Source organism: Puntigrus tetrazona, chromosome 8 (genome assembly GCF_018831695.1).
Source record: "Puntigrus tetrazona isolate hp1 chromosome 8, ASM1883169v1, whole genome shotgun sequence".
In the NCBI taxonomy this organism is placed as follows: domain Eukaryota; kingdom Metazoa; phylum Chordata; class Actinopteri; order Cypriniformes; family Cyprinidae; genus Puntigrus; species Puntigrus tetrazona.
The window spans coordinates 22,298,947-22,519,779 of record NC_056706.1 but is presented as its reverse complement, the minus strand read 5'-3'; the positions used below and the strand labels follow the sequence as shown (position 1 = coordinate 22,519,779).

General features: G+C 38.0%; 10 protein-coding genes across 21 annotated transcripts in view; 4 read left to right on the top strand and 6 right to left on the bottom strand.

The window, feature by feature from the left end:
- The first annotated feature begins 4,744 nt into the window (after positions 1–4,744).
- LOC122349924 (NFU1 iron-sulfur cluster scaffold homolog, mitochondrial-like) lies at positions 4,745–7,828 on the top strand. Its single transcript, XM_043246063.1, has 8 exons — positions 4,745–4,847; positions 5,328–5,425; positions 5,503–5,638; positions 6,053–6,119; positions 6,203–6,322; positions 6,403–6,466; positions 6,633–6,805; positions 7,135–7,828. Exons 1-6 carry the CDS (start codon positions 4,774–4,776, stop codon positions 6,436–6,438), a joined length of 531 nt encoding a protein of 176 aa, XP_043101998.1. The 5' UTR covers positions 4,745–4,773; the 3' UTR covers positions 6,439–6,466; positions 6,633–6,805; positions 7,135–7,828.
- Positions 7,829–25,815: 17,987 nt separating this feature from the next.
- opn7d (opsin 7, group member d) lies at positions 25,816–59,843 on the bottom strand. The gene is made up of 7 exons (XM_043246168.1): positions 59,466–59,843; positions 36,827–36,914; positions 35,743–35,905; positions 34,811–34,938; positions 31,132–31,270; positions 28,336–28,531; positions 25,816–28,040 (listed from the first exon to the last, which is right to left on the bottom strand). The coding sequence occupies exons 2-7, from the start codon at positions 36,912–36,914 to the stop codon at positions 27,564–27,566; spliced, it is 1,191 nt and encodes a 396-aa protein (XP_043102103.1). The 5' UTR covers positions 59,466–59,843; the 3' UTR covers positions 25,816–27,563.
- Positions 59,844–62,510: 2,667 nt separating this feature from the next.
- Positions 62,511–81,310, top strand: rasef (RAS and EF-hand domain containing). Its single transcript, XM_043247396.1, has 17 exons — positions 62,511–62,903; positions 64,329–64,475; positions 65,660–65,750; positions 66,758–66,853; positions 67,657–67,734; positions 67,809–67,924; positions 68,523–68,591; positions 69,713–69,794; positions 69,984–70,054; positions 70,792–71,071; positions 72,145–72,279; positions 72,400–72,547; positions 72,631–72,712; positions 75,260–75,374; positions 79,636–79,755; positions 80,063–80,139; positions 80,558–81,310. The coding sequence occupies exons 1-17, from the start codon at positions 62,578–62,580 to the stop codon at positions 80,661–80,663; spliced, it is 2,139 nt and encodes a 712-aa protein (XP_043103331.1). The 5' UTR covers positions 62,511–62,577; the 3' UTR covers positions 80,664–81,310.
- Positions 81,311–81,408: 98 nt separating this feature from the next.
- frmd3 (FERM domain containing 3) lies at positions 81,409–124,633 on the bottom strand. Of its 2 annotated transcripts, none has more exons than XM_043247398.1 (14): positions 124,126–124,633; positions 113,597–113,701; positions 112,191–112,233; positions 111,278–111,356; positions 107,659–107,756; positions 107,212–107,335; positions 106,591–106,678; positions 106,307–106,395; positions 104,996–105,059; positions 97,249–97,334; positions 95,689–95,763; positions 95,540–95,608; positions 94,189–94,313; positions 81,409–86,888 (listed from the first exon to the last, which is right to left on the bottom strand). In XM_043247398.1, exons 1-14 carry the CDS (start codon positions 124,228–124,230, stop codon positions 86,236–86,238), a joined length of 1,803 nt encoding a protein of 600 aa, XP_043103333.1. In that variant the 5' UTR covers positions 124,231–124,633; the 3' UTR covers positions 81,409–86,235. The 2 variants fall into 2 exon arrangements, with proteins under 2 accessions (XP_043103333.1, XP_043103332.1); XM_043247397.1 differs by having other exon boundaries at positions 97,249–97,337; positions 124,126–124,632.
- A 1,144-nt stretch (positions 124,634–125,777) lies between these two features.
- On the bottom strand, positions 125,778–134,577 carry gkap1 (G kinase anchoring protein 1). 3 transcript variants are annotated; one of them, XM_043246361.1, is made up of 12 exons: positions 134,436–134,577; positions 133,461–133,698; positions 132,202–132,363; positions 132,048–132,125; positions 130,380–130,512; positions 130,277–130,305; positions 129,457–129,600; positions 129,280–129,366; positions 128,915–128,978; positions 128,762–128,832; positions 127,635–127,712; positions 125,778–126,090 (listed from the first exon to the last, which is right to left on the bottom strand). In XM_043246361.1, exons 2-12 carry the CDS (start codon positions 133,689–133,691, stop codon positions 126,049–126,051), a joined length of 1,119 nt encoding a protein of 372 aa, XP_043102296.1. In that variant the 5' UTR covers positions 133,692–133,698; positions 134,436–134,577; the 3' UTR covers positions 125,778–126,048. The 3 variants fall into 3 exon arrangements, with proteins under 3 accessions (XP_043102296.1, XP_043102298.1, XP_043102297.1); XM_043246363.1 differs by lacking the exon at positions 134,436–134,577 and adding an exon at positions 134,211–134,420; XM_043246362.1 differs by lacking the exon at positions 134,436–134,577 and adding an exon at positions 134,240–134,420.
- Positions 134,578–137,035: 2,458 nt separating this feature from the next.
- On the bottom strand, positions 137,036–140,377 carry c8h9orf64 (chromosome 8 C9orf64 homolog). Its single transcript, XM_043246365.1, has 5 exons — positions 140,163–140,377; positions 139,162–139,506; positions 138,371–138,627; positions 137,426–137,621; positions 137,036–137,305 (listed from the first exon to the last, which is right to left on the bottom strand). The coding sequence occupies exons 2-5, from the start codon at positions 139,496–139,498 to the stop codon at positions 137,076–137,078; spliced, it is 1,020 nt and encodes a 339-aa protein (XP_043102300.1). The 5' UTR covers positions 139,499–139,506; positions 140,163–140,377; the 3' UTR covers positions 137,036–137,075.
- A 956-nt stretch (positions 140,378–141,333) lies between these two features.
- Positions 141,334–149,058, bottom strand: hnrnpk (heterogeneous nuclear ribonucleoprotein K). Its single transcript, XM_043246360.1, has 16 exons — positions 148,975–149,058; positions 147,928–148,034; positions 146,939–147,036; positions 146,809–146,865; positions 146,163–146,206; positions 145,282–145,354; positions 144,513–144,626; positions 144,310–144,438; positions 143,888–144,231; positions 143,740–143,790; positions 143,564–143,606; positions 143,408–143,420; positions 142,997–143,032; positions 142,827–142,888; positions 142,582–142,751; positions 141,334–142,109 (listed from the first exon to the last, which is right to left on the bottom strand). The coding sequence occupies exons 2-16, from the start codon at positions 147,983–147,985 to the stop codon at positions 142,079–142,081; spliced, it is 1,323 nt and encodes a 440-aa protein (XP_043102295.1). The 5' UTR covers positions 147,986–148,034; positions 148,975–149,058; the 3' UTR covers positions 141,334–142,078.
- A 104-nt stretch (positions 149,059–149,162) lies between these two features.
- rmi1 (RMI1, RecQ mediated genome instability 1, homolog (S. cerevisiae)) lies at positions 149,163–153,380 on the top strand. 3 transcript variants are annotated; one of them, XM_043247981.1, is made up of 2 exons: positions 149,163–149,399; positions 151,431–153,380. In XM_043247981.1, the coding sequence occupies exon 2, from the start codon at positions 151,462–151,464 to the stop codon at positions 153,133–153,135; it is 1,674 nt and encodes a 557-aa protein (XP_043103916.1). In that variant the 5' UTR covers positions 149,163–149,399; positions 151,431–151,461; the 3' UTR covers positions 153,136–153,380. The 3 variants fall into 3 exon arrangements, with proteins under 3 accessions (XP_043103916.1, XP_043103918.1, XP_043103917.1); XM_043247983.1 differs by having other exon boundaries at positions 149,166–149,281; XM_043247982.1 differs by having other exon boundaries at positions 149,166–149,404.
- Positions 153,381–154,956: 1,576 nt separating this feature from the next.
- ntrk2a (neurotrophic tyrosine kinase, receptor, type 2a) lies at positions 154,957–194,994 on the top strand. 3 transcript variants are annotated; one of them, XM_043247066.1, is made up of 18 exons: positions 154,958–155,807; positions 156,633–156,707; positions 156,794–156,865; positions 156,944–157,012; positions 157,240–157,382; positions 160,712–160,848; positions 161,825–161,957; positions 162,596–162,895; positions 162,998–163,024; positions 163,277–163,288; positions 163,376–163,413; positions 164,312–164,411; positions 182,805–182,993; positions 186,399–186,529; positions 186,619–186,791; positions 187,093–187,333; positions 190,485–190,643; positions 192,061–194,994. In XM_043247066.1, the coding sequence occupies exons 1-18, from the start codon at positions 155,281–155,283 to the stop codon at positions 192,244–192,246; spliced, it is 2,712 nt and encodes a 903-aa protein (XP_043103001.1). In that variant the 5' UTR covers positions 154,958–155,280; the 3' UTR covers positions 192,247–194,994. The 3 variants fall into 3 exon arrangements, with proteins under 3 accessions (XP_043103002.1, XP_043103003.1, XP_043103001.1); XM_043247067.1 differs by lacking the exon at positions 163,277–163,288 and having other exon boundaries at positions 154,957–155,807; XM_043247068.1 differs by lacking the exons at positions 162,998–163,024; positions 163,277–163,288 and having other exon boundaries at positions 154,957–155,807.
- A 5,971-nt stretch (positions 194,995–200,965) lies between these two features.
- agtpbp1 (ATP/GTP binding carboxypeptidase 1) overlaps positions 200,966–220,833 on the bottom strand; it is a 28,064-nt gene continuing 8,196 nt past the window's right edge. For all 5 annotated transcript variants that reach the window (XM_043246622.1, XM_043246623.1, XM_043246621.1 and 2 more), the window contains 23 exons: positions 220,437–220,504; positions 220,285–220,348; positions 219,382–219,528; positions 219,110–219,241; positions 218,893–218,986; positions 218,624–218,661; positions 217,787–217,995; positions 217,509–217,686; positions 217,060–217,160; positions 214,967–215,083; positions 214,388–214,866; positions 213,276–213,359; positions 212,785–212,871; positions 212,506–212,654; positions 211,923–212,010; positions 211,670–211,814; positions 211,277–211,427; positions 210,063–210,243; positions 209,811–209,940; positions 209,586–209,717; positions 208,997–209,173; positions 205,054–205,223; positions 200,966–202,928 (listed from right to left, as the gene is read on the bottom strand). In XM_043246622.1, coding sequence (XP_043102557.1) covers positions 202,754–202,928; positions 205,054–205,223; positions 208,997–209,173; positions 209,586–209,717; positions 209,811–209,940; positions 210,063–210,243; positions 211,277–211,427; positions 211,670–211,814; positions 211,923–212,010; positions 212,506–212,654; positions 212,785–212,871; positions 213,276–213,359; positions 214,388–214,866; positions 214,967–215,083; positions 217,060–217,160; positions 217,509–217,686; positions 217,787–217,995; positions 218,624–218,661; positions 218,893–218,986; positions 219,110–219,241; positions 219,382–219,528; positions 220,285–220,348; positions 220,437–220,504 — 3,296 coding nt within the window. In that variant the 3' untranslated portion in view covers positions 200,966–202,753. The remainder of the gene's footprint in view (positions 202,929–205,053; positions 205,224–208,996; positions 209,174–209,585; positions 209,718–209,810; positions 209,941–210,062; positions 210,244–211,276; positions 211,428–211,669; positions 211,815–211,922; positions 212,011–212,505; positions 212,655–212,784; positions 212,872–213,275; positions 213,360–214,387; positions 214,867–214,966; positions 215,084–217,059; positions 217,161–217,508; positions 217,687–217,786; positions 217,996–218,623; positions 218,662–218,892; positions 218,987–219,109; positions 219,242–219,381; positions 219,529–220,284; positions 220,349–220,436; positions 220,505–220,833) is intronic.

Below are 220,833 nucleotides of genomic sequence, written 5' to 3'. Positions count from 1 at the left end.
TTACAGCAGTGGATCTTGCTCCATTTGGCACATTTATTTCAGTTTCTCTCCTCTTCTTGATACATAAAAATATCTACTCTTCACCTCAATCTTGGTCAAAAACAGAAATAAATCGAAGCTTTGTTAGAGACTTGTCCTTCCTTGAAAATAAACTGGAGGATGAAGTTCAAGCACCATCTGCACGGCCAGCAGCAGAGTCAAAGAGACACCGTCAAAAACAGTCAAAATTATGAAAGCACAGATGGTAAAGAGCTCCAGTTGCTTTAGTAAAGCTGGGATTTAGAGCTGATGACCAGAAGATGTGTCTTTGAGGACGAGGGCCTATGATGAGAGCACTTTCACTCACAATATCTTCACCAATATATTTATATATATATATATATATATATATATATATATATATATATTAGGGTGACCATTTTCCCCAGACGAGTCCTGGCCAGGATTTCTAAATTGCCTAAAATATCTAGAGCTTTGTTCCTTATGTTTTCAAAATGCTCTTGAGGTACTTTGAATCAAGGATGCGTTCTGAAAAAATGGCTCTTATGGTCACTCTAATATTTATGTGTTTGACTTTTATAAAAAAAAAAAAAAAAAAAAGTCCTCAGGTGGACTAATGCAATGACATTTAGATATTTCAGTGTGAATGTAACTTCTTTTGTAAATGATGTTTAAATCAAGTCTTACCTTGAATCAGATCTCGCTCATAGACCGGATCACTGGTCTCAGTACTAACGCCGTTATCTAGTGTGCATGTGTAAAAGTTACCAGGATTTCCGGTGAATTTAACTGTGATGAATTCTCCTTTTGGATGGTGCTTTGAGCCGATCAGTGTTTCTCCAGAAGAATTCCTCCAGATGATGCTTTCACTGCTGTACTCACATATTAAATACACAACATCTGGGTCACCTTTGATCTTCCTTATTTTTATCACAGGTTTAGGGACCCGCTCTGTGAAAGATGAAGGATGAAGATCTTCAATGATGGTAATACCTGTATCTTATTAGAAATTACACTCCGGTACTGCCTCATGAAAATGGGTATAAATAGTCAAATAAAAATGAAAACTCCTGGTGCACAAAAACTGACTTTAGTGGACTTTCTATCTATCTATCTATCTATCTATCTATCTATCTATCTATCTATATATATATATATATATATATATATATATATATATATATATATATATGTGTCATCTGGAGCAATGTATATTTGTTGCAGTGATTTTTGCAAGATTTTAAGCTTTTGTTGGGTGTACCATCCACATTCTTGAGATTGTGTAGTAGTGTGCATATATATATATATATATATATATATATATATATATATATATATATATATATATACACACACACAGTCATCACCAAAAATACTGGCAGCATTGGTATATATGATCAAAAAAGTCTATTGGAAATTAATCAGCATTGTAATATTATTGGAGAACATTTTTCATAATGATATATTAATTTTAAATTCTTACTATTTAATCAAGGGTTCAATTTTATGTGATTTTTTTTAAAAAAAAAAATACAACGTCAAAAGGATTAACAATGCAGATTAATTTTCACAGCATTCTCTGTTTATATTTACCAAGGGTGCCAATATTTTTGACCATGACTGTTTATATGTATGTATGTATGTATGTATACACACCAAGGTTACAGAATGATTATCACATCTCATGGTATTAAGCTACAGTATATAATCAACATCTACTCACCCATAACTTCCAAGCTGAATCTCTGCTTCATCTCTTTACTGTTGATGTCAACGGTATAAAGGCCGCTATGTTTGATGGTTAAATAAGTTATAGTGATTTGTCCAGTTTTCACATCAAGAGTTGTGACGCCGTTGAATCTCTGACTCGGGGTGGAAAAATATTCATCAACATCCCATTCAGTCGCCTTGACAACAATTCCACTGCTGTTTCTGCGTTTCCGTGTAATGCTGCTGACGGGATGATCCATGTTGGTTGGACGAAAAGAAACTTTCTTCACATTTTCACCTAATATATAATATAAGAGAGTTAAATAACGTTCAACAAACAAGTCTCATTCGTTCACTACAGCCATTTTGCAATTTCTATAATTGGGTTATACTGCAATATGATTTAAATCACAACAGCTTTAGAGTTGTTGGAAACAGATTATGCTCCATCTTCAATAAAACGCTAAAAGGCGTACCCGAAAGAGCTTTTGTCGTGACGAACGCAATGCAGATGGTGATCAGCGTCAAGCATCGTAAAGCCATTTTCCTTATTATTGCCTTAATGCTCTTTTCTTTTGCTGAGAATGTCTTTTACACGTCTAAGGTGGGGTGTAAAAACAGAGAATAGAGAGGACGTTGGAAAACACCTATACCGCAAGCATGCAGCACTGTTCCTATTGGTTGGCTGCCGCTGTCTTGTGTGTGTTTAAAGAAATCGCTCGATGTCTGACATCATCTGTGTTTAGGAGGGATCGCAACCACGGCCTACATTATGCACTAGATCGGGGCTGTTCAAACTCGGCCCTGCATAGTAAGAGCTTGATCAGCTGCTTAAGGTGCGTTTAATCAGCGTCGGAGCTAAACCCTCCAGGACCGGGTTTGGACAGCCCTGCACTAGATAGTGCATGAAATATGACCTTAAAAGGTCACAGCAGGTCAGACCTCGCTCCCAAGGGGGCGCTCTGTTGATATAGCGATGAAAAAGCTCAGTTAAACGATTAAATGTGCCAAGATGAATTGCTTTTAAACTGAAGGTGTAAAGCAAACCAACTATATAATACATATACAATGCATTGAATACTATTTTGTAGTTTGTAATAACCATGTTTGGTCTTCATACTTCCCTAAAGTCTCCCTAAAGTCATTCTGAACGTACATTTTTTGCTTTAAATAAAAGCTACTGCGTTTACAGCGACTACCCTTGATTGTCTTCAGTCACGGATTTAAGCATCCAACAGCCCTGTAGTATGAATATATATGCACATAACTAACTACTTTTATCACTTCATACAATACAGATTATGTCTAAGCAGCTTTACATTGATAAACGACCACCAGGCTTCTGTCAGACTGACATTAAGTCTTCTTTATTAAATGGTTTCAATGTTTTTTTTTTATTGTAAACGTGTCTGGGATCCAAGACAAAGCCTATTTTACTACAGAACAAGAACTAATGCGAAAATATTAAATACGTTATTGTAAAGTTAAGTGTTTTTTAGTGAGCAATTGAAACAATTAAACGAGATAAACACGCATTTACCACCTCGACAGGAATAAAGTAAAATAACTAATATGGCGATCTGAAAACGTATTAACACCGAACGATATACTTTAAATGCGAAATGTAACAATTCTTGACAAAACGAGAAATAAAAGTACACGCTGACCTTTGGCTTATAATTCATTCGTCCGTTGATGACCGTTGATTTCAAACTGAAGAAATGTCAAATCTCTGTAATAGACATATTTAACTTAATTTTATCAATAATATCATTGTTATTATTTATTTAACGATAGATAAATCAAGAAATGCTGTTTATAATACTGATTAGGCGTCCATGTTTGCTGGGTGATTGCGGACGAAGGGGAACGTTAGAATAACGTTCTACAAACCACAGACTAACGTTCTATTTCAGTAAAGAAATATTTCCTGGCTAACCAAAAACTAACCTTAAAAGATAACGTTCGGGCACCCAAAAACTAACTTTCCAAAACCTTCTGGGAACCAAAGACTGGATAGACAGGATCATTTTGGGGTTAGCACTTTGTAGCGTCTGTAAGGTGTGTTTTGCTTCAGGAGAGCAACCGTTAATTTAATTTGTGTTGTGTTTTACCTCATTTCTTTAATATTCTTTCATTCATAAGCATAGGATTTAATCGTTAGCTCTTTTCATTAAATTAAATAGTCATTTATAATAAATTAAATAGTCATTTATAATAGAAAGTCATTTTTTTAAAAAAAATTATCATTTCACCCTCTTGGTTTTTGGTACCAGACAAGAATACTACACAAAATTGGTATTTTCTTACTGGGACTGGCGCTGCATTAAAAAGATTTTAGCGTGGAGGCACGATCTAACAATGTGTTTATAGTTTTATACTTTTAGTTTATTTGATTCCCCATTAGCAGGTCATTATCTTCACTGCAGGTTTACAGGTTTCCAGACAGTTAAGACGGTGTCTATCTAAGGTGAACCACACACACTGTATTTTTGGATAGTGCAAAGAGAACATATTTTGTTTATTATAGTTAATACTGATTTTAATATACTTGTGCACTGTATTTCTCAGTCCCTAGAGGGCGCCACTGTATAATTTATTTATCAATAACTCCCCATTAAAGACATTGGCGCGTCTTTAAACCATTTTTGGAAAAGTAGTAGTTTCTCTGTGATTATTCAAATACACATAAAGACAGGCACCATCTATTGGTGTAATGATAAGTTAGAAAAATCGTTAAAAAGATCCCCAGACAACCTGGCAGCCTACCTGGACAGTTTACATTTCACATATTAGCATATCAACAATAGCACAATAGCGCTCTAATAAAGTCCTGCAAGACAAAAAAAATCTAATAAGATTTTACTGTCACCCAGAGGTTTGTCTTAAGTCAGCTGGGCGAAGACTTTTCTTATCAGTCAGTACTGTAAAATTGTAAAAGGCAGTGCAATTTCGCCGTTTTAGGTTAAAAACTTTCAGCAATGAATCGAGGTGGGCTTTTTATCGCAAACTGTCCGATTTCCGCCCCGCATAAGACCCAGGATGTGACGTCACAACGTCTTAATGCCCCTCACAAGCATGGCCGCGTACAGGAGCGTCGGCGTTGGAAGGAATTTTTCTGCACTTCTAGCAAGATCGTGAGTCGTACCGTGCTTTGCGGTCCTGTGTCAGTGAAGGGTTATATGTGATATCCGTCGGGTGTTTATAGTCGCGTGAAGCTTTTGCGTTTTAAAGAGTTTCGTGATATTTAACACAACAGTGTCACTGACAAGGTCCGATGACGCAGATGCAGACAAACAACATCATGAATATTCATAAGTTAATACGCCGTTACTAACGCTGTTTTATAGACTTTTGAGTATGCTTTGTTCATTTATAGACTAGACTCTGGCGAAAACCGGTTACTGCAAACCTCTCGTTACAATATGGACCACGGTGCACATAATCTCCTCCAAAATATTGCTAAAACTTTAAAAGCCACAATAATAGCTGGATGTTTGTCAAACGTAGGACCTTGCTGTCATGCCAATTTACAGTTTTATTTAACCAAAGCACCACGTAGTAGTAATTTACCAGAAACTATGATTTGAATACATTATGATTCTCTGTGCTTTAAGGTATCCTGTGTGCAGTTATCATGGAGCAGGGCTCACCAGACCGCCTCTTCACAAAGTGGCCAGAAGTCCCGTTCCACAACAAACAAGCACTATGTTTAGTAAGCGTAAGCATGATTCAGGTTGCATGTACGGTGTTTGATTGGAATGGATCTCAATATTCATTTCCTCCCATCAGTCAGAAACATGTTTATTCAGACCCAAGACACTCCGAACCCAAACAGCCTGAAGTTTCTTCCCGGTCGCGTTGTGCTGGAAGCAGGGACCATGGACTTCGCTGGGCCTAGAGAGGCTTATTGTTCACCCTTGGCAAGGTAGAGTTAGGATAGGACAATATTTTTCAAATAAAATTTGACCCATGCAACGGTTAGTTTGCTATTGCTACAAATATACCTGTGCTACTTAGGACTGCTTTTGTGCTCCAGGGTATGTATTCACATCTATAAAATTAAATGGATTAAATGACTGTCCCTTAATACACCAACATGAGATTTCTGAAGAAAATATATAGAAATATCCTAAATGGCTCGGAAACAAAAGTAATATTGATGTTATATGTGATATAGGTGTTTCCTCAGAATTCAGTGATATCTGTCAGGCGCTTGGGTTTGTTTTATGTGTTGTATTCTAAAAAAAAATGCTTACAACGGCTATAAATGTTCCCGTGCGTTCTGCTGAATCGTTAATAGCGGGCCCTGCAGGGCTCTAATGCTGTTTTCCTTCTTCAGGCAGTTGTTCAGAATAGATGGAGTCAAGAGCGTCTTCTTCGGTCCCGACTTTATAACCATTACTAAGGTAAAAGAACTGGCATTTTTTCAAACAATATTTTAATGTATTAAATACTTACTTTATCAAGCATTATATCTCTTTATCTTCAGTCTGATGGCCAAACGGAGTGGAGAGTGATCAAACCGGACGTCTTCGCCGCTATTATGGACTTCTTCACCTCCGGACTTCCTGTTGTCAATGAGGCAGACGCTCCAAGCGCAGAGACACAGGTTAAACATTACCATCTCATCTCGACTTCATCAGTGAATCCAAGAGCTTTTAAAATGTTGTGCGTGCCCTGTATCTGCAGCTCCTTCTGAGGATGACGATGAGGTGGTGGCTATGATTAAAGAACTGCTCGACACACGCATTAGGTACTGCTGAAAATGACTCTAGTTTTGATATTATATTTTAATGAAGTCTTCAAATGAACTTTTACGTGTCATACAAATTTATTCGCCTCATGAAGGCGATCTCTCTGCCTTTGTCGGGTCTTGAGTTCGTTCAGCCGCTCGCTTTCTGTTTGCACGCGTCCCTCAGGCCCACGGTGCAGGAGGATGGAGGTGACGTGTTGTATCGGGGGTTCGAGGACGGTATCGTGAAGCTGAAGCTGCAGGGCTCCTGCACCAGCTGTCCCAGCTCCATCATCACGCTGAAGAGCGGCATCCAGAACATGCTGCAGTTCTCGTCCCGAGGTGGAAGGAGTCGAGCAGGTGAGGACGTGAGAAAGCCTGCGAGCAATCATGATGACACGGTGCTCTAGTTGTCCTCAATGACGGCCTTTCTTCTGTGGAACATTTGAAAGAACGTGGGTAAGTTTTGGTTCCGTTCTATTTGTACCATCAAAGGAACCCGAAGCTGGCGGTAACCTACATTCTTTAAAATAATGTAATTACGCGTTTCACAGGAGTAAAGCCGTGCACGTGAGAAAGCGTTGATCCAGTTTAATACTCATTTTATCGCTACGCTGGTTTCGTGTGAAGATCCACTCAGCAGTGCGATACGTTCCTGTGCTAATATTCTGTGCCTTTTAATCTCGCAGGTGAAGGAAGAGGATGTGAACGTTGAAAAGGAAGTCCAGTGATGTGAGGCTCGGCTGACTGATGCCATTGCTTTCTACATAATCAAATACCCAGCACTCCTCTTTGTCATCAACGTACAGTAACGTAGAAGGATGCTTGAGTTTTCTAGAGACTACTCACTCACACGGCTGTTAGAAAAAGGGGCAAAAGCGTGTGTCCTCGCACTCCTTTAAACACATATTAGCTACAGACCTTCTTGAGACGGCAAGTGTGGAGGAAATGTTTTTAGCCTGCGCTTGTGCGAAGGCGGTGTTTGTTGGTGGGTCGGTCATCCGTAATATTTTATAGATTATCACTCGTCGCACTGGTTAAGACATAAAGCTGAATTTCATGCATTTGTGAATAAGTTGCAATATGCATTAGACGTATGTAAATATCTTTAATTGCTCTGCAGGAATCCTTATTGTATCATGAGTCAGATCTACATTTTTAAAAGATTACAGTTATTTAATAGAATAAATTTGTAAGCTTGATCAATAACGAGTCTTGTTTTTCATTCGACGGGATACACTAAATAAATAAACAAACACAAAACTTGAAATAATTTTCATTCACAATTGCAAGTACTGTTCTGTTGGAGTTAGTACTTTGTAAGATGAATCACTGAATGTGAAGTACATCTAAATAAACAATATTAAAAATTACTTAAAAATATGTTTGAAGGCGTTTTGATTGACATTTAAGTATTTAAAAAAAGATGTATATAATTATTTATGTTACATGTAGACATTTTTTGGTCTGAAGCCAGAAACGGATGCATAAATATTAATGATAAAAAAATAAAAAAATAAAGCAGGACGTGTGATGCATATATATATATATATATTTTAAAGGCTCGTTTCAGTGATTCAGGGTTTACTGTTTCTTTGGCGATACAGCAACTTTAAACACGGCGCACTTTTACATTTAAAATTTAGCTGAACGTTTTCATTCAGGTATTTTCAAAAATCAATTTAACAATCCAAAATGCTCCATAGAGAAAGTTCTTCGGACTCACAAACCTGAGTTTCCCCTCAATTGTGCACAATATTCAAAGCATCACTGTCAATCAGTGAGAAAGCTGCAATAATAATAAAATAAAATGACACGACCGTCAGGTCATATTTTTGGAGGTGTTTGTTTTATAGGCCAGCAGAGGGCGCTGCAGAGCGACGCAAACAAGTGCTGCTCGTCCAGAGACTTCACAGAAGGAAATTTTTATTTATATAGCGCTTTTAACAACACAGGTTGCATCAAAGCACTGAACAGTATAAGGTAGAAGAGTACAATGACAAATATATGAATATGAATATTTATTAAACATATTCATAACCGTTACTGATGTGTGTTAAAACGTCTGTAAAAGGCATTGCCCGCTACAGCCCAGTATGCGTTGAATGAACTTTATTGGTGTGAAATGCTTAGTTTGTGCAGTCAAGGCTTTAATGTATGTGCCTAGAACTTGACTTTCAAAAAAATATATGAATTGAAACTGGCAGATTTAAAACGAGTCTTTTAAATTAAAAATATCAGTCTTTAACGGTCTTCATCATATTCATATATATGCGCGTTTTAACCGAAATTAGCAGGAAAAAAGTTATCATTATGTGCTGAACATCTTTGCAAAGCGTCTTTTTTAAATGACTGGTCGAAAATAGCCGGGATAAAACAGTGGCCACTTGGCAAGCAGCAGCATGTTTAGTGAAGGCACAGTGAATCATTTCTTTTTATAATGAAAGACTGAGCCCCGTTTTTCATTGTTGCTGTATTTCCGGATTGCTGAACATGGCCACTGTCTAATCCAACACACGCCGAGCGAGGAAATACGCACGCTCAGCACCAAATAACAGCATTTACAGGACATGCACGAGCTCTGAATATGATCTGGTGTAGTGTGATGCGCTCTTCATATTTTAACGCGTGCTTCATCTATTACATTATTATAAATATCGTATAAAGACGTATGTACTAGGTTTAAATCTACAGTTATTTTGGCTCCAGGACAATATTCAGTCATATACTGCTTCGCTGAAAACATCTGCTCTCAATGTGTGAGATCAAACACCATTACATTACGCATATAGGCTACATAAAAACAACATGGAAATGCGCACAGTGTGAATAAACTCATTATTCTTCGCTCTTCATTGCATGTGGTGTCCTTCTGTTGAATTTAGTATAATAATAGTCATTTTTGATTTAAAAAACTAGTTTGAGAGATTCACTTGTAATATAATATGCATATTGATGCAGTCGACTATTCTGTTTAGTAGACTATTCTGTTAGTACTAATGTTAGTAACTTTACTACATGTCAACTAGCAGTCATTAGAGCATTAGTAGACTGTCTACTATATCTTCTGATACTTTATTTTGATGGGTCCACAACATACTGACTATGAGAAACTTTGCAAGTAGGCGTCAGCTTATTCGACTAACCCCAAAGCTCCCTAACAGTCTACTCTGAGATAGACCCTTTAAGACACCGATTCTTCAATTCCTGGAGGGCCACCGCTTCACCCCCCCATCAAACACAGCTGATCCAGCTAGTCAAGCTCTTCGGTTTTATTAAAGACCTCCAAGCAGGTGCGATTTGGAGGTGGTCGGAGCCAAACTCTGCAGAGCCGTGGCTTTAAGTATTATGACTTCTTTTCTTTTTGAAAGCATAAAGCATATTTTTGTTCCTTACAATTAAATTCAGTGGGGCCCAAATCAGCGTGGCGTTGCACCAATTGACTTCAATTCACTGTATCCTCTTAAGACCACAGAAAAAAGGAAAAAAACTTGCTTTGTTGTTTAGAGCATAAAAAAATTATAGTTTATCCCTCGATTGAGGACATCAGGAATCAATCACTTAAAAAAAATGAAAAGACATGAATGAACATGCATAGGCAAAAACACTTGATTTTAAAATCACCAATACATTTTTACATTGTATAAAGATACATTGTATAAAGATAATTCTCAACTATGTTATAACATAATTATTCGATATACCATTTTTCTGTCTGCAAATGTCAATCATCTCATTATATACTAAATCCAATTAGCATATTACTGAGTTTTTGGGGTAACATATCATGAAAAACGAAGTGCAATAATGGGAGTAATAATTGACAAGATTTTCATAGTAATATATAATATTTCATAGAACGCTGAAATATAATTTCTTTCCCAATTCATTTGCTATGTCTCCCAAAAGGCACAATAAACATACTTTTAGTCTCATTGGAGGATGTGTATGAAATCAACATCCTGTCTTGTAACAGAAAGTCACGTTTTGATTTTCGAATCATTTTCCTAAAAAGGGTCGATTTATGACACACAATTTAAAAGGTACAGACTTTTTTCCTTTAATTTCTTTTTTTCTTGCCATGCAGCTGTCAACATTAGTGATTTATTGACATTATTGTCTTGGAGTTTTGTCAACAGGGCAGCTTTTTTTTTTTTATTCGTTTGCTGAACACGCAATGAACGCCAAACCCACGCTGAACCCCCAAAAAGACCAGCGGTCGACCATGAGGTTGCATTTATGGTCTATTTTAATCGTGGTTACTTGGTCCTCTTGTGTTCAAGGCTGTTCGAAGTTAAACTCCCTTGTTCTAGCTTCTCGCTGTGCTCTGTTCATCTCAAAAAGTACTGCATAAGTTTATACAGTCCAGTTGAAATCCACATGCTTTGTAAGGATGCGGATGCAGCATCCAAAAGGCATCACTGTAGAATAAAAAATAATACCTTGTGCTGGTTTTTAGACCTACACTGCAGTACTAATGCAATAACAACACACGATTAATAGCTCGAATGTATTATTTATTTATTCGTAAATAGGCATTCACTGCATTGTCTGTTTAAGTGTTGATGATAAATGTCTGTAGAAACGCAATTGCAAAACCCAGTATTCTGTGTAATTCTGAATCACCTTATAATTAACAGATTAAAGATGTTTCAAAAAGTCCCAGCGTAATAAACTAAGGGCTTTCAACTGAATGAAAACAGTTGTCCTTTCCTGATCCTGTTCCCTTCTGTCCTCTCATATCACTTCCTGTCTCTGCTTCTACTGTTCTATCGTAATAAAGGAATAAATGGCAAAAAAAAAGAAAAATATTTAAATATATACACTTTTGAGTTGTACGTATAAGATTATTATCTTACATTTATCTTTTAAAAAACATAAAAAATTCTGCACTCTAAATAAAAGTCCTTTTTAAAATGCTTATCCAGTTCACATATAAGGGGAACTAAAATATCACAGACATTTCGGCTGAAAGCCTTCTTTAGAGTGCAAGTCTCTCTCTTTTTGTTCAAGAGTACTACATTAGCTAGTGTAATTGCATTGATTTAAAAATATAACTTAAAAAATCTAATTAATTGCATGACTTGCTGATTAATCATGAACCATACTTAATCATGTATATAAATTGTGGAGGACAGAACCAAATGAAGATAAATTATGACATTACTTTAAAGATTTATAATAGATTTATATATATATATATATATATATATATATATATGTATATATATATATATATATATATATATACAGAGCATATAACTAGAAAGCATGCATTATGCCAAATAATAAATGTTATGGCCATATGTATATATATATATATATATATATATATATATATATATATATATATATATATATATATATATATATATGTTTTGGTATGTTTCAGCATTTTACTTCTGAGGAAACTTGTTTCTGAAGTGCTGTAACAAGTAAACAGCATGTGGCCATCCAGAAAGGGATTAGGGATAATTATTCATTTCTAAATATAATTTGAGCATTTTTAATATTACCATCAACATTATTAACATTTATAATATTTATTTCTTAGTTTTTGTTTGTGTGTGTGTGTAAGTGTGTGTGGGCAGACAGCTACTGACACATCTAAGGTCGCATACAGCATGTTAAAATGTACACTTCAGTTAATCTTGCAGCTTTATTTTAAACACACCTATATATAACAGCAGCAAGAAAACATGTTTTTTAACATCTTTGCAAATGTATTAAAAATTAAAAACTTAAACGATTTGATTACATAAGTCTTCATACCCTTATCTTGGATAGCTGAAATTGAGCTCAGGAGCATTCATACTGCTCGTAGATGTCATTACTCTTAGGGTGAAGTGAACCTGTGGCAAGTTCAGTTGAATGGGTATGATTTGGAAAGGCACACACATCTTCATAAAAGGTTACAGCTTATAATGCATATCAGAGCAAAACCATGCACTGAGATCAAAAGAAACTGCCTGAAGAACTGAGAAACAGGTTTAAGCCAAGCCAAACATCTGTGGAAGAGTTCAGAAACAAATTCCGCTTCACTAAAGGGTTAAAAAAAGCATGTAGTATCCGTTAATCTTAATGAAGGAAGTTTGAAACAACCAGGACTCTAGCCTCCTGCCAAACCGAGGAACTGATGGAGAAGGGCTTTGGTTACTGTAGTGATTAACCTGATGGTCACTCTAGTTGAGTTTCATGATCATACATGGAGATAGAAGAAATCTACAGAAGGACAAACAACACTGCAACACTTCATCAATTTGGGCTTTATTGCGGTGTGGTTAGACTCAATCTTCTCCTCAGTTAAGACACATGAAAACACACTTGGAATTAGCAAAAAAAAAACACCTAAGCTCTGCTCAGAGCATAGTACCGTCCCAAAAGTAATTACCATAAGTGTGCCGATAGCAGCCTCATGCTGTGGGGCTGTTTTTCAGAGGCAGAAACTGGGGGAATAATCAGAGTAGATGGAACACTCAGTGCCACAAAATATAGAGATAAAGAAAACCCAGAGAATTCAGAAACTCAGACTGGGCAGAAGGCTCACCTTCCTACAGGACAATGGCAGCAAGAGTGCCATATAGATAACTCTGTGAATGTCCTTGAGTGGTCCAGACTGGGATTGAACCCAATCAAATATTTCAAAACAACAAATGTGCATCTGCCTCCATCCAACCTTGAAAGAGCTTGAGAGGTGAAGCTGTTAAAAATCAGTTTTGCTGTACAGCTTTTGTGTATGGGGTGTAGTTTGATAAAAAAAAAAAAAAAAAAAAAAAAACATTAAGTCAGCAACATAAAAAAATTAATACTTTTGCAAGGCACTGTATAGGCCCAAGACTAGAAATATGCTAGAAGTTACTTAAATGCATTTTTACTCTATTTAACAACATTGCAGTGGTGAAGGACGACTACCCTTATTGATCACGTCTCGGGTATAATGCATGTTATCTAGCGCCTCTGGATATTGGACTCATGACTCATAATCACTTTGTTTGTATTCACTAAAACTGATTTGCTGAATTGAAACATGGACTGTAAAGGGGATTTCGTGCATGGGTACCACGAGTGGCCAGTCGGCGGAGTATTCAGCAGCCTTCCTCGAACTTAAGTTAAGTTCATGATTTCTGATTTACTGAAAGTATACTGGGTGGTGGCTATGATTAGATGGTGACAGGTGTCAATAAGTGAGAAGATTTAAAAAATGTCAAAAAGTTAGTTTGAGCATGTTATATTGATTTAATATAGTTCAATAAACACTAAGTTAATAGTCTATTAAGTAACTTACGTCATCTGACTGTAACACTACTGCCAGATTTTTGATCAATTTCATCAATGAAAATGGTAAAAAAAAAAAAAAAAACAGCTCTGCCACTGCGCATCTGTAACACAGCAGTGTTTCATTCATAAAAAAGTGTTTAAATGAATCAAATAGTTAGTTGCAATTGCAATTACTTAATTACAATTAAGGATTAATGTCATTGTATTATCCAAAACCCCTCTTTTCTAGGGCATAGTTTTTTGACTTAATGACATAATGCCATTACAACGGTAAATAGTATATTGGTTTTGTTTTGTGCTATTGGTTGTCATTCATTTATTTGTTTTTATTTTATTCAATTCTGAGTGCACATGATTGGCATGGTCATAGTCCTGCCACCACAGCTGAAAAAAAATTGTAGGTGTAGAGCAGGGGTGATAAGTCCTGTTCCTGATGATTTACGTGCCTGCAGAGTTCAGTTTAAATCCTGCTCCAGCATACCTGTCTGTATTTGTCAAGTACTCATAAAGATCTTAATTAGTTGTTTCAGGTGTGTTTGATTAGGTTGGATCTCAAGGATTAGGCACCCCTGTTATAGACCAAAGCAGAGAAACAGCAGACAAGGGCAGTGACACAGGATCATGGAACCAAGATGAAGCCAAGGGATCAGAGTATTGAAAAGTAGCTAGTAGGACCAATAAGATTGGTGCAGCCAAGGGATGAGAGGTGAAGCCGGTGGGACTGAGGGCACTGGTGGAACCAAGGTATCTGAGGACTGACATGAACCAGTGGGACCAAGGACACTATTGTAGCCACAGGACTGGAGGACCAATGTGGAGCTGGTGGGACCAAGGACACTGTTGGAGTGAAGAGATTAGAGGACTGAGGAGGAGCTGGTGGAAATTAAGGCACTGGTGGAAGTAAAGGATCAGGGGAATGAGGTGTAGCTTGGTGGATCTTAATTAGTTGGTTCTGGTTTATTTGATCATGTTGGATCTGAAGATTTTAGAAATTAGGCACTACTGTAATAGACCAAAGCAGAGCCAGAAGAAAAGCAGACCACAGGATCGTAGAACCAAGAGCACTGAAAAGTAGCTAGTGTAACTGAGAACACTGGTGGGGCCAAGGTATTGGAGAACTGAGGTAAACCAGTGGCACCAAGGATACTATTGGAGCCACAGGATTGGAGGACTAAGATGGAGCTGGTCACTGGTAGAACTAAGTGATCAGAAGTGTGAGGTGGAACTCGTGGGAAAGAGTACAGTGGTGGAGCCGAGGTATCAGAGGACTAATGTGGAGCCGGTGAAGGGTCGGAGGATTAATTGAAGACAGCGAGACTGAGGACGCTCAGCCATAACAGTGAGGGATGAAGTCCAGCCAAAGATTCAGCAGGTCCACAGGGAAGCAGAGGGATAGTAGGGCAGAGCTGGAGGTTCTTAATTTTAAGTTAAGTTTTTGTTTTTGCCCACATCTCAGAAGGAGTAGGCCAGGAGACCATGAAAGAATCAGTAAATCTGGAGGATTGAGGAGAGCCAGTGGATGAAGAAGAATTAACAGCTAATGAGGATCCTGGTATAAATTGTGGAGAAGAAAGGGTCCATCAATACTGTACCAAAACAGTGGTGAAGGAAGGGCCAGGGGACAGGACATAAATAGTGAGTCAATTATGATGGCCTGAGCCAGGAAATTTACTGAACCAGATGGAACCAGCGAAAGGATGATGAAGAACAGTTTACAGGAGGATGAGTACTGCGTCTGCCTCAAGCAGGGTCTATAAGGTATGGACTATCAACTGGTGGGTCACATGTCTATTCTGACTGCATCAACTAGGCAAATAGAAATCAATGACTTTAATGTCAAGTTTGTAGCATCAGACCATAACGGCCTCATTTATTTATTTATTTATTCTATATTTCTTTGCATAATAACCAGGCATCAACCCAAACACTCCAACTTTTAAAATATGCATGTGTGTATAAGTCAGTGATGTAGTAGTAGCTTGTATCTGCCCATAAAGCATACAAAATTTAAGTTCTTAACTACTCACTCCAACAGGAAAAAGAATAATAATTAATATACTATCTCTGTAAAGATATCTTCTGTAGTCGTCTAGGAAACTAAAGCTTCAGGTGATTACAGGAATAGAACAAATTCAAAGCTAAACTATATATCTTTTAGCATAGACTGTATATTTCACAGCAAGAACAAATGCATACAAATTTGTTCTTTAAGAATTGTTGAATCCAAAACATAAACTTTCACTGCAGTTCTATTCTAAACCTTTTTTTTTGTGTATGCATTGATTTAATTATTAGTGTAATTACTTTATCTCTGCCAAAGAAGTGCTGGAGGACTTCTAGGTGCATATGAGAATGAATATTGCCTTCAGAGTGAAGAATACTATTTCACAATATGTCCATTACAACACTGGATGATTAAATCAGAATGTAATCTTCAATCTAATATAATCTTGGCATAGTGGTCTCAGCAGAGGAACGGAGCCATGTTGAAACACAAGTCTGCCATTTGCTTACCTATATATAGGTTCAAGATGACAGAGAGAAGGCCATAAAGAAATTAGAAATGAACGTCCAGCTAATCATATCCTTCTGAAGCTCAGAAACTCATTTTGTTCTCTATAGAATATTTATTTATTTATTGTGAAACTCTGCTTTCCATCTTCATGAGTCTGCAGGAGGAAAAGCAAGGAACATTAAAACAATTCCTACAAGGTAGTAAAGAAAAGCGTAACATTATGTGTTTTAAAGTACCCTGTCCCCCCAGCAGAGTATCCAATATGGTTTACAGTGACACTGTTTGTGTCCATCCAATCAAATGAGGAGAAAATGTCTGCGAGATGGCCCCGGGGCTGCCAACTTGAAATCTGATTGGTTAAACCAGCGTTTTCACTGCCATTGACTTTAAGCTACTGAAGCCTTAGCTGTTGATTCTGAAGACCTTGGGCAGATTTCCATGACACTGGCAACACGATTGCTGAAATATGATTGGATAAAAGTTCAGATATAAACATACACTACTTGAAGCAATGCAACCAACAGAAAAGCTATGAAATGAAGAGAATATATTACTGGAGTAAAACTAAGTCAGGGATTCTGATAGTGTCTAGGCCAGCATTGAAGGCCTTTCATGATACATGTTTCAAAGCAGCTTCATGTTTAATAACAGCCAGTTGAAAGTTGAATTTTTTTATGCCAAAATGCTGAAACACTCCTTATGATGCATTGTATAAATGCATTGTATGCAACATACATCTACATAATTCAACATATAAACATATTTTATGAACATCAAAGAACGCTTTTACAAAATTAATCTGACAGTGGACATTGCAAAAAAACAAACAAAACATAAAATGATTTATGACTGAAAATTGGTATTGATATTTAATAATATACAATAACAACAACAATACTAATAATTATTATAGTTTATAAATTAGTTTAAACATTGCCGTTCAAAAGTTCAGTAAGATTTTAAATGTGTTTTTAAAGAAGTGTCTTATGCTTATAAAAGCTGAATTTATTTGGAATTTATTTGATCTAAAATACAGAACAAATGTTTTTGATATATTATTGTAGTAGACTTTTGTAACAATATACACTGCCATTAAAATATTTGGGATGAAAATAATTAAAATTGATAACTTTAAAAACTTTATTCAGCAAGGATGTGTAAAATTCAAACCTGTCATACTTTTTTTTCAGGATTAAAAACAGAAGAATATATACTATATATACTAACTGATTTAAATTTACAGTATAATTTTATTCAGCAAGGATCTGTTAAACTGCTAAATAGTTATAACAAATATTTTCTAACAACATAAGTCTCTTGATTTTGTTATTTTTTGTCGTCATAGGTATTAAACGTAAATTTTATGTAATTGTCAACATTACGATGTTTCATTTCTGGTTCTCAGGCGATGTAAAGAGAAAAAAAAAATCTACGTGAGAGTAAAACAGAGAAAGTGAATAGAAGTGTGACATTGCAAGAGAGGATTGTGGAGGTGGAGAAAGAGAACGAGTGAATGAGAGGCAGAGAAGGAGCGATAAGCAGACCTGTGGGTGATGTCTTCAGATGTGGTTTCGGGGTGCTGATGGTCACAGCTGACTGACTTCACTACAGACTGAAAATCTCCCGAGTCCGATATCTCTCTACAGGCCGCTAATAGAGACTGTCACTCAAAGCTCAGACAAGCAGCGCGAGCGCACACACACACGCGCGCACATAATCATACTCTCTCTCTCACACACACACGCGCGCGCGCACATCGAGAGATCCTGGCCATAAATCAATGCCTCGCGAGCGAACGTGAGAGGAATGTAAAGCCAGACTGACTCATTCACCTCACTTTTAGACACCTCAGATGAAAAGATGACAGCGGTCTGACCTATAGCCGATGAAACGCTCACGGCTCTGTGTCAACCTAATTCAACAAATTCAATCCAAAATCCCTGTTTCGTGCTGTGGCATCACTCTATAATCCACCAGACGTTAAACGGGGGAATATTTTTAGCGCGGAGATGTCATACATCATCTAATGCAACACATATTGTCTTCGCGCGATTCTTAATGCGCTTTGAGTGGATGGAGAGCGGAGCGTAGATCAGAGTAAGCAGCTACTTAATCACCTTAACCGCTGCTTTAAGAAGTGCGGAGGCATTCTGTTAGCCGACGGTTATCGCAGGAAACCGATAATTGGATGTCAGAAGTGACTTTCAGGATGGAGGACGAATTAAAGCTTGAAACCTGAAATAATGTGCGCTGTGGCTGATTAGTGATGCTTGCTAACACAACCATCTGTTTTACTGTTGCTCGGGGGCTTTCCATAAACCCCTAACCCTAAGTATTCAACTTTGTTGCATAACCCGCCTCGCACGCTCAGACTCGCGATGATAAAATGGCTGACATATGACAAAGACGGAAATAATCTGAGCCGTATGTACAGAGAATAATATTATGGATTGATTGGGGTCACTTTCCCAGAAATATGAGTCGTTCAGGCCTATTTTTAAATGAACATGGAGAGCGAAATGGCAATACGGCTTAAAAAATCTTTCATAATAATTTCAGGTGTTTATTGGGATAACGATACCATATATACCATACACATATATACACAGTGGTATGCAAAAGTTTTAGCACCCCTTTCTGAATCGGTGAAAAGTACTGTCCTGAGTAAGAGTTTTTTTACACAAAAGATGCTTAGTTTTCCAGCATCTTTTGCATATTTTAACCCTTTCCAACAGTGACTGTATGATTTTGAGATCCACGTTCTCACACTGAGGACAGTTTAGGGACTCAGGCACAACTATTAAAAAAAGGTTCAAACGTTCACTGATGCATCAAGAGTTGGGGGGTGAAGACTTTTTAAACAGTTCTCTTATTTTACGCTGCATCATAGAGGGCTACATGCAATGATGCAACTCGTGCCTGCAGTTTATTTACTAAAAGTTTAAGGCCATTTCGCGAATTCCGTCGTCAAATAGCAACAGCCATCGTTCCTTTTCTCAGATATGAGACGTAGCTCTAATTGGTTTACTCTGCCGAATTTTTGGCTGCATTAGCGAGCGTAATTGTTTGGGTCTCCTCACATAACAACAAGCTCCTCCTCGGCCTCACGCCACGTCCTTCCGCAATGTATCACCCTGAACATGAAGAGGATCGGTTTTTAAAGTGAAAACATTTTTCAACGGTATATCGCGAACAATGAGATATTACGATATTGCATTACTCCCTCAAAAAGTAATTAATTACGTTACTTTTGATTACTTTTAAAATTTGAGCAGGGCTTGATTGTTTGTTTTTAAAATAAGTTCTATTTATAGCAAACGCAAAAGGCCTTTCACGCCAAAAAGTGTAAATCTTAGGCTGAAGAAAAAGTAAATTCATGTCTGTACGGTAGAATACAGAAGAAGAAGATTCAATACTCCTCAGTTGTTGATTAATGTAAAATGATTTTTGCTTATTAGCATGGTTAAACTAGATGATCAAAGGTGAGCAGCAAAGACATTGGTACATAAAATGGGATTCGATACATTTGCATGAATATATTTAATTATTGCAGGTTTGCGTCGTTTTAATTCGTTGGATAAATGTTAAATCTGTTTTTTTGCAAGTGAGATGAATTAATTTTTTTATTAAATATGTAATTCATTTCTACAGTAAATACTTTAGTTTAGGCAAAAATGAAATAAATGTAATATTAGTACTTAATTTAATCAAAAATATCAAAGCCACGATCCCATTGTTCCCATCATGCACTTGAGCATAAGTAATTAATTAGGCAGCATTTTTTTCATCAGTTTCATCAGTGCTTACACTGTTTTACGGTTGCTTTAAGTTAAGTAGCTTCTGACATTTGGATGTCGTTTTTTTGTACGACCCATTCACACTCAAACATTGCATTAACATCACGCACCATGTTAGTTAATAACAATATTGAGCAAATATATTACCCTACAAAGAGTAATGAGCTGTCTATTTGCATACAAATGTGATTTTAAGTGAACCAAAAAGTACATTTTCTCAGTATAGTACATTTAGCTATTTCGACCTACAATAAAAATAAGGACGAAACGACATACAAAAGTCGACAAACTGAATTTAAAACTCACGCGAGACATGTAAGCGCGTAAAACGCTTCAATCCAAAAAAAAAGTAGCGAGTGTTTGTGAAGGTCATTACACTTGACACGCATTTTTGTGATTACACAGAAAACGTGTTTCACAGCACGACGGAAAAGGCGATTTTGCAGCGAATGACCCGAGGTTAAACCAAGGTTGCAGCTCGTCAGTAGTTTGTTAGCATTTGGCGAAATGAGCCCACGCATCCTCATGAGGCTGGCTCCATCGTGCAAAACAACTGTCCTTTTACATTCATGATGTAACGAGACGACGATCCGCTCTCCTTCTCTTTCTCTCGCCGCCCCTCGCGCGGAGATGAAATCTTGCATTCTCACACAAATTAAGGGCAAACATTCCCACAAAGCTCACAAACACACACACACACTGGAGCCTGTGTGTGTACTGAAGCGATGACAGCCGAGCTGAGAGATGCACACGCCAACATAGATTTGTAATTCGTGCAGACGCGTCGCTGGGAGTCACTGGAAAGCTCCACAACAGCTGGTGTGACAAATCTCAGCAGACGCCCCAAACTCAAGCGCTACAGCCGCCCTCAGGGCCACCGCAAGAGCCACAACAGCAACCAGTCCTGCTATCCTTTCAGATCTTAATGTGACAAAACCCGTCTTAAAGGGTCAGTTCATACCAAAACGAGAGTTGCTGGGGTATTTGAAACAATAGATATAAATACATTGTATGGGTCAAAATGATTATTTTCTTATGGCAAAAAAATGAAGATATTTTGCACATTTAGTATCGTAAATATGTCACAAATAAAAAATTAAAGGCGATTTTCTCAATATTCCGATTTTTTTTTTTGCAACCTTAGATTTCAGATTTTCAAACAGCTGTGTCTGCATCAATATTTATTTAGTTTTCATATGATCTCAGAAATTGACCTTTATGATTGGTTTTGTGGTAAAGGGTCACGTGTCGAATAAAGTGTTATTTCAATAAATTCAGATGTACCTATTCGTGTAGTACCTAATATAACAGAGATTTTGTGCCGGACTCCAATGGTGGAAAAGTAAGCATATTTTTCAAAACAGTGTTTTTACAAAAATAATGTACTTTAGACCACATGCATTCAGTGTTGTTCTGAGAATTCTGCGCTATGATTGGTCAGATTGCATGTTAATCAGGCTTTTTGTGAACGGTCAAGCAAGCAACAACTCTATTTTTTTACAAGAGTGTTATTTTACTAGCATAGCTTTTGTTACTTTTCGACGATTTCACAAGTCTAGTCCTAGATAGACTAAATGTAAATCTGAGCTGTTCCAACTAAAAGAAACTTTCACTGAATGATCTTTGTTTTGTCACAAGATGCTTTTTTAAGGCACGTTCATAAAAAAGGCCTGTCTGTTATTAATGCCTTTATACATTTTTTTATATTAAATTAATTTAATCGTTCATTGAAGAAACTTCTTTACGAATAGGTTTGTTTGGTTTTAGTTAACTAAAATATCCCGGATTTGTGCCGCTGAGAAACCTTAGCGACCGCAATGCCATTAAAAAACACACACTAAAAAGACTTCGGCAACCACAAATCGATAAATTTCGCAACACTTCATGCAACGGAGGCCATTTTCTTTCCGTCTTGCCTGCGGTACTGAAAAAACAAAGCGCCCAGTGTAATGGAGTAGAGCTCGTTGGTAGGTGATGATCAGAAGTAAGGCGTTGTTAAGGATGGCGGGGGTCAGCTGATGCCAGAAGAGCGCAGCAGGCAAAATCGCTACATCTGTTTGGTTATGTAACCTAATTTAGATGACTGTGCACAAAGCGCCGGCCACTTATTTAGCTGGCCTGTCAAGCCACATAAAGTCATTGTGCGTTCGCGCGGCACTTAAGACATCTGCATCACTGAAAGCTGCAAAAGGCACTGACTCCGACTCCGAGGATTTTCCTCTCTATTGTTCCGTGTCCGTTTCCTGAGAGCAATTAAATGAGCGTACAGATGAAAAACATTAAAAAGAAAAGATCGATCTATCTATATATGTGTTGTCAAACAATTAATCCCAGTTGATTGCATCCAAAATTAAATTTGTTTACTTGCATGTACTGCGTATATTTATTACGTATATAAACCCACGTACGTATATAAGTTATGTTTATGTTTGATATATAGTTAGATATAAATTATACAAAAATGTACATATTTTAAAATTCACAGTATTGTAAATAGTGTATGTGTATTTATGTATACATACATAATAAATAATACATATGATATACTAAGGTAAAGCTCTTCTGTGACAATTAAAAATATAAATTACATTTTAAAGATGGAATATCAGAGTATAATAATCAGTTTTAAATAACAATATAATATTAAATGCACAAAAAAGTCGTTTTTCTCAGCATTGCTTTTATGATTTAGGTCTTTCGTTTGTCTTTACACTCGAAACAGTACTTCGTTGTTATAAACTTAGATTAGATGTGTTTCTCACGGCCATGCAAGAATCGCGACCATACGCTTTTAAAAACAATCATCTCATTGAGAAGCAAGAAAGACCTCTTTATGAGAGCTTCACTGAAAATCCATTCGTTCTCAGATGTTTGCTAACAGCTGTCTAGCATCGGTTCGTCAACGCTTAATTCACGTTTGCAGCTAATTCACAGACAGAGGACATGAAAACAGATCTTTTTTTGTATAATAAACCAGCTTTTATTTACAAAAAGACTATTGCATGATATGTAAACGTTTCTCTTGCACGGTGCATTCCGAAGCTCAAACAAGATAATAGCCGGTATACGGACTCTTATTTACAGCAATGTACACAGTATGTGGTCAGTGTGACCAGAAATGAAAGGAATAGTTTACCCCAAAATGAACATTCTGCCAACATTCCCTCCCCCTCACGCCATTACAAAGTATAACTCTCTTTCAGTTTGTCCTGTGTGTTTAATCAGCAGCACTGCAGTGCAACGGAACATTTTCATTGCGTAATATCGCGCATGTGTGTGTTTTAACAGGTTTGGAATGACATGAGGTTTAGTTAATGATGCCGAAAACCCATATTTTTGTGTGACCGTCCCTTTAACAGAAAGCCCCATCAGGACACGGTTAAGCTGGAGCCTGACACGCTTTAGTTTGAATCTGATATTAGCTCACGTACGGGTGAGAAGTACGCTACGCTTGTCCCGCCGATCAACCACCGTCCTTCTGGGGTGATTTTTAGGAGCAGATTAGCAATCCGGATGAAGTGAGCGATGGGTTTAGGCTGGGTTCAGGGACGAGCTTAGTCTTTTGCAAATCTGCCCTCTGAGTAAAGATGACTCCTCACAGTGACATTAGTCAGAAGTGAAAGCTCACAGCCTAAAAAAAATACAGGTTTTAAATCAAGGGGGCGAAATTCTGCTGCTAAAGGAGGATTTTCGCAGCTCCCGCAGGCCGTAGCTGTTTTAAACTGGAGCTCCGGCTAAGGATTAGTCTATACTCAAATAAACAAGCAGCCATTTTGGATCCTTGGCAAGGTCACTCTCATTTTCCCAGATACCCTCCAAGCTCGAGGGAATCACACGGGGGGAAACATTTTGACCAAATCGGTTAAACGACATTTTCCATGTCGTTTTCGATCGATAATCAAATGATGAAAGAAATAAAGCATTATATATAGGTTAAGATTAAGGGGAAAAATGCGATTGTCACCATATTGTTTGCCAAGTACTGGACTTTGCTTATCTTATCTTTTAGTGCAAAACCTTTTCTCAATAAATGTTTTTTCACTCAACACTGTCAGATATACAGTATAAAAAATATCGTGGTAAATATTTATTACAAAGTTCTAATATCAATATCAAATTAAGCATTCAACTTTGATCATGAATAAACCGAAAATCCACATTTGAACATAAACCCTCTCAGTTTGACGGAAGATGTAGACATTTGTTGCGAATTCACATTTTATCTTAACCATAATGTTTAATTATATGCTGTAAGGACACTCTATGGGTTTTATGGAAAGTGAGTAATAATCACTTATTATTATTATTATTATTATTATAATCATGTTTTCTGATCAAATAAAAATGAAATTGTTAATTGAATTAGGAATGGCGGATCTAAATCAGTCTTCGTCTACCTTGTCTCACTTATGAAAATAGCAATAAATGATGCACTGTTATAGAATATCATATATCATATCATATTCCCACCTCCGGAAATAGTTCTTTTTAATTGCAGCCGCTTATGAAACTAACATTGCATGCAAGTTTTAAACGATTTCTTTGCATAATTGTTAGTGGTGTTTAACAACAATATACATAGAGCGTATATAAAACACAGTGCATTGTGGAGCTCGTAGTAACCGCACAAAGACCATTTCATGAGGATGTTAATGTCAGCACAGCATACAGACAGCCTGCTGACTTAGATGTCGGATGTTGTGCTCTCGAGCAAGACACGAGACTCACGTCCTCCCCAAGGCTGACCCTTGTCTTTCTTTTATTCTTTCTCTCTTTCTCCATAGAGAAGCTGACTCCTCTCTTTTGTCACTACTTCTTTGAAAGACGAATTACCTTCCTCTAAAATCACAAGATCTAATCAGCCAAAAGCTGTGCTATTAGTTAAACAAAGTCAGCCACTGTTTCTTGTTATGTTGGTGATGCTGGCAATGTCATGGTTCACAACTATGAGAGATTTTTTTTTACGAACTATGTGGGTTGTCGGTGGATAATATAATGGAGTAGTTGGGCAGATTTTCCAGTTCCTGTACACCTCTCTTGTGGACCTTAGGAACTCGGCGACCTGAATTGACCCTTTGCTAAGCTCCGCCCCTTGGTTACTGTTGCCTTCTCAGACCAAGGAGGTAAAAACCATCCATTAAGCTTTTCCATTTAACTGATTTGCTGGCACAAGTATGATTTATAACCAGCCAATATTGCTTATAGGCACTCATTTGTTGATATAGGTTTTTAATCGCTTTAGCCATAGAAGCCCTGTTACAAACAGGAAGATGACACCACGTTCACACTGATTGACTGATCACAAGAACCAGCACAGTCCTAAATGTTTAAAGCCGACATTGTCTTTCGTCTTTTAACACCAAAAGCAGCTGATCAGGCAGAAAAAAAGAGAGAAAAGTCACTGGTAAAACATCTGAAGTTTTCATGATATTACTTAAAATAAGCTTTGCCAGTGATGCATGCTTGTTGTAGTGATGTAGGGGTCTTAAAGGGGTCATATGATGCTGCTGAAAAGAACATTATTTTGTGTATTTGGTGTAATGCGATGTGTTTATGTGGATTAATGTTAAAATACACATTATTTTCCACACACTGTACATCATTATTTCTCCTCTAAGCCCCGCCTTCCTGAACGGGTGGATTTGTACAAAGCTCATCGTTGTAAAAAAGCGAGGTGTGTTCTGATTGGCCAGCTAACCAGTGCACTGTGATTGGCCGAATACCTCAAGCATGTGATGGGAATGTTGCAGCCCTTAACCATAAAGTGATGCTGTGTCCCGGTGCTATCACACAAAAACAATAAAATACATTACAAACAAGGCGTTTGTTGCACCCAGTGGGGATATAATTACTAATTACAATGACTTAGTACTGTCTTTTTATGCATCGCGCTTTGTAAACATAACACCATATCTGCATTCGTGATCAGAGAAATTAAAAACAATAAGCATTACTCTACAATGCTCAAAATTTAAGTTTGTGTAGTAAGTAACAGATTCTTTAAAAAAAGAAAACTTCACTTAAAGTTTGCTCTACTGTATAGTCTTTGTGTACAGCCAGCATTCAGAAATCAGTTCTTTATAAATTTAATCTATGTGTTGAACTGTTCTAGAGAAGTGTTGTAAACACAACTTAACCAACGATTTCTAGTTTTCTCTCCTCTTTTGGCAGCACAAACAAAGTAGCTTCACTTTCACAATGACACACGGCGTCTCCAGAACATGGCGCCCGCAGCAACACCACAGCGAGAATAATAGCTCCGCCTTCTTTCTTTGTGTAAACATTTAGACGGTTTTTGAAAATAAACCCACTCTGTTACGTACAAAAGTGGGGGCATGTTTAAACAAGCCAATTTAGTAGGTTGTGGACAAGTCATAACTTGTGTAAGTCATAACTTATAAAGAATATCTCTTTGGTTTTGAGACTTTAGTCTGTGCAACTTTAGGTTGTCATTCTCCAAAGAGAAAGGAACATTTTATATCACATCATATGACCCCTTTAAAAGAATAATTCACGTAAAAGTTTCTTTTATTATTTTGAACAGAAAATTTTAAGAAACCAAACAGTTGCTGGTCCATATTAACTTCCTTAGTAGAGAAAGTAGTACTGTTTAATACCAGCTTTTTTTGTTTTATTTTGGGGCACCAGATAAGGAATTTCACCTTGACAGCTAAAACAATCAAAGAATCAAATATTCTGTCAGCTGACCAGTCTAGGGGATTTGTGGTATATCAGATAACCACCACAATATCAATCTACCAGCAGGAGCAATAGGACTGTGTTAAGCGACAAGCCGACACCAACTCCTTGGCTCAGACAAGCCTTAAAAAAAACCATCCCATAGGAACAATTTAAAACAAATCCAAATGTTTTCAAAATGTCCAATTTGATACAATGTAAACTATCTAACTTAACAAATGATTTGCTTTTAGGTCAGTTTAAATAGTGATAAATGTCACTCATTCTACCCTGCATATAATTGCCAGTAATGACTTAATCACAGCTTGACTTGATTTGCGTGGTTTAAGTGAACAAAATGATTGAAGTCCAGCATAGTCGATACTGGGGCCATTTAACTAAATGATAAAAAAAAATAAAATAAACATATGCATGGATAAATTGTTCACAGTTATTATAATTTAAAGTTGGACAGAAAAAACCACTTGGTACAACTGACTACTGATGTAATGAAACCCACAAAATGTTTTGCAGCTGCTTACCTCATATATGTAACTTGTCTTATGCCTTACTCGAATTACACATTTCTGTGAATAGACTTTCACTAAAATAGCACAAGCTAGTCTGAAACAACTGCAGACAGCTGCTACTGGTCAGTAACCTTTTTTAAGGCGGGACTTAGTGCAGGGTCAATTGTTCTGCAGCTCCTAACACGTGACATCAGTATCAGAAGTGACCACAGCTTGTCTCAAGCTTATCTCTAGTGGCCAGAAGTTTCATTTTGAGGTCACTCATCCATCTATTCCTAACGTTTGTCCTCGGGATGGCATGAGGAGAGCCTACAGGTCCTTCACAGAAGGTCAGCGTGCATCTTTTCCGGCAGCTGACTCACAGTCACCTCGCTGCAGGATGTACCGATCAGCACACGGGCAGTCCTTTGAGGGTCTGCCTCTGTGCAATGAAGACAAGCCCCATGGCTGTCCGCTAGGCCATTGGAGAGTCGTGTGGAGTTGCTAGCATCCTTGTTGCAGCGTAGAGATGTTTGCCGTTGAAGATCCTTCTCACCAGGCACAGGGCTTCCTTTGCACGGGCTGGAACATATTCGTTTGCGAATCTGAGCGGTGTCTTTGCTCAGAGATTTGCGAAAGTTGGGCTTAAATACCAGGTACACCACAGGGTTGTAGGTGGTGGAGGATTTGGCAAAGATAGCTGCAAATGCAAAGGCTATAGGGGGAACCTTACTGGGTTCCACAAATGCGGCCCACATTGCTACAACAGCATAAGGGCTCCAGGCAGTCAGGAAACCGATGCACACAGCCACTGAAAGCTATAAGAGAAAGAGAAATAAAGAAGAAAATGAGTTGTTCTTTATTTGCAGTTGCAAAGCACTATTGTACTTTGAAAGGCTAGAAATACCCCTGCATTCATTCATTCTCTCCCTTACGACAGTGAACCCGGATCACGTTCCTGGAGGCCCCATCAAACACACCTGATTCAACTCATCAGCTCATTAGTAGAGACTCTGAAAGCTGAAATGGGTGTCAGACAAAGGAGAGTGTTGGGGGGCCTCCAGGAATGTTGGTGGGTACCACTGCCTTAAGCAATAATGCTTTGCACCTTACCTTCACAATAAGAATATGGGCATTTGTTGTCTTGGTCTGGGGTGAAACATGTTGCTGTACTGCCTGTCGTGACCCCCATACAGTGATGAGGATCAGTATGTAGGAGAGGAGGATGATGGCAAGAGGGAGGGCATAGCAAAAGAGGAAGAGGCAGATAATGTAGGACATGGACAGAGCGTCCTGGCCTGGTGCATACCTGAAAGAAAGGACGGTTAGGGCTATGTTATGATAATTATAATAGGGTTATGATAATCAGGGGCACTGCTGATTTGCCACTGGAGTTTCTAGGGACTCTGCTTATGTCCTCAATGATTATCTGACAATTGTTTTGTTTTTGTCTTTTTTCACTCTGACCCTGATATTCCCTTGTTCATATGCCCAGATTGTTGGTGTCACTGGGCCACTTGTGAGTCTGTGTGAGAATTACTGGGGGCACATGAGTGGCCTAATGGATAAGATACCGGACTCATAAACCAGGCACTGTGGGTTCAACACCCATCTGGTGAGTTTATACAGAGTGGTTAAAGAGCATAGCCCAGAAACCATCTTCATCCTCAAACCCATCTTCTGCTAAGACCTATGTAGATACTCAAGTCTTTCTGAAAGCAAAGCTGCTACTGTGCTATGCCAAACTGGTCTAGACGAAACTATAAAAAGTAGCATTTAAAGAAATATTTCAACCATAAAAACCTGTAAGTAATTGCTCACCCTCATGTTGTTCCAAACCATAAGACCTGCTTGTCTTTAGAATGCAAAGTAAGATATTTTTGATGAAATGTAAGAGCTTTCTTAACCTACAGGACATTGTTAAAATAGTCAAAGTGACATCAATGGTCCAACCTTAATTTTACAAAGCTACAAGAATACTATTTGTGCACAAAGAAAGCAAAAATAATGACTCTATTAAACAATTCTTCTCTTCCGTGTCATTGTCCGCAGTGCATTTACAAGAGTAGCACGACACATCGTTTTTTTACAAACAGAAGAATTAACACACATTCATCATCGTACTGTCATGAATGTGTGTCAAAGACACCAAAGAGAAGAAACTGTTAAATAAAGTTATTATTTTTGTTTTCTTTGAACGCAAAACATGTTCTCGTAGCTTCATGAAGGTTGAAGTTCAAAATTAAGGTTGAACCCTGTTGTTTAACAATGTGTTTACTGTGTTTCTATAGCCTTAAATGTGTCAGTTCCTTTGCTGTCTATGCAGGAATTTCATAAAAAATGCCTTAATTTGTTTTCCAAAGTTGAACAAAGGTCTTACGAGATTGAAACTACATGAGGGTGAGTAATTTTGGCTAAATTATCCCTTTAATTAAGGCCTAAAGTCAAGTTGTTTTCAAAATACCTAAGGTGAGCAGAATATCACAGGGGAAGAGTGCTACATAACCCAGAGGTTGATTGATAGAAATCGTTGTCTGTTACAGTACAGCTCCATCATCCAGATTTAAAGCACAAAGCCTCTTAGTCCTGGAACTATTGGAACACTATACCAGTGTTTTGAAGCGCCTGAAGTAGACATTAATCTAGTTTAGTGTTTCTAAAGTCTTTGGGATCCATTTCTCAGAATGTTGTAGATTTCTTCTTATCTAACCAAGAAACCATTTGAACCACTTCCAGATTTCAGGCCTCATTCCTGTGGCTATTCCACTGTCTAGTTGTAAAATACCTCTTAGTCCTGAAACTATATTAAATGCTGCATGAATGTTCTTAGCTATTGAAGCAGACACTGACCTAGATAACTATGTTTGCATTATAAATACCATTTAAATGTTACTGAACCACCTGAACAAGATTGAGAAGTATTTGGGGGCACATGAGCCCCAGCCAATGTGGCCTAATGGAAAAGGCTCTGAGACAAAACATTGGATTGTGGGTTCAAGTCCAATCAGAGTGGGTCTAACATCTGAGACGGTGCAGTTAATGCGGATTCGATCCTGTTCTGGGAATGTTGAAAGGGAAAGAATTCTTGGCCTATAACCCAGGGTTGGCGGATCCTTTCTTTATAAAAAGGCTCAAACTCTAAATCAAGAGCATATTTCATGGACCAGGTGTGAAACCCAACACCTCTGGCACTATACAACACAGCATTAATAGTTTGCAAATTTGTAAAAAGTAGAAAAAAAAAAGTAGATGGCTATCTGGGTGTCACTGGTCAATAACAGAAAATCCTGAGGACAAAAGAGCCACAGCCTGGTTTTCATGTCTGCACGCTACCGTCCTATAAACAAAGGCAACCATTTCTAAAAATAAAACTATAAAAAGAATGAAGTAATTTTGTTAGAGCCTGCTCCGTGTGATCTCAATAGAACATTCAGTGCATTAGATTACCTTAAGAAGTGTGTCATTTTTTGATGATAAAATACTCTTTTCCTATGCTAGTTCATTTTGCAACTATAAATAAGCCATTTGTAGGTTGACTTTCCAAAAAGTTAAAAGTACGATGTAGCTCTGTGGCACTATAAAACTATCAAAGTGATCGCATTTACAATTTTTCCTTGGCAGATGATAAAACAAAATCCAATATACTCGAGACCAGAATACCAGTCTCTAAACAGGAATAGGGCTCTTTTGACTTGGGTCACATAAGGGCCACATAAGAAATTAGAAAACCCGAGCAACTACAATGCCCAGACAATCACACAGAAAGCCCTAGTATTGTGGCAGCGAGCTGCGGTTCCACTAATAGCATATAAATTACACACATCACCTTTAGGCTGACTTTTTGGCTTGCTTTGTCTGTTTTTCTGAGACTCTTTCAGTGCTCCCATTAACATCCTGCCAGACACTTACCAGTCTATGCAGCATGCTGTCCCGTAAGGTTCAGGGCCATAGTGACCCCAATTTGCCAAGGGACCTACAGCAAACACCATGGCATAGCACCACACCCCCACTATCATCAGACAGGCGTGAGAGTAGGAGAACTTGTTACCTGTTAAAGGAAAGCAAAATTATAGATCATTATATTACGGGGGGGCCACCGAATGCTTGAATCTGATTGGCTGACGAACATTTTAAAGTTTGCAATTATTGACCGTATTATATGTCCATATCACTTTTCCAACTGATTTGAGTTATCCGAAAGGTCCTTACAGGCTAAAACAACAAAAGAACCACAATGACACTGGCAAAACAAATAAATACAGTAAACAATAGGATAAAAATGGCAGATCATTTCTATGTTTTTGTACGGAAAGCACATTCTCTCCAAATCCCTCTCTCTCTTTCTCTCACACACAGATAACATACAGTTTGCACACGCGTTAATACGCTCGCTAACCTTGTTAGCGCTACTCTGACAACTTCATCATAGTTAAAAACAACTAGACCACATGACTTCTCACAAGTGAGGTAACAAAGTGAGGCACTGTTCGTAAAGAATGCTAACTCTAAGTGTCTAAGTAACTATTTGTTTCCCTTACTTACTTTTTTCTTTTAAAAGCACACCCTGTTGCCCCAATCCATTTATTTCCCACATGTGCTTATGAGGGAAAGATTCTGTTCCTAAGCTTTACTGTGGTAAGATGAGTTATCATCAGGTAACATTAGTCCTATACTCTATAGGTGGTTTCCCAGACAGAGATTAAGCCTAGTCCTAGACTAAAATGGCAGTTTAAACCAGATTAAAAGAAATCTGCTTTCTCCGTCATGGTTTTAAATAGTCTCAGACTGTAGTCCATCAATCAATCAATCAATCAATCAATCAATCATTTTTATTTATATAGTGCTTTTAACAACACAGGTTGCATCAAAGCACTGTACAGTATAAGGTAGAAGAGTACAATGACAGGGATGTATAATGACGAAAGTGACCGATTTGTTATTAAATGCAGAGACGGTTTCTGTAATCAATTCGACGATAATCACTAGAAGTTAAGTGTCCCCAACAAAGCAAGCCAGAAGCGACAGCGGCAAGGAAACAAAACCCCATCCATACAGAATAGAGAAAAAAAAACCTTGGGAGAAACCAGGCTCAGTTGGGGTCAGTTCTCCTCAATTGAGTCTGGTTTCTCCCAAGGTTTTTTTTTCTCCATTTTGTATGGATGGGGTTTTGTTTCCTTGCCGCAGTAGTCTAGATTTGAATAATCTGGAGGAAGACTAGAGCTACTTCAGGACTAAATTGGGGTTTAAATTAAACCCAGCAGGAGGCGGGTTTAACTTTAGATTAAGGTTGTATTTTCAGTATTTTTTGCATTAAAATTATTGGTACCCTTTGTAGATATGAACAAAAAAGCCTGTGAAAATAATTAATGTTAATCCTTTTAAACTCTTATTTAAACAAAACAAACTTAAACTTTCAAAGAAGTAAAATAGAAAGAAAGAGAAATCTCATCATAAAAGAAATGTTTTTTCTTTAAAACACATTGGCGACAATTAATGGCACCCTTTTATTCAATACTTTTTTCAACCTTTCCTTGGCAATTTGACAATTTTCTCCTATATAGTACCTAAGGAGAGCATATGACAAGAGATAAAGTATCTCTGCAGACCTGTCAGATTCCCAGCTCCATGTTGATATCTATATTTCTAGGCTTCAGGTCAGGGAACTAATGACAGAACTTTTCGTTTTGTGCTCAGTGACCCATTTTTTTTCTTTTGGATCTTTGTTCATTGTCCAGCCACGGCCCATTACAGGGCTTCCTGACCCGCAACTATTTTCTGCAATTATGCAGCTGTGAAGCTTAGAGAGTCTTTGGCCACTCAAACTATCCTCCTTATGTTGCATTAAAACAATAGATTTACATTTTACAGAAGTAGCATTTCCTTTTTGATTGGAATTCATTATTTATTGTCTTAATGGTGGAAATTGAAATGTTAAACGATTTAACTTTAATGCTTTTCATGTGCTATTTTCTCGACTTCATTTTTTGCACAGTTCAACCACCTGTTGCTGCACAGCAGAAATATTTTGATTATGATAGATGACAAAAGATGGAAGAGATTTTGCCTCCTTGTATTTATAGATTCCTGTGAAACAGGAAGTCATAGCTGGAAAATGTTATGTTTCTAGCCACCCCGGTGTTCTAAAAATGTAAACATGAACGGGATATAGATATTCAGAGATTTTTCTCTAATTTCTATGACAATTTCAATGTGTGTTAGAGAAACAAATATTTTCATAATGTGATTTTGTTAAAAGGTTAGATTTTTGTGATTTTTAACATTTTTATTTCCTTTTTTTTTTTAAATGATCATAAGAATAGACAATAGATTTATTTTCATAATCCTCTTTGATCATATTTTTTAATTTTGCCCATGACTCTCTCTAAAAACGTATGCATAATAAAATAAGTATTAATAACAATAATAATATTTTCAAGGATTCATTACAATTCATTCATTACAATTACAATTACATTACAGTTCATTACAAATTAATTACTAGGCATTCCCTTTTTTATCATTCAACACCTGATGTGTGCAGTTTACTTTGATTGCTTTAAAAAATTATTTTATTCAGTTTTTTGTTTGTTTTTGTTGTTGTTGATCGCTTGTTGCTATTGTTTTCCGGATTTGCTTCTCTGTTCCATACACTAAAAATTCCTAGAATTCCTAAAACGTGAACATTTATTAATAAGCGAAAACACCCCTGGGCAAAAATATTAGACAAATTTACACAGAATTCCTAGAAATTACAGTAATAGCAAAAATGTACCCTATATGGAACTGTTTGAATGGATGGACCCAACTGTTTATGACGCCATGGCCAGAATGTAAAATGTAAAGAATGTTAAAATACTGTTTTATTTATGAGATCCTCCAGCATAGATGGCAATACACAGGCTGCATGCATATTTGTGTGTCAGCTAAGCAACCACCATTGAGATGAATGGGAATGCTTATGCACTTTTTGGTTACGTTCAAAGGCATTTTTGCGAGATGTGAGTAAAACAGCGAAACGTGTCTCTCTAGCGCAAGCATTGTGATATGCATTATGACATCTATCAGGTGCAGACCCAAAGGCTCACAACCTATCTGGCAACATGCCTTCCAAAATAAGGCTTTAACCGCATGCCAAATATGCCGGCTTCTCTTCTTCCTACAGAATCCATCTGTTCACCTGCTATCCTCTTTGCCATCTTAATCTCAGTTCTCAGACTCACCCACATGCTGTTAAACCGCTCCATCTAAATTGTCTCTTCTCTCCCACACACACCTTCATCTTGGTCAACAGTGAGTCAAATGCTAAAACTGACAAAACTAATGAACTCTAATGAGGCCAACCTCTCCTGTCCAGACGTGGGAGTATTGACCAAAAGCCAAGCCCACACTGGGCATCTAGAGCCTGATAAAAGGTAGAATATCCGATAATCACACTGTAAGCCATAAGGTAATGAATTTCCCTCTGGGGTGCATCGTGGCAGGACAGAAGGGATTCATGCAGCTGCATCCAGTTCTTAATTAAAATATGGAGGAGGGCCAGGGACAAAGATGAATGTATTGTGGCGTGAAAGGTGTCGAGGAACAATACCGTAGTTTGGGAAGCAGACTTTGAGGCAGCAGACGGACGACAGAGCTGTGAGATTTGTCAGGCTGGATAAGCCGAAGAGGACGCCACATACAGCATAGTATAAACATGTCAGCTCTCCAAACAGCCACCTGAGACAATCAGAGAGAGGCAAAGAGAAGAAAAGAAAGAAAGCAAAGGACAGTATATTTGGGGGACTTCAATATAACCATCTGTACATGGCAAATATGGCAGAGAAGCCAGTCTGAGATGGCTGGAAAACATTGCAGCAGAATTCAGATGTGTAGCACTTAAACATAGATAACATGGAAAACAATCAATCAATCACATGTACATTGTTATGGAAGCCAGTTAAATAAGGCAATGATTGAATAATTGTATAATCTATGCTAAACTTGTGGTAAAAGTGCTCGAATAGACCCGGAGATCGGCTGAATGGATTCAAAAACAGTAAAACTCAACTCTATTTCTAAAAAAATAGAGTCTTACTTTGACTGTATTGCCATTTTAATTTTACCATTATTTCACATTATGCCATTTCGTGTCTTACAACTGTTACTTTTTCTTGTAATTACAATTTTGTATGTTATAATTGTGACAAGTTTATTTTAAACTTTATCGGTTTTATTTTAACCCTTTAAACTGAAAATGGGCTCCGTACTTTGTTCTTTCTAGTACTAGCGCATAAAACGAGAAAACGGCAAAGTCCAACACTGTGTCTCGAGCAACCGCAGCATGGAAAAATGCCATTAAAAGCTGTACTGTTGGTTGCTAGTAACATCCAGCTGTTTAAAAGTTGTCAGCACAGTGTTAGGCCGTTCTGCCGCAGCTTTGGTCCCGTGTCAATAAAACGATGCATCAGAGCTGCTTTAGACTTTGTCTCTGATACGGGGGTGTGCATATTTTAGCACAGACTTCTTCTGGCGTCTGCCTACTTGTGAGCAAAGGCGGATGGGATCGCCAAAGGAAAGAGAGTAACTGTCATCCCAAGGTCACTAATAGATAAGTTTATGATGAAGAATTCTGCCGGCTTGAGAGATGATCTCTTACGATACGCAACAAGGAGCAGGATGCCGTTTCCCAAGAGTGACAGAATGCCTAAAAAAGAGAAAGAAATACATTTGGTGAATAGTCACTACCGCAAGCACTTTGTTTTCCTTCTGCAAGCCCAGTTTTACTGCTCGGCAAGACCTGAAACTGCTATGATTTATCCTGCCACTTTTACGATTTGAAGTCACCCTTTAAACTGTCACATGTCCCCGTCTGCCAATGACCTCGAAAGCTTTCGTCTAACATCCCTTGAGATTTTAGTTCACAGTATAGCTGCGTGCCGAGCATCCGATTTTGTGTAAACGCTTGTATAAATTTCACAAATATAAGTGTTGCATGAATTTAAAACGTAAATTTAACGAAGCGAAGCGAAACACAAGCCACCAATGCTACTTTGTCACGGGTTCCATCAAAAAACTCTTTGGATTTGAGCGCATAAAGTGCATTTCTTCACATCCTTGTGGTAAGTTTTATTTAGCGATATTTTCAAGGCAGCTATGTTAAGAGATCAAACCTTCGGAAAAACCATGAGGTGTTTAATGCAATAAATTGCTTCAGATAATATGCGTGCATGTCTGAGCTTTGAATATTTGAATTTGGCGCCAAAAATGAATAATTATGTACTATACTTTCAAAGCTGGGTGCTCCGGTTTAACACAAGTACTTTTTGGTATCTGTGTCAAAATTTATTTGCGCACTCAGTTTACTGACCCTTTGGACTAGTTTTACGATTCATATAAAAAAAATAAAATAACACCAAATAATGAATGTGTGGCTCAACCAACAAGCAGATAGGACCCCTGTAGACCCTCGTGTTTTTGTAAACATTAGGTAACGTGAGACTTTTTTCTTTGACAAGAAAAGGTTTGTTCATAATAGCAATAATGTATGATATTTGTATGATGATACAAATCTTTTGAAATAAAGGCTAAAAAGCAAAAACGATCAGTTGTAAGTGAAGGGACTCACAGAAGGTCGTGTATAAAGCACCCATGAAGACATCGTGCTCCTTTGGGATTTTGGAAACGAAATGGGAAGTTTCCGTGGTATTTCCCATCTGCAGAAAAAAAAAAGAAAGACAAGAAGTTTAGATTGAACAGTGGGGAAAGGATGAGGCTAAAGCTGTGGTAAAACAAGAACAAGTATTAAGCATTCGTGAGCGAGCTGAGGGTTTTCAGGGCTGAAACGGGGGACTTTGTGCTTCATTGAGCTTTTTGGTGAGTCCATTACAATTGAGATTAGCAGATCATCTCTCGGTGAATAGAGCCAGATTCCCACTAATGCCAACACAAAAACGCCCGGTCCAATTGTGTAAAGAAGGGAACGGAAATGGATTTCTTTGAGGATATGGGCAAAAAATAAGATCTCCTAGTACAATCGTTTTTTGTGATGTTTCTGAAATGTCATTCCGTTTTATGTAATCTCACATTACACAGAATAATGTCGCTTTTATGCTGTATACCGTAACCAGTTCTGGGCAGATTACTCGAAAATTGTAATCTAGTCAGACTACTTTTAGATTACTTTTGATAGAACACATTCATCACTGTGATTTAAACTAGTTTCATATTGATATAAAAATACAAAGAGAATTTGTTTTTTATCATATTATATTATATTAAAATGTAATATAATTGTATCAATTTTATACATTCATAAATCCACAGATTTTACAACTATAATGATTTGACAAGCCTCATTTGAGAAGAACTGCCTGCCAAAAAACGAGTACATTTTAACATATAAAAAGTAAACGACGTCTGCGTGGCTTTCATGTAACAAAAAGAAAACTTTAATTTTTATTTCATTTGTTGGCTATTCTAAAAATCAACCCTAGAGACACTAGATCCTATATAAACAGTCGAATATGGAAAAAGCATGAAACTGAAAACAAGCTATGTAAGAAAAAACAGTTTGCCTGGGGAAATGGCTAATACGGTTTTAATGGTTATTAAAGCAAACATTTGACCGCAGAATGCCGCAATTGTCCGGTCAGAATCAAATCGCGTTTTCTCTCTCTCAAATGATAACGCTTTTTTTTCCCCCTCCGCTAGAAGCTCACAAACGCTTTCTTTGTTTCCTGTACTTAAACCCTCCTGGAAACACACGCACACATATACAGGCCGTGCATATATGTGTGTGAAAAGCTTAGAATGGACGCTTCGTGCATTGATATCCATTCAAAGGCAAAGCCTCTTACTGTCTATACAGAGCTGGGGGAGTCGATGACCAAACTGTGCGAGCGGCCTACTTTCTGGAGGCTGATAAATGTCAACTCAGCTGTTATGAAATGAAGGAGTGAAGCTTCAGCCTGTGCCTGAGGTGCAGGGACACAGCTTGCGTCTCTGTCGGGATAATGAGTCACCTTTGTACAGATGCAAGCAGATACAAAAAACAAGCACACGCAGCCTAAGCAGCACGGAAGAATAATCCGATGCAAATCGTTTTGTAACACTGGATTCTTGATTTGATTAGTGACCTAGAAATAGTATAGGATGCCAACGTCCTTTCTGCTTTACGTTGTTTTAACGTTCTGTTAATTGCCTCTTTTTTAAGCGAATAAAAGCACACAGCACAAGCGCATATCGGTGGTTTATGTTCACGGTGCTGGACCAATATGGATGTCACTTACGCACATAACAAATAGTATTTTTTCTTTTTATTTCATTTAATGGTCGGCCGCAGAAGGGCACGTGGAACCTGATTTAAAAGTACATTTTTTATGTGAAATGAGGACAAACGCTCTTTTTAGAACATTGTAATATTTCACGGAATTATTAAAGGATATTCAATGCCAGGTATGAACACTATACGGAAAAAACCCCCAGAATATTACATAAAATAAGTAAGTTAAAAAAAATGTTTTTAAAGAGGAAATTAAGACAAGTAATAGGACTGCCATTGAATTGTCATAAATCATTATTCTATGTAACACTACTTTTTTGGCAACGGGTACAAAATATCTTGTTCAGCTAGACTGTATGTGGTTAGTTGATTTTACTGAATAAATAACTAAATATCTAACTACAGTTAATTCACTTGAAATGGCAATTATTTTATGCACGCGTAAAATGTCTTAATAAAAGTTAATCGGATTTCAGTTTGAAGTTTACTGAATAAAGTGTATAATGTTTACTATCACAAAACGTTTTCACATTTCCCCCCAAGTCAATCATTTACATTTAAAGTGGCTGAACAAGTCATTTTGTATTTGACGGAGGATCAAATGAAACTAAAATGATCAAATGTATTGCATTTAATTAATAACAGTCAATAGTGTATGTTGTATCTCTCTGTCTTTCTCTCTGCTTACAGTAAATTCATTCTTGATTAAATGCTTTATTTATTGTCACTTTTAGTACCAGTTTTTTTATACACAGGTTTTTTCTATTTAAAACTGTGGCTCACCTAAACTGCGGTAGTCCATCTCCTCACTATTGTCCTTCTAAACCAGGGACACATCTGGTTCAGGAGATCCACTTTCCTGTAGAGTTTAGCTCCAACCAGAACAAATTCAACTGTGATTTTCTAATGCTCTTGAAGACATTGTGCAGCACGCTCAGGTGTGTTTGATTAGGGTTAAAGCTAAAGCTAAATGTGAGCCAGTTTTTGAGGATCCCTGCTCTGAACACATAATAAAAATACTTTCTGCTGCATTATAATATGTCCTCATCAACAGAATTCATAATAAATATTACACTTAGGATGAGTTATACGTTAATCAGCGTGTTAAATTATAATCAATGTTTTGGCGCACACTGGCATGTCGAATCGGCCTTCTTCTTGACTCAAATAACACGTTCAGTAAGCATATTGGAAATGCTATAATGCGTAATATAATGAATGGCTATGGGTAATGTCAACAGTGCAGAACAAATTAAATGAGACGAGTGTATTTATAGGTCATCTTTTACACTGCAATCAGTTCACCAGAGAAACTGAAGATTTCCTCTTAAAGGAGACATATACACTATAAGATACCCTACAGATAATGTAGTATATCATTTTGGAAATTCCTATTTGGAGTGGTAGCAGAAACACTTGGTGTCTGTTTGGTGCCTGTTTCTTTAAATGCAAATGAGCTATTGCTCCACGCCCCCTTTCTAGAATAGAGCTAAAAACATCTGTTCATCACATTGAAGTCATGTATTTTAAAACATATTAGTTTAAATTATCACAATATGTCACATTTTAATTTTCTCACAGTATTATTTGAACGTTTGGGCAACATGAAGTTAACTCTGCAATCTTTGCCTCCGGTAAAGCAAAGTTATTGGACCATTTGTGTGATAGTTTACATAAAAGCACTTTAGTAAGAAAGATGAGCTTTTAATATTACATAAGTGACAACAAAAAAGGGCATACGATATTCCCAAAATGGTAAATGGATCATTTGTTCATGTTGGGGGCTAGCGAACCCTTAACAAATCCACACATTGTTCATTATGAAGCTAATGTTCACAAACCTTTTTGTCAGCCTAAGACAAGTTTTCATAGGAATTAGCATTTTGGTGATGATACTAAAAAGATACAACATGTGCACTGCACTTAAGAAGCGAATTATTGAGTGAGAACCTTTAAAAAAGCATTCCGTTTTCTTCAAAACTTTTAAATCTAAGTTTTATTGCATTGGTGGCTGTTCTTATAATGGCAGTTCAGAAATGAAGTTTTCAGTGAGTGCCACTGTAAGGTTAATGCTCCGTCGCATTTGCCAGTAGAGTTAATAAACCTGACCGATAGTGGTTACAAAAGCAAATGTGAGCTAAAAATACATTTTCTGAAGGAGCTATGTATTTTTAGCTTGCTTGTGTGAGGCCTTGAGCTCTTTTGTGGATTGCTGTGACTCGAGTTCACGCGAATCATGTATGTCAAATGCTGTACCAGGTGAGCCACCAAGCAAGTTTACCATGTCAAAAAAAACACAGATTTAAAACTGTGGCTCACCTAAACTACGGTAGTCCATCTCCTCACTATTGTCCTTCTAAACCAGGGACACATCTGGTTCAGGAGATTCACTTTCCTGTAGAGTTTAGCTCCAACCAGAACAAATTCAACTGTGATTTTCTAATGCTCTTGAAGACATTGTGTAGCACGCTCAGGTGTGTTTGATTAGGGTTAAAGCTAAAGCTAAATGTGAGCCAGTTTTTGAGGATCCCTGCTCTAAATAACAGTAACTGATTATATGCAGTCTAGATTATGTAATCAAATTCCAAATATGAAGTACTTGCAATTTAAGATCTCATAATCAGATTAGAGCTGCTTTTTGCGCACTGCGCGATTACATATTGATCGCAACATTGCAGAAACATATCGACTATCCCTAATTCACATCAAAAGCCATGGATGCTAAATGAATGCACGTTTTTTTTTGTACAGTGAGGCTTCATGTATGGTCTTTCAAGGAGCATGGATGTTTGCTTTATGCAATGTAATGACAAAATAAGCAGGGCTCCTGCACGCACATCTCAAATGATTCCCGCTCCGCGGCAGAGAGAAGAATCATTACCAGCTCACGCCGAGCACGTCCCTCCACCTGTATTCAAATCCTGAATGAGTAATTCCATCAAAAAGCTGTCATAGCGCCAAAAACAGTTTTGTGCTCAAGACCTGAATAGAATGTAATGAGCGCTACTCTAATAAGCCGAAGAAACAGATGAGCCCCGGCTTGAGACTGAACAGATGGGTTAGGAACAACTAGACGTTCGCACTATATAGAAATTAAAGTTGAAGCTTGATGAGTTCGATTTCGAAATGAGAGAACTTTTCTGCTTTCCTCCTTTGTTTTGCTCCTGATTCGACGTGGACTCAATCGAGAAAAATGCAAACATTTTAAATAAACACCTGTTTACGTAATTAGCTCGGCTACGTCACACCGCTGAACATTTCGACATCTGTCGTTCAATCATATCCACGCATCAGTATGAAACAACGGACGCGCGTTTACAGAAAGTCAGCTAACTTTGCACGATGGACTGGGAACTTGATTAGCTACGGATCAGTCTCGTTTAACAGCGTCTTGAATGTCGCTTTGGTTGTTCTGAAATGCCTGAGCAAAGTCTGTCATCAAAGCATTTCTGTAGACTCGTCTTATACGACTGCGTTACCAGACAGCAGACATACAAGTAATCAAGTAAGGCGCCAGTCATTTATATGTTATTTTTTATGTCGTGTTTATGTTTAGCGCTTTATCGGAATAGCATAGCATAGCCTAGAAAGCACGCACAGAGACCGAATCACCGAAAAGCTTCGCTCACCTCAATTCATTAAAGCTCTACACTGTAAAAAGCGACTTGAATTTAATGGTAAAAGAGTGTAACTGGTTTTAACCTGTTAAATGGTTAATGGTAAACTCCCCTACCGTACATGGTGTAAAACTGTGCTTATCTAATTTTACGGTAGTTTACAGTTTTTAGTGGCAAAATTTTACGGTGAATAACCGTAAATTCCCATAATTATAATTTATCGCATTATTTCAGTTTCATGTGTGTCACCATGATGGCGTTTAGTGTTTATATGTTCATATTTAACACCATAACACTAAAATGTCGCTAGCATATTTTTTCTACATCTACAGTTTGTTATAACTGGAGTATTGGAGATGTGTTGTCATCTTTCAGCATAGCAATATAGACAATTACAGATATATCTCTTGATTATAGTTTATGTTAACAGTGCATTGACAGGAGAAAAAGATTTTTAGGTGAGCTATACCTTTAAGATAATGATTCACACCCACTAACGGGTTTCAACATTTGCCATGCGTTTAGTCCTTTTAGTTCGTTTCTATGTTGCAGTGATTAATGTAGTCTTTTAGGCCGTTTACATGAGCTGTCAGGAAAGTTATTAGCTCTAATGAAATGCTAGAGCTGGAGAGAGATGTTAAGGGCATATTTCCTTCTGCTGCGTCTAACTGCATTATCAAGGGCGGAGACATAAAAACAGATGCTAAGGCACGCATCGCTATTATTATTTTTCATAGGACTGGGGATTTAAGCAAGGCCCTAACCCCTGAGTATTAATCTTCAGCACATGAATGATGCCTCAAATCATGCAGGTTGTTGAACAGAAGTGTGCTATATTTCTAAGTGGTCTGATTTATGACGGGTGATAAAATGGACGTAAGGGGTCCCGCAGATTTACAAGGAGAGACCAAAATATCACCCGAGCAACTCCATCATCAATCAGCACTCAAATCCTCTTAAGAAAATGTATATATAAAAAAGTTGGTTATATATACCAAGAAACCTAAAGTTCGATCAGACTAATTGATTTTTTTATGACATTTTGTGCAAATAGGTTCATTAATCGTGTGCATCCTTACTCTCATTTCCTTTACAGTACAATTACGTGCAAAGGAAAAGGTTTTGAAATTTTTCTTGCAATATGTTTCTCTTGTGCACGAGAAAATCTGTGCTTTTTGTTTTTTTAGAAAAGGTCCCTTACCCTCCCTACACTGTCACTGTCACACATCTTTGCAAATGGTATATGTTCGTACCTAAAGGGTTGAAGTACCGCTAAAATTTCAATACTTTACCACTATCCTGTCTGTTAAAAATAACAGCTGTCAAAATTGGGTAATATTTTGTAATATTCTAGTGCTTTCTAGAACATTCAAGAACATCATTGATCATTCGCTTCTGAAGAGTCACATTTGGTAAGTTTATGATAACGTGTTGTTAGCTTAGTATTATTATTCATGTACCGTGTAATGTTAATGATCTATAACAGATTAGTTTATGTAAACAGCAACATGATCTTTTAGTTTTCATGAGCCCTGTTAATGACACACACACAAAACTATTTTCATTTTCAGCATGTGAAACTTCTATAATAATTTGTTTTATGGTTTTAATATTGCTAAATCAGCCTTCATTTAATTTATAACAAAAATCCTTTTTTTCAAGGTAAATATGGTAGATATAGCTCTGTAAGTGAACACAAAACTTAATGAAATGACAAAAAATAAATATATAAAAGAATAAAATAAATAAAATAAAATAATAATAATAAATAAATAAATAAATGCTTTTATTTTGTCCAGACAAAATATTATAAACCTAATAAAAATTCTTAAATCAAGAATGTTTGTATAAAATTTTTTTTTTTTTTTTTTCAGAAAAAACTTGAAAAGCGAAACAAGCAAAATAATAAAGAATATATACTGGTATATATACTGAATATATATTTTCTTTCTCCATGCAAATGCTTTAATAGACCAATGTCCCTCTACAAAAAAATAAAATAAAAATAGGTACAAATGCAGACTATAGCCTGGCAGCCTCTTGAACCTCATCAGATCGATGGTGGTCGTGAAAATGTGGGACATGAACAGACTCTCCAAAAGCTGAACTTGACATTCAGTTCTCATCCGATTAGTGCTCTTTTCTGCGTGTCCGGAGTGTGTCAAAGCTATGGCATCGCACAGTCTGGGGGTGACCCCCGGCCCGTCCTTCACTAACCCGCTGGACATCGGGAAGGCTGCACTCGATCGGTAAAGTGTTTGCTCTGATCTGAGCTCGGCGTATTATTGTGGATGTTTGGCGTCTGCTCCCTTTGGGAAGAGCTGCTGATGCGTGACATGGAAATCATTGCGTTAGAGTCCAGAACATTTCAGAGGCCCCACTGCTGTTGTTGAAAAATACAGTTTAGTGTCACACTAGTACTTATCGGTTGCTTTACCTTAAAACAGATATATTTTCAACTATGATAAATAAGTCAAGACAGCTGGCCAATCAGGGATGGATGTCTATGGCCACTTCTCTGTGCAATTCTTCATGTTCTTTCCATGCTACGTTTTATATTATGTGTAATATGTTTTAACGTTGTCTTCTATCAACTGATTCACGATTTATCATTGTTTTGAAGAACTTTTACTACAACCCAAAACCCCATCCGTTACAGAATGGAGAAAAAAAAAAACTAGGCTCAGCTCGGGGCCAGTTCTCCTCTGGAAATGTTGGGATATTTTTTTAATTTAAATTTAGACTTTCAAATCACGTGAGCCAAAATTTTATTCACATTTTTACGAGGTGTAGCAGTTTGAAGAGGTCTGGGCATCAGGTTGATGAGTTATCTGGAGTTTTTAATGTTGGTATGTTTCATTTAATGGTCCAACAAAGGTTTCCAGCCTAGTCCCTTATTCAGAGATTTCTCCATTTTCTCTGCATCTTTTGATGATGATTTGCAGATGATGAGATTTGCAAAGCCTTTGCAATTGGACGTTGAGGAACGTTGTTTTCCACAATCTTTTCCCACTCTTTCACAGACTGGAGAGCCTCTGCCTCTCTGAGACATGCCTTTTATAGCTCGTCAGGTTACAGACCTGATGTCAGTTAACTTAATTAGCTGCTCAATGTTCTCTCCGCTCAATCTTTTAAAAATTTGCTTTTTCATGCCCCGTTTTGTTGCCCCCGTGTCAGCTTTTCTGAGACCTGTAGCAGGCATCAAATTTGAAATGAGCTCATTTAGTTGATAAAAGCGTAACATTTCTCAGTTTAAACATCCGTTGTTCTATTGTGAATAAAAGTCTTTTAGTTTTAGTTTTAATTTTAAAAACAACCTCCAGGTTGTATGATTGTAAAAACAATCAAAGAAAAAAAATTGTTAATCATGAGTGCCAAATATGATCATCGGGTTTTGAGGGATATTTATTTATTCATTTATGTGCAACCCTGGCACATTTTTTAAAGTTGATATAGGCACGTATTGCTGTATTTTTAGTACGTTAAATATCCATGGACTGTCGCTAAATGTTAATGCCCTCGCATATTAGTATTGTGCAAAAGTTATGCTTTATTAATCAATTTTTTTATGAAAAGGAATAAAATGTGCTTCTTTTGGAAACTGCAGTGATATGTACTTCTTGGTACATATTTCACGTCTCACTAAAAAGTGCACCCAGATGCATTTATGTCATGAGACTCTGCATTTTATTGTATTGCAGTTTTCCCCCTGCAATAAAAACTACAGAGCTTTGCTTATTAAATTACAAAGACGTAGTATTAAGAGATACAGACTGAAAACTGATATTTACATTACTTCATGAGGGTAGTCTGCCATACTATATAAAACATAATCTATATAAAAAAAAAGAGATGTCTAACGGCCCGCTCCCAAGTCTCTAAGCTTCCTTTGTGAAGTTCCTGGTATGTTTCACCACCTTCCACGCAAAAATCATGAACGACGGCATACCCCAAAACCCTAAACACGAGCGATAAATATAAGCCACGCGTAAGCGCACCCTATTAATTAAACCCTGGGGAGGTGTCAGAAAACCACCAGTTTGGTAAACAGTCACAGGGCAAATCAATATTCCTCGGCGCTTTATTAAAAGTTGTATAAAAACAGTCGGTGAGGCTGGTGTTTGGGTGCAGATGTCTAGACAGGTGCTGCTGGCTGTAAACTTGTAATTAGGGAATTGTGTCCGTCTGTAAACACACCGGGCAGGTGTTTCAGACCCTCACCACCGAACGGATTTGTCTTCCATTTCTACCACAGTATAGGGTTTTTTTGGGTCCGATATTATTGCTGATTTGAATTATGATATTCAAATGTGAGACTGACAAGCCTTTTTTGGGACCACCTTTCGCTATTCAATACTGTAGCTGCATGACTGCAGGATCTGCTACTTTTCGGTGGCAGCCAATGGAGACTGAAATAAGGATCTGGTCTAAATACACAAACGCTTCCCTTGCACTGGCTTGACTTTATTACGCGTAACGTAGAACTGTAGTACAGAAAGTCAAACGCTCTTTACAAAAGAAATGCGATTATTTCCGACGGTGCCTAAACACAGGTATGCACGTTGCAAAGCATTTGTGGTTAAAAAGTATATCAATTTATATTGTTTTTAGAAAATGGCAGATCGTTTCAGTAGATGAGTCCTTTATCCCTCGTGTGGAGCACTTTAAAGCTGCACTGAAAATCCCATTGAAGTCCACTATGTGGAGAACAATCCTGGAAGGATTTCCTCAAAATCCTTCATTCGTTTTCGACTAAAGAAAGAAAGAGAAACGTCTTGGATGACAATATGCAAACAAAAAATTTAACAGGAGACGCCATAATCTCTGGAAAAAACTGAAATCGATTTCGATGGGGCGTTGTAGCAAATTCTGCGCAAAATTAGAGTTTAATGATAATGTTACTTTTCACAATTACATGCTCTTTTAAAAAGTGTACTTTGCAATAGCGATAAAATAATGCTTTTACTTTAAAATGCATTATAAATTGTTTCAAATTTGATTTAAATCCATTTTTAAAACTTTATTATAGCATAACGAATGTTTTTTAAACATAATTACATTAAACGTAATTACACTTATTTTGATTTGATGGTTAAAATGTATCATACTACATAGACAAGTCAAGTAATTATATAAGCAACCAGTACTTAAGATGTTTTAAAAAGTACTTAAATGTTCAACTTATTGCATTTAAAAAAAAAAAATAAATAAAAAAAAATAATAAAAAAAAAAAAAAAAAAAAAAAAAAAAATAAAAATATATATATATATATATATATATATATATATATATATATATATATATATATATATATATATATAATCTTAAATAAACTACTAGTTCATTTTTTATTCAGTAACATACAAGTTAAGTGTCTAATAACATTACATTCAGTTCATACTTAAGTATATTCCTTCAGAGTACAGTATTTCCATAATAAATGCTCTTTTTAAAAACATGGTACAAAAAGCTATGTCTTTTTCACTTTCAAGTTGCTATCCACACTCAGCGTTTTCTTATACAGCATAACAATACTATACAGGCCCTTGATGGTATTTGAATTGTGATTTATTTATCTCCAAAGTTCATTATTCTGTATCGTTCTACTTATGATGAATCTTATCACAGATTCCTTTTTTAGTCAACAGCATTCATTTTTATCGACGAAAGGCTAGAGCTCATATTTATTAATCAGTCACGGACCTCTGCTTTATGGATCAGAGTGAACGCATTTCTGAGGACAAATGAACCTTAAAAGAGCAAGCCAGGTTATATTTCAAAATAAAGTTTAGTTTAGGCATGGAAACGAACTTGTAGGATTTGGTTTAAATCATTTATACAGTTCATTATTAAATTAAACGATACAACTGATTGTTTGTGTATGACTTGCACCACTTTAAATGTATTACATGCGATTACAATACATAAATCATACATTTAGGCCGTATTCTCTATTTATTATGCTCGTTACGTGATTCCAACACTAAATCGAATGCTAAAAGAAACCACAATGGCACATAGTAAACCGTCGTCATACATCCCATGCTTAAACATTAAAGACCTATTTTTTTTTTTCTCCACTTCCCTTTGCGCTTCAATCTAAATTTTCCACCATAATCGGCTTTTGAGCCATTAGCATTTGAACTTAGCGGTCAACGGCCTCGCCGTTGCAAAACGCACATGCGGTGAATGGGATGCTTTTGATGTGCTCTTATCCGCAGAGGGAAGTTAAGGCAAATTATACTTCAATAAGAAAAGTGTCTGGGGTACTCTAGAGCTGCTTTGCAAGCGTGGCGAATATGTACTGTAATGAACGCCGCTACGTAAACCTCTCAAATGGGCCGATATCATCCACTGACTCCAATGCACACGTCACCATTTAATTGGTCTCTTAATACACCTCTAAAAATTAACCGAGGGGGTTTAAAACTTATTTTATTTTATTTATTTTTATTAAATTTTTTATAAGAGTTTTATACTGTTTTACATTTATTTAGTGCATGCACAAACTCAAATAAATTGCAATAAAATTTAATCATTCCTTTTGGTTTCTGTAGCCCTTTTCGGATGGTAATTGTTTCTCGTGGGGAAATTTTGAACATTTACAGGATGTGATTTTTCTCGCCGTCTAAATCCAGAACGCACGCGTTTTTACCCGCTGTTTTTTTTAACTAACACCTAGTTTGCGTATTTAATCGCCATCTGAAACCGTGCATCTTATTTTACAAAAAGCACAAGATGTTTCAATCCTTTTTGACTACTGCCAAACACCGTATGGCAACAGGTCGCAAATCACTTTATTCGCATGCATATTTATTACTGACCAAAAAAAAAACATAAATTAAAAAAGAAAATGAAATGCTGGAAAATATTTTCAACAAGCAAGCAGGAGCTGTTAAGGACAAAAGAGGAAAGAGAAGAAACGCAGGTAAACATCGGCTCATTTTAATGGCAGCAATTATTATGCATGCAATGCAAATTTAATATATTACTACATTTATACAAACCAAAGAGCTTTATGTTTACTTCATTAACCTATTTCTGCTAATCTTTACATTTTTAAGGACGTTAATTACTTTGATGAAACGCAACACGGAAATGCAAAGCATTTCAAATATGAGTTGTCTATTTCCCTATTTTTAAACAGTGGTTTAAATAATCAAATAATAAATATTATTATTACATATTTTGTATTAATTATTATTATTATATCCAAGCATATGAGCGTATTTTATTTTCAGCAGACAATCAAGGAGAAAAGAAAAATATTAAATAAAATATTAAAACTTTAAGGATTTAAGTTTCCATCAGTGGCATTGCAAACATATTTGAAATCAATTTTTCATGAGAGGGGTCACTGTAAACAATAATAAATATAATATAAACGTAATCTGGTTAATTCAGCCGGATTCAGTCGGAATTACTGAATAGAAAGGATTGAGTGTTGACAGATTATTAATATTTTTAATTATTAAAAAAAAAAATTCCCCCCAAACACTGGGTGAATGGTTCCCAACCGGAAGAGTCTGAGTAAGAAATGTATTTTCTTTTTTTTTTTATTAATTGGATTGAATACACAAACACATTTCAAACACTGGTGTAAACATTTTAATACGCTCTACGTTGTCAGTGACTTTTCCAACTCCACAGAGCACTTTCTGTATTTATTTTTTTGTGCATTTGCTATACTTAACAACTGCTCACCATGCGTGCTTTGCCAGAAATCTTGGCTAATGAAGGCAGCCGATCCACACGGATGCGACGGAGTCCACTCCAGAAAAACAGAAGCGCTTCAAGCATCGGCATGCGTCTTCCAATTATTACCAGCACGGCTGAGTTTGGATGAGCCAAGACTCTCTCTCTCTCTCTCTCTCTCTCTCTCTGTGCGCTGCTGGAGGTGGAAAGCAGCGTGTTTATGATCAGTATGTAGATTTTTTTATTCTTCGAGGGGGCAGTTGGTTGAACGTCAGTAGATTTCATCTTTAACCGACTCCCTGCAACATCAGAGTCACATCCGCGGCCAATAGCCTGTAGATACGCGTCATAAAACCGCGGATGAAAGCTTGATTCAATTTCCCCGGATCATTTCGGCATACTGGTCCCAGAAGCATTCGGACGCTTAAGATATTTATTATTATTCAGACAAAAAAGCACAAGCACGCTACGAAATTTCACAAAGAGGAAGAGTTTGTACACAACAGAAAACGTTTTTTAACGGTTTATAACATCGGAGGTCCGTGCGATGGCGAAAAAACACCTAATGACGGCATAAATATAATTCATATGAGATTTTGAGAAATCTATGTGCAGTGCGCAACCTTCCCTTTTACTATGAAGCAAAAGCATATTTTGTCATTCACAGAATATCGAAAACGCTGATGAATAATTCAGAACGCTTCTTTGCATTTTGACAAACAAACATATCATTGTTTTATCATAATTAATGTTTTGCCTTAATCCTCGGCATTACCTGGCTTCTGCTACTTAGTTTATAATTGTTAATTATATTTATTTTATGGCAATTATGTATTATATCCTTAACGCACTACACAAGAGATTGCATTTCGATACTTATTATGTATATTTATATTCAGTTACTATAAATATACATAGAAATAAAAGCTTTAGAATGCACAACTTTTTTTTTTTTTTTTTAAATAAATGTTTAAACATGTTTGCTTCACAGATCTTTGCGAACCTATATGTATTATTAAATAATTGGGAGAGTCATGTGACATATATTACGATATGCATATCTATGTCTGAAAGCGCACTTCAAGGGTAAATAAGGTACAAAAGCGCAAGAGTTAATAAATAAAGCATAATATTGTAAATACTGAAAATCATCGACTCTTTTCGTAAAGAACCTCGAGACGTTTCGCGTTGACGTGGAAATGAAACGTTAGCGCATTGCCCCGCCCACTTGTTGCCACTTTTGGAGTATCCACGGTAACGGCTGTACACAAAGCGGCACGCGTTACTAGCTCACCGGCCGTGTCCAGAATTGGGCGCTCGTGAAACAAAGATGGCGGAGCTCAGATCACGTACTTCCGGTGGGACGTCAGGAGTTCAGCGGAAAGCCTACGGGTAACTGTAAAAACTGGAAGAGGAGGTAAGGTTTTAAAACGGAAAAGAAAATTGATTATTGCTAGTGACTAAGTGCTAAGTTTCCCTCCGAGGACTGACTGGGTAATTAGCGTTCGCATTCGGATTAGAAAAATCATCGGTACGTTCTCAGCATGAGAGCTAATCCATAAATGTTTAGAAGGGTAATTATGATAACTATCTCTGCATCTTTGCCTTTGTTCCAGCAGCTCCCAAGGCTGTTTGGGAGGCAATCGCAATCGCTGTCTCTCAGGTGATGATCATTTGCTTTCGGAGCTGTTACAGTAATTTCCAGTAATTGCCTTCGGTGCTTCCTGCTAAGGGCAAATGCTATTGTGAGAAGTGTTTCAGAGCGCATTCACATCAGCTCTAACGCGCACCCGGGCGGACTTACAGAGGAAGATTTTTTGCACGGAAATTGCTCCTGTAAGGATCTCTGCTTTGTTAAATGAATATTAACTCCGTCTCAGAGGTGAGATAAAAACAAATGAGCCGTTTGTTGTCACATAAATGTGTAAAGCTGCAGTGAATGTGGAAAGCAGGTCAGTTCGTTAAGATCTCTGACATTTGACTGCAGACTTTTATCTCGGCAAATCTGAACACAATTTAAGACATTGTCGACATCTTTCTGAAAGCACAGTGGAGACTCATGTGAGCGGAAAGCAGGAGACCCTTTCCACAAATAGGGGACAAATTGATGTTCCAGTCTAATAAAGCAAAAAAGGTGCAAATCTAATGTCCTTTAGAGAGGTTAAAATAGGTAAAACTAGGATGAACCCATCTTCCTAACCCAACCCAAAGCTCCTTCAAATGGTATATATATATATATATATATATATATATATATATATATATATATAATAATGAGGCGATTAATATGAGGAGATATAATATGTGTGTCTACCTAGCCCTAATATAAGCTAAAAATGCAACACTTACAAAAAATGACAAATGCATAAATTATGAATGAGTAAATTGCTTAAATGATACATAATAAGTTACGAGACCCCTGAAAACAACCTGCTCTCATAAAAAAACATACCTCTGTGCACTTTTTTGCGACGCTAACGTTCAAAAGCATCAGTTTTCAAACCTCCCAGCTTATTAATATTGTTTTGATGTCATAAGAAGACATTCCTCGTGTAATTGTGCGAAAAGTACGCTTTATTAATTACTGCCTCGTGTTTTTATTTCGTTAGGAAGCCGCACCGATTTACGTTTTGGTACGTATTTGGCTAAAAAGTATATGTTTGAGACCGGGTAGTCATGAGACTTTTTGAAAGAGTTTTGTAGAAGAGGGCTACGATGGCATGGTAGGTTTAACGAATGCTTTTTTTTTTAACCTCATGTTTTCTTTTGTTTAGGGCAGGGTTCGAAAAATGCACGCAGATCTGAACACACGGGAAACCCTCGGTCTATCCACCTTTCTCCGTTCCTCTCATTTTTCCACCGCCCCTTTTTAAATCTGCGTTTGATAATCTTCCGCGTTACTGTCTGTCTGCACGTCATTTAATCTTTTAAAGGTCATCATTGTCTTTATACGAAGGTCGTTTGTATTAAATTATGAGCTACTTTCAAATGGACACATGATTTGTTTCCTCAAGAGTTCCAGAGATAATATCCTCCGACCTTTCTCTCTAATCCTGCCTAACTCCGTTAATCTCTCTAGAATCTCCTCATTATTTCCGCATAAACTTTCGGGGTATGTGTTATAGCGCTTATAAACAGCAACATCGCGCTCCGATTTCCTGAAGTTTTCAGTGTCGTGTGGTCGGGGGGGAGACGATGTGGGAATATGATGAAGAAAGCAAGCCGTTAATTATGAAATTGTGAAATTTTATCAAGGTTGGCCTGTAATTGCCTTGGACGGCCATATCAGCATTGCTAATTGCTGTAAGAATTTGATTGTTGTTACGCAAAGCGCGATAACGTTCAGTCCCGGCGCTCCATGCAATCTAAACCGATCACAATTCATTCAAAATGAAGGAAACGTATGGGTGGCCCAATAAGGAATTTCTGTGCATAATTAAGATTTAATTTCAGGCAGACCTTTTTAAACAACACGTTTATCTTTTTTTTTAAGAATTAGAAACAATGCATTTAATTGATAATTAAACTAATTAAAGATGGCCTGCTATATTCAGGCATAAGCGTTAAGAATAATATAAAAAATAAATACAAATGTTAAAAAAAAGAAATATTTAACCTAAATGTTGAAAATTAAAATTGAACTTCATGCATCTAACAGCGAAAAATGTCAGGACTTTAACCCTGAGCCGTGAAACCACGTGAAATGATTACATAAATGAACAGATATTGAAAGGTTTATCGAAGCTTTAGACGAAACCGAAGGAAAAACAAAACGCGCATGTTTTGATAAGTTGCACATTTGATCCATCAGGCTTTTATAGGTCAAATGATATGGTGCTCGGACTAAAGGGGGCAAAAAAAATTAATAAAAAAAGAAAAACAGAGACCCAAGCATGAAACGTGTCATTTGGTGCAGATTGTGATATTTATATAGCCAGAAAAGTATGAAAAGTACTACTTACAAGATTTTTATCTTTTTTCATTTCGGACCAAAACTAAAACCTGCCTTTTTTTAATATCAATCAGATAAAGACAAAGTACATTGTGTTTAACGGGTTTTTCGACAAAGTTTTGTTCATCGTGTTGCTCACATAAGAGGCCTCAGAACTAGACGTCACAGGGTTAAACATGCTTTATATTCATACTCGCACGGCATTTTGTTTCCCATTAACTTCTTTGTCTAACACGCATGAAGCTCTTGAAAACGCACTTGACATTTAACTAAAACGACGCTGTCAACTAACACTAACACATCTGTCCAAACGCCAAAGCGCAGCGTGCTCATTCGAAACAACAGAATAAGCAAATTAGCGCCGCAGACGCTCTGCTCCGTCACATGCACTACGAAACACTCCAGTTCTGACAAATGAGCCATCGAGTTTATTTCTCAAATCGGTTCATTATCCTCGCCGCGCATCGGGGATCAAACGCTTACGAGATGACTGCTGATTAAAGAAGATAAAAGCCACATTTATGTTATTGTGGCAGGTGCGCCACTAAGGCGTTAGCGAAAGTAAAGGAAGCATTTGCAAATATCACCAAAAAGATTGAAGCTCGCATCCCAACATCCCCAGACACCCTCTCCAGATAAAAGTCTCTACGTTTGATTTCTGAGCCTTTGAATCTTTGCTGTGGACTTTCTCATTTGCTCTCAAAGCACCGTGCTTTAGGCTCCTCGACGAGATGCTTGGAGTTACGTAACCGCGCAGTTATTAGCACCAGCGCTGCATGAAGCATCAGAACCATGTCAGACGCCTCTACACTTCTGAAAATGAAGTTTACTAAAGCCGATCAAGCACGGAAACTTGATGACTCACGAAAAAATTCTGAATCCTGACACTCAGAGAGTGTCATGGTCAAGATTAAGGAGGACTAACAGATTTAATTTGTTTCTAAAATGGGCTCTGTTTAATCCCAAACAAACCCTGAGTGAAACTATGGGAAGTTATTGACATTTTTTTTTTCCTCTTTTTGCTTCTTTCTTGGTGTCGTCTTTATGTCTGACAGTGTAAATGCTCAAAAGAATGTACTTTAATTACTGGGATTTGGAATGAAAGTTTGAGGTTAGCATTCAAGCAAATTCACTGTATGTATGTGTGTGTGTGTGTGTGTGTGTGTGTGTACTCAAATCCCTTTTAATCATCTGAAAAGGGCATTGCTGTGTGAACAGACAGAATTAAAAAAGTGTGGAAAGGAAAAAATACATAAGAAAATGATCAGGGTGAGAAATGAACAGGGCACAATGTGTCAATTTTTGCATTATGTTGCATTAAATGCTTCACTTTGTTTTATTTTACAGTTTCTAAAATGCATTAAAACGTTGCAGTAATAAATGATTGTACTAAATTAAAACATGTTTAAAATGAGTTACAATACTGACGGTGTAATAAAATTTTATGATATATGTTACAATAAAATAGCTATTTTATTATTTTTTTGTATTTCAGTATTTCTATCAGTGTTGTACCGGGGTGTTTTTATGCAAATAGTAATCTTAGAGTGTGATCAAATAGTATATATATATATATATATATATATGTAGAATAGAATTTTGATTGCAAATATATATTCATTCAGCGTAAACATTTGGGTTAGTAATAAAAGGGTTACATAATGACACATAATCTGGATATTTTCAAGTTCGTTTCTGACAAAGTGCGTAAAAATGTCCTAAAAAATCCTGATCATTTCCCCTCTGTTGCTTCATTGGTTCTTGCGCTGCCGTAAACCACTGAGCTGTGCTGAGCAGCTTGAACAATCTGCTAAACGTTTCATTTTGTTTTCCATTTAAGTAAACAGCGCATGGACAAGCGTGATGGTAATGCCTGTTAGGTTTGTTTCTTAAGTGACCTGTGCCCTGTTTAGATATCTACGGGTCTCTGAACGCTGATATCTCTCGATCTTACCAAATCAAGCCTGGAGGTGCAGAAAATACGAACACACTCAAGCAGAACTGTTTAGCCTTTGGCCCTCTCTGGTGAATCCTGACTTTGTTTATGGACCTTTTATCTTTATTGGAATTTCTGAAGGGAACATGCGGTCGCAGTTGCAATGAATCACAATCATATGACATTAACAGTAGTCAAGTCACGATACTGTACGATTGAAAGTGTTCGCAGGCCTCGTGGAGATGCGTTTCTAGATGCACCAAATTGTTCAGCAGTACTGTATTTATCAAATAAATTCCTAGCTGTATCTGGGAAAGTCATTCGACCTTGCATCCCCAAGCAATTTGTGAGAATATTATCCCAAAACGCCTCACAGGTACGTCTAGTCACTATGACATTGCCTGACCTGTCTGACAAGCTTTCACTCCAGACATAAAGCAGCCAGTAACTAGCATTTTGCGATCTTAAAATGACATTTGTTATCATACAGTAGCGTATTAGGTTTTAATCGTGCAGGAGGCGGTGATCATTATGATAGACAGCAGACAAAATCAAACAGACAAACTCTTAGTGAGGTGTTTCCAAAATCCTCAAGTTGCTTTAAATCAGAAACATCTAGCAATCTTCAGCCTTTTGCACCACTGTATCTCCTTTTTAAATACAACCTCGAACTCTATCACTTTTTATTACGATTTCAAATCCTGACAAGATAACGTGGTTTCGGTACAGTTTAAAAATGAATCGTTGAAGATATACCTTTATATGTACGAATTATTCAATTTCGGCCGGTGATTTTCAGTGAATAATTTAGTCCACAGAAAGTGGTCTACAACGAAGTGGAAGGCAGATACATCACATCGCCTTGACGCCGCCTAAAGAGCCTGTCCTTCAAAATGGCTCGGCGCAAACAAGGTGAAGTCTTCTGAGAGAAACCACACAGAGAAACCTCTTAAAAATAAAGGTATTTTGTTGAAATCAATAGTTCTATGCAGAGCCTTTAACATCCATGGAATCCGTCCATTCCACAAAAGTTTCTTGATAGTAGAAAAAGTTTCGTTAGACTTTTAAAATGTTCTTAAACACTCACTGGAAGATTCTTTGAGGAACCCAAAAGGTTCTTCTATGGCGTCATGGAGAAATCCCTTCTGATTTTAAGAGCGCGGACCCTTTTCATTGCACAAAAGGGTCTTTATATTAGAAAAAGGTTATTACATTTTTTTTAAACTGATCTTTTAAAAACTCACAACTGATTCTTTGGGGAACCAAAAATAGTTCTTCTGTGGCATCATTGTGGAAAAACCCTTTATTTTTAGAAGTTCAGTAGCAGAGAACAGAATAAAGAGGCGCCAGTTTGTGCGAATGCAGTCAGAGCGGGACTTTACACAAAAATAATCATGTGAAAATACATCTAGAGTTAGCTAAAAAGCATAACAGCGACCCATTTAGGAAATATTTTGTGGTTAGATAAGACAAAGTGGTTTTCGACCAAGATTTAATGCAATATGTGTGGTGAAAATCGAAAAGTGCCCACTACATCCAGTTTTTATGAACCGTGGACAGTGGTTAAGGCTAAATGTACCCATCTGAGAACGACTGAGAATCTTTTGCAGTCTGAACATTTTGATCACCCGGCAGCGTCTGAAGGGGCGGTGTGTTGCAGTGGTTAACCCTCAAGGCTGAAGATCGATGCCCCCGAGAAGGGAGCTATAAGTCAACAGTGCTGTGCCCTTGAGCAGGGCGCTCAGCCCCGGGTTACTCTAAGGGCTCGTCCTTGTAATAAAGCTCAGGGTGTCATACTGTGATGTCACTTGACACTGCGGAAACAACAGAAAGCACTAGTCGAGTGCCGAAGACTTCTGTTAAGATGTATTTATATTTACATAAAGACAGTAAAGTGTGCATGTGGGCATAAAGCACAAACAAATACTGACTTAGCATTGACTTAAATTGCGCTATTAGAGTGATTTCTGAAAGATCATGTGACACTAAAGACTGGAGTAGTGATAAATTTTGCTTCGTATAAGAGCAATAAATTACATTTTAAAAGACATAACAAACAGTCATGTTCAATTTTACAATATTGCACAACATGTCTACTTTTTAAATCTGTTATATTGTGTTTTTATGCATTTTTAATAAATGCAGCACTGGTGAAGATAGAGTTACAATGGGTTTCTATTAGTTAACGTCACCTAACATGAATAAACGATGAACATTTATTACAGCATTTATGTTGAAACTGATGTACTAACGCTGGAAAACTGTTGAAATTAACATTAAGATTAATAAATGTGCAAGAAGTATCGCTTCTTATCGATTGGTTAACGTCAACTACTAGTTATTAATAATCAACCTTATTGTAAAGTCTAGCTAAGCATAATTTTTCGAACAAATATATAATTTTTTTTGTTTTTGTGAATATATAATCTAAAATATACATTCACATGTACATTCACATACATGTTATGTAATCTTGAAGGTTATTAAAGATAATGATATAATAATGCCCATTAATGTTACTTGTAAAATACCCACAAATGTATCCCAAAAACAATTAACAATGTATTTGAACGCTGTAGTAGTGGGACCAATTCTCATTAATAACTTGCTCATTAGCATGCCTAATATTAACGTACTGACAGTTTATTCAATTAGCGTTTATAAAGAACACGACCATATTCTGCATCTTTAATCCTACCAACGCCTAAATGTAACAACTACTTAACTAAGTATTAATAAGCAGCAAAATGAACATTTGAATGAACGAGGCAAAGTCATAGTTAATGGTTCGTTAACAGCGAGAGCTAGGCCTTAAAATAACTGTTAAGTACAGTTCGCGATAAAATATCGCCTGACAGTAATTCATTTCGGGTTTCGAAATTAAATGATACACCGACATTTACATTTAAAACGATTAGTAATTCAGTAAAACTCGACTGCTTGAAATGCTATATTGCTCATACGAGCGCTCAAATGTTGCTCGCATTTCAAAGCAAGACTCTGTTGCGACGTTTCAAACTAGATTTAGTCCCGAATGAAGCGCAGTACATTCCAGCAGAGCCAATCCGGCCAATTCAATTCAAATGAGTCTTCTGAGGTTAGACAAGGGGAGATTCGCTTTTCCTATAAGAGTCATCGTCGCACTTAACAGCATTTAAATCTACCGTAAGAAAGCTTTTTCGCGCTCTGACCAGCTCTTGTCTATATATAAAGCGTTCAGCGTGTAATGGTGTAGGAGACGGTGACGCGCGTCAGCAGTAAGGAAGCAGTTTGCTATCATTGTTTGTGTCACAACGTCCAGGCTAGATGCCAAAATGTCCATTCGACTGAAAGAACATGTCATGTGCAAGTCATTGCAGCAAAAAAAAAAAAAATAAATGAACGAGACAAGCTGCAACATTTATCTAGGGAATTAAGCGCAACCTAAATGCTTTGCAATGCCTTGTAATGTTAATAATCAAGTTGTGAATCAAGCATTATTTCACTGGAGAAAATGATGCAATTTTAGCTCTGCATCACAGAAAAAAATCACATCTTCGAATATATTCAAATAGCTATTTTAGATATTCACAATATTAGTTTTTTTAATCCAACGTAACACAAATGAAGCATCGTTGTAGCAATATTGCATCTTACTGCATTTTTATCAAACATATGCAACAGTACATCCTGAACTGTTTTAACTTAAAACAAACTGAGCGGATAAACTCTGCATCCCGGAGGAACTCTCGAGCGGAGAGACGAGCACACATGCCCTGCCGCCGTGACACAGGTCGCTCTTACCTTCCGGGGAGAGGCTGGATTTCCTCAGCTGCACTCATGGAGGCCAAAGGTGTTCCAGGGCACAGGCGGCGGCGGCGGCGGGCAAACTCCGGCAGGAGAGGCGAGAAGGATGCGTCCGTCCTCACACACGCGTCCGCGAGGGAGTGAGGAGAGTTCGGACGGACAGTTGCAGAGGTGTGGCGCGCATCGGGCTGGACTCACTCATTCAGCACGCACACACACACACACACAATTGTTTTTCTCGTGCGGCGTGGAGCGGCTCAGTCCAAACGCTGCCAGTTCAAGCATGGCAAGAGACACACTGAGGCTCGTTGTCTACCTAACAGCACACTCTCACTCTCTATTCTCCCTCCCCCTCTGTATCTTTCACTCCTAGCTGTATCATCGTCTCTCCACCTCCTATTTTGTGTCGTTCTGATTTTATACGCCTCTCCCTTTCCTCTTGTTTCTCCGATTCACTCTCTTTTAGTCGGATTGACAGATGCTTTCCTTTTTCTCCCTTTACCTTTGATTTCAAGATTTATATGTCTAAAACATAAACGTTAAGTACGAGATATCACATATCCCGCATGCACAATGGTAATACTTAATAAGGGGTCATTCGTTCACATTAAAACGAATAGTTTGTCCAAAAACGAACATTCACTCATCCGGGAGTATTTCAGAATCTGTAGGAATTTCTTCGCTCTCCTGAACACGAAGGATGATGTCTTGAAGAAAGTTTGCAGCCGGGCTGTTTTAGTCACCACTGACTTCCAGAGTAGGGAAAAAAATACTATGTCAGCAGAACAAAAAGATACTCATGCAGATTTTGAACTGCTTGAGGGTAAGTAAATGATTAGAGAGTTTAGATTTTTAATGTATTAACTGACATGAACAACCAGCGAAGAATACATTTATTACAGTATTCATTTACCTTTGTTAGTTAGTTCGTGTTCACAGTGCATTAACTAACGTTAACAATCACAATTATGAATTTAATAATGCATTAGTAACATTAACATTAGCTAATATCAATAAATGCTATAGACGCACTGTTCATGTTAACTGATGTTGTTAACTTAGTGAAAAGTGGTCACTATGCAATTTAGTAAATTATTGTGAAATATGACAAATCAAAGTCCATTAGATTCCTTTGTTTTGTTCTTTAAAAGTCTCACCAAGGCTCCAATTATTTTAAAAACAATAATATTGTACTTTTTCATAAATACAGCATCGCTTTATTTACGTTAATTCCAAAAAGATCCTTTGGATTACCGCATGCTGTCTTTTATACACATTTACTTTTACTTGTTGTTGGCGCTTTCTTGGCGGTTTTTGTGAGAAGTTCAGCGATGCTTTCCAGAGATGCGGATCAGATTGTTGGGATACCGTACGATGCTGCGAATCTTTTCTGTGAATTGCAATGCATTGAAACTCGCAAAGCCGAGCAGAAGCAGACATGTTTCGCAGTGACATGCTCTATATTTAACCCTCACCGATGCTGTGTTCAAGCACGAATGATGCACGAAATAGGACAGCTGACTCTTCTTTTTTTTTTAACTATCAATCCGATGCACGCCACAGCAGAGGGATGTGAAAGCATTCAAAACAAGCGCAAGGTGCTTTATGACTTTATGTTGACTCGATGAGTTCCTTTAGCTGATAAATTGAGCACAGCAGCTTCGTTATTAACGTTTGCAGAGGTCGGTCACAGCGTGAAAGGCCTCGAAAGCGACGAGGGCCGTTTGTGTTAAATGTTTTGTCTCCATCTAGTGTTTCAGATGGAGTTTCAGGCACTGGCGATGTTCTGTGAACGCTGTGAAGGTTATGGATGCTGCAGAGATGAAATTACAGATATTTCTGAGCAGCTGCACGTGACGTTTGTGATTCGATCTTCTTGGAATCCTTGTTTTGGGGCAAAAACGTCAATACAACGATGATAAGAGCAAAGACAGTGAAGACTAATATCCCGGATCTCATCACGATCTACACACCATTATGACTGCATTATGAGAGAGATATTAAACGAACCATTGTAGAACAAAGGAGCGTTTAAATGCATGATTTGTCTCACAACTTTGTAATAAATGCATTTTTTTTAAAATGTACATATATTATCACTAATATTATAAGTAAATATAAATATATATAATTTTTTTTTTTTTACATTTTGCAAACTTAAACATTCACCATTATGCCCAGACAGCTTTAAAAAAATAAAATAAAAATCAAACAGATGTCCTTCTGTCATTTTTGTGTACAATAACCAATACGTGGTCCCTACACAAAACCAAGATGCTAAAATTAAGTGATTTAAGTGATTAACTTGCGTACTAAAACATCATAAATGAATAATAGCCAGAAGTAGTTTTTATTTTCCATAGCTCATGATGTGGAGCACAGCTGAGAAACCCATTCCTAATGCCCTAAAGCTGGCTAACCGTTTAAAGCGAAAGTAATAAATTACAAAATTACAGTTTTAAGCAACTACTATTAAAATAATTCAATTGCTTTAAGTCGGATTCAGTTAAACAGTTAACAATTATAAAAGCAAACAGTGCAAATGTAAATATTAATTTAGCCTGCATGATTAAGACAATGGGCAAAGTTCATTTATTGTATCTTTTAAATGGCACTTTCTAAAAATGATACAGCGTTATAGCATATAGATATAGTTATAGTGTTTGTAATACCATTTGATTCATAGTTTTGACTATATACAACGATCATGCACATAAAATAAATGTAAAATAAAATTAATTACTTCGTTGTACTATTGCTTCCTTCAAAAACTAAAAAAAAACGTATTTGTACCTCCAATTTTTGTGGAAAGTGTCAAAATAAGGCAGTTAGTCCTACTATAGGCGTTTCTCCAACAATGAAATCAATGCTGAGTTTTCTCGTACTGTTAACGCAGTATCATACGCTTTTTATCATATGCTTTTTTGTAAACACCTCGTGACGCGCGGCGGCAAACTTAGCGCCTGAAACAAAAAAAAAAACGAGCTTGTTTACTTTGCGCAGTTTGTGTAAGGGGCGTTTATTTCGCCGGTTTCTCGGAGCCAGTGAGCGCACAGGTCAACAAGTCTCTCTCATCATGTTTGCTAAGTGACAGGCGCGCGGAGCAGACATGGGTTCCCGCGCGCAGGACGACAGGCTGCGCGAGCTCTTCCGCGCCTGCGACGTGGACCGCTCCGGGCGCATCGAGAAATGGGAGTTCGTCCGAATATGCTCCGAGCTGCGCGTGCGCTCCGACGAGGTCCACGCGCTCTTCGCCAGGCTCGACACCGACGGGGACGGCGCGATCAACCTGGAGGAGTTCGTGGACGGCTTTCGGGAGACGCGCTTGCTGAAGGGCGAGGAGGAGATGAGCGGCGAACACGGCGGGGAAAGTTTCTCCGCCGCCTGGGAGGATTTTAAATCCCGCCTGGGAGATCAGCTCAAATTCATCCCCAGGTAAAACACCTGGCTGTCAGATTAAATCCTGAACAAGTTTGTACGCTTTTTCCATTAAAATTAATTTTAACGTTGCTTATGGGAATTCTTTAATATAATTCTAACATCACACATTACATTTTTAATTTCTATTATTTAATTACTTTATTATTTTAATCATTACAGAGTTTATAACTTGAATTACATTTTTGGGGGTTTATTTTTATTGTCTATGTATTTATTATCTATTTTAAAAAGAAATGAATGAAAAATAACTGGAACTGAAATCTAAAAAAATTAATTTTATATCCTATATATATATATATATATATATATATATATATATATATATATATATATATATATATATATATATACATACATATATATATATATATATATATATATATATATATATATATATATATATATATATATATATATATATATATATATATATATATATATATACATACATACATACATATATATATATATATATATATATATATATATATATATATATATATATATATATATATATATAATTCCCTAATGGTAATCACTGATAAAATTCCAAAATCTTATTTTTTATATGTTCTTTTCATAGCACTTTTTAATACACAAAAGTCTTAATTATTCATCATTATTATCCCTATCATTATTATTAAGAACATTTTGTGCATTCTGTGATTTTCTTTAACAGCTTATTTTCAAAGTGTATGATCGGGGAAGCATCTGTTCTCTGTTTGACAAATATTCTTTGGGTAGACTGAACTAAACATATCGTTGGTTCAAAGGTCGGTGTAGCTGAAAAGTCACATTTCATAATGAAAGTTTGCAGTATACAGTTATGGTATACCATATTGCAAAACTAAAGATATCTGACCTAGTTTTGTTTATCGGCCTGTGTAAATATCCCATCAGAGACACCAGCACCCATTGACCAGAATCTACAGGTATCCAGAAACACACAGCTTCAGAGATACCTCAGACTGCTTCCATAAATGCTAATCGTCTTTACTTGATCCTGATTTCGTTGTTTGTTTCATACGTATGATGGGTGCTGATCTTCTTGATGGAATCTCCCCAACCTTTAATAGTTGGGGTCATGAGATGTTTAGAGATGAGATGTGTTTTAGTGTAACGTATCTCATGACAGATCGCTGGAGTTGATTCTAGCTAGAGGCCTGACATGAGACACATCACCGTCGACCGAACATCGATTAGTCTTGGCCTATCAATACCTCTCTTATTTCACTCGTCTGCCACAAGCTCTGCTTCATTAAAAAGAGACCAGCAAAAGTCATGAGATCTTTTTCGGGTCATGTTAGTGAACCCTTTTGGATTGAATAATGTCCGAAAAACACATGATCGTCCTCATCGTCCCCGAAGCTTGTTTCCGTAATCAGCATTAACGGCCCGGCGGCGTTTTTATGTGTGTAGGATTGACCAGATATCAACTCTGTACCAGAACATCAGCTTGACGGAGCCCAGAATCATCCCTCAGTACGAAAGAGTGCTTCTCGGTTTCATCAAAGAGATCCGAATACTGAACACAGAGATGGAGCATCTGGCCCTTGCTGTAAAGAGGTAAACAAACCTGTTTCACACACAAACGCCGAGTCGTCTTCACCGTACTTTCCAAAAAGGAGTTTAGAAACCGGGTGGAGTTCAAATCTTCAGCTTCTTCGCTGCAGCCAATAACATTCATCAATCAACTTTTTTTTTCGCTTCTTGAGTTGCTATATGATGTATATGGATCATACAAGCAGATTAATGCATTTTTTTACAATGCAAAAATTAATAAAACATTTAATTAATTAATTTTTTAATATTCAGCTGTTCACAATTAATTGATTAATTCTTATTTCATTTTATACATTTCTTTGTAAGGCTTTATTTCGGGGACTCTTAATTAGTCGCTAGAAACTTATAACTATAACTTATATTTAGTAAGCAGATATTAATGCTTTATTCCTCGTGACGTTATTCTGCATCAATAGGGAAAAAGCGCTACCAAATTTTCTTTTCTAAAAACAGACCGGCCGCTTGTCAGATGGCTGTAATTAAGCAATTATAAAGCAGCATTAACAAATTAAATATTTATTTTTAGCACTTTATTGTGATAGTTATATTTTAAACATAGTTTATTCTAATTTTTTTATTTATTAATTAGCGTTTCATTATGTGTGGAAAACCCTGACGCAATAATGCTCTTGTTGATAACGAAGAATAAATTCTCTGGAAATTCTCTTTTCCATATTTTGTATAAAAATGGCGCACGAATGTCCAATTCACATCAATCTAATAATAGATAAAAAGTAATATGAAGTAGTCAAAAACTGATTTTATTACCAAAAAATGTGTAATGAATAGTAAATTATGTTACTGACTACATCAGTCATAATTTAACAATGGAAAACAATTCAACCATGATGTGTGAAGATCAAATGTGATGCTTGGTGTGTTCATTTCTGGGTCTTTAAGGAACGTTGGCCTTCTACACACACACACACACACACACACACACACACTCACACACATACACACACACACACACACACACACACACACATACACACACACACACACACACACACACACAAACTGCCGAGTTTTGGAAGCGACTAAAAATCTTTTTTTGTCCAGACAACGGAAGCCGGTAGTAATTAAAACTGTTTTATTTAATTATTTTTGTGGATCGAGCGAAGAAAGTCGGTTCGGTTGGAATGGTGTATTACTGCGTATGTGAAGGCCAGTGTGTGTTTGTTCAGAGCTCAGGATCAGACGGCTATACAGCTGAGTGAGATGGAGGAAGAGATGGATCACCGCATCCACACCGCAGAGAGAAACACGCGTCTACAGGTCAACACAACACACGCTTTGTCTCTTTTAAACGGTCATTTACTACTAAGCGCCATTTATTTGCGAATTAGCTGATAAGCTAAGGACAAAAAAGCATAATTCAAAACACGACCATTTCTGTGTCCCAGCATCTCTGCCCACATTCAGTGAAATCTCGTTTCAGTTTCAGTTGAGGCAGAAAATGTACCCAGAATTCCCTCCCATGACTATTTGTGCTGTAAACATTTTACCTCATAAACGTCTGGAGCACCAGATGATATTCTGTCATGTACTGAGCATCTGGACTATCTCGTAAGATGCGATGACATATTGAGTGATAATATGCAGTATCTTTAAATGAACTAATAAGTAAATGGCACCTTCCTGAGTACTTGTATTACTTATAGTACACTTGTACAGTTTTATTTTCAATTGTCACAATGATGCTGTCATTTATGCTGTTTCTATGGACACAGCGCTCTGTTTATATAAAGGCAGCTCTAAATGAACTAGCGCAGGTGTTTTGCTGTGATCATGTGAGTGTCTTGGATCGCATTCAAGGCTTAATTTATCCATGACATCACGTTTTAGCGCGGACAATCTTCGACGGCCCTGCATTTGTTCTCGTTTCTTATCTGAGACCCGTGTTCCACGACTTATCGTGTTATGTAATGTGAAATGAACTGACTGTTTGTTTGTTCAGCAGCACCTGTTCAAGTTCCTGTCAAATGTAAAAAGCGTTTGGTATTCATTAGTGCACTGGCATTCCTCGACCGTTTTGCCCCCTTAATTGCCTTGATCTAATGTTTTAGAAAAACATTAGAACTTTTCAGATCTCACTTTAATGTTTTATACAACAAAAACCTACCTTGATTTGATTTTTTGTCGTCATCTCAGCCTATCACAGCACATTCGGAATTTGTACATCAGGCTTTTTTTCAGTTCTCGCTCATTATGTTTTATAAATGCTATAAAGTGCGGATATATATCATTTTCGACACTAATGTATGGATTCTGTTTTTTCATAGGAGTCTAAAAAAGCGGAGGCGACTCTAAGCAGCATGAAACACCAGTACGAGTCTCAGATATGTGAACTGCAGCAGAAGATACAGACTCTGCAGATGGTGACTGACTCCTGCTGATTCTTGATAACGGCAGATTAATAGATAATAGATTTATTCAGTATTATTCAAAAGCTTTTTTGCTTGCTCTGGAGCAAATGATCCTCCTCCATCCCCAGCTCCTCCTTGCGTCGCAGTCAGGAATTGTCTTTCTGATACTCTTTGTTGAATCAGACTCTGTTTATCTTGAATAATGCATTGCACTTAAATACCATCAAGTACATCACTGATATCTGTTTTGTTCTGTTCTGATGACTCTAATGGCTCAGAACAGAACCATGCCACTAAACCAAACTGTAGGCTAAAAAACAATTAATATTGAGTAATGCGTAATATTTGAATCAACTGAATCAAGGCTAAGCTGACTTAATGTAGTTAAGCTACTATGAAGCTGCATTCAAAGCTGTTTCATGACTGTTCAACGGAATTGAATCAACACTGATCTAAATCAAGCTGAATAATGATGCTGTTTTCATCTGGAGAGCTGCTTAAAACTGAATTGAATTAGTTTCAAAATGGATAAGCTTTACTGAATCGACATTAAACAGACTTAAACTAAATAACAATGCTGTTGACTTCTATAGAGCTGTCTGCAGCTGAACCGAACTTGTTCAGTGACTGATGCACTGTTATCGAACTGAATTACGCTGAATTTAAGCAGAATTATGTACAGCTAAAATCAAATATCGATCAAATCAAACACTTACAACGCTGCTGTTTTCCTGCTTTGAAAAACTATTTGTTTTAAATGACATTTTATCTTTTATAAGAATATTTTCCTCCTTTTTTTTGTTTCGTTTTTTTAGATCGAAAACCAGAACAGGAGCGTCAGCCTCAAAGAGGAAGCCTCGGCACTGAAGCGGCAGAACAACGAGTCACTGCTGGTATGGCTCCTATTTGAATCCGAACGGATCGCAAAATTGCGTGCGACGTTATATAATGTGTTTTTTGCTTTCAGCAAAACCAGAAGTTGAAACAGGAGCTTTTGGAGTCCCACACTAATATTGCGTTCCTGCAGAGTGAGTTGGACTCTCTCAAGAGCGATCTCACAGACCAGAGCATCAACTTTGAACGGTGTGTGTGTGTGTGTGTGTGTGTGTGAGTGTCACAGTTGACTTAGCTATTGATGAATATGTGATAAACCCTTTGAATTGGGATCTTCAGACCAGGAATTTTTGCGAAGCCCGTTAAGCATGCACTCTGAAGTAACTCAGACAGTTTCTTCTGACACTCCCGGGCTGAATGTGTAATGTCAATACCGTGTCAGACTCTCTCTCCCCCGCGTGATGGCTTTGAGCAGCTGTAAACCGGTTTCGTGTGTGTGTTTGCGGTGCTGACATCACCAGAGCAGGATATCCTGGTGTCAAGCGTCACACTGCACGGGAATGTCTGGACCTTGTCACCTAGCAACTACAAAACACGGCCCAGTTTACTTGTAGTGTAATGAGTGTTACAGTGTCAGGAAACCCAAATATTTAATGACTGACTGCATTGGGTGAAACCAATGAAGCTATGTTTAACAGGCAGATTCGAGCAGTAGAACATATCAGCTGAAATATCCTAACTTTTTGCATATTAGCATGCACATTAGCGGCATATTGGCTGTGCATTGGCACTTTTTGCGCACGATCATATTTTAGATCCCTTAATGTTGATCTGTGTGTTTTTACAGAGACGAGGCTCTTATGAAGTGTTTTTCTGAGGAGAGAGGTAACCTGGAGAGACAGATCGAGGTGCTTCAGTGAGTTAAACACACAAGACACCGTAGAAGATATCATTTATTTCCATTTTGAGATCGATTCACTTGCAGGTTCTTTGAGAAATCACACACACACACACAAATATATTCATACTTTAGATGGGAGTCCAGCAAGAAGTCTTTAAACGAAAGTTGAAAATGTATTTAATATATACACATCTTACAATTTGGTTGCCAAACATCTCTAAATCAATTGCAAATATTATGCAATATTATTATTTTTTTTAATCATTCGAATTTATTTACACATTCATAAATTAAAGGCATAGTTCATCCAAAAATTCTAATGACCTCATGGTTTACTCACCCTCAAGTCATCCTAGTTGTATATGGCTTTTTTTCTTACAATAAAATGAGTTACACTAAATAATGTCCTGGCTCTTTATAGTGGCAGTGAATGGCTGTTGAGATTTCGAAGCCCAAAAAGTGCTCCACGCTTCTCAGGGGGGTTAATAAAGGCCTTCTGAAGTGAAGTGTAAGAAATAATAGCCTATTTAAAACTTTATAACTATATAATCTTTCATTAAAGGTGTGTAGGTTAGTTATATACGACAGATATATATATACGATTTATGGAGCTTCAAAATAACGGCCACCGTTCATGAGCATTATCTAGCTTTGAGGAGCCAGAATACATTTTTAAAAAAACTCACCGTACTCGTCTGAAAGAAGAAAGTCGTGTACACCTAGGATGGTTTTGGGTGAATAAACCGTGTTGGGTGAAATATTCCTTTAAATGGACTGTAGAAACTTTTGAAAGCATTGCTCTCTACAATATAAGGTAATTTACCCATAAAGCCCAGAGGTTGTCTGATCTTAGTATCTCCACTAATTAAATGAATATTTCTGTATCTGTAAGATCTTCCAAATAGTAATATGTAGCCAAAGCCGAACTGTGAAAAAACCTGCTAACACCGTCCATTTTAAAAGTCACATAGAGCATCCATCCATCTGCTCAGTCTGTAGGAGCCTTGACTTTCTGGAGACGCTGACTGTACCAGAGTAAAATGAATTCTTTATAGGACTCCAGCATGTTTCTTTTTTTGCTCTATAGTTGTCAGATTTGGTTGCAGAGATGTATTTCCGCTGTTCTTCTTGTCCAGGGCCGCAAACAGAAAGCTCCATGACAGTAATGACAGTCTGCGTACGGCGCTGGAGAACAGTCAGAGCAAGACTAAGACTCAGGTAAGAGCCTTTCTTTACTCTAGATGCTGTTGTAAAACGGATTAAGTTGTTTAAAAGCAATGTTTGCCGATCAGGCTTATACTTTGATGGCTGCGTGTGCTTTTTAAGAGGTGTGGATTAGGGTTCTAGTTTACTGTATTTACATTTCTGCGTACGCATTGGCACAGACGTGATCTTTTTGTCTCACAGCGTGTAAGTGGGATCTCGCCTGGAGTTTATATAAGCACCAGGAAGAACGTCTGTCCATCGTATTTCGATCGGTAAGATATAGACTTGAGCTCTACATGTACTGACGCTGACACTCTTAACATTAGTAATTAAACCACTGCATTAATTCAGCCCAAAATCTTTACTCTCGCTTTATTGCTGTCTGTTTGTTTGTTTGTTTGCTTGTTTTTTAATTCATTCGCAAATGTAAAAATGCTGTCTAATAAAACGAGCTAAAATAGTTTTCATGTTATGTCTGATAACTGGCAAATATTAAAATTCTGTATTATTTTGAGTAAAAAATAAAATGAAATTTACATATAGAAGTATTTATAAATTATTAGCGTCTATAAAATGTATATACAGAAGATTTTTTTAATTTATTTCATTTGCTTTCGGTTCATTTTAGTCATTATTACTGTTTTAAATATGTTTACAGTGTTTTTTAGTTGCTGTTATTTTAGTACTAAATGAAAAGAAGAAAATCAGGGTCAACACTGACTATAAACAAATAAATAAATCATGTGAAAATCAATATGGTATAACCGATATGAAGAAATATAGAAAATCAATTCATTCTAAATTGACATTGTAATATGTGCTTACTGAATTATGATTGGTATCTTCTTTCTTACATGCATATATATATATATAGAGAGAGAGAGAGAGAGATTCTGACAGAAAACCAACTCTGATGCAGCTTTTCAATTACATAGAACTAAACTCTAAAATGAAGGCACAAATCTGGTTTCTATTAGCTGTGATGTTGACACACTGAATACTTGGGCAGGTGCTGCAACACGTGTGTGGACGAGGACTTCGATCAGTTCGGGCTGATGGAGGGTCTGCGCAGACCGAGCTGTGATTCTCTGGCTCTGGCCCTGTGTGACCCCATGCGCAGACGAAGCTGTGAGGAAGACAGTCTCCCCGACAGCTGCGTGGACAGCGGCATGTCCACCCTGCGCTCAAACAACGGCTACGATTACGAGCACGAGAGAACGTCCTGTCCGAGTCCCGCGCAAGCAGAGGACAGCAACACTACCGTGTCTGGAGACACTTCGGATACAGAGGTATCAGACCGATTCCTCACTACAGACAATCTCACTTTCCTTCAGAACGGTTATTTTGTGCACTCATGCACACCCTTGTTGGACATTTTAGCTTCCCAAAGTTGTTTTTTTTCTCTATTCTGTCAGCTTCTGTTCCTTGCCGCTGTTGCCTCTGGCTTGCTTAATTACCAGTGATATCGTCGACTTGATTTTAACAGATACTATTTAAAACGGACATGAGCTGGACCCTGAGATCACTGAATTCAATAATGAATTACCTCTAACTGAAAACGGAGTGTTTAATAATGGAGTGTTTTCCTGTTTGATACTGTTAAGCGCTTTCACACAGTCTGTATTGTTAAAGGCGCAAGACACTAATTTATTAATTTATGTCAGACACTAATAAATACAATATAGCTTTACATTTAGGTTAAATGCATATTTTAGAAGGTGGCTAATTCCTCACTCATTCTTTCCAAATTGTTCAAATTGCCCGGTTCATATGAATGACTCCTAATCCCGCCCCTAAATCTACCTGTCACTGGGGTTTAGACAAATCGTACAAAGTCATGAGGTCATACGAATTTGTACGAATATAAAATACGTACAAATTGGTTGTGAGATAGCTTTGGAAACATAGTCATAAAAGTATGGTCTCTAGGTACATTTATTTCTTTTATTATATTAATATTATCCGCAAATAGTATCAGTTATTTTTTTATATTTTAAAAATATCGATATTTTAAATGTACTATAAGTTTACATTAAGTACAATTAAGTATTTTTTGTACACATTCCAAATTTGTCCCTAATAAGAAATTAAAATTGCACTCTAACTGATTAAATAATTGTTTATTCATGGAACGAAGAGATCTTTATTACCATCACTCAGACTTTCTTTAGGTAATTATTCAGCACGACCGATCATTTGCTAACCTTGCTAACGTGATTAACTTTTTTTAACGCTGACAAAAATACGAACAGATAATGAATAATTCAAAGGCGTCATCACTTCATGCTTAACTTGCTGTCATTTCAGTGTCAGCGAGCGTGCCTCAGACTCCCGGTTTAAGATAAGCTGTGTGTGCTCACAGGTTCTGGACGTGCCAGAAGAGGCTGCGATTGGTTCAGACAGCGAGTCAGTTCTGAGCCGGACTCCTTCCCAAACTGCTCAGAAAAGTGATGTTACTGCATCGGGGAAGAAATGCCTCTCCGCCATCTTCACAGAGGTACTGGATTTACCTGCCGGAAGTATCATAAAAGCTTAAATTCGACCCACGGCATCCTAAAACCCGAACTCATTCAAATCTCGGTTTTGAAGCCCAAATGTGTGGTGTGTGTGTGTGCAGAGAGAGCAGGATGTGCTGTCAGTGACTCAGCCTCCATCCGAGAAAGCTTACAGGATTGTGTTAGCGGGAGACGCCGCTGTGGGAAAGTCTAGCTTCCTCCTTCGCCTCTGTAAGAACGAGTTCAAAGGCAACACAAGCGCCACACTGGGTAAGGCTTTTCTGAATCTTTACCCCACTCGAATATAATCTCCAACAAAGTTTGTGAAATCGCTTGTGTCCGTTTCCTCGCAGGGGTTGATTTCCAGATGAAAACCTTGGTGGTGGATGGCGTTCCAACAGTGCTGCAGTTATGGGACACAGCTGGACAGGAGAGGTGAGACCGGCGGCCAAATTCAAAGTGAAACGCGCAGCCAAAACGTATTTACACTCCATGGTATGAACTTTAAAGGCTGTGATGCGCCAAACGGGTATCAAAGAACAAGCATAAGTGAAAACCGGTTGTGTTGTTGCCTTGCGCTTCAACGGGGCAAAAATTACAGCAACTAGCATCTACTTTTTGTGCCTGCATAAAAAGGAAATACTCCTTTTTAAACACTGAAATACAAGTCTCAGGTGTCCTCAGTTCCTATTTTGAGTTGTAGCAGAATCTTGCCGTTTTCGTGCATGTCTTTTTAAATGCAAATTAGCTGTTCCTCTCCAACCCCTTTTCCAGAATAGGGCTGTGCCTTTATAGCTCAGGTACTGAGGTGTTTGATTATCATTTATATCGTGCATTTTAAATCCATAACAGTTTAAACTTCTAATATAGGGTTTTCTGAGCAAAATGTACCATCACATTGTGCGAACAGCTCTTTTTGAGACCTCTGGATTAAAAGAAAGGAACGGGTGGATTTTTTTCATCATCATTATTAACATTATTTTATCATAGGGTGGTTGTGTACACACACTGTCAACACACATTTATGTTTGAACAACATGTAAAAGTGAACAGTTGCTATAATCATCACAACAATCATTCTGATGCTCTATTTCAGTGGTTCTCAAATGGGGGTGCAGCATGCCCCAGGGTACTGCAGGTAGTAGTGAGAACGTGAAATAAATAATAAAAATTAATAAAAATCAACAGATAATGTTAATAGTATTTTTACATGAAATTAGGACTAAACAAGGATTTATTAAAAACAAATTCATACATTTAAAATGCATTTCAATTTTTTGGACTTATTTGGGCGTGAAATAATGAACGTTCTGGAACGTTCTGAGATAGGAGAGGTTGCGATAAAATGGACAGGTGGCTTCTTAAAAGAGGACAAGCTCCTCCAACAGAAGAAGAAAATGCTAAAAAGAAAAAAACAAACAAACCAGAGAATCAAAAACACCGGCAGTTTCATGATAAATACATAGGAATGGGATTTACATCTACATCACATAACCCTCCCTCAGCACTGTGCTTTTTAGCTAACAGTGCAATGAAGCCAGCTCATCTTCAACGGCATCTCCGGACTAAACACCCAAATCAGGTCAGGAATTCACTGGAGTTTTTCAAAAGAAAATTTCTTGAATTTACATCATGCCAAGAGAACATGAAAAAAGCCACAAGTGCATCAGCAAAAGCACACCGAACTCCTTTTACACACCGAAGTCCGCTGGCTTTCGAGAGGTTTTCTCAAGAAAGCAGAGCTGTGGAAGAGACTGTGCAGAGGGCAATTTTAGCTGTTTTCCGCAGTTCGAATGCTTCGTCGAAAATAAGAATGTGGAGAGAGAGACAGTCAAAACTTTTTTGGATGGACGCTTAGCTAACATGATTTCTAGTTTTAAATCATACTTCCCTGATGTAAGAGAGAAGTCTGAGCAACTGGATTGGGTTAGAAACCCATTTACACTTCCCCAAAGCAACCGTGTCACACTACCTGTTCACCCGAGGGAGGAGCTATTGGATTGCAGACTTCTTTTGGAAACTGCTCCCTGACAGAGTTTTGGGTGTGTGTGAGGGGAAATGGCTCTGGAACACCTACTCCCATTTGGTTCTGCCTACCTCTGTGAAACATCACTTTCAGCAATGACTCAAATAAAAGCAAAACAAAAAACAGACTTTGCCTTGAAAATAGTCTGACAACAGCTGTAGCTTCCCTGCCACCAAGAATGTCAAAAATCTTGAGAGAAGGACAGGCCCATGTATCCCATTGAAAAGATTATCGACAAACTGACACAAATGGACATACTATACTTGTAAAAGTATGAAAACTGAACTGGTAAAACACACTGTAACAAAGCTGCAACATGTTTTGAAAAAAAAAAAAAAAAACAGTTGAAACTGATAACTGGTATGCCTAATACTTAAGTGATTTTCATAGTTAAAAGTAAAGCATACAGAAATGTTTTATAAGCAGTAAATCTGCTGTGAGGCATCAGATAAATTAACTGTGTCAGTCTCATTTCACTGTACTTTAAAGCAAAGTATTATTGTCTGGTCAGGGGGTACTTGGCTTGAAAAAAATCATAAAAGGGGTACTTACACTAAAAAAGTTTGCTCTATTTGACCGATTGTCTTGAACCATGGCTGCATGCCTCAATCCATTGAGTTTCTGCTATGATTGGCTGATTAGATGTTTGCCTTTACAAGCAGTTGAACAGGTGTATCTAATATGAGGAGTGTGTGTAATGAACACACACCTGAAGTTCCATCGTGACAAAATGTTTCCGAAATAGTGGCAAAATGTTTTTGTGCTTTTAAACAGTGTCTTAAAATAATGTTTTGAACCGGCACTGCAACCTTGTAAAGTGCAAAAAAACCTCAAAAAGTGCATGTGCAAGCTAATCGTATGACTTATTGAATTCACTTCACACGCACTTTATGAATACGTTAGAACAATAGTGTACTTTGGTCCAAAAGTTGATTGCTAGGGTGTCTTTTTTATAGGTTTCGGAGCATTGCTAAGTCTTACTTCAGGAGGGCCGATGGAGTTCTCCTACTCTATGACGTCACGTGTGAGAAGAGCTTTCTGAATGTGCGCGAATGGGTCGATATCATTGAGGTAATAGCTACACAAAAACAGTCATAATTTAGATATGTAGACTTGACCATTATCTAATTTCTCTAGAATTTAAATGAGCCATTTGTACCTGATGCTACTATACACTTAAAGGAACACTCCACTATTTTTGAAAAAATAAGGCATAATAATCAAGGTACTTTGCTGCAGCAGGCACAATGATATTACAGTGGCTGAAAATAGTGCCCAGCATTTTCAAGTGCTGCATAATATCACTGCTGTGGCAGAATAAGAGTATAGTTGCTAGCCATATAGGCCTAGAAAATTGCAACCTTTCTATTTACGTCAGTCTTAGTACACAATATAACTACAGAAGTGTCAGTAAATAGGAGAATTCAGATTCAATGATCTTTGCTAAGCTGCAGCTAAAAGTGCCACTACCAGACGCAGAAAATGGGCTGAATGGATTTGAAAACAGTAAAACTGTTTAACTCTAAGGGAATTGAAAAATAAGCCTATTCTCAAAAATAGTGGAGTGTTCCTAGTTGCTGAACAGTGTTAAGATATGTCTTCAAGTGATTTCTGATTAGTCTTCTTTTTAGCTTTGTTTCTGTTAATAGTCTAGGTGAAAAAGAAAGGAATCTTGTAAGCATGTCTACATTAATTATTTTGATGTGAGAAGCGGTCTCCCACATTGCGTGGACTCACATGTGGGGGGTATTTCTTCTGAATACTGATTTGTTAACATTTGTGCCTGGTCTAAACACCAAGCTGTACAGTATTTGACCTCATCAGTGACAATGAGGACCGCTGTAAACAGTGGTCAGCTCTGAATAAGCCCACCCACGGCTGATTTGACAAAGAGTTACTGTAGCCAGATTGCCACCATCTACCCCCGTCAGAGACCTACCCCATTCTTTCCTCAAAGTTCACAATGAAGTTTATTTTCCATCTCTACTTTCCTCACTTAATGTCTCTGAACAGAAGGGGGTTGAGATACCTCTCTCCTCATAAGAGACAACTTTGCATTCCACAGCCGTGGGATGGATGCTGACAAGACAGCCTTCCTCGACTCCCCATTATTCCTCAGGTCGCAAGCCATGCGCCACTTCCTGTCAAATCTGTCTAGATCAGCTGCCGCTTCAAATCGCCAGAGGGCCTCATTAGCTCAGCAGCCTGCCAAGCCAACATCAATGACTGCTCAGGTTTGACCTAAAGCAGAGGTTAAGTTCATACAGTGCTTCTGTAGCGCTACCACTTTCCATGAGCACCGGGGTTCCCGTCGAAGGCCGCTTCACACTGTGCATTGAGTCAAAAAGTAAGGCAAAACGAAGACGAACAGTGCTTTCACAAGGAGCGTGAGCCGATTGATTGGCGTCTACCAACAATGCATTTTTTCTCACATATCTCATATATGGTTTTAACATTGTCCACTGCTCAGTATACAGCATTAATCTACCCCATCCACAATTTTTAGATAAAAACCATTGGGCTCAGATGGTCCCATTGACTGTCTAGTAGACTGTCAAGGCTCCAGAAACGCATGTTATAAAGACATCATCATAATTGACTAATCTGCACATTCAGAAGTTTAAGGTTTAGATCTAAACTCCTATGAAGCATTGATGACAATAAGAGACGGATAATCCGCAAAGAAAGAGCCTAGAAAGACTTCTAAAATGAACTTATGCTCAAGGAACATTAGCAGAACATCCGTCGTTGTTTGAGCCAAAGTGGACTACATGGGAGTACCAAGGAGGACACCATTTTTGAAAACGAATCATAAAAAGCAAGACTGAATATGCCCTACATGTTGACAAGCCACAAAGCTTCTGGGAGAATGTCCTGGGACAGATGAGCCAAAATCGAAGTTTTTGCTTCACATCAGCTGTATCACAGCAGATCAAGAAAAGAACACGCCTACTACATGGAGGAGGCTCTGTTATGTTCTGGGGCTGCTTTGTTCTGGCACAGGGTGTCTGAATCTGTGCAGGGTACAATGAAATCTCAAGACTATCAAGGAATTCTAGAGAGAAATGTACTAGCCAGTGTCAGAAAGCTTGGTCTCAGTCGCAGGTCATGGGTCTTGACCCAATGACCCAAAACACACCGCTAAAAACACCCAAGAATGGCTAAGAGGAAAAAATTGGACTATTGTAAAGTGGCCTCTATGAGCCTGACCTCAATCCTATTGAGCATCTTTGGAAGGAGCTGAAACATGCAGTCTGGAAAAGGCACCCTTCAAACCGGACACAACTGGAGCAGTTTGCTCATGAGGAGGGGGCCAAAATACCTGCTGAGAGGTGAAGTCTCATTGACAGTTACAGGAAGCGTTTGATTGCAGTGATTGCCTCAAAGGTTGCGCAACTAGTTTATTTTTTTAATAATTCTGTTGAAGCATGGTTGAAAAACAATGTCTGACTTTCATTGGTTAACATTTATAGAATTTTATTTATTATTACTTTTGTCAGATTAAAGTTATTTCTGTGACCATTGTGAGTTTTTCTTTCATTGACCAAAGGGTACCAACAATTTTGTCCACGTCTGTATATGGTTTTAACATTGTCCACTGCTCAGTATACAGCATTAATCCACCCCATCCACAATTTTTAGATAAAAACCGAGAGGCTTGTGACTGTCCCATTGACTGTCTAGTAGACTGTCAAGGCCCAGAAACGTATAAAAGACATCATCATAATTGGTAATCTGCCATCAGTGGTTTAATCTAAACTTTATGAAGCAATGAGAATACTTTTTGTACGCAAAGAAAATAAAAATAATGACTATATTTAGCAACTTGTCTTATTTGCACCACTGTCGCTGCATTTTTGGAAAATAGCCACTAAATGCAAATAGAATTTGCTGTTCTGTGTCAACTGCGCCACACGAATGCGTCTTCTACATTCATTTATGCAGATTTTTGAAAAAGCGCCACTACTCTTGAATTTTGTTCAACAGCAGCTGCTCCAGGCACTTGATCTAAGCTCGTATCTAATTGGACAGTCTGTTTCATCGCATATGCCTCCCAACCCCCTGTACGGATCTGGTGATGGAGCGTTGTGTTATTACTAATGCATACTTTCAAAGTATGGGCTTTCTTGCCCTTCAAAGCTTTTCAGAGGATGCTAAGCCTCATGGCAGCTGCAAACCTCTGTGATTCCATTGGCCGTGTCCCATATCTGTCCCCTGCAGTACTGGCTAAAAACTCCCATCCAACTCCTGGCATATTTACCTCAAGGTGGACCATAGCTGTGCACTCCATCAGGACTTAATGTGGAGTGTTTTAGCCAATTGTGGCAGTCAGAACTGAGCAATGTGGGCTTTAGAGGACACCCTAAAGGGATGCTAGTTACGAGGCAAAGATTATGGCACTGGATAGATGATGTGATACCCCTGGCTTACACCTGAGTGGGATCTGAGGTGCCCTGTTGGAGCAAAGGCCCACTTCACTAGAGGATGGCCTCCTCCTGGGCTTGTTCCAGGAGAGTTTCCACTGGGGATATTTAAAAAGCAGATGGCTGGCCATCACCACTGTCTTCTTTTGGTGGTTATATAACCTGAACATCCCTGCCCTTCATCATCAAGGAAGTTTGCTGCCGTCACTGCGCCTGCTGCGGCCATGTTACAGCAGCAAACGTCCTTAATTTATTTCACCCGAATGAGAGTATAGTTCCTAATCAAATCTCAAACTTTTAATTTTCCGCCAGTCTTAGTACAGTGTTCCCCAAGAGTGAGTCCATGCAATTCCCGTTATCTAAGAGAATGATAGTAACTGGAGAGTTTTCCACGATATGCCAAATTAAAAGTGCTGTATGTATTTTTTGATTGTACAAAAGCAGAACTTTTTGAGTTTACATGTATTCTAACTTGAAATGTGTGTTTTGGAATGTCTGTTTTCGACCTCGCCCACTGCTAATTTACCCAATAGTACAACACCCGGGATGCCAGTTGCTGGAAAATCAAATCAAGCAAATGATCTGGATCAGAGATCACTGATTCAAGCTGACCCAAATGCCTTGGCATCCATCTAAAACATCTCTATGACCAGTGGCGTATTAAAACACAGATAAATCAACTCACAATGTGATTGTATCCTCAATCTGGCAACCCGTGCAAGTGGGGAGGAAAAACAACTCTCTCCAGTGTTTTGAATTTGGACTGCAATACTCATTTTACCCACTAGCTGTCAATATTTCATATTGCAGTTGCATAGAAACTCTGCAGTGGGAAATTATTGTGATATTTAGGATGTTGCTGATTCAGTTTTTCAATAGATATTGATTGAGATACTTATCTGGTGCAGGATGTGTCCCAAGACGACATTCCCATCATGCTTGTGGGGAACAAGACAGATCTGAGAAAGGAAGCACTTCTGGATGGAGTAACTTGTATTCCAACAAGCTACGGAGAAAAACTGGCCATGGTTAGTGCCCATTAAAATGGTCATAATTCACTCATGCAAACTTCAGTTTACCTTGAACAAAGATGGACGTATTCAATCTCACAAAAAAGCCATAGAACAATCACGATTGCACCATATCATATACAGTCTGACTATATTTCATGCTATCACACAAAACAATCATAGGCTGGGGTTTTTGGATTTTTTTAGTGGCCTGGATCCAAAATTCCTTTTCTGTGCACATCAAAGAACATGACCTTATGGTCTCTGTTTGTTAGAAAGTGAGTTTTTGTCAGCGTAAGGGCTAAACTGTGCTGTCTCTGTGCAGACATACAGTGCCTTATTCTGTGAGACGAGTGCAAAGGACGGATCCAACATCATTGAGGCTGTTCTTCATTTAGCCCGGTAAGCTCTGCTCCCGGTTAAAAATATCTAATATACAACATCTGATTTGCAAAATTAATACCAAAAATAGAAATTTAGATGTCACACTATGATCAAAACACCAAGTATAATATCAAAATGTTACTTTGCACACATATTCTTAATAGCAAGTTTCCTGAGATGAACTGACTGCAGTGCACACAGTATTGTTTGTAATATTAGGTTGAAGCACAAGAGGGCAGCAGTTTTATTAAGTTCCATAATGCCTTGCTGAAGCCTCGTGAAGTGAATAAAAACATGCCCCTCTGACTTTCAAGCTTTATGTATGTTTATATGTAATGCAGCCGGTTCCAGTTTTCAGTTCAAGTGAGAAAACACAGTTGCCTAATATTACATTTGAAAGCCAACACTTGAGTGTTTTGTCTGTCCTGTGCTACAGAGAGGTGACGAAGCACGCCGATGAACACAAGGAGCCCGTATCGGTGGCCAAACTGTCTGGAAATCCCAACAAAAAGATGCCCAACTCTAACTGCTGCATGGGCTGATGCGCCAGGCTCCTGCACGCAGCCAATCAAATATTTAACATTCATTGATTTAGATGGGAAACACCACCTAGCGACCGATTGTCCTCGGGACTGTGTTTTTAGTTTGGAACGACGGGTCGCTCGATCCCACAGCTTCTGTATTACAGCTGATTGTTAGTAGCATACGGAGTGAACAGACACTCGGCCTCGCAGAGCATTTTTCGTGCATGCTGCATTTCGCCTTTATTTATTACACGAAAACCTCCTTTATCTTAGTGAATGGTTCTCTAACGTGTGAACGCTCATTGAAAAGTGTGTGTGTGTGTGTGTGAAAGTTGATTGAAATAATGTGAAACATTTGGAATAGAATGGAATGCTGTAAGAAGTGGAACTTTAGCAATCTTCAGAAGAAACAAACGAGAACTGGAAGTTAGTACTTAAGATTTCTTTAACATTTCTTGTAGCTTTATATATATATATATATATATATATATATATATTTTTTTTATATATATTTTTTTTTTTTTTTTTTTTTTCTCTTACCTAAGTGCTGAAAACATCACCTCGCCTTTGTCTTTTAATGCTCACTACATATATAATGTTATATTCTGTAATGCACACTTTTCACATTTGTTATAAATGACATGTCAGTAAAATTTCAGTCCTGATGTCTTGTTTGTATTTTTTTCCCCATGCTTTTATGTCATCTATAGGAAATGCGTTTCATTTAAAGATGATTTAAATTTCAAACCAAATAAAGATCGCAGTGTTTTCACTTCAGTTTTATTGTGGCAGTACTAACATATAAAACAATTCTTTTTTTTTAACATATAAACAATCAAAAATCACTTTACAAATTTAATAAGGCGATTCCCAGCGGATCTGGAAACTGATTTTTTTTTTTTTTTTTTTTTTTTTGATACTCCCAGAGTTGTATTTTGAAATCAAATGACGGACCGTTTTTAAACTGAAACATTTATAATGCTGCTTAACATGCAAACAAAACACAAGTCACATATGCAGTGGAAATCACCAAATACTTAAAAATATCTCAAACCTCGAAAAAGAAACAAAAACAAAAACAAAAAAAAAACATGTACAAGCATTTTCCGGATGTTCAGTTACTTTGCATATTTTCTTTTTTATTGTAAAATTATCAGTTTTTAAAGGGCGATAGGTGGTTTCCATGTTTGACCGTATTATAGGTTTTTTTATTCCCCTCGATCGACGATTTTAATCACAGCATGTACAATTAAGTCACCTCTAACGTGTTATCCTTTTCCAGGTCACCCTGAAAACATGAAAAAAATTATAAAAAATACGATATATTTTACATTATTTATAAGCCCATTTTTTGCATTGTAACATTATATTCTTAATATAATTAAGCACATTTCCCTCCTAATTGTTTTCCTTGTTTGAAATTCTCATCGTTCTCAATGATTCTCAATATATACCATTGTTTTTAATTTTTTTAATTATTTAGAAATACGACACATTTAATTAGTTTACTTTCACAGTATGTTAAATGATACTAATTCCCTTAATACTAATAATACATGTTAATAATTTGCCAATTATTTATTTATTATTATTATTATTATTATTATTATTATTTTGGACTATAGTCTATTGAATTTTCGGTTTCTATCAGAGCTTTGCGTGTTCATAGGCAGGTGATATCACAGTTCTACCAAACATATAACAAAGGAATCGGTTAAATTAGTCTCGGTGTCCCATCATGCAACAGAATAGCAAGGCTACAAAAACAATAAACACAAATTCCAGTGCATGACATTGCTGATTGCTATATGAAACACGTTCACCCTCCGGCCAATTAAAATGAGTTTGGACATCTATATTTTGCCACACTACAATACATGATAAGAGATGCTCAGGTTAACGGACGAATTGAATCAAGCTGCGGAGAAACGATTGAAGCTCTGCTCTATGGCCACCGCTTCTCTGCTTTCATCGGTCGTGATGACACACATTAAAGCACAAAGCATGACTACCTATTATATACATTGTCCACATACGTGATGATTTTATTACAGTGAGAACCACGACATTGACAGCAGCGTCAGAACAAAGCATCAATGTTGTATTCTGCTTCACGGATCTATCAATGAATGCGACTCAACCCTGAGCTGAAAGTCCAGAGAAACCTGAACGCGACGCGAGAGAATAAAGCCTTCGTGTCGTTTTTCGCAGTCCCACGATCACATACGAATAAGACTCAGTTAGCCCGAATACACGCGTATTTACAGATGGTATACGTGCTGAAGTTTTCACCACCGGAGAAAAGTTTGGACACACTTTTCTGTTAATAAAACGATAGTCATTATTAATAAGTCATTAAAGCCACAGGAGAACGCAAATTGAGGTGCAGGGGCTATTTAGTGACCAAATCACACGACATCGAATAAAAACAAGCTGATTTGTTCAAATTTAAAATTCACTGGTTTTTTTCATAAGATTAAAATTCAATTGTTTAAAATTAATACGATATTACGGCCCACTTTAAGTGTTTTAGCGACTATGTGCTTCGAATAAGTAATAGATAAAGAAATGTAAAATTAATTTTTTTCAAGTTGTTTAGCTAAGAATTGAAAAGTGGAAGGGATTGCATACAGGTTTTTTTTTTTTAAATAAAAGTGCAATGTAAAAACATGTAAGTATAAAATAAGTGCATGTTATTAAATGTCTATATAATTGTTTAAGACATGCACTGAAAAAAGTGCAAATAATTTAAATAAAAAACTTAAAAATGTATAAAACGTATTTTAAAAAAAAAAAAAATTAAAATAAAACAATTTTTTTAAATTAAAAATTCCATAATTAATTAATAAGGATTGTTTGTAGGGGCACGTTAAATATCAGTATTAATTAAATATGTATGCGTTAATATAGTATGAATTAATGCACAATTTATGACAAATCATGACAGTTAACTGTGTCCAAGTTTTTGACCGGAAGCGTATACAGTGTGATCTTTAAAAAAAGGAAAAAAGTATTCATGACATATCAGAAAAAGATCTATTCGTCTACATTGAAGAACACTGATTGAATCACGCGCGCATGCCGTATGATTTGATGATGCGCACGCGGTGATGGTAATAAATATGAGTCTGTATGAATATCAACCACACGAGCCACAAATAACATACAACGGCGATCGAATATCTACTTCGCGGTAACGTATCCATATAAATGCCTTTATGCTAAGATGCATATTTGTTTTGTTTTATATTTTTATCAGAAAATAAAGATCCTCCGGTATTTGACATTCGTTCCTGAGAGCGCCACCTGCTGTTAGACGTTAAATATCAGCGATCTGGGTTCATGCTGAACTACTACGACTCTGTTGAGCGTGATGCATTGACAGAAACGTGTCGTTAGCCCTTTAGCTGTCACCTCAGCAACAGACGTGACGTCACATCAGAGTTGCGTCACTAGTAGCCGTGTTGATTTTGATTGGTTAAACGTGCCGTGCTGTGAGCCGGCCTTGACCTCTGACGGAAACGCAAACGCAATCAGGAGACGTAGCTTCCGTTTAATTAAATGCATAAAAAAGTGTAAATAGAGCAAGTCTTCACAGGTTCTTCAGTGTTGCAAAAGCTAATGGGCCTAACAACAACAACAACAACAAAAAAACGGTATGCAAACGCATTTTAGGATTCAATCGATTCGCTCAAGCTTTACACGAACGACTGAACCCCTTCACTGATTACCGAATCGAAAACCATGGAAGCTTTTTTTCTTCCACGGAATCAAAATAAGAAATAAATAAAGGTATTTATAACTTTTTCTTAGAATTTTCAATGTTTTAATCAATGAAGTTTATACATTTATTTTATTGTATTTTTTCCACCAGCAAATACAAATAAAAATGAATCTAACAATCTAACAATAGCTAGTTTATTTCTCACAATTTAGCCTCAAATTAGTTTATATCTCAAAATTCAACCTTTTTGTTTTTTTTAAATTTGCGAGTTTATATCCCACCATTCATTTTTTTGGTCTAATTCGTGAATTTACGTCTTTTTCTCAAATTTGTTCAAATCTCACTTTTTTTTTTCTTTCCGGTGTTCTAAGAAAAAAACTCGTAAAAAGTAAAAAGTTGCAATTACCCTTTTATTTATTTCATCCTGCGGCGGAAACGAGCTTCCGCGCGAAAACAGCGTTGCGATACTGATAAATTAAAAATAAAAAAATCTACAAAGAAAAGGGGACTTTTTCCAATGGCAGCTTTTTCTTGGGGCCAAATGGACCCAGTTTGTAAATGAGATGTTATCGTCGTCTGAATACGTTCGGTCGTCTGACTTCCACAAAATGATGTCGACGCGACACTTGTGTTTTTTACGAACATGTGAAATATTTGGATTCGCGGTGGTTTCCGTGCATCGTTTTGGTGTATTTTGCATGTTTATGCATGTTGTGTGATCAGTTAAGAGCCTCTCGAATGTACTAGCGGCCTGCTATCACATCTGCTCGTGACATCTGAAAATCTGAAAAAGAGAAAAAATAAAAAAAAAAGTCTTATACTTTGTGCTATTCTATATAAAAACACAGCGCGGCGTCTTAAGGTAAATTGTTGGCGATAATAAAAATATTTCACTCGTATACCGCCTACTTTTACTGTAAATCGGTTTAAATAACACAACTTAAGCTTATTTTTTTTTTGCTGAAAAATATAAGCAACTGTACGCGTCACATAAAAATGTATAAAATTTTAAAAACAGATATTACGTTTTAGCATGTATAGCTTGCCCTCTCTCGTATCTGTGTGTGTTGCTCTGCGAGAGGCAGAGATTTGTTCCAATGCAGTGTTATGAGGTCAGAATCTGCTCGTCTTAATAGCTATAATTCGATTTTTAAGAAAATAAGTCTTGGTTTAGGGACGCGGGTCTGAGCTCGTTACCTGTCCGTGCCTCTTCTACGTCTGACGTGCATTATTTGTGTTGCGATGGAGGTTGACCGAGTGTGTTTATACAGGATTTCACACGCTGACCGGCATCAGGGTCCACAGTTAACTTCGGGCGAGCAAATGTCAAAGAAGACCGGCTTTGGTGGATAAGGAAATTTTTTTTTTACTATGACACTTTTTTACTATGTTACTTTTGATCAATTTAACGCACCCTTGCTAAATAAAAGCGCTGATTTCTTTCCAAAAAGGACTGTATATAGAGAGAAAGTGGGCTTATAGTAGTCATATTAACACCAAAACCTGTAAAACAGAGTCATTTACATGCAGAGAATTCGCTCACTATTTAAATGGAGGAAAAAAGTTAATTTTGGACCCTGACTGATGCTCTTTTCTCTGGTTTATGGGCAGATGGAATGAATGAAGATATCAAAAACGATGCTCCAACGCGTTTCTACCAAAGCTGTGCAAGTCATACAGCTATAAAGGCTGTCCGCTGTCTAACGCTGTGACTGAAGCACTAGCGCAAGTAACTGCCTCCGTTACTGCTACGAGAAGGTATCGGCGATGCGATGCGAACGAATAAACCGAGTGATGTAGGAGAGCAAACCTGTCCCGTCCCGTCCATTGCATTCCCGTCCCAAGTCCCCCCACCCCGGTATTTCCTCAGTCGCCCCAGAGCTGCTCCGTCATGACTTCCAGTTTGCAGAGGAACCAGCGGCGCAGGGGGCAGTAGTACTCGTAGTGGAACTGCTCGAACTCGGGCGTCTGTCGGATGTCGTGCAAGAAGGAGATGTCCAGGTCCGACTCCAGCAGCACGAGCAGCAGGGGCAGCAGGACGACGAGGAGGCCCGCGGCCATCAGCACCAGCCGGGCGGCGCTGCGCAGACACGCCTGCATCTGCTGCCGTCCGCTCGACGGGCCGCACAGGGCCTGACCCAGAGCCTCTCTGGCCGCTTCCCTCGCCCTCTCGGCCTGGAGCTCCAGCTGCATCTCGGGGTCGGCGTGCAGCTCCTTGAGCAGGCGCGCGGGGCTCTGGAAGAGCAGGTCCAGGCCGCCCTGGCTCTCCTCCACCGGCGTGGGCACCATGCTGGCGCACGGGCTGTAGGCTGTGTCGGAGATGGTGAGGGCCGCGCACGCTTCGTCTTCGCGGTCCACGCGCACCTCCCTCCTTTCCTCGTCCGCTCTCGTCCTGCTGGCTGACTCGTCTTCGCGTCTGTCCTGAACGTGGCTTTCCCTCTCCTCCATCTCCGCCTCCTCGGGAGCGACCGACGGTTTGAGCGGGGACAGATGAACCGAGTCCTTCAGAGCTGAGAGTCCTGCGGAGCGAACAACTGGTTGTGTTAATCGCCCGAAAGTTCACCCTTAAAGGGACAGTTCACTCAAAGGGGAACATTCTGTCATTGATTACTCAGGCTCGTGTCGTTCCAAACAAGTAAGACCTTCGTTGATCTTCAGAACACAAATTAAGATATTTTTGATGAAATCTGAGAGCTATCTGATCCTCCATAGAGAGCAACACAACTGAAATAATCCCAGATTCAGAAATATAGCGGTAACACATCAGCGGCTCGGTTTTGCAAGGCTACAAGAATCTTTTTTTTTTTTTTTTTTTTGCACAATGGTCATCACGTCAAATACATTATTACGTATTCTCCAAAATGGCAGAAGATGTAACTCAGGGGAGAAGAACGATTAAATCGTGTTGTTTTTATTTTCTTTGCGCAAAAAGATATTCGATGCAAAACTAAAGCTGAGCTACTGATTTTACACATTTTCTGGATCTGGATCATTTCAGGTGTGCTGCTGTCTATGGAGGGTCAGGTAGCTCTCAGATTTCATTAAACATATCTTAACTTGTTTTATGAAGATGAATGAAGTAAGGTCTTATGGGTTTTGAAACAACAAGACGGTGAGTAATTAATGACAGAATGTACATTTTTTGGGGAAACTGTCCTTTTAAGATTTTTTTCATGGATATATTAACATTTTCCATCTATCTATCTATCTATCTATCTATCTATCTATCTATCTATCTATCTATCTATCTATCTATCTATCTATCTATCTGTTATAATTAGAATGATTTGATTGGATAGAGTAGAAGCCAGTTGTACTCTGTTACTGATACCAAACTGTTGTTAGTAACATAATCCATTACATTACATATAATAATAATAATAATAATAATCTGATTACTTTTAGATTACTTTTGACTTATCACATTGATTTAAATGGTATAATCTTGTACCATATTGATACAAAAATATATTGCATTTGTAATAATCAACAATATGAATTTCATGAAACATTACAAAACTGAGGTTTGCGAAGGAACTGTTTACTGAAAAAAGAAGAATTAGGGAGAATCTTTAAATAACTGATACCACTACTACTACTAATACCAAGAAAACTGATGCTTAGTAACATTAATATCAATACCAATACCAAGAATGATAATGCCAGAATAATACTGATATTAATACTAATACCACTACTAATAATTTAGCAATATTGATACTATGAATAGTAATGATTAGTATGAAAATTCATAATAATATTAATAAGACATTTAAAAACCTGCCAAATTAAATCCCCAAACATTTTGAATATAACAGTTTCGGCACAAAACATTTCAATAGTTTTAGTGGTTAATATTTAGATTTTTTTATTCAACTGCGTTTTGTCATTTATATTCATTTTTGTTTATTAAAAATATGTCTATATAGTTTTGTTTCAGTTAATTTTTGGTTAACTGAAACTGAAATAGTTCAATTACTAAACATTTTAGTAATAACTGAAATAAAAGAAAAACTTTTAACTTTCATTATGCTTAAGTTATGAAATGTTTATATATATATATATATATATATATATATATATATATATATATATATAGATAGAGAGAGAGAGAGAGAGAGAGAGAGAGAGAGAGAGAGAAAGAGAATGAGAATTAAAACCAAAAACGTTTCCCATCTATTGCTCTTCTGGAGTATATGTTGTATGTGTGTTTATCCAGCAGTTGAGAGGCACGGCTGCAGCCTGTTCTTTGGGCAAGTCCAGTCTAAATATAAACCCAGCTGCCTGCCTAGTGTGGATTAAGACGAGTCTCCCGGCTAAGTTGTCAGTGACGTCGACGCTTCTCCATGCAACTGTTCTCTAACACACACAGAGCTCTGCGATGTCCTCTGACCTAACCGTCCTATCATTTCGCTGTGACATTTCACGCACTCGACGAAAAATAATGCACATATCTTCAGATCAAAACTGGATTGTCGGGTGAAAAGCATTAATTACTAATTGATCCCTCATTGAAAGGGCGTACCGGATTTCAAGGCATCAGCATTGACAGCCGCTTAACGCTTCCTGAAACGTAATATTACTCAAACCGATTGGATAATCATGAGTTATCTATCGGATAGCTTGGACAGGAACACGCTTAAGTCAGTAGACGCAGGCACACGGGCAAAGAGAAGATGTCACCATAGCGACACATAAAGAGCCGTTTAACCCAGGAGGAGGAAAGAGTCGTCACTAGCAACGGATCATCGTGGCTACCATGGCAACAGTTGCACGCAACAATAACTACAACCGAGGGAGATTCTCCTAAAAAATGTGAAAGACATAAAAGAAAAAGGTGTCGTTTTACACAAAAGTTGACTATTATGTGTCATCAAAGCAAATATTAATATTAATATTTTTATTTTAAACAAAAGTTAATGCCTCATGTCACATACACTCAGCTTTACTAATTTTACTCATCTTGTTTGCTGAAAATAGCATTTTAGTTGATAAGAATGTGCAAAAAGGAAAGCAAATATTAAGACATTTATCAAATAATATATCATCATCTACATAAATTAAAGAGACAATTCACCCAAATTGAAAATTGCCATCATTCACTCGCTGACGGTAGCCACTGACTTCCATAGCACAGAAAAAAATACTACAGTTTTTGATGAAAGATTTAATAAACACACCTGCTGCAGGTATATACCGACATCTACCTGAGTAAAATATGACTTTCACGACACCTTGACATGTTACCCACTAATGTAATCTAAAATGGGTCAATTGATTTCTAAAGCATGCAAGCAAATACTATAGAAGTAAATGTCTGCCGTCATCTGTTACATTCTTCAGAATATCTTATTTTTTCCTGAACAAAAGAAAGAAATGAATACAGGTTTGGAATGACAATTATCATTAAATTCTCTTAATATGTATTTGTCAGTATTTTCATTAAGCAACACCCAGCGGAGTCAAGAGTTTTCTGCTGCATTATAAGAATAGTTCAACCAAAAGTGATATACCCGGTCGTCATTTCTCCATCCTCGTGTCATTCCAAACCTGAATCATGTGCTTATTTCTGCGGTGCATAAAAAAAATGATATTTCGAAGAATGTTGGTGTAAAAATATAACATATTTTAAATAAAATGTAGAAAAATTTTCCCTTTTCAAAAGATCTATTTTTGGAATGAAGACTGACGGAATATTCGCTTTGGGATGCGTTTTCCAATTGACGTAAAAATCGGTATTCGTTGACGAGACGAGGTAGTCCATCTGTGCTACATTCAGCTTCCGTACCGGTTCCTGAGATGCGGTCTCCGTGGCCGAGCAGCCGTACGTAGACGTCTCGCTCCGTGTAGTTGGCCATGCGGATCTGCAGGTTGTGACGCGTGGTGATCTTCACCTGACAGCGCGTGGCGTCTCCTCGCTCCTCCAGAAGCTCGTCTGCATCCTCAGAAACCTTTTCGCCCATCTCTCCGAGGACCTCCATATCGACAGCGGCCACCTCCAACTCACACACCGACTCTTCTGGATGGGTTAAGGCTCACAGGACGGGGTCCCGCCAGCCCGGATAGCGGACACGTGAACAAAGTCGGGGGCATTAGGGGCCGGATCAGGCCAAATGCAGGATGAGCTATTTATACAGCATCAGTCATAGCACAAGGCTTTGCTAATCACAGCGGCTGATTGCGGTGAAAAGATCCAGTCCGGAGTACAGTACAGCCAGCAGACGTCACGCGTATCTGGAACAAGCTCTGGCTCCTAACCCTTTATTATTGCATTAATACTTCATGAGCGGATATTAAAGGGGTAAGAGAGCCGAAAATGCTCCCCGATTCCACTGGAGCTTTCATTTAGCCTTTGCGTTCAGTTAAAGAAACACTCTGGGTTTAGGACAAGTTAAGATCGGTCAATAGTATTTTCGGGCATAATGCAAACATTGACATGCAAACTGAATGAACCGCTGCGGAGCAAAATAACAGCAACTCGGCGTGAGACTCAAAGTCAGGTGAAATATTTCTCACGCAAAGCTTTCTCGTGACTCGAACGAATCATCCCCCTGCAGCAGATCTAACAGACTGTTATTGGGAACGCCACGAGGTGAGAAAACAAATGGCTCGTTTTAATAAAAAAAACCATGTTGATGTTACAAGCTAGAGTTGCATATTTGTGCATTTCCTTAGCATTACGCTGAAAGGTTCCTCGGTGAGTCACTGTTCTCAGAAACACAGTTGGACCCTACAGTACAGCTCTATCCCTGCGCCCAGCAATTACACCAAAACAATGAAATAGAGAAATAAATCAAACTTACATGACAGGTAATCAAAGTTTTGGCAAGTTGAGAAATTGTGTAAATACACTAGTTGATCGATGATCAACAGTGCACTGTAAAATTAGCATATTAATAATCATTTAAATACTAAAAATGCTGTTGTAATTTTTTTTCCTTGTTTTAAGGACGTAATATCACTATTAACTGGTTGCAAATTAGCATGCGCATTGATAGCATAATAACTGTTTATTAGTATTTATAAAGCGCATTAACCCTATTAGCCTCACTGTGCATTACCACATTTTAATTACTTAATCTCTACCTCATACAACTAACTTTGTATGTGTAATATTTTGTAATAAATATGCGCTCCCTCTTCTAAAAAACTGTTACAGCAAGTTTCTTTTACTAAATAAAAACCTATGTCAATCGAAATCGTAAAATACACAAATCGCTAAAGTTTGGAAATGGACTATAACAAGACAGAAGTAAACATTAATTGACATTCCCAGAATTCCTTGTGACGCCTAAAATGCAATGATTTTTCAATTTCTTCTTAATGTTTATTGCATTACTTTTAATGGTTTTGCTCGAATGACACCGTGCACGTTCTATACGCTAAAAGATACTTGTTTTAAACTCTTAAATAGTTGCTTATTAGCTTGCATTAGCCATTTATTAGTGCTAATCAAGCGCATGTTAATATCCTTATTCTACATCCCTAATCCTGCCCAATATCTAAACTTAACAACTACCGCACTAACCATTAAAAAGCAGAAATTTAGGAAGTTATTGAAGGACAAGTTGTAGTTAATAGTGAATAGACCTTTATTCATCTCGTGGGCTTGTCTTCACCAACTGTTTTCAGGTGGTTGTCAGTAAAACGTTAACCAAATAGTACTTTACCAGGTTGGTAGATTACGATAAGTAAAATACGTATTTTTACAGTACATTTAGCCCTGTCTGCCAAACTTAAAATGTCGTTAGCTTAACGTCCTAACTTCCACAGCTGCCGAATTTTCACAGTATTTGACGACTTTTTTTATAGCGTAGTAGCGAGGTCTCTTTTAGCAAGCACATCAGAGAAGGGTCAGTGTGACATTCAGTCTCGTCCTGTCCTCTGGTAACTGGATCTGCGAAGGGCTTAGCGTTGATGAACCGGCCTCAGATCTCACACGAAACGCTCCTCTGGTTCACTCAGCCGGAATGAATCCGGTTTAACAGCTAATTGATTCGGTTCGCAGACTTCTATCTTCTATCTTCTCAATCACGTGTGTTGTGTGTCTCCTCCGAACAGCTCAAGCCCGGGCAGGCCTCGTATTAATCACTGCTAACATCTGCAGGGAGATCCACGAGCTCTGATTGGAGTCTCCACAGATACCGGCGTCTCAATCCTAACAGATCCCTCCGGAGAACACAGACACTGTCTGTTTTAACCCTTTTAACCTGCCATAGAATAGTTTCGCCAGTATATCTTAATGTTTTTATACGCTGTGCTGTCATTTTTTGAATGCCTCCAGTCTGAAGGTTATGTAAAAAATCCATAGTAACAAGCTAAATAGCTCTAAAGTGCAATAAACCAACAAAAAAAATGAAAATGTATTTTATTCAACATATTTTTACTAAATACAGAAATATCACAAACGTCAGCCTCAAACTCGTCAATGTAAAAAATGCACAAAACTACATACAATTGATTTGGATTGATTAAAAAAATATTTTTATTTTGTGAAGCCACAAAACGTTATTATGTCATAGTGGTCGTAGGAAAAGGTAAGCAGCAACCTCAGATCTATAGAACATTTGTGCAAACGCGTGCAGTTTTTATTTTATTGTTTTTTTCTGCAAACGCATGCAATTTGTGCAGACTCCTTACAAGACAAAACAACGCAACATGAGCGTGTTGTAGGCTTGATCTTAACGTGTAACGTCTCAAATACTTTTTTTTGTGCATTTTTACATACCTTATTGCACGGCTTGCCACAGTTTCAACAGGTTCAATACGTGAACCCTGGCGCATTTTATTACTTTGATAAAGGTATGAATTGCAGCGGTTCAGAGCTGAAATATCCATGGACTGTTGCTAAAAGTGAATGCACTATCATTTCGGAAATATGCCTTACACCAAATCCAAAACTGATAGAAAAATGCATTTGTGCAACCGGGCCATTTCAACTTCCTTTTATTGCAGTTTCGTTGAACTGTAGTTACACAGTTTTTGGAAACCGCAGAGATACGTACTCGCTGGTATTTTGTGTCTAGCTAAGTGCACCCATGTACGTTCACGCAGTGGGACCAGGTAGGATTTAAAGGTGCAGCAGGTCATTTTTTCATGCAAAATATACAAGCAATGTTCATGTTCAGATGTTGCTTGTCCACCTCTGATATAGCAATAATATAAACATTAAACAAGTAAATAAATAGTAAATAGTAAACTTTCTATAATACAATAATTTATATAATATTGACTGTGGCATATGCTCGTTATGTATGTTTCGAGGCTGGCATGCTGGTTTAAGCTGGACCTTAGCTGGTCATGTGCTTGCCTTACATTTTACTTACTTCGCAATTTTGGTGAGCCTCTACAAATTGTAGCCTGACTTCTGGCTTCAACAGGGCACTTTTGCCAACAAACTGCCTTTGTTGAATATTTATATTTTTTAGACAATTCTTCGTAAACTCTAGAAATGGATGTGCATTTCTGAAATACCCATTTGGCGCCAACAATCATTCCACATTCCAAGTCGCAAAAATCTCCATTCGTTCCCATTCTGATGCTCGGTTTGAGCTTCAGCAGATCATCCTGACCATGTGTGAATATCTGAATGCACTGAGTTGCTGTTTTGATTGGCTGATTATCTGCCTTAACGAGCAGCTAAACGCGTGTAACTAATAAAGTGGCCAGGGAGTGCATAAATAAAATATACGACAAAAAACCTAAATTGATCTGTTGAAAATGTTGCTAGGATAACAGTGTGACTGGAGATCGTGATCATATTTGTTAGTCCTTTTGATTTGTTTCGGGGTATCTTTACAGTGGAGGAAGGTGTGTTACCGTTGTCTGCGGAGGAGTCTCTGTTTTCCCTGCTGGAGCTCAGTGCTGGTAGAAGAGGCTCCATGTTCATTATCAGCTGTTTATGACTGAGCGAAGTAAAGCTTCTGCTTTGACCGAACTGAGACCTGAAACAGCCACAGACACAAGGAGACAAAAATGTTTTTTACAAAAAGAGTTGTAGACATAATATCATGATCACAATACAAGATATTAAGGTCCAACTCTCACTGTTAACTAGCCTATGACTTTTGCCACAACAAACTCATAATTTTATGGTACTTGGTATGTGGTCAGAATAAGGGATCTAAAATACAGAGTTGAGGAATAATACGCTCATATTTGCTACTAATAAAAAGCCAATATGCTAGTAATATGCATGCAAGGCAATAGTGAGAACTGGTCCTTTAAAGGCACCTATTATGCCCCTTTTTACAATATGATAGAAGACCAGAACGCATCTGTGAAGTTTCTGCTCAAAATAATTCACATATCATATATCATATCATATGAAAAAGCCTATTTTGAGAGGAAGCCGAAACATGTCTATTTGAATGTAAATGAGCCCCATTTTTCAGAATAGAACGGTCGGCTTTTGTTTGGTGTGGTGAGTCCCAATCATTGGCCAGATTCAGCATGTCGAACTCTGTTGAACGCCTTAAACATCCAACTCTGATTGGACGCCTAGTGAATCAATCAGTGCCAGAGGGAAACGAATACGTTAAGTAAGCGAAGTCGGCACAGACAGGGGTCTCTTTTAATGTTACGTAATCTTACCCACGCATTCCAATATATAAATATTATCATAACAAGGTGAGCCACCTGAAATGAACCGTTATCAGCGTTACTTATATTTAAAACGCTTCATACTGTATATCTGCGTTTGTGCGGTGTGTTTTGTCGAACGCGAGCCATCAACACTACTGGCTTCCATCGCCGCCAGTGGGTTTGCTTGGCATGTAAATCAGGCTAAAAATCCTGTACTGTGAGCAAGGCTTTAAACAAACTAAATACTTTTATGTTCAAACAACAGAATCTTGCATAGTAGGTGCCCTTTGTTTATAATGAAAGGTCTTTTAGGCCTGATGCACATAAAAACTATTATTACGCTTATCAGTTCCACTTTCTAATCATTTTGACTTCTCCATAGTGTTGCTAGTATCACTTGAAAAAACACTTGAAATAGTATTTATGAATGTCGTATATGCACATATGCATCAAAAACACAATATAAAATAGTTTGTTTAACTGCAAGGGTGATATACAGCCACCAATATTTTTACAAGAAACATTAAAAAGGATAATAAGCGGACAAACAGCCGGATTCCATTGCCGTGAAGCGAGTGAGGCTGACCTGTGAACAACAGGAGGTTCTCTCTGAATCTTCGAACTGGCTTCAATCACTTCTTTAGCCACCCGACCACTGAAATCAAACCAGAAGCATTAATATCAAATATCGCCGTTTCTGATTACGGTTTACTGGTTAAAAAGCGCCCATCTCACCTGTAGCGAAATCTGCTTCCCTTGAAAAATATACTGCTGCTGGACACGGTCTTGATCTGACTGGACTTTGCGCATCTAAATCAGAAGAAAAAGCGGTAACCTACAGCTTGATTGCGTTACACGTGTTCGAACTTGTCGAGATAGCATTTTTTATTTTACCGTTTAATCGGTTTCGATCAGTTCTGCAGCTTTTCCCCTACAGTGTGGCCTGAGCAATAATAAAAGCATCTAGTGATTAGGCTGATGTGCGTGTGTTGATATGAAGAGAGTGTTGTTGTTTGACAGAGGCAGGCCTGCTGTCTGGCTGGCATTTAGGCTCTTAATTAAAGGGCTTTCAACGGTAACGTGACACCACTCACGCAGAGTAACTAGAGACGGAGAAAGACATGGAGGCACTTATATCAGGATCGTTCTCAGCAAACTGAGCCATCTGTGTGCTGCGTTTGTCCCCATGACCTCATGCTGATATAATTACCAGGATGCACAACTTAGTCACATTATTAGAAAGATGTAAAGATGTAACTTAGTGTGCGAAGCCAAATCTGTTTCAAAAAAATATCTGTGCTGTCAAGCAATTGATCGTACATTTTTTGTTATTTATTTATTTATTATGTATATATAAATACAAACACATGCATGCATGTATTTAATTAAACTGAGTTGTTTATATTTTAAATATATTTATATATAATATAAATGATATGAATAATAATATATGCACGTAAATACATGTAAATATTTTTTATATATATATATATATATATATATATATATATATATATATATATATATATATATGTATATATAAAAATAATAAATATATATCATTGATATAATCAGAAATTTAACAGAAAATCTACTTTATTGATACTATGTTGATATCTCCACTGTTCTTATGAGTGATAAAACTCATACTAAGAGAAATATTAATTGCATTCTATATTTTTTATTATGTTTTAGACTTATATTGGCCCATATCGCTGCAGTAGTCCATCAAGTTATAGTTTTAATGGAAAATATGACTACAAAAACTTTTGTATTTAATAAGCTTTTTAAAAAAGTCATGGGTTATTGTTTTTTGTTTCAGAAAAATGTATTGATCTCATCAGAAATCTCACACATTTCAACAAACAAACAAATCAATAAATCGATAAGCAAACATAGCATTGGTATTATTTTCTGATAACGACCCGGATACACTACCATTTAAAAGATTGAGATTTTTTTTGATATTTCAGAACAAAGTCTCTTCTGCTCTCCAAGTCTATACTCATTTAACGACAGCATCTGTAACATTTTAATACCGTTACATTTTAAAATGATTTTGCATGACATTTTCAGCACCACCACTAATATCTATGCCAACATTTGTGACATTTTTGTCGAAACCATCATTATTCAGGATACTTTATTGAATGGAAAGCTCAAAGGCACAGCATTCAACTTCCAAAAAAAAATGTTTCACCGACCCCAAACGTTTTAAAGGTGAATAAAAAGACCAATGCTACTCGGAGAGATGGAGCGAAGAGAGCGAGAGAGGGATGAAAGGACGGCTCTCACTTGTAAAAAGCCTGGTTTTCCACGGCACACTTCCACAGGTGTTTGCAGGCCGCTGGTGTGGAGGTGTGGAACGTCAGAACCAGTTTCTTCTGCAGAGAGACGGAAAGAGGGAATGAATAATTGAAGCGCGGAACAGCAAAGGTAGATACAATCAGCTTAAGTGAACGGGGAGGTCAGAGCGAGTGAGGACATAAAAAATCTATAAATTACACGGAGATGGAATCTGAGCACAATGTCATAAATAATGAGAGCTGAACAAAACGCTGACCCAAATCTGTGTGCATGTAAGTGAGAGAGATGCGCGCGGGCGGGCAGCAGACGGCTTTACCGGGAATCTGAGAGAACGGATCGATACGACACGTCACGACGGCACAGTCGGTCGGGCGCTCGCAGACCGGAAGCCAGGCGCTTATTAACCTTCATTTACGCTGCGCGCGCGGCGCAGTGAGAAAGCGGCCTGCGACGGAAACCGCGATCGCATTTAATACGATGAACACTCGCAGTAAACAAAAAATAAGCCATTTAATTGAACGTTTAAAAACGCCAGTGTATGCATTTGTATAATGGATTTTTGGATAAAGGTGGTTTATCTGAATCTGCTTTCAGTTTTATATTTTAGCACTACTGTAACAGACGCTGAGAGGACAACTAGAGGATGTTGTTAAGGCCTTCGGATGTGACTCACGCTCTCTCTCTCTCTCTATTTAAAAAAGAGGTACAAAAAGTCAATGTGGAAGTACATTTTTAAAAGATACTACAAGTTAGGTACTAATACGTACATTTAAATTAATATGACACTTTAAGGTAATAATAAGCAACCTTTAGGGGTAAATAAAGTTCAGAGGGGCATAGTTGCTGCATAATATGTTTTTTTGCTATTTTGTTTTCTCCATTTCCAGGCTATTGTACGTTCCAGGGATGAAACATTTGTAATTTGAACCTTAAAGGGTTTTTCAATTTTAAAATCCATCACAAATGAATATATGTTTACATTTTCCATAATCTAATCGAGTGAAATAACTGATTTAAGGGATTTTATGCTGTTATTGATCAAATGCATTCAATTATTATTTTTTTTCGGGATAAAGTCCTTACGTTTGCTGACATAATATAAATTATTAATATAAATATAAATTACTGTAATGTCTGGGTTGCAAAGATATTTTGTATTTGTATTTTAATATTTATACCATTATACCATTTTATATATTATTATATTGCAAAATGTCATTTATGTGATGCAAAGCTGAATAACTCCAACATTAGCTTCAGATATTATAATAATATGTAGATTTTCTGCCGAAAAAATATTTACTATTATTGCTTAATATTTTTTATTGGAAACCATGATACAAAAAACACATATTATATATAGTAAATAGTATATATAGTAAAAATCTAAAAATGAATAATCACAATCAATCACATTTAATGTTTGTTTATATGTAATGTACATACAATATATGTACATGTACTGTGTGTTTATTATGCACATATAAATACAAACACACACACACACACAGTATATATTGTGAAAATATTTACATGTATATATATTTTTTTATGATATATAAATATATTTATTATATATTTTTCTAAAATATATACATGCATGTGTTTGCATTTATATATAATAAATATTTGAATATTTATATTTATACATAATAAATAAATATATAACGTAAACTCTTTTATTCTGAATGTGATAAATCATGATTAATCATTTGAAAGCATTAAGATTATATATATATATATATATATATATATATATATATATATATATATATATATATATATATATATATATATAAATAACAAGATTTTTACTAGATACTTGCATCCTTTCAAAATAAAAGTCTGAATTTCTTTCTGCAAAATCAAATGAAGAATTGTTTCACAACATAAATGTTTGTATATCATATATTTTATCACCACAAACCGGTTTATAATGAGTCACATGTCGGATTAATAACCACGCATGAAAGGACAAAAGCTACGTCAGCGCTGTAATGAAAATGTATAGTGGGTATTGGTTTTCTGCCGGGTCGATATGTGCCGGAGCCCCGCTGACGAGTCTGAGATTACACTGGGGTGAATGTGCTAAACTGCCAGCCCAGCTATGTGACAGCCTGAGCCCGTGAATATACGCGCTGGATCAAACGTGAATATGTAGTGTTAGGCCGATGTGACAGAGATATATATGAGGCCTGATAAAGCGCTGTGAAAAACAGAAGTGTCAGGAGAATAAGTTCCATTAACCCCACGCGTCGTGTAATCTGAGACCGGGGTCGATAGATGGAGTACTAAACAGAACAGTGAATCCAGAAAGAATCAATACAAACCACTTTCAAGCCGTTTAGCATCAAACTGCTGCCCCTGCAATACACTGCCGACCGCTCACGCTGAGATTACCGTCACATCATTAAACTACGCTAAATGTCAGAGCGCTCACCCAACCGCTCCGCTAATCATCTCGGTTTAGGACGGGTGTCCCACGCTAAACTAGCCGGGATTACAAACTGAGGTAAACAGAGCCACGTCAGTAGCATGTAGCATAACCCTGTTAACCAGCGCAGGCTACATAATCTGTATCATACAATCAGATTCCCATTTTATTCCATTCCATTATATTCCATTTTAAATTTGTCACATATTATTCACACAATGGCTCTATAATATCTAGAAGTAATCGGTTTTGATGAAAAATAAATAACTACTGTAGATTCTAGAAGAACAAAAATAGAGAAGCCGTTGTTTATTTCATTTCAATATGTTGATCAAATGATCTGTGCTTTCTTTCACTCTGTAACCTAAAGTAATCTAAAAAGCAGTCCGAATACATTCATTACGTGTTTTCATAGCCTTCCATAGCCTTCTTTAGCAAGCTCCTTTAACCTATGGTGGGACTAGGTAAAGAAAACTTATCGTGTAATCTGTAATCAGTAACTTAGTAACTAAGTTAGATATCGTAGTCTGAGATAGCCAGCAATAAGGTTTCTTCACAAAGGTAAAAAATTAATTATATTTACTTAATTATTCAATAAATCGATAAATATTATTATTACGTGTTCATCATGTTTGTCCTTTAAGGGCTGCTGTACACACATGATGGCGACCTCTATATAACGGGACCCGCGGTCAAGCGATAAATGGAGATTTATCACATCCAAAATAAATTTTTGTTTACATAATATATGGATAAGCACTGTGTAAATATTTATTATGTACATATAAAAGCACACACACACAGCTTATATATATATATATATATATATATATATTTATATTGGTATAAATTATACTATATATAAATATAACATATTTTTCGTAAATATATGCAAGTGTTTGTAGGCTATTTATATATACCTAATAAATATACACAGTAAACTCATATATGTTATGTGAGCAAACACTTATTTTGGAACGCAGTAAGTGAGAGAGATGTGAATTGGCTGACATTATGACATTATATAGTATATATTTATATATATATATATATATATATATATATATATATATATATATATATATATATATATGTATATTTATATTATTGCATTTCAATCACTGCACCTTTAAAAAAAGTTCTGTCATGAAACTCTAGATGGCTGTCATTAACGCAAATCGATAATATTCACAATGTTAAGCTACTTGGCACAAGCCGATTGGTTCACGTTGCTTACGCAGCACATGAGCTTACTACTTTACATTTAAATGGCCAGTTAAAATATTCACTGAGCATTCTGCAACGCACTTTCCACCCTCCACCCTCCCCAGCTCCACCTGTATAGATCTGCTGCGGGTCACTTTATATGCGATTTGTGCGGCAGCAGTACGTCTTAAATACTTACAGCACCGTATCAACATACGCAGCAGCAGCAGTTTGTAGCAGAGCTATTCTGCAAAGATTAAATACGTTAACATTTATCGCAGCAGTGTTGTAGCAGAGCCAGATAAAATACGTTATCACTGTCACATCCGTCACCATGCTAAAAGAGTTCTCATTAAAAGTGAAAATCTCATACAGATCTGATCTGATCAGGTCAAATACACGCGAGATTGCTAGTTGCTGTCGATCTACTGACAACGTGCAACTTAAAGAACACAGACACAGCTCAACTGTTTCCATAGTAACCGACACAATCTACCAGGAGCAGCGCAAATTAGCGGCGAGATGGATTAAGACGTGCTTTTTTGGGGGGCGCTGTATAACCGACTACTAAATTGCTTAAATTGACTGCAAAGCTCAGCAAATCGCTTCGAATGATTAACTGAAATACTCTCCTCCCAGAAACCGCTGCAAAACATGACTAATGTTAATGTTTGGCTGTACGTCTTTAGTAAATCCCGACCGTAGGTTGTTCACAGCAATTTTACTGTATAATACTGTAAAAATGTGTGTTCCCTATGCAAAATTGATCTATTTCCCTGCTGGTGTTCCAACGGTGTTTCATGATCCGCGTTGGTGATACATCAGAAATGGTATCTAAATGATTTAGTTAGTTAGATTTTATAAGTAAAGCTATTTAGATCTGTTTATCGCACTATTTTATTCTCATGTGAGTTAATGGATCTTTGTGTGTGTGTGTGTGTGCCATTGGCTATTAGCTACAGCTAAACATTCTGTCTCTTCATTAAATGTAAAAGTTTTCTAAGAAACGCGGTATTCAGTTGTGAGCATCGTAGCAATAATGAAGACAGCAGCAGACAGATAAATCATTTTTTTCATGCAATTTTGTTGATTTGTTGAAATGAGGTTGGAGAAATTCTTTACAAAATGAACAATAATGACGTAACAATATTTCGCCGTTATTAAATAAAATACAATTTAATGAATAAAAGCAATGCCTCACTATTTACACACTGGCATTTTTATGTTATTGAATTTTGTTCAATATATTTTATTGCTGTATGAAGCATACAAATTACGGTAAAAAAAAAAAAAAAAAAAAGGACGGCCTATAAGGTATAATTCATGTTAGGAGCTCAAAAAGCGTGTTATGTAAGACGTCTGTTCTCTAAGTATGTGAATAATAATTCAGAAATCATTTTGTGAGATTTGAGTAGGAGAACAGGTCAGCCGTTGCTCAACCTCCGGGGATAGTGAACAGTCTGCACTCCGACACTTCTGGGCAGAATAGTGTTTATCGCAGGCAGACGTGTGCACGTGTGTGAAACACAGTCACATGTCCGCGCTAAATAAACACACACAAGTGTGTGTGTGTGTGTGTGTGTGAACATGCAAAGAAATACAGACTTCAGTGAGAACGGCACACAATGATTCTCCCTGTTCACACACATACGGTATCAACCCAGAGACTCTCAGGCTTGCATGGGTGGAGACCCAGACAGGCGATGGTACGGTGTACAGAAATAACCAATCACACACAACGCTTTAGTTTCATACCCATCATATTATATGCATAATCACAAGCAACCTAAGAAATACATCTCAGCACTTTCGACTCATTTGTGATTTACTGGATAAGGATTAGGTGTACATATATTTTATTTTAGTTAATGTACAGACTGGCGTATATTATATATATATATATATATATATATATATATATATATATATATATATATACATTATAAAAATACAGGTTTGTTAATATCCCTGGTTAAGAACCACTGTTTTAGCAACTATTACAATAATTTTTCTACGTAGTTAATTATATCTATAAATTTTGGCTGCACAAAGTCAAGTTGTATAGAAATCGAGTTTTCTATTATAACAATGTCAGTAACAGCAGTGCGTTTAGATTCATTCCCAAAACGCAGGCTTTAGGATTTAATTATTTTAAAATATTTAACGCATATACACGATTTACTAAAACACTCAAGAGTAGAGTAATTAAAAGATAATAATTTAATTATAAATATTACAATTATAAATAGTAATGAATTTATTCATGTTTAAATGTATAATATGTCAAAAAAAGTTATTCATTTTGATTTAGAGTTAAATAATTTTTAATTAGATTATCCAGTAAAATACTGTATTTTTATTTTATTTTTTTTAGATAGTGTTGCCTGTGAAATTGTCATGAATACACTATGTTGGGCACTACAACTAAAGACTGATTAAAATCAGGGCAGATATGTGGGTGAGGAAATGCGCTAAGGCTATATAGTCATAATTCATGAGTTCACCAATGGCCGTGATGTATATGTTTACTCACCAGCAATGGAAAAGTGCACACAGAGAAAAGAAGACAGAAGCACATGAAAAACTAGATTTAAAGCGTGACACACAAACAGAATGACAGGCACAGGACGCTGAATAAAAGACCTGTTCACACCAAGAACGTAACTATAACAATAACTATATTAGTGCCCACATCAGTGATCGTTCTGTGCGGTTGTGCCATCTGCATCCTTAACACACAGGCTTTTAAAAGTCAGTATTATAGTCTTCCTTGTTGGCGTTGTAGTTGTCTCGTGATCACTGTTGTCATACAAATATTAAAACTTTACACTGGTTATCTTTACAATTATTGTGCTTAGTGTGAACAGGACTTAAATCTGTACTGGCAAAACAAAGCTACTTTGACATCTGCATTGAAACGGTGAGGTTTAAGAGGCAGTTGATGCAGTCAATTGCCTAAAATATCCAGGTTTTGGCTTTGTTTTTTCTGTTGTTTTCATACATACTGGAAAGTAGTGACCAAAAATAAGTTATGCATTACAATATAGTGTTACTTACCTGCCTAACTGTGTTACTTACTTTTTACGGCTAGTAATACGTTACATTACTTTTGAGTTGCTTAAATCTGGCTCGTTTGTTTGTTTTTAATAGACACATTCTTCTTTTACAAATCTAAAAGCTCTTTCAAAACAACAAAAGTGAAATTAAATGCGCCGAAGGAAAAGTAAATTCATGTCTGTACAGTAAAAGGCGCAGCTCAAACAAATCACGCGAAGAATATGTCGCCGGAGAAAGAAAGTAAAATTTTTGCTTATTAGTATGGATGAATTGAATCATAAGGTTCGTAGAAAAGAGATCGACTAATAAAATGCAATTATATACATACATACATACTGCAACTGTTTCTATGAGCAGTTGTGAGAAACAAATGTGATACATATTTGAAAAGATAACTCAGAATGTTTAATCCGATATATAATGTGCTACTTTACTGGTTACTTTTAAAAAGTAATCCGATTAGGTAACTCAAGTTACTTGTAATGCTACTGTTTGCTTAAGTCTATTTTAATTACTGCAAAAAAATGTTTTCCAATAATCTGATTACTCGATTAATCGCGAAAATAATCGACCGATTACTCGTTTACTCGATTATTCGTTTAGTCAGGATCTCCAGAGAACTATTAAAGCAATATTTTTATAATATATCTGTAAATATATTGTATGACGACTGTAAAGAAAGCGTCAGTATGAAAACAAAGCCAAAACCAGAACATACATTTTTTTTTTAATCTTGACTAAAATACACATGAGGGGAAAAAGATGTACGGTCACCCTGTTTAAGGTTTTATTCTTTATAAATTATTTAAAATAATTTTCAGCTATTTATTACAGTAGAATGAAAAATAGGGGCGTAATAAATATATAGGACAATGCCAGTAAGTTTACCAAAGCTCTCAAACGAATGTAAGAAGACTTTCTAATGTCCTCATGATGTAATGTACAGCATAATGATAATGGTTTTAGGTCAGGTTTCATGGTGGGTAAATGCATTATGAACCATATGAATGAAATTTGTAAAAAGTCAACGCGTCTTACCTCTCTTTGCACTCCAATCACATAAAAGGTTTTCCCTTCAAACTTAAATTTGCTGACATCTGCCCTGCAAGAGTGAGGGATACAAATGAAACGTTACAAGTGAGGTATTCGGTTTAAAAGGTTCGTGTCAACAGGCACTCTAAAGCTATGAGAGGAAAATGCTTCAAAAGCATTCATCGGCTGGTGTTAACAACCGTACAAAACCTCATATGTCGTATAGATCAGGAGCACCCACAGACCGCTCGCCCATCCTCCGATCGACTGTCCTTACATAATGTCTGTGAGTCACAGAGCACAGGCTTTCAGCTGTCTGCCGGGAAACCGCTTTATTTGCAAGCTCTCAAGCTGATTTGGAGGAAGAACAGATCTTAGATGATCTTCGGTTTGCAAGGTTTTTTCATCAGAGTTTCATTGGCGATTTAGCTAACTCACTCACCCTCGTGTCGTCCCAAACCTATAAGACCCTCGTTCATCTTCAGAACCCAAATTAAGACATTTTTATCTTAACTGTCTGACCCTCCATGAACAGCAACACAACTGAAATGATCCAGCTCCAGAAACGTAGTAAATACATCAGTAAAACAGTCACATCAGTGGCTCAACTTCAGTTTTACGACGCTACGAGAATACAAAGCGCGTGAGGTAGAGTGAACGGCAACAGCATGTGCAGCGGCAGACTCCCCCGGGTCCTAATGCCCGCTCGGTAAGGTTATATCGGTTATTTATATCGGTTTATTTATAGCTATTTTTAAAGCTTCTGTCATTTGTAAAGTACCTAAGACTTAAGTTCTAAGTCCAAATAAAAAAAATGCTTACATTTTCTGCACAGGAGAGACTTAAAGGAAATATATCGATATCGGTCAAAATGAGTTGAAAAATATCGGCATATCGGCAAAATATCACCAGACCTGCAGAGTCCTGCAGAGTTTAACTTAAACAAATAAAATTGTATTTTGCGTTCCGCAGATGAATGACATCATGGTGAGTAATGACAGAATTTAACCCTTTGGATGTTGTCGTTGCTGTTGTTTTTTTCAAAATAAGCTACAAAGTGACACTAGAATCATGGCGAGGTCACAACAAAATCCAGTTATTTTAATAGGAATCCACAAAAGCAACAAAATATTCACAACACGTTCAATGATTTTATGGATTTGTTGCATCGATCAACATAAAGCTGACCGATTTAAAAGTGACTTTATTGACAACATACAGCGTTGTTTGTCTGTGAAAACTACACCGCAAGTTAAAGTAGTGATGGCAAGTGAATCTGAAAAAAGTGAAGACATTAAAAAGCGATAAGGTGGTTACCATTTTAAAAGGTGGATCCGCTTATTTCCCTGGAAAACCACAAACCCTCTTGCAGTGAATCCCAGGAAGGCAGTAGATCCCGTGAAATCCTGAAATGAATTAGATTAAGCTTCAGATTCATGATGTTTCAGCTACAACCAAAAGTAGTTTTTTTTGCATTCCATTGAACTGCTTTTTAATTTTCTCTCCATGTAAATTTGCTTTGATCGCTGCACAGCTTCTTACTTTTTTCAGCAAATGATGTTCAACTACTTTGACAGATATTTTGTTGGTCGAGTCGGTACCTTGCAGGGATGTGGGTCCACTCCATATGTGTCCAGTGTGTGAGCCCTCTGAAGGAGATTTAACTCGGCGAGGGCAGGACACTGTCCCCTACAGAAACAAACGACACAATAAGATCTACAAATAGGCCGCACCAAGTCTTTCATATTGTATATTCTAAATTATGAAGGTCTATATTCTACAGTACAGTTCAAAAGTAAAAACATCAACAGTATTCAAAGATCAAAACTGATCAAATGTGACAGTCAAGATTTAAATTGTTAATAAACGTTGATAATCAGAAATGTTTCTTGAGCAGCAAATCTATATATTTGAATGTTTTCCGAAGGATCATGTGACACGGACTAGGAGTAATTACTTTTTTACTGTATCCAATAAATGCCGCCTTGGTGAGCATAAGAAACATTGTACGAATCCCAAATAAATAGAACTGAACGTTGGTGTACAATTATTGGAATATTCCTCAAGTAACGCTGACAAATTTTAATGTGGACCTGCATATGAGACCGTACTTTGCGTGAAAAAGGACAGATTCGTTTTTCTGAGTTTTACTGCTTCTAGTCTAAACTGCAGCGATTGGTATGCATGTCCTCCAGTGGGCTTTCCGATGTTTTTCCCCTCACCTCAGCTCATTCTGGTGGATCTCCATGATCTTGCGCTCTAGTTTGAGGGACTGTTTGGGGAAGAGCTTGAAGTCACTGATGTAGTCCGCAGGATGTTCCTCAGGATCGTAGTCCCCAAGCTCAGCTAAAACAAGGCAGACAAAAACTCATCAGTGACCAGATGAAAAGCTGAAGACCCCCAAGAGACTTTCGCCTGTTCCTGATCTAAATAAGGTTCATTTCCATCGGAAACTCTCTTTGCTGGTCTCTTTATGGGCAGGGAAACGTGTAAAGAGGATTGAAATATGACTGTTCATTAGTTAAAAAGCTTCCAGAAGAAAACGTCTCAGGAACACCATGTCACCGCCTCTGATGTCAAACAGTACTCTAGCGTTGGTTACATCAGAAAATGTAATAAAAAGTGTGATTGATTGTAAAAGCGGTCTGAAGATGAGATTGTATTCTCACCCTGAACTATACAGGCTCCGAGGTACGCAGCATCAGCGAAGGGACACAGCAGCCGACCGTGGTACACGTCTCTCTTCAGCTGCAGGTACAGAAGATACCTGACAATAGAAACACTCTGACATGAAACGTTCACCGTGGATGCTCTTTATTTTGCTACATTCACAGTACAATTCAAGAAGACGTCATTCAGGCTGTTATATGGCCCCCATCAGAAACTGATGTAATATTTTAGACTTAACTCAAGCTATTACATTATTTTGTTTACTTTTTTCAGTTAGCCTTAATCACGCACAATCATGATGAATGTATAATTACATTTATAATGACACTATTGACCCATCCGTTACACTTTAACCCACCCTTAAACCAACCTACACCACCAAACCTATCCCTAACCTGACCCGTATCCACCTCAATAGCAGCAAAAGTGCTTTGCAATGCAATATGAACACAATAAATACAATGTACTTATTTTTTGAAGTAACTACATAGTATTTAAGGCCGCTTAATACAAAGTGTGACCCAAAAACATGAAAATGTATCTTGTTAAGTGCATGCACAGTAAGTGGTTATATTGAGCGTATATTATCTAAAAACTCAATTATTGTTTTACATTTTGAAGTATACTAGTGCACAATACTCCAGTGCACCCCAAAATATTCAATTTTACTGCTTTGTCTCAGAGTTTGAGAGCTTTAGAGTTATCGCAAGTACTTAGTAAAAAAAGTAGATAGTCTTCTGGTACACTAACATTAAAGCGCTCCTGTGGCCTTTCAGAAATGTCACTTTCGCAAAAGCTTAAATAAACGTAGACGCAACATGAAACGCATCACAGGTAAGTCTGAACTGACAATAACATGTGCTTCAAAAACGAACATACTCTTTATTTAATTTTTTACGAAGTGCATTCGGTTGTGTTCTAGGCGTATCGAGGAGCTCGCTATTATTTTTTTAAATTGCTGCTATGTTCGAAATTGCACAGTGACCCTACATTATTAATCATTTTTCATCCAAGCTCATGCATACGATCATGACTAGTTTAAATTCACAACCGATTAAGCTTCCACTGCTCTGTAAGAAGGGTAAAAGAGAACTGTTTTCAGAAACTCAATTATATATAACTGCAATTCAATTAAAAGTGATTATATTTTACATCTGGTCCAGCTTTATATTAGGTGGCATTAACTACTATGTACTTACATTTAAATTAATCGTTAGTACGATGCACTTATTGCATGTTTTTACATTGTACTTACATTTTTAAAAATACCTATATGTGGTTACGTCTGTAATTAATTTCTATGTATAATGTATAATTACACTGTTGGCCCATCCATTGCGCCTTTACCCATTCTGTTAAACAGTCATGAAAGTACATTTACAGTAAGTGACATGTATTTAATTGATTTTGTTATTATCTACAAAGCACATCTGCGCTGCGCATTTAAAACTATTAAGTACACTTCTTTTTCAAAAAAGTTATGTGGCATACTTCCAAGTGAAACCACGTTTTTCGAAAAATGATTAAAAACCAGTAGACTCACAAATCGTTCACAATAAGATGAACTGTATTATTTGACTCGTGTTGAGTTACGGAGTTTGCACAATAGGATCGCAGACGCACTTTTAGTGCACTTGCGCATTACTGTTTTTTCCACTCTTTCTAACCCGCTGCACTCAACGCTACTCTTCATATGAAATATTAAACAGAGAAAGAGCGGTACTATAGTTGTTTTCTATGTCACGCTGAGCTTTAACAGAAAAAAGGAGAAAATAGCTTGAACGTTCACATTAATGCATCTCTTGTCCATCTCAATCCCTTCCTTCCTGTTTCACATGATGTTCCCGTTTAACTCAAATAACCTGGGCTCCCGGATACGCTCTCTCGCACACATACGCCTTTGCACTCTTTCAAGCTTCTGCCTGGCCACAGGAACATCCTGCTTTTCCAGCGAGCACAGAAAGTGTGGAAGATCCAGAAAGACAAATACATTTATCTTCACAGTTCAGATGGCGCGCATGCACTGAGCATCATGTTGTGAGAGCAGCACTAATGAGTTAGTCACACTAGCAATCTGTGTGTGTGTGTGTGTGTGTGTGTGTGTGTATCTATGCAGATGTCTGCGCTTGTGTGTGTGTTTGAGATGGAATCAAAGCTCGTTTTTGGACCGTTGCTCTCTGATAATGTTAGAGGAATGTGACACACATTGACACCGACAGCCTATTCAGAATATTTTTGCTTCCGTTCGAGAGAAGAAGAAAAAAATATCCTATTAACATAAAATTGAGGAGTAAACATGTTTCATATTCATTTTTGGAAAAATAAGGACGTCTAAAATGACGAAAAGAAAAATCTTTTAAAAATCTAGGTAAGCACAAAAAGTTTGTGATCATGTCGGAATGATAGCATCTTTAAGTATTATTAGTTATTAGTATTCATAATTAACCTTGTCATTGTCAAATTTGCCTCTGTGTGGTATATTTATATTTCTATGATTTAAAAACCTAAATTATACATATTTTAAAATCGTTTTAACATATTTTTGCTTTTATTAAAGAAAGTGAGAAAATCATCCAGGAGGACCACAAGGCTATCACCTCTAATATTATATTCTTAAAGACTTAAAAATAATGATGCCAAATATGTGAAACCACATTATTATATGGTTATCTTCGTTACGAAATGGTCATCTATTTCATACGCTGTCCTGAATATTTATACTCATCCTAATGAATCATTTCATCCTAAAACGCAGCACTCTCTCTGGAAAGATTGATTCACTGGAATGAATCGTCTGATTTGTTCTGATAAATAATTTCCTCCTAAATGCTGCAGTTTCTTGTATGTCACTTTGAAAAGATCAAAATCCATTCAACCTAAAGAAACCTTTTCATATGAAGCTTTGGAAAGCCTGATTTATTGTGGCGAATTGATTCGTTGTAAATAAATAGATTCCAAAAGATTCAGTAGTTCACATGTCTTTTTGTGTTATCTCACTTACATAAATCAGGGTGTTTTTTGGGGTTTTTTTGTATAAATGTATGCTCTCAAATTGATTGGTGTATCCCTAACTGGGATTGTTCATTTAAAATCCCACAATGATATATATATATATACATATATACAGATATAAATACAGAATAATGATCCACCCACCTAGAGATTTCACTGAATAGAATAAAGGCGAATACAATGAAATCTTGGAAAACGTGCTTAATTATTCAGAAAAATAACAGCTTAATGTAAAAAAAAGGTACAAAAATATGTTTATCTCTTACTTTGCACAAAATATATTTCTTCCTTCTGTTTTTTGGAGTGAAGCATGACCCGGCCATGTTTCATGAGATTCACTATAATGAGATCACACTGCTTACTTTGACATGAAAGCATCCGCAGATCAGCCGTTCTGGCTTCAGCTGCAAAGTAAACATGCTCTTTCCAAACGAAACTGGAACAATCTGCCCAGGAGGCGTTTTTTAAAATGCAAATCTCTTCCAGAGGATCCTCCGTCTCGCACACTTGACTTGGGAGATTCAAAGCTGTTTAATGCTATGACCGGCCCGGGTTGTTTTGATATTATTCGAACGCCATTTGAACATTAGATCACAGTCCCGTTACCTCGTCAGCTCTTCCTTGATCTTGATTGGCTCCTGAGGGTAGAACTTCACCCTGAAGCACATAGTGTACGGCTGCTGACCTGAAAACAATCAGACGAGGGCAGAGAGAGACTCACTTGAGGGCGAGCCAGTAAATGCGAGAGAGATTATGCAGAGAACTGTAACCGAGGGCATGAGGGGAGCTAAAATGATTATATTAATCCATGAGATGAGGGAAACCCCTCTGGTGAAGAATGAAATGAAGTCTTCAAAGATAAACGTAATGAGTCTGAGGAGTTTAGAGCTCGGAGGGAAAGATTGATTTCATTGACGTCAGCGCGTCACTTCAGAGAACGTCTGCTTGGAAGTCATTTCACACTTTGTCTGCGGTCTTTCTCCGTGTATCTTGTGTGACGTTAGCAATATTTCTGTGACGTTTCATAGGCGAGCCATACATTGACAATTGTAAACAGCATTGAATGAAGGCTGATACTCATAACACCCTGTTTTGGATGAAAAATAGGAGTTATAATAAGTGATTTGATGCATTTAGGACATTTCAAGCGCAATAAGAAGTCAAAGAGAAATGTTGCCTGCAAAAATTTCCCCGTAATAGATCTACAAGTGGAGCCGGGGGGCGCTAAAGTGAGTTTTATGAAAGAAGATAGTATTTTTGTTACTAGATATAACTCTCTCCTTTACTGTAAGATGTTATAAGCTGTTATAAGATCATGATCTCCTGAAATGTTGAGCTGTGGTGCAACATTTCCGGTTCCCATTGCGCATTCCCTACCACGTCTTTGAGCTTCATTGGAGGAAAAGCCAAAAACCTCAGTTATGAAATGTCTGAATTTGTGCGAATGAAAATGAAACTGCGTTCACAGTGTCTACCGATGCAGCTGAATCTGAGGGCAAAAACCAAATAAAGAACTTACATTTCATCTGCTTCACGACCGGTTTGCTCGGATCCAACCAATGCTGTAAAACAACAAGAGACAGAAATCATCGACTGCTGTGAGCCGACAGCTCAAGATGGTGACAAATCAACATTTTTACGAGAAGCACTTTGAACAATCATCATGCTCAGGAAATGATCGCAAACAGCATTCCCGCTCACTTTTTTCTACAACGGACATTAATACAACATCAATGACTGTAAATAATTCACTGCAGTGCTGCTGGGAGGTTTTTCTGCTCGACTGAAGAAACATTGTCGTAAATACAGCAGGGTAAAACCCCTTGGTCGGTTGTCATGGTAACTTTCTGAATTTAAAGCCAGTATGTTACTTAAGGATGAAATATCTACCCTGGTGACGGTGTAGAAACAAGTATGTTGAAGATTTGTGAGATTTTGTGCTGTACATTAAGGTTTCTACTTCAAATAAATTTGGTACGTTAAACTACTATTCAACAACAAATCCCGAAATCTCAGTTTCTACAAGCAAAAACGATGTCTTGTATGGAAGATCCTTTCCGCCACTGAATAAAAAATTAAAAGGTTACTGCGACTAACGTGATCTCATGATAATTCGTATGCATTTTACGCAAAATGCTGTTCAATAAAACATATACGTCAACATACGTCAAAACCGACGTATTTTAAGCATCTAAACATACAAAACTATAACTATAAACTAAATCTAAACTATAAAATACACCAAAAATGCAACATAAATACAAAATAAAACAATTTTATTTGTACACTGTAATCCAAAACTTCGAACGCTCATTGGTTCTCGTCCGCATTCGTCACAGATCGCAACTCAGGCTGTTTTATCTCACTATTCTGACTTTTCATTTTAAAATTAACCCTTTTTTTATTTAGTGGCAGAAACATAGTCTTCCATAGTCAACACTGATAATAAGCAGCAAATCAGAAAGATTTTTGAAGGATCAGTGAAATCGAAGACCGGAGCAATGATGCTAAAAAAACATTCAGCTTCGAATAAATCTAAATGACATTTTTCGAATATATTTGTCACGGTCGCGGTTAGGCGGGAAGGAGCAGACGACAAGTCAAATAAACTTAAACAGGACAAACGTGAACTCAAAACACAGGACTTAAATACACAACGTAATTGACTAAATTAACGAGACACGGCTGAAGACAGTTAACTAGAACTGAAAGTAGGGCACACTGAGCACGTGACAACAACAAAAGAGTCCAAAGACGTGACAATATTCAACAGCATTGCAATATTTAGTTAGATTACTGTTTTTATTGCGTAGCCCATACTTTTGCACAGTAGTGAAGTAGCTACTAAAGACACAGCATTGCAAATTATTCGCAAATGGTGTTTGTTTCAGATGTCGATGGGAAGAAATGTGAAAGCGCATTTACCCTTTGTTTCTCTGGGTCCACATATCTGATGCCGAAGTAATCCTTCTCCAACAGGCTGTAGTGATTACACACATGATCCAAGAGAAACTGTCCTTTAGTGTCCCTCTGGAGAAGAAAGAGAAGTCAAGTCAACAGAAATCAAAGCCATAATCAAATCCGGAATCTTTGACAGATCCTTACATCAGAGCTTTGAGATCAAATTAAATAGTGAGTCAGTTCTTATGAACGTAACATCATGTTCACTGTTGCCTGTGTCGCTTAATCGATGAAAAGATATAATAACATGAGGGACGATATATGACAAAAGTCAATAACTTTTAATACCGGCCAATTTATTTACTTTTTATTGTGCAACCAGTGCAACGGATAGGTAATTGTATTGAACAATACAAAAAGACTCACAAGTTATACATCTGAATCAGTCTAAACAATCATTCGAATGAACTCAGTTAATGCATATGTCTCAAAAGGAAGTAAGAATGTTTTGTGTTCTTACTGGTTTGTGTTCCTAACTCAGTATCATCACATAAAATAAAATACATGTATAGTTTTTTTTAAATAAAAAGTAATTGAATTGTAATTTAAAAAGCTGCTGCTGCACACTGGCGTTCAGTGAGTGATGGCCCACTGAGCACTCCACTGAGCAGCTCTGATGACCATCGGCGGTTTGACCTTGCTGTTATTACATGTGACGCAGGGTGCTATAGCATGCTCCTGATGTGTGAAACACAAGGTTTCAGTGCCACTACAGAAACGCTGGGCTGGATGTTCTGCTCCTACAGTATATGAAGAAAAATATCAGCATCATCTTTCTTAAAGCTGCAATTTCTGAATTAAGAAGTCATGTCTCTTCTCTTACAACAATATATATATATATATATATATATATATATATATATATATATATATATAACCTTGATTTCTGAATAGAAAGAACTACATTATACAGTTGCATAAATTATTAGTTTGTTGCCACAGTTTCTAGGGTGTTGCTATGCGGTTGTTAAGGTGCTCTGGGTTATTTTGGTGTGTTGCCAGTTGTCACTACTGAGAATGTTGTTTGTAGTTTCTAGGGTGTTGCTATGCGGTTGCTAAGGTATCCTGAGTGATTGTTGGTGTGTTGCCAGTTGCCACTATTGAGGACGTTACTTGTAGTTTCTAGGGTGTAGCTATGTGGTTGCTAAGGTGTTCAGAGTGATTATTGGTGTGTTGCCACTATTTCAGGGTGTTGTTTGTGGTTTCTAGGGAGATGCTATGCGGTTGCTAAGGTGTCCTGAGTGATTGTTGGTGTGTTGCCATTAACATAGTGCGTTGTTTGAGATTTCGAGGGTGTTGCTATGCCATTCCAAATGTGTTCTCTGTCACTGTTAATGTGTTGCCGGTATTGAGGGTGTCATTTGTAGTTTCTAGGGTGTTGGCATGAGCTTGCTCGGAGTGATTGTTGGTGTGTTGCCAGCATTGCAGAGTTTTGTTTGTGGTTTCTAGGGTGTTGGTATGCAGTTGTTAAGGTGTTTCTAGGGGGTTGCTATGAGCTTGGTTGTTTGCATTTTGCCACTAATTTAGGTTGTTTGTGGTTTCTAGGGTGTTGCTCGCTTGTCTACTCTGTCGCACTTCTGTTCAAATCACGCTGGTTCAACAATATTAACTTAAAAATCCATTTAGAGATTCTTGTCAGGTTTTAGTGTCAGGTTACTGCTGTAAATAATGCTAATTTTAGGTATTTTTGTTGTTGGAACTATGCTTTTGGGAGACACTGAATTGTTAAACTGTGTTTAGAAATGTTAAATGTTATGGTTTGTCTAAATGCTAACCCTACAGACCAAAAGAGCACAAGAAATAGCGAAGCTTGCTTTAACAAACACCTCTAATGAATGAGCATGCATGCATGATGAAGAGAGAGGCAGGATAGGGGAGAGATGATTAATTATTAAGGAGTCTAACAAGATGGCGTGGAAGACAAGTTGAAACACAAAGCAACCACGCTGCGTTGCTGCTCTTTCTTTAACTCTCCACCTTCCAAAATCCCTCCAAGATCCACTTAGCGTTAGCAATGCCTCTGTCAGCAGCTGAACCGTCTGAACAAACAGAGTTTAGGACCGTGAAAGCTTTGCCCTAGATAAAATGTTCAGTAATTAATACCCATGCCATATCAATTATGAGTGTGTCTGCCTTAGAACTAAACGTCTAATGTTTGCTAATCCAGAGGTCGCAAGGCTCTGCTCATATCATTAAGCAGAGGACATGGAACATGAGCAAAACAAGGAAGAGTGTAAATTATTAAAGTAACCAGAAAGTAAGGAAGTAACCGGAAAGAAAAAGAAAATAGAAGACAATGAAGGAGGCAGATGTTAGTGTGAAAGTCAAACACTCTGTCGATTTCCATTAACCTCTCATTTTCTTAAAATGGCTTAGTCTGCCCTTGGCCCAAATGCATAGGATTTTGTCATTGTTAAAGGTTATTATATATATATATATATATATATATATATATATATATATATATCTTACAGGACCTGCCTAATTCAGGATTCAAGTTTCTGCATTGCAACAAAAATCTCTACAGATTTAGTTGGATGCTGTTCAAATGTCCAGACATGGAATAAAGGCTCACACTGTCACATTTTTAAAATGAAAAGGTTGTCTGTCTGCCAACTTATCTATTAAATTAGTGTGATTAACTTGAATGAAAAAAGCAACAAAAAGTAACTTGATTAACTGGATAGCTCATCCAAAAATGAAAACTCTGTTAAAGAATGAGCCTACTTTCAAAAATAGTGGAGTGTTCCTTTAAATTACCAAAACTGACCAACATTTGAGAACTATGTTCCCATTCCTGGCGTAATAATCAAGGACGTATGTTGCCGTAACATGGGAGCAGCAGGCGCAGTGACATCACGCAGCGCCTGTGGAAAATAGTCCCTTGCAAGACATGCTTAACTGTGCAAGTAAGAGGGTCTGGCTGTTTTCAGGCACTGCGTGATGGCTTATTAACTCTGGGGGAGTTGGAGAATGAGCCTTTTTTTCAAAAAAAAGTGGAGCGTTCCTTTAATTGAGTCATTAAATCAAATCAAAGCAATCCCCAAATATGCATACGGAGGCCAAACATCAAACCTCATTGGTTTTGGCATGTCACATGACGTCATGGCACAAGCACCAAGTAAATGCTCCCATCTCGTCTTTTTCAGCGCTTGAAACTTTTGGACCCCGTTGAATTTTTCTTCATAACTTTTTTTGAGATGAGCTATTTTTAACAGCTAATTTCATTGAACAACCAGCACGAACCTCTTCTTAACGGACCTATCGTCTTTAAAAAATGAGTTTTGTTTAGTGGTTTGCTTTTTTGACGTCATTTCACACCGCAGCTTCTGAACCCATTTAACAGTCCTCCTGCATTGTTCTGGATCTGACCCTGATGACCTGTGCAACATTTATGGCTATAATGGGAGCGATCTCGAAACCATAGAAGCATTTCTCTGTTCGCCCTCTAATCCCCGAGCACAGGAAAGTGGATTATGCTGACAACAGGTCTGAAGTCAGACTGACCCGGTGCCTTCGTCCAAGTCTTTCTTCTGTTACTGTCCGCACCTCAAGCTCATTTCGCAATTCAGAATTGAAACATTTTCTAAATATCACATCTTCATTTCATCGTCAAGGAGAGAATGGACTAACGCATTCGGTTCACTTTTCATGATTTTACTGTGCAAAATAACGATTTATGTGCACTGATTCACGTCCAATTGATATTTCCGATTATGCATGTACACCTGCGGTACGAATGTGTCATCAGCTGTATGAATAATTTGCGCGGTGACATTTCCCCCATTTTGCTCGCAATGCAACGAGCAATTCCCGCATCGGAAAAGAGCATAATTAATAGTTCGTGCAACTAAGGGCAGCACGTGACCAATGCGTCCTTAAGGTTGTACAAAGTTTAAAATGTCAAGTTGAATACTGAAACTAATTCGTGAAAGAACGTTTAGGAGGAAGCACAGCTGCCAAAGAGAGTGACTCACCGCGATGACGGGATCGTTCAAGACAATTAAAGTCACGTCATGCTGGAGAAACGGCCAACGGACGACGTGTTTTAACTAACTTCAGTGATTAAACCTTACATTTAAGAGTGAACGAACACGGATGACCAGGACTGTCGTTCTCGAAACGAACCAATCTGTAACGATCACAATGGATTCGTGGCTCCATCATAAAACATTTAGCCATTTTACACTGACAGCTTGAGTGAATTTTCATGTTGTTTTCTGGGCTCCCTCGAGAAAAAGAAGCACATTTTAGCATTCTTTTAAAAAGGGGAAATTGCGGAAATTTTATCATTTAAAAAATATATACTTTTCCCGAGACATAATTGAATTTCGAATTACACTAAACGCGATTAGTTAAACTTTTTTGACCCGTTTAATTTCAGAAATAACTTTATTGATCTACAGATCTGCCCTTTAAAGTATTTATCTGTAAAGCACTTATGGTCAACTAGCATACATTTAAATCCAGATATATACGTAGGAATATATTTACTTTGAAGGTAATATCGAATAACACTAGTTAATTATAACTGTAAAAAAATGTAAATGATATATTAATTTGCACCAGAACTTTGTGTCCTTTAACAAATTCAAATGCTTAATTTGACATTTTTGCATTATTGAGTGCCCTTTCATTTTTATGTGAAGTTAAAATAATACAGCTGAAGTTGTTATAAATCCAACGTTTTTCCCATATTAAATGCCTTTTAGTGAAGGTACAAGCGTCAGTTGAACGCGTGGCTGTTCCACGGCAGAAGCGCTGTGAGTGACGGACACGAGTGTGTATCGGTGTGTGTTTGTGTGTTTAACGGGTCATATATCCCCAATGGCCAAACATGCTGTTGTCTCTTAAAATATCTATCATCACACACCACACACTGTCAGGGCACTGCCTCGGGCTACTGATGTACAAACAGAGTGGGAGGACACTTCAACACACACACACACACACACACACACACACACACACACACACAAGCGCGCGCTTACTATCTAAATAAGGACACATCACAGACATTTCAATAAACTTTCAATAAATGAAATCACTATATACTAAATATAGATGTACATTTTTTTGGAATTATAAAGATAGATACGTTATGTATCCATCCCTTAATATCCACAAAATCTCCCAGAACAGCTTTAAGGAGCGCAGAAAGAGAGCTTAGTACGTATTCACTGCACATCACTGACACATCGTTCACCAGCACAGCAATGACGTCATTCATTTACACCCCTCTCTCTCTCTCTCTCTCTCTCTCTCTCTCTCCTCCTGCTTTATGATCTCTTTTTTTCTTTCTTCAGTCATTCTTGCAAAAAAAATCCCATCAAAGGACACGGAGGAGGAGGATAAGAATAGCACGAGCCCTATTTATAGCCTCCACCACAACACCACCTTCTCTCCTTCTTGCTCTCCGGACATTTATTGATGAAAAGAGGGAATGAGAGAGGATGAGAGATACATTTCTGCAGATGGGGCAATTTGCATTTGGTCTGGTACAGAAATAGCCGCGTTTAATCAGGGATGACAACGTTGCATTTTTAAGAATATAGCGAGAACAGAATTTTTAGTGTCTAAAGGTACTTAATAACCCTTAAAGTAAAAGGGTTTTCTACGCGAATATATTCGGTCTCCTTTTCTCCTTTAATTATTGTTTTAAATATGAACATTTTTAATTTTCGCTACGTCTTTGATCTTTTCTGATCACTTTATTTTATAAATGAAGGCCCAAGTATGCGCCAGTTGAAGTAAAGTTTAAGTTCTCTAATCAACAAGTGTTTCTGGTTTTACATATATATATATATATATATATATATACACACAAAGAAATTAAAAATAGCTGATGATGCTAAAAGATGTTTTACAGTATACCATATACCACATTACCAAAGGATTACCATGGCATTAGCATAGTATATAATGATTTAATTTAATAGTAATTTAAAATGGCCGTATTGTAGTAATGTAAGATTCATATTTTGGTTTTGGTCAAACAACAGTTTCACATGCACGCAAGCTCAAGACAGTTTCTTATAATATGCATTTATTTTGATCTTATTCATTTACCTACTAATGTATCATTCTTGACGTCAACACGAACTCGCTTTTAAAAACTGATTCATGAGTTCGATGATTTCGATGAGTCGACTCTTTCTTTTAACGTCATACGCGGTGCACTTTCAGAGATGTTTTCATTCACGGAACTGTGTCACAGTGTTACACGTGAAAAAAAAAAAAAAAAAAACATATCAGAGGCACTTTAAAGAACCGGCTATCAAATTGGAAATCTTCGAAAAAATGTTTGATTTGATATTTTATGTCCCTGAAGGCACTGCTTGATCTTGTGGGGTGAGGACTGTAAAGGAGGAAGCAGAGCGCGGCATCAGTAGCACGTGAGTGATGAAGCAGCTACACCGAAGAGCATGATCTGCCTTAATAATGCATCAGAGATCTGTCCTTCAGACACTGAGAAGACACTCACTGAGCGCTGACCCACACACACACACACACACACACACACACGCATCTCATTTACTACTTAGACACTGAAACATGCTGTATTTGGTTATCACTTACCCCCCAACACAAGAGATTACTTCTTTTTTTTTTAATATATATATATATATATATATATATATATATTTTTTTTTTTTTTTATTATATATTATTTTATTTTTTTTTTATATATATATATATATATATATATATATATATATATATATATATATATATATATTTTTTTTTTTTTTTTTTTTTTTTTTTTTTCAGTTTTTGATAGGTATTTAAGTGCTGTAGTGATTTCCACATCACTACATAAAAATCTATTCTTAGCAAAAACGCAAACAAAAGACACACTGCAAGGGTGGCTGTAATATATTATTGAATCATCACAAATGCTCATTTTCCAAGCCACCTTGTATGTTTTTGTACAGTTCTGAACGCACGGATCATGCCGAAGGCTAAAGGTTCTTTATGTAATCATTTTTAATTATGTTCTCGTCATGCTCATTTGCAGGTTATATCATTTTTGGCTCCAAAATAATATTTTGGAATAACATGACAGCCACACAACGCAGCTAAATTGTACTTTTCTCTGTCCTCTAAGAGAGATGATTAAAGAGATTATAAAAAAAAAGACATGGCAATGGGAGGATAATGACAGAAAGGGGCGAAAATATATATTTAACATTTTACTTTTACGTTCGCTGACAAAAGTGGCCCTTCCCTTTCTTTTTTTTACATTACCATTTCCCTAGATTGTATTTCATTCTTATCATTTTGCAATTTTGATTAAAAGACGAACCAAAACTGATGGTCACACGTCTCAGTACGATGAGGTTTTATCTTATGAAAGTACCAGTTAAGTGAATAATTCAATGATTGATTCATAAAGAAAGGCAGCGCCGTATTCTGGATTACGCAATCAATTTCCAAAAATGACATAATTGTAATTAAATTGCATTACATTTCAAAACAATCCTAATCAGATTAGTTACTTTTGTATTGACTGCATGATATTATTCACACAACGGCAATGAATTAATCATAATTGATCCATTCTCCCTACTCAAACTCAGGAAACCCCTGCAGCTCCTTCACAGCTTTGACTTTACGTAACGTTTCATGCACTTCAATGTTGAAACGATGAGATATATGCTCTTTCTCTTTGTATTTTTACATCAGTACGCTACAGGATCATTGTATTTAGCCTAAAAAACGTGGGGACGTGTAAACAAATCTGATTATATTATCTAAACTGAGTAACGCTATGCATTACGTTACTGGTTACAGCTTTTGTCAAGTAATTTGGAATCAGAAATCTACCCAGAAGTGCTTAAAAGCTACTTAAAAGTGAACTCTAATGCACAGAGTGACACACTTTCATTGCATTCAGCAGCTACTTTGTGCTTTGGTGAATTGCTGCTTAAAAAAAAAAGTGCAAAAACGTAATATATTTTAAAAAAAATATATATATGGGTACGAAAGATGGGTTCAAGTGTACTGCAAAATGGCATAAATATATATATATATTTTTTTATATACAGAGATAGTGTGTCTAAGTATAGCATAGTCGAGTACACTTAGAAGTACTAAAGAGTGTTTAGTACAAAACTGGTGCATGAAAACAGAGCACTTTAAGTGCATTATAAATTATGGAATCGGTTTTGTTTACCATACATTTCTGTACTGATCGCATTATACGAATATATGCCACCTTGTGAAACAATTAGGGTTTCCGATGAGCTTTCTTTCAGTGAAAGTCGTGCATCAGCACTCTTCAGGCCGATCAAACTCGAGGACCGCGACTAACCGCTGACCTACGACCTACACGACACAGCAAACATAAACTCAGCATTTGACTCCTCGCAGGAGCCCATGAAAAAGTAAGAAGCGAGCGCTTATAACATGTGAAAGCGCGCCGACGGAGGTGCAGCGTCTGTCGATGAGGACGCTCGTGAAATATGCAGGAGAACGCCATCACAGAACAAGAAGCCATTAGAGCCTCGTGCCTTTCTGAAATATTCATCAGATACCAAACAGAGCGCTCCTTCTTTTAGCCCGAAAGTGTACAAACACCTCAGCGGAGAGCGAAACACAGCCCGGGACGCGCATCAATCAACCCCTCAACGCTTCCTCCCGCTTCGCCTCTTTTGATACTTCAGAAGCGCACTTTAAAAGTCAGCAGAAAGCGCGTCAGCTGATCCGAGAGCTTCCCGACCTCGCCGCCGTAGCGTAGTTTTCTGAAAACCGAAGGCAGGAAACGGACGTGGCTTCCATTAGACAGTGCGTACATTAGCGGCTACACATCCACATCCTCGTCCGTTACCATTAAACACTTAAGCCTGCATCGGAGCCGAAAGGCAGTAAACCGCATTACGGCTGCCTCCTGGCCTTTATAGATCCAGTTATGTTTTTATTAGCAAAACTGCACGCATTGGATGCTTCCGTCGTTTCCAAGGACGCTCTGAAAGGAAGTGAACTGTCAAGGGTCTTTCCCAGAAACGGGTTCGCTCATTCATCTCGACGGCAAAACTTTGGCTGCGACTCGAAAACTAGGGAGACGGGATTTTCGGGGACCATAGGTACAGTGAGACGGTTCACTAAAAGCAATGCCTAAAGCTCGGTGACTGAATAAGCAAGTCATTATGGCAGCATTATTCGAGTCTTAAGCGCTATCCTCACGGGTCGTTTCTTTCCATGCCGTAGTAGCCTTCGGTTTGCTGAGCTGAGATTTGTAAGGCGCTCCCTTGAGAAAAACAAGTATGCTTGTATCCAAAGTGCACTTGTAGTGTACTTCAAAATGTAAAAGTAGTCTCTCTCTCTCTCTCTCTCTCTATATATATATATATATATATATATATATACACATTTTTAACCACTTGCAGATATTATTAATGCAACTAAAGACCACTAAGTGTACTTAAAGAGTGCACACTTTCATAACTGTTTCTTAACGGTTCAATAACCTATGTAATAATGTCCAATGTCCAAAGCACATTTCAAATTATCATTTTAGGTACACTTATATGTTGACTAGCATACTAAATCAAGCACTTGATCATCATTTCAACTGTAGTGTTATTTGATTTTTTTATTTATTCTTTTATGTAGCTACTTACAACTTCATCCTAACAAATGAGTCCTTACAAATAAATATTTACACGTGGCATACACGTTTCAAAACATTTTTTTATTTTTATTTTTTGAATACTGAATATTTAAAGACAATACAACTAATTACTAAATTGCAATTAAAAATGCATTACATTTATGTTAAAAACGCATATGATTTTAAATAACGTGCAGCGTATCCGTTTAAATCGTACCTATTGGTATTTAAAAAAAAAAAAAGCATAGCTCCTTCTTTTTCATGAGGGTTAAACCTGCTTGAAAGAGTCTTGAAACAGTTCTCACAGCAAACTGTTGTCCGTCACAGACTTTCATCACTTGGAAAAGAGAGAAAGACAAACGAGCGCGCGAGACACCTGGGGGCTTTACACTCTTAAAAACGAAGGGTCCTTCTCAGGAAAATAACATCACAGAACCGTCTCCTATCGCCTCTCGTGAAACAGAAAGGCGTTGAACCCTTCAGTCGACACGAAAAGGTTCTTCTGTGGCACCGTGAAGCACCTTTATTTTGATGTGTACGTGCCGCCTCACATGATATCCTCCGCTCCCGAACCTCCGCTAAAACACCGCCAATTAAATCGCACGCCGCGTTAAAATACGGCGGTTTCCATTTTGCGCATTTCTGCTCTTTCCCAGCCAAACGCATGCGACTCTCCCTCGCGCACAAAGAAAGTCAAGGGCGTAACTGTTTTAACGGCACGCGCAGACCCCGGCGAGCGCGTCATCGCTCCCTGGACGTCTTCCACCGAAACAAACCTCCGAGGGGCCAGCCCGCGCGTTTCCCGCCGCGCATCGACGGTACGCGCCGTGTCGATTCATCGCAACGCGGGAGCGCATCGCGTCACCGGGCGCGCGCTTACCTGGATGCCGCACGCGATCTCGGAGTCGTCGAGCAGGCGAACCGTGCACCGGACCTCCTGCGCGAGGGAGGAGATGCTCGGACTCCGGAACCGAAGCATTTTCATGGCTCTGGGTTCCGCATCGCGAAGCAACGGAGCGCTTTTGGGTCGGGAGAGGAGCGCGGGGTGTCGGTTGCGCGTCGCGTGTGTCGCCAGCGGAGAGGAGGAAAGAGAGATGTCGCGTTATATGAGCGGGAGAACGATCCCCCTTTTCGCTTCTCTCCCCTCCCTCCCTCCCTACTGAGCTCCCTCCCTCCCTCCATCCCTCCATCAATTCAATCCCATCAGAGATATATCAGCAGCTTCACCTGGAAAGCGCGTCCGCTCCCGGAGTTCACATCACAGCGAGAATTACGCTGCGCCTTCCGACTTAGTCCATACTTACCAGGCTACTACTATTTGTGCAACATCAAAACCTTTTAAAGTATTTATTATATTACTTTTTATTATTAATTTTGACTATAGTTCATAATACGACGTAAATAAAATGTAGTAGGTTACGCTTTTGTTATATAAAAAATAATATATATATATATATATATATATATATATATATATATATATATAAATTATATAATATATATATAAATTATATAATATATATTAGTATATATTATATATAATATATGTACTATATATATATATATATATATATATATATAATTTATTATATATACTATATATATATATAACGTTTAGAATGTTCTGCTGCATATTAAATAAAAACTAATAATAATAAACAATCAGAAAACCTGCCAGTTTAAGTGATATTTAGTAGTGAAATAACAAATACCAAAATAAACAAATCTGAAAATGTCGTGTATTTGTTTTTTTTTTTATGAATACGATTTTCTTATTAGACAATGCCAGGGTCCGAATTTGTGGATAAAATGGTAAGGATGTGTTGAATAATTCAGTGAATCATACATTCATTAGGACTTGTCGCCACCTACTGGTCTAGGGATAAAGACTGATAAAGATGAACAATATTACACACTACACCTGGACATAGTGAGAAACCCTAATGAACGCAATATAATATAATATGTAATATTTTTAAATTTTCACTCAGAAAAACCATTATATTGCACACATAATTTGTGATTTAAAAATGTTTATTTTTATTTTTTTTTAAAAAGTGATAATAGTAAAATACACTTAGAGTTAAATAATACTATTAATAAAAAAGTATACATAAAATTGGATCCCCTTCATATGGATTATCTCAGAATCTGGATTTGCGATTTTACTTTTTTTATGGTTATCATTTGAAAAAACAATTTAATTGTTGCACCAACGGTTGTAGCTGCCTTTAACAGAAGAGTTTTACTTTAGCCCATATTCACGTATATTTAAAAAACGAATACACCGTATCGTCAGTGTGCCTTTAAAAGATCAGAAATGCATTTAAATCCCTATACTACGTGAGAAGTGTGAAACGTGACCAGACGGGTCGGCTCCAAGCATAACCTCCGAATTTAATCAGCGCTTTTGTCCTCAAGTACATCCCGCTTTTGAAGCATTATGGATTTATTGAGTGAAGCATATGGACCGAACGCCGTCAATACATTCATTACCTAAAAACATAACACTGGGCAAAAATGAAATAACAGTTTCAAGCGTAAACGACCACTTTGAAAAAGTAGATCAGCATCTTTATTGAAAAGAACTCAGGATGGTGACGCCTTTGATTCATAGCGCAGAGAACAGAAGTGGATTAATTCTACAGAGTAGAAGCAGAACTTCTGTTCGCTGTGGTCGGCCGAAGAAAACGATGCAGTAATAAGCAGGAGTGTGTGTGTGTGTGTTCTGTGCAGATACTAAAAGACATTAGCAGCTTGACAAAGGAGATGAAACATTCAAGCTGTCCTCTAGCACGCATCTTCATAAGTCCCCATCCGATGCCTTTTTACCCTTCCGGTTCCCCTGGAACAAAAGATACAAAATAACAAACTTTATTTGTAGAACCATTGCGGTAAAAACAAATTCAGTACGTGTTTGCTGGACGATTACGTTTTACATTTCAAATTTATTGTAAATGTGAAGAAAAATAATATTATTTTATCCTTGAATGTGATTGGTTGATAAGCGTGTGAGACTTCAGATATCTGCTAATAATGATTAATAATCTGAAAATGAGCTTTGAGGCTTTCAGAGACGCTCATAAACCCGCAGAGAGAGAGAGATCTAATGCTCTGATGTCTCTACAGAGCTTAATCGTGAGATACAGTGTGTTTTGGCCAACTCTAAAAAGATGGTCTTTGGTCTCATTAATCTATTGTTTGTTCTGATGATTCGTTTTTAGACTGAGGTCAAAATCTCCAACGCTGTATATAATGCTACCTTTGCACTTTTGACAACTTTCATGATGGCAGTTGTTGTTTATGAAATATTATAAAATATGAAAAAAATTAGAAAATATTTTACATAAGTAGTAGCAGTATTTAATAATAGTATTTAGTATTGGGAAAGAGTTTGTGCCGCCTTTAGATGGTGACATGAGGACTGTTTTTACGACTTCAAGCGCTGTTGTAAACAACTTGCTTTTACTTTTAAGAACAACTTTGCAAGTTTACACTGAGAAGCGCTCTCAATAAATATCACCCTTAACAGATAAAAGGCTAAAAATACCCAGTGGACATTCAAACTAATGTTTTATTGTATTGTGCATGCATGCGTGTGTGTGTGTGTGTGTGTGTGTGTGTGTGTGTGTGTGTGTGTGTTCTCCTCCACAAGTCTCACACTGTATATATGTGCTATCAATCGATTAAAAAAAATTATAAAATCACATTAATCGTTGTGAGCGATCACAAATTTAAAATACTAGGATTTACCTTTAAACGTGTTAAAATAAATGATAAACTAGTTTCAGATACGAGACATAATCCTTATTCTTATCTATCATTATTCTTCTGTTAATATTCAGCCTTTATATTGGCAATAAAATGTTTATCAAGTCACATCGCTTCAATTCCAGTAAACATGTACCAACTATTCTCAAAAATATCTCTAAATAAATACAACATAACATTTTCTTGTGACCTCACATGAGTATTATGGCGGTTGTTAAAATGTGCTATTTATAGCCTCTTTTTGTATCGCTGTAAAAATTTGCATTTCATATGTACACAATGTTATGAAAAAAAAATTCAAATCATAAGACTTAATTTTATTTAATTAATTTTAATTGAACGTTTATTTTGTTGAAATTGAGGAATCATAATTTTGGATACAAATATTACCGAACATTAGAACGACTCGCCACTCGCTTTTCTATAACGCTGTGTGAAAGCATTTTTACTACTCTGTGATTTGTTGAACAACCTCATTATATGGTGCACTTGGAATATAATTCTCTTTAACTAGAGGGTTGATAAAGAACAAGTTGAATCATGTTGTAGTTACATTTTCAAGTTAACTGGTTTAAAAAAAGACATATATAAGTTCTATGTGATAGTCCTAGCAGGTACCTGATGCTTCGGTTGCTCTGACTGCAAGCCCTTCACCTTTGACCTCTCTTGCTCCAGAGCGGTGTGTAATTGTGTCACCTGGAAAGGGAAGACACATTTTGTTATATAAGCAACACAACGCTGCAATCAAGGCCCAAGCTACTGTACTGAGTGAACGAGTGCAGACAGACACACACACACACACACACACACACACACACACAGACACACAGACACACCCACACAGACACAGACACACCCACACAGACACACCCACACAGACACACACACACAGACACACCCACACGCAGACACACACACACGCAGACACACACACACGCAGACACACACACACGCAGACACAGAGATACACACAGACAAACACACACACACACACACACACACACACACAGACACCCACACACACCCACACAGACACCCACACACACACCCACACAGACACCCACACAGACACCCACACACACACACAGACACCCACACAGACACAGACACCCACACAGACACAGACACCCACACAGACACAGACACCCACACAGACACCCACACAGACAGACACACACCCACACAGACACACACCCACACAGACACAGACACACACACACAGACACACACACACACACACACACACACACACACACACAGACACACACCCACACAGACACACACACACACACAGACAGACACACACACACAGACAGACACACACACACAGACAGACAGACACACACACACACACAGACACACACACACACACACACACACAGACACACACACACACACACACACACAGACACAGAGACACACACAGACAGACACACAGACACCCACACACACACAGACATACACACACAGACATACACACACAGACAGACAGACACACAGACACAGACACACAGACACACCACACACACACACAGACATACACACAGACACCCACCCACACACACACACACACACACACACACAGACAGACACCCACACACACACAGACAGACAGACAGGCACCCACACACAGACAGACAGACAGACACACACACAGACACACACACACAGACACAGACACAGACACAGACACACACACACACAGACACACAGACACACACCCACACACACAGACAGACACACACCTGTGAGGACAGCTCTTCTTTAATGTTCTGGAGCTCCTCCACCTGCAGCAGTATTTCAGCTTTGTCCTTCACTGGATACGAATAAAGCTGAATAAATAACAAGAATATACGCTAGTCTGCAGTATGCCGGCGTGTGTGATATTCTGCACTCACTCTCTCCCTGTTGAAGCATTTTCAGCAGCTGAGCGTTTCTGGCCTTCACTTCCTTATATCTCTCCTGCGAAAAAAAGACAACGATTAGCAAACACAAATACGCTCTTAAATCACAGCCGAGTTATTCAAAAACATATTCCAGCAGAACAACAGTTATTTACGACCTTAATAATAAATGACAAACATTCTGAAAAAATCAGCATCAGCCTTAATATTGCAATCAGAATCAACTAATTCACAATTTATATGAAGTTCATCAGCGCAGCCCTGAGACAGTTAAATGAAAAATATGCATAAAAAAAATAAAATAAATTGCGTATGCAAATGTTCTTTAGAAACGATCTCTCCACAGCACACCATCTTACCTCCCATTGTGAAATGGTCTTTTTCAGCTTCAAAATTTCCTGGTCTTTCTTTTCCAGTTCGTATTTTAACTGCTCGGTTCTCACGTCCTGGGAGTTTTAGGAAAGAGAGCAAACAGGACAGCTGTGACGTTACACCTTCTTTAGGTTGGCGCGCGCTGCGCGGATGAGTTTTCTGACCTGCTCCTGCTCTGAGGAGGTGTTGACCTCGTGACCCGCGCTGGTGCTGTACTGCTCTCTGCGCTTGTCCCGCTGGACGATCCGGCTCACGTCGTCCTCCAGCTGGTTGAAAAACTTGTCGTCGCGCAACGCCGGGTTCACGGCCTTCGAAAGAAAAAGAAACAAGACGTTGAAACCGCAAATCAGTTTGAAAAAGTTGAAAAAAACATTACGTGAAAAACGTTGCCGTGGTAAGAGAAATAAAATACGCTTGAGCTCAAGGACTACCGCTGAACTGCTAAACCTAAGACCTAAGCATTCATTTAGCTTAAATGTAAAATTAAATAAAAATTTACTAAAATAAAAAAACTGGCACAAAATAAATACACACTAAAATAGCATATAAAACACTTAAGAAAAAACTAGACATGTTTCCGTTTCGGATATTTAAATCACAAATAAATTACATCATTACATAATGTGTTATATTAAAAATACTTTATATCATGATCATAAATAATTTATACCATTATTGCGGCAAAGACAAAGAACGTTAAAACACAATAATTAATTTTAATTAATTTTTAGGAGAACATTTTAAGCCGTTTCTTATTATGCACTTATAATATAACTTAAGTGTTTGGGTTTTTTAAATAAAGAGTTAAAAAACAGCTTAAACGTAAGACTAGTTTGTAGAATAGGAGACCTTGACATTTTTTTCATTCCGTTAATGCATGAAACATTAGCTGACAGCCCTAAAAACTTGTTAGTTTTTCTGTGGGACGTCCTGTCTGAGATCCCCGCAGCGGCCTGCGCTTGCATGTTGATCTGAGTCCCTCACCTCTCTGTCAGGCTTCTTGTTGAGCTGATCTGTAACGGAGACAGTCAGTTAGAGCAGCACAGACAGTGATGTGCCTCTCATGATGAGAAAGCGGCGTCCTCACCCACGCCAGCCTCCTGCTGGAAGTCTTTAAGAGACACCGTCACTCGTTTGTCCTTCCCCTGCTGATTCTTCTTCCTGTCCTTCTTTCCTCCTGCTTTTGCTTTTGGTGACGCCGTCTCTGTTCTTTCAGCATCCTTGAGAGATTGTAACATTACACAATAAAGAGCATGCACCGCCTAGTTGAAAAGACGCCGAAAACGGTGGTTACACAATCAACTGCAATCGTTGCAAACTGTTTTGGGACACCACCGACTTCCATAGTATTTTTTTTTCTACCTGGTATCAAACTTTCTTCAAAAACAAATGTTCCTTTGTGTTCAGCAAAACAAAGAAATTCATACAGATTTTGAAGTGAGTAAATGATAACAGAATTTCATTTTTGGGTGAACTATTCCTTTAAATGTCATTCTGCTCCTTAATCAATTGTATAGTCTAAGAAAAAAAAAAAAAAAAAAAAAAAAAATATATATATATATATATATATATATATATATATATATATATATATATATATATATATATATATATATATATATATATATATATATATATATATATATATATATATATATATATATATATATATATATATATATACACACACACACACACAATATATATATGTGTGTGTGTGTATGTAGCCTAAATGTATGTTTCTGATGAAACCTGCATTCAAGTGATGATTTTTTTAAAGCAGACTTGGTTCTTTATTTTTATACATAATTTGTTCATAGACGCATAGCAGAAATATTCTCAGGGCTGTCACATTTAGGTGACAAATGCTGGAGGTGTCTGGGGAAAGAGTTAATAGCAACTTGTAAGCATAAAGAAAGTATACTATATAAAGAGATACAGAAATAACATGAGTATATTTCTCCATCTCTTCAACTAGTTTCATATTAGCTCTTCTCCTGCCTGCCTCTTCATCCGAGTTGCATGACAAGGTATTGACTGCTTTGAATATCACGTTAAAGTCATTTTATCTAGCAATCACTTCCATGATTACATTTTCAACTGAATTGTATATTAATTTTATGTTTTGGGGTGATTAAATTATGAAAGTCAGAAATGTAATGGTAATGCTGTAATATGAAAAAACAACAAAAAAAAAAAACAAACACATACATGATATATATGGTATATATATATATATATATATATATATATATATATATATATATATATATATATATATATATATATATATATATATTTTTTTTTTTTTTTTTTTCACTTCATACATTTAGAAAGTATAATTTATCCTTTAATTTAATTCATTTATATATTTTTATTTATTTATTTATTTTTACCTAAATTGGTATTATTTGGGTACTTAAATTTACCAGCTGACAGCTATTCAGTCACACTCATTATCTAGCTTTCTATCGTAGTTATCTGACATTATCAAGATGATTTTGAGAATTTGTGTCTTATTTTATTACCATGAGTGTCTGAATAAATATTGGTTTGACTCTTTACAGGCTCCTGGACTAGAGATCGGGTGCAAAGTATCTTAACATATTAGATAATATAGTTCAGGAAAAAAAAAATAACAAACCTGCACGTCGCTTATTAATGAATGAATATATTTAGTAATAGAAAACCTTCTACAAATCATATTAATGTGCGATTTAGATGCGTTCTCCCAACCGTTACACCTTGATGGTACCTTTTTATGTTGCTCAAATTCCAGTTTGCTGAGCATCAGGGCCTTCTCCAGATCCGCCTCATACAAGTCGCTGGTCAGCTGGGACAAACACAAGCACGGAGACGTTTGCGTAAAGCCGGAAAACAGAGAAAAGTCCGATAGCGAGACGTTTTACCTGTTCATCTCTCTGCTTCCACTCCTGCCAGCTCTCCTGAGGCTTGGAGCCGTGCTGGACGGCGGCCGGGTTCATCAGGTCATTGGCTAGATCCTGCAGCGTGAGCGTGGAGGGAGGAGCCGCTGACCTCTGAGGGATCTTCTTGAAAGCAAGACTTCTGAGCTGCAGTGTGTAACGACAAACACCGCATGTTAGTCGTTCAGCTGACGGTTTACCCAAAACAGTCTGTGCCGGTGAGGATGTTATGAACGTCAACTCTGATTCGTCTTCGTTGCTGGTTCCAGAAACTAACGTGAGGCCCAGCCGCTTGGAAAGACGGGTACGTACACAGACCTCTAGAAAGACAGCTCCGGAGTAAACGGCAGGCAGAACAATACACACAAAGACAAATATATAGATGGTGGAATGAACATATTATATAGAAACAACTGATAAGCAAACGATAATAAAAATATGAGTTTTAGTTTTTTTTTTTCATCCTCAGAGCTGGACTTTATAACTCTACATCTCACAAACTCTGATATAGTTATAACTGCTAGATATAAACTCACAATGAGTATGAGTATATATATATATATATATATATATATATATATATATATATATATATATATATACATACCAGTGAGTTTATATATAGCCCACAATTCTAACTTTATATCTCAAAAAAATTGTGGGTCTGTATCAAGCCTTTTTTTAATTCCGTGGAGAATAAACTTGTATAAAGGAGATCTGTCATTTAATAAATGGGAAAATCAAGAAACTGCTGTTAATTAGTTGAAAACGTAACTCAAATATTGTTTTGTAAATTAAAAAGTAATCCTACTATGCAACTGTCTGAAAAATAGATAGAGAAAATATATAGAGACAGATAGATAGATAGATAGATATAGATACAGACAGACATATAGAGACAGACATATAGAGACAGACATATAGAGACAGACAGATGGATAGATAGATAGATAAATAGATAGGTAGATAGATACAGACAGACAGACATATAGAGACAGATAGACAGACAGACAGACAGATAGATAGATAGATAGATAGATAGATAGATAGATACAGACAGACATATAGAGACAGACATATAGAGACAGACAGATGGATAGATAGATAGATAAATAGATAGATAGATAGATACAGACAGACAGACATATAGAGACAGATAGACAGACAGACAGACAGATAGATAGATAGATAGATAGAGAAAAATATATATATACAGACAGACAGACAGACATGCAGATTTTTACCTCATTGGCTTCACTTTGCTGCTGCTCCTTCTTTCTTCTTCTCTTCTCTTTCTTTTTGTCATTATTCTGGTTGGTCTTCCCGCTGGGAGATTTCCCCGAGCCGGGTTTCCTTGCTCCGCGACCCGTCTTCGGTTTCCCTGCATCCGAACCACCGGACTCTGAATCCGAGTCGACCTGCAGCAGAGCGAAGCGGGACGCCGTGGTGGGTACCGAGATCACCGCCGATGCCATCCTGAACCTGCCAAACACACACCAAATCACAGTCAGCCCTTCCCGGGCGGCACAAGTCAGTCTGCAAGACGTCTGTCAAAGATCACTTGATCTGGAAAGCGTCTGGCGGACCTCTTTGAGATGTCAGTTTTACATACAAACGCCTAAAATGCATCCAACAACTATTCGACCTCTGATAGGATACGTCCTTTAGACTTTTGCAGACGAGCAGACGCTAAAAAGACGTCTTGCAGACGTCTCTGTAACGCACGTGCGCTATCAGGGTTAGTGCTGGTGTAAACATTGATTTACATCGAGTCTTAGCGTTCAAAAATCAGTGCTAGGAAAACATAACAGACATGTCCGAAGGTATAACGAACTCACGGGCACAAATAAAAGCAGCTTGAATGTGCACTGGGAAAACGTAAACGAGTTATAAGCGCCTCACAAAATAAAAAGGTGTAGTAATTTAATAACCGATTGTTGCTGTATCGGCGGACGTATCGCAAGCTAAAGAAGAGCTCCAAAACATTTACATACGTCAGGCTTTAAACACCGCATAGACATACTTCGGTTTCAATCATCGCATCATTTGATACCCAAAATGTCGCTAGCTTAGACTTTTTTTAGCTCGCCAGCGCTGAACACAAGTAAGCAGCGCGCGCCGTCGCCGTCTTTGTCCTGGACGGGGTTTACGCTCGTCAGCGCGTCTCGCGCTCTCTCTCGAGCGAGGGTGCCGTTAAAAGCAACTAAACAAACTTTGACCTGTTTAGGACTGTCGGTATCCTCAGCTTCGTGCAAGTACAAACTGCGAACAGAGGCGAGAGTATGGCGGCCTGAACGGACACAAAAGCGTCGTCGTGTTACTGGGGGGGAAATGTCGTCGTTTCTCGTTGTTCACTCCAGGTGGCGCTCTGAGGCTCAGAAAGACCGATCTGAGATCAAATACAGTAAGAATTTCTCACTTTTTCAGATTTCTCGGTATATATTGCCCCGTCCTAAAAACATACGCTAATGGAAATCGTATTTATTTATATTTATGATAATGTAAAAATCTCTGGTTTTGTGGTCCTAATGAATGCTTAATATAGCCTAATCAGATGTACCACGTGACAGATACAGCGACTTATAATTCAGCAGGTCTGCAAAATTATTTACGCTTGAATAATTGCAATTAGAAATCTTATTATGCATTTAAAACTAAATGTAAAAATAAATAAATAAAATAATTAAAACAGCCGAAGACAAATTCAACCGACCAATTAGAAAGGCCGTTTCAGATCAAGCCCCGCCCCACTCAGCCCACGCCTAGCGTCGTTCTATGCACATGTGTTATAGGCCTGTATGGAAACTGTCAAAAGCGTTTTAAAAAGAGCTCTATTGTCTCATCGGTATATTGAACAGCACTCATAGTTATTGCTGTTCACAATTTTCAGTCACCTTAAAAGATTTAAACTGTGATCTGTGATCACAAGATGCTCTTTGTTCTTCTGTTAAGTATGAATGTCTTTCTGTGTCATTCTACAGTTTTGCACTCTAATGTTTCTTCCACCCTGAAGAAAGAAGATGGAAACTCTTTGCTCTAATCATCTTTTCTCTATGGACATATTTATTTTTTTAGAGAGAGGGCCTCAGTCAGTACACATAAAAGTGAACTATGAACTATCCCATTAAATTAAAAAGACATTCACTGAAGTGGGTTTAGTGGAATTTCTTTCCATTTATGAGCAAATCAATGTGCAAATGATGCTTTCAGAAACATAGCACAATCATTCTCGTGATGTGTGTCTGCCACCCTCATGTGGCTGAGAGGAAACACAACCACTCTCCAGCCTAAAAAAATCTTTAAAAATAAGTCATCGTCTGATCTTCACTGCCAAAAAAAAGATTTATTATTTTACATTTATTTATTCAAAGAATAAGGAATAGGGAAACCAGTGATATAATTACATAACTCTAAAGATCTATTTGGATGAACACTGGTATTTTCTTTTTAATAAATTTAAATCAAATAAATGCATAAGGCTATCTCACTAAATTATTTTTTGTTTGGTTCGTAAGGTATTAAAATTCTGGTGCCAGTTGATCAAAAAGTTTAATCTGGATCAGTTCTGGAAATCCCATATTTTGCTGCCCGGGATCCGGGATGTCATTTACACAACTAACATAAAAAGTACTTCATTACCGCTGATCTATAATTATACAGGGCACGGCACAAATGAGTACACCCCGTCTAAATAAATATTTTAAAAAAAAATAATCGCTAATGTAGTTCATGGAAAGATGGCAAAATTAAAATGTAACGCTTAACAAAAACAACTGAACACATGCCAAAATATTCTGTAAGATAATTAGCCAATTTTGTTTAAATGAAGGGTTGCAGAAATGAATACACCCTAGGTTTAATTCAGCAAATGTGTAATATTCTAGCACTTCTGTGTTTCACTGCGTTGGTCCTTGACGGATGTTCACATCTGTACTGTTTATCTCCTGGAGGACGAGCTGTTTCTCGGTTTGTCTCTACAGCTGCTCAAGGACGTTAAGGTCGAGTCAAATGCACGTCCAAAGACTTGAGAATTAATGTCTTCGTTGTTACGCTGAAAAAAAGCACAATGATGCAGGGAATAAGGGGAAGGTAGCATCTTCTGTTTTTGTATTTGATGACAGCGTTGACGAAGCGTATCTCCTTCACAGCGCTCCTGAGGGAACTTGGTCTCTTGAGACCGGAGTATGCATCCCAGAAGTCTCTATTTTGTAATTATGGGCCTCGGATTAGATCAAATAGGTTTATGTAGCTACAGTAGGTAGTTAAACTTCTTCAGGGTCACTTGTCACTCTTTCCATAGCCCTTGCCAGCTCTAAGACACTTACATGTTATTTCTCCCGCTCTTTTTCTAGCAAATTTCAAAAGCCTTTTCACAAGTCCATTGTTTTTGAGCTATATTTTCACACTTAAAACAATAATGCGGTACACCATTGTCCTCTTATGCCTAGAAAGCGGTCACGTAGCAGTTCTCCCCGAGTGGTTCTGAGTAATTTCTGTGTTTTATAGCCCACTGAACTCATTATATTGTACTCATTTATGCTGTGCGCTGTATATAGACTGCATATAAATGAATGCCATTACTTTTAACCAGCTAGTCAATTATAAAGTTCTAGACATCACAGCGAAAAGTGCTTCAAGTGCCCCTATTATGAGTAATGAAAGATATTTAGATTTTTAGGACTCCCCAACATCCAGGGAGGTCAAAAACACTTTCTTTCTCACAGAAATCCACAAGAGAGGCACCTTAAACACTGTCTGTATGAAAATTAATACATCTTTACGATCTCTTACTTTAAAGAAATAATTAGTATTTGTACTGTTTGTGGAACGTCACGACTTTATTTGGAAAGCCGACGCTTTCAGTAGTAGATGCAGCGCGTGTGATGTATTGGAATATGTGCCATTTCTTTATGGTGTTTTTTAGCATACGGCCACAGGTAAAAGTCAATTAGAGCCGAGTTGATGTGGCAGCTCTTGCCGTCCCTCTCCTCCACGAGCTTCCACAGATGCTGCCGGACCCTCTCCACACACCAGACGGAGCAGCCCCTGATCTCCACCTCTCTCCTCTCACCTGAGCTCAACGGCTCACCTGTCAAGCAAAAGCAATCGCTACAGTTTATATACATAGTAGCGCTGTCGGGTTTTTGTGTGCCGTTATTGTGGTTATATAAATACATATGCGCAGTTTTTTCAAAATGCCGCTACGAACCGTTTTTCAGCGTCTCCATGAGGGCATCAGAGTAGCGTAGAGCTCCGAGGTGCACAAGGCCTTGAGGCACCCTGTAGTCGGCGAACATGGTCAGGTAGTCCAGGTTGGGGATGTCGCCTTCCCCTCTCGCCTCCATGATGCCCCAGAAGTCTGCCACAAGGATCTGAGCTCTCTTATAAAAGGAGATCCTCTTACCCTACAGCATCAACAAAATACGAGGATACCACTTTTGAAAAAGAAGCATGGTTCAGCATGTGTTTGAAACGTCGAAACAATAAACTGCACTTGAATGAAGGTAAGAAAGTATATTTAGTATATATTAGTTGAACTGTTAACTGACTTACGTACTTTATCAAACGTATCTTTATATGTAATTTCATAATTATTTTTTTTGTTTTTAAAATGTAATGTGTACGCTGAATTTTATTGATAATGACAAGCATTCATAGTAAACTAAAATGTAATGTAATTTCTACTATAAATGTGTGTAATGCATTAAAATATATTTGTAACTACTGCAATTTAGTACGTTTAAATTATAAGTACTCTAGATATTTTATTAACACTACAATTATAATCAAGTATTTGCTTTAGTATGTTAGTCACCACATAAATGTAAACTTTTAAGAAACAGGCATGAAAGCGTCTCTCTTTAAGTACACTTAATTATATTTACATTTTTTTTTTTTTTTACATATAATTTTAAAGATTTGAAGTTCACAAAAATACTTTGAAACTAAGCGCACTTATTATTCACAAGGAATGAAAAGTACAACCAAAATCTGAGCTAGCTCTGATCTAAATCCATCTTTTAAAGGCGGTCAATAAACACGTCAATACGCCTAACTTATCGACTGTAACGAGAGATATATATAACAAACATAACGAAAAGCGTCTATATCACCTGCCCCGCCTTTAAACTGAAATGTTCATAAGTATTTGTACCTCGTACATGGCTTCGTCTCTGTATGACGGTATATTCTCCACGATGAACTTCACCATCTTCTCTGCATCGTTCTCACAGAGGCTCATGAATCTCCGGAAGGACCCGCCATGCTCCGTGAGCACCCGGCCGGCCTCGGTCAGGGCCCGGTGGCGCTCTTTCAGCATCGGCATGGGAGCATCGCTGTCCGAGCGCAGCACTTTGGCCAGCTCGGCCTCGCTGATCTGAGAGAAGTAAGCGGGGTTGGTAATGGGCACTCCTAAATAAAAGACATCACACACATATCTCCACGTTAAATATAAACAGCATTCTGGAGCAGACTGTAGGTGGCGCGTCCACGTGACGTAGATTCGGCGCGCTTCAGAAACCCCCCGCCTTCCCCAGCTCCACCTGTACGGACCTGCTACGGAGTGATCAGCCGAAAGATATCATACGTATAATGCACGCCATGTTTCTACAAGTCATTTAAGAGCAAAAGAAAGCGAGAAAAAGCCCCAAACCCCAGTGATACCGTTGTCGTTGTTAAGCGGTGAGGAAATGTTCTCACTGTCTATGGGTATAGCTTTGGGTTTCGTCCATGTGCAGCTATTTTCAGCTGAACAAAACATTGTTTGTTATTTGAATGCATTATCTTAATTATGAACCCACTAGTTTGTAGGGCAAACCGTTTTACCGTTTATTGCCTGCAGCAGAAGTGCAGCAAATCTATTTTTACCAAACCCAAAAATCATTATGAGAGTTGTCATTACAGAAATAATGATTAAATTAAGAGGAGAGCCAGAAATCCGATCACCTTCGTCCATAGCTCTGGTCACGGCGGCACAGAGAGACATGTACCCTCGATAGGTGCTTCCTCTACACATAACCTCACACTGCTCTTCCTCCCTCTCAGGCCAGAAGGAGAAGTTCATGGTGTCCGTCACAAACACCCAGTTGATGGCTTCGTCTGAGTCTGGCGGAGGAGCCAGAGGATTCATCTTCTTCCAGCCGCTGGCTGTGAACTCCTCGCTGTCACGGAGATCGTAGATCATCCGCGCCACATGTTTGACTCCATCCTCATCCACGAACACATCTCGACTGCGCTCGGCCACGAACCGACCGGACTCTCGAGGGGACAGCGGCGGCTCCATTGGTTCCTCTGAGAGAAGAGATAATATTGAGAACACTATTGCTATTAAAACAAACAGAATGCAATGACCGACGAAGTGTGGTATCGCTGGTTCATTGGTGGAAAAAGGTCAAGTCGAGCACACCGCATTGTGGGTTACAGTATTCCATGCATGCTGCATCCGAATATGTACAGCTACAATTTAGCAGGCAAAAACACCAGGCACTAAGTACGGTATGTAAAAAAAATGGTATGTTCAAATCAGACTGATCCAACACTTCTGGTGAGATGCTGAAGTGTGACTTTAGTACGCTTTGCTATCCCATGAGGCCGTGGGAGAGCATTTGTGAATGACAGTGAAGTGACAAGTTTACTGTAGTAAGACTGGACTGTAGTGATAAAAATAAAACCTTATAGAACTTTTCTTTCTTTCTTTTACAGTCAAAAAGGTGGTTAAAAAAACCAAGTACGCTTAGTATGCTGAGCGCGCGGCCATTATGATGAGTGCAGGTGAGTACATGTTCAGAAAAGATGCGTAGTGTGCGAAAATGACCTACTACAAACACGAAAACAGCTAACTAACACCAAGTCATTATCGACTCAGTTATTCTTAAAGACGTTACGGATATTTTATTCCCTTCTTTGACAATTTTCTAACAGTTGTGAATTGTTTCTACCATACTTACTGAAAAGCCGCAAGTTAAATGTAATCAAACAGCCTGGTTTTAATTCAGTCAGCGCTCAGATCTGCAGAAGCGAGGAGTTGGGTTTCTCTGCGTACAAAGTACATTAGGCTGTACAGGCTATCAGCTGCGGATATCGCGGGTTTTTCTCCTCGGAGGTGAAACGCCTACTAACGCGTACACGCTTGAAAACACGCCTTTGATTTCCGTGCTTCTTTCCGCCGCTCGTTCAGTCGCCGTTCGCTAAAACCGTTCTAGCTTCAAGCGGACCACAGGTGCGCAGAAAATGCGCAAGTATTCGGTTCATGGAAAAGCTGCGAAGCTAATTAAATTTAAATATAGTTAATTAAATATCGTGATGAGCTTCCGCGCATTTCGCGAACGGTTACAAGACTGACATGTGGACCATTCGCCGTCCTTATCTATTTTAACATTTACAGTTAACGTGTAATGCAACTATCTTGCAAATGTGTAACAAAATAACATAAAACGCGTACGAATTAACGTTTAAAACGTGATTTTCAGGGTGTCTTAACTTATATTACAAAAACTGTGTCAAACCATATCTGAACCTCTTCATAAACAAGGTGTGAAGATATAGACTTCTGTTGACCAAAGCGCAAAAATATCTGAGGCAATATTTAACCCCCTTCTAGTTATTATACTGTAATTATTATAACACACCATACAATGCCATTCTACGGAATTAGAAATCACAACGTTATGCTTTGCATATAGAAAACTAAACGTTTTTTAGGGCCACAGACACAATAATTGAGCACATCCTACCTCAGCCGGTTTAGTGTATTGCAAAAAATCTCATTTATACAAATACACAAGCACACTATAGTTAAATACATTGCGAAGTAGGCATATATATATACATAAGTTCTTAATTATTAATTAATTGGTTTGTCCAGTCATGATTATTTTCTTTATACAGTAGTGACACAATTTACAAATCACACCACGCTGGAAAAATGGCAATTTCTTTATTATTTCAGACAAATGACAAACTCTACAAATGCGCCTGGCTGGAGAACTTCAGAGACAATTTGAGTAAAAAAATAAAGCTAAGAAAATAAAACAAAGAATAGGAGCGCGAGTATTTTTGTCCTGCTGACACAAATAGTCTAAAACTTCAAATCCACTTTTTTCCTTTTCTTAAAAAAAAAAAAAAAAAAAAAAAACATACAATGATTGTGGGCCTTCTTTCAGGATGGCAGACCTACAAAAAAAATTCCAGAGGTAGAGCAAATTTTTTTATACACTAGATTTTAAAAACCCAGCAACAGACAGGAGAAAATACATACAAAACAGTACTGCAAGCCTTCAGTACCTGGTGAAAATATTATCTGTATTTCTGAGGATAAAACATTACACGCATGGAGACAGTAGAGGATATATTCATATGTCCATAGTAATCATTTTCCATTGGATATTTACATTTTATTCTTTATCTAATGCCATTTTAGAACGCTCAGAAAAACAATAGGTGTACAAAAAAAAAAAAAAAAAAAAAAAAAAAAGGTAAAACATAACTGCTGTGTGTACATTCTGGATCAAGAGTTTGGAATAGTGGAAAAGTTTCAGAACTCACAAAACATTCACTCCAAAAGAGAAAACGACAACAAAGTCCTGTTGAGCAGAAGTTATCCGCTTATCCAAGCACACTTATCACTGGGAAGTGAGAGTTGGCCCGTTAAAATGAATATTTATAAAAACAAAGCAAAAAACAAAACAAAAAGAAAAATCCCACCAAATCCACAATCAAGGAGAACCAGAGGGGCTCTGGCTCGTATGACTCTATGATTGATTCCTATGAAGGTGACAGACAGGGACGCGTCGTGTGTCAGGCCATCACGTGGTGACAGGGCTGGAGCTGCAGCTGGATGGAGGTCCTGAGAAAGGTGGGCTGCTTAGTTCTGGCGCCCCAAGAGGTGCAGAGCACTGGACAACGAAACACAGGAGAGAAACGATCAGTCCACAACTACACTGCAGCTCAACCTTTCAGCAGTGGCTCTCGCTAACACTTAGCAAAAAATACTGTAATAGTTTGTTTGTTTTTCATTTAGCTGGTGACACTTTATTTTAAGGACATATTCTAGCGTATAGGCCGGTTATTAATACTTAAACATATACCAATGCCTTATTCTGCATGAACTTCAAGGTCTTTTAACTAACTATTAATAAGCAGCAAATTAGGAGTCAAGTAATAAGTTCCCTAAGTAAGCTTTTTATGAATATAAGTAAACTCTTAAAAATTTTCAAGTAAATGTCTAATAAAAATGTGCGTGTGTGTGATATATATATATATATATATATATATATATGCTGGCATTATGTCAGATCTTTGATATTTAAGCAACGATTGGTAATGACGTCCTGGTGTGTTTGACAGCACTGACTGAGTCTCACACACCTGTTCTGCAGCAGGTACTGAGCGTTCTGGATCTGGTCCTGGGTTCCTGTGATGGTGATGATGCGGTCCTCAGAACCCTGCAGGGGCTCGTCGATCTTGATCGACGCTCCGGACTCGTGACGAATCTGCTTGATCCTCTGGCCGCCTTTACCGATGATGGACCCCGCCAGCTGAGAACCACAGGAGACAGAGGTCAAGACGCGTCTCGCGCGTGAAGAGCGTCGCATTACCAGTGACTTACTCACATCTTTAGGAATCGTCACTTGTGTGGTGATCACAGGACCGTCACTGTAACTACTCCTTCCACCTGAGCGTAAAGAGAGAGGAATAATCACAATAAGGGGGGGGGGGTCTATGAATTTATACAATCATACAATCAAAAAAAGGCTTCTTTTTAACAGCATGCAACACTGACCAGAGTGATAAGAGGATTCCCAAGATGAACTGTTTTCTGATTTGAGAAAAACAAACAGAAATGATAAATGATCTTATGTGAAGATGAAGCAACTTCTTGATAGTCTTTCGTCCAAAAAGTGTCTGAATTTAGTTCAATTCACTCAGCAAATGTTTAAATAGGAAACATCTGCAAAATACTTATTTGGACAAACACAACATTTCTTTTTCATCATTATTATTTTTTGGTTTTGATGAATGGCCCTTAAAAAAATTGGTTGCTTTGCACGTCAATCTAACGATCTCCCCGTCTTCCTGTGCAGTGCTCAGTCAGAGCAAGTGTCCGTAGCTGATAAAAAGCATGACTTAAAAAAAAAAAAAAAGGCTTGAACCAGATATTATTTATTTAGAATGCATTTAAAGATTAACTTACCATATCCATCGTTCTGCAAAATAATAGAGAACAGAAATGTTAGAATCAAAAACCTCAAACGCAAATGTTTTTGTGTTTTCAGTATGATGCGTCTTCTCAAATAATGATAATAATTAACACATCTTTGTAATAAAATGACAAAAAGACAGTACTGACCATGCTGCCTCCATAACGATCATTGCGTCCTCGTCTTTCCGCACTGGAGAGAAAGAAAGCAAAGTGACGAACAGCTAATATAATCGCATCCTACCGAAACAAATACTGTTCAACAACAACAAGCCAGCATGACCGATAACGAGGGAAAACGTCACAGATCCAGAGAAAGCACTCACTGCCGCCGTTCGTCCATGTGGCCACGCTGGGAGCTGTAGTACTGATCATCACTGTCAAAACACAGCATCAAACAGTCAGTCAACACAAACCAATACTAGATAAACCACATTTTAATTATATATATATATATATGTGTGTGTGTGTCACCTTCTCCTGTGGTGTGGGGGTCCCATGGGCATGTTTCGTGGAGGACGGCTCCCTCCTCTTCCTCCTCTCGGGGAAGGAGGGGGGCCCCTGCGTGGGCTCATGTCGTCGTAGTCTCTCCTGCTTTGCATGTGGTGTCCGCCTCGGCCTCCACTGGGGGGCATCCGATCAAAGCCACCACCGCCACCGCCGCCGCCGCCGCTGCTGCTGCCGCCCCGGCCCCTCGAGGAGAAGCCGCTCATTGGCCGGCGGCCCCGCTCTTCATACATCATACTGAAGCCACCGTAGTCATACGTCTCATCGTAAAAGTTAGGGTCGTACTGCTGAGCTCGACCTTTAATGGGAGCCTGGAGGAAACGGAGTTCATGAGAAACCCGTCTTATGACACCTGGGCTAACAGCACGGTCACATGATCTGAATCTGACCTCCACGATGAGCTCCAGCATGGTCTTAATGCACTCCACCACCCGCTCCGCTTTGCCCCCGACGAGCACCACACGATCGGTGGACTGAGGACAGCACTCTTGAAAGAGCTTGATGGTGGTCTGGGTGCTCTGGAATAGAGAGAAAAATGTTGATCAGCACAGGAAACACATCATTTAATCAAGTACTCTTCTCGGCTTCTTACTTCACGAAGTTCCTTGATCTTGGCACCCTTCACTCCAATGATGCTCCCAGCAAGACTCTGATGGATCAGCAGCCTCAGTTCACAGTCAAAGTCCACACCATTATGATGTTGATACTGCCCAACCAATCACAGACGAGAATCAAATATGTCCTTCAAATATCATGTTGCATACACGTTTTTTACAAAAGCACAGATATTAAGATTTATACTTTTTAAGAGCCACATTATAAAAAGCTCTGAATACTAAATAAGCAAATAATAATAATAACCATTAGCTGTTTTAATCAGTAAAATAAAATAATGCAGAAATAGAATACAAACAAGTTGGACATGAATACATGTGTAAAGAATTAAAATGCATGTGGAATAGCCTCTGTACAGACAATAATGCTGTTATTTTAATTACTAAACCATACTGATAAATAAGAGGAAAAAATAAAAGTGCTTATTATTAATAACTCAACGATTTTGAAAAAGTAACCAATTAATATCACTGTTTTAAATGCCAACGTTGCTGTTGCAGATGAAGAGATGAATTAACACCGAAGCGCTTATTATAGTGGGTTATTTAGGCTGTATGACAATCATATTTATGGAACATGAACAATTTTACAGCTTATATATGCACAAAAGTTATCACGATCTAAGTTATGCGCTATTTAGATGTGCAACTCATGGATGCGCCCAAAGAATTTATATATTTTTTCTATGCTTGCTTTATAGGATTTTAATGCTAATTATTTTTTTATTTGAATAAAATCTAACTCACCTCTTCAAGAGTAGGTATGACCTTCAGTAATATTTCAGCTACCGTGGGAATTTCGGCACTGATGCTTAGGATTCTGTCAAAGAAATGAATTGCAATCCACGAGAAGAGAGAAGAGAACCGATATTAGCAATACAAACATCTCGAAGAGTACTATCCAGTGCTTTTTTGTTAGTGCATTTAACAGTGAGTAGAGGAGACAGACCCCAAAGAGTCATTCACTCCGTTCTCAAAAGGGAGTGGAGAACACAGGAAAACAAAGAAAAACGAACTGAAGCTCCTTCCCGTTGCTGAAATGTCAAGATACTTGGGAAGGTCAGATATGCAGTGCGACAGAGAGGAGATTAAAACTGATAAAGGGCTGACAAAGTGCAGAGAGAGACGGAGACAATGGCAGAGGTGAACATGAATGAAGCAGGAGCTCCAGGAGATCCAGCAGAGAAGAGGCAGAAAGAGCAGAGACGGATGAACATACCGGGAGTGCAGTAAAAGTTCAAAAGTCAAACATAACAAGGAAACAATACAACTAACAAAAGGGAGAAATCTAATTTACGCTGCCCCTTCACCCTCAATAAATTCAGCCTTAGCAAGAAACCTTTCACATAAGAACTGCGGAGAACCAAAGGTACAAAAAAAAACTACTTCAGAGAATCTTTCTTGTCATTGGAAAGGGAAAGAGGGTGGGAAAGGACTTCTTTACATGACAGAGAAGGCATTTGAACATAGCAAAACAGTTAATATTGATAGTCATGGCAGCATCATACTCATGTTTCATGGCAGTAAGGGAGTAGTTTGTACATTAAGGATGTTAAAACAGTTCTGGCAGTATTGGCAGTAACAGAGCTGATATGACTTGGAGGTTGGAGTATCTGAGTGGCACGTACCGCTCGGGCCCACTGCTGTCTGGGACTGACACAGTGGCATTGTACTGCAGGGGGCGGGGCCAAGCACCCAGAGCAATCAAGCACACGGATGTCAATCAAGTAAGCCGCCCAATAGGAAGGGCGCGATTATGGGTGTGGCCAACCAGGGAGTCAGGAGGTCAGGCGGCAACGCAGGTGGGCGGTACGAGTCGATCCGGAATATGGGAATTGGCCAAAAATGAACAGAAAAATAAAAACAAAAAAAACAAGGAAAAGGGGAGAGGGAGTGGAAAAGGAATACATTTTATAATTGGAAACACTTTCAGTGTGACTTTCAACTCTCATAATGTTGGAGGAGAATGGAGAACAGGAGAGGAACATAGATTATGAGCATATGTACTAGGCCAGTATCAAAGATTGACATACTCTTCAATTAACTAAAGAGTACAGCAGAATGTGGGGTATTTATAACACAAAGCACTGATTTTGTAACACTAACTGCCTCGTCCAACAATTTCATTTTTCCTTGGACTGAAATTATTTTAAAGTGGCTTTAATACATGTAATCAAATACAACCCAGTTCTACAGACATGTGAGCTCCACCTACCATAGTCTACGTTCGTAGAAAAAGGTGAGAATGTGCAAACTAAACGGAAGAGTACTCACATCTGTGCGCAGAGCTTTAATATTCTTCCCACCCTTTCCGATCACCGCTCCGGCATTCTGGAGAAGAGAGTCCGTCATGAGCGAGGAAGAAAAGCTGAAGTCGAAAGCGACGAGGAAATCAGACGCTTACTTTGCTCTGCAGCAGAATTCGAAGCTCCACCATGTCGTCAGAATTTCGGGATCTCTTATGAGGCTTGTCCTCGTCCATGTCCTCGGCGGAACGCTTACCTGAAACACAGTTTACGCGGAAAAGTTGAAACGAAATGGAAACAGCGAGAGATCTTATGACGTTTTGATCAAAAATTACAAGTTTAGAATTTTTTAAAAAAATGAAACTAAATCTATAATGTCTATTTATAAAACAGGCAACATTTTCATTTTATGTTAGCGTCGACCCGATGAAGTCTGCTGTATCATATTTTGATATGCAAATTTATAAGGCCTCTAAATTATGAACACATTCAGAACTTGAAAAACCTGTTGCACGTAATCTACTACACAGCTTCTGTTATTTGATTATACCTTACAGGAAGTGGAAGGCCTTTTAGTATAACTGTAAAAATTTCTGCTATTTTTTCCCCCCCTGTAAACTATTTAATTTTTTTTTTTTTAAGTAAAAACAACTTTTTTATTGTTTCACGATGAACATTTACTAGTCTGAAGTCTTAGGTTTACTTGATTTCCCATAAAAATAATAATAAAAAAACCCGATGTAACAAATGAGATTATCAAAATTAAGCCATCAGGGTTTGGTGGACCGTTTATTTTGTTAATCATAATCATTTTATTATTGCATTATAATGTTTTTTTTCCCTTCTTGAGGATGAACTCCACATTCCCCTGTATTTTTACGAGCCATAAAAACCTGATGTATTAAACATGACACTCAATAAAAACATATCAAATTTCTCTTTTTTAAAGATTTAATAAATTGTCAAAAGCATTTGATTATACAGAGATATTTCATACGTCAGGCTTTACGGGGTTAAACAAAATGCCTCATGAGAAAAATAAGAAGGGATATTATTCAGTGTCAAGATATGGATGATATAAAAATCTGGACGATTTCTTTTACTATGCACAGTAACATTCCTTAAGTTGGTTTTATTTTAATCTTACCATTACTCTCTTTGTTGCTGAAAGTTTCCTCTTCTTGTGGGTCATTTTCTGGATCCATTATCTATCTACAAGCGGAGATGAACAGCCCTCTCTGTCCAAATGGATGCCTAAGGGAAAATCCACATTGTGCATGAATGAAAATATTATTTGACCTGATAGGATGCTAGTCCCAAGCTTGTGTGTGTGTAATCATTTTAATGATCTGATTGGAATAAACAGTGCTCTTTTGTCTGCTCAGCATAATTGGGGCAAAGCACAGGAAGAAGAATTAAGAACAACTATATAATGAGTTATATATATATATATATATATATATATATATATATATATATATATATATATATTTTTTTTTTTTAATAGCTATTCTCCATTAATGTACTGCAAAGTAACTATAATTACTATTATTTATTTACTGTCTAGTAAAATGTTGGAAACTAACCTACACTTGAACTGAGTCTCAAACCCTAATAGGACGCCTACAGCACTATGTGCACCACAATGGCAAATGAATGTTCAAACTCGCCTGCGATGCTCAAACTATTCGCCAAATGATTTCTAACGCCGGTGTCGCCTAAAAAAATTAAGCACGCTGTGTTTGATTACTGTGAAATGAATTTGTTAGTCGCCATCTTCCTGTACCGGATCAGCTGCCTGACTGGCTAATTAACAATAGAGTTTCAGGAAGCTAACGAGCTAGCTAACTACCATAAAAGTGCCTTCTATAATCAAGAATGCTCGTATTTATTAGGCCCCCTGGTAATAAAACACAGTAAAACCAGTAGAAGAAATTAAGACGCATTTCTTAAAGCAATTATGGAAATTGCAGTAAGGTTAAATGATTAATATTTGCTAGTTTCCTTTAACGTTAGCTAACAGAAATAAAGCTAGCTATCGTAGGAAAATATATTGCAAATTGCGGCCGTGTGCACGAAAAGCTACCTTAATATTTTAGGAATGTGAAACTGTTAGACGCAAAAACGTACTAGATACTTGCGTGAAAACAATGATAAAGCGATTTTTTTTGGATCAGGAAACGTATCTACCGACCTGTTCCTGTCGTACTCCCCCTTCGCAACAACAATGACGCACAAAGTCTATCCAGCGCCGCCGCAGCGAGGACCAATGAAAGCGCCTCCCTCCACAAAATCAACGCGCTCTGATTGGCCGCCTAACCGAAACTCCTAAAGAGTCACGGACAATCATTGGTCAAAAGAAACGTCAGTCTTTTAAGAACGCTTTTTTATGATTAGCTAACGCGGCCGCTGTCTTTTTAGATACGAGGTGATCGTGATGTGGATTTTTGCAAGTTATGAAGTATCAAAAAAGTGAATTAGCCGCCGGTAAGGAGTCACAGGTCAGTAAGGAGTCACACGCAGACTTTTAGTGTAGGTTATGGCACTGAAACTCTCACTAAAACGAAGTGGCGTTCTCAAACCAGACGCCATACAGCCTGCCTGTGGTATGATTGTCAGGTAAGGTAAATAAATCTACTTTATTTAATCATAAAAAGGATTGTAAATTGTAGTGTTGGGTGTTGTTCATTATCAAGTAATTGAGTACTGTAACTACAGTGTCCAATGGAAAAAATAAAGTGAGGGATTACTCTTAATTGTTCTGTAATTGAATTACTGTGATGTAATTGCATTACATAGCTACTGTATAAAACTTTGTATTTAACATCAAAATGTTTTTAATGTTACCTTCTCAAGTACTTAAATTTCTGTAATTCACTTGATATTTATTTGAAAGAATTAAAAGAGCAGTTTCATTTCCCTCCTTGTGACACTGAGCATCTTCTATATATAAATATTCATATTTTAAAGCAACTTGTGATCAGCTTTCTCATCAACACTTGCTTTTGGTCGTTATCAGTGTATTCCAAAGGAACGTTAATAGGTTGATTATATTAACATTAAATCAGTTAATGAAATTACAGTATTTAACTAAATTTCACTTAATGCCATAAGACCAAAAATGTTGATACCATATTTCTTACAAAATATAGAGTGGGTAGGGAAAGCATTCAGACCCCCTTAAATTTTTCACTATTTGTTATATTGCAGCCATTTGCTAAAATCATTTAAGTAATTTTTTTTTCTCATTAAATGTACACACAGCACCCCATATTGACAGAAAAACACAATTGTTGACATGTCTGCAGATTTATTAAAAAATAAAAACTGAAATAATCACATGGTCCCAAGTGTTCAGGCCCTTTTCCCAGCATTTAGTAGAAACACCCTTTTGATCTAATACAGCCATGAGTCTTTTTGGGAAAGCTGCCATTCTGCCATAAAGCCCTGACTGGTGGAGGGCTGCAGTGATGGTTGACTTTCTACAACGTTCTCTCATCTCCCGACCGCATCTCTGGAGCTCAGCCACAGTAATCTTTGCGCTCTTCTCCCCAGATAGCTCAGTTTAGCCGGACGGCCAGCTCTGGGAAAGGTTCTGGTAATGGAGGCCACTGTGCTCCTAGGAACCTTAAGTGCAGCAGAATTTTTTTGTAACGTTGGCCAGATCTGTGCCTTGCCGCAATTCTGTCTCTGAGCTCTTCAGGCAGTTCCTTTGACCTCATGATTCTCATTTGCTCTGACGTTCACTGTGAGCTATAAGGTATTATATACACAGGTGCGTGGATTTCCTCATCAAGTCTAATCAGTATAATCAAACACAGCTGGAGTCAAATGAAGGTGTAGAACCATCTCAAGGGTGATCAGAAGAAATGGACAGCACCTGAGTTAAATGGTCAAAAAGTGTCACAGCAAAGGGTCTGAATACCTAGGACCATGTGATATTTCAGTTTTTCTTTTTTAATTAATCTGCAAAAATGTTGTTTTTCTGTCAATATGGGGTGCTGTGTGTACACTAATGAGAAAAAAAAATAACTTAAATGATTTTAGCAAATGGCTCCAATATAACAAAGAGTGAAAAATTTAAGGGGGTCTGAACCCACTGCTTCCGTACCCACTCTATATATGAACAAAAGTATATTCCCTTCTGTAGAACACAAAGGCGCCAAAGAATATGCGGCACCAAAGACGGAAACATAATTAAAAAAGATTTCCATCTCTGTTGCATGCTTTTTGGAAGTTTTTAAAATGACTGCACCCATATGTACAAGTCATTGGTGTTTGGTGATGAGTTTCTGGCTCAAGGGCTGCATTTAAAGTCACACCTGAGATGTTCAGCTGGGTTTAGGAGTTGGCTTTATGCAGACCAGTCAAGTTCTTCCACACTGACTCAATCATTTATTTTTTTAAGCTCACAATTCCCTAGAATATCATTATATGATTTTAACATTAAGATTTGTACTCATGGATATTACTAAAGTAGTAAAATCTGTCCATTAGAAAAGGGTGACTCAATACAAATTGTTATTTGTGTGTGCGTACAATTTAAAAGTTACAGACTTAATTGGATAGCCTTATTTTTAAAGTGTTTTAAAAATTGCATTAGTTTAAAATGTCTTTCCTAAATCATTAACACAAATTTGTCTCTTTCAGTTGAAGCTGCAGCGTTGGGGACAGTGAGAGGATGTCAGTGGGTGAAGTCCAGGTTACCCAGGCATGGCTGCGTTCTCAATGGCACATCCAGGTCCCTCATGCCTGGCTGGACGCTTGCGTGAACTGGATAAAGGAGGAAGCGGAAAGCGAAGCCGTGCCTCAGATGCTGCTGAATCAGCGCGTCCTGGAGCAATGGCTGCTGACTGACCTGCGAGATCTTTCCCACCCGGTGCTCCCTGAAAGAATATCCGAGGCACAGAAAACCGAACTAAGTACCTGTTTCTGCCTTCAGATGGACTCCCTGCTAGACGTCAGCCAGCCTGCCTACACTCAGCTGCAGCGTATTCGGGGCACCGACTGCTCCAATGATCAAGTCTCGGCGGTCACACAGGAAACTCAGCGGCCGTGGGAGGCCAAGCCCACACGTATGTTGATGTTGCAGCTCACGGATGGAGTGCAGAGCCTGGAGGGTATGGAATACCGGCCCATCCCAGCTTTAAGCACCAACTTGGCGCCTGGGACCAAGATACAGCTAGTCGGTCCCATTGCCGTCCGTCTGGGGGTGCTGCTCCTGAAAGCAGAGAATGTGAAGGTGTTGGGTGGGGAGGTGGAACAACTTTTGGAGCTTTACTCTCAAAGCAGAGTGCTTTGCGGGACACTCGGTTTGCCTGAGGAGAGCCATCCACAAGCTGAGGAACCGGATGACCTGGAGCTCCTGGCCAGTGTAGAGGCTCCAGCAGAGCTTCAGGTAGCTGACAGCGGCTATGACAGCATGGCTTCAGACACTTACTTCAGACCAGCTTGGCCCCAGCCTCGTCTTCAAGCGGCACCCAATCTCAGAGAAGACGACTGGGACATGGACGAAATTCCAGATGACGACTTCAGGAGTATTCCAGACGATTTTGACCACGTTCCACAAAATGTGGAGGACGATGCTCCTGAGGACTTTGATGACATCCCGTTAGAAGAGCTGGAGAGCGTCATGAGCCCAATAGATTGCAAACCCAATGCAATCCAGTCCAGAGTCGAAGAGCCAAGCCTTTCACGTTTTCGGACTACTCTCAGAGTTAGTGACGCATTTGTTGCTGGATCCTCCGCAAACGCAGTTGAGGAACCTGAAGCAAACTTATCTAACCAACCTAAAACTGAAGAACCAAGCCAGACCTTTCGCTCTAAAACTCTGCTTGGCACCACCAGCCAAGGCAGAATCTTCAATGAAGTTCCTCACACATCCATGTCAAGTTCCTCTACAAACACCGCTGGCTCTCTTGCTTACCTACCTGCTCCACCATACCTCTGCGTGCTACAGGCTGGCCACTGGTCGCCCGCCGGAGTTCGAGTTTTACAGCTGCAAGCTTTCATCGTTACACTCAAAGGAAATCTGCGCAGTAGTAGTGGCGCGTGGAAACTCGAGGCCACTATATCGGACGGATCCGGGTACTTGGATGTGGATCTGTCAGACGCCATGCTCACTGAACTCATCGGCTACACCGCAGCAGAGGCTCGAGTGCTGCGGAAAGACCCGTCGAGGCGCGCTGAGGTGGACCGAGGGATTCTGCACTGTCAGAGAGAGCTGGTGGATATGTGCTGCATGATGAGCGTACAGGTGGATGAGACGGGCAGAGGAGCTGTGCTCCGTGTCAGTCCGCTCTCCGACAAGGACTGCTCCGAGATACAGAAAAGAGTGAAAGAGAGGAGGAACTAAACCCTGCTTATTCTCTGGACTCTCTGTAAGCCTAATCTGACAGTGTTTGTGTAGAATCACTCAGTGCTTTCTTTTGATATTTTAGTGATTCGCTTTGGTTCACACAGACTGAAGAAAACCGCTTTTAATGCACTTCACTCACATCTGTTGCAGAATCCACCGTGATCCGTTTTTGTAAATAGTTTTTCGTTCGATTTTTGCTGTCTTTTGAATGTGATTGAATAAATTAACAAAGATCGTTTAAACACTATTTTTTACACTTTCTGAAAAAATGGGTGACTGCTGTGTGGTTTCTTTGTTTGGAGAAGTATAGTAGTTTCATAGTTTTCATTTAAAGTAATGTACTACACGTTTGTATACTGTCTATATTTGTTGTGTGTGTGTGCGCATACACACACACACACACACAAACAAACATAAAAGCCATATGTCGTGAGATTTATTAGGGCTGAGGACCGTGAGGGCTGTGTGTTTGCAAATCATGATACTACATATAAGAAACCATAGATTTGGGTTAAAACAAGCAAGTCTTAAAACAAACACCAACGGGCACCAATAGATGGCAGCAGTGGAATGTAATTGCCAAACAGACCCTTTAATGAACCAGCTAATTCATATATACATTATTATTCCTGCTGTTTACATAAAGGCATACAATGGAGGGGGGAAACACAGGAGTATAAACAAGTACAAAATGTTAACTTTAGTGTTAAAGTTACGAAGTCTAACCTACTCCCATCAGTTAAATTCAAGCGTACAGTAGACGTGGTCTTGATCATATAGATCACGTAGCTTTGTCTTCATGGTTTATAGTCCCTGTCTAAAAATACACGCGTGTCATTAAGTAAGTGCGCAGTAAACGGGCCCTCCACGAGACTCCCGCTGCGCGCGCGCGCTCCTCTGATTCGCCGCTGATTCATGTTCCCGCGTCGTGCGTCAGTCCTGACGTCACCGCGACGATTCGTGACCCCGGTAACGATAACTGCGCAGCGACTCGTTTTACGGGCTTGAATTGGTTCAATAAACGGAGTAGCTCACTCGCCCTAGGTGGCGGCAAGCGACGCCTTGCGTGTTAGGAGCGAGACCGAGCGACGAGACGCGGCGGGGTGAGCGCGCGGACTGAAAGTCTACCGGTTGACCGTTATTCTCCAGAGAAGAGCGCGAGCGACACAAACAGCCGAACTACTCGAAAGGCTACCTGTGCGTCCTCAGCTTGAAAAGTCATCATTTGGTTTATTAGACCAAAGTAATCTTATATTAAAAGAAAATTCTGGTCGACAAAAACTACCCCAGATTTTCCAGTCCAACAGTTGACTGTTCAAAACAAAATAAATAAATAAATTTAATCTTGTTTCAAACCCAAATTATCTTCTTCTTTTGAACACAAATATATAGACAAGGCGTGTTTTTATAGAAGCCATTGACTTCTATATTTAGTTGGTTGGTTAGTTATGGAAGTCATCGTCTACCAGCAACTAATTGAAACGACATGAGAATTAATTAATTAGTTAATTAATTGATGACAGCATTTTTATTTTTGAGGGGTGAACTGGCAGGTTATGATTAATTACAGGCACATTTATGCTACCTCTAAAGCACAATGCTATGAAGTGTACAATTACAAAATACTTATAGAGTATTGTTCAGATGTACATAAAATATTTATATTATTATATTAGTCTACTATTGTGAAAGTGTTAGCCTAAATAAAATCCACGATGAATTCCATTAACGCCATTTTAATCGTTTGTAGTGGTTTCTTTACACGTTACTCTCACACCCCTTTTTATGTTTTTCCCTGGTCATGAATCGGACTGAACTCAGAAGACTCCGCAAAGAGAGAGAGAGAGAGGACTGTGAGTCAGTGCACAGAAGACGCGAGAACAATTCGTTCATTTAAAGATTCATTAAAAACGATTCATCCGCGAAGCAAACGCAGCTCTAGAGCCGTGCGTAAACCGCATCTGTCTGGCGCTGGCACGACCATAATCTGAGAAACACGCCTGTGAGGAGACCGGCCCTGGTTTACGCCGATAACCAAACCACAACATGCGAATGATCCATAATTCACGCGCCTCAAGGTCTAAAGGCTCGATGGGCGCAAGGATGCCGCCGCGCGTTGTCAATAATCAATGAAGCGTTTGAATGATCTCCTCTCCTCGTCTCCTCCCCTCGGACGCGCTGCGCATCATCCAGCGCTCGCGCTCCCTCACTCCAGCGCTCGCGCTTCCCAAGAGCGCGTCTTATCCGAGCTCAGCGGACGCGTCGTCAACGCCGGCGTCTCGGTCGTTCGCCCCTAGGCAGAGCGAGGCAAACGCGGGCGAGAGGAGGAGAGGAACGCGCGCGCTTCGCGCAGACGGGAACGCGAGACAAGGTCGACGCGGGCGCGTGTGTTTTTTGCGCTCTCTCCGCGCGTTGGATCGCAGGGGTCTCAAATCTGGAGGCGAGGACCCGGGGATGAGCCTGCTGTCGGGGGGCTTCGGCATGGCGGGCTGGGGCTTCGGTCGGGCTCTGCTGCTGCTGCTGCTGCTCGCGCTCTGGAGGCCCGGCGCCGCTTGTCCGGAGCTCTGCACGTGCACCGGCGCGCGGATCTCGTGCGTGGACGCGGAGCGCAGCATCGTGGCTTTTCCCATGCTGCAGTCCGAGGCAGAGATGGAGAACATCACAGACATGTAAGTTGTGAAGAAGAGGTCACCGAAGACGATGCATGCTGCAATTGCCCGATAGTCTGCTTAAATTAGGACAGGCTACTGTGCCAAAGTCGTATGTGCCCACGAAACCTTAAGTAGCATGGGTATATTTGTAGAAAAAGCCCACAATACATCGCATAGGTAAAAATAATACATGTTTATTTCATGCAAAACACGATTAGGGTATTAAGTAAACATAATGGTCCATAAAGATAGTTTGTAGGTTTCCTACAGCAAAAACATTTTTGATTAATAATGTGCATTGCTGAGAACTTTTCTTTCACAGCATTAAAGATTATCTTCTTAATATTTATATGTTTTTGCTTCCTTGGATTCTAGATTGTCAAACACTTGTATCCAAATATTGCTGTATCCTAACACACCATACATCAGCGGAAAGATTATTTATTATAAACGAAAAAAAACTCTGACCGTCATGACTGGGATTGTAGTTCAGTGTCACATTTAAAATACGCTTTTATTATTGCTCAACAATAACTGCTGCGGTTCTGCTTCTCTTAAGCCGTTTCACACAAAAGCTGTGAATCATTTTGACCGACTTTAATTAGGTATCTTGAACTTTATATACTTCTATCTTTATAAAAAAGACTCGTATGTATTACACATAAGGTTAATTAGATAACTGTTGAACGTGAAGAATGAACAGTACTAACTCCGGCATTCATCTTAGTTTCAGTATTCGCTAACGTCAGCATTAATTAGCATTAACCTTAATTTAAAGTGTTCCCGAAATTATTTCTGTTGGAATGGCGTCTCCTTAAGCGGGATTGTTCTTGTTGTTTACAGATACATCGCAAATCAAATCAGCTTCAAATCCATTAATGAAAAAGACCTCGACTCGTATCACAACCTCAGAAACCTGTGAGTATTAAACGTGGAACAGCTTTTCGCGATCTTCACGCTGTGCTGCGATGGAAATTAATGGGACGTTTTTTTTCATCCCGCAGAACTGTAACGAACACCAGGCTGGCATACGTTTCCAGGCAGGCCTTTCAGAGCAACCCGAAACTGCAGTATCTGTGAGCGCTTTGGTTTTGGATTGACATTAAAAGTCGAATCGCGCATTTGCCAGCGCTAATCGTTGTGCTCTTTTACAGGAACCTCAAAGAGAATATTCTGTCCAATCTATCTTGGAGGACGTTTCGTCATCTGAACATCTCGTACCTGTGAGTCTCTATTGCTGAAGGCGTATTATAGCATGCGATAACCAGCATGCGCCAGTAAACCTTGATTTGACACGAAATGCGCGGAAAAGCAGCATTTATTCAAACACGTTTAGATAGGGTCGCTGATAAAATTAGTTACGCCGGTTGCCAAATATTATTCGCGTGCGCCGTAATGATGTATGACAATGCGGTCCTGTCGGCTTACGTGTGTGTTTTGCGTGCTGCAGGTTGCTGGCAGGCAATCCTTTGCAGTGCATATGTGAAAACGTGTGGCTGAAGCAGTGGAGAGGAGAGGAGGCCGAGGACCTGCTGTGTGTGGAGGAGGGAGGAAAGAGGACGGCGCTGTCTACGCTCACGCTGCCCAACTGTGGTGAGAACCAGACGAAGTACAGAGGCCCGTATCACCAACGAATGCCCTGCGTTTTCTACCGCTGCTGCTCTGCGTGTAACTCCGAAGGGCCCCGAAGTTCGGTTTCAACCAGAACCCTGTGTCATTTCAGATCATTTAATCGCGCTGAGAAAAAAACTGCTTCGTGAACGCGTTACAAAGTCCTATAGATGTCGTCACCAGCTTTAATGGAACCGGCTTTAGACGAAGGCGGCACGGTGTAGTGTCCTGTTTCACAGCCAAGTGAATTACATTTACATTTTTAACCAACTAAACTAACTAAAAATCACTCTTGAAATAGAACAGAGGGAAAAATTAAATAATAAAACCCCTGATAAATATGAATTAGTTAATTAATTACATCAGCGCGCAACAATAGCAATCACATATTTATTAATCTTTTACATACATATATATGAGGGTTTCGTGTTGTTATTTTAATATTTATTTTATTGGTCACACAATAACTACTTTTTATATTTACCAATAGTTTTAGTTTAGTTAATAATACCAGCCTTTATCTTTCTTTCATCACGAGCTGAATCTGTCAAAGCTGTCGACTCACTAAAGACTAAGAATCAGCGTATCTTAAAGCGAGCTTGTCATTTTACGTGATGATTTCACTCAGAGCAGCTGTTGTCTGATATTTAAGGCTGAAGTTTAGGTTTGTTTGTTTGGCAAGATGCCGTTTGTCCAGGCTGTAGTTTTATGACTGCGGCTTGAGACGCAGATAATTATTGATCCGAAGATCAGCCTCCAGCCAGGCCTATTTTAAGCAATACCACAGAAGAAGGCCCTCGAGGGAGGAAGAGAGGACAAGAGAGCGAGGGAGGAAAAGGGAAAAATAGAGACAGACGGGGGGATCCCCAGAATGCAAAAACACTGAGACATTTAGCACTGAGCGTCTGCTGGCCCGTGGCCAAACGCTGTCTTTCCTTTGCTTTTTTTTTCCTTCTTTTTTTAGTGCCATGAAAGAAAATGAGCTGCTCCAGTGAATCGTTTCAACGAACGCTCATGAGAGATGTTTTGTCGGTGCGTTTTAAACTCGAAAACAGATGACATAACGTTTCGTTTTTTCGGCGAACTATCCCTTTAGAGGAATAAAAAATTATGGATTTTCGCTTTAAATGGCTTTAATGCGGTGCGTAACACAGCATTCGGTAAATGAAAACGTCCTGCAGCGTGTGAGGTTATTGTGTCTCAAAAGAAACGGTATCTGACTCTGAATCATCGAAACGAATCGTTTTTTTTAAAGGAATCCCAAGCCGACGCCGCGAAACATTAGCGTGTTGGTCTGAATGAAAATGCTAATTCGTTCTCCACCACTAGATGCCGCTATTCAGGCGGTAATACAGCGGTTTCCTTGGTAACGCTCTAAACAAAGCAGCATTCACAAACATTACAGATGGAGACGAGATGAAAATGACACCGGTCGACAGCAGATTAGCGTAATACAAATGAATACAAAAGTTTGGAAAAATACATTGATAAATGAATATTTTGGGAGTCTGTGAGCAAATAAGGTAAAAATAAATGCGTATTATAAGACAATGATCTTGCATGCATGTCACCCTGTTGTTAAGGGGGTCCTAAAACCATAATAGAGGCACTTAGAGCAAGTTTAGTCAGCCTAAGACTGATTGTTGGAACCGATTCGGAGAAATGTAACGTTATATCACTTGCTCACGAATGGAAGCTCTGCAGTGAATGGGTGCCGTCAGAGTCCAAGCAGCTGATGAAAACAACACAATAATCCACAAGTAATCCACGCCACTCCAGTCCAACAATTACCAGCTGTGTGTTTGGGTTAGGGTTTTAACTTAAAACCGTTGCCTACAGCTAATATACAAGCCCTTAATCCATAATACCCCAGTCTCCAGTTCAAGTCATCTCCTCTAAATCAAGAGAGAAAAGCAGGTTAAGCTCTGTTTTCAAGCAAAAACAACCCAAAACAGTTTTAAACAAATATGTGGGTGGATTTTGATGCGAGAGGACAACAGGAGATGGAGCTTTTGACCGCAGGAAGCGTTATAGTGGATTATGGACTTACGGATTGTGGCCAGAAGCAAAAGTTAAAAACGTTTTAATGATGGATTGGTTTCTTTGAAGCTAGCAGCTATTCACTTCGCATTGTTACCTGATGGTCTTGAGTCTTGTTAATTACTCGTGGATTATTGTGATGTTTTTATCAGCTGTTTCTGACGGCACCCATTCACTGCAGAGTCTCATCAACTCATCTACGTCTTGGCGGATGGCCTCATTTAATATACCTAACCAACAACTAATAAATAAATTAAAAATAAAATATTTGCGCTTCAGCCGAGCTATTTCTAGGATAAAGAGCTGCTGAGTGATTAATAGTAGTTTGTCCGGTCTGAACAGGCTAAAGGTCTGTGAAGTGTGTGACGGATGTTAAAAAAACACTCCAAGATATCGTAATCGTATCCAAATCGTAAGAAGGCACGCACGATTCTTATGAAATGATCAAAGCTGCTTGAGCCGCAGTTTCCTGCAGAAGAAGCAAGGGATGCCATGGGACGCGGTGATAAGGATGTCAATTGCTGCTAGCTAGAGATAGAGATCTGATTTGTCTGTCTGTTCATGACAGAGCCGGTCAGAGCCGTCTGCACTCTTTGGCCTTGAGTTTAGCGAGAGCGCCCCGCGGGCGAGAACTGCATTCCTGTGATGCAGACCGAGGAGCACAAGTGATCTGACCTCTGAGCTAGAATATGGAACGTGCTGTACACTTCGGTGTCACTCTAAATAATCGCAAATGAATCGTTCGACAGCGCTAAATATACTTCAGTATAATGTAACGCAACTTCATTCCGAAATCAAATCACAAAAAATGATTTTTTTAGCAGTTTACGAAATGCTTTGCTAAAATGCATTTGTGTTGAAATGAATTTACTTTCATTAGATTTCTTTAAAAGCGATTATATTTCTGAATTAAAACACGGTCGCTTTAAATATATCGTGAAAATACAAAAAAAGCGAGATTTCTGTCATTGTTTCAGAACAATATAATACAGTGAAATATAATACAGATAGATCCTGAATGTAGATGCAGATGCAAATGTGCGGTTTAGACGTTATTCCATTTTATTCTGAATGGCAAAATCTACTTTGTTGATTTTGTTCAAAATCTTTTTAATTGATTTGAACTGATTTCAAATCACACATGTATTGAGGACCCTTAGATATTATTTAAATAAAACCAATAGTGCCGATTTATAGTATGAGTGTTTTCACCAGTAATTCTTGATTGTTAATTAGTGTATGAAGCGTTTTGTGTTGTGTTTTCGTTCTAGTCCTCCCCACCGTGACTCTGAAGCCCACTAAAGTGACCATGAAGAAGGGGTCAAATGTGACGCTGGCGTGCAACACCTCAGGAACCCCCACACCGACTCTCAACTGGACCACCTGCAAATTAAATTCAGCAAACGAGGTAGCTCTACCCTCATCTCACAGTTACCAAGTTTCACAGTTACCATTCAGGCGCAATTCTTTTCATTATAATTCTCCTGTTTTCAATTCTGAGAAAAAAAATTCAAGTTGCAAGGAATGAAATGGCAGTTCTGAGAAGAAAAATCTAAATTGTGAGATAGTAATCTAAATTGTGAGAGTTTTTTTCCAATTCGGGGGATCTCAATTCTCAGAATTCAATATCTCAGAATTCTCAAAAAAAAAAAAAAAAAAAAATTTCTTGCAATTCCAGCCTTTTTTTTAAATGTTGCAATTTCTCACAGTTCAGAATTGTGAGATGTACATGCAAATGTTGAGCATTGTATCATATTCTTGCAATTTAAATTAAAAAAATTAAATTAAATTAAATTAATTAAATTAAATTAAAAAAATATATATATATTTTATTCAAATGTATACCTAGCTAAAATAAATAGTTTGCAACAATTTATTCATTTAATATTTATTATTATAATTTATTTTCAGTGTATCTTTTTTCAGCCCTTATGAAAGTCATGCATTGTTAACACTTGCCTTATATGTGTGGCGTTCGCTTTAGAGTTTTATTGTGAGGATTGCTTGTAATTATTTGATTACATTTGTAATACGTGAATATTTTTGTTGACTTTAACAGATTTGCCTTTGATTTATGAAACGGGGCACAAAAAACAATTTAGACCATTTTAGACCATTGTCTTAATGTGGCGTGACAGGATATTCACAAAAACAACAATTCACGAATAACCAAATGCTCGTCCAACTGGGAAAAAAGAGGAGGAATAGAGGAATAGCAAATGATTGCATTTTAATTTAAAGACAAGTATATTTTCTTTAGAGCAGCATGCAACGATGAATCGTGCACAAAAAGGCTATAAGAAGTCTGTAAATCGGGAGGAGTTGAATCGCATGTATTCTTTAAATAGAAATGACATTGACATGTCTGTAACTCACACCCGCAGCACGAGCGCTCAGGTCAGATGTCAGAGCTCAGGCTCGTGAACGTGTCTTCTCTGGACAACGGATGCAAAATCACCTGCGGGTCTGAGAACATGGTGGGAGAGGCTGAGGCCTCGGTGGACCTGGACATATTGTGTAAGTTACCGTGATTTATTCTTGCGTACATAATGCTTTTCGAAAGAAGCCTCTTATGCTCACCAAAGTTGCGCTTATTTGATAAAAATGCAGTAAAAGCAGTAATATCGTGAAAAATGATTTCAGTTTAACGTATCTGTTTTTCATATGACTGTTACTGTAAAATCTCATTTATGTCTGCGATCCAAGCTGAAGTGAAGCTCAACTTCAGTTTTGTGGCACTACGAGAACTTTTTTCTCCTCCAAGTTACGTCTTCTGCAATTTCAGAGAGCATCACATGCGCGTGCAAGCTTTCCCCTATATAGTAAAAAATGCTTATCACGTCAAATGCATTCTTAAGTAAGTTAAGTAACTTGTCAAGTCAGATAAGAATAGTTAAGTCAATCATGTTATTTTTGTGTTTGCAAAAAATAAGCATTCTCGTAGCGTCAGTTGAGCTGATGATATCACATCCTGTTGTTTCAAGTTTTCATTTTGGGGTGAACTTACCCTAATAATAACCCTAATAAGCTAATAATGAAATAAAATAATTTCAAGTAGATGAATACGCCTTATTGAAATGCATTATCGTTTTATTATTATTAACGCTTGCATGTTATTTCTGTTGTGTGCTTATGCCATCTGTTTGGGATGCCAGTTCCACCTGCAATCAGCAAGCTGATGGATGCGATCTCAGACCACCACTGGTGCATCCCCTTCAGCGTGTCTGGCAACCCAGAGCCTAAACTGAGCTGGTTATTAAATGGTAAACCCGTGGAGGAGGGTCCCTTCATCCGCACCATGATCCACGATTACTCAGAGGGCGAGTACCACGGGTGCTTACACCTGGACAGTCCCACACACATCAACAATGGAAAATACACGCTGCTGGCCAAGAATTTATACGGAGAGGACCACAAGGCAGTATTTGCGCATTTCATGCACGAGCCTTGGAACGGTAAGTTAATTCATGCAACCAAATCAAAGCAATTACAGTAAATGAGACCGTAAGTGTCTGAAGTTGCTTTGTTTGTTGTCTTTTCTATGTTTATCCATCAAGAATCGGTTACTGATCCACTGTATTATGGTGAGTCTCTTTTAAGACTTCATAGTCGAATTATTAGAATAATGTCGATAATTACAATCATAGCCATTATTCACCAGAAATGTATATTTTAACATTATTTATATGTCATTAAAAACCCATCATTTTGGATAGACCTTCCATATTGTAATTTATTAAGTAATACATGTATTATTATAGTGTTATTAAGCCTTTATTATACGAATAAGTTATTTAAAAGTTTCTTCTTCTTCTGTTTGTCTTTTTGTGTGTGAGATCCCACTACAGGTATGAACAAAACACACATGAACACGCACATCATAGATCTGCTGTCTGAAAGCACATGAATCTTAGTGTTTCTTCTCTTTCTAACAGACGACACTCCTCTTGGACCGCCCGAGGACAAAGTCGCTGTGAGTAAAAGTCAGTTATTTGTGTAGTAATTTTTACCTGCATTAGAATCAAGAAACATATCTGTAATAGTTGTACGTAGTGTGATTTTATACACATTGGTGGAGTGCCTAAAACAAAAAAAAAAAGAAAAAAAAACACCATTATTACACACACCCTCAAGTAGCTCGTTCCTTTTATATAATATGATGCATTACAGTGATGTTTTAAAATAATTACTTTTTTTAATGTTTATGATTGGATTAAAGAGCTTTAGACAGTTGAGCAATAGAGCATCTAGCCGCATTGATATAAAATGAGTGTTCAGTGGTCTATGTAAACATTTGATCAATTATATTACATCATTCTTATAGAAATAGATCGTAAAATGAAAAAGCAAGGCAACATGATGCATGGAGGTTTTTAAGTCTTTTAAAGGCTGTCTTAAAGATTATAAGTAACCCTACTTTGTTTAGTCAATTTGAATTCATTTCATTCACAAAATAACAAAAAACAATATGTTATAACATACGTGAAATCATACGTGAAATCACCCGTAAGCAGATCTATACAGGTGGAGCTGGGGAGGTGGAGGGTCGGCCCTGAAGTGCATTGAATATACTACAGCTAGCATTAGTCGAGTATATGAATGCTCAGCATTGGCTACTAATGCAAAAGTAACCGATTAGCTATGATTATATTACATTGAGTTACAAACTATCAGACAGTGCCATCTACACTTTCATGACAAAATGTTGCCTTTATTAACCGATATATCTGTGACCAGATGCCCAATCAGTTATTAGCAGAGTACACTCTAAAATCCGTAAACTTAACGACTTCTGTAAAAGAAGCGTGTTTTTCACCCAACCGCGCTCGAAGCATTGCATGCCGGCTGAAGGCTCTCCATTCTGCTCGTAGGTGTACGTGGTCGTGGGAATCGCGGCGGTCACATTCACAGGCTTCATCTTGATGCTCGTCATTCTGAAGTTTGGACGCAACTCAAAGTTTGGAATCAAAGGTAAGCACCTCTCAGCTCTGCGCGGCTCTGCCAAAGCTTCATTACGGACTGTAGCTCTGGAAAGACACATTGTTCTGAGCAGAATGAGTGGGTTTTCTTTTGTGAAACTTGATAAAGAGGAATGCAAAAGGAAGGCTGTGCTTCGACTCTAATGAGCTTTACTAATTACTAATGCACACCTCATCTACTATAACATGCGTTTCTCATATAGAGGATATTGAAGTGCACACTAATATCGAATTATCTTTATTAACTATAGATAACTACTAGTTTTCTTTCATTCTTGTTCGTCTCTGCCAGTGGTTTGTGCCAAGCGTCTTGACTAAATGACTTCTCATAGAGGATAAACATGCATAGATTGTGTTTTTACTAAATTACTAAAAGTAATTACACACCACAAATTCATGCATGAAGATTTCCACACTAAGCAACACATGCCACAGAAACATTCGTATTAATGCACTGGATTTAGGATTTATGTAGCTTGATAGGTGGAGCATTATGTTACAGCAGCGGGTTCGATCTCAGGGTTCGATCACAGGAAACATACATACTCGATAAAATGTATAGCTCGAATGCCAGTAAATCGCTTTCCAAAACATCCGCCAAACGCATAAATGTACATGTAAATTTTGTGGACTAATGGTAAATGAATCCGTATTTTAAAGAGAGCAGTCACACGTGTTTTTGTGACGACCCACAATACGTCACTGTCGTTATTTTTACATCAGTTTTGAACTTTAGAGTTGTATGCTACAACTAATGTTGTTAATTTAATGTTTTGTTTCTGTGTCCCCATTATGGTATTCAGCGTTTGTGTGAATGGCACCTTCTATATATGTTATTATTTAAAGGCTATTCTCATGACCACCCGCATTTGGTACTTTTCAGTGCATTACAAAAGTACAGAACAGATTTCAGTGGATTGGTATATTAACATTATTACAGTTAATCAAATTACGGTAAATTTAAGTTACAAATGTAAAACCTGAAATATTGCTACCCTATTTTTTTATGATGAAATGTTCGCAACCACAGCTGCCGTTTCTTTTTGCTTTTTGTAAATTGTACGAGTGTAAGTAACCTCTGCAGCAGATTTTTTTAGTTTGACGCTTGAATGTTAAGGCCTTTTTTTATTTTCACTCGGACGAGTGTTTGAGTTGGTCTTGGCTCCTGACAGCTTGATAGTCAGTTGGTCTGAGTGAGAGCGTGTGATTGTTTTTGTGGTTTCTCTGAGAGGAAGTGTTGAGTTAGACGTCCTGAGGGGCTTATTTTCACACAGTGGTCTTGAGCGTGTGTGCGTAAGTGCCTCCTTGGCTGTCCACAAGGACAAAATATACGGTTACTTACCTATGTCGAGGTTTCGGGCTAAATTTCTATAATTGTGCCTTCAGTGCTCCCGTTTAACATTTTTCTACATTAAAAGTGTATCATAAGAATCACAATTTGAGCGAAAACGTTTTGATCTCAGATTTCCGGTGCGTTTCCGCTGTGGATATACACACAAAAATGCAGCGTCTCACTGTAGTCTATTGAAAAGCTAGCTATATACCACTGAGAGAGGAGAGGAAGCGGAGCGGGAATGGAAGGAGGTGAAATTGTAGCCCTCGGGTTCAGGAAGTGAGGCTGTCTGCAGAGATGCAGCGCTCCATCTGCCTGACACTGAGAGAGAGAGAGAGAGAGAGAGAGAGAGAGAGAGAGAGAGAGAGAGAGAGAGAGAGAGAGAGAGAGAGATAGAGAGAGACAGAGAGAGAGAGAGAGAGAGAGAGAGAGAGACAGAGAGAGACAGAGAGAGAGAGAGAGAGAGAGAGAGAGAGAGAGAGAGAGAGAGAGAGAGACAGAGAGAGAGAGAGAGAGAGAGAGAGAGAGAGAGAGAGAGAGAGACAGAGAGAGAGACAGAGAGAGACAGAGAGAGAGAGAGAGAGAGAGAGAGAGAGAGAGAGAGAGAGAGAGAGAGAGAGAGAGAGAGAGAGAGAGAGAGAGAGAGAGAGAGAGAGAGAGAGAGAGAGAGAGAGAGAGAGAGAGAGAGAGAGAGAGACAGAGAGAGAGAGAGAGAGAGAGAGAGAGAGAGAGAGAGAGAGAGAGAGAGAGAGAGAGAGAGAGAGAGAGAGAGAGAGAGAGAGAGAGAGAGAGAGAGAGAGAGAGAGAGAGAGAGAGAGAGAGAGAGAGAGAGAGAGAGAGAGAGAGAGAGAGAGAGAGAGAGAGAGAGAGAGAGAGAGAGAGAGAGAGAGAGAGAGAGAGAGAGAGAGAGAGAGAGAGAGATAGAGAGAGACAGAGAGAGAGAGAGAGAGAGAGAGAGAGAGACAGAGAGAGAGAGAGAGAGAGAGAGAGAGAGAGAGAGAGAGAGAGAGAGAGAGAGTCAGCAACCTTCTGCTTATCAATGATTCAGAGGACGGGTATCGGTTTTCTCTGGTTTGGACGAATCAAAAAAATCAATAAAGCTTGTCAAGGTCAGAAGTATCATCAGTCCTGGACTCGTGGCCTTTGGTTAACAAACTAAAGGTGCACCTCAACCACTATCCCACAATTCTCCATTCTCCACCATCAGACGAGAAAGCTTTTTATAGGGATGTTACAGCGGGCACTTCCTTCAAATTACTTTGAACTCAACTTTAACCGACCAAGGCTGTTATAACACGTAATGGTATAATAATGTATAACAGAAGTCTTCAGGGGAAGGCTTCGCTTTGGAAATAATATTAAAACGCACCATAATGTTTTTCACAACCATAAGTGAAAGGTTGAATAATTAAAATATTTCTTCTTCAAATATTAATCTTCTGGTAGCTTTTAAATGTATGTAAATGTCTAGATAAAGTCTGCTTATATATAAAATAACCTGCTAAAACTTTATTATAATTGTTTTCCATTTGTTAACATTGGTTAGCATTGCTTATTAATAATTAGTGATTTAATTTTTAGGTTTAGGTAATAGGCAGGATTAGGGATGTAAAATAAATAGGGCATTAATATATGCTTAATAAATAGCTAATAAATATAATATATATATATATATATATATATATATATATATATATATATATATATATATATATGTTGCATGCAACAACTAGTTAAGGGACCATAAAATAAAGTGATACCGAAGTCACACTTAATGTGCTAGTAATATGCATGATAATACTCATCTAAAATACAGCTGCGTATTGTTAGTTCATCAGCTTTTTAACTGTTAACAAAGACGAATAAATACTATAATAAATGTATTGTTCTTTGTTAGTTAATGTTAGTTAGCACTATATGGATGGAGCTTACCTTCTTTTGAGCGCAGAGCATTGCTTTGAGAAACACACAGTACTGGACTACTTATCTTACTGTAACTACTGTAAAACAAATATAATGTTTAGGTTCTAAGTGACTAAGCTCACATTATCTCAAACTACCCTGGCTCAGTGTCACTGATCTATACGAGGCAGTGGACGTTGGATTTATTGAGGGCAGCCGGCAGGGTCAAGGTCACACTGCAGTGTTTCTTAGCGCACGGATGCTTCGTTATTGTGAAGAGAGCACTCAGTATTCAAGTGCATTCGAGCGCTTGACCGGTATGGGATGTCTAGAGAGCAAGGTGGCAATGGCCTGTATAATGTCAATATGCATTCAATAACACAATTTAATGATGATAAATGTGATGCATACTATCGTTTTAATAAAAAAAGAAAGGTTATATTGAGGTTTTAGCAGTACTTTCACAAGATGTAAACATTATGGATGTTAACACGATTTTAGTATTAAAAATGGGTTATTTAGTTTTTATTTAATTTAATTTTTAACTTTAACTTTTTAAAGTTATATCCAATTCAAATGACCATAAATATGAAAAACAGCGTTATTTTAGTATTATACTTGTATTATTTTAGGTTTTATTTAATATATAAAAGTTTCCTTTGCCGTTAATATTTTTTAGTTTTCATTATCATTTTAGCTTAAATTATTTTTTATGTGCTTCTGTCATTTTCATTAGTTTGGTTTCTATTTCTGTTTAGCTTAAATTGTTATTTCAGTTTTAGTACTTTTAATACTTCAGCTTATTTCTGTTCATTTTAATTGTTAATTTAAGATAAAATTTTTCATGTAATTTATATTTTTTATATAGGCTTGTTTCAGTTGCGTAAATACATTTAGTTAACAGTAACAAGACTTAAATGTTTTTTTATAAAAGAAAGCATGCAGTGAGTTATGTGTGTATTTTTTAATTAATTAACATTACACCACAAATACTGTTCTTATACATGCTGCATGATTAAAATATTCCCGTAGCACTCGTATTATTATGTGATTAAATGGTAATTACTAAGTCATTCCAGCTAAAGTTACATTTGTGGATAGATTTGAATAATTTCTATATTAATAACATGTATTATGTGTAACAGGCACTATATATAAAATATATAAAAATTATATTAATGTTGCATAAAAAATCAGTTTGAAAGTCATTATATTGTATGTTGGCTAGGAAAGGGTTAAATGGCTCATTTTGTTGAACTCTTTAAGAGGAACAGAATAAGTCCTGATTGAGTGCTACAAAAACTGTCATTACTGAACGGCGACTTCCGTCTGTCATTCAGAGTTCGTCGGCTCTTGAAGAGAGAGAGAGTGTGTGTGTGTGTGTGTGTGTGTGTGTGTGTGTGTGTGTGTGTGTGTGTGAAGAGCTTGGGGGTGGACCTGCCTTCCCACCACATGCCCTGTTGCCATAGTTACAAGCGTCATAGTTACTCTGTTCCAACGATGAATCATTCTCACAGAGCATGAATCACCATTAGCTGAGATCACACACACACACACACACACAAACACACGCAGTCACTTGCGTAACATTCCCATCACGCATAAATGTGCGTGTTACAGTTATATATTTGTACCAGTAAATGCGGGTCTATAAAAAGGGCTGCTTGGGGAAAATGTAACACTATCACGTGCTGTCTTCTCTCTGGTTAGAGAGAACCAAAATACAACAGTGAAGCATGAAATAGTTTTTTTTAGGAAGCTGATACATAAAGTACGAACCGAAAACTGTGTGAGAAACAGATGTACCTCTCGGTACAGATCGGTTCGTGCCGTTTCAGTTTTTTCCTGGTTTTTGGTTCACAGAGCATTTTGTTATTAATGTTGAGTGTTTGCTCCATAAAATTTTAACCATTAGCTCCCTCCAGGGACAATTATGGCTGTTTCAACATGGTAAGCTCCAGCTAGTGGCCACTTAAACGTCATAAATGTTACGTGACGTAATTAATATTTATGCGCTCTTCCCTAAAACGCAGTTTTAAAGATTACAAACCGCAAGCAACTGCATTTTCAAGTTTTGTCCGCTAAAACAGTGACACTCTACAATAAGTTTCCAGTTAACGTGAACTAGCGTTATAAAATACCAGCAAATAAATTTCAATATTTTTTCAAATCTATTAATGTTATCAAATGGTCTTGATGAATAAATGCTTTATTGCTCATTGTTAATGCAACTAATGACCCTTACTGTAAAGTGTTACCCGCTAAAACTAAAATGATAACTGCTTAATAATTGGGGAACACTTAAAATAGAGAACGCGTATTCATTATTAACTTCGACTTTTCCCTCGATAAACTCCTAATTTAATACTTATAGCTAGTACGGTAGTTGTTAACTTTAACACTTTATTTCAGGGTCTTCTAACTACTTGCTTATTAGCATTTTTTTTTTTTTTAAAAAAGGACAATTCTATTAAAAAGCCATAAATATGACGTTCGTCTCAATGTACTCTTAATTTGCTGCTTCTTAATAGTTAGTAGCGCGTTTAAGTACTGGGTAGGTTGTTTGCAGAATAATAATATGTATAATAATAATCATTCTAAGGTTGGTAGCAGTTTTGTCCTATGTTCAGCAATTTTGAGCGTCGTTTAATGGCTCGTGAGTTTTATATTTTAGCTTATTTTAGCACACTAAAGTAACTAACCCTATCCCTCATCTGTATGTTTCTCACACCGCTTCTGCCTTTAACCTCTGGGCACTAACATTCTTTCAGTTAGATTACTAAAATGTCGCATTGCAAAAATTATTATGATTTCTTCTTTCATTTTCGTTCGTTTATTGTTACACTTGAGTCACGTTTGCTTCTTTTATTGTGTTGCTCTGTCTTATTATTTGGTTTCATTATGTTAACGTTGTGTTGTGTTTCTCACGCTCCTTCTTTTTAGGTTTTGTTTTATTTCACAATGTTCCCGTCGAGGTTGTGGCGAGATAAGAATGACTCCGGTCACACCGGACTGAACCCGGACCGACCGCGCCCCCGCGGGGCTGCCAAGCCACCTAGCCAATCACGCGATAGCTCGTTTTAGACAGGCCGGATTCTCATTGGCTGCTGCAGAAGAATGGTTCTCTATCTAACGGGGGGTGGGGGGGGGGAACGGTGCGTTTGCTGAGTGGAATAAGTGAGTGAATCTTGCTAGAATCTGTGTCAGTGGGCGAATGAACCCGCCGTGCTTTAAGACAGAAGCACAGGTCGCACCCAAATGGAGTCGCTCATAAATGAATCATGGCAGATGGGCCTTTTTTCACCCTGTTCACACATTTAATGACCAGATAGCAAAATGACAGCTGAAGCATAAAGATTCGCACGCGGTGAAAACACACACGCATATGTGCGAAACGAGACGGCGTGCTCATTTTAACAAAACACTGGTATGCACGGGGCACGGCGTCTTCTTCTATCTTTCGTATTGGTGTATGGTAAAAAATGCAGATAAATCACTTTTAATATATTTTTTGGATTTTGTGCATTTGTCGGCCTGTTAGTGTACACACTATTACTAAAACAATAGCCTATCAGATGACGCTCAGGTTGTTGATTTCATTTGAGGCAGGACATCAGAAATGGAGGACATTCTTAAAGGGCTAGCTCACCCAGATTTGCTCAAAATGTACTCGTTCAAGATGTAGATGAGTTCGTGTCTTCGTCGGACTCGAAGGAGTTTAGCATTGCATCACATTTACCGCTTGAATGGGTGCCGTCAGAATGAGAATCCAAACAGCTGATAAAAACATCGCAGTGATCCACAGCGCTCCAGCCCATCGGTTAAAATTTGCAAAAAGCTGCGTGTCTTTCGGAAACAAATCCATCATTGAGATACGTTCAACTTCAAATGAGTCATCTGTAATATTGCTGGAGAGGAATCTGCGCAGATCAAGCATCCGTGCTCTAAACAAACGTGTGGGTAGATTTTGATTCAAGAGGAACGCAGGGTATTTATGTTTTATTATGCTTTATTGATTCATATTTTGTCCAGAAGTAAAAGTTTAAAATGCCTTAATGACGGATTAGTTTCATATAAACATGCTGCTTTGAGCTTCACAAGATAATAATGGATGGACTGGGGTGGTGTGGATTACTGTGATGTTTTGTCAGCTGTTTGGACTCTCATTCTGACGGCACCCATTCACTCCAGAGGATGAGCAAGCGATGGAATGCGAATCTGATGAAGAAATAAGCTCATCTACATTCAGGAAGTCCTTAGAGTGACTGCATTTTCAGCATCCACCCCCCCACACCCCTTTTTTTTTATTTGGGTCAGCTGTTCTTTTAAATTCAGCATGAAATCACCGTTGCTTTGATTTACTTTAATAATACATTTTCAATAATACATTATCGGTCAGTAATTGTCTTTTACCAAATCCTTTTTTTTCACATGGGAACTTTTTTTCAGTCAAATCTCAATTAATACAGAGATGCGTTACATTACATGGAAGTAAAAATGTGGGCGGATAATGTTGATTTGAAATGAGAAGAACTGTATTGCATAATTGTTTCCTTTAGTTTTGTGAAAATTGTGCATATCGTTTATCAGTTTAGACTAGCTAACGTAAGTGTAAACTCTATAGTTCATTTTAACTGGACATGCACAGCTGCTTTGATGTAGTCATAATGTCATTCCTAAAACGATTTTCTGTTTGTCTTTGTTTGATTTACTGTGTTTTGTATATTGACCTGTTTGATTACAGATAAGTTCATAAGGGTCGTAAAGTATGGTGTACTGCTATTCTTCAAAAAGAGATTGCACATCAAATTTAAAGTGTCTGATTTATCAAGATGTCATGAAATGTAGTAAAATGCATTACTTATTATAATAACACACCGCTGCCGCTGCTCTTATAATGGCTTTAGACAGAAGCGCTGTTCAACACGCAGAACAAACAAGCCGTCTCATGTCCCAGAGTGAGGCGGAAGAATTTCCTCTTTTGCCCCGTCTCCTCCTCTCTGTCTCTCTCTCTCTCCGCGCGTGTCCTTCACACAAACACAGATGTGAAGAATGGGAGCGTGATATCTCAGACGCCTGAGCACAGAAGCGCTCGTTGGCTTAAACGCGGAAGCGGAAAGGTAAAGTCGGCAGCGTTTCTGCAAAGCCTACTTCCTTGAATGTTCAAGTTCCCTCGGAAAACCGAAAAGCTCTTTTGAAATGAGGTTTTTGTCCTATTCAGTTCATTGCGAACGGTTCACAACACAACCGGCCTCGGCGCAGTGGGGCGGTTGGAGCCGTGTTTATGGGTTTGTCAGGAAAAGAGATCAGTGCTTTTGATCTGGTCAGAAAATCACGGTCGCTCATGTTTAGGCTAAATGTATTAAACTGCAGGTCCTGCGCTGTTAGCTCTACGGATGATGTGACTTGTGAAAGGAAAGGTATGTTATTGCTTTGTGACTGACTCTTTTGACTGGACTCTTTTGAAGTGGTGCTGGAAAAACTACTTTAAAACTGTATTCTTTATATCAGCTGGCCTTAACTGTTGTGTACTTACATTTAAATTAATAATGTGATACAATGCACTTATTGTTTACATACATGCTTTTACATTTCACATATGTTTTTGAAAGTACCTATATGTAATTACATCTGTAATTCATTTTTGTAATTATATTTAAAATTACACTATCGACTTACCACTCTTAAATACCACCCTAACCTGACCCGTATCCCACCTTTATTTTAAGGTGTCATAATACAGAGTAAATACCTGATTATGTACTTGGTGGCAGCCATTGTACTTACATAAAATAAAATGTACTTACCATGTAACTAAATTATGAAACAGCCCGTAGTTACAGTTTGTAATTACGTAGATGTAACAGGCTGCTACTGTTACACATATGTTACAGGCCGAGTCTGTTACACAGCTACTTACGCTTAAGTACAATCTTGATACACTTTATTTTAAGTACCTTATACCTGTGTAATATTCTGTGTTTTTAATGTAATTAGAAATGTATTCGAGCACATATGTGACAATCTTTTGTTTACATAAGTAGTTGTGTAACAGATAAATATGTAACAGTAGCAGTTTATTATGTCTACATAATTACAAACTGTTGCATAACTTAGTTACATGGTAAGTACTTTTTGTTTTACGGAAGTACAATGGCTGCTACTAAGTACTTACTACAACGTAAAACATTACAGTGATGTAAAAAAAAATGGTGAAAATGCTACATTAAAAACGGTAACTTCCTGTAAAATTTACGGGAAAAAGCCGTAAGCCGTCATGTTCTCAGAATTCCCTGCATTGCATTTCAAATTTAGTTTGGATTTGATGTTTGTTTTTTTTAAAGTTTCTTTTTAGTTTTTCTTATCAGTTATGCTTATTAAGGTTCTATGTCACAGATAATGTTGTTAAATGAATGTTTATCGCATATTTTGACACTGAACACTATATATTTTCATATTCAAAGCTGTTTGCGATGAGCTTAGGTTCATCATGTGATCAGCTTTCTCATCGCCACTCGCATTTGGTGGTTATCGGTGTGTTTCAAAGGTAAAAAACACATTTCAGTACTTTAATAGCTTGGTATATTAACATTTTGATATGAGTTGAAATTACTGTATTTAAATTTTATTTAAATTTTACTTAAAACCGTAAAAACGAAAAACATTGTTACCGTATTTTTTACAGTACAATTCTGGCAACCACAGCTGCCAGTTTTTCACTGTACATTTTACAGATTTTTTTTTTTATTGTAAGTACATTTTACTTGGATGTCATAGAAAAAAAAAAGATCAAACTTAAAGTGATATGTTTTGACTTAATAAAACATAGTATTGAATCAAATGATTGACTAAACAAATGCAACACCAAATTAAATTAAATTAAATACAAATAAAAATTGTGATTGCAATTTAAAATGCAGTGTTTGTAGGGGTGCGCAATTTGGATGGATAAGTAATGGATGGATACACAAATAAATTATATGATAATATGATGATAAGAAAAATGTGATTGAATATAGCATTGTTAATGACAATAAAATATACATTCAAATATTAAATGTTAGTGTTAAAATAATACTGTCACTGTAAATTAAAAAAATATATCATGTTTTAGGTATATAACAGCAACAGATTTTGGCCTGTTTGAGAATATGTCGATCATGACGCTGATGACAGATTATTATGAAAAAAAACCTTTACTGTTAAAATACATCTTTTTCATTGTAAAATAAAAAAGAGTATTTAATGTAGTAATAATAATAATAATACAAAAAGTACAAAAATTGTAATGATATTAAAATATTTTAATTATATTGTGAAAATAAAACAGCATTTAAGAAAATAATAATAATTAAAAAAAACAACAGATCATGAGCTGCTCACATGTAAAAGAACACAATGCCTCTGAAACAGCTCTGAAACAGGCAGTGCGTATCTTATTTGGAGCCTGATCTCACGACGAAAACATACCAAAGATGTGAAACACGTAGCGCCATGCACGTTCCCTGACGTATTCAATAGGAAATATCCATCTAGTGCTGCTATAACTCTAATGCTCAGTTGTCACGGGATTTTTACCGTTTTTTCATTAAGTTGTGTTTCATTTTAGTGTTCATTTCTTTTGAAAACTGCTGTGAAGTTTTCATCATAAGATTAGGTTGTTTATTTGACAACCAATTGTTCAGTCCTAGTTAATAGCTAGTGACTGCAATGTTTCCCTTGCAACTAGCTGAAATAAAATAGTATTTTTCAAGTTTTTTAATATATATTGTAATTCAGTTAATGTTTCTTGTATTTCAATCAACCAAATATTTGTTTTAGTGTATTTTAAGTTTTTGCGGTAACACTTTATTTTACGGTTACACCTATTAGCTACTTATTAGCATGCATATTATTGGAATATTAGCCTTAATTAGTGCTAATTAAGCAGATAATAATGCCTTATTCTTCATGACTTTATTCTACATCCCCAATCCTACCCAAACCTAACCGGTACCTTACTAACTATTAACTATTGCCTATTCTAAAGTGTTACTGTGCAAACTGTGACAGCAGATTTTTGAAGCGCGTTCGTGGGAAGTTTATCTTTCAATCCAATCTCCTGTATTCTGATTTCAGTCATATAATGTGTTTTATTATGTATAAACCTGTTAGGCAGCCCATTAGCCGAACCCTAACGTCCTGCATGGCGGTTTTATTTAGGTGGTCGCCTTCTGTTCACAACATCTGCTCTCTCAATACGATTCCTGAGAGCCACGGCCCCTCCGCTGCCTCTGCGAAAACTCCTGCTTTATGACAAATGTTTTCTTTTCTTTACCCTGGAAATATCCAAGGGGTCTCGTGTCGACTCAGAAGTCGAGACGGATCTCTCAACGAGTCTGAGAAACATTCTCTTTCACCTGAAATTCTCTTTCGGAAGCGGTGAAGACGCTGAGTGACGCGCTCCAGTTTAAACAAGGCTCCAGGTGACGAAGAAAATCATTAGCGCTGTCGCTTTAAGATGCCTGGCGCGGGGAATCTGCTCTTACATTCCTCTGATTTTCTGTTTGGACAGAGTTGATGATTTTAGCGAAGTTTGCTTTCAGATGACTCTGTTGAATTTCTGACCATCTGTGTTTTCATTGGACGGGGTCCGTTCAAAGCGAAATGCTCATGAGGGAATGCTGGGCTATGTGTGGAAAAGCATACACCGCTTGCTATTGACTCTACTATGTACACTGCTTATAGGGTTAGTGCGATTTTTTTATTAATCTTTTATTGATAATTTTATTAAATGCTTTTATTAATTAAATAGGTAACGCTTCACGATAAGGTTTATTAGTTAACGTTGGTTAACTACATTAGTTAACATGAACTAAGAATCAACAATAATTAATTTCAGCATTTTCTAAAGCAACTCATGAATCCGCATATTGATAATTTTCTGGAAAAATGATGGTGAAAATTCATCTTTACATAACAGGAATAAATTACATTTTTAAAATGCAACTGAAAACAGCTACTTTAGATTTTAATAACAATTTACAATATTACAGAGTGAGCATGAGCACAAAACATTAAAAAATCATACCAATACCATATATTTGAATGGTAGTGCATATTTGCCAACATGTGCATCCCACAATGCAATGCATCTGGCTTTTTAGGGTAACAAATTAATATCAGCAACATATCTGTATCGCTTTCTGTATTAAACATGCTGTGTCAAAAGGTCACGTGACAACACATATTTTTCATAGTGCTTCTCATATTGGTTTTTTTTTTATTTTTTTTATGATGTATATACTATGCAGTATGCAGTGTGCTAGTATTTCATTGAGAACAGTCCAGGTGTTGGTAAAATCTAATAGCAGAATATGTTTTTAGCGTTCTTGATTGAGCCGAATGGGGTTTTAGGTTTTCAGTGAAAAAATGTGAATGCAGCACTTGAGAAAGAAAGAAATAGAGACGGGAGTGTTTTCCATTGTCACTTGAACTTCCCGTGACCTTGGGGTCTTCAGAAGAAAGAGGGCCGGAGTTTTACTGTCACACGAGAGGGTGAGAGCCTTTTCAGTCTTTAAAAATAGCAGCGGGCATTATAAGCGAGAAAAACAATCAATCTCTGTTATTTTTGGCAATATGATATTTTGCTCCGTGTTCCGGCCTGAACGCGTGCGCCTCTGAGAGCGCTCGGCGCTGGGGTCCCAGGCAGGACTGCTGTGTAACTGAAATCCAATCCTGAAAACAATCCATCCGCTGCTGTCCTCTCTCAACGCTCTTTCCTTCCCCCCTCATCCATCATTCCATCCATCCATCCGTCCGTCTATCTATCTCTTCTCATTAACTCCTCTGATCGATAGATCACTTCCTCTCTGCTAGCAAGAAGAAAATAAGAGTTTAAGAGTGGCTGGGTTTCCTTACCGGATACACACACACACACACACACACAGAGCGAGTGAGCTCTCGATTCAGTCTGTGAGGATCTGTGTGTATTTTTGCCTCCTTATTTAAAACTGATATTATCTGTGGATGTTTCCATTTTATGTAGTGTATATTTTTTTACGTATAATGCAAATATACAATAATTAATATTAATGTGCGATATTACATAGCAACATTAGCAAAATGTCTGCATACTTTTACAGTCAAAAGCATGTCATAAATCCTATTGCACAATCCTATTTTCAAGTAAAAACTAAACTTTTGAATTATTTTGGCCTTCACACCAGGCTGAAAAAAAAACGCACGCTTTTGAAAATAGGTTTTAAAGTGCACATTTTTGAAAACAATACCATTATTGATTGTGCAGACCTAAGCAATAAACAAACCTAGTATTTTATTTCCACAAATTATTTCCCATTATCAAAGTTGAACTTCAATATACTAAAATATACATTTTAATGATAATTCAAGTATACGAACGTATTCAAGCTGAAATGAGATCCTGGTTCTTGACTTATTTTGACTGTATCATCAAGTTATTGACTTGAAGCGAAGGTTTACCCCAAAATTAAAATGAAAAGCTGTATAATGACAGTCAATGGGATTTTGAAGATTTTGTCCAATAAAGTGCATAAAAGTCCAATAACGGTGCATCAGAAAAGCAATGAAGTCATACAGTGCATCCTACTATCAAAGAAAGTAGTTCACACAGCTCTTTATAATTTGTGTGTGGAAAAATATCCATATTTCAATCTTTATTAAAGAAAAACAATCTCAGAGGACTTTGATATATGTGTAATGAAAGCGAAGCGTAGAAGACCCTAAGTGCAGTTTATTATTATTATTATTATTAAGTTTACATCTGGATGTTTTTCATACACAAACACATCGATTACATTCAGAAGGTATTTATTAACGTCCCGGAGCTGCGTGGAGCACTTTTTATGATGGATGGATGCACTTTATTGAAATGACTTCAAAATCTGTTGGTCGCCGTTTGCATGAAAATCTTGAACTCGATGCAAAATGTTTTATCAGAGTAGATTCCTATTGAAATGAGAGTTTGTCTCTAAAAATCACAGAGCAACGGTAAGACACTCCTTTAAGCAAACAATAAATCTGGTTTATGCCTGAATCAGTCAGTGGACAGATTAAGCACTTCCTTCACAAAAACTTCATCCCTAGTCACTTATGGAAAGTAGGAGGCTTAACTGGAACATAGCCTGCTTTTCAACAACATGGAGGTTTAGTCACAGTGAACAAATTTTTATTAGTGTTTATTAGTTTTTAAGCCATCTATACGCTACTATATGTCTTTCCTAGCATGAATGTCTTCCACAATACAGCATTGCTTGGACTGAACCAGAAACAAATACTTATGGCTTAAAAATGATTTAATAAATCCATGTTAATAGGAAAAATACTTAGCACCACTGAAAAAGTGGGTGGGCACTTATACATAAAAAAAGTCTATTTATTTTTTAAAAAAGAGGCAACTCCTGCTATAAGTCTCGTCTCAAGGTTTAAAAATCAGCTCAGTAGAGAAAACTGTTTGTCAAGCCATTTCATGGTGCATTTTTCTTATAATAACTGAAGCCGTGTTGCAAAGCTGATCGCTTTAACCCATTGTAATCGTATTAGATGTATTATCATGTCTGAATAGGACAATTGCGAGTTTAGATTCAAAGACGGCATCATGTAAATCATTGAGTGTCACGGATCTCAAGAGACCTTCAACATTCAATCAGCCCTTGAGCAGCAGAGTGGATCAATAGCTCGGCCTCGGGCTCATGCGCTGTAATGTCAGGACCCGGTCACTTGGTCACTTCTGATCGTCTCGTCTTTCGTCTGCTGCCTCCCTCTCATTATTGTGCCCTCTTCACCCTCACCAGCCTGACCCCTGTCGCTTAACTCCATTTGCAATGATTTTTGCAATGAAACAAGTACTTAAACCAGAGGTCAATCAATCACGCATGTAATGCCTCTGTGTGTCGATAAAAATACGTATATAAAGACATTAAAATGATTTTAATTACATAAATGCGTGTTTGTGTAAATATATTGCAATTAATCACATCCAAACTGAAAGGTTTTGTTTGCAAAAATATATGCATGTGTGCGGTGTTTATTTATTATGTATGTAAAATATTTGTAAAATGTTTACTTTTTATACATTTATATATTTATAGTGTTTTATTTCATTATGCATACATATAGTTAATATATAGACATAACGTTATATTTATTAAATCTATACATGCATATGTTTGTATTTATGCATACAAAATAAATATACACAGTACACGTTCATTTTATGCAAACAAGAAACTTATTTTGGATGCGATTAATCACAACTAATCGTTTGACAGCACTACATATAAATGTGTGTGTGTGTGTGTGTGTGTGTGTGTGTGTGAGGCCTTCTACTAAGTGTTGATTTTGGAATTCTGGAATGATATTTAAAACCTAAAAAGTCTTTGCGTGCATATTTTTCATTGCTGTTTTCATGGTTATTAATGTTTCTTCATTTAATGCAGGGCTTCCAGAACGTTTCTGTCAACCAGACCCATTTGACAAAATATTCACATTTACTATATTATTACATTTTCTTGATTGTAGTTGTCTGTTGTCAGTTTATGGTCACATTGTAATGCAAGTATGCAGGTAGACAGATGAAATATTTGTATTATTTTAATTTGTTGTAAACTTTTGAATGATAGTGGTGTTTGTATTCATTCATTCAAGAGAGAAAAAAAAGATGAATCACAAGTCCCGTTGTCATAAGCCCTGCTCAGCCAATCAAATTCAAGAACCGGAAGTGTCTTGCTGGCAATGGGTGCATCATTTGCTCCATTACTACAGGTAGCAGTGTCTTCTCCGGCTCAGATGATTAAAAAACGGTGTTGACGTCCTCAAAAAAAATTGGTCATTATTTCCACGGACACTTTTGCCAGTAACAAGACGCTCGGTTTTCTAGTAAATGCTATATGCTGTCGCGCGCCATCAGAGAGGTCATCGCAAAATGGCCGATCTCCAATTTCCTCTTTTATTCTCTCAGATATCACTGAGGCTAATGCACCTACTGCGGCTGGATCATTCAACAAGCCATGGCTGCTCTGCGTCCTGACATCTTGCTGATGAAGAGGCGCAGCTGGCAATCTAAAGAACGATTTAAAGGTTCATGTGATTTACTCAAGTGAAGACAGGTTCCTGGATCGCTTGGCCTTGGTAGAACAATCAGGTCTTGGGCTATCATGATTGTAATCAGGATTAAGGATGGATACGTGTTTTTGCTTGCGAAATAGTCTCTGGTAGTGTAAACGGAAACCAATATGCATTTTCTTTTGTGTTTTACAGAAGAACTAAAGTCAACTTGGATCATGGGTGGATAAATTATGAAACGAACAATCTTTTAGTCTTCTGTGTGTCTGATCCTCAGACTCGTTTTCATTTGCTTCAGTTTGAGCGTGGCATCCGACACCACGGGGGTTAGGATGTTATAGTTTGATCAGATTTTGTGGCATGCATGAGCTCCGTCTTCTGCTCGTTTAACTCGGGTTACTGTTGTGCAACTAAACATGTACGTGTAGAAGTTCCAAAATCAACATCCTGTTCTGTTCCTGGAACAGCATTCCTATAAACCAATCATGTGCGCTGATTTTATGGATGGGGTTGTGATTGGCAGATGTCCTGTTTGTGTACAAAGAAGGCAAAACCACTGAACTTAAGGCAAAACATTGCAAACAAAACCATTGTTTTTTCAGGCGCTGGTCAGCTATGAGATTTGCAGCTTTGCTTCCATAACTTCTTTCTTTTAGACTAGTGAAAAAAAAAATATTTAAGCGTCTATTTTATTAGTTCTATTTGCATCCTGCACCCACCAGTAATTTATTTTTTTATTTTCTGATCAAAAAGAACAATCCAAAATCTTAAGCTCTAATATGTCAACAAGAAGGATTTTAAATCTGGCTGTAAGTTTCATTTTTTTCTGATAATGTTTGCAAATGAGTGCTTATTTAATTATGTTAGATAATGCCTCACATACATATGTAAACATAATTTTGGAAAGCTGCTTGTTAAATGTAATAAAATAAATTTAATCAAATAATAATAAAAATAAATTAATTAAAATAAAAAAATAAATAAATGAATACAAATTAAAAAAAATACAGTACACAATATAAACAACACTAATGTACAGTATTTTAATATATTATTGACACACAGGTTTTGGCAGTCTTATTAAAACATATTTTTTTATGTAAAACTGTAAGAATCAACTAAAATGCCCCCAAGTCTATTTTCCAGGGAATAAATCATGATAGATGTGTTGTTAAACATTCCGTGCTTCATGTAAATAGAATAACTACACCCTCGATGGCAATCCTTTTGAACATTTTTGTTGTTTTTTTGGCACCGCAATGTATTTATATGTTCACTACTTGTTTCTTTTTGTTCCCTGTGCTTTTTTTTATTCCAGCTACAACAGAAAACAGATTTTAAACTTCGATTCTGGCTGGCTGAACACTTTCTGTCATTCTGAAGCTCTTGTCTGTAATATTTATTGGTTATGTTTCCTAGTGCTTTAATGACAGCAGCATTTGAGCTCCACGGACTTTGTGTTAACCCCGATGATCTTGTTCTCCGGCGTGATTTGAGAACGAGCCAAAGGACATTTAGCCATCTGTACAAAAGAGTTCACATTACTTCAGTGTCTCACATTTACTCATTTGACTAGCGACCAGGAAACAGCAAAGACAGTCATGTTCTTTTACTTGTTTTAAATGACTCTCCTTTCTATTTAAGTCCAGTCCCACACTGTTCTCAGAGGTTTGGACCCCACTGTATATTCAAATATCCTGTGAGACAGGAAGCCCCCCACTGTTTGCCTTTATCTATGAACATTTTTCCTTTCTGATTCTGCCAAATCATTTGACTTCAAGCTGGAACTCTCAGTCTTTCGAATCAGCATGCTGTTCATAAGTGACCTTTCTTTGATGTTTTCATTGAACCGTGTTTATGATTTTTATTGATAGTTTTTTTGGTTGTTTAATTTCGTTTAAACATATGGCCAAGGCGTTGTTTATTGTGGCACTGAATATTACGTTTTTGTAAAAACACAGGGGCAGGATGGGGCCAAAATGCTGATACAGATACAAATTGCGTTTTAATAGCACTGTACTCTTGCCAGGAAAGGAATTAAACGCAGTGTCTTTGTGTTTGACACAGGTCCCTCCTCAGTCATCAGTAATGACGATGACTCTGCCAGTCCTCTTCATCATGTGTCCAACGGCTCTAACACCCCCTCTTCCTCTGACATGAACGCGGACGCCGTCGTCATTGGCATGACCAAGATTCCTGTCATAGAGAACCCGCAGTACTTCCGCAGCACCAGCAGTCTGCTCAAATCTGATACATGTGAGTCTGCCCCTCTCTGTTTGCGTCTTATGAAACTAGCGGCTCCAATAAAGACGAGAAATGTGTGTCTAGAAATGAAGCCCGTCTTTGGAACATTTTGGTCTTTTAGAACGTTTTTGTGTCCTTTTTTGTAAACAAAATGTAATATAAGAAATCTTTCAACATAATGTAATTTCAAATTTTTTTATTTTAAAACTGGGAGTGATATATTCTACATGTATTTTTACAGGTTTATTCATTTGTGAGCACATCTGCATGCACAAACACACAGCATCTTAAATATTAACTTAAGCCCTCTTCACTTGCCTCTCATTTTTCGTTCACTGTGTGCTTTCCTCCTCAGTCTGGTTACTTTTAATATAGGGTTATGGTGTACAGTGAGTTACTGTAGATCGATGCAGCCTCATCATCTAGCTCTCTCTAATGTAATCAGCTGACTGGCTAGTTTTTCTTCAAAAGCATTTCTTAATCACATTAAGGATAAATCTCTAAGAGCGCAATGTCTGTTCAAAATCTTCTCTCTCACTCTCTCTCTTTATCTCTCTCTCCTCCAGCACACTAAGCGCCTGATTAATCTTGTCTTATCTCTGTACTGTCCTCACTCTCTTAAGGGACGCATGGGATGAGAAACATCTCTTTTTCCACCATTTCTGAAATAATCTCTACAGTACACCTTTTATTAAATTATGTCCAGTGTCCGGAATTGCATGTGTCTCGTGCAGCTCATAAATGAAGCTCGCAGTGTGTAGTAAAAACAACAGGGCATCTACAGAACACAAAACGAGGTATTTAGAAGAACGTTTCAGCTGCCCATACAATGAAAGTCAATGGGTCCAAATGTTTTAACCACAAAAAATCCTAAATCCTAAAACTAGAAAGAGAAATAAAAATATGCAGCAGTTTAATGCTTAATTTAAATTAGTCAATCACGTATATCGCCTTTGAATCAAATATGGTGACACGTCAGTAATGTCAGAGTTTGATGTCATTGAAGATGTGTGTCACATAAAAGAAACGTCAAAAATGTGTGATGTTGGCGTTTCTTCAGGACCAGGATTGGGATCCACTGAGGTAGACATATCCCATGCTTTGAAGGAGAAACCTTGACTAGCTGCTTCAGGTGTGCGTGATTGGAGTTGAAATCTGTAGGATGGTTGGAATCCCATTCTCTAGTCTAAACAATATTATTTTCCATTGGGTTCTCACAAAAACAGCCTACTCAATATCAGGCTTAGTTTACCCCAAAATGAACGTTCTGTCAGTGATTACTCACCCTCGTGTCATTCCAAAACCCGAAGACCCTTGTTCAGAACACAAATTAAGATATTTTTGAGCCTCCACAGACAGCAGCACAACTGAAATGATTCCAGATTCAGAAACATAGTAAATACATCAGTAAAACAGTCCATGTTGTAAACTTCAGTTTTGCAACTCTATGAAAATACTTGTTTTTGCACAAAGAAAACAGAAATAACATAATTTACTAAACCGTTCTTCTCCCCGGCGTTATGTCTTCCGCCATTTTGGAGATTACGTAAGAACATATTGGACATAATCAGCATTAACGTTTATAGGGAAAACATGCGTATGTGTTGTGATACTCTCTAAAATGGTGGAAGACATAATTCTGGACACAAGAATGTTTGAGCAAATTGTTATTTTTGTTTTCTCGTAACATCGCAAAACTGAAGTTGAGCCACAGATGTCACATGGACTTCACTGATGTATTTACTATGTTTCTGGATCTGGGATCATTTCAGTTGTGTTGCTGTCTACACTGATGTTTTACCTTAGACCTGCCCCGAGTGAGCTGCCATCAGTCCGCCATTGTTTGGGCGCCAGAGCCAGTGTAGACAAGCATGTCTCTGATTAAGTGATTTAGGTGTTATGTTTTTGGATGTAAAAATGAACATAGCAGTCTTCATTTACTCCCGACATCTGAGCCGCTGAAGACGCAGAGGATTATGTTTGTTTTCAAGGAAGTGCGAACACTAATTAAGATGATATTTTTGACGAAATCTAAGATCTTCCTGACTCTCCATAGATAGCAACACAACTGATATGTTCAAGGCCCAGAAACATAGTAAAGACATCAATACACTAGTCCATGAGATTTACATTACAGAAGAAGCTGTGGCTCGAACAGCTATTTCTGTACTCTGCCATGCAGGTGATATCCGATTTGGATTACTAATGTTTTTTTTTTGTTTAAACTGTTTTAGATCCATGTGCATATTTTTTTTTAGGATTGTAGATTTACAAAAAAAGAGAAAACTCAAATTGATAGAATACATCCACATCACTCTAGAGAGTTTGTTAATGCTGACAGAAGCACACCAGAGCAGTCCAGTGCCTGAGGCTGCTCATATCCCTGAGTTTCCTTTGCCAAGTCATATCATTGAGGCTTCTCCAATCTGTGAGATTCCTGCATTGGCCATCCCAGAATGACCTCTTCCTGAGGACCTTGTTCATGAGGACCTTGCACACAAAAAAATGTACTTGATTCTCCATTAACTGAGACCATTTCTGCATTTCATATTTTTTTCAGGCATCTTAAGTTAAGTTCCTTATGTTTCCTGACTTCAACACCCCACTGAGTCTCCAGCCTTCAAAGTCTTCAAGACTCAAGTCTCCAGCCTGTGACACACAATTTCAAGCTCCACAGTCTCAAACTATGTTTGGCTTCAATCCCATTACACTATTTTGGGATTGAAGGTTACAGAGTTGAAGGGCGGTGCAAAATGACCTTAAAGGGATAGTCTATTTCACATTTTTCTCATTATTCACTCACTTTCTTGTTGTTGCAGATATGTACGCTCTTATTTTAAAACATGAAAGTAGAAATTAGAACCAAGAGGTCTCCCAAAGCTCGCAGAATTGAGGAGAAATAAGTAAAAACAATATGTACATGTAAATGAAGAAAAAGACTGCAGAGATAAATGGCAAATCAACAGTTATACAGCCCATACAGTTAAATTAAACTGCCTTTTAAACAATATATTGAACATTGTAGAAGAAAAAATGAATAACTTGTGTTTAAGACCAATTTTGACCAGTTATTTCATTTTACCCTCTCCATTTTACCCTCCAATTATTTTAGTCACTTTTCTCAAGTGCCATTACAACTCACCACTCCAGTGATTCTGGTTTGAGGGAAAACACTCCAGTTTAAAAAGAACAAGCTTTTTCGCTGCAGCCATCTGCCTTGATTGCTTTTCTTATTTTCTTGTAATATTCCTGTCATGAGCACCACGAACATGAATAGGCAAAGTGGTATCGGCGCACTCTTAACCCACCACTTTTGGGTTGGTGATAATGATAATCAAGCCGAATCAGGTCAAGTCAACAGTGTCTATACCCAGAATAGCATTAATGTTATTAATATGCATTACATTCTTTCAACAGTTGTTCAACACATTAAGAGGCACAACATTGTACTGAAAAGGGAACTTGGAGAAGGAGCGTTTGGTAAAGTGTTTCTTGCTGAATGCTACAACCTGTCCACAGACCAGGAGAAGATCTTAGTGGCTGTCAAGGTTGGCTATTGAATTAAGTGTTGATGTTGGCATGCTAAACTTTAGGTTGTCAGTAAAGTCAATGTATTTGTACACTTTTTTGTTTTTAGACTTTGAAAGAGGCCAGTGAGAATGCCAGGAAGGACTTTCATCGTGAGGCCGAGTTGTTGACCAATCTGCAGCATGAACACATCGTCACGTTCTACGGCGTGTGTGTGGAGAGCGACCCCCTTATTATGGTGTTTGAGTACATGAAACACGGCGACCTCAACAAGTTCCTTAGGTACAGCTGCCTGAACTTTGTCTGTGTGTATGTTTGTATTGGAATCTCATAATGCTTAGTCACATCTTTTGTATAATTGCTTTATTATTCCTTGTAAATTAATAATTGCACATAATTTTTCATGTATAAAATATCTAATGCAGAGGACATCAGCCAGTCAAAGCATAGAAATTTAAGTAATTGGTAAACACATTCTCTCTAAATCCAAATGATCTACCAGCGTGCTTTTAGCCAGTCTCTGAAAGTTTGTGCTCAACTGTGGTCTGGTTGAAGTCATTCCTTGTTGTCTGTCCACCCGCAGGGCTCATGGTCCTGATGCAGTCTTGATGGCTGATGGACAGGTGCAGCAGCAGGCAGAGCTCACTCAGTCTCAGATGCTGCATATTGCGCAGCAGATCGCCGCGGGCATGGTGTATCTGGCTTCCCAGCACTTTGTTCACAGAGACCTGGCCACACGAAACTGCCTAGTCGGGGAGAATCTCCTGGTAAAGATCGGAGACTTTGGAATGTCCCGAGATGTCTACAGTACGGATTACTATCGGGTAAGGTTTGCTTTCTAGTCACTGTGTTTTCGACCCAAAATATTTTGGATTCTTAAATTACACTTAATATACATTCAAATTCCATTTATTTTTACATTAGTAATTGTTATTTTTGTATTATTTTTAAATATTAAATAAATAAATACAAAAAAACTAACTAAATAAATAAATAATTTTAAGTAATGTTATGTATATATAGTGCTGTCAAATGATGAATCATTATTAATTGCTTCCAAAAAATGTTTTCTTACATAATATATATATTTAATATGAATATATATTTATTTAAATACACACACAAATGCAAATATAAGGGTGAAATGTTACATTTATATATAAAATACATTTATGTTATATTATGCTATAACGTATGTGAATATACGTACATGTAAAAGCATGTAAATATTTTCAAAACATATGCTGTATGTGTTTATATACACACATATCTATTTATCTATATATCTATCTATATATATCTGCCCACTGATTCAGATTTATTAATCCATTCTGTTACAGTTTCATTAGTCGGAAATTAATGCTGACTTCACAAGGACACTTAAAGGCGTATTCAAGTCCTTTTCCCAGTATATGTATAAATCAATATGCTTCTCATGTTCTTTGCTCTACACTGTCTACTGATCACTAAATACCAGCTATTCGAAACACTTTGACCCTACCGGCTCTCTTCCTGTATGATGTCAGCAGAATTTCTGTGTGTGTGTGTGTGTGTGTGTGTGTGTGTGTGTGTGTGTGTTCTGATTCAGTACCGTCAGTAAGTCTCTCCCAGATTAGGAATCAGGGAGGAAAGTGGCGTGGGAACAGGAAAGAGGGGTTACTATGGCAACAGCAAAGAAAAAGAATAGAGCGCTTGCGCTGTCAGATAGAAACTGAAAAAGTCATTAAAGTTCTCTCATTAGTATTCACCCCAATATTCAGCATGAGGGCCTACGGAAAAGGAGAGGGGCCTAAGTTAGGGATAAAAAGTTAAAACAAACAGAAAAGACACCGAAAAATAATGGCTAGAGAGAACAATATCCAGAAGCATTCGAAGAGAGACTGACAACTCAATTTATTCTTTGATAGCATGATGTTCTTTTATTGTGTTCCATTCATGCATTCAGCGTGAATCATCTATCCAGTGACTGAATATGGGTTGAATGATGTTTATAAATGCAGAGATTAGATAACTCCCTTCACCGAAGTTCATTTGAGTTCATTTATCTCTGAATACTGATGAATATCATGACACATCTCCATTATATGAGCCTCCATTGAGATTGAAATGCAGGTCAGTGGATGTGTGTGTGTGAGAGAGAGTGTGTGCTATGTGTACGCCATTGATTAGGCCTATAGAACATCAGTTTCCATAGAAACAGCTGGTCAGGCAGAGGCTGATGGGTGGAGTTCTGTTGTAAAAGCATGTTGTATAACCACTGAACTTCACATTAGTGCATTATAACCCATATTCAGAACTTTGTAAACATATTTAATGATCGTCATAAAGGCTTTACCACATATGTCATCCCTCTTTCTCTGCATATGGTCACAATTATTACTGTTAACTAGAACTTTTACTTTAATAAAGTAAAGAATTTGCTGCTTATTCTAACAGTTAATAAGGTAGTTGTTAAGTTTAGAAATGGAGCATGATTCAGGAATCTAAAATATGGTCATGCAGAATAAAGCATTTATAAGCTGAGCTGGGTAGATTTCTTAAAAATATGGATTTCAAATGACATGACAAAAATTTTAGTTATTTAATTAAGATATTAAACATTTCAGGTAAATTAATCAGACTACTTTTTTATTAGTGTTAGATTACTTTTAAAAGATGGAAAAAGAGGAATTAGTGATATAAATCTAAAAATATAAATAGGGATGTTCATTTAAATATTATGTGAACAAAATATAGCCATGAAATCAACAAATAAAATAACTTTAGTCCGAATACAAATAATTTTATCTAATTGCAAATATTTTACACTAATATGCAACTAGTTAATAGTAAGAACTGGTCCCAAAGCCTTACCAGATCTTTAATAGTCGATATTGTGATCTTTTTAATTTTAGCATTAATACATATAACACACTGTCTTAATACACAATCTTGGTCATATTGTATCACTACACATTATTCCATTATTTAAGGAAAAATATGTCTTTCTAATCCTTTATCCAAATGTTAACTTAATACACAATCTTCTTATGAACCAATCATTTCAGCTTCTCATCTTGAGTTTAGTTATATCACAATAATCATCCAGCTTTGTTCTCCTGTATTTTATAATGTACATATATACATACTCAAGGCTGTTAAAGCCAATCCTACAGCCCTAAACTGGCCTGCAACAATATCCGGCTTTGCCAGTAATTGTCCACCTAAAACCAGTTAAGAGAAATTTAAACTGGTGCAAACTAGTCTGAGCTTTTTAGCAGGATGTTGTGTGGATAAATGTGTGTGTGTGTGTGTGTGTGTTCGATTGCAGGGGAAAAAGGTTTCTAATAGCGCTTTCGTTGTAGACCATTTTTTAAGTGACCCTTCCAGTCTGCAGCTCCTCTATGGGACCAGTGAAAAGCCTAAAAGCTTTTGACCTTAATATTTGATGAGTCCAGTATGTTAAACCAATTAATCTGAGACTAATCCACATACTGGACCACAATCTTATAATTAATATTTCAGAGGCAGCGCATTATGGAGAAAGCTAATAAATGAAATGATTGGTTTTGGGGTTGAGCTCCAGGCCAGACCAACTCCCCAAGCTTACAGCATCCAAATCCTGAGAGGCGCAACTTACGGCACCATCTGAGGTCCTGAACTGGAAATACTGTCAGCATTTGCCTGAGAGCCTTTTGGACTGAACAATGCTCCACTGTTGACTCTCTACTCTTGCTTTAAAAGTCTGCATGGATCTTATCCATTAGCACCTGTCAGACGCAGGGGGTTTTGTTAGAGTAGCTTGGCTTTATGTATCTTTTGTTTTGTCGACCACAGTTAAACATATACAATATTCAGTATTCAGTACTGTTTTTTTATAATGTATTACATTGTTTGGTCATTTATTGATTTGACAGATTCAAACTCACGTCACCTACATCAGCATCATGACTTAATATGCTGGATGACTCACTGTGCACTGTTTTACATGTATAGGTTGGAGGTCATACCATGTTGCCAATTCGCTGGATGCCACCAGAAAGTATCATGTACAGGAAGTTCACCACGGAAAGTGATGTCTGGAGTTTGGGAGTGGTGCTGTGGGAGATCTTTACCTACGGGAAACAGCCCTGGTATCAGCTGTCAAATAATGAGGTACTGACATACTAATATCTTCAGTTCATACCAACACCATCTCCACAAAATGCAGCACATTTTTTTAAATACGTTTAAGTCAACAAGTTTGATCCAACTGTAAAATTTGATTTGCCGATGGATAGCTCAACTCCAACACTAATTAAACCGAGGCCAGTTCAATAAACACAGCCACTATGGTAAGACTGTGTCTTAAGAAGTCATCCGACCAGTAACTATTCTTACTTTTCAGATTCAAATTAGACCAATATATTGGTTTCACTTTATTTTGGTGGAACATTCTGTTGACAATAATTAACTTTGCACCAACACGTCAACTAACTGTTAGTAGTGTTAGTAACAGTGTTAGTAGAGTATTAGTAGACTGGTAGGGTTAGGGTTATAATAAGTTGACATGTTCTTGAAAAGTTACCTATAGTCAGTAGACTGTGTGTTTACTAGATCATCACAATAAAGAGTTAGCAGAAAATAATCAGACAGTCTATTTATACTCTAATGAATGTTAGTTGACATGTAGGTGCAAAGGTACTTATTGTCAACAGAATCTTCATAAAGGGTAATCAAAATAAAGTGTTACCAATATATTTAAAACAAAATTTAAGTTAAGACCAGTCTTGAAGAAAACAAAAGACTTTTGTTAATTAACTTTTTATCCCTTAATTTTTAAGACTAGCCTTCATGCAGCTGGCCCTTGAACCAGGTTATATATGTCTCTTGAAAATCACAGGCATGTTGGAACTGAAATCTGCACAAAGTTAGACTTCCAGGACAAAGGTTGTCCACCCCTGCTCTAGATACCACCCAGAACACCCAAACAAACACTTTGAACATATTAGCAAGCAATACAGAATGTGTCGGTACATTAAATACACATATTGTACACCTAAAGTGTACATATTAGTACCTATATGATACAAAACTATACTTTTAAAAGGTATTACCCCATTGGCAGCTTTAGAACAGTAACCGCACAGAACATATAAGCAACCAACTAAAAGATGACAGAAACTACCCAGAACGCCCTATGACAGCTAAACTCTATAGAACTCTACACCTTTGTCCTGGGTCCACAACATCATAACCAACCAGAAGAAACCACTTAGAAGACCTCAGCAATCACTTAACAAGTCCTGCATCCATTTACATCTCTGTTTTCTCATCAAACAGTCCATGTTTTCAGTAACATCCTGTCCAATCCTGAACCCGGAGGGCCAACTTCTCACAGATTTCAGTTCCATCCAGCTCCAACTCCCTTGCCTGGAAGTTATTAGTGAATCTGATGACCTTGAATCTCAATTAGCTGGTTCAGGCGTGCTTAATCAGGGATGAAGCTAAACTTTGCAAGACACTGCAAGAACAGGTTTTGACACTCCTGACAAGTCTACACTTTAAAAACTTTTTTCTTTCTCTTATGTAGGTGATTGAGTGCATCACCCAAGGTCGCGTCCTGCAGCGACCCCGGACCTGTCCAAAGGAGGTGTATGACTTGATGCTGGGATGCTGGCAGAGAGAACCACACTCCCGACTCAACATTAAAGAGATCCATAACCTGCTCCTCAACTTGGCCAAGGCATCACCAGTGTATCTGGACATCTTGGGATAAGAGAGCTTGTATGTGGGACTGCCCCCTCCTCTATCCCACCCAAAATCTCTTTCTTCTACAGCTTTAACATCTCCTTCCTCGTCAACCCCACCTCTTCTCAATATAAAATGGAAATGGGATCTTGTCCTTGTACAATGACTACAAATGATGTATTTCTGAACAAAAAATGGATCGAATGGAAAGAGCCACATCGAAGTGACTATAGTTTTAGCTACCAAGAACCACATTTTTCACCCATCCTCAACATCTGGAGCAAGTTCACACCTGTAAATTCCAGTTTGGGAATAATGCATTGAGGACTTGAGGAAGGGCATCCCTCTTGACAACAGCAGCTCCATAAACAATGACCATTTACAAATGCAACTCTTGCCCATCAGATGATTCGGTCCTGTCGAATCCCACCCGTTTCATCCTAAATTCGATACAAAGCACAGAACCTGAAATTAGCATGGTGATCAACAGTGAGAACTGCGACAATATCTATACGTATTCATGTGTGTTTATAGAACTGGAAGTTACCAACGTAGTTTCACAGTTGAGTGACTCTAATTAAAGCTTCTGGACGCTGACAGGAAGTTGTTGCTGCGGAACTTACCTGAAATGGAGAAGTAAAATGTGTCTGGATCACAGGCATTATTTATAGTGGGACATGTCCCAACCACTTCTCCGTGGCCATTTTTTTCCTTCCATGTTTTTCCCACCACTTTATGAAATGGCTTGCAGTGGACTTCAATTGTCAAGCAAGGGTTTTCCATCTGGTAGCGATCTGGTGATTGAATAGGTTATGAAGTATGATTTTTGGACATTTCTACACATCATGTCACATTTGACTTTTGACCTGAGCAGATACTCTCCTGCTGACCCGATATTTATAAGATCACGTCCAATTATTTGTGCATAACCTTAGTAATATTCATAAGCTAAGCCTTCACCATTTTGTGACGTCACAACCAGCTCCTGTGTCCACCGCAAAACACCCATAGTTCACTATTGAGGGCTAGATGGAAACATTTGAGACGTTGCCGTGCCTCAGTACCGTCCGCTTGCATTTCTTACAGGAGCTTAATTACGCAGAGTGCCCGATTATGATGGTGCGGGCTGAATTACGACCTTTCTTTTTCTCTTTCTCGTTCGCGATGTTTTACTACTGAGTGGACGCACTAATGTAGTACTCAAGCTTCGGGTTGTACAACTGCTATAGTGTAATATATATTTCATTACAGGACAAATGTCTCCTATTAGCAGCAACTCCCTGTAGACTCATATGCGCTATAAGTGGGGAAAAGAGGAGAGACGGGAGGGGACAGGATGGATAGAATGAGACGAGGGGTGGAAAATAATGTTAAATAGAGATAAACATGAGTCACCTCACTAAAACCCACATTTCGTCTTCCTTTTATCGTACATAAATGATTATATCTATTTATCACTATAGAGATCCTATCCCAGCATCCTTTTCGTTTGCGTTCATTATTGCACCGTCAGTCCCTTCTTCCATCGGAGACTTTGCACAGTACACTCAATACCGTATCTTCAGTTATGAGTCCCAAAAATCATTTAAGTTTGGAGGTAATTTATTTACTTATTTTTCGGAATAAGAAATGTAATTTTTAATATATGTAACTGTAATATTTTATTTATTTTTTACTTAATGTGAAGCATTTTTGTTTTTGCCTGTAAATGGTTTTATTTAAAAAAAATATTCTTAGTATTATATTTTTTTCATACTTGGTTGGGAGTGCATATAGAGGTGGTTTCTGGGTTGATGGATTGGGATGTGTTAATGAAAAAAAAAAAGATTACATATTCTGGGTAAACGACGAGAAAACTCCAGGTTAGATGTTCAGGTTACATTCACAAAAGAAGCCTACAAAAAAGAAGTCTAATTCTGAATTATGGCAGTTTTTCATGATCATTATGAACATTTTCCCCACACACCTTTAGCAATGTATTTTCATTATTCTCAATGGTAATTCTCATTACTGTAATACAGTCATTTTTACTGTAGAACAACGTTTCTATTTAAATTTGCATAATTGCACATTATTTTATCATATGAATGTCATTATTTTTTTTTTATTACAGTGATAGCTATATATATATATATATATATATATATATATATATATATATATATATATATATATATATATATATATAGCAATGGGGTAAAATGTGCTTAATTGTCATGAATTAATTTGTTTTTCAGTGTTTTCAACAGTGTTTTAGATACAAATATGAGTTTCAATGTTTCAGATTAGTCTTGCCTTACACAAACATCTCCGGTTGTCCTGCGACAGAACAATAAACTGTGATATCAAACACCTTCCTCTACATGTACAGAACTTCTTCTGATGTTTCAGAATGTCTATAAGCTAAACTACCTTAAACAAGTATTAAAGTCAGCGTGAAAGTAAAACCGACCCTCTTTACTTTCTTAGACTTTCCTGTTTTATGCACATTATTACACGCGTACAAGTCATTGTGGAACTTGCCTCTTCTGCTGGCATCGCCGGTCACCAACTGACATCGGTAAAATGGCTTTTCATGTTGACTTTAAGCCTAGTGACAACAGAAAGAAGATTTCTGCACAGTACCAAGTAGTGTGATCATTTCATTTATGGAATTGTGTTATGCGTTCAGCTACAAAAGTACAATCAGATGTCCTCGTCTGTATGAGATATATGGACCAGTCAAGTTGTCCGCCATTGTATTTAATAAAAGTGTAATGTCTTACCTCATAATGAGTGTGTGTGTGTGTGTGTGTGTTATTGTGACAGTGAGTTATGCGTGTGTTTATAGGCCGGTCAATAGAGGTTCATACAGAGTGCTTTGACAACACGTATTGACCTAGAGGCACTAAAATGCTTTATTGACAGCCATGTTTTTTATGTCTTATTGGCCGGCAGCCCGAAAATCTACTTCATACAGTAACGTGATGGAGACCAGAGCGAGTTAATAACAATTTATGATGAAACGGCACGATCTATAAAGTTTATGTAGCATTAGTGTTGCTGTTGTTGATCTAAACCTTCAAGAGAACGAAACAAGAACTTGTTCCAATTCCCGTTTCACTGACGTAGGCAGAGGGGGAAAGAAAGGAAGGACTGATCAATCGGCGGATCGATGGCTTGTTTTGACATTGTACATTAAGACCTAACTAATTGCCGGAGGGCTAAATGCTTTTAAAAACACATCCATGGCGCTCAGTGCAATCACTTGGCTTTTTCAAAGCGTAGCAGAATTCTCGAAGGACCAAGTGCGTGTGTGAGCGTGCAAACAAGCGCAGCTCTAAACAAAGATCATCATTTCAAAGCAGTTCTTGCAGTTTTAGTAACGTTTGTAGGCTTAGAAGTCTTGAGTTACATCACGTCAATGGCCATGCCATATTAGTGCTACAAGTCTCTTAATAGCATGGTTTGTTGAGGAGAGGGGGTACAAAAATTGCGGGATTCAAGCCAAGAGATGGTCCAGTCGCTTTCTTCAAACCTGTGTGATTTTGCTTCTCATGTCGAACACAGAATTGTTTTCTTTTAACATTTTTTTCCTTCTCTTTCCCTACAGTGAAAACCAGAGTTGTTTCGGATCCAAAGTTGTTAAACACTTTTACTTTTTAGGTAGTTTTTTTTTTTTTGGATGAACTATTCATTTACCAATACTCAAAAAATAAACACGCAGACCCATTGTCGTTATTGTTAACTATTAAAGGCATTTAAAACATAAATATTAGATATTAGAACAACTGAAATAAGCTACAATTAGTAAAACTAAAATTGAAACAAAAATAAATAAAATAAATATACCCCCTCCAAAAAAAAAAAAAAAAAAAATAACATGTATATATCTATATCTATATCTATCTATCTATCTATCTATATATATATATATATATATATATATCTATCTATCTATCTATCTATATATATATATATATATATATATATATATATATATATATATATATATATATATATATATATATATATATTGTGACGAGTCGGCTGCCCCTCCCCTTTATTGTCATCATCACCCCGTCCTTTATTCGCCGCCCTTCACCGGGAGTGGGCGTGTCTGAGAGGAGGGGCGTGGTATTGGTCAGGTCTGGCGGCGTGTGACGAGGCACACCTGAAGTAAATTGAATCTTGTCACAGCCGCCGTTAAATACCGAGCGCGCCACTCCTCGAGAGACCGGTCTCTTCCCCCGTGCACGCACGCTGGTGTCCTCGTGGTTCCGGGAAGGGCTCGTGAAGGAACTCGCCACGCCGCCGGAGAAGCGCGCTGCCGGACACCGTAGTCCAGGCGATGACTGCGCACGTGTCGTTAGCGCCTCCCGCCACAATATATATAAATGATAATTACCTGTTTTGTTAGGCTGAGAAAAAAAGGCAAATTTGAAACTCTTTAAGACAGGCCCTCCTCTTCGTTTTCACCTTGAATCCTCAGAGATATTCACTTTTACTCCAATACATCACGTGGAGCTTTTGTGGTCTGTTTAAATAGTAAACACAAATCCGTCCTGATGCCGAGGCTTTTTTTTTCTCGGAAAGTAGGGAAGCTCGTTTGGGATATTAACATGTCCTGTCTATTCATCAGACTGACCGCATTAGCAGCTGCTTAGTGTCAACGTGAAGAGAGAAAACGGTTGCTGACAGCAGGCTTTGGGTGCTCGGAGTCGATGTGTTTCACCACAGTGCTGTGTCTTTAACTAACACGTCCCACAGAGCACGTGCATGATTGATGTTTTATCTTTTATATACTAGTTTTAAGTTGATTTTTCGAAATAGACCCACGTAGGAGTACCAAAGACTAGCACGTCCAAAAAACCAATGCGGTGCTTCTTATTAGAGCAAGCTCCGGAGCTAATGGACATCAGCTACTAAGTATAAGGACAAAAATATTATTCATGTTGTTTGTGTTTTATATGTGTGTTTGAATACCGCAGAATATGATTTATTAAGCTAAAGTAGTACACTGCGCGTTATGATATGTCAAAATATGTTGTTTTACAGCAGATTTTAGCTAAAGTTTCTAGCGATCCTGAAGACTTTCGTTAGTTGCTGGTGTTTAATGGTAATTGCGCACGAAGCATCACTCATCCAGGAGGAGGACTGGCTGTTCCCGTTGACTTTATTGATCGGGATCAAGATGTTATCACGGCTTGTCCAGTTTCATCACTAGCATTGGACTCCATGAATTAACTGTCCATCACTAATTAATGGTGTTTGCTGAGACCATGGCTCAAATGAATTTTGAATAATGCCTCGAAGACGCCGCTTGGAGACATCCAGGAACGCACGCAGAATATTTGTGAATCTTAGCATTCAAATCAAAACTAAAAAGAGCTTATATCTGTTTTACGTCTAAATGCCTGCCTGGTGTTTTGAGGATCTTATAGCTTGAGGTCGGCCAGCGCATGTCCTCGTGTATCCAGTGTCCGTGTTCGATACTGGTCTAAATGTAAAGGATGCAATGTCACCGTTTTTCTGCAGGTCTTAGTTGGGTAGCAGGTTTCACTTCCTGTGCTTGACCTCTACCATCTTCTCGTCTTTACCTCCATATATTTCTCACCGCATTCCTCGGTTTTACGAGATATACCCTCTCTCTCTCACTCACACACACACACACACACAGACACACCACCCCACCCCCGACCAGCATTTTTACCAATTAATAATTCAGAACACAGATAATCAGTCAATAACGTTCTTTCATATACAACTAAATAATTCACTCATCCATAGAGGGCCCTGCTGTGTGTGTGTGTGAGTCTTGGTTTGTTAGGACAGCTCTATGCATGTATGTCTATATGAAGCTATGAATACGCTATATATAAACATCCGCAGTGGATCAGAATAATTTGTCCTGAGAAATGGTTTAAAGTCGTTTGCATAAACTGGACTGTATTCTATGGTGCGACAGCAAAAATGTAGAAAAAAAAAACATACAAATAACATGAGAACAATCTAGCTTTATATACAAATAGCTCAAGTACACAATCACAAATAGCTTTATATATACATATACAAATATGTCGTATTATGTGACAGCAAAAAAAATTATATATATATCATTTTTTAATTTTTTTTGCTACACAATAAGCCACATTGTTAAGTCATCTACCCATATGTATTTCTCTAATTCTATGAGACGTGCATTTTAATGGTGGATTAAGAGTCAAATTACTTTGTGACCACTGTAAAGTTATCTACCGTTACTAAACGAGGGGCTCATCTGCAGCACACATTTGCGAGACGTAAGTATAATGGTCAAAGACACCCGTCGAGTGGTTAGTCCAGTATCTAGAGTTCACTTATCAACCCTGATCCAACACACCTGTCTGTGAAGGTACAGGCTTTGATTAGGGTTAGAGATGAACTGTGCACGAAGGTGGAGATCCAGGAACAGGTCCCCCAACCGTTTCCCATTTAGCACATTGCTGCCTCATAAGCCGCAGCCAGAGTAAATCGTGTTCTAGACTCTCCTAATGAGCTGATGAACTGGATCAGGAGAGTTGTGGTTGTGGGTCACCGGGACAGGTTTGAGAAGCACTGGTCTAGAACAAGGGCAAACCTATCCTCACTTTTCTTTGTCTCCTTTAACCTGATACTCCCAGTTGAGGTCTTGAGTTAAATAAGGAGTGTTAGACAGGGAGACTTTCAGGACAGGTTAGAAGACCCCTGGTCTAGAGCATGTTTACACAGAAACAATGGCAGTGTAGTGGAACGCCAAACCACATTCTGTGCAAACAGCCCCTGGATGTTTTGATGTAACCAAGATCTGTTGGCATTGTTCTTGCATTGTACAAATTAGCAGCGCTGCATCTAGTCAACTTAAAGGAATAGTTCCCCCAAAATGAAAATTTGCTCATAATTTACTCACCCAAAGCCATCCTCGGTGTATAAAATGTATTCCGGCTATTCCAGGATAGTGACCATTATTTTGAAGCATAAATTGCACATCTGTCGTGAATCTAACTTATACGACCGTGTTCGTCTGAAAGAAGATACACCTAGGAGTAAGCTGTGGGGTAAAATTCATTTTTGGGTGAACGGTTCCTTTAACTGGATAGGTCAGGGGTGAGCAACTCTAGTCCTTGAGAGCCACGCTCCTGCAGAGTTTAGCTCCGACCCCAATCGACCGCACACGAACAAGCTTGTCCAGGTGTGGTAGACCTCCGGGGCTGATGGTGAATTAATCAAATGCAGCAAAGTCCAAACGATGGTTTATACCATGCGTCTCCAAACTCGGTCCTGGGGGGCCAGCTTCGACCCAAACTGAACCAATCGGGTTCAGTGCTGCAGGACACCTTTGTAAGCACCTTGAAGGTCACTGTAGGATAAAAAAAAAACTTCCGTCGTACCTTTTAACGAGCGACACAATAGCTCTGTGCCTTCTAGAGTCACTTCAAATTGGTATGCACCCATAAATTGGGGGCTCTTCCGGGATATGAACCCACAATATGACTATGAATATGAATATTCTATTAATGATTTGTCCACTGGTTTCGTAAACGGTAATAGCTATCTGTATGCTTTTCCTTTGTATGAGAATGCTGTCTTTTTGGCTTACTTTTAACTCCCCGTTCAATTGTTTATGGTTTTGGGCAACGTCATCAGCAGCTATACATCTATATATAAAAAAAATATATACAAAAAAAGGCTTCTGCGACCCCAGTCCCGTGAAAAACACTGATAAAGATCTGCTACATGAAAGCCAATGAATGGGTTTTAAATGAATAGTCAGGGGGGCGTCAGATTGTGTTGACACATGCACGTCAAACGCATCGGTGTGGTTAATTAGGGGTCTGATGTGAATGCAGCTGTCTTTGAGGGCCAGCTGGGATTGGGTCTTTTGTTTCTGCACCGTGGAAAAATGAAGGGATGCTGAAAAGGAGGAGGAAGTGATGGAGTTGAAAAGACGGGAGCTTTCTTTTGGCGTGCCGACTGTGGATTAGCATTCTTCCGCTGCTTAAGCCACATCTCTCCCGCTCCCACTTATTCATTCTCTCGTTTTACTCTTTCCTGTCCGACCGGCCGCTTGTCCGCGGTGCTCAAAACAAGCTAAGCTTTATGGACGGCGTGCCGTGGGGGCCGCAGTTTGTAAAAACAAGCAAAAAATGATTGTCCAGAAGAAGCCTATGGGCAAGGCATCAAGGAGACAGTTAGTGCTTACGGTAATTCTTTGACACAAAACTCTATTATTTAAACTGTAAAGTTGTCACCACTTTTAACAGTAAGTTATTATTATTATTACTATAATTCTGTTTTACTGAATCGATTTTATCGCATTGCAATTCTATTTTAGCATGTATATTTATTATGAATATACTGTGTATATATTCACGCATAAAGTAATATAAATCTGTATTTATATTCATATAATTTACATTGTGTGAATATATATATATAATGTGTGTGTGTATGTGTATATATATATATATATTTTATTATATATATATTATATATATATAAATTATATATATTTATTTTTATATATAAATAATAATAATAAAAAAATATATATATATATAAATATAAATTCTGAAATGTAGACATGTGTGTGTATTTTTATACGCACAATAAATATACAAAGTACAAGCACACATTATTAAAACAAAAAAAACATTTATTTGGCTGCGATTAATCGACAGCACTACTTAAAAGTCTTGAAAAAAAAAAAGCGATTTAAATCCGAAATAAAAGCAAATGCAAGAAACAGATGAGTTTAACTTAGTTGTTTATTACCCATACTTTCAATCAAAGTTTGACAATCATTCAAACACAACCAAACGTATACATTTTTCTCTACCCCATACACACATTTAGTACTTTGGCCAACTGCTGACATCAAACGAACACGAACACAAACAAGCACACTCGCACCGAAAATCAACTTTTACCTTCCTTTCCTCCCAATAAAAACGAATAATATAAATTAAAAAGGCGACTTCCAAAAACCATGCACTACTTATACAAACGCGACAAATAAATATTAACATCTAAATTAAAATACGGAAGCTCTCCCAATCGAAAAGCAAGTACAGCCACAAAATGTGCCGTGAACGCGCACTCACACAAACAATACTGATCTAGCGCTGCGGCCTCGCGGAGGTCCTAGCGGGTGAGAGTAAGAGTGACGTTACATTCATTAGACTGCATTGTTGCACTGTGAGGTTACGAGCGTGCAGCGGTGATCCTGTCCTCGTGGTGATGTTACTGTGGTTTGTTAGATGACCGTATGTCACGTTGCATCAGGATTACAGCCGTACCAGCTGTTCTTAATCAAAAGCGAGTCAACGAAACACCGGCGTTTATAAAATGGTCATGGCCTTTAATAATATAGCACCAGAACTGTGAAATTAGAGACCGTTTAGCACATAGCGTTGCATTTTTGTTAATAAGTGTAATTGACCATTTCATCCGATTTCTTGCGTTTTTGCAGTTTTAAAGGTACCGTCGTTTACTCCTTCCAAAATCTGCTCTTCTGTGGAACACGTAATAGTGGAGATAGTTGGCTCAAAAATGAACATTTGCCGTTCTAAAATGTAGGTGGCTTTTTCTTCATTAAAGAGGTTTGGCCTGTGTTTTTTTTTATATATATATATATATATATAAAATAGTAATTTTGAAGAGCCAAAAAAAGCAATTAGTGCTGGGCAACAAATATTCGCATCCAAAGTTTTTGTGCACATAATATATGTGTAAACAAAAACTTAATTGCAATTAATTGTTGCCTGGGACTGCAAATAACACACAATGGATACTAATGGCTCCTGATGATACACTGAGGCCTCATGAAGCGAAACGATTGGTCCACGCAAGACCCCGAACGTTATCCAGACCCTTACATACTCGCCGTTTTAAGTGAAGCTCTGGATTACAGATAACGTTGAGTTTCTTGCACACACCGAACGTTTCGCTCCGGCCTCAATATATATATCGAGAGCCATTGGTATTCATTTTGCGTTGCCTGCATATGCTTTTTTGCTTCTAAAGATCATTTTACAAATCACTGAGGACCACGGTTTCAGCTAAAACTCTTCTTTACTGTTCTACTCAAGAAAAAGCCACCTATTTCTTGAAGGACTTCAGGCTGAGAAATGAACAGCAAATATTGACTTTTGGCTGAACTACCCCTTTAAAACTACAAAAAAAAAAACATACTTCATAACATCTACTTTTGCGTTCTACAGAATTTTGAACGTTTTTTGGAAAAAATGAGTAAATAGCGACAAAACCTTTCCTCCATTTTAATAACGGCATGTTTTAGATTGATTTCTAACGTTAGTAATAATGCCGTAACCTGTGAAGCACCTATAAGCATCACGGCCTCAAAAGGATCTTCTGCGTTAACATGTTATGTTTGAGTTACTCTAAATTAAGTCGGCTTTGTGAACAAACCAGCTTCTATAAAGTAGGCAAGTAGGCAAACACGGGTGATGTAGTACACGGGCAAAAGACCGGTGAGATCAGCTAAAGCCTTACACTAAAGTGAGTCTGCTTCGGGTTTAGTTAAGTGAGTCTTGGCGGCTGAACTCCGAGTCGGAATTAGGGTCCGGGAGGGCATGGTTATCCTGGAGATCGGGTTCAAGATCGGGATCATTCTCGTCGTTGCTTTCGGCGCTGTAGTCGACTTCCTCCAGGAACGCCGGCTCATCCTCGTCCAACACGTATGTGGTGGGACTGCAGAAACACACACACACACACACACACACACACACACACACACACACGTCAGCCAAGTATATGGAAAGTGAGATCATATCTTCACACAGAAACACAACAATTTTTTCCCATGAATCACAATCAGTCTACCTCCTTTCTGCTAACAATTTTATACACATAGAGATTTCAATCTGTTCTGTAAATGATGTTTGGAAACTGTTACTGTTAATAAGGCATTCTGGGTAATTGCTAGGTGTTTTTGCTTCGCAGCGTTCTCACACCTTCTGAGTAATGAACTTCCATCTGCACTAACACAGAAATCACAGCGGCGTTAGTTTAAAATGAACCGAACCTGCCAAGTGTAAACATGCCCTGAGCTTTTCCTGGATGCGATGTTAAAAGCGAGGTTGGCGACGCGAATCAGCGCATAGTCGCACAGGGCCTAAGCATTGGCATAGCGTTTTAATTCATTATTTGTTTTGACTTTATTTGGCTGTATTGTAATACACGAAAACAGGAAGCGAGATGGAGGAGAGAGGAAGATGGGATTGGAAAGGGTCCTCGAGTCACTCACATTAGGGTACTTCTAGAAGAGCTCAATCACGCACGAGCAGCAATCCATGGACGTACTTGTGGATCATCATACAGCGGTCAAACCAGCGGTTGTGTGTCAACAAGCATCTTCTGAGTCAAGTGCGCGTCGATGATCACTGTAGCCAATTATTTCTTTGCAGTCGGAATGGATTCTCGATCACAATCGGCGGCTTCGTAACAACCGGGAGATCCTTACCGTCTTGAAGCTTTGCAACACGCGGTAGTATTAAAAGCGCATTTTTTAAATTCATTTAAAATTCCTATATTTTTAACTTCTGCATATAGAATTCGTGAAATTCCGTATTATAGCAAATATATTCCCTTGATGAAATAAAAGCATATTATAAAGACACCGAAAGAGTTTTGCGTGACAACCTGCTGTTGGAGACTCCCAAAACCAAAATATCAACCTTTCATTACCCACAAAAAGGGCATTTTAAATCTAATTTCATACTGCTATTTAATAATAAGCTAACACTTTACAATAAAGCTTCATTAGTTAATGTGTTGACCGTTGAACAGTACATTTATTACAGTATTTATTAATTATCCGTCTTAACGTCAGCTGATTTCGATACAGTTGTTCACGGTTCATGTTCATTCAGAGTGTATTACCTGATAACAAGCACAGCTGTTGATTTTAACGAGTTAACATTAACCAAAAATTAAAAGGGTTACCATTATTAATCTAAATTCTGTCCAGTTTTGCTACTTTCAGTTCAAGTGTGGTTATTTAACAGTGGGACGGAGTTACGAGCCGCAGTTTAATACTTTAGGTTAAAGGGATGTTCGAATCTCCGACCCTAATTTTGAGCTATAATAAAAGACCGTTCGATACAACAAAACCGACAAACGACTCCTGCAGGTTAGCGGTCGAAACCTCATGTGGCGGCCGAGGAGGCATTTCTTCGCATGTCTCTCTCAGTCGGTGCCTCTCTCTCTCTCCTAACGCAATAACCTTACTAAGAGTGATGATGGTTTTATGGCTCTCTTGTTAAGCAGTTAAATGGTTTAATGTGTGGTCTGGTGGTTTGGCTGGTTTTAGTGGGTTTTTAATGGTTTTAATGGTGTGAGGGGGAAGAAACTGGATCCGAGCGAGACGGGCAGAGGGGAAGGGGGGGGGCAGACTCAAAGTGGATTAGCGGGCGTTTTGATCAGGTGATTAGATGACTGTAATGAGCAGAGTGCTTCTCTCTTCACTCAAGTGCGCTGAGCCCCATGTGACCGGCATCTCCTCAAGTGGTGCCGGCCATTAGAAGAGGCCTGCAAGATCGCGTGCTTGTGTGTGTGTGTGTGTGTGTGTGTGTGTGTGTTGTTATCCATTACAGAAATACACAAGCAGGGAGGGGCCAAAGTACGTTCTCCTAAGAAGCTTCCAGACTCTAGAAGCTTCTGACATCATGGACATCATGGCTATTACTGTTCTGAACGTCGCGGGCTCCGGGCTGCTTAATGTTGTATTGAAATTCGATACGGCAGCTGTTGCGCCGGTTCATGCGGAGGCAGAATAACAGGACGTCCCGAGCTGTACTGGCGCGCGGGCGTTCACCTGGTGATGTTGGGGATGCTGCGGGTGTCTATCAGGTCGTTCTCCATGTCCAGCAGATGGGAGTTGTGGTTGTGGAGCTCCAAGGGCGATGTGAAGCGTCTTAGCCTGAGCAGAGCCAAGCAAAACTGGGAGCCCATTTCTTCCAGCTCACTTGTACCGATCTGGAGCCCCTGTAGACGCACACACACACATACAGATTACATTAAGTGTTTGTAAAGGACTGGATTGCAAAATGACATCTTAGCTACATTCATTAAATAAGACAAGGGGTTTTATGTTCTATATTGTGGAACACGATAAAATAAAACAGTTAAAACGGTCCCAGTTTATATTTGGTGGCCGTAACTACTATGTGCTTACAATTAAAATAATCATTTGATGCAATGCATGCATGCTTTTACATTGTACATATATGGGTAAGAGACCCATCTCTTACACCATAATCGACCCTTAAACCTACTAAACCTGTCCCTAACCTGACCCGTATCCCTCCTCAATAGCAGCAATACAATATAAACCCAATAAGAACACTGCAGTTATTTTTGGATGTAATTACATAGTAGTTAAGGCCACCTTATATATAATGTGTGACCATTTGGTAATTGGGGACACCACACACAAAACTAAAACTCAGATTAATAATGTTAGTTTAATAAATTAAAACGACCCAAAAGGCTAAAGAGAAACAAAAAACATAACCAAAAATAAAGAGCTAAAATAAATAAACTTTTCTGCTGGCAAGAAGCCATCCGAACATATTGGACTAATCTGATCTGTCTCTCAAACTAACTAAAACAGCCTGTGCACTGATCGGCCTGATCTCCGATGCATATTGCACACTAAACTGGAAAACGCTTTTTCAATCTGCTGCAATCTATGATTGGCAGGCCGTGCACAACTTCCTGAAGTAAGGGCACACAGGTGTTTTTTATCAGTCTCCTTGGAAGCGAAGTCGTGTTTACGATGCTGTGGGTTGATTCGCTGAAAGCACTCGTCGCCGGATTTGCCAAAGTTAGTTTTTTCCGTTAATCAAATTCAATCTCGGAAAGAGTTTTGTTTGAGGAAGTCGGTAGCAAGTAAACTCAACACCCGCAGCTTTGCTGTGTTTCCGTGAAGTAAACAGCACTTGCTGTATTGCTTTTGGATACGGATCACAATAGTTAACGGTTTCCAAAACGTTCTGGTGTTCTCCGTCAAATATCGAACTGAAATTGAAATGAATTAAAATATTTAAAAACACATGTTTCAAATCCAGATTGTAGAGGCCGCATGAGCCAATACGTGGCTCCAACACATGTCTGAACATAGTCATACAACTATAGAATGCAGTGCTGCTCATTATTTTTTAATGGGATGATACATTAGCATAGCGCTAGTCTAGTTATTGTGAATGTTAAGTTTGTAACCGTTATATTCACATACTCTGCAGAAGCCATGTTCCTTGAACTCAGGGACGCCATTATGTGTCCCACAGACAGAGACTGAGACGCACATCCTTCACACATGGCCTGTAGCACCATCTACTGTCCTTATTTCAGTATGAAAACACATGTCATCAATATTTAAACATCATTTAGTTAGAGAAACAAGCAGCGTATCACTTTTGTTCTTTTTAGAGGCATCTAAAGCTCCTGCGTGTCAGTTGGTTCTGTTGGTGTCCATTTTTTATTGTTTCGTTATAGATATGTGGCAATAGAAATATCAAATATGCAGCTATACTAAATGACACCTTCATCCAAACGTGACATTACAAAACGCTTGCTATAAAAATATTTAAAAAGCGTAAATGAGCAGGTCATGCCGGAGTCCAAGCACTTTTGGATCGATTGGTTTTTCCCATTCTAACCAGGATAAGAATTTTGAAAGGATTTGACAGGTTTTCTTCATCCATGTAAAAATAAGCCATTCACTTTAACACAGACATGTATAAATATATCTAAAAATAATAAGGTGCATCTAATTTCTTGATTTCCAATTAAATTATATATATATATATATATATATATATATATATATATATATATATATATATATAAAAATAAAATAATATTATATATATATATATATATATATATATATATATATATATATATATATATATATATATATATATATATATATATATATAAATAAAATAATAATTATATATATATATATATATATATATATATATATATATATATATATATATATATATATAATTTTTTTTTTTTTTTAATATATATAGAAGAGCCACATCTGTATTTTATTTCTGGTTTAAACAAGGAAAAATAAATGGACGTAAAAGATATGGCAACACCGTCATTTTAAAACCAATTAACTCATTTAGTTGATTAGCAGAGTTTAAAATTAAAAATATTAAAATTAAAAAGTCACAGCATAATTATATTTATGTTATTTCAGAATTTTCGACATTGCCCAGGCACTGTGTTGAATTATTTCCCCTTTACGCAGTGCAGTGACGCAGATGAAGTTTTCACTCGGAGGATCTCAGCATTGTTCCAGAACAAAACAACTGGAAAAAATTCCTCATATCAGTCTTATTCCCCACCCATCGAAAGGCAGAGTAAGCCCACAGATACACACTTGTACAGGCTCTTCACATTGCTCACAACCCTGGGTTAAAAAAAAAAAAAAAAAGATGTTAACTCAGGCTTAACACCACTGTGTTAAACAATGTGAAAGGGCTTAGCGGGGTTTTGTAGCCCAGCGACTGTACACGGCGGGAAAGCGTGCCATCTCTGTCCGGATGAACGCTCATCTCAGATGGCTGAATTATCACAAACCAAGCTGTTGTTCATTCCAGCCAAGAAACACCCTGCCAGGACCTTGTCGTATCATTAGATAACTTGACTATCTCACCCTCACAGAGAGCCAAGAACCCTGATGTCCCTGAACTTCTTCTGCACCTTGCATATGGTCAAAACTCATCCCGTGTTCCTTGGCCTGTTTCCACAGCATTTGAATGCGTTTGGTTTTAAAAGTTTGCTAAGCGTTCCCACACCCTGTGAGAAATTCATTTCAGCGGGACACTTACTAGATAATAGCAAGAACGATAATGGCGAAGTGAGAAACATACTTTACAAATATAAGCAAATCAAAGCAGGATTGCGGTTATAAATGTGATCTTGTCTAATTAGGAGCTAATAATCAAACATTAGTATAGTGGCCAAATTGTCTGATTTCTGGCTTAAGAGTAACGTTTCTTTCGGCCACGGTTGGTTTTGTTCTTGCCCTGCATCCAAAATAAAAAAGTTATACGTGTGCTAAATATATCACATATATTTAAAATGAAAATTCACACACATTCATGCATATATTTATATATAAAGAGAAATTAAGAGAAATGTTTATATTTTAAAGTATATTTATATATAAGTATATTTTATATATATTTATATTTATATATAATATAAATGTTTGTATATCCATTTGTTATTTTTATATTAAATATTTAATAGTGCATTTGTTTTTTTTATTATTACATTGTATTGTTATACTGTGGTTTGTTAATAATTTTTCCAACTCATCTTTATTTATTCTAAATAATATCTAATTTAAAAAAAAACACATTTTTTAAGTGCGCAAGATACATGTATATTATGAATATTCATATTTAATAAACCAACCTGAAACTCACAGACACTGACCCTGGGCCATCACTGAACTTATTAAATCCCTTTCTCATGCCGTACCCCTCATTGTTAATGCTGACTGTTTCCTTCCCGTGCGTCAAATAACTGCGTAATAAGAACCAAATGGCGATCTATATCCTCGGTTTGCTTTTGTTCTTCACCTGCAGTTGTCTTGGTAACCAGATCTTCTTGGTCACTTTCGGCAAAAAACACGAATTTGAAAAATTCCAAATATTACTGAAGGCTTCAATGTAATTAAAAACAAGCCCACCCACATGTGTTTTTTCTGTGAAGCGCCCCCCGCTCACCTTGTATTTGCCCTGGTCGCAGCCGCACAGCGTGCTCTCCATGGTGTAGCTGCGCTGAACGCCGATCTCTCTCCACACCACCACGCGCGCCGTGGCCTCTTTAGAGCGCTCCACTACAAAGCTGCAGCTGGACAGGCTGAACGCTGGAGCCATCTGAGACAGCAGCTTCGGCAGAGTCTTAAAAACATGGCGCGCAATGAGCATCGACTTCAAGAAAGGTAAATCACTTGACGGAGAGTATTTAGTTTTTAACTCTTTGACCATTAGAATGAAACAAACGAACTGTTTTTGCTGATGTACGTGTAATTCTGTCATTTACTCATCCTCATGTCACAGTGTGTAAAAATATACGTGATGTTTGAATAATGCTTAAGTTGTTTTTGTTTATACCCAAGTATTTTAAGCTCCAAAGCTAGCAAGCTACCTTCATTTCTATAGCGCTTTATCAAAAACAGTGATCAATAAATCAATAAAACAGCATTTTCTGCCTGAAAACCTGGCTTTCTCTACATTACAGAAAAAGCAATGATGAGCTGTATAATGAGATGATGTCTGCATAATGCTTTTATGTCAATAAAAGAAGTGTTACCCTGTATCCCAGGTCCTCGTGTAGGTCACAGGTGCTGGTGTTGACGTTGGTCTGCCACACCGTCTCCTTAATACTACAGCCGTACATGAAAACATTCTTCTTCCGTGAGTGGCCGTGATAGTCACAGAACACCTAAACACACACAGACAGGGCAGAATGACACCGCTGGCGTCGTCGCCTCCATTTCAACGGAGTTCTCTCATATGCAGCGTGACGCTCTCTCACCAGTGGAGTTCTTCCTGTAGCTCTGAGGTACTGCAGGAGGCTCTTGGAGTGGTAGATGGTGGGGTGCAGCTCGGCATTGGGGTTCTGCCACTGTCTGTTCAGATCCTCCCCGCTCAGAGAGCAACGATGACTGCGGAGTGTTACGGGAGATAAAGAACGATTGGCCTTTCCATTACGATCAACACCATCTACAGTATTTAAGACTATTTTTATCTGAATCTCTATAGAACCTGGTGTTCCATGTCGACATACTTTCCATTAATGACGCCGTCGGGGTTGAGCATGGGGATGATTTTGAAGATGTAGCTCTCTCTTAGACTTTGAGCTTGAGGACTGCAGCTCATGAGATACTCTAGAGTGCCCTTCATCACCCAGCTAGAGTTGGTCTCTCCAGGATGTACCCGCGCAGACAGAAACACCACTGGACGGCTTCCTGCAAACGCACAGTATGCATGAGAGAATGAACGGAAGAGCGTTTGAATAAGCATATGCGCAGATGCATTTAAGAATACACGGAGCAGTGCTTGAGCATGCATGCGGGCGCATTTTAAATACACGGGACATGAAAATGTTCGTTCAAAAATGCATCGGAGAGTACTTGGGTTTGAGCGTGCACAGGTGCAACACAAGTGAAAGTATATGTGAGTGCGCCCTTGGGAGGGTGCGGGTAAGAAAAGACATGTGTGCGTTTATGAAAAAAACTATTCAGAGTGCCTGAGAATGTGCCAATGAGGATGTGACGGTGCTTGCAAAAGGGCAACAGAGAAAGAATGTCTCGAAGGGCATGAGGGCATATGTGCTGCATAGTAGCGTGAATGCAAATGTGTTTTAAGTGTACATGTGACATTGTATCAGAATGTATGCAAGGGATCATCAGTATGCAACAATTTGCTATTCAAAAAGTTTGCATAGGGGCATGCGTGTGAAACAGGAAGCCGTGTGCATGTGACAATCTCAGTTATGTATGTGTGAACATGAAGTGCATGTAGGAGGCGTCATGAGAGCGAGAACATGAAGAAGCATTCGTAAGAGAGAGCACATGGTATGAGGCATTTGAGAGTTTTCATAAGATGCGAGCATGCATGGAGATAAATGTGAGTGATCACGAGAGTAATTGCATAAGGACGTGTTATTGTTCAGTGAAGAGAGCGCATGAGGACCCAAAGAATGTTTGGATGCATGCATTCATGGGAGTGCGTGTTTAAAAACAGAGTGAGCATATGAAGACGCGTGTGCTGTAAGAGTGTTAATGAGAGTGTGTGCGTGAGGACGCGTGTGAGAGTGTTTATGGGGTGTGTGAGCGCTCAAGTGAGTGTTCGTGAAAGTGAATGCGTGTGAGCAAGAGTGCAAGAGAATCTGTGTGTTTATGAGTTCAAGAGTGAATGTACCCAACTGATAGGCTCTAATGCTGCATGCTTATCAGTGATATTCTTGTGTGTGTGTGTGTGTGTGTGTGTGTTACATACTAAACTGGCCGATGTGATCGTTGCTGGATGATCCAGGCATGGCTGTGATGGTGAGCAGGGGACAGCTGTTTCCTCCCAGAGTTTCACACAGATCATCCTGTCTGTAGTAGATCTGAGCTGTGCGCAAAGCACTTAGCTTCTGCAGATGCATCTAAACAAAGGACGAACATAATCCAAATACAGTATGTAACGTAATACAGAAACAATACCATGCCATATGTCAACTGATGATATCCATTTTCTGCCGTATTCCTGAGGTACGCATAAATGTATGCTTACTGGGCTAATATTACCATATTGTCATACAGCACAAAAATGGCTACAAAAAGCATTAGGATTTATAATAAGCACCTAAACTGGTTTACTAATGGGGTTCATCAATCAATTTAGTACCTTTAGCATTGAGTAGGTGTATGGGTAATGGTAGGCAAAGTAGCAAACGTCATCTTTATGCTGGAAGGTCACAGTGAAGGTCAAGGTGAAGTACGATTTGCCCTTTTGACCGCCAGCTGCAATGGAGCTTCGTGAGAAATGATTCCTGTGGAAGATAGGAACGCTTCAATTCATTTTAAATCATAACTGTATTTCCAATGCATCGTAAGGTTAACAATAATGTGTAATAATAATAATAAAGGATGCTCTTTACTTGTAGTAACAGATGTCTGATCCTGTTCTAACCCAATGGGGCCTGCCATTGATGGCGTCCTGTACTGAGTACATGAGCACTTGCATGCCTGTCACAACATGTATAGAAATCACAAATCAAACACACTCTGATTTTTAAGACTGGTCATTGATTGGTGGTAAGATGCGAATAGGTGAATATTCCTCAACCCTTATACATACGTTAATATGAGAACAAATTGCTTTCCAGGTCTAGCAGTATTCATGATAGTGTTAATACTTGATAATTACAATAAATTACAATTCTGTCACTCAAGTGGTTCCAGATCTGTATGAATAGATAGCTAGATAGATAAATATCTTGAAGAACAGTTGCATCCATTGAAACACCAAAAAACACTATGAAAGTCAATGGTGACCCAAAACAGCCTGGTTACAAACGGTCTACCTTTGTGTCCAGCAGAACAAAGAAATTCATACGGGTTTGGAACTATTCAAGTAAATGTTGACAGAATCTTCACTTTTGGGTGAACTATTTCTTTAATGGCACATTTAAAAGTACTTGAGCAGAGTATATTTCTGAACTGATACTTGAAATGACCCACCGTAATTAAATTGGCTGTTGGACTTCTCACAGTTGATTATGTTGAATCGATAACGAACTCCAGGACGCATATTGCCCACCTCGAAATAGAACCACTGGTGGTAGTGATTACTATTGATATCAGAGTTCAAGATCAGGTCGTACTCAAACCTGACGACAGAAACAAGCAATAGAAAGAAATGGAATAAAATGAATGGATCATTTTTTTTTTGAAACAATTCTTTTAATGAAAAGCACATTTATTAAAGAAAAAGGGCTTATAATTTAATTCTGCACATACTTTCTGACTTGTATTGCTTTCCGTAGGTTTCCGGACTCAAACTTCGAGTTGAACTTGAGAGACTCCCCGTTCTCAATTACTGGACAACTGAAAGAAAATTTGTACAGTGTTTGGAATAACTAGACAAGATCTCAAACAATAAATATAACTTTTCTCTTTTTTAAATGTATCACTCTATTACTACAACAAAAAAAACATAATACATAATAAATATACACAATACACACATGCAAAAACTATCAGCATTATTTGTATTTTGTTTCGCATAAAATTTAGCTTATTTTTTACTTTTATGCGTTTATTTTTGAATCAGTTCTAATGTGTAATGTATACTGTTACAACATTGTTGATTTTCAGCTGCAAAATGGGAAATTTATTTATTTATTTTTTTAAATTAAATATTTGCTTGATTATGAGCAGTACATGGTCATTTGAACTTGCTTCGCTCATCACAGCAAGACATTTCAGACAGTCCTATTGCGCACACTGACCTCTGAATGTCTAAGTCATATACAATTTTATCGAGGATGTCACTGGGGTGAATGAGCCTCTCAATGTCCTGGAAAATCTTTGTTCTGTTGGAAAAAAAGTCAATGGTTTATTGAAAACGTTTTTCCAAACACGGAGCACAAAATGAGATTCTAAAAAACCTTTTATTCTTTAGAAGCACAGAGCTGTCTAAACACTTATTTTGGCCTGATCATCAAATCCCATCATCGCAGTTCTAAAGAAGATATGGAATACTGTCACATGGACAACTGTGACGCTTTTATTTATTTTATTTTATTTTTTTAAGCTTGGCGACCTCTGACAGTTTGCCGAACATCTCATTTTGTTTTCCATGGGAAAAAATAAAAAGATACAGGTTTAAAAACGGCATAGAACTGCTACAAAATAAAACTTTCTTGAATAAGGATAAACCGCTCACGCACGCAAAGAGAATTAGCTGAAAATTTACTCTGAGAGCATCCAAGAGTCATGATATAGGAGTATGATGCTAGTAGATTCATTAGAATAGATCTGGACTTTGGAGAAAGGCAGAGTCTGGATCCTCTGCAGTGAATGGGTGCCGACAAAGCAAAAACAGCAAATAAATGAATCATTATCATTTTTAAGCTTTAAACTAATCACTTCTGGCCAAAATTCAAAAGTCCGTAAAAAAATCCCAAAAATCCAGTGACATATTTGTTCAAAATTGGTTTGGACTGTTGTGCTTGATCTCTGAATATTTCTCTCCTGATTCAGACAAGACAACTTTTTCACTGAAGACAGCAATACTGTGCATAAGACTAAAATTTTTGCCAAAAGTAGGGGTCTGAGGTTAAAAGCATGCATCGTTTCACTTCACAAGACATTCCCTGATGGACTGGAGTGGTGTGAGTTACTTGTGGATTATTGTGATGTTTTTTTATCAGCTGTTTGGACTCTCATTCGCTGCACAGGACCTACTGGCGAATGATGGAATGCTATTTCTCCAAACCTGTTCCCATAAAGAAACAAACTCATCTACATCTCGGATGGTCTGAATTTTCAGAAAATGTTTATTTCGGGCTGAACTATTCCGTTAACGTTTCTAAAAGGTAGTAAAGCATACGAGCCGTACCTCTGCACTCCATAAACCCTCTCTAGAATGGGCTCGCGGAGGTTGAGTGCCACATGCCCGAAGTAATCTGGGTAAGCGACCTCGGTGTAGGCCGGCACTGAGCGGGTGCTCTTCACAATCTCTAGGTAAAGGTCAGGGTCGTGCAGCGGCAGCAGGGCTGCGGTGTCCGGCACTTCCAGCACCGCTTGTTCCCCGGCCTCGTCCTGAGGTCCGTCCGCAGAGCCTCCGTTCACATCTAGAACCAGACGGCCCAAACTACAGACCAGATCGGGGTCCGGTGCGCTCTCTGGCCTTTTCGATATGGAAATGCTGTCCAGCTCCAGAGGCGATTCGTTTGGCGTCAGGAGGTCCTCTGGAAGCAGACGTCTATTTTGAGGACCCAAGGAGCTCGGCGTGGTGGGAATGATGATGGGACGATGGAGCTCTGAGTTCACGCTCAATGGAGGGATGACAGATCTGGGGCTCTCGAAGTCATCATCCTGACAACGAAACAGAAAGTGCTCACACCAGACGACTGAGTGAAGGAGTTTACATGTGCGAGCTAAAATCGGCCAATTCATCCCCTAGTAATAACCTCACCTCAAAATTCTCGCTGAATTCCCGACAGAAATACTCGTAGGTTCTGAGCTCATCAAACGGACGCGTCATCATCTGTATGGGCCGCAGTTTGTTGATATCGGTCTCTATGTCGTCATTCTGCAGTGCATAACAAACATGAATTATAAAATCAGTTTCCTGATTGCTCTTTTACAAATGATCGGAAACACATGTAGGCTTATGAGCAGAAACAGTGGACTATTGTAGAGAATTGTGTAAACACTGTGTGATAGAACAAGTCTATTTATTACCTTCATCAAATCTGGGTTAAAGAATTAATTTGCAACAGACAGCATATCTTCCAAAAAATGAGCGGGCTGGCATTTGGTCATTTTAAAATGATTGGAACCATCTGATAAACATTTTCTGCTAGGAAGTACTTAAGTAACTAAAACTAAAAACTGAGATAAAAATAATGCAACAGGTAACATACATATATACATATACATATATACAGTGGTTGCTCTATTGCTAGAGACACATCCCTAGATTCCTCCTGAAATTCGACACACACACACACACGCTCATAACTTTACATACCCCGGCATAATTTATTATTTAAAATTTCAGAGAATATGAATGATAACGCAGAAACTTTTCTTGCATTCAAGGTTAGTGTTTGGCTGAAGCTATTTATAATCAATCAACTGTGTTTAGTCTTCATCATAATGACAACAGTTTACATACCAAAAGTTTTTAATACCGTGTATACCGCCCTTTAGTCTTTTGTGGTAGTTGTGGATGAGGCTCTTTACCTTCTCGGATGGTAAAGCTGCCCATTCTTCTTGGTTCCTGTAAATTCTTGGGCTGTCTTGCATGAACTGCACGTTTAAGATCTCCCCAGTGTGGCTCAATGATATTGAGGTCAGGAGATTTCCATAGTAATAGCTTTCTTCTGGCAGTTCCACCACGAAGCCCGTCTTTCTTCAAGTGCAACTCGAAACAGCCACACCACATGTTTTCAGAGAGCCCTGTATTTCACCTGAAGTTTTTTTGTGGGTTTTCTTTGCATCATGAACAATTTTCCTGGCAATTGTGGCTGAAATTATAGTTGGTCTACCTGATCGTGGTTTGGTTTCAACAGAAACCCTTGTTTTCCACTTCTTAATTAGAGTTTGAACACTGCTGATTGGCATTCTCAATTCCTTGGATATGTTTCTATACCCCTTTCCTGTTAACTACATTTTCCCCTCAAGTCCTTTGGCGATTATTTTACTGTCCCCATGACTCAGAATCCAGAAAAGTCAGTGCAGTTCTGGATAAAAGATGTAAGGGTCCGTCAGGAGTCCAGAAACTCATTGCCCTTTTATACACACACACACACACTAAGTATAAGCAAACAGATTTCAGATGAGGAGGCTTAACTTTAATAGCCATTCAAACCTGTCTGTGTCAACCTGGTGCATGCTATCAGGCCAAAATCAACAGGGTGTGTAAACTTTTCATCAGGGTCATTTGCGTAGTTTCTGTTGTCATTATGGTTTAAAAAGAATAAACACAGTTGATTGATATTAAATAGCTTCAGCCAAACAAGAAAAGTTTTTGTGTTTCATATTTTCTGAAAAATGACCAATAAATCAGAAATTCCGCTAACTTATATGAAAAAAAATAATAAAATAAATAAATAAATATATATATATATACCACAAAAACCAGTCATAAGGGTACTTTTTTAAAATAAAGAAAAGCTGAATAAAAATGGTTTGTTAGGATAGGACAGTATTTTGCCAAAATACAAGTATTTAAAAGTCTGGAATTTGGCTACAATGGGTACAAAAATAATATCAAAATACTGAGAAAATATGCCCTATAAAAATGTACAAATGAAATTCTTACCACTGCATATTAGTAATCAAAAATTTCTATTTTACAGTAGGAAATCTATAAAATATCTTGATGGAACATGCCCTAAAATTTTTGGCTATCGCTATAAACATATCCCAGCAACTTAAGACTGGTCTTGCGGTCCATGGTCACATACATGTATCTGTTTTTATATATTATTTAATTTTTTTTTTATGACTGATACCAGCTGACCATTAGAATTTTAGTGAAGTTTAACGAGATCCTTGTACCTGTGTTTTGTGTCCGGCATCATCCTCGTCATACTCCGTGTCATTTTCTGTGTCGACCTCCGTGGCCTCATTCTCGTCGCTCTCATCAACTACATCGTCCACTAACCCAGAAGAACAGAAGACACAACCGGCTTTTAATACCAATTTATAACACTGCACGCAAAGAAGCATGAAACAGCTTGAAATGCACATAATTTAACTCCAGTTTGAGAAGGAAAAAACTAAATTGAAATAAAAGTAAAAAATTTGGCAACCCTTTTTCCGACAATTCAATAGACAACAGAGGTTTTAACACAGTGATAATTACGATATCCTCTATTTTCCCATTGCAATTTATTTGTCTTGTGCAGTAAGTTGTGTAGGATTTGTGTTCTGCATTTTTTTATATTACAGTTCAGAATTAAATATGGTGCACATTGATTGCATGATTCAGCGTGAGTGTGTTGTACCTCCAGGCGGCTGGTTGTACAGCTGCGCCACCGGTCCACCTGCTGGTATGTGTGGTAGCGGGTGGTGAAAGACACTTTTAATAGTAGGCAGTGGCAGGCGGTTCTTTGGAAAGCACTTCCTCATGATTAGGCTGGAGGTATTGACCAGAGGATCCAGTGTCCGGACAGGCAGGCACTCCTGAAACACATCACAGTTATATCTCTTCAGAACTAAAGTCAAGCAGTCCGACGTGGTCCAATGGAAAAAAAAAATGTAACTTTATCCAACACTTTCATACAGTGGATGTGTTATAAAGGATCCTCATCCCATTGGCGTCTATGAAGGCCTTCCTGCCAAGCTTAATGTTAGTGAGGTTTTTGATGCATCCCAGAATGCTCTTGCGGATGACCACATGGCGGTGACGCGTGTCATTGCGGTGCCAGTCTTGATAAACTGTGAGTAGCGTGGGAAGGTATCCTCTGTCCACTGCCCGACGGGCATTCATTCCTGAAGATTGAGACACGCACACAGAAGAGACCCGCACGTCTTTAACAGCTCTGCAATGACATGCTTTCTCCTGGATGTGCATATGTTCATTTTCTAAAATCACTTTTTTTTGTTATGCTCGTTTTTTATTTTATTTTAACCTAGTCAAAGTAACTCAAGTGGAGTTTGATTAATTAGAAAGCACAATGAAAAACAACAATTTCACAATTTCTCACGTTTATGTTCTATATTTCGATATATTTTAAAATGATCAGTTTTCCTGTGATATAAAGCTGAATTTTCAGTGTCACATGATCCTTCAGAAATCATTCTAATGTACTGATTTTAATTCCTTTACAAATAAATATAATGGATGTAATAACATAAAGGGGTAAACTATGCTCACTTGGTAGAAAAATCAATTACAAAACTATGTAAAATTGTATTTGCACGGACATTAATTTTCATTCTAAATAAGCACATTTGCTATAAATATTTTTATTGACACAGCATCTGTATGATTTTGTGTGTGTGTGTGTGTGTGTGTGATGTTCCCATTACTAATGTTCCCAATAAATATAACTGTCAGTCAGTCATATAAACATGTTCTTGTCAGGTCGTGAGAGAATCATCCAAGCAGACATCTCACCAGACTTCAGTAACGATGCCAGTGTGTCCAAGGCCACTCTTTTTGAGAAAAATAAAATAAAATAAATCAGTCAAACTAATAAAAGACAAAAACACAGTAGCCATATATTTGGTGATCAGTGTAATTCTTGTAACAGTTATTGTATTGTAAGTGCATTATGATTCTCAGATCTAGTAAACACACACACACACACACACACACACACACACACACACACACAGACAGACAGACAGACACACACACACACACAGACAGTCACACACACATACTTCAGCAGAGTGGTGCTCTTTTTGCTGAAGGGTCCGATGATTTCGAACATGATCTCCAAAGCGCCACTCTTTCCCAGAGACACTGCATTTACCACTAGGAGAAAAGACAAGCCTCGCTGTAGTGCATCGCTGAGCATGTCATATCTTTTCATATCAGTATACTGCAAACATATCCCGCTGTACTACAGAGCACATGAAACGAGGAACATGAACGTACGGTTGCTCGAGTAGACCCGAAGCACCTGAAGGCACGGCAGCAACAGCTTGTAGTTCTGCAGATTATGCTTCACTAGATTCAGAGTCACATTCAGAGCCCCGTTCAGACGCGCTTTCACGCCGAACTTCCTGTCTGAAGAGGAAGCGAAGTCACTGGGAATGGCTCATTTCTCCACAGCAGTCTTAATCAAATCAATTAAACAGCTAAATCTACAAAATTCGAGATTGCAAAACACAGTCGAAGATTAAAGGGGAGTATGGTGTGGTCTGTACCTTTGGGGCCGACTTTGACCAGCAGAGAGTGAACGTGAAGCATCAGCTCCTCGCTGGCCGGGGGGTCTTTGCTGGAGCTCACCAGCAGCTGCATCAGAATGGCTGTTCCTCCTTTAGAAACGAACACCCCGGTCCGGCGGCCTCCGCCTACCACAAGCAACAACAAACGGAGCGGCATCACGCCAGGCCGCCCTGAGCGGCTCGGAGCTGATTCTAGAGCTGGACTTTTTAAATGCGAGCTTAGGAGAGCCGCTTAAAAAAAAAAAATACTACTAGCTATTTAATCGCCGATTAGCAGAAACATACAGAAATTGAAACAGAAGTTATTAGACGTGTTCTAAATTAAATACAGATGTAAAGCCGTAAAAGTTATTTTTTCGTCCTTCGTTTAACAGACATCACAGCAGTTGTTTATTATGCCAGCACAGTGTCGAAAACCATTTCAGAGACGCTCCACTGACTCGCACCTGGCCCTGAAGTGAAGTGCTTTCCTGGTTGATGTGGTCGTGAAGACATTATGCGACTGAATAAATGCACGTCTTGTGACAGAAAAGTGACAAAAGCAGCAGCTGTGACTGAGGTGGTCAACCCTAGCCCCGCCTCTGTGCAAATTGCTTTTATTTTTTAGACATTAATATGAAAAAATAATTACATGCGTTAACGTCCTAATTTTGACCCCACTTATATAAAAAAAAAGTATGTGTGTGTGTTTTATTTTAATGCAAAAGTGTTTTGAACCTTTAGACAACATCCAATCAAATTAATGAATACATAAATGTGTTTTTAATTCATTTTCATATTTAATGCATTAAATGTTTATGGGTCATTTAGTATGACATAGTAAAGTATTTTGTGTTGCGGCTGACATATAGTTTTAAGAAAAATAATACCACTGAAACTCACCCACAGTCAACAGTTCGTTCAAGATAGTGAGGATGTTGAGAGTGGTCTGCAAATCCTGTGTATTCTGGACAAAATCGAGAGAATAAGCAGTTGAGAAACAGTTGAACCTGATCCGAGATGAACGGATGTGATTGAAATCATCAGCTCTGTACCTCCAGAGACGACAGAATGATCTCCATCCCACCAGAGCTTTTAGACGCCACCTCCTTACGGGTCTTCTCTGAAACATGACCAAAAACACCGTATAAACACACCACTGCTGCATTTCAGTGAAACTGAACTAACTACAACATAGACAGCAACATTTATGAACAAGCACAGGCTAGTTGACCTTCAGACGACCAGACCACTGAACTACCCGCACGCGTTCAATTCGGTGAGAAGTTTAGCATTGTATGGTTTGACTTTTCCCTGATATTTTATTTTTTCCTTTTGTCTTTCTCCGAAACATGTTTACTCGGTCACATTCATCTCATTTTACACTTTAAAATCCAATAGCCATGCAGCGCTCAAGAAATGTCTCCTTGGCAGATGTCCAGGAACACAAGC

Coding starts and splice junctions, on each gene's coding strand:
- rmi1 (XM_043247981.1), top strand. CDS start 151,462: ATGTCAGTGGGTGAAGTCCAGGTTACCCAGGCATGGCTGCGTTCTCAA.
- opn7d (XM_043246168.1), bottom strand. CDS start 36,914: ATGGGAAATACCACGGAAACTTCCCATTTCGTTTCCAAAATCCCAAAG. Junction 31,271..34,810: donor AGTCTGCTTCCCAAACTACG/GTATTGTTCCTC, acceptor TTCCTTTAACAG/GTAACAAGTTCTCCTACTCT. Junction 28,041..28,335: donor CCCATATTCTTATTGTGAAG/GTAAGGTGCAAA, acceptor TTTCTCTTATAG/CTTTCAGTGGCTGTGTGCAT.
- rasef (XM_043247396.1), top strand. CDS start 62,578: ATGGGTTCCCGCGCGCAGGACGACAGGCTGCGCGAGCTCTTCCGCGCC. Junction 64,476..65,659: donor CTGGCCCTTGCTGTAAAGAG/GTAAACAAACCT, acceptor GTGTTTGTTCAG/AGCTCAGGATCAGACGGCTA. Junction 69,795..69,983: donor AGAGCAAGACTAAGACTCAG/GTAAGAGCCTTT, acceptor TTTGTCTCACAG/CGTGTAAGTGGGATCTCGCC.
- ntrk2a (XM_043247066.1), top strand. CDS start 155,281: ATGATCTCCTCTCCTCGTCTCCTCCCCTCGGACGCGCTGCGCATCATC. Junction 162,896..162,997: donor CATGCACGAGCCTTGGAACG/GTAAGTTAATTC, acceptor TTATCCATCAAG/AATCGGTTACTGATCCACTG. Junction 190,644..192,060: donor ATCAGCTGTCAAATAATGAG/GTACTGACATAC, acceptor TCTCTTATGTAG/GTGATTGAGTGCATCACCCA.
- hnrnpk (XM_043246360.1), bottom strand. CDS start 147,985: ATGGATCCAGAAAATGACCCACAAGAAGAGGAAACTTTCAGCAACAAA. Junction 145,355..146,162: donor GACAGCAGTGGGCCCGAGCG/GTACGTGCCACT, acceptor TTTCTTTGACAG/AATCCTAAGCATCAGTGCCG. Junction 142,110..142,581: donor CAGTACCTGCTGCAGAACAG/GTGTGTGAGACT, acceptor TTCGTTGTCCAG/TGCTCTGCACCTCTTGGGGC.
- gkap1 (XM_043246361.1), bottom strand. CDS start 133,691: ATGGCATCGGCGGTGATCTCGGTACCCACCACGGCGTCCCGCTTCGCT. Junction 132,126..132,201: donor GGAAGCAGAGAGATGAACAG/GTAAAACGTCTC, acceptor TGTTTGTCCCAG/CTGACCAGCGACTTGTATGA. Junction 128,979..129,279: donor AGACCATTTCACAATGGGAG/GTAAGATGGTGT, acceptor TTTTTTTCGCAG/GAGAGATATAAGGAAGTGAA.
- c8h9orf64 (XM_043246365.1), bottom strand. CDS start 139,498: ATGGAGCCGCCGCTGTCCCCTCGAGAGTCCGGTCGGTTCGTGGCCGAG. Junction 137,622..138,370: donor GAGACGAAGCCATGTACGAG/GTACAAATACTT, acceptor TTGATGCTGTAG/GGTAAGAGGATCTCCTTTTA. Junction 137,306..137,425: donor CATGGAGACGCTGAAAAACG/GTTCGTAGCGGC, acceptor TTTGCTTGACAG/GTGAGCCGTTGAGCTCAGGT.
- frmd3 (XM_043247397.1), bottom strand. CDS start 124,230: ATGAAAATGCTTCGGTTCCGGAGTCCGAGCATCTCCTCCCTCGCGCAG. Junction 94,314..95,539: donor GAACCTCCTGTTGTTCACAG/GTCAGCCTCACT, acceptor TGGCTGTTTCAG/GTCTCAGTTCGGTCAAAGCA. Junction 86,889..94,188: donor AGACTCCTCCGCAGACAACG/GTAACACACCTT, acceptor TTCGCTCCGCAG/GACTCTCAGCTCTGAAGGAC.
- LOC122349924 (XM_043246063.1), top strand. CDS start 4,774: ATGCCCCTCACAAGCATGGCCGCGTACAGGAGCGTCGGCGTTGGAAGG. Junction 6,120..6,202: donor ACTTTATAACCATTACTAAG/GTAAAAGAACTG, acceptor CTTTATCTTCAG/TCTGATGGCCAAACGGAGTG. Junction 6,323..6,402: donor CTCCAAGCGCAGAGACACAG/GTTAAACATTAC, acceptor CTGTATCTGCAG/CTCCTTCTGAGGATGACGAT.